General features: G+C 47.6%; 9 protein-coding genes, 4 long non-coding RNA genes and 1 pseudogene across 24 annotated transcripts; 8 read left to right on the forward strand and 6 right to left on the reverse strand.

Moving 5' to 3' along the window:
- On the forward strand, positions 5,192–36,421 carry VIPR1 (vasoactive intestinal peptide receptor 1). Of its 2 annotated transcripts, none has more exons than XM_018038430.1 (13): positions 5,192–5,375; positions 16,877–16,985; positions 21,019–21,126; positions 24,984–25,090; positions 26,657–26,763; positions 27,174–27,306; positions 29,670–29,823; positions 30,362–30,422; positions 30,630–30,696; positions 31,067–31,158; positions 33,917–34,046; positions 34,276–34,317; positions 34,996–36,421. In XM_018038430.1, the coding sequence occupies exons 1-13, from the start codon at positions 5,298–5,300 to the stop codon at positions 35,185–35,187; spliced, it is 1,380 nt and encodes a 459-aa protein (XP_017893919.1). In that variant the 5' UTR covers positions 5,192–5,297; the 3' UTR covers positions 35,188–36,421. The 2 variants fall into 2 exon arrangements, with proteins under 2 accessions (XP_017893919.1, XP_017893920.1); XM_018038431.1 differs by having other exon boundaries at positions 26,660–26,763.
- Positions 39,438–48,974, forward strand: LOC108638611. The gene is made up of 3 exons (XR_001919962.1): positions 39,438–39,453; positions 42,752–42,753; positions 46,754–48,974. It is a non-coding gene; the product is annotated as an uncharacterized LOC108638611 (long non-coding RNA).
- Positions 51,140–70,386, reverse strand: SEC22C (SEC22 homolog C, vesicle trafficking protein). 3 transcript variants are annotated; one of them, XM_013973347.2, is made up of 7 exons: positions 69,929–70,386; positions 63,151–63,359; positions 61,124–61,287; positions 58,609–58,788; positions 55,072–55,190; positions 53,590–53,655; positions 51,140–51,684 (listed from the first exon to the last, which is right to left on the reverse strand). In XM_013973347.2, exons 2-7 carry the CDS (start codon positions 63,330–63,332, stop codon positions 51,484–51,486), a joined length of 912 nt encoding a protein of 303 aa, XP_013828801.2. In that variant the 5' UTR covers positions 63,333–63,359; positions 69,929–70,386; the 3' UTR covers positions 51,140–51,483. The 3 variants fall into 3 exon arrangements, with proteins under 3 accessions (XP_013828801.2, XP_017922311.1, XP_005695635.2); XM_018066822.1 differs by lacking the exon at positions 69,929–70,386 and adding an exon at positions 69,718–69,902; XM_005695578.3 differs by lacking the exon at positions 69,929–70,386 and adding an exon at positions 69,501–69,874.
- Positions 75,287–79,382, forward strand: SS18L2 (SS18 like 2). The gene is made up of 3 exons (XM_005695580.3): positions 75,287–75,488; positions 75,746–75,822; positions 78,829–79,382. The coding sequence occupies exons 1-3, from the start codon at positions 75,420–75,422 to the stop codon at positions 78,914–78,916; spliced, it is 234 nt and encodes a 77-aa protein (XP_005695637.1). The 5' UTR covers positions 75,287–75,419; the 3' UTR covers positions 78,917–79,382.
- On the forward strand, positions 84,411–126,999 carry NKTR (natural killer cell triggering receptor). 5 transcript variants are annotated; one of them, XM_018066823.1, is made up of 17 exons: positions 84,411–84,428; positions 84,843–84,923; positions 94,278–94,352; positions 94,886–94,993; positions 95,489–95,533; positions 97,305–97,392; positions 106,346–106,375; positions 106,821–106,966; positions 107,911–108,133; positions 108,558–108,713; positions 111,321–111,408; positions 113,123–113,268; positions 114,962–117,844; positions 120,209–120,304; positions 120,695–120,751; positions 122,534–122,638; positions 124,176–126,999. In XM_018066823.1, the coding sequence occupies exons 2-17, from the start codon at positions 84,866–84,868 to the stop codon at positions 124,261–124,263; spliced, it is 4,392 nt and encodes a 1,463-aa protein (XP_017922312.1). In that variant the 5' UTR covers positions 84,411–84,428; positions 84,843–84,865; the 3' UTR covers positions 124,264–126,999. The 5 variants fall into 5 exon arrangements, with proteins under 5 accessions (XP_017922312.1, XP_013828803.1, XP_005695638.1 ...); XM_005695581.3 differs by lacking the exon at positions 84,411–84,428 and adding an exon at positions 84,518–84,726; XM_005695582.3 differs by lacking the exon at positions 84,411–84,428 and adding an exon at positions 84,518–84,726 and having other exon boundaries at positions 122,537–122,638.
- On the forward strand, positions 133,485–145,749 carry ZBTB47 (zinc finger and BTB domain containing 47). Of its 2 annotated transcripts, none has more exons than XM_018066825.1 (6): positions 133,485–133,641; positions 138,132–139,685; positions 141,313–141,460; positions 142,744–142,859; positions 143,475–143,619; positions 143,806–145,749. In XM_018066825.1, the coding sequence occupies exons 1-6, from the start codon at positions 133,639–133,641 to the stop codon at positions 144,162–144,164; spliced, it is 2,325 nt and encodes a 774-aa protein (XP_017922314.1). In that variant the 5' UTR covers positions 133,485–133,638; the 3' UTR covers positions 144,165–145,749. The 2 variants fall into 2 exon arrangements, with proteins under 2 accessions (XP_017922314.1, XP_017922315.1); XM_018066826.1 differs by lacking the exon at positions 133,485–133,641 and adding an exon at positions 135,723–135,758.
- LOC102171283 lies at positions 147,669–149,758 on the reverse strand. Its single transcript, XR_310941.3, has 3 exons — positions 149,667–149,758; positions 149,342–149,463; positions 147,669–148,981 (listed from the first exon to the last, which is right to left on the reverse strand). It is a non-coding gene; the product is annotated as an uncharacterized LOC102171283 (long non-coding RNA).
- On the forward strand, positions 151,577–158,736 carry KLHL40 (kelch like family member 40). The gene is made up of 6 exons (XM_018066903.1): positions 151,577–152,791; positions 154,331–154,491; positions 154,771–154,878; positions 155,079–155,264; positions 157,068–157,214; positions 158,182–158,736. Exons 1-6 carry the CDS (start codon positions 151,634–151,636, stop codon positions 158,291–158,293), a joined length of 1,872 nt encoding a protein of 623 aa, XP_017922392.1. The 5' UTR covers positions 151,577–151,633; the 3' UTR covers positions 158,294–158,736.
- HHATL (hedgehog acyltransferase-like) lies at positions 158,975–171,632 on the reverse strand. The gene is made up of 12 exons (XM_005695586.3): positions 168,149–171,632; positions 166,328–166,446; positions 165,841–165,908; positions 165,192–165,305; positions 164,760–164,954; positions 164,202–164,411; positions 163,787–163,958; positions 163,096–163,240; positions 162,940–162,975; positions 159,925–160,126; positions 159,384–159,525; positions 158,975–159,204 (listed from the first exon to the last, which is right to left on the reverse strand). The coding sequence occupies exons 1-12, from the start codon at positions 168,463–168,465 to the stop codon at positions 159,080–159,082; spliced, it is 1,845 nt and encodes a 614-aa protein (XP_005695643.3). The 5' UTR covers positions 168,466–171,632; the 3' UTR covers positions 158,975–159,079.
- LOC106503415 lies at positions 167,064–191,480 on the forward strand. 2 transcript variants are annotated; one of them, XR_001919978.1, is made up of 7 exons: positions 167,064–168,035; positions 178,403–178,579; positions 179,710–179,796; positions 183,621–183,782; positions 186,632–186,781; positions 187,947–188,266; positions 190,676–191,480. It is a non-coding gene; the product is annotated as an uncharacterized LOC106503415 (long non-coding RNA). The 2 variants fall into 2 exon arrangements; XR_001297093.2 differs by lacking the exon at positions 190,676–191,480 and having other exon boundaries at positions 187,947–190,025.
- Positions 171,732–206,090, reverse strand: CCDC13 (coiled-coil domain containing 13). Its single transcript, XM_018066904.1, has 15 exons — positions 205,870–206,090; positions 201,859–202,007; positions 198,273–198,415; positions 196,591–196,680; positions 190,481–190,597; positions 189,171–189,275; positions 186,602–186,760; positions 185,796–185,972; positions 184,752–184,958; positions 183,025–183,164; positions 182,459–182,542; positions 180,131–180,253; positions 176,225–176,379; positions 174,136–174,250; positions 171,732–173,562 (listed from the first exon to the last, which is right to left on the reverse strand). Exons 1-15 carry the CDS (start codon positions 206,088–206,090, stop codon positions 173,403–173,405), a joined length of 2,145 nt encoding a protein of 714 aa, XP_017922393.1. The 3' UTR covers positions 171,732–173,402.
- On the reverse strand, positions 217,259–223,842 carry HIGD1A (HIG1 hypoxia inducible domain family member 1A). 2 transcript variants are annotated; one of them, XM_018066905.1, is made up of 4 exons: positions 223,720–223,842; positions 219,728–219,842; positions 218,957–219,091; positions 217,259–218,268 (listed from the first exon to the last, which is right to left on the reverse strand). In XM_018066905.1, exons 2-4 carry the CDS (start codon positions 219,822–219,824, stop codon positions 218,219–218,221), a joined length of 282 nt encoding a protein of 93 aa, XP_017922394.1. In that variant the 5' UTR covers positions 219,825–219,842; positions 223,720–223,842; the 3' UTR covers positions 217,259–218,218. The 2 variants fall into 2 exon arrangements, with proteins under 2 accessions (XP_017922394.1, XP_017922395.1); XM_018066906.1 differs by having other exon boundaries at positions 219,728–219,838; positions 223,720–223,804.
- On the forward strand, positions 219,849–229,623 carry LOC108638616. Its single transcript, XR_001919979.1, has 3 exons — positions 219,849–223,244; positions 227,351–227,522; positions 228,010–229,623. It is a non-coding gene; the product is annotated as an uncharacterized LOC108638616 (long non-coding RNA).
- Positions 245,409–246,061, reverse strand: LOC102172492 (annotated as a pseudogene). The gene has a single exon (XR_001297098.2). The product of XR_001297098.2 is annotated as a chromobox protein homolog 3 pseudogene (transcript).

The raw sequence follows: 257,701 nt of genomic DNA on the forward strand, positions 1-257,701 counted from the left end.
GGTGAGGTCACAGAGGAGTTCCTTCTGGAGTCAGCCTTGTCTGTGCCCAGAATAGGCATTCCCCAAGGATAGGGCCATGGTCTCTGCTTCCTCTGTCTCCTGAAGCAGGAGCTCTCCCCTGTCTTCATTTTCCGTGACTCAGCCTCCCCTCTTCGGTAGCTGCAGACATGCATCACCTGGATCTCCTGTCAAGAAAGAACTTGCCATTTCAGCTGAGAGCTGAATTCAGTGAGCTGACAGCCTCTAGGAATAGCGCCTTCAGGATCCACCACAGCATTTGAGGTGAAGGCCTGCTCTTCCCAGATGGCCCCCAGACACTGAGTGCACACAGTAGGGTTACTAAGGCATCTGTGTGCCACCTTGGCTCTGCAGTTCATGGTCAGGCTGGCAGAGGCTCTGTCAGAACTGCATCTCAATTTGTGGTTCTCCCTGCTGGTTCCTGCCTTGCCATTCACAGGGATCTCCTCCTTTGTCATCTCCTAACATCCAATAATCCTGAATCCATCCAGCATCTGATCACTGGAGGGCCTGAACTCATGCACCTAGAGTTGGCAACATCACCTCCTCTCGGCCCCCAACCATTTCTGAGCTCTAAACCCCAGACTCCAGGATCAAGGGATGGTATAGTCCATTTCAGAAGCCGTCCCTGGTCTTTTTCATTTCCCGATCTCAGAAGTCAGGACAACTCTGTCTCCATCATCTATACTCTATGGACTTTGTTTATTTTCCTAGTGCAGCTGCAGCATCATGAGAACGTCCCTCCAGTCTCCCACTCAAGCAATGCTAGTTTGCCCTAGAGGGGTCGCCAGTGTCTTAAGTCACTGTGACATCCCCAGTACTTATCACAGGGCCAGGTCAGTGGAGGTGGTGATACAAGAGGGATGAAGGAATACTATTCCCTGCAAGCTGTTACAGACAAGATGAAGGGATTATTGCTTCTTTAAGCAACGGGCCTCTCCTGCCTTCCACCAAAGCACAGCTTGGAGTTAATAAGTATCTGCTGGGGAAGTGGTGGGCAGTCCCTCTCGATGGAGATGTCTTCAACTCAGAAACTCAGAAAGGGCAAAGCTTGCTTGCATCCACCCAACAATGTGGACGGCTCTGGAAGGGGCATCCTGAGCAGTGATTCCCCAGGCCAGTTCCTGGTTCCTACCATGAAGGCCAGACAGTGCTGTGAGTGCCTGAGCAGGGAGACTTCAAGTAGTGCATGCACGACTCGACTCCAGGAGGTGGGAGAAGACTGGGGGAGGCAAGAGTGGCACCCGCTGCTAGGATGCGGCAGGCAGCCAGGAAGCCAGGCAGGCTCCAAATGAGTAACTGCAGATTCTTTCCTGCCTTGCCTGTCATCACGGGGAAAGGCAAGTGACTCTCTCTCTTTCCCCCTACACCCTTGCACTCCTTGGATTCCTGCATCCAGAAGGGAGCTGGGGCTTGGGCCAGAGACTGGAGACTGGTTCCAGGGATCCAGGAGGAGAAATCTCAGAACAGAATACTCCTGGAGAAATCCATTCAAGAGGACAGGAGAGAGCAAAGAGCGGGAGGTGGCTGCAGCCCCCTTCCCAAACCTGGCAAAGGCCAACTCCAGAGGCACTCAGCCTTCAGATAGGGTGGGGGATGGGGAGTGGAGATTCGAGTCTCTGCTTCCCATACCCTCAAGTAGTCTGTCTCCCTGCTCCTCACCCCCACACACCTCCAGTTTCTGATACCCCTCCCCAGCCCAAGAAGCTTCCCCAGACCATTAGGCAGGTGAAAGGATGGTTTCATCAGATCCCAAGGACTCCCCAGGAGTAGGCCCCTGGGAGACCTCTCAGTGCCTCAGGACATAGAACTGGACATGCAGGAACATAACTGATCAAAACAAGGTCAAACTGACTCATGGTTGAATTTTTCAGGTTTTTGTTTGGTTTTGCTATTTTCCTTTTCCTGCGCCTTCTTTCACTTCTGAAGTTGTTTTGTGCCTTTTGCTAGGTAAGGAAGGGTGGGTCTCCTGGGAGAACAATTCTGAAAAAACAAAGAAGTAATTTTCATTGTAAAGAATCTACACAGAAACTATCATTCCTTAGTCACCCGCATCCTTCCTGGGAGTTTGAGGACTGCAAGGGCATCCAGGGGCCCTGCCAGTCACTCTTACTGCCACCAGCCTGCCCACATAGCCCTCCAGCTAAGGAGGGGGTGTCATGTGGACACCCTCCAGGAGAGAGGAGAGCAGCCACCCCCAACTGGGAGCTGTCAGATTTCCACCCTTCCTCCATTTTCCCAGGACTTCCCTGGTGGCTCTGATGGTAAAGCAACTGCTTACAATGCGGGAGACCTGGGTTTGATCCCTGGGTTGGGAAGATCCTCTGGAGAAGGAAATGGCAACCTACTCTAGTACTCTTGCCTGGAAAATCCCATGGATGGAGAAGAGTGGTAGGCTACAGTCCACAGGGTCGCAAAGAGTCGGACACGACTGAGTGACTTCACTTTCACTTCCATTTCCCCCCTCCCGCTTCTGCCCCCATTCTGGGCCTCACCAAGAGTCACTTGGCTAAGTGGGGTCTTTGTTTTTTGTTGTTATTGTTTAGTTGCTAAGTCACATGTGACTCTTCTGCCACCCCATGGACTGTGTAGCCCACCAGGCTCCTCTGTCCATGGGATTTTCCAGGCAAGAATATTGGAATGGTTTGCCATTTCCTTCTCCTGAGGATCTTCCCAACCCAGGAATCAAATCCACGTCTCCTGAAGCTGTCTCCTGCATTGCAGGTGGATTCTTTACCACTGAGCCACCAGGGAAGCCCCAAGTGGGGTCTGGCTGACTCCCTCATATTCCCCAATGCTCAGCCTCCTCAAATGCATTCTCAAGTACCCAAGCTATCTGTCCTCAGAGAGAGCAGAACTTCAGCAGGCCAAAGGACATGCCTTAACTGTGGAACTTCATCAGCATTATTCTGCAGGTGATCAGGTGGTGTGTGTGTGTGTGTGTGTGTGTGTGTGTGTGTGTGTGTGTGTGCAGAATGGGAAAGGGTTTATGAGAACCAAAGCTCATGGATTTGCCGTTCCCATCTAGGACTCCTGGGGCACTGTGTCAGCAGAGGTGACACTCCAGAATGAGGACAAAATTCCACTGCCTTGCTAGAGAACTGAGGCCTGAGTGGGGGTGCTGGCTGGGCACAGGGAGAGGCAAGGACCTCTGACCCCTGAGCCTAATCTGGCCTCCAGAAGTGAGAATGGCTGAGGAGATGGTTGATGACTCACTCTTCAAACACTTCCTCCCTGGAGGAATTGAGTTCAAGCGCCAGAATGGCCAGGGCAAAGGCATCTCCACAGTTCTCTAGTCTGGGGAAGCACTTCTGTCCAGGCTAACTGATTATATTTCCATAGTTTAATAGTTTATATATTTATAATGGTTTATGTTTAATAGTTATATTAAATATAACTGATTATATTTCCACTGGAAGGAGGTGGAAATCTAGGGGGAGTACAATAGCTCCCCAGGTCCTTCCCAGGCAAGAGATGCTGCTGGCTTCATCTCTGTGCCCTGCTGCACAACACAGAGTCTGGCACATAGCAAACTATTAATGAATATGAGACGAAGGGAGGATGGGAGGGAAGAAGTGTAGAGAGAGAGGGAGGAGAGAGAGTAGAAGATGAGTAGACATGGAAGGGAAGAAGGAAAGGGAGGGCGGGAGAGAGAAAGCAAATGCTAGTATCCAAATAAGCCCAAATCGAGAAGGGGCTGGACGCTCATCCTTTCCTGGCTTTCCCTTGTCTCTCTATAACTCTATCCTGCTCCATCAGTGGCCAGAGTTCCCCGCGCTGTAGGGAGGAAAACCCCAGTGGGTCCGCAGGGAATTCCGTCGCACCTGCGGGTCACCCAGCGCCTGGAATAGCATCTCCTTCAAGCTGCCGCATATCCCGCAAGCGCCCAGGGATGCGCAGCCCTCTCCGCCCCCCCCCCCAGAAAAAACCGCCCTCCCCTAACTCCTATCACAGTCACTCACCAGCCACCCTATCCCACTGCCACCACCGCCACCTCCAGCCTCGATCTCACCTTCTAGAACCCTTGGAAAGAGGGCAAGGCAGCCACCTGCATTTGGTCCACAAGAAGGAGACCTTTCAGGGCGCTGCGCCAAGAACCTGCGCCTCATTCTAAGGACGAATAAACCAAGCCCTGAGGATGCACGGTGGAGACTGGATGGTCCGATGTCAGCCGCAGAATCTTGGAAGCGAGGCATCGGAGGCAGGCGGCCCAGGTCCGGGCGTTTCTCTGTACCTCGGTTTCCCAAGCTGTAATATAGGGAAGGCGGGAAGAGAAGGACTCCGGTTGTTTCAGGTCGGATGCGCGGGTTCTGGACTCGCGCGCTGGGAAACAGACCTTCCTTTTCCGCGCGATGGCGCTAGAACTTAGGTTCTGCCTTCTTTCGGAGGTGCTCCGGCCCGAGACGCGCGAGGGCGCGGACATGCCATCCTTCCTGAAGCACGACCCTCGACTGGTCATGAATGATCCGAGAGCACAGCCGGTATCTAGCGCGCCCTACTAGGTCGCCAGGGCTCGAGGAAGGCACGAGGGATCAAATAATCGGGCCTCACTTGCGCCGTAACTTCCCTTCGTGTGGCCTCTCCCGCGCGAGGGATGAGTTGGGGAGATTGAAAATGGATCAAACAGTGAGCCCCACTTTTCTGGGGCACTTGCAGCCCAGAACCTTAAGAAAGTCTCGGCCTTCAGCCTGAGGGATTAGAAGTCACGATTTGTCTTGTAGTCCGGCCCGCCTGCACCTACCCTCCGAGGTGCAGAAGTGAAAAATGGGAAGATTGGGAGGCATCCTAGAGCAGGTGGCTCTAAAGGTGAAAGAGCAGAGCGCCCTGGGGTGGGGCTCAAGGGGCGTGCGGGAATGGGAGATCGCAGTCAGGCTCTTGGAAACGTCGTGAGCCACGCACAGAAAAATGGGGCAGTTGGGCTCTCCGGATTCCCGGAGATGCGGTCCCAAGGGACGAAAGTCTACCCACACCTCGCGGTTGAGGATTGAAGTGTGAGACTGGTGGGGGGAGCGCGCAGACTCCCTACTAGCCAGGGCGCCCCCCAGCCCCGCCCCACACCTGCGCGGCCGCCCCGCCTCTGCCGAGCCATTGGCTAGACCCGCCGCCCGTCAGACGAGCCCCCAGGGCCCGCCCACGCCCCCGCCCGGAGCGCCGCCTCATAGCGCCAGGACCACCTAGGCAGCGCCACTGTGTCAGGCTCCCCGCCGTCGGCCGCGTGGTGCGCCGCCCGCCTGCCAGTTACCGGCGCGGGGCCGCCGGCCGCCGGCTCGGGGCGGACCATGCGCCCGACAAGCCCGCCGCCTGCCCGCTGGTTCTGCGTGCTGACCGGCGCCCTCGTCTGCGTCCTCGGCCCCGCGGTGAGTGTCCGCCGGGCAGCCCGGAGTCCCGGCAGCTGGGGGTGGAGCTGGGGTGACGGGAGCCCGGCCGTGTGCTCACGTCTGTGTGGAGGGGATAAGGGGCGCGGAGCATGCGGTCTCGTCTTCGCTGCGCCTGAGACTCGATCTAGACCCGAGGGCGGCGTAGGGTCTCCCTCGCGCCTAGTCCCTTCCCGCGCAGCCTGGAGCCCGTTCTGCGTCAGAATCTGGGACACTCGTAGAGGGGCGGCGGGAAAGAGCTAGCTCCAAACTTGCCTTGCGTGTAACGGCTGTGGGTTGGCGAAGTCAGTGAATGCAGGGTCGGGGACTGCGGGCCAACTGAAATGAAAGGTCTGGTAGACAGTAGGTTAGGGGGAGGCTGTGAGGGTCGTCGTTGTGTGCTCTGCCCGCCGGGAGGTGTTTGTGGGGCATTAAGTTACTTGTAAGAGTGACATTCAGCAGCAGACCAAGCACTGAGCACCGCCCCCCCCACCCCGGAAGGGGCCTTGGGGATCAAGTGACTGGCAGGCAGACCCTTCCTGTGCCCTCCCACTGAGCAGAGTTGAAAGATATGATGCCCAAGGTGGAAGGTGGTGGGCAATGAGGAGTTGGGGTGGTGTTTATTGGAGAAGGCCAGACACGTGCATGGGAAGGGAGCAAACAACCAAGAAGCAGTGGCCACCCTCTTCCTTGCACTTCTGCTTCATCTCCGCATGGGTATGTGTGTGTGTGCCCCTGGTACCCATGTGCCCCATGTGTGGGTGTGCCCATGTGTGTGCCTAGTGGAGTGGGGACACTCACTTGGGTTGCAGGGCAGATTCAGGCTGAGGCAGGAGATGCATGGGTCAACTTCCTGTAAGATCAGGGAAGACCTGAAGACTACCCAAGCCCATTTTACAGATGGGCAAAGTGAGGCCCAAAGATATCAGAGCCACACCTGTCCCCCACCCATCAGACCTGGACTGAAGCTGATTTCTTTCTATCCCTCCCCTGGAACTTGAGGAATCTGTGGTTGTTGCTTGGGCAGAGCCTAAACCTGTGGGTTCCAGGTCTGGCACCAGCTCCAGGTTGGCTGGTGGGTGGATGGAGTATATGGGTCATCTATAGTCTCTTCTGTCCCATGAGTATCTCCCTGACCATCACCTCCACCAGGGCAGGAATCTCTGTTTCCATCTCGCTAACGTGCTGCACACATGGGCTGGAATGCTCATTGCTTGTCCTGGGAGCAGACATTATGACAATTGGCATAATTCTTCTCTCACTGATAGCTATGGTGAGACCCACCTCCTGAGCTCTCAAAGCCCCACCAAGTTCTGGCCCTGAAGGCACACTCTGGAAACACAGCCTCTCAAGGTAACAGAGCTTCCAGGCCTCACCAGCAACCCTCTGGCTCTCCCACCCCTGAGCTCTGACCACTCAAATTTTCCATGGATGAACCAGGGATCTTGGGACCACCACTGGCACCACATTCTCCCATTGCTGGAGGCTTCTCAGTCTAGGGGCAGGCTGGTTTCAGTGGGGTCCCGTTTCCAGCAACATCTGCCCCCCACCTCCTAAGACAGTTCAAGCCTGGCCCTTGCCATGCCTACCCTCCCCTGTCTTTCCACATCTTATTTGGTTAGTTCCCAACTCCAGCTCCTCCTCCAGACAGCCTTCCCTGATTGTTCCAACCCACTGAGCCCTTCCCACTCTGACCTCACTCTTCAACCCTAGCCTGGGCCCTTTTGACCACCCCATGGGATCAAGGCCTAAGGTCTCTCACCCTCCCATGTCCCCTGCAGCCCAGTGCAGGGCTGGGCCTGCAGAGGGAGGAGAAGGGACTCACCCAGGAGTCGGTGAGAGCAGGCTGGAATGAGGGGCCCCTATTTCCCTCTCTACTTTTCCCTTCTCCGCACAAGCCACCACTTGCTCCCACACCAAATAGACACCAGGCAATCCTGCTTCAGCCAGACTTGGGGAAGGGGGGTAGTGTGTTATCAGAGTCATAAAATGGCAGCTGCAAAGTTCAGTTTGAAGACCCAAGGCCGTATCACTCCTGTTTATGGAGCCCTGACCTCAGCCTGGGAAGAGGAAATTTCTGAACAGGGAAGCAAAAAAAGGAAAGAAAACCTCCAGTGTCTCAGAAGAGGAAGTCTTCTCCAAGGCCACCCTTCAAGCTTTCCACTGCCCCTACCCCTGGAGAGTAGGCACAGGAGCTCCTCATTGGTAGCAGAACTGCTCAGGCCAGTGCCCTGCCCAAGGGCGGAGACAAGAGGTGTCATAGAGAAGGGGCAGCCCCATGCCCTGCCCTGGGAAGATTCTCCAGCTGGTAGCAGAGAGCAGAGCCAGTGACCCAGGAGAACCAGCCCAGCCAGATGTGGGCTGCAGCCTTCCAGAACTGGGGCAATGGTCACTCATAGTAGCAGTCACGGAAAGCTCCCTGGAGGAGGCAGGGCAGTCCCTAAAGAGTTTGGCCAAATGATCCAGTCTTCCACCTGAGCCTATGAGACAGCCTCTATTGGCAGGACAAATGGGCCTGTCCCCAGAAGGAGGAGGAAGCCCTCAGCTCCCCCTACCCCATCTCCCAGAGGCTGGGTTGGCCCAGGGATTCAGAGAGGCCTGGTTCCTCTGACTTCGCTGTGAGCCTTACTGACCGTCTCCTGAAAGCTTCACCTTGCCATAGGCATCCTGCCCCAGCCATCTGCTTCCAGCTGCTCCAGGAGCTTCCATGGCTACCCAGCAGTCCTGGCCCCTAGCCGGCCACCTGTGGTGTTTAGGAAACACGGCTACAGAGGGGTCAAGTCTCCTCAAGTCAAGTGAGCGTGTCAGTTAGGCCTGCCCAAGGCTCCCAGGGGTGAGGGGTGGGCAGGGCTGTGCTGGAAGATCGAGCTCCCTTCTGAAGTTTCCACCATCCCATGCTGCCCTGACATCTATCTTTCCAGACATTTCTAGAGCTTCCAAGATGAGTAGCCTGAGCTGTGTCCTCAGCACACTCTATGGCCAGTTGACGTGGAGAACATGTTTCCTCTCTGTGGAATGGGCTCTGTTTCCTCATCAAAAAAAGGAGAGTGAGAACCCTTGGCCCAACATGCAGGAGAAATGGGAAAAGAGGCCAGCTCCACCTTGGCTGGAGCCACGTCTTCCCCACCCCACCCCATCCCACCCCATCTCACCCCAGCCTCACAACTGACTATGAAAAGGGCTTGGCCTTCCAGTCAGGACTTCTGTGGTTGAAGGATATGAAAGTGCTGTGTGAACTATGTGGCAGATTGTTCCTTCCTCTGGATCCCCAGCCTGGGAGCCTTATGGACCCTTCTTCAGCTCTCTCTGTCCCCCTTGCCCAGGGGTTTCCAGCAAAGGCAGGAATCCTGGGCACAGGGGGTGGTATGTCCTCTTGGGTGGCCAGACAATATGGGGCATGAGGTTCCAGGCCCAGGCAGGTGACAGATCCTCTTAGGGAGGATTGGATGATGGGCCCTTCTGCATGGTGGCAGCCTCATGGCAATCCAGCCTGAGGAGCCACTTACAGGGGCTCCTCACTGTGCCCCTCTGGCTGTGGATGCAGGAATGGGGTCTGGGGACTAGACAGAGCCTCATCCCTTCCTCCTTGCTCCATCTTCTCAACCTCCTAGACTCCTCCCTTTCCTGTCTGACCTCCCCAACACAAAGCTGTTCTCGCTGTACCAAGGAAAATGCAGTGTGTGTGAACTCTCTCACATGCCTTAGATGTATTTCAGAAGAAAAAGAAATACAATCTAATCTCTCTGCCACATTATGGGTTTTTTAAAACTTTTATTGTGAACATTTTCAAGCATATAAAAACACATAGAGCAAGTAGTATCATGAACATGGAAATGCCCATTTCCGGGAGCGATGTCACCAAAACAGCAGTATAGGAATTTCCAGTGTTTGTCCACTCCAAATTTCTAGATTTGAAAGTCATTAACCATTAATATTTGCACCATTTGCTCTCTTGGTTGAAGTATTTGAAATTATGTTATAGATATCATAGAGCAAGTTGTTTTAAGATGCATCTCTAAAATCAAGGGTGTTTTCCTGTATGCCATCATCACTCCTAACAAAATGAACAGGGATTCCTTAATAGCTGATATTCAGTAGCTGATGTCCCCTACTAGCATTTAATCAAGCATCACAAGATGTGTGGTGATATTGTCAGGGGGAGGAGGGGTGCTGTGTTTACTGCAAGGAACTTTCCTGCCTTGCCATGATGGGACTGTACAGCGAGCTGGCAGGTGGGTGACAGGAAGAGCAGGGGGCCTTGAGCAATTGGTTGCGCAGCAGGCTAGATTTCACCAGACAGGGCTCAATCTTATCTGCACCCCCTCTCATGTGGTTCATGATGTGAAGGTCTGTGTTGCCCAGGAAGTGCCTCCGGCCATCTTGAAAACAAGTTCTTCCTGCCCAGGGGAGGGTAGGAGGGGTGAGGGGAGAGGAAGAGGTCACCAGCCGACATGTCAAGGACTCACGGCTCCAGGTGCTGGTGCCCTGCTTTCTGTGGTTGATCAGACACCAACATCACCCACAGACACCATATTTGAAGCTGAGTGTTATTTCTGCAGTGGTAACCAGGATGACTTTCAAAAGACAGAGGATTGAAGCCTGAGTCCCTACTGCCCCTGCTTAGCAAAGTGACCTCATGGTAACAAAGGTAGGAAAGGCCCTCTTCATGGTGATCCTCTGCAAAAAAATCTGAAAGGCTTCGTGGCCCTCAGTAAGCCTCACAAGAAGGGCCTTTTAATGGGTCCAGGCTTAACACCAAGCTGAACTCCTTTGCATTCTCCTAATAATGAGAGCCCTTATCCTGGTATCACCTTGAACTGCGGAAAGTTCTTTCTTGCCTGAGACCCAAGCTTGTGTCCCTATGTCTCCCTCTTTTTCTTACCCTCAACCCCCCAACACAATTTCTCACTCCATCCTCCTACTACTCCCTAGAGTTCAACCTTCCCCAGGATTTTTATTTATTTTTTGGCTGTGCCACCAAAAATATGGCATGTGGGATCTTAGTTTCCAGACTAGGGGTCAGACCTTTGCCCCTTGGATTGGAAGCACAGAGTCTTAAGCACTGGACCATCAGGAATGTCCAGCCTTCCCAGGATTTGCAGAGACGGGAGGCTTTGGACTATTGGCCAAAGAATGTGAAAATACAGGTAGGGTAAGAGAAATCACAGCAATAGGGGGCAAAGGAGAACCAGGCTTGAGACCTCTCCTCTGGTGGACACTGCTGCCACTTGTGAGTGGGAAGGACATTCAGGCTGCCTGGGATTCTGCAGGGCTATCATGCTGGAACTAGGCTGGCATCTGGGCATGTGGGGCTGGGCTGGGGCTTTGGCAACAACTGGTAACCCTTGTCAATCCCCCTGTGTCCTTTGCATGTAACTCTCAACACAACCTTGATGTAAGTGGTGCTGTCATGGTTGCCAATTCTACAGGTGAACTGAGGTGACTTGCCCAAGTTTGCCCAGCCAGGAAGTGGCCAAGAGTCTGCTTCCAGAACTCGTGGACTTATCTAGGCTATGCCATCTTATAAGAGTAACTCCTTCTTCCAAAGTGGCTATGGCATGCCACATGCTGCCCTGGGACTTTAGAGATAGGTTTTAATTAATGAGATGTACACATCAGAAGTGATATCAGGGAATTGTCTCACACATGTGCACCTGTGTAGACACCACCCAGATCAAGCTATTATACCTTCCCATCAGCCCAGCAGATGCCCCTGTTTCTCTTCCCACTAAGATAATCATCTCTACTTCCTTTAGTGCCCTCTGAAAAGGCGGGAGCCTATTTCTCCTCTTTTCTGTGACCTCTGGATCCCATGATTTACCTCACTTCCTGTGCCTGACCCGACTCTTTCCTCCTCCTCCTCCTCTCCTCTCCACCCTCACTTCTTCCTTGACTACAAGATCTGCAACTCCTCACCAGTTCAAACACAGAAACCAAAATGAAGGGGACATCCGGGAAGCTGGTTTGTGGTCTTATGTACCTTTGATCACACTGCTTTCTCTCTGAGTCCTCAGTTTCCCCTCATGACCCTTTGATGCTCCGTTATTTCAGTGGCGGTAGGGAGGGGCTTAAGTGAATCATGGGATGTAACATGGTAATGGGAGCCCCTGCTCTCTCTGCTCCCTTTCCATGGCTTTTTCCAACTATCCCTAGCAGGAAAAAAAAAAAAGAGAGAGAGAGAGAGAGCCCTCCTTTGACAAACCTCAGAAACACAGATCATCCATGGTAGCCCCCAGTGCTCGGTACCTTAGAGGCAGGAATTTCTTTCTCTTGTTTCATTGATCCCAGCCTGTGGCATTTTAGATGCTCTCGGAGACTAGCTGCTCCTCGGAGGGACTCACGTGCCCCCACCACCCTGCTTCTGCCTCCCTTGGCTTCTTCTGCCATAGTTTTCTGGCCCTGGGTAAAGCGGGGGCTTCTTCTCATCCAGGCCAGTAACTGTGGTCTCAAGCTTCCCTTGAGGGGAGTTGGGTATGGCCTCCAACACCTGAGGTGGGCTCACCCCCCTCTTGCTGAGCCCCCAGTACCTAACAGCACCATCTCAGCCTTTACCCCAGATCTCAGGGGGCCCCCATTAGGAGGAGAAAGCAAGGCTCTCTCCCAAGCCCCTTACAGTGGGAACAGACAGGAAGGGGCATCCTGAGCAGGTGGAATTAACAAGACATGGCTAATCCAGACCCCCAGCCAGACACTCAGGACTATACTGCAAATCCCCAGGCAGTTACCTCCCACATGCAGCCAGCAAGATGGCAGGAGACACAGGATCAGAACTGAAAGGATGCTAGGGACTGCTTCATTCTTGCCTGAGTCCCTTCTTCTGGGCACAGGAATGCCTGTCACAGAGAAGGTATTGGGGAACTAGACTGGCCTGAAACTCTCATCTTAACCCAACTGCAAAGTGAAGGCTTCCCAGGTGGCTCACTGGTAAAGAATCCACCTTCCAAGCAGGAGATACAGGTTTGATTCTTAGTCTAGGAAGATCCCCTGGAGAATGAAATGGCAACTCACTCCAGTATTCTTGCCTAGAGAATTCCATGGACAGAAGAGCCTGGTGGGCTACAGTCCATGGGGTTGCAAAAGAGTCGGACATGACTGAACAACTAAACAACAAGGTAGGACTGCCTTTGAGCCCCACTTTCTCCACTCCACGTGAAATAGAGGAGACAAGTTAGGAGATGTAGGCAGTGGTGGGGTTTGGGAGGGTTGGGATGCCATTTTGATGTATGGGCTTTGACTCCTAGGACCATCAGAGATTTGATGCAGGAGAATGAGAATGAAGACACATGGTTTACAAAGATCCCTCAGGTTGCAGGTGGTGGGGCTGAAAGCTTCTGCACTAGTCCAAGCAGGAACTGATGAGGCCTGGCCCCTGTCCACATCTCCAAACTCATTTCCTGATGCTTCCAGCACCCCTTACTGAAGCCACATCAGACTTCTTGCAAAGTTGACTGTGTTAGGCATTTTCCTGCATCTGTGCTTCTGCACACACTGTTCCTACTTCCTGGAATGTCCTTACTCCACCTCTAATTATCAGACTCTTACACAACCTCAAAGGCCCACCACTACTGTCCATTCTCTGTGAATCCCACACACCGGCTGTATCCCTTCCCTGGGGCCAGTAGACTTGGCTGTATCTGGCTGGGAATTTTCTAATTTTGTGTGTCTGGAGTCCAGCGGGATAATGAGGATGTTTAGAATAGGGAAGTATATAGAAGAGGAAGTTCAAAGTCTGCCCGAATTCCTCAGTGATAAGACTAGAGGGAGCTGCCCTGGCCCTGTCCTCCAAAGGGCGATGGTTGACCAGATGGCCCGAGGCAAGGCCACAGAGAGGGATTGATGCTGTCCAGACCAGTGGCCGGAGACTTAGGTCCCTTGGGGAATGTGCGTTGCTGACTGACCTCTGGTCCCTCTTTGGGTCTCTATTTCCTCTACCATTCTCCAGATGGGGCCCAATACTCGGCCGTGGTGAAAGCAGAACTCTTCTTCTAGACCACCTCCACTTTACTCAGAGATATCCCAGGCGACCCCAAGGGCTCCTGCCCTGCTTCCACATAGTGCTCTGAGGAGAGACTCTGTTACTGTGCTTCTGGGGGAGCAGAGTTGCCTAGAGAAGTTAGCCCCGCAGTCTGCACCCTCAGAGAGTAGCAAGCAGAAACTGCCAGGAGCCCAGGGGTGCCCTCAGTGATCGGAAAACAAAGGTGTCCTGGCAAACAGCAAGGCCATAGCCCAGGCTTATGAGGGCTCAGCAGGGACTTCCCTAGTGGTCCAGTGGTTAAGACTCCATTCCCAATGGAGGGGGCCTGCGATTGATCCCTGCTCAGGGAACTAGATCCCACATGCCACAACTAAGAGTTCACACGCTGCAACTAAAGATCCTGCGTGCCGGAACTAAGACCCAGTGCAACCAACTAAGTAAATAAATATTATTTAAAAAAAAAAGAAGAAGAAGAAGGCTCAGCAAATGAGGGCATCCTTGGTCCTAGTCTCAGAGCACAAGTCTGGACTCTTTGTTACAGGGACAGAAAACTCAACTGGCTTCAGCCATACAGAAGGGTATTGAGTCATGTTGCTGGAAGCAGGGTTGGTTTCAGGCATGGCTACATTTAAGGGCTCAGATAATGTCAAGAAGATCCCATTTTTCTCCATCTCTTTTTCCTGCCGTAACATGCAGCTGTCATCACTGGGTTCTACTTGGCAACCAGGTAGTTCTAGCCCCTGCATCCTCTGAGGTTTCCAGTCCAGTGGGCAAGACAAATCCACTTACCTAATTGCTTAATCCGAGGTCCCAGGAATGAGCTTCCTGGCTCTGAGGAGTGTGAATTGGACCGTGTGCCAGGCACTATGGCCAGGAACACTCTAACTGGCTTAAGTCTGGTTACATGTTGATCCCCTGAGAGAGGGTTCATCAGAACCTATGGACTAGGAGTGGGGAAGGACATGATTTCCCAGACACGACGAGGATGTGCCACCGGAGGAGTTGTAAAGAATGACAGAAGGCAGTAACTCCGATGTCTACTACTCACTATCCACTCTGCTTTCACATTGAGGAGTGCATGCTCATTCGCCTCAGTCATGTCCGACTCTTTGCAACCCTGTGGCCTTAGCCTGCCAGGCTCCTCTGTCCATGAGATATTCCTGGCAAGAAAACTGAAGTGGGTTGCCATGACCTTCTCCAGGGGATCTTCCAAACCCTGGAGTTGAACCCGCGTCTCCTGCGTCTCCTGCTTTGCAGGCAGATTCTTTACTTGCTGAGCCATTGGGTTTAACTAAAATTGGTTGAGGGGGTGATGGCAGCTGAAAATGGGCAGAAGAGGCAGGCAAGGCTGGGGAAGCACCAGAAGGCAGAACACACCCTGTGACTGAGGACAACAAGCTGGGAAGGTCCCCTTGGGACAAATGTGCTCCAACAAAGCAAGAAAGACCAGCGGTGGGGCACAAGCTGGGTGGCCAAACCCCGGATTCCTCTTCCAGAGTCCACCTGCGGGATCCCTCTGGCCACCCTTGTTCCTATGCCCCAGCAGGATGAAACAAACACAAATCCCTTAAGACAAAGCACCATGAGAATTTTCGACACTTTGGGGCAAGAGGGGAAGCATGTGACCCAGCACCCAGACCTCACGCACCCATGAGCCATTAGCATGAAGGCCACACAGAGAAATGTGGGTTCCATCTTGGAATGTTAACTCTACCAGTCAGCTAGGGTAAAAAATATGAGCTAGTAAGTCATTTAAAGGACTTCTCTGGTATCTCAGCTGGTAAATAATCCGCCTGCAATGCAGGAGACCTCAGTTCAGTTCCTGGTTCAGAAAGATCCCCTGGAGAAGGGATAGGCTAGCCACTCCAGTATTCTTGGGCTTCCCTTGTGGCACGGATGGTGAAGAATCCACCTGCAATGCAGGAGACCCAAGTTTCATCCTTCGGATGGGAAGATCCCTTAGAGGAGGGCATGGCAACTCACTCCAGTATTTTTGCCTGGAAAATCCCCATGGACAGAGGAGCCTGGCAGGCTACAGTCCATGGGGTCACAAAGAGTCGGGCACAACTGAGTGACTAAGCACAAGTCATTTAAAAGCTGACATATGGAAAGTAACACAGATCTATTATGGAGCATGATACAGTTGTTCATATATCTGTTTAAAAGAAAAGGTATGAGATTTAAGATTGTGGTCCCTCTTTGGAGTCACGTGCTTACAGTGGGATTGACTTGTCTAGAGCAATGGTTAAAGTCACACCCTTGGTGCCTAGGGGCCAGACAGGAATCTCCTTAAAAGAAGGAAATAAGGGGAACCCCCAACACATTTGTGGTCTCCCCAAAACCCTATTGCAAGAAACCTTACAGTCATCAGGGGAGGGGGCCAAAGTCCATTTGGCCCATAGGGAAACTGAGGGCCAAGACCTTGTCCCAGGGTGAGGGGGACAAGCTGGAAGAGACACTAAGAAATTCTGATTCTGGAGCAATCTTGTGGGACTCTACCCACAGCCCTGTTGGGGACTGTGACATTCTTCTCCCTGGGCAGAGATGAGGAAGTGGGGTGGTAGCCACTTCCCTAATGCCAAAGAGACTGGCAGAAACTGCCACCAGCCCAGTGGTTCCTTTACTGAGGCCTTTACCACACCTTTCTCCACAAGACCTGACTCCCAAGACCTGTTTTTTCCGGCTATACTTGGGCAGCTGTCATCCCTACTCACATGTCCGCCCCAATGCCAATATCTCCCTGGCACACAAGTTTTACCCTTAATCCCTGGCCAGGGCACAGCGGAGGGAGGGGAAAAGCCTGGGCTTCTCAGTGACCTCTGCGAGAGGAGGCCTGGTTGGATCATGAGCCATTCTAGAGGGTCCTCTCTTACTTCTTGAGACTTCCCTCACCCTCACTAGATCTGCTACAGCTTGAATTATTCAAAGGCTAAGAAGCAGGGTGGAGGGTCTGGTCAAGGAGGACCAGCATTCCCTTCCCAGACTGGTGACCAGGAATGGGGACAGAGGATGAAAGATGGAGCCAGCCAGGAGTCTGGACTCCTCCCAGGCCTGGCTCCGAGAACCAGAAGCCAGGGTCCAACTCAAAACAAGGTAGCACCTGCCAGGCCCCACTTATCCACAGAGACTGAAACAGGGACCTAGGGCTCCCAGCCTAAGCTGGAGGATCCAGTGGGCCAGCTCTGGGCTCCAAGGAGAGGCCCTCTGACCTCTGTCCAGAGTTGTGCCACCCACAGAGATGGTGTTATTACAGCCACAGTACTGCTGGAACCAGCAGGAAGCCATGACAGGGCCCTCACAGCAGAGGGCTTTGCAGGGGACACTGGATAAGAGTTTGGGGTCAGATCTAGGTCAAGGTCAGACTTCAGTCTAAGGTCGAGTTCAGACTGGGGCAGGGGTTCAGTCTGGAACTTGGGTCAGTCCGGTGACTGGGCCTTGCTTAGCCCCATGCTCCTGGAGCCCCCGGACGGACAGGTAGGCTGTGGATGAATGAGGCTGACGGGTCCCCCTCCCTGTCTCGCTCCCCCAGGGCGGCTGGGCGGTGGGGCTGCAGCAGGAAGAGTGTGACTATCTGCGGATGATCGCGGTACAGCATGAGCAGTGCCTGGAGGAGGCGCAGCTGGAGAATGAAACAGCAGGTGAGGCCCCTGGTGGCAAGAGAGAACCCTCCTCCCTCCACGTAGCCCACCTCCCTCTCACCGTGAGCCCCGCTCCACCCTCAGGTCGAGGCTGCCTGGCGACAGGGCCATCAGATCACCTGGTATCACCCCCTGATCTTCACTCCCCAATCTTGTGCTCCCCACGTTTGGCTCAGCAACTGTTGGGTGAGAATGGAAGGAAATAGAGGGCTTCCTTTAAGAGCTGTTGCTGGAGCCAGACTCACAAGGGAGGGCAGGATGTGGAGAAGCAGAGAGTCTGGGAAGTCAGAAGGTGCCAAGGCCGACTGCCTTTGGCGGGTGGGGAGTGGGTGTAGAGTTCATGCCTCTCTGGGAGGGGGAAGGGCTGAAGCAGTGGGGTGCCTGGGCCAGCTCTGGGTCTCTCTCCCAGAGGTCACCCCCCTGAAGCTGGAATTACAGCTACATAGCAGCCTGGCTCAAGAGCAGGGAGCATTTGTTCCTCCTGGCTCCCCTGTCCCCTCATCTCACTGAGGCTGACAGTCATGAACCCCAGCCTAAGTCCCTCCTTCTGGGCTCTGATTCCCACCTCCTGCAGCACTGAGTGTGTGCAGCATCACAGATGGCCTTTGCCTCTCCCAGCTCTCAAGGAAGGATGGCCCTCTGTCTCTCAGGCCCCTGAAACTATGGCCTGGGGGAGGGTCAGCCAGACCTGCCTACACTTTGTACGCCCCCCGGCCCCTGCCTCTGCAGAAGGAAGTCAAGACCAGGCTGCACACAGCCTTGGAAAGTCTCAACAGTGAGATCCAGGATCATGGGCAGCCCAGAGAGGCCCAGACACCAGACTCTAGGCCCCACTAGAGCACCTCCCAGGCCCTGAGGGCAGGCCGCCCTTGTGATCCCAATGAGGCCATTGCTGGCGCAAGGTGCCTGTAGGAAGCCAACACTCTGTCACCAGGCAGTAGGCCTGAGATGCAGAGGAGGCCATGAAGGGTCTGTGGGCGGTGAGTCTGCCCATGATCTTGTGCAGGACTCTGTGTGTGCACATCTGGCTGTGCACTCCTGGCCCATGTCTGTCTAGGGCATCTGTGCCTCTGGAGCCTGTGTTTGACTCTGAGTGTCTTTGTATGTTTGAGGCATATGTCTGTGTAAGCCCGGACCTGCCTGGATATGTCTGCCTGGTGTGTGCTGTGTGTGTGTGTGAATGTCTGTGGTATGCTCAGTCGTGTCTGTACATGTGTGTCCATGAGTTGTGTGTGTCTCTCTGTGCCTCTGTTTGCTTATGTCTGGTTCTTCCATGTTCAAGTAAGCCTACCTGTATGCATGTTTGCATGTGCGTCTGTGATTCTGTGTGCCAGGGAGTGCTTGTCATTGTGTGTGTTTGTGCACACACATCTATAAAATGACACAGCAGAGGCCCCCACCCTGCCTTGCCATCCCCCACCCAGGCTGAGCTTTCTTTCCCATTGAGGTTGCAGCCCCACTGTGGGCACGCATAGCCAGCCTGGGCCCTGGGTCTCTGTGGGCCTGGTGACAAGTGCGGTGGGACCTGTGTGGCCTCCTTGGGGCAGACACACAGAGAGTACTCCCGGACCCAGCTCACAACCACAGGTGCTCCCGATGCCCAGCATTTTCTTGGCTGTCAACCCCTCTCAGCTTCCTGACCCTGCAGTAAGCCTCTCTGACTAGGTACCGGCCCCTCTTCCTTGGCTCCCCCCAGCCCCACCCCGTCCTCCAGCCTGTGCCCCAGCAGTTCACAGCCCAGCCCCGGTTGTAGTGAGATTCCTTGAGGCCAAATGTGGCCGCCCCGGGGGCACAGAGCCCAGGCTCCCTCCTTTCTGTGCCGCTTCTGGTGAAGTTGAGCTCAGGACACCCAGTTCTGAATCCACTCCTGATCCGGGTGGCCACTGGAAATCTAGAGAGCCCGAAGCCTGGCAAGAACCCAGACACAATAGCTGGCCTGCAAACCGGGGCATGCCCAGCATTGTTAGGGTGGTCCACAGACCAGCCAAGCAGAGTTCCCAGAGAGAGGGTCTCGAGGCCTTCAGACCAGGCAGAGGGCAGGCAGTTTGCCGGAGACCTGGAGCTAGCTGCGCAATGGCTCTGTCCTTCAGCTGCTTGTCTGTAGAATGGGAGGGTTAGATAAGTTCTTAGCGTAAAGAGGGTAGAACAATGTCTCCCACATATAAAGGCTGCATAAGTGTTTGCTGATGATACCATTAACAGCATCTAGCAAGATTTGGCTGGCAGCTACATGGCCTCCAGAGATGTGGGCACAGCGATGGAAGAGAGACGGTAGCCCTAGTGAGGCCACTTGGGATAGGACAGGTGGTAGCGGATGGGGTCCCCGAGGCAGGGAGCCTATGCTCTCTGGCCAGGCCCCGGAGGTCCAGGTGTTCTCAGCCTTCAGCTGCAGGTGCCCCCTGGCTCCTGCAGCCCCAGAAGGTACCCCCTACCCTCCCCACTGCTGGCCCACGTTAGTATCCAGAGGCTCAAGGCTCTTCCCCGAGTGGGGATGTCCTTCCGCCTCCTCTTCCCAGGCCCCGTTCTTGGGAACTCGTGAACCTTCGGACCTGGGCTGGGCTGGGTTTGGCCCAGCTGGCGTTGACTTTGGCTCAGGGGTTGGGTTTCCTGAGTAAATCTATGGGACTGGCAGTGTTGCAAAGAGACAATTAAACCTCCCTCGGGGGAGGGCATCCAGAGGAGTCCTTGTTCCTCAGGGGCACCCAGGCCCTGAACAGGCAAGACCACAGCACTGGCATCTGCCTATTCAAGTGGACCCCTAGAGACCCCACTGTGCAGGCTTCACCAGCCGAGGTAAACAGGTGCACAGTGGAGAACACAGCCTGTGATATAGGGTTTTATCCGAATTCACTCCCTAAGCACCAGCCCCTGTCACAGTTCACAATTTTATTGGGTTGGAGGCATTTGTTTTATGGTGAGCTTCTCCGGTGGCTCAGATGGTAAGTAATACACCTGCAATGCAGGAGCCCTGGCTTCGATCCCTGAGTCGGGAAGATCCCGTGGAGAAGGGAAGGGCTATCCACTCCAGCCAGTATTCCTGCCTGGAGAATCCCATGCATAGAGGAGCCTGGTGGGCTACAGTCCATATGGTAATTTGGTGTTGTTTTATGAAGACTCCTCAAGAACTAGATAAACCCCAGTATATTCATCACCCTGTCATACCCAACAGCTCCTTTTTATAACAACTGTTTTCTATTGCCTCCTTTACTGTTCTAAAATGAAACTTAGGACAGGCACCTTTTTTTTTTTTAATGATGTCCTAATTATAACGTAAAACAAAAATAGAATAAAGACATGTATAATAAAATACTGTGTACACATTCCAGCACAATCACACCAAAAGATAAGAAGACAGAGTCTAAAGGTTGTACCTATAAATATAAATTCTGGGAATGTGAGAGCTTTAAATGTAGATTGATATATATGCTGGTTGCATCACTGACCCAGGTTCATGGGCAGCATTGCCATAAGTAACGTGATTTTCCAAAACACTGAACAACTCTTAGTAAAGTTCAGAGCACAGCAAAGCCCAGCCTTCTCTCTCTTTACTTGGCTGCTTCTTTCCTGGAAAACTTGTACTGTCAAACCCGTACAATAAGCGCCTTGTGTTTATCTGTAAAATGGAGTAAGAGTCTAGCCTCTTGTCATTACAAAATGTTTTCGTCTGTGCAAATGCCCAGCAACTCGTTTGAGAGTCCCAGATGCTACACAACTCACCGTTGTGCAGGACTGCGCAAAATGCTGGCCTGGTATCCCTGTCGCCTGTGCATCGAATGCTGGGGAAGCTCTTCCTCACAATCTCTGCAACAAACAAACCCCCTCCACTGTTCGGAACACACAAGGGAAGCTCTGTCTCTCACCAAAAACCGTGGACTTGTAGTTGTGCTTCCTTCCCCTCCCTCCCTGTCTCCCCTCTCCTCAAGGTGGGAGCCTAGACAAGGAGGAAAAGAGTGGGTGCCTGTGGGCTCAGGACCAAGGCTGGAGGCCCCTGGTGACTACGCTGACCCGTGTGTCCTCTGCCTTCACCCTGCAGGCTGCGGCAAGATGTGGGACAACCTCACCTGCTGGCCAGCCACCCCTAGGGGCCAGGTGGTTGTCTTGGCCTGTCCCCTCATCTTTAAGCTCTTCTCCCCCATTCAAGGTAAGAACCTCAGGTTGAAGGGCGGGAGCTGGGTGGCAGGAGTAGAGGTGGCCGGAATGAGGAATCACCTCTCAAGGAAGTGAGAAGGCAAAGGGGGTGCTCAAGGGGCTAGACCAGTCGGGGTGTGGGGGGCCTTCCTGGAAGAGGCTGCACTATTAGTTCTCTGAAGGGCTCATGGGATCTGATTAGCTCTTCCCAGAAAGATAAGCATGTGGGAAGGGCTCACTAAATATTTGTTTAGCGATTGATAACTGATAGACAGTTATGGCTCCCATGTTCCCATTTTAGGGGGCTGGTCTTGGTTCATTCTTTCACTACCTGGAGGCAATGACCTTTCAGACTCTGGGAAACTGGCCTTTCTTACACAACTTGTCAGGTCCTGCTTAAGTGAATGTGCGCATATAAGGCAGAAAAGAAAAGGGGGAACCTCTTCAGGAAATGGGCGTCTTGCTACTGAATAATTAAAGGGGCTTAGGGCACATAGTCAGTCATGCTTTCATTCAGAGAATGTTTATTAAACACCTACTAGCTTGACTGGCACTGGGCTGGACAAACGCAGCATGGGTCAGAAGGATAAAATGCTCTGTGTTCAGGGAGCTCATGTTCTAGTTGGAGAGACATTTAGCAAGAAAACATATGCAAATATAAGTAGTAAGCAGTGTTGGGAGAGAGAAGAGGCAGAAGCACCCTAAGGCAGCTGTCCTGGCGGCCTCCACAAGGAGATGATACTGGGACTACTGTCTGAAGACCTGGGCTGGGAAAGAGTCTCAAAGATCCTGGCCGGGGGGTCTCTCAGAGGATCCACAGCCTGTGGTATGAGCCCTGAAGAAACTCAGTGGAGGCCATGAGAGCTCGGGAGAGGGAGGAGGGAACAGGGAGCAGGCGGGCAGAGCCCTGGAGGACTGACAGGACGTGGGCTCTCCTGAGTTCACTCAGAAGCCATGACGGAGGTTACGCAGGAGATGGACACAGTCCAGGTGGGGATTTTTAACTGATAACTGGTTTCTGTGAGAAGAGAGGATTCTGGGAGTACAAATGGGAAAACCCAACCCCAGGGCAGAGGAGAGATGATGACGGTTTGGACTTGGGTGGACGCCAAGTCAGGGGAGGGAAGCAGGAAGGTGGGGGAAGAGGGAGGGAGAGGTCAAGCGTGCCCCACTCAGGTATGGATTTGATGAGCTGGGGGAGGACAGGAGGAGGAGCAGGGCTGGGGTGGGAAGGGGTGGTGATGGACAGGACCTAGATAAGAATTGAGAGGATGAGCAAAAAGTCTCTCTCTCCAGGTGACCTTTCCCCCTCTGGGCCTATTTCCCTATTTGTAAAGTGAGAATGGGAGGGGGATCTAATGGTCTCTGTGAGGCAGTTGTGTTTTGCTCCCCAGTGCTCAGGGATGCGTGCTCAGCAGTCAAGGAGATCTGGGTGCTGTCCTTGAGGGTGGCCTCTGTGACATGCCTCAGCCACAGGCATGTCACAGTCCAGATTAGCAACCACCTAGCCCAGCCCTCTTCCAGGGGCACCCAGCACCTGGGCAAGTAGGAGCTGAGCTCCCTGGGGCAGCTCTCATCATGCTCCCTTCAGCAGAGCCTGGCAACCAGCCTTCCTTCAGATCCCTGGAAGCGCCTGCTAATTGCATTCCACTCTGACACTATGCTAATTGCATCCCTCCTGAGGCTCCTCCTTCTGTCCCTGCTGGAATTGAGAAGGCAGCTCCTTCACTTGAGAACCGGAACTCTAGCCCACCATCTGGCTAACGCGGAGGCCACCAGCCTCACTGGGGCCCCCACCGGAGCCTTCAGGCTGATGAGAGAAGGCAGCTCTTCCTCAGGTGGAGTCAACTGCTCACTGAGCCCACCTCGTGACAAGCTGAATAGGAAGTACACTTTACCCCTCCGTGTCCATCAGCCAGATGCCCTTGTGCAGTGAGCAATCTGCACAGCTATCCTTGGTGGCCTTAGCCTCTGAAAATGATGGTGAGGAATAGGAGACTGGGTTAGGGGCTGAATCTGTAGGGGAAAGAGGGTGTGTTTTCCTGGGCAACTAGATGAAAAAAGTGTAAGCCAGGAAACTGGCCTAGCCCAGTGCCCCTTCCTCTGCAAAGTCCTTTCTGCCGCAGTGGCAGGAAGGAACCTCACAGTGGAAAGAGACCCAGCCGACCGCTCCTTCCTGGAGATCCCCCCACCCGTAGCCATCCCTCAGTTCCCTATCCAGAAAGTAGGGTGAGAAGCACCTCCTTCAAATGGCAGCCAGGAGGATTCAGGGAAATAGTGAATAGGGAGTTACCTGGGATGCTCTGAGCACACAGCAAAGTTTCGAAACATTAGACATGTGCAGTGACCCTCCCCGAGCTCAGGAAAGCTTGACTCCTCCCGCCTCCTACAGCTCTGCACCTGGACACCTGAACTAAGTCCTCAGTCGCCTCAGTGCAGATGAGGGTCAAAGTTACCTGGGAAGACTGTGGGGACCACATCTGCTCTACCCTGTATCTCCTATGTGGTTTTGGAAAAGTGACCAGCCTCTTGGTCTTCCCAACTGTGATAATTGAGGGGCTCCAGAAAGATAATGTGCCTAAAGTGCTCTATCCAGTATACCTGGGGAAAGTTCTCAAAACGTCCGTTGTGATGATGGTGATGGTGATGATGTTGACGGTGGTGCTGACGGTGGTGGTTCAGGTGAGGAAGCAGCTAGAGGGCAAGGATGTCAGGAGCCATCTTCTTTCTCAGTTCCTCCTCATCAACTCGCTTCATCTCTTTCCCTAATCTTTTCTCCTCCCACCTCTTTCTCAACTTCTTACCTCCTCCTCCTACCTGCTCTCTCTCCTCTCATCCTCTCTGCCTCTCCTTTCTCCCTCCTCCTCCTCGTCTCCCTCCTCCTTCTCCCTCCCTTCCCCACAACAAGCCTGGCAGGCGGGCTCTCGGGCTTTCTCCTGGACTCGGTGTCTCTGTAAGGAGTCCTGGGATAGAGGCGAGGGGGCTCCTCTTTGTCTCGCCCATTTCCTATCTAGCCCCTCCCTGCCCTCAAGAGGGGGACCCTAGGGGGTACCCCTCGCCTCACATGGCCCATTAATGGTCCTGTCCCTTGGCTGCAGCACCGGGCCTCCAGGGACAGAAGACAGTGCACTGCCCTGGAACCCAGCCTCAGCGCTTCCGCCCCGAGATTCTGCAATCCTGTGCGGCTCAATTCTTCTCGTGCTTGCTTCTGCCTGGGCAGGTGCTCCTGCCAGGAACTCCCACTTCTCCATGTGTCAGGACTTCACATCTGTGCCTTTACAAGATGTCCTCCAGCTCTCACCCACCTCCTGCCTTACTCTGGTCCCTCCCCAGCAGCACATCTGAACCCTGGCCCCAGGGTGTGGGAGGAAACCCAGACCCATAGGCCCAGGCAGACTGACGCAGGACAACTGGGCAGGCCTGGGCCCCTTACCCCAGCCAGAAGGCTGCTGTCTGTACACACGGGACCAAGAAACCAAACGACACAGTAGCATCCATGGCCCTGTGACAGGGGTCAGCATTCAGCTCATGCCAAGGGTCAGGGGTCAGTCTGTGCCAAGGATCCAGGCTGCCTGTGATGAGGATCAGGGTTTAAATCGCCCTGAGGTCAGGTTTATACACAGCAAGGGGCAGGAATGTCTGCCCTGTCATCTGTGTGGGAGGGTCCGCTGGTGGCCCTGGAGGGGCTTCTCACTGCCCCAGGCTGCCCCATGATGTCCTGGGCATCTAGGTCAGCACAGCTGGAACCTGATGCTGCAGCGGGTGATAAGAGTAGGGCTGAGCCCACAGATAGACAGCCTCCACGCCTGCTCCTCCAACCTGCCAGCTCCCACCTCAACCTCTCTCCTCTCCGCCCCACCCTCCACCCAGGCCGCAACGTGAGCCGCAGCTGCACTGAAGCGGGCTGGACGCCCCTGGAGCCTGGCCCTTACCCCGTTGCCTGTGGCTTGGATGACAATTCATCGAGTGTGGATGAGGTGGGCCTCCATGCACCACACACACACACACACACACGCACACACACATGAGTGCCCGGGCCTGCTGCCTCCTTCCACTCTCTCCCACCAAGGGGCATGGTTGCCCTCTGTGTAGGAGCCAGGACTCCTGGCATCTGCCCTCCCCAAGCTTCCTCCCTCTCCAGGCACACATTCCCCTGGCTCCCCTGAAGGGTCCAGGAGGATGACCCACAGCAGCAAAGCTGAAGCATCACCCTGAGGCCAGCCCACCCCATTCCCTCACAAGAACCTTGCTCCAGCCCTGGACATGGCAGGGCCTACAGAACCCCTCCCCCTGTCTCACACAGAGGGGAAACCGAGGTACGGATCCTGGAAGGAACTGGCCTCAGATACCCAGCAGCCAGTCAGAGACAGGGCCAGGGCCATTGTCCTCAGTGCCAGGGCAGGGAGCTGCCCTGGAGCAGACCGTCAGTGGTCTATCTAAGGATGTGGAGCCAGAAGCCAGGGAGAGATACTGATGAGGAGGCTGGAATATGACTGGAGTCCCGAGCTAGGAGCCCCTCACAGCTTTGATGTGTGAACACAGTCTGGCTGTCTGAGATGACTTCTGTTCCACTTCCGATGCCCTTCACAGATAGAGACTTTTACTCCTCCCAAGAGGGCAGCAATTTTCTCAGAGGCCTTCAAAGCCCACCAGATCCTCAGGCAGGATCTAAATCCACTAAATCCTTTCTAACCACTGGCCTCTATTCCAGCAGGGAGTGGGAAGTGGGGAGGAAGGAAGGGCTGCCCAGTAACCATGGCTTTGTGTGTGCATCCTAGGGGAGGGGGCAGCAGGAAGCCCTCAGCATCCAGCTTTGTCCCACCTCCCCAGAAAGGCCAGAATGCCCTCCTCCTGCTCACCCCAGCCCCGACAAATCACAGATTTGTGACACTGCCCACCCCTAGTGTCTTCTTTGGGCTTCCCTGGAGGCTCAGTGGTAAAGAATCTGCCTGTCAGTGAAGGAGACTTGGGTTTGATCCCTGGGTCGGGAGGATCCCCTGGAGGAGGACATGGCAACCCACTCCAGTACTCTTGCCTGGGAAATCCCATGGACAGAGGAGCCTGGAGGGCTACAGTCCATGGGGTCACAAAGAGTCAGACAAGACTTAGCGACTAAATAGCAACAGTGTCTTCTTTACCATTGTCTTCAGTGGGGAGGGAGGGCTTCATGTGAGGGTCTGAAGGGTGAGCAGTCTTATGCCCAAGGATACCAAGCCCAGAGTTGGCCCAGAAGTTCTGCTGGACACGTGACTGAAGGATGAATGGGTGGGCCAGTGGAACGTCTGGCATTTTTGCTCCTCCCTCCACTGACATTTCTCCTGTGAGGAGCAGAGCAGAGTTGAGATCAATCCCCACCCCCACCCTGGGAAGCAGCCCTGACTCGCCTGTGGAAACCAGGGAGTCAGGGGGTCTGGGGACTGGGAGCCCCGGGCCTCAGCCTCTTCGTCTGCCAGGGCAGGGGAGGGAGGCAGGATATACAGGGCACCCCGCCCCTAGGTGAGCGCCCCTCACCCCACCCAAGCTCCTCACGCCCCTCCCTCTAGCAGCAGCAGACAGTGTTCTACAGTTCTGTGAAGACCGGCTACACCATCGGCTACAGCCTGTCCCTCGCCACTCTCCTGGTTGCCACGGCCATCCTGAGCCTGTTCAGGTGAGGACCAGCCCGAGCCACAGGCCTCAGAGCAGACCGACCAGGTCACTCCGCACCCAGGCATGCTGTTCCTCGCTCCACGGTCAGCCCCTGTTCAGTCCTGCCCCAGCTCCCCTGCCAGGCCAGCCTCCCCCCGAGACAGCAGGCCACTCAGAGTGTTCCCCTGCGTCAGCCTCGCCCCTCAGAGGGTGCCGGTCACCGGGGGATAGGTCACCAGGGGCCTGTGCCCTGGAAGGAGGTATGGCAAGCCAGGCTGCACATGTGGATAGGATGCCGGGGGACAGGGTCCCCCTTGAGGGTAGGGTCCGCATTCAGAGGCTTCGAGTCCTCGCCTCTCTCAGCTGGATGTGTTGGATGGGGTGGGGGTCTGAGGCCCTCTTCGGCCTCCCGGATCTGGCCGCCTCCCACAGGAAGCTCCGCTGCACACGGAACTACATCCACATGAACCTCTTCATATCCTTCATCCTGAGGGCCGCCGCCGTCTTCACCAAAGACTTGGCCCTCTTCAGCAGTGGGGAGACGGACCATTGCTCCAAGGGCTCGGTGAGGACCCGTCCAGGCCTGCCGCCCTCTGCCCTCTCTCCTCTTCTCTCTCTCCTCCCTCCTGTCTTCTCCTTCCCCTCTCTCTCCCTCTCTCTTTCTCTCTCTCCAAAGATGGCCAAACTCCTGTCTGACCCTCCCTCCCACAGCAGGCGGGGGTGCTTGGCTATCTGGGGGTTCACACACCTCCTCCTGCCGATGAGAAACACCTCTCCTAGGTGGGAAAGGGGACACTCAGTGCCACAGCCCATAACCCCCTTCCTGCCTCCACTGCTAACTTCCCATGGTGAGACCTTAAGGAACTCCCTGCCTCAGTTTCCCCATCATGCAAGGACATTTGAGCTTCCTTCCAACCCTCCTCCCTGCCATCTGCATCCCCAGGGCTCTGCTCACTGTGCCCCCCTTTCTCCTCCCCCCATGGCCACCTGGAGTCAGTCCCACCCCACACTGCCCTGCTTTTCTTTGTTTCTTCCCCTGCCGTCAGTCACTCTGGACCTGCCTAGGGAAGGGAGATTGAGAGCATTTAAAGAAGTCATTGCCCATCACTAAGGAGTCCGTCTCCAGGTGATTCTGAGCCCCTCCCTGAGTGCCCTGCAGCCCTGAGCAGAGACAGAGAGCTTGAGACCAGTCCTGGCTCCCGTCTACCCCTTGTGGTCAGTGACTCACTGCCTCATGAGTGACCTCAGAGGTAGTGTGTTACTTCAGGGGTCAACAGTACCTTCTCCCCAAAGAGTGAGATTGAAAGTGAATCTCTGCAGAGAGTGATGGTAGAATCTCAGTGTCTCAGGGGGAGGGAACACCAAGAGGGACCCCCTGGCCATTCCCAGAGTGCCTCAGATGACCCCGCCTGGGAGCTGGGCTCAGACCCGTGGGACATGAGCCCCAGAGCCTAGGGAGCAGCCTGCAGCCTCCAGCACACTTGCTGAGAATAACTGTGGCTTCCCTATTCATTAGCAGCTCTGTGAAGCTTTTCTAAGGCGAGAAGCAGCACAGATAGTTGTCCTGTTAAAGATCTGAGTTATTCTTGCTGTCAAGCAAATGGGGGAGGGCAGGGGAAACAGACTACCTATAGCAGGAGGGACCTGAGGCAGGACTTTCCAGCCAGGAGAGGAGTGAAGTCTGCTCTCTGAGGACACTTCAAAGCCAAGGGCACAGGAGAGAATGGTGGGAACCTGAGGTCGATACAGGGAGGAGTGAAAAACAGAAGACATCTGGAGGACGGTGTCTCTAAGCTCTGGCTTACATGTATCTGGGCTCACTTTGAAATGGAAGATTGTTTCTGGGAGAGGACAGAGGGTCCAGAAGACCTTCTGATCATGCCAGCTGGGCCTCCCAGAGCCCCTGATTGCCCTCCCCAGGGGTGTCCCTGACTTCTCCCTCGTCCTCACCCACCTGTCTAGGGAACCCATTCTTCACCTATCTTCTTCAGCCCCCAAGAGGAATGAGCACCCCTCCCATCTTCTCTTTTTCCTAATTTCTTCATCCTCCTTCTCTTCCTCTTCTCTGTCCCTATCTTTCCCCAACAATTCCATCTCACCGCCCCCATTTGCTTTACAGCTCACAGCCCCCCCTGCTACAGGCAGTCTGTCTCCCCTCCCTCCCCTGGCCTTGAGGCTCCCGAGACAGTCCACAGCTCCTCTCCCTACACGCTCAAGGGACTCTTGCTAATGAAAGCAAGAATTCTCCCTTATACCTCTTCCAGCTACTTTCCATAGTAATTGGAATAAGGTGATTGAGTAGCAGAGGTGGTAAGTGGATGGATTGGTAGCTGGATGGCTGAGTAAATAATGTGTGGATGACTTGAGTAGGTGGAAGGATAGAAGGATGAAGTATGAAAAATTGGATAGATGATGGGTAGCAGGGTGGGGTATATTGGTGGGGGGATGGACAAGCAGATAAATGAATGGATGAAGAGATGCCCAGGGGTCTGAGTCTGTAGTGGATGTCTGGTACGTAGATAATAGATGAATGGAGAGATTCCTGGGTGAGTGTGTCGATGGCTTGGCAGATGGAAGATGCTGGTTGCCGATAGATGATGTGTGGATGCATGGATGGTAGGAAGAAAGATGGGTGACTAGACAGTGGATGCTGGGGGTAGGTGGGTAAGGATATGGATAAGTGGATAGGCGGGTAGATGGATGACTGGGTGGGTAGATGAGTTAATAGATATATAATAGGAAGATAAATAGATAATAAATTCATGGGTGGATAATTAAAATTATGAGCTTATTCCAAAGCATCTGATGGTCTAAAATTAGAGCTAAGGGGGAAGTTGGCTGTACTGCAGTTCTTCACCTGACAGAAATGTGGGCAGGCAGGGACCCCTGCTTGCTCCAGTGAGCCAGCTCCCTGCTCCTCCCCTGCAGGTGGGCTGCAAGGCGGCTGTGGTCTTGTTCCAGTACTGTGTCATGGCCAACTTCTTCTGGCTGCTGGTGGAGGGCCTCTACCTGCACACCCTGCTCGCCGTCTCCTTCTTCTCCGAGCGGAAGTACTTCTGGGGGTACATATTCATCGGCTGGGGTATGGTACCAGGGAGGGCTGCCAGGATGGGAACAAGGGGACAAAGCTTGGGGAGTTCTTTAGAGGGGCGGGTACCAACCCAGCCTGCACCCTTAGGCCTTGCTGGGCTGCAAGTCCTACCTGCAGGACACTCGGCCAAGGATCGAGAAAAGTCCTCCAATTGTCTGACCCCTGAACAGGCGCCCTCTGGCTCCAGCTGCACCTCGGGCTGACCTGTGGGACAGACAGGCTCTCTGAACATCCTTCCACTTCCCCTTCACCCCTCGAAACACACAGGGATGCTGCCAATCTATAAAGCACCTCTGCCAAAAGGAGAGAAAGACTCCCCCTTTATGTAGACAGGCACAGTTCCTCAGTCTTAAAGCTTCGCCCCCTCAGCAGAGTATCTCTGCAGAGTGAACTGTCTATGTATGCCACTATGAGTGACCACATTGGAAACCCTCCCTTTTCTCTCCTTGTCCCTCCTTGGTTCTTCCTCCTCATCTCTCCCTCTTTCTCCCATGCCCTCTCCTCTTTTTCTCTCCTTTGGTCCTGACAGGGGTGCCCAGCACATTCACCCTGGTGTGGACCATCATCAGGATCCACTTTGAGGATTATGGGTGAGCTGCCAGCCGGCCCCCTCCTCCTGGCTCCCGACACTCAGGGCAGATCCTCTGGGTGGGATCAGGAGGGGCTGGGGAGTAACAGCCTTGGGGCCAGTGGTTTTTAAAGGGCTCCAGGGCAGAGCTGGGGACGATGGGAGGAGGACTGACTCTCTCAGGCTGAGTACAAGCTCCCTCATTCTCTCCCACCGTCCCCTGCCCCAGATGCTGGGACACAATCAACTCCTCACTGTGGTGGATCATAAAGGCCCCCATCCTCGCCTCCATCTTGGTAAGGCCTCCTCCCACCACTTAGGGATGGGGAGACTGGGCCCGGAGCTGGTAGGCAATTGACCAAGGCCCCACTGGACATTCACGTCTAGGTCAGAACTGAAATCTAGACTTCCTGATCGATGCCTGAGGCAGGACTGTCCCCAACTCTTTCCCCAGAAGTTCTTCCTCTAGAGTAGAGAAAGCAAATGGGGAGGTCCCGCCCTTGAGGGTGTGAAAGAGGGTTCCTGGACGACTCTCCCGAAGAGGGAAGAGCTGGGAAAAAGGTACAATAGACAGGTAACTGGGCCCTGGGGGAAAAGGCCATCAGTCCAGGGGACTAGACACCCTGCCTCCCCTCTCCCACCTAACCTTGGACCCCCACCCACCAGGTGAATTTCATCCTGTTCATTCGCATCATTGGAATCCTGGTTCAGAAACTGCGGCCCCCAGATGTCGGGAAGAGTGACAGCAGCCCGTACTCGTGAGTACGGGCCCAGGGCCCTGGCCCTCCCAATATCCCCAGCTCCAGTCCTTAGATCATTCCCCATTCCGTAGAAGCTCCCCTCCAAAGTCACCAAGTAGCCAGCATGCTCTGCCCAGCTCCACCCCATGGCCTGGCTCAGTCCACACATCCCCAACCCCACACTCACCTGGCCCGTGAGTCCCAGGCCTACGTCTCTTCACAACTTGCCTAGAAGGGGATCTGCCCTGCTGTGTATCTGCTGCTAAACTAGGGAGCTCGAGAAGACAGCGGATAACCTGTGTCCTGTTCACACCATGCGCCCAGTGCCTGACTCATGCCTGGCACAAAAATGGGATGTGGTAGCTGGATGCCTAGGAGAAGCCCCAGGTCTACCAAGGAGACAGCCATATTCGGGACTCAGTAGCCCCTGAGAGTAGTAACAGCACCTGCAGGTTACACGCCGGGCGTGTGCAGTGGGGTTTCCAGGCTCCATCTCATTCCATCCATATCGTCTCATCCAAGTGTTAGTCGCTCAGTCATGTCTGACTGTCTGTGATCCCATGGACTGTAGCCTGCCAGGCTCCTCTGTCCATGGGATTCTCCAGGCAAGAATACTGTAGTGGGTTGCCGCTTCCTTCTCCAAGTCTCCTCCAAATTGTACCCATTTCACAGATGAGGAAACTGACCCATACTCCCTCCTCCTCCTCAAAGGTTTGGGAGCACATCCTCATGGCGGGGGGAGGGCACAGTGCCCTTGGAGACAGAGGTCATAGCCTTGCTTGAAAGGTATGAGGGGCTTTCCTGTGCTTGTGGGGATGAGAGAACTGGCAGGTTTCATGAGAACAGCTAGGCTGGAAGACAGAACTAGAGAAACACAAAGCGGGTGGCTGTGGGAAGGTGAGTCAGTCTATACACCCACAGATGGGAACAGGAGATCGATTATCTGCACCACACAGACAAGGCAAACCTGGGGCGTGCCACCAGGGCCTTTCAGTCCTGGGATTCTAGAATGTTCTCCTGGGCCCGGCTTCTCTCTGGGGAATCTGTGCTGTGGTTCTAATCTGGCTAGAAAAAATGTCACGAGCTGCTGGATTTAGGATTCTATTCTGGAATCCTGCGATTCTCTCTGATGAGACTAAGACGACTTGGGTTCCTGGTGTGACAGCTCTCCCTCCTGCTGGGTGTGGAGGCGGGGCTTCCCTTCCAGTTTGAGAAAGGAAGGCCCTGCAGGGGCTCAGCGGGCCAGAGGGCTAGCGCGGCAGGCCTGTGCCCCCTCTTCCTCTACTTTGCCTGCGGGGCCTTGTTTCCCCCAAACATACAACTGCTCAAAAGGGCTTGGATCTGAGGCAGAGCGAGCCGGTCATCGCCAGGTCCACGTGGGCGAGGTGGAAACTGAACAGCTGTCGGCAGGCAGAAGAGGTGGGGGAAGTGGAAGATGGAGCTCCCTGTGGAGGGACTGTCAGCTCCCACTCTCCACCTCCCCACAAGCCTTCAATTTAAAGGAAGCCTCCATCTGTCAGTCGCGGGTGCGTGGGATAGGTTTGCAGCCAAAGAGTGGTGGGCAGGGCTGGGGATATTGGTGTGGTGGGGAGCCAGGTCCAGGAAGGAGTGGGTAGGGCCAGGCCAGCTCTTCTGCCCACAGTTTGCTGTGGGTCCTTAGGCTCAGGGCTAGGCTCCCCTGGACTGACTGCCAGGGCAGGAGAGATAAAGGCAGAGACACATCCACCCCTCAGACCTCTCGCAGCCAGAGGACTGTGGGTTCACGCTGCCTGGACCAACTATGAGGTCAGGGGGCTGGGAGGCCTGAACCAGGATGAGCCCTGTTCCACGGAAAGCGGCGAGTCATTTCAAGTGACTGTGGACCCTGCTGAGCACGCAAGGGTGGTAAAGGAAGAGCTGGTCTTTCAGAGAATGCTGGGGTTGCGTGTATTGGTCAGGGGGAGGTGGGGGGAAGGGGTGTGATCCCAGAAAAGGTAGCAACTCCTGGGGAAGTGGACACAGCACAAAAGCCAAAGACAGGCCTTTGCTAGTTGACCCCAAGTCACCCCTGGTGACCAAGCATAAACTTGAGCACCCACCATCCTCCCAAGTGACCTTGGACAGATGTGCTCAGCAACGCAATGACAAAGCCTTCTTCCCAAAGGCCCTCAAAGTCCAGTAAAACATTGGGCTCTCATGAAAACATTGTACTTCGTAGCACCCAAAGCACTTCCAAGTTTACAGTGGTTGGATGGCATCACCAACTCAATGGAGATGAGTTTGAGCAAACTCTAGGAGATAGTGACTGACAGAGAAGCCTGGTGTGCTGCAGTCCATGGGATCCCAAAGATTTGGACACAACGTAGAGACTGAAAAACCACTTCTCTTATTTGACCATGTTGACATACACTCACCCCATTATACAGATTGGAGAAATTGAGACCAGGGAAAAAGAAACCAGGATGTCCCATTGCTTAATGTCCCTATTAGTGGCCATGGAGCCTGAAATAACCACTATTATCATCATCCTTGGGTTTTTCAGCAGTGGCCTTCCTTTCTGTGCTCTCCTCCAGGAAGTGAAATAGAGGGGTTACGCTCTCTCTCTCATGAGCCTGTTCAGGAGAGGAGGGCCAGGGGGCATGAGGATATAGGCACTGCAGATACGGAACAGAAACCTGTGGACGTAGGGCTGGTGAGAACCCACAGCCCATCCTCACACATCCCGCTCCGTGTCCCTGTCTTCTGTGCCCTCGTGTGTGGACACGCGTGCCCACTCCTGCCCCTCCCCTGTCCCCAGGAGATTGGCCAAGTCCACCCTTCTGCTGATCCCCCTGTTTGGCGTACACTACGTCATGTTCGCCTTCTTCCCCGACAACTTTAAGGCTGAAGTGAAAATGGTCTTTGAGCTCGTCGTGGGGTCTTTCCAGGTAGGAACTGTGGACGTAAGGCTGCATTCTTCTCTGGGCTTTAAGGGAGGGGATTCTCCTGGGGCCTTGGCCTCTTGCCCCCAGATGCCAGTCTTTCCATTGTAATAAGTATCTATTAAGCGCCTGCTCTATGTTTAGCCCTTTGATTAACCAAGGGAACACAGGCGGGGCAGGGCTTGGGGCTCTCCGAGTCTGTCTACCTCACTTCTCCTGCTCCCTTCCTCCCCAGGGTTTCGTGGTGGCCATCCTCTACTGCTTCCTGAATGGCGAGGTAAGCCCCTCTCAGACCTCGGGGGCCAGGGAACAGAGTCTCATAGCCCCAGGGTCCCAAAACCCTGATGTGCAGAGCAGAGAAGGGTCAAACCTTGCTATGCCAAAGGTGGTCCTCAGACTAGTATGTCAGTGATGGCACCTAGGACCTTGCTTAAAATGCTGATTTCTGGGACGACCCCGGACTTGCTGACTTTGAATCTGCTTTTAAGAAAATCTCCGGGGATTCATGTGATTCGTGAGAGAAGAGTGTGAGAAGTGCTGTGTTGGGTGGCTATGTGCAGTGTGAGCGAGGATGGTTGGAGGCAGCAAGAGAAGGTTGAGTCACTGTGGAGCCTGGTTACAAAGCAAAAAATCTACTTGGATGAGTTCAAGTGATTTAGAAGGCAAGGATCAGGAGACTAGCGTACAGCCACCCTGGGCAGCATCCCACTCCCTCCCTAGACTGCATTCTCTGATTCTCTCTGGCTCCCACATCCCTCAACTCCAATCGCTTGATTTGACCTGGCTCCACCAAGGAGGTCCCATCTCTGCAGCGCCCAAAGCAGCATCTGGCCCCTCACATTAGACTCCTCAAGAGGATATGACTGACTGGTTCCGCATCCTAGATGGAGTATAGCCCAGTCAGCATGGCAGGAGGCTTTCTTGGGGCGGGCCTGACCACTCTCCCTTCTCCCAGGTGCAGGCAGAGCTGCGGCGGAAGTGGCGGCGCTGGCACCTGCAGGGCGTCTTGGGTTGGGACCCCAAATACCAGCACCCGTCCGCAGGCAGCAACGGGGCCACGTGCAGCACGCAGGTCTCCATGCTGACCCGCGTCAGCCCCAGTGCGGGCCGCTCCTCCAGCTTCCAGGCCGAAGTCTCCCTGGTCTGACCGCCAGGTGCCCAGGCGGGTGGGCGGCCCCTCTCGCCGGCACCGCCCGCCACCCCGCGCGGCACCGAGGGCAGAGACCTCTCGGGCGAGGTCAGCCCCAGCCCTGAGCTCAGGAGGCTTCCCAGGGCCCCCAGATCACTGTCCGGAAGCCCCTGGAGAACGCTGCCTTTGCGCCTGCCTGGAGAGACGAGGGTACATAGGTGGAGGAACGCTGGAAGCTCCTACCTGGAAGACGTGGGGTGAAGCTCAGTCTTCAGACTCCGCCCCCAAAGACTCCCTCCGCCAATTGAAGGCAAGAAATCTGCGTACTCTCTCCTGATTCCACCCCCGGTAGCTCTCGCGACCCATCCGACCCATCGGAGAAAGGCCACCGCCTATCCCCAGACAGTGCATTTGGGAGTGTGCTGTTATCTCAGGCGACTAGGGTACTGCCCCGAAAGGCCACCTGCCACCACCACCTAGACAGTGCCTGAACAGTGCCACCGCTGACATCAGGTTCTTTTGGGTTAAGCAACACCATTCAGGCATCTCTCCAAACATGCAGTCCCCTCCCTCAGTGCCTCCTCATAGCTGCCAGCTCTTCGCAGTGAATGAGTTTTTCTGCCTCCAGCAGGTGCGGTTGTAAACAAGGAGTTTTTAGTTTGGGGAGGGGAGCTATCTCCATAGTCCCCGCTAAGGTGGAGTTGCCCCGGGATGGCTGGACCAAGTCCAGGAGATTACCTCCAGCCCTACCGATCCTCATGGGCTTTGGGAGCTGCCCACCAATGTGCCAACTATTAGCACCAGGCTCAGAGATGATGGACGCTCACAGGCCCCTTCATCCTCACAGCAACCCAGCAAGGTGGGCACTAAATCACAGTGAGCCTCACACAGAGCAGGTACCTCACCTTGTCACACAGACAGGATTTGAACTCAGATCTTGCTGATGGGAAAGTGAAAGCACCGACTTTTATGCTGCCTTTTATATATTGTAACCAGCTGGATCCTCTTGCTTATTTGTATCACCATTGATATTATTATTAGCACCATCCCCGAACCCCATTCCCATTCTCCCTGGAGTGTGGCTGAGGAGTCCTCTGGCCCGTGTATCCTCTGGACAAGAGCCTGGGGGTTGTCACAGCCTGTATCTTCCCTGCACCCCTGTGGCCACACGGCTTGCTACCCACGCCCTAGCCAGAAGATCCCCTCGGGACTGCAAACAGGCTTGTGCAACAATAAACACCGGGTTGGATTATCCTGGTTTTCCTGGTGGTTGGTGTTCCCATGTGGGATAAAATGGGGACCAGCTTCCAACTCGTGGCCAACCCCCCCACCCCCCATTCCAAGGAGGGCTGGTCAAAATCGTCACCGAAGTCAGACGCCACCACCCCTCTGGCTTCCATGTGAGGAACACACAGTTCTAAGGGCTTTCAATTCACATATTGCTCAGTGGTACCCTCTCTCCTCTGAGGGTGGTGACGTTATATCCCGTCCTTGTTGTGTCCCCCCCTGCCCCCTAAATCCAACCAAGAAGAGACAGTTCTATTCTTGGAACTATACAAAACAGCTGACAGAGCTGTCGCAGTCCCAGAAATGGTTACGTCTGGGCATCGACACCCAAGGAGCACACAGGTCATGAGATGACCATGTCACCGTTGTCCAGGTGGCAGAGGACAGAATAAATGTCACCAAAAACAGACAATACCTCTAACAGGTTTACACACAGAGGCTGCAGGGTGAAGAAGATGATGCTGGTCAGAAAGGGATGGATTCAAAGCCATTGCTCCAGTTGACCTCCTTGTGTTCCCCTTCCTGCAAACTTTCTGCCTGGTCCTGGCCCAGTCACCACTCTGCCTAAAATCCCTCCATTAGTGAGTCATATCTGGGAAGAGAAGCAGAGTTATCATCCAGGAGGATGGAAAAAGAGAGAGAGACCCAAGACAGGGACAAATAAAAAAGGACAGAGGTGGGGCCCTGCCACACCCACAACTCCCCCCTCCTGCCAGGGGTTGAGGGGCATTCAGGAATGGAGAGAAGTTGAGACACGGTTCCTGGCCAGCAGAGATCATGAGCAGACATCCTAGTTTGTGTATGAACTGGGAGTAGAATAGGGGTGACCACGAGCAGAATTTCTCCTGCACCCCGTCTTTCCTCCAGCTCACCAGTACCTTTCCTGCCTTTCTGGGCACTGTCAGACCAGACCAGCTCATCTCTATCGCCACCTGGTGGGTGCCTCAAGGACTTCACCAAGGTTGGCCTTCAGTTCAGTTCAGGTCAGTTCAGTGGCTCAGTCCTGTCAGACTCTTTGCGACCCCATGAATCGCAGCACACCAGGCCTCCCGGCCCATCACCAACTCCCGGAGTTCACTCAGACTCATGTCCATCAAGTCAGTGATGCCATCCAGCCATCTCATCCTCTGTCGTCCCCTTCTCCTCCTGCCCCCCACTCCCTCCCATCATCAGAGTCTTTTCCAATGAGTCAACACTTCGCATGAGGTGGCCAAAGTACTGGAGTTTCAGCTTTAGCATCATTCCTTCCAAAGAAATCCCAGGGTTGATCTCCTTCAGAGTGGACTGGTTGGATCTCCTTGCAGTCCAAGGGACTCTCAAGAGTCTTCTCCAACACCACAGTTCAAAAGCATCAATTCTTCGGCGCTCAGCCTTCTTCACAGTCCAACTCTCACATCCATACATGACCACAGGAAAAACCATAGCCTTGACTAGACGGACCTTAGTCAGCAAAGTAATGTCTCTGCTTTTGAATATGCTATCTAGGTTGGTCATAACTTTTCTCCCGGGAGTAAGCGTCTTTTAGTTTCATGGCTGCAATCACCATCTGCAGTGATTTTGGCCTTAGGGACCCAAATACCTGAGTGAAGGGCCCTCCCCAGAAGGCCAGGTGACAGAGAGGTCAGGCCTCTCTACTCAGATCCATTTCAGAATGAGATTCAAGAGAGAGAGGAGGTGGTGAGGAAACAGGGGTGATGATCCCAGAGACAGCTTGGGATGAAGAAGACCCAGGATGGGCCCTCCAACCAAGCCCTTGTGACAGTGTTTCCAGCCCCGGACTCAGCTGTGACCCCAGGTAGAACAGACCTCTGGTAGCCTGCAGGCGAGGCCCTGGCCCTTGACCACATCTGACCCCAGACCCTAAGGGCAAAGCCCAGTTAACTCAGGTGGACTCATTCTGGGAAGACAGAGACAAGTAGCCCCCCCACCATCCTGGCACAGACTGCCATCATGTGGACGACTCTTGCCACTCCAGGGAGCAGGATGCCCAAGGAGGGTGACCAGTCTGCCAGTAGAATGGATAAGGAGCATCTTCCAGGTGAGGGGTACTTCCTGAGAACTAGGGAGGAGTTGCCAGATCCCAAGGGAGCAGAAGAGGTGCCAGAATCACCTGAATCTAAGTAAGCAAGTATGGGGGGCTCTTGGCAGCAGGATTCAGTGGGGGCTTCTTAAATGAAGCCAAAGGGATGAGGGTGGGTTTGGGGCAGGCCACTCTGGCTGCTGAGAAGAACCCCAGGGGCGAGCCAAGGAAAAGCTGCCAGTCCATCATCCAGATGGGGAGGACCTGGTTTGGAACATGCTGAAGTAAGGTCTGTGGGGTACCTGGGAGAAGACCCAAGACTGCTGGAACCCGACCTAAGGGACCGGAGCCCAGGCAGGAGGCAGGGAGACCAGAGCAGCCCCCGGGGGTGGGCTCAGGGAATTTATATCCCCAGGCACCTCCACCTGGCTGGCAGGCAGGGGTGGTTGGAGTGAAGAGCTGGTATCAGTGCCTCAGTTCCCATCACTTGCCCAGAGCCTGTTTTAAGCAATGATACCCCACCCCCACCCCCCGCTCCTTGCTGTTCCCTCCATGTGGGAACAGGAACTGCTCTTATCTCTCCTGGGGGAGGGGGCTGGAGCCACAGCTGGCAGTCATTAAACACCCTGATCAGGCCAGGGATGGCTGAGATATTAATAGCCAGGAGTCGATGGCCTGGGAGACGCAGCCTCCCAGAAAAAGGGGCAGAACCCTCTGCAGGCCATGGGGGGATGAGGAAGATGGGTCAGGAGGCCATCCAGGCAATGCCCCAGCCCCCAGGCAGGACAGATGAAATCCAGAGAGGAGGGAAGGGACTTGGGATCGCCAGTAAGTCATCAGTGCAGCCCAGCCTTGAAGTCAGTTCTCACAGCCCCAGAACCCTGCCTCATTATATGAACTGTCATAGATCAGATTCATGCGGTTGCCCTGTACAGAAACCTAAACGCAGACCTAATTGGTGAGCCTGAATCTTTATTGTCTTTATTTCAAATCTTGATTGATTTTTTTGTTCATTTTGTGCTTTGACATTAGTTTTGATTTTTTTTTAAATATTACATTAAAATACTTATCCTGATTACCACTGAGTTTTGCAACCCCCTTAAGTTCTGCATCCAAAAACAGTGCCTCACTTGCTTCACCATAGTCCCAGCCCAGCTCCCAGAGGTCCCAGTGTCTCTGAGCTCAGCATATTGGCATGAAAAAATCTTTGAAGAGTTCTGAGCCAGCCTCTATGTGGCCCAGAGGGAAGGGGTCCTGCCAGGGTGATGCCCGCTAGAAGTAGGGAGCTCCAAGATTAATTCAGAAGCTCAATAAATGTCAATTTAGACCTGGGTGTTTCCTACCTGTCCACTCTACCATCCTCAATGTGTTGACTTTTGTCCTCAGATTTATTGTCTTGATTGCAAGATGGTCGCTGTTGCTCCAAGCATCACATTCTCACAGGACCCCATTCACTGGCAGGGAGGAGAGTGCTCCTGTGTGTTTCTTTTTGTCAGGAAAATAAGGTATCCCAGAACCTACTTTCTATATACTCTCTTCAGGCTCCTTGGCTAGGACTAGGCCACACATGCAAGCCCTGGCTGTAAGAGAGACCAGGCTTCCAGAGGCAAGTTCATCTAATAAGGAAGAAGGATGGATCTGATAGAGGAAGATAGCTATTGAGTAGGCAACCAACAGTCTGACTCTCAGTCTTCTTTGCGACGCCTCTTTGGGTAAGTGTACGGCCCTTTGTATTCCCTCCATCTGAGCCTGGGGGTGTGGTAGATGGCAGAGGAAGCCAAACCAGTGACGGGTCAGTGGTCAGACCTATAGAACATTCCAAGTCTCTGTGCAAAAAGAGATTTTAGACATTTATCATTTATTTATTTACTTAGTTGTACCAGGTCTTGGTTGCGGCATTTGGGATCTCGTTCCCTGGGACTGAACCCAGATTCCCCTGCATTAGGAGCACAGTCTTAGCCACCCGACCACAAGGGAAGTCCCAGAAAAAGATTGAAAGTAGGAAAGTAAACGTATAAAAGTTTGGAAGAATGGAAACTAGGGCACACCTGGCTTCATGGTCACACCACCCCAGCTGCTACCTTGAAGGAAATTATTGTCAGTGTCCGAGTTGCACATCCATTAAACTGGTGACAAGGAATAGGAGCGTAGTAGGCTGCTGTGGCAAAAACTCACACCTGCCAGATCCCACCCAGCAGCTGCCACGCCACAGGAAGAGAGGCCCCCACTCCCCTTCTGCCTTCCACTTTCTCCCAAAGAGCTTCCCTCTAAGTTGCATCTGAATTCTCAGCAGTCAGGGGGTCTGGGCCTTCTAGCTCCTGCAACCCAGGGAAATATGGAGGGGGCCAGGGAGGGGACACCAAGGGCCAGTGGGCCACTTCTAGCACAGAGGCTCAGGTGACTTTGCCTGAGTCCCCAGAAATCAGAGCCCATGACCAGGAACCAGGAACAGGGAACAGAGAAACACGACACAGGGAAACCTAGAGCGCCAAAGCTCCAGGTGGGTTATCGAGCTGGTCGCCGCTCTGCCAGTGGGAACTCGTGTCCACGGGGACCCTCCAAGGAGTGCCTCACACTGCTGGGCAGGGCAGGACCGAGTGTAAGCGGATGCCTGCCGTTGTCCCACACTGACTCCGGAGGCCCTGGGGCAGAAAGCAAGAGCTGTGGGGGACAGCTGAGGTGGGGTCCGTCCTGTCTTTCCTGCAGGAGCGGCAGAGGCAGGTGAAGAAGACACGAGGCAGAGCCCAATACAGGTGGCCTTGTGGCAGGAGAGAGAGAAGCCTGGCACAAAGCTAGGCTAGAGTCTTCTCAGGCCTCGGGGGACATTCACGGTGGCTAGGCGCTCACGGGCTCCCAGCCTGTTCTCTCGGCTCTAGGCCCCATCTCAATTCACTCTGGCTCCTCAGACCCCTCCAGCCCCAGCCATCTCTCCATTCCCACCCTGGGGATGAGCTGCTCTTACCTCCGCACTGGGCCCGGCAGTGCTGAGACAGGCCCACGGGTCCCCACTCAGCCACCTTCCCCGTGCCCCATGGAGCAGAGGAAATTCTGGAAGCTTCCAGGCCTCTGGGAGTGGAAGGAGGTTTGGGAGAAGGTGCCTACTCTGACCTTCTTGCCTTCAAATCTGTAGCTCCACTGTTTTTACCCAGCAGGGCCCCCTGAGAGCCACAGGCTGCCTGGAGGCTGTCTTCCAACGCAGAGGGGGACACACCCGCCTCTAGCTTCGGTTTTCAATTCCTTTCCCTTCAAGGTTTCATCCCAGAGAATGAAACCTAAACCAGGATCTGAGAGATGTGTCCCCTCCCCTTCCCATCACTCACCGAAGCTGGGTTTTCCTCCCCACCTCCATCCTGCCCCCATTCTCCCCCTGTCCTCCCCTGATCCTCAGCCCCTGATCCTCCTTCCCTCCATCCTCCCCTCCCCACATCCTCCCTGCTCCCAGAGATGGCTTCACCCCTCCCCACCCCTTCCCTGGTTGTCATGGTAGAAGGGCTTCAAAGGAGTGGGATTTCAAGGCTTAGGGCATGAGAATCATACCGGTTTATTATTTTCACAGTATTAACGTCATTCTGTTCACTCAGCAAATAGTGACTGAGCTCTTGCTGTGTGCACTGTTCTAAACAAGGACCAAGGCCGAGGTCCTGTGCTCATAGAGCTGAGCCTCCGATGGAGGAGTCAATAAATAAGAGAGGAAAATTATCGACTAAAGAAGGCAAGAAGGGCTTGGGGCAGGGGTGCTCCGTTGGTTGGGGTGGTTGGACAAGGTCACCCCAAAGGGTGGCGCAGTGACAGGCTGTTTCCCTTTCCTGGTCATCAGAGGATTTTAAATGATAGATGTCAGAGCTGGGGCCCGGAGACTTTGAGGTCCAGGTCAAAAGATCCAGTCCCCTGCCTGTGCAGCAGCAGCCCTGACAGTATGTGAGAGCTACATCCTGGCCTTGGGGCCTCAATGCCATCGGAACCTCCCCTAAGCAGGGGCTCCAGTGCCCATAGCTCGCATGGTCACTGGGAGGGGAGACCTACTTGGACGCGGGGAGAGTTGTTCCTTGGAGCTACACTGTGGCAGTAACCCGGTCCAGAGATTCCATCTGGGTGTGGGGGCCAAGAGGCAACCCCCCCACCAACACCCAACACCGGTTCAGTGTCCTCTGTGCCAAGTGACAGAGAACAGATCGCTCTTGAAAAGACTAATATTTACTCTTCAAATGGGCGCTGGCACAGGCTATTTCCTGCAACTGGCGACGGGCTCACCCCATGGGCTGGACACGACAAGAGGCGTTCCGGGAGACAGGCTGATGTCTCCGCGGACACCAGCTGCCCCGAAAGAGACAGTGTCTTTGAGATGGGGATGGCACGTTCCACAGTCCCATCTTGTCATCTCACCTCTGCTTACGCACCTTCATGGTGGGGTGCTCACGACCTCCCTGGGCACTGTTGGACAGCCCTGTGAGAAAGTGCACCCTTGTTCTGGCCCTGTGTTCCTCGCTGAAGTCAGCCCTTGCTTTCAGCCCTCGCTCTCATCCCTGGGGCCTCAGAAAATGTGCCTGGAACAACCCCTCAGGGCAGGCATGGTCCTGGTCCCCTTCTTGCCTCCCAGCTCCAGCCCCCTCCAGTTTCGCTTCCCCAGGGCTCACTCTGCTGGCCCTGGAGCCGGGACAGGCTATTTATGGGGTGGGAGGGAGACTTGCCTGGGGCGCACCTCTGTTCCCTGCAGCTGTGTGCTCTCTGTCCCCGTGAGAGCCCTTTAGCGAGTGCCTCCTGTGGGAAAGAACCTCCGCCAGGAAACTCTTGGTCAGATGGCCTGAATCTAAGAAGGAGAGGGTCCCTGGTGGCCAGAGTCAGCTCCCACCCACCTGCGTTCCCTCTCTGCCAGCCCCTCTTCTCTGTTCTCTCCCCTCCCCCTGCCCCCATGGGTCCCAGAAACCATCCCCACCCATTACAACCCCTGGGCTTGGCTCAAGCTCCCCAGTGGAGCCCAGGAGGCTGAAACACTCCAGGAGCACATGGGCCTTCGGAGAACCCAGAGGCAGGCCCTGTCAACCTGTGAAGTCCAGTCAGGCCAGGGTACCCTGGAAAGATCTCCAGGGGCAACACAGTCCCCCTGGTTCTTCCAGGGCTCTCAGACCTAACTGCTGACTCTAGCCAGTCCTCTTTTTTTTCGTTGTTGTTTGGTTGGTGGTTTTTTTTAATTCCTTATTTTCTCTATGCGTGCTAAGTCGCTTCAGTTGTGTCCGACTCTTTGCGACCCCAGGGACTATAGCCCTCTATAGTCCTCCTGTCAGGGGACAGGCTCCTCTGTCCATGGAGATTCTCCAGGCAAGAATACTGGAGTGGGTTGCCGTGCCCTCCTCCAAGGGATTTTCCCAACCCAGGGATCGAACCCGTGTCTCTTACGTTTTCTGTATTTACCTAACTCCCAAACTTCTGACTCCCTATAGGCAACCATTCAGATGAAATTGACATGTATCTTTCGGAGTATATTCTTAGGAAATATGTCATCATTTTGTGCACATATGTTTCTAATTTGTATAAATGTCATTTTTTTGCTCTGTGCTACATTCTGAAGATGTATCCATGCGGCTCCATCTAAATCTGGCTCTTCTGCCTCCCGCTCACTGCCCCACAGTAAGCCTGCATGATTTATCCGTCACAGTAGACATACCGGTTGCTTTCTGCCAACAAAAGTAATGCTTCAGTAAACATTTCTCCTCATACGTGTCCCGTTAAGGATCTGTGTAAGAATTTCCCAGGGACACAGAACTAGAATTGAAGTTCCCACAGCATCAGGTGCAGGTAGGCTAAATCTGGGGAGGCAGCTGTATCAGTTTTCTAGCACCGCCAGAACAAAGTGCCACAGGCTGGGTGGATGAAAGAACAGAAATTTATTTTTTCACATTTGTGAAGGCTAATAGTTGGAGATCAAGGTGATCCATAGGACTGGTTCCTTCTTGGCTTACAGACGAGCACCTCCTCCCTGCGCTCTCCTGAGGTCTCCCCTCTGTACATCTCTGTGTCCTAATCTCTACTCTTAAGGATTTGAGCCCTCTTCGTATGATTTTTTTTTAACCTTAATTACCTTTGTAAAGACCATATCACTTCCCTGGTGGTCCAGTAGTTAAGGCTTCCCTTTCCAATGCAGGGCATGTGGGTTCAATCACTGGTGAGGGAGCTAAGATTCTCCCCCCACCAAAAAAAAACCAAAACAAAACAGAAGCAATATTATAACAAATTCAATAAAGATTTTTAAAATGATCCATATTTTTTAAAAGACCCTATATCACCAAATACAGCCACATTTTGAGGCATTGGAGGTTAGGACTTTGACACTGAATTTGAGGAAAACACAGTCCAGCCCATACCAGTAGCGCAGCTCTTCAGACTGGTCATACATGGAGTCCCATATCCCCTCAACTTGCTCTAATACTTGCTGCCACCCAGCTTTCCGAGTTTTGCCAAAGTCATAGGCATAAGGTGATACCTTACAATGGTTTAAATAGGTATTTCTCTGTATTTCTAATGATTTTAAGCATCTTCATATGCTTATTAGCTTCCTGGGTTTTCTCTTAGGCAAATTGCTCATTTTTCTGTTCAAGTCCCTTATCTTTATTAATGATTTGCTTGTATATTAATCCCTTGCTGATTTCAGACATTGTAAATATCTTCTCTCATTCTTTAAACTTTAGGCATGAAATCATTATTTGTATGTCATCAGATTCACTGATCATTTCACCTTGAGGGTTGTGCTTGTGATGCATTTTGTTTAAGAAGCACTCTTTCATCCCAGGTCAAATACAACACTTCCTGGTGTTCTTCAATGAACATAATAGTTTTTCATCCTGTTCATTCAACCGGGGATGTCTTAGAGCTGCTTCAGCAGAGCCAGGAGCACTCAGGTGGGCCCCTTCCTGAGCCTCACTCCTCTGCTGGCCCTGCCCAAGGATGCTGTCAGGCAGCAGCCCTGCTACCTGGCCCCACAGAGGTTTCAGTTCAGTTCAATTGCTCAGTCATGTCCGACTCTTTGCAACCCCACGAACCGTAGCACACTAGGCCTCCTTGTCCATCACCAACTCTCAGAGTCCACCCAAACTTATGTCCATTAAGTCAGTGTTAGAGTCCCAGAAAAAGGCAGGCAGTTCATCAGCCTAAACTAGCACATAGCCCTCCTGGCACAGAAAGGGTGCTCTTTATGGGTCAAGATCCCTTTTTATTTTCTGTGGCACTTTTTATTCCAAATGCACCTTGTTCTCAGCCCAGAGGACAGAGCTCTGGGCTACACTGTCACCGGCTACCTAGGACAGGCCTCAACTCCTACATCTGAGCAGCAATAGGGTTGCACCTGATGCTACCTAAAGGTTCTGTCAACTCCCAAATCCCAGAACTCAATAATCCAGATACTTATTTTCGATGTCTTTGTCCTCCTCTGAAAAGGACTGACGGTGACGAGAAACTTGGAGCACGCGTCCCCCAATGTGGTTAAAGCATGGTCAGGAAAGCTGGGTACATTTGTTTTCTTTCTGGGAATTTTATCAGCTGCTGAAGGAATCACCCTGCAAAACAGCACCCGTCCCTGGGCTGGGAACCTGGTGGTGTGCCCTCTGGTGGCCGTTTCCTGACAGGGCTGGTCCTGGGAAATGAAAAAAGAAAAAACAATATGACAGGAGCTCAGAGCCCAGAGCAGGGAAAGGTAACTAACTGGCTGGGGGCACACAACCAGGCAGAAGCAGAGGCTGCATAGAAGGCAGCCCTCCCAGCCCCCAGGGCAGGGCCACAATTGCTATTTTGGTTTTTCCAAGGTTCTTCCTGGACCCATGATTGCATTCCAGACTCTAGGGATTAGTGCTGAAGACTATTTGAGCCTGTGCACCTGTCTAGACCTCACTAGACAAGAGGACTTGAATTTCATTTCTCTCAACACAACCCCCTCCATTATGCCAGGCCCACATCACCCCCTCTAGGAAAACAGACCCACAACTCAGAATTTTTCACACAAACACACAAGTTAATGAGCACCTTGGATTTATTCTCTTCCCACTTCCGGAGCCACCTCGTTTATTTTATATATATATACATAGTATATAAACGGTTATACAACATTCTTTACCTATATCAACACAAGTTTAGACTTTATGACTGTGTGAAAGTTTGTTAAAATGCACTCATCATTTACTCAAAATAGATCTTCGTTATTACAGGAAAACAGTAATAAGCTCATATAACAAGGGTAGCAAGCATTCAAAATTAATATGTGAAATAAATGGTTTTCCCTGGCTAAACAAGCCTCAATCTTCAAAGGAGTAGAAAACTCCGTTAAACAAAATGGAATCCTGGGGGCCACATCGTATGAATGACTCATTGGATAATACTTGTAGAACTACCCAGAATCGCTTACGTGTGAGGGTTAAAGAAGGGCATATGTACCCAGCACAGGGTAAAGGAGCAGAACGGATTTGATCATTTTACACTATGTAAAGATGCCTGAGGGCAACAGCCCTGCCAGCAGTACATACGGGCAGGTGTTCCTACACCCTTCCATTCCCAGATTTTACCGACAAGTCTTTTTTCACAGGTTCTCTACCAATCACGTTTCCCCAGCAATACAAGGTTGACATTACTGCAACCAGGTGGCAGAACCAGAGCTCTCCTCTTCTGGGTCAGAAACAGGCCATGAGATCTGGTCTAACCAGCAGACCTGGCCTCCCTGGATCCTGGAGGATCAAACATCACTGGTACTAAAGGTGCTGTGCCTGGAAGGCAGGAGGCAGGTCCAGGGGCAGCAAGAGAGGCCACTACCTTTCTGCAGTGAAAGCATGAGGCGTTTTTTTGTAAAGGTCGGAAGACACGGCTGTGTTGAGCTGCGCTGCCTGAAGCATACAGAACCTCTGCATGTTGAGTGAACCAAATGCAAAGCCTTTCTCCTCCTGCACATGAACGATGGATTCACCCACCATCCCCTCCATGACTGCTTTTCCCCGGCCGACAGCTCGCTGGGGAGCAGGCTGATATTACCACCATTTCCCAGAGGACCCCAGCCCATGGGCCACAACTCGCCCACTGTGGGGCGGGACCAAGTGGAAGGCGTGCCAACCTCCAGGCCTGGGCTGCCTGACAGGGCGCTCCATCCCGCGTTACCTCTCCAGGGCACAGCTACTCTCCCTTCTTCCACCTGTATTAATGCTCAGAGCTCACAGGTAAGGCTTCCCTGCATTTGACCAGGATTCTGTGTAGAATCGCTTGGAATGTGAGCAACATTGGGGCAGGTGTCTGTGTGCTCATCTGGCCTCCATAAACCCTCCCTCCTGGCCAGTCCTCACTTGCACTGAGCTGTTCTCTGAGGGTCACCCATCCCAGTGTGACAAGTGCCTGATTCCATCAAAGAACAGTGAACAGCAGCCCTGGTTGAAGGTATGGCATGCAACCCCAATATGCCAAGGGGACAGCTGCTGTCTTTCAGCAACCAGCCAGGCCCCAGCTCCACTCTTCACCTGCCCCCTGCTTCCTGCACCCCAAAGAGCCAGCCTTGCTGTGCGCCTGGGGTGCTCAGGGGAGTGGGCTGGGCCTCAGTGTCATCTGCTCCCTCTCGGAAGCTCCTGGACCCACCCTGTCGATTACAGTGAAAGGTGGCTTCCCCCTCCCTCCAGAGCCTCTGATTTCAGCCTCTGTCGCTACTGGAATGTAGGCGGCAGAGGTGCAAAGGGGGAGAGGAGACCTGAATGGGGGCACCTAGGAAAAGAACAGGGAACTCAAGGTGGGGGTGATAGGAATCTCATTTCCTTCCAATATCCTTTTTCTTACACTTTGAAGATTTAAAACTGATAAAAGGGATACCAACTGCAGAAGCAAAGCCGGGAGCCTATGGTCATCCTCCCACTGCGGGCAGTGAGGCCTCTAGTACCGAGAGGAAACCCCACCCAAACATACCTCCAAGTGTCCCTGCCCAGGACAGGAAACCCAAGCACGGCCCTGTCACAGTCAAGCTGGTCTGGGGAAAGAAAAGCAGAGCCCACGTGGTCCCCTCACTAGCACACCTGCGTGCAGGGGAGCCTTGGGCTCAGCCCCTGCCAGACAGCACTGAGCCACACCCCCGCCCACACATAGCAGACGGGACACTGCACACAGTGATGGTCAAGATCTTGCCACATCTGACACCAGAAGGCACTTTTAAGGGTTTTCCAACATTAGTAGCCCCGTGAGATCAGTTAACGGCTGAGAAACCAAAGATGCTAGAGCAACCAAAACAAAGGCCCATGGCGGAGTGAGGGCCATGTGGGGTCAACTTTCTGGTATCAAGGATGACACAGGGCTAAAAAACTCTACGCCTGACCCAAGCCAACGCCGAGCCTGCGATTTCCCTTGGACAAAATCTCCAGAACGCCTTTCCTATCATCAGCCTCTTCCTCCAGTTGAGCTGAGGCTGCTCTTAGCTGGATTTCAGTTACGTAATGTTTATGTGGTCATTACTCTGTATTGTTTGCCAACTGCGTCTTTTCCCTTTGGTTTGCAAAAGTAAATCTCAAACCCCATGTAGGTGTTGACAGATTCAGACCACATTCGACCAGCTTGTGGATTACTGTTCCATTAGGCCAGGAGGGTCTCCTCTGCAAGGACTGTCCTTCACTGCTTGCTGAATGTGGATCACAGACCCCCAGGGCATCTGGGTACCGGGCTACATGGCAACACCAATAACACGAGCTCAAGATGAAAACAATATATTGGTAAGCTGTTCTAATCAACTTTTAAAGCTCTGTGTGTGCTGCTAATATGAAAAAATTGTCTCTCCTCCTTAGCTTCCCATTCTATTTCACCATCTCTTCAAAGTTACGTCCCAGAAAGCCTGAAAATTTATCTGCTAGGGATGCAGAAAATTAAAGTGTTAGTCTCTCAGTTGTGTCTGACTCTTTGCAACCCCATGGACTGTAGCCCTCTAGGCTCCTCTATCATGGGATCCTCCAGGCAAGAATACTGGGGTGAGTTGCCATTCCCTTCTCCAGGGGATCTTCCCAAACCAGGGATCTAACCCACATTTCCTGCATTGCAGGCAGATTCTCTTATCATCTGAGCCACCAGGGAAGCCTCCGCAGAAAATTATGCAGATTGAGAAATCACTGGGGAGATGACTCTGAGGTTTAACATCTGAGGGTGCTGCCAATGTAACTTTCATGTCCAAAGACTTTGATTAAAAATAGGAAATTCTATTATAAGAAAATAAAGTTACCATGGCAACATTTTCCCATTACAGTTCCTAGTCACATGAACTTTTCTTTTAAGTGACACTAAAGTGGCTCAGTAACAATACACCACCAGTAATGAAATGACCAAGGTCAACTGAATTCCCTAAAATGACATCCTTGCTTTCCTTACCTGCTCGTTAACTCTTGTGATAGTTTTCAACTCTTAAAAACTACCAAAATAGGAATCTGTAATTTATCAATATCACACAATACAGCCCAGAGTATTCTATGCAATATGGTGGAGCTATTCATATTCCAGACTTCTACAAAGAACAATCCAAAAGCCAAACTTCCCAAATGGCCTCCTGAGCAGTACTGGACAACCCAGGCTGAAGTTTCTAGAGGCCTCAGGGATCATATTCAGATCTAAATTTTGGAAAACTATGATCAGTCAATATTTTGACAATGAAGAAAGAAAAGTAACTTCTCAGAGCACCTGCGTGTGCGCTAAGTTGCTTCAGTTGTGTCCGACTCTTTGTGACCCCATGGACTGTAGCCCACCAGGCTCCTTTGTCCATGGGGCTTCTCCAGGCAAGAACATTAGAGTGGGTTGTCATTTCCTTCTCCAGGGGATCTTCCCAACCCAGGAACTGAGCACAGGGTTAATTATAAAGCTTTATAAGCTATAAAGCTCTAAAAAAGTTAACATACACGTAACCTTTGTTCATACAAAAATGAGGGAGCTGGTGATAAGACAGTGAAGCCTGGTATGCTGCAGTCCATGGAGTCACAAAGAGTCGGACACGACTGAGCAACTGAACTGAACTGAATCTAATTAAGATGATTACAAAAGGTGTAGAGGAGTAATTAATTTGTGAGAACAAGTACTCAGGGTCAAGTATTAAATGATGTGATTAAAATGCCCGGCACTCGGCTGCCGCATACAAAGCTGATGATACCTGCCTCTCCCACCTGTAACTGCAAAGTGCCACCGTGTGAGTGTGTGACCCACCTACTCTGGTTTGTGGTCAGCTGCAAGGAGTCCTGATACTCTCATTTCTGCTCGTGCTTACAAGTTTATGATCCAGCAGCACTGGTTACTCAATTTTAAAAATATTCAGATATACCCTGCAAATAAATACAAAACACTTCTGTATCCCTACAGTCCCACTACCATGAAAGGTTATATATAAATTAAATAAATTCATTTTTCTCAACCATTATCTCAGCTGCAGTTTGTTCTTAACCCTAAGTGAAGTTCAATTTATATCCAAAATATATTTAAATATTCTAAAGGTATCATATTAGACCTAAGTTATCAAAAATGTAAACAAAATTTCTCTATGTTATACCTATAAACCACTTTTTAAGTTAATTCACCCTGTGCTGACCCTCTTTAAAAAAAAACTCACCAAAGTCACATTTAGACTGAAAAGCTGATACAGATGTTTAAGCGGTTCCTTGGAGACAACTGCCAATTACTTAAAACTACTGATACTGAATCTAGTGGTTTATTGTATCACTCAACGTAAAAGACCAAAATCATTCCATATTGGTCTTCCAGTAATGCGCTTTCTGACTGGGCTCCCAGATTCTGCTGTCCAAAGTGCTGAACTGGAGATTCTGCAGTAACTCTCACACAAAACTGAGACCAGGTGTCCAGCAACTTCATGCTTCCCGCTGCACCGGTGAAAAAATTCTTGGTTCTCAGGATCAGTCTGCTTTGGTTGAAAGGAACTTCGAGGATGGAAACTTGAGGTGAAGCCAAGAAGTAAAAGGGGAAAGGCCGATGACCCTCGGAGGAAAATCAAAGGATCCGTCCATCCCATGGCCTCAGCCTCACACTCCGCAGTCAGACTGCTTGTCCTGAAGCTGCCTCGTCAGTATCTGATGCGAAGACAGGAAAGCCACTCCTATGTGAAAGAGGATTTGCCAGAGGTTCCTCAGCCCATGCAGGTACACGTTGCCCAGGCAAATGAAGAGCAGCATCAGCACCACCTTCACAGTCCTGGCTGGACTATAGAACAGGTACAGATAACACTGAAATGACACCAGAAGAGGGAGGCCCATCAGAGATAACAAGTTGGCCAAGGACAGATGCCAGGCCCATTGACAGTACCCGCCCTGCAATGTCATTTCATACACGTTGGCCTAGTAAACTGAAATTTTTTACAGTGGCGCTTGGACTCACCGGATCAGTTGTTGTCAATTGGTGGATGAAAGTGGGGATTTGGAAGAGATACGAAAAGTGAAATAGAAGGTCACAGGAGGAATGAGAACACAGCCCTCTTGAAAGAATTTAAGAAATACAGACAGACATGTCCAGGCTGTGCTGTACAGAAAGAAGAGATGTGGGTCAGGGATACCCACAGCCAGGCGGGGATACCCTAACAAGAGCAACTGGCCTCCAAAGGAACTTTTCCTTCGGGGGAGTCATAACAGGTGAGAAAGTTGGTGAGAGAAGCTGCGCTTTTACTATATTAGTTTTTCCTGAGTTACAACTACATAGGGGACCACTGTTCCCTAGACAGCCTCCCTGTTACATCTTCAGAAGCATCTCTGACTCAGGGAAAGGTCTTCCAGAATGATGCTTCCTGTAGGGCTATCACACAGAAAGAGGACATTCTTGTTCTGCAAAAGGTGGAAATCATTTTTTGTTTCAATGTTTCAAAAAAAAAGGCACATTCTGAAACCACAGGGCAGTCTACCAAAAGCTCACAGTGAAGTGGGAGGGAGAGTTCCCCATCGAAAGAGCTAATCAAGTAAGACCACAGATGAGGGGATGAAGGTGGAACTGTAAGATCCCTGCAGCCCTGAAACGCAGGTCCAGGAAAATATTCTCGGCAACACCCGTGATCTTGGAGACTTGATTTTCCAAAGAATGAGTGTATTCTCAATCTTAGGTTGAAATTCTCTTTGCACAATCAGATAATTCATAAAAATAGGCCATCTAGGATGTACGCTGAAGAGAGAGGAAGTGCCCTGAGAAAAGAACTTTTAATTAAAAGAAGAGGCTTAAATATGCAGAAAAGGTACTAAAATCCTAGACTTTGTAGAGGGTGGGGAAAGAGAGTCAGGTTTTTTATTAGAATTAACTCTGCTTAAAGGGGATTTAAGTCTTGCCTGGTGGCTCAGATGGTAAAGAATCTGCGTGCAATGCAGGAGACCCAGGTTCGATCCCTGGGTTGAGAAGATCACCTGTAAAAGGGAATGGATAACTCCAGTATCCTTGCCTGGAGAATTCCATGGACAGAGGAGCCTGGTGGGCTACAATCCATGGGGTTACAAAGAGTCAGACACGACCAAGCAACTAACACTGTCACTGCTACGTTTTCACAGGGGATTCAAAACCTCCTTCCTACTCCAGCCCTTAAGTACACAGCTTACCCAAAAATAACTAATAATCAAAGCACTCTAGTTAGTATTATAGTTTTTGTTTCATTTCCTAAGGACAGATTTTACCCAGATGGTATTTCTATTAGAAACAACAATTTTTTTCCCAGTCCTGTGTCTGAAAAAAACAACATATATACCTAGGCATCAGTTCTGCAGAAAGACATTTCTGTACTTGGATGCCCAGCAATAAGCACAAGGCAGGGCTCTGCCTCACACTGGTCAGGCCCAACCCAATCCCCACTGCGGTCTCATCCCTCACTTCTTGGGAGCCCAGTCCCAGTTTCTAGTTTCTGTCCTGCACTGTCAAAGTCCCTGAGACCTAGGGCAAATGACTTTCCCTGTCTGGGCCCAAAAGTCTTCTCTCTGTACAATGAGAGGACTGGACAGGATGGGTGGAAAGTTGTTCTGCTAAGGGCTGGGACTGTCCATGATGTGAACCAATGTCTTGGTGGAACAAAAGCAGGATCTGGAAATTCACTGATGGTTCCAACAGAGCAAAATAAGGTAATGGGTTTAACCCACTCACTAAAACATCAACATTTCACCCACCTGGAAAATGCAGGCTACAAAAGGAATCAGAAAAGCCAGAATATTTCCAATTTCTTCATGTGCAACCTAAGACAAATAAGAGGAACACAAGAAAAGGAATAGTTAGAGGGAATGAACACTGTGACATGAAGTGCATTACTCTGCATTGGGTCTGGTATAACCAACAGTACAAAATCCCCGCCTGGGTGAGAAACCAGCCCCTGTTCACGTATCAGACCAGGGGGTGACATAAAATCCTTCTGAATGGCCTGGACACACCAAGCATGTCCAGCTCCCATGCATGTGTGCTGAGCCCGCAACCTGGAATGTCCCCACCCCCAGCCCCGCCAACCTCTCAAAATCCAACTCATCTGTCAGTACTAACTTTCCCCAGGTCCTCCCACCTCCTAGTGATGTCACCATACTCTGCGATGTGCCCTGAGGCACGTCTTGAGCAACGAACCCCTGTTCCAGTGCATACAGACATTTGGTAAGTATCTGCTTATGAGTCATCATAAACAATAAGAGTGGGAACCATAGCACGTGTTGGCCAAAGATGGGGTGTGGAAATAGCCAGCCACCACTCAGGGCCCAGGATGCTGCCATTCCCCAAACACCTTGGTCTCTGTAAGGCCCCTGAGATTCAACCTCAGCTGCACTTCAGATTTTAGCTACCATGTGCTTGGGTGTGACTCTGGCTTTTTTTTAAGTTGAAGGATAGTTGATTTAGAGTCTTGTGTTAATTTCTGCTATACAGCAAAGTGACTCAGTTACACACACACATATATTCTTTTTTATCTTCTTTTCCATTATGGTTTATCTCAGGAGATTGGATACAGTTCCCTGTGCTTAACAGTAGGATCTTGTCTATCCATTCTAAATGTAATAGTTAGCATCTACTTATCCCCAACTCTGTTTTTAAAGTTAACATCTACCTATTCATGCTCATAATGGTTCCATGCTTGTTTTTAAGTGCTTGAAATACTTCAACATTTAAAAATAATAAGTAAAAAGCATTAGAATAAAAAGCTGCTTTGAGATGAGCAGGCTGGCAAATCAACTTCATAGTGATACAGTTCTTTTGACAAAGACACGGGAAGGCTGGTATCCATCTGAATGATATAAATCAGATTATGAGACAACTCTACCAGGGGAAAAAGGGCCTGAACCTTAAAGGCTGAGAGTCAAACTTTGCCTTGGATGAACAATCCAGCCCCTGCAGGGACTCTCGGGGTCCCCAGGGTCCCCGGGGTGGCTGGCTGTCCTTGTAGCAAGTTGTCCATTTCTCACCAGTATTCCAGCAGCCCCTTTGGCTTCTCAGCAAAACAAATACAAAAGAACAAGTTTCTTATTTGCTCAACTCACTATGAAGAATAAAACAAGAAGTAAGAATTTTACTTCAATTTTTAAAACATAGTGAATAATAACCTTATAAACAATATGCACCCACATCTGCTTCTTCCATTGCGTGTCTTTCTATTTAAACTGTACAGAAAAGGTTACCTGTAAAGAATGTTCTGCGAGGTGAATTCCGCGAATGAGGTTCAGGGCAGCGCACATGATGTTGAGAATAAGGGAGAGGATGCCCAGGGCTGTCACTGGTTCCATTCGGAAACTAGGAGCTTCACAAGGAAGAAAAGGAAGTGTTTAGTGAAAACAATTTCTATATGAAAAAAAAAAGTAAAAACATGAACTAGACCTCTGCTAATAAAAAAGTTCAATTAAACACACAATTGCAAACCTATTAATTTAAAAAGCAGCTGTAGTTAGAGTGGGAAATGGCAAGGGATGAAGGACAGAAAGGATCTGGGAATTCAAGGTGAATTTCTTCAAGAAAGAGCCCCTTCTCTAAGCAAGGATAGATTTTCTTAAGTGCTTCATTTCCTTTCTATTTAAGCCAGCGGTTCTCAGCCAGAGATGATAAGGCTCTTCAATCAATGTCTAGGGACATTTTGGATTGTCCTCCCTGGGAACAGGTTGCTACAATGTACAGGACAGCTTCCATAACAAAGAATTTCCAGTACAAAATGTCAGTAGGGCTTAGGTTGAGAAATCCAGATTTAAAACTATTTATGGCTTTAGTTGTAAATTGGCTGTCAAACCCTAAAGCTTTTCTATTACACACTTCAACCATCAGCATGTAAAATGTTCCATTCTTTTTCTGGTAGGGACAATATTCAATGTCCTGTGTGCTTCTGGAGCAATTCATAGCAAATGCGATTTTTAAAATTTCAAAGTTATTGGGAAGAGGAGGGAAACATGTATTACTTCAGCTACAAGCTATTTCCAGAACTCTAATCAAGACAAAATGATCATTCCCTCTTTAAAGATAACTGCTGAAACTGATTCTGGTTCACACCATTAAGCAGGGTCCCACCCATTCTCTTGCTGTGCTCCTTTTATTAATTTTATTTTTTCACCGTGCCACTTGGCATGTGGGATCCTAGTTCCCTGGCTAGGGGTGAACCTCCGGTCCCCAGCATTGGAACTGTGGAGTCTTAGCCACTGGACCACAAGGGAAGTCCTTGCTATCCTCCTTTTAAATCATCCTTTTTTGTCCTCACATTTCCCGCATATGCATACACACACACACACACACAACAACAACAACAACAACCCAACTGAAGCCTACTGTTAGTGTGTTAGTTTAAACTATCAAAATTCCTCTCAGAACAGAGCTACCTGTTAAGACTCTAGACTTGGGACAATAGTGGGGGAGTCAAACCACAGTAAAACGTCCTAGAAAGATAGGCAAGTTGTCACCTTCTGCATTTGCTCCTCTTGTCTACGTGGTTAAAACACAAAACATACATCACAAAGTGACCCTGCCTTCAGGTACAGCAAAGGAGAAGCTTGGGGTCTGATGCCCCAGTCGTCCTTCCATGAATGTTAAGTCCAATCCCAATGTAAATTACAACTGACTGAAGGGCACAAGAGTCAATCCAGGAACTCACTGATTGAAATAGTTCAAATCAAAAACCAAAGTTAAGCCAAAAAATGCAAACATTTTAAAAACACCACTTTCAAAATTCAAGCAATGAGTTTAGCATAAAACTGTTAACAAAGTGACTAGACTGTTATAGTATAGATGGTTCTATCTTCCAGGGAAGGATTATACTATTACAGAGTTCTTAGAATGCAAATATCCAAGTTGGTTTAACTGGATATAACTGTAAACGAACAATACAAAAAAGCATGCTTTGCTATGTGCCAGGTATTGAATGCTTCATGTTGTTAGTGGCAGACTAAGTCACGGATGCCAGGGCACTGCGAATATGTTCATCAACACTTCATTTCTCAGACAAGGACTCAGAAATCCGAAGGGATAGAGGGATGTCTCTGGGTCCCACAGAGAACCCAAAAGCGAGAGGTCCAGTAGGCCTGGTCCTGACCCCTGCCCGCTCTCATCCCCACAGCTCTCCACTCCCTCTATCAAGGAGTTGGGGTTTCTTGGTGGAGATTTGCAATGTTTCACCATTGTAGTGATGAGATAAGGACTCACTGTTAAAGGAAAAAAGCAAAGAGAGAGAGAATGTACAAATCTGTACTATTCAACAAGTGACTTCCAGCAAAAGAGAATGAAAATCTCCTTCAGCTCAGTTCAGTTGCTCAGTCATGTCTGACTCTAACCCCATGAACTACAGCACACAGGCTTCCTTGTCCATCACCAACTCCCGGAGCTTGCTCATGTCCACCAACTCATGTCCATTAAGACAGTGATGCCATCCAACCATCTCATCCTCTGTCTTCCCCTTCTCCTCCTGCCTTCATCTTTCCCAGCATCAAGGTCTTTTCTAATGAGTCAGCTCTTCACATCAGGTGGCCAAAGTATTGGAGCTTCAGCTTCAGCATCAGTCCTTCCAATGAATATTCAGGACTAATTTCCTTTAGGATGGACTGGCTTGATCTCCTTGCTGTCCAATGGACTCTCAAGAGTCTTCTCTAACACCACAGTTCAAAAGCATCAATTCTTTGGCACTGAGCTTTCTTTATGGTCCTCTCACATCATATGTATGGTCTCTCACATCCATACATGACCACTGGAAAAACCATAGTTTTGACTATAACGGACCTTTGTCAGTAAAGTAATGTCTCTGCTTTTAAATATGCTGTCTAGGTTGGTCATAGCTTTTCTTCCAAGGAGCATGCAGCTTTTAATTTCATGGATGAAGTCACCATCTGCAGTGATTTTGGAGCCCAAGAAAATAAAGTCTGTCACTGTTTCCATTGTTTCCACATCTATTTGCCATGAAGTGATGGGACCAGATGCCATGATCTTCATTTTTTGAATATTGAATTTTAAGCCAGCTTTTTCACTCCTCCTTCACTTTCATCAAGAGGCTCTTTAGTTCCTCTTTGCTTTCTGCCATAAGGATGGTATTATCTGCATATCTGAGGTTATTGATATTTCTCCCTGAAATCTTGACTCTGGCTTGTGCTTCATCCAGTCCGGCATTGTATATGATGTACTCTGCATATAAGTTAAATAAGCAGGGTGACAATATACAGCCTTGACGTACTTCTTTCTCAATTTTGAACCAGTCTGTTGTTCCACGTCAGCTTCTAACTGCTGCTTCTTGACTTGCATACAGATTTCTCAGGAGGCAGGTAAGGCGGTCTGGTATTTCCATCTCTTTAAGACTTTTCCACAGTTGTTGTGATCCACACAGTCAAAGGCTTTAGCATAGTCAATGAAGCAGATGTTTTTCTGGAATTCTCTTGCTTTTTGTGTGATCCAACAATACCGTTTATATATGCAGGGTTCACCCTGCTTAAGAAAACAACCTGCTAAGTCACTCTTCTAAATTTCATCAGAGGAGCTGCCTCCCTTCAGATCAACTTACTTGTCACAATGGTCAAGTTTCCTTCTTTTTTTTTTAATAAAAGCCACCTGGAAACAATATCAGCCCATGTCTTTTCCCCCACATATTTTATATACTGCCCCCCACCCAAACACCTTCCTAGTCGAACAATCAATGTCCATTTGAAATACACACTCTCACCTCATTTTCATCAATACCAGAGAAGCAGGCCACCTACCTGGCTCCAGGTGCATCAGTGTGTGTCCGTTCATCACCCCGTTAGCCACATCTGTGTCTTCCAGGGTGAGAACCACTGGCGGCTGGAACTTGAGTTCCTCCTGAATTTTTCCGAAGCTGCTGTCCATCTGGGTGGAACTTACATAGTTAAAATGCCACTTCACTTTCTGAATGACATTATCTGTGAAAGGAGAGCAGTCCAAACTGAATGTCATCACAATGGATGTTATAAGACTATAGGTACACAATGAAATTTGCATTTCTAAGCAAGCTAATAAGTTAGCCAGACTTTGAAGAGTGTCAACTACACATGAGGGTCGAATGATTTGTAGATATCAGGACTGGTCTCATCAGTCTCTCAAAGGAGAATAATTAAAATATGACAGTCTGTCCATTAGGACCTCAGTGGCAAGGGAATCAGGGGACAGGCTTGAGTCTTAGCTCAGGCACAACTCATAGTACAAACCTGGGCCATTCCCAAAGGATTTCTAAGATTGCAAAATGGGGACAGTCATTCTTGACCTGATTATCTCAAGAAAAGGCATGTGAAAAAAACTACAAATGAATGTGAATATGTTGTGCAAACCAGGATGGAAGGTATTGGTTTTAATTATTTTATTTACATTTAGTATTAATCCATCACCAACTTTTAATAAGTACTTGAGGTGAAGTTTCAAATATATTGACAAAACAAAATCATGTATAATTCTAGTATCTGTGTGGGGTGTGTGTGCACGTGCTCAATCATATCTGACTGTTTGTGACCCCATGGACTACAGCCCGCCAGGCTCCTCTGTCCATGAGATTCTCCAGGCACGAACACTGGAGTGTGCTGCCTCCAGGGGATCTTCTCAACTCAGGGAGTGAACCTAGGTTTCTTGCATCTCCTGCATTGGCAGGTGGATTCTTTACCACTGAGCTACCTGGGAAGCTCTAATATCCACGTACTTTTACTTTCATCCTACTCTCACTCAGTAATGAGCAAATGTGATGCCAGGAAGGGGGTCCTGTGAGACAAAGCCCACCACTTTCAAAGGAAGAGGCATGCAGAGATGAGAGGGCAGAGGAAACACAGGTCTACCAGCTCCCAATCAAATGACAGCCAAGGGATGCTGCAGCTATGGTCTACTTGGGGACACAGAAGAAGTGGGGCTGACAGCGGCAGTCCTCACAGGGAGACTCAAGAGGAACTGTGGTCTAAGTCACAGGCCTACCAGGTGCAGGCTGGAGTACCAGGCAGGTTCCCAGCACCTCTGGGTGACACCAAAAGACAGTGCTGGCCCTATTACTGATGGACTGGCCACAGGCCACACGAGGGGGTGTGAGCAGTAGTTGCCAGAAAGCCTAAGTGGCCACACTTCCAGGTGCCAGCCCTGCACCTGACCCTGAGGACCAAATGCGGTCAGCCCCTCGTTCAAGAGCATCACGGGGACCATGGCAGGTTACACTGAGACTGGAGAACCCCCCAACTCCCACCTCCATTCCTTTTCTCCCCCTCAAAAATGACCTCAATCACACCTGACAGAAACAGGGCCTATGCTATCACAACTGCTGTGTTCCAGACCCTTGAGCCTCCACAGGGCCTCTCTGGCAGAGCCTAGAAAAGTAGTCTTGTCTTCCAGAGCTGTGCTTCTCAAACCTCTGCATGAGGACCGGTGTTTCCTTATTTTCAAATGGTTGCATACAGACACTTGGATAAAATACAACTGAAAATGTCACAGGAATGTCCAAGCACCGTAAGAATGTCTAACCTTTTCTTGGCACTCCCTGTATGTGCCTCGCGCTGGAAGCACAGGTCCCCGACCACCCTTGAGCAGCGCTGCTCTAGAGCAGGGGTCAGCACAGTGTTCCCAGAGTGCCAGACAGACAACGTTTTAAGCTCACAGGCCCCAGATGGCCCGTCACAATAGCTTACCTCTGCCAGGGAAGGGCAAAAGCAGCCACAGACAACCCGTTAGTAATAGAGAAAGCATGGCTATGTTCCCCTTTATTTACAAAAATAGACTCTCAGCCCGCCGTTTGCTGACCCCCTGCTCCAGAATAAGATACAGGATTCACCCTCTTCCACCCTGCTCCAGGCTCTGGAGAGGTAAAAAGCCAGAGTGTTGGACCTGGCTCCAAGTTTGCAGGCCCCTTTCATTGCTGTGAAATTTCATGAAAGTGAAGTGAAGTCGCTCAGCCATGTCCGACTCTTTGCGATTCCATGAACTGTAGTCTACCAGGCTTCTCTGTCCATGGGATTTTCCAGGCAAGAATACTGGAGTGGGTTGCCATTTCTTTCTCCAGGGGATCTTCCTGACCCAGGGATCAAACCCAGGTCTCTTGCATTGCAGGCACTTTACCCTCTGAGCCACCAGGGAAGCCCCCTGAAATTTCATGGCATGGGGCTATTCTTCATTGACATGGTCCTGAACCTCCAGTGGTTTTCCCTGATGGTCAAAGCAAAACTCAAACTGGAAATTCTAAACATACAATGCTGCAAGAGAGAACAACAGCTAAGAAAGTGCATTACAAACCAAATTCAAGAAAGGCATACGGCCTGGAGGCGAGGCCCACGCAGGTGGTGTCATAGGAAGCTGTGAATTCCCACCACAGCGTCTCCAGGAAGCAGAAGGCCATGGCTGCTGGACACTGGAGGGAGCAGATAGCCATGCAGGCCACGTCCCTCGAAGAAGAGAAGCTGGAACGAAAGGGACTAGGTCACCAGGGAACTGACCCACATATTCACATCCTGCACCCAGCCATCACCTTGCCTCCACTCTGGATTTGCTGGGCCTTGAACAGTCTGGAGCTGTCTGTTGCATACATATCGTCTCTTCAGGTGGACCTGCCTGGGACTGTGCCTTTCTTACACTTCCTCGAAAATGTATAGCAGCATTTGCCACTGACAAGGTGTGATTACTCTAACTTGCCTGCGTCCATGCTAAGTTGCTCAGTCATGTCCGACTTTTTGTGACCCCTTAGACTCTAGACTGTCAGGCTCCTCCGTCCATGGGATTCTCCAGGCAAGAATGCTGGAGTGCATTGCCGTGCCCTCCTCCAGGGATCACTTTAACTTACTGATCATTAAACAAGCTATGGGACTGCTCACCTATAAGAAAAAAATGTCTCAGTTTCCTCTGTGAAAATAATGGTGAATACTTAAGTTAAAAGACAAAGGAGTAAACACTGCATATTCTGCCTTTCAAATAATGACTGAATTGCCCAGAATTTCATTTGAAGTCATAGGTTTTTGCTTTTTTAACTGAGAAAAGGTTTCCTCTTTGAGGTACAGCACAAAATGTGCATAGAATGTGAGATTATTCCAGCCTAACGAGGACAGGACCCCCAAGGAAGGGGGTTTCAGATACCCAGAGAAGGGAGCTGCAGATACGGGCAGATGCAGCTTAGCGCTGGCTCCTGAGCACCTGAGCTCGGCCAACAGGTGACAGCTTCACATGCCTGCCATCTGGGTCCCTCTTCAGGCCACAACTCTTCTTGCCTGACAGCACCACCTAGTCTGGAGGCAGGCCTAGACTTTCCCTTTCGTTTCCTTGATTCTGAGACTGGACTACTCTAATGGATCCCACCTCATCGGGTGAATCAAAATTTTACTATTAAAGGGAGCAAAAAAGGACTTGGGAAGTGAAAACCTAAATTCTGGAAAAGAGAGATGTAAAATCTGTAACAGGCCATTTTGAGATTTCAAAACCTGCCTTGCCCCTGATCCGTCCACAGGACATCTTTCGTCTCTAAGCCCTAAAATAAGAAACGACACACAAGGAGCAGAACCTGGCTCCTAGTTGGGCTGCACTCAAATCCTGGCTCTACCACCTTAGTTAAAAAGTTGTTTAACCTCAGTTTCCTTCCCTGTAAAATAGGTCTAATACCATTATCTACCTCATAAGCCACCTACAGCACTTAGAATAGGGCCTAGACCGCAGAAAACAGTATTAGTTCTTATGACCATGATTACTGTAACCACCTGATTCCTGCTTCCACTGGAGCACTGGCCTCACTGTATCATGCTCAGTGTCCTCTCACTTGACTTGGAGTTCCTTGAGAAGACGGACCTACCTATGCTCATTTTTCACTCCCTGCTCCTGTCACATAAAATTTTTTTTTTACTTTGAAATTTGTTTTAAAGGTGAAAAAAATTTAAAAAGCAAAAACTGAGGGCTAAAACTCCAAGTCAAGCCTTATTTTCTTGGCGTCCTCACTCTCATCCTTTTCTTGTCCTGACATTTAATCCAGTATTTCCTCCCGACTTGCCTTTTCTCCACGCCTGCACCCTAATGCAGAAAAAACTAGCAAACTAAAAGCGTGAAGACCGGGTGACCCGGTGCTCGCAGTGCTCATGGCCTCTCCGCTCACAGTGAGGTGGGAGTGAGGCAGCAAAGCTCGAGCGCCTTTGATTCTGCTGTGGATACACACGACCTCGAACCGCTGTCTAACGTGAGACCTCCTCTTCATATGGTGTGATTAGCATAAGGCCACCTCCGCACATGGTTCAGAGTGACCCAAATTGGGCTGATATTCTGGAACAGGGAACAGGCTTGCTTACTGGATGCTGAAGTCACATCCTTCTGCGGAACCTCGACCTGGATACTGGGCCAGTTGCAAGGCTAAAGTCTTGAGGCGTCTCCTGCATTCCAGGAAGTCTTGGCTGTGGTAGAAATCAGTGGAGGCCGAGAGGGGCAGTCCATCCCTCACCCTTACCACGCAGGCAAAAAGGATCAAGGACATGGTCCGCAAGAGAAGTCATGAGGACACCTGAGGAAGGAAGGTCACCTTGTTACTGAGGGCCCAGCAATGAGCTGCCAGCACCCCGCCCTGGAAATGTTCACTCTGGGTTGTCTCACCCTCACTTCTACCATAAACGCAAATGTGGCTGTTATTATAATTTCCCTGCCCTCTGTTGCTAGATCACTCCCAACTGTCATCCCTCCATTAGCCTCCCTGTCTCATCTTCACTTGAAATCCTCCTTTTCCTTCTCTCTAATGAATGTCTCCATTTCCAGAGTTAAACCAACTGAGATGAGGGAATGGAGATGTGAGGAAGCAGGCCAAAAGAGAGCCACAGCAGTGACAGTGAGGAACAGGACACAGGCCGCAAGACGGCCCCAAAGGGACAGAAGAGCCTGACACTGGTGCAGCAGGGACAGGGTCCAGGGAGCTGCGCATTTCAGGTCCTCCATGGAGGTAAGTGCTGAGTGATTCACTTGCCATAGCCTCACCTGCAGTGGAGGGGTTCTGCGCATTTAACCTAAAGCTGGTGGCAAGGAAGGCAGGAGGCGAAAAGAAAACAGAGAGGATAGCGTGTCCTCCCGAATTTCTGCACGTTTGACACTGAGCCAATCTTCAGAATGATGACAGTTCCTCCAGATGGCTAAAGTAAGTCATTTAGCAAATAGTATTACAGTAAGATACTAAATATTTAGCCATGATAGGTGAGCACCATTAAGAAACACTAGGGAACAGATTTGGAGGCCTCACGGGGCCTGAGGCAAACTGGAACCAGGTGCTTCTCAGGGTGGAAACAGCCCTGGACCAGTTCTGCAGGCAGAGCCTGGCAGGGGTTTCAGCCCCCATCTGTGACTTCTGCGGACTTCTGTGCTCGCACGGGGCGTCAGCTCACACCTGCATGCGGCTGCAGCCAGGGATTAGGGGGGTGGCTCTATCAGCTTTCATGCATCTTTCCATGCATCCACACATCCTGTTTCACAGACCCTGTTGTCAGGTCCTCTACCTGGATAGGATATTAGCAGGTGTGTGCACTGCTAAAGAACACTGGGGATATAATCTGGCACCTCAATTCCCATGAGCAGTAGGAAACGGGAGCCCGAGGATACACGCTACTCTTTTCACCTCTGTGGCTCCGTGCATTCTTCACCTGAGTTCACACTCCTCAGATCTCCCCACATCCAAATCCACACCAAGGACTGTCTCCAATACACCCTCCTAGAAGTACTTTTACCTCTCTCTACATTCGCAGAGAAACTACGTCTTTGTTTCCTATGTTACTGACTTACCATTTCTACTACCAACGGTAAGTTCTAAGAATAAAGGCCATCTCTGTAATGGATGAATGGATAAATAATCCCAGTTTAAACAGGAAGAAACTGCGGTAGTATAAAAATAAGAGAAGGCTAAAGGCTTCCCCAGTGCCTCAGATGGTAAAGAATATGCCTGCAATGCAGGAGACAGGGGTTCAATCCCCAGGCCGGGAAAATCCCCTAGAGAAGTGAATGGCAACCCACTCCAAGGGTATTCTTGCCTGGGAAATCCCATGGACAGAGGAGTCTGGTGGGTTACAGTCTGTGGGGACACAAAAGAGTCAGACATGAGTTACCAACTAATCAACAACAACTACAAAATAAAAATTAGTCTGCCAGGCAACAGACCATACATAGCCCATTTCTCCTATCTCCTCACACTTTCCATTGAGGGGTAAAAATGCAAAAAATCTAAGGAACTAGGAAAGGAAGAAATAAGCAAGAAATAAAATGACTCCTATCTGCAGATGACATAATTGTCTACATGGAAGATCCCTGAGAACCCACAAGAAAACAAAAAACAAAAAACCTCCTAAAATGAAGGAGGAGTTCAACAAGGTTTCAGAATATAAGATCAACATACAAAAATCAATTCTTTTTCTACGTACCAGCAATGGATGCATAGAAACAAAAATTAAAAATACCATTTATCATCATCCCCAAAATGACCTCAATAAAGCTATATTTTTTTAATGCAATGTTAGTTGCTCAGATGTGTCCGACTGTTTGTGATCCCATGGACTGTAGCCCAGCAGGCTCCACTATCCATGGGATTTCCCAGGCAAGAATAATGGAGTGGGTTGCCATTCTCTTCTGCAGGGAGTCTTCCTGACCCAGGGATCGAATCCAGGTCTCCTGCACTGCAGGCAGATTCTACACCATCTGAGCCACCAGGGAAGCCCATTTTTAATGCAATACTTAGGTGTAAATCTAACAAAACATGTATGGGACTTGTATGCTGAAAACTACAAAACACTGCTGAAAGAAATCAAAGAGGTCCTAAGTAAGTGAGGAGATATACCATGTTATGAACTAGAAGACTCAACACAGTAAAGATCTCCCCCCAAAGTGGTATACAGGTTCAATGTAATTCCTATAAAAATATCAGCAAGATAGTTTATAGATATAAATAAGAATATTCTAAAATTTATATGGAAAGGCAAGGAAGCTAAAATAGCTAAAACAATTTTGAAAAAGAATAAAGGGGACCATACCTCACTATCCTATTTCAAGACTTGTTGTATAGCTACAGTAATCAAGACTGTGTGTTATTAGCAGAGGGATAGGCGCACAGATCAGTGAAACAGAATACAGAACCCACAAATTAGACCTACACAAGAACAGTCAAATGATTTTGGCAATGGTACAAAAGCAATTAAATGGAAGAAGGACAGATTTTTCAACAAATGGTGCTGGAGCAATGACTATCTATAGGGTTAGAAAGAGGGGGAAAGGGAGGTGTGAACGGACAGAAGGAAAACAAAAAAAGAGAATCTTGACCTAGTCTCACACCTTACATAAAAAGGAAATCAAAATAGATCATAAATTTAAATGTAAAAACTAAAAGTATAAAAGTAGAAGAAAACAAAGAGAACTTGTGGAAGGGTTCTCATGTATGAGACCAACAGCACAATCCAGAAAAGAAACTCCAATAAATTGGATTTCATCAAAGTTTAAAACTTTTGCACTGCCAAAATCCACGTGAAGAGGATGAAAAGAAAAGCGAGAGAGTGGGGAAAATATTTTTAAACCACACACCTCCTAAAGGACTCTAGATATTTAGAATTTTTTTAAAGCACTCTCAAAAGTCAACAGTGATAAAACAAAAGATCCAGTTAGAAAATGGACAAAGCACATGAACAGACATTTCACCAGAGGACACAGAGATGACGAAAAAGAGTGTGAAAAGATATCTAGCATCTCTAGCTATTAAGGGAAATGCAACTTAAGATCACAGTGAGATAATATTACATATTGATTAGAACAGATAGAAAAATTTTAAGTGACAATTTTTAAGTGGCAAACCTGCACAGGAACAGGATCTCTCACACACTGCTGAGAGGACTTTAACATAGTACAGTCACTCTGGAAAATACGTTTGGCAAGGAATGTAAGTTTGGCAGTTGTTTTTTTAAACTAACCATGCGATTATCATACAATCTATCAGTCATACTCTGTGCTATCTCTGCAAATTCCTGTCAGGATAACTGCTGTTGTGTTCAGTTGCACAGTCGTGTCCAACTCCTTGTGACCCCACGGACGGCAGCCAGGCCTCCCCATCTCTCACTGTCTCCCAGAGTTTGCCCAAGTTCATGTCCACTGAATCAGTCAGTATAATTACTTTAACATAAAAATGGAAATAAGTATTAACTTAAATTTTTTATATCCCTTACTTAAATTCAGCTCATATTTGTTTTTTATGTTTAAATGTCATTTAAAAATGTCTCTTCTAGTAGAACAATATTCTTTTATGCTAATTAAATGTAATTCTGCTGATTTATGCATGAATATTGAAGGGTATGTTTTATATGGAGCAGCTCTGCAACTAAATAACATTTCCAAACTGGAAGGTACTATAATTTCTGAATTCATTAAAATAAAAGCTGCTTGCAGATAATCAGAATTCAGTTTATAAAAGGAAAGCAGTGGCATGAATCTGGAAAATCATGCCTCAGTTACAGAAAAAGTTATACAAGGACAAAGGCAGCTGAAGAGTGCTCACACAGACACACAAATCCGTCTTACTGGCTCCTTCTACAGGCCAAGGGACCCTATAACCTAGCACCATGCCTGGACATATTAGGAAGCTCTCAATATAACTTTTAAACTAATAAAACTTATCTAAAAACTAAGTTTCAGAACTAATAAAAAAGCTTTCCTACAATAAATCTCCACTTGGAAAAGAGAACGAGGTTTACATAAATGAAAAATTTTAAAAGAAACTGAAGTAGTAATCAAATATAGCACCCTAGTTACTATTAGAGTTTATAAAAATTATATTTTAATCTGCCTCTGCCATTTCCTAAATCCTTTTCTCAGCATCTATTTATAAACTGATCATGTCATCAATTGTCCCTATTCTACTGGCAAAAGGCTGTGCTTAGCTGGAGGGCAGCCTGGTTCCCACTGGTTTCTTTGCACCTCTGTATCCTCAACCCTCTTCCAAACCTCTACTACACTTCTCCTCCTCTTTCCAAAGACAGAAAGGGGAAAAGACAAACAGCACTTAACAACCAGCCCTTACCAAACAGAAATTTAAATAAGCAAAACAAGTTTGACTTGGCACACATATATCCAAACACAAGGGTTCACCATAAGGCATTGCTCACATCTCAAAACCACAATACATAGGACAAAATAGAGAAAATTACATTTCCCTTACTGAAATCACCTTCAGCCACAGGACTTGAGAACTGGGCATACCTCATTTGTAGTTCAAGAGAGTGCTTTGGTTCTGCATTGCTTGGGGATGAGGTAGGGAGGAAGGTTACAGGTCAAGTTTGCCATTCCTTAGGAGCTAAGAAGAGTAGGGGATGGAATTTGATACCAACTAATGTTATATGCCAGGTTTCCCAGGTGGCTCAGTGGTAAAGAATCCACACGCCAACGCTGGAAACACAGGAGACATCTGCTGTTCGATCCCTGGATCGGGAAGATCCCCTGGAGAAGAAAATAGCAACCTACTCCAGTATTCTTACCTGAGAAATCCCATGGACAGGGAGCCTGATGGGCTATAGTCCATGGGGTCGCAAAGAGTTGGGCATGGCTGAGTGCACACACACACACACAATATTATATGCCAGGCACTTTGCTATGAATTTTTACACTGATGATGTTTAATGCTCATAACTATCTATGAGGCGGGCATAATCCATACTGGACAGATGGGGAAATGGTAGTTCTAAAGCTCAAGCGGCAGAGCTAGTATTCCATCCCAAACTTCCTTACTCAGAAATACTGGAAAGCCTGTGATCTTTCCAGTACACTCTGTGTCTCTAAATCCAGTCTTTGGGATTACAGCAACTCTATCTTGCTAAGACAGTTCCTTCCCCTGGAGCATTCATACTTAGAACGAATCAGGGATCTGTTAATGAAAGAAGCCAAGACCTAGGGTTACACTAGTTACAACTGCTCCTCACTCATTGTATTCCTTTGGATAAGTCACTTTTCCTCTCTGATCAGCAGTCATCTTTGGATGCCTTTGATCTCTGAGGCTCTTTCTAAGGATAAAAAGCTTTGGGACCCCAAAATGTTCTCTGTGTTGTAAACACAAACTCTTAGAGCTATAACAACATTGCCTAAAATGTGTTTTCCAGGGCAAACCATTATGTCAATTTAATTCTATTTAGCAATAACAAAGGATTCAATTATTTACATTTTCATTTTACTAAAATTATCTCTATCAGAATCAATTCCTTTCTTTGTACATTTAATGAAAATTGACCCTATCCACCGTCTGAATTTTATTTCTTTTCTGACCATGTCACAGATTTCACCAATTACTTTTCACCATTGGGAATATTCTTTTGTGGCTTTGATGTCTACAAACCTAATTAAGCACTGGAGTGCTTAATCCTTCTGGCACTGGAATCTCGATGTAATCCTATAACGGGCACATATGCTCATCACCTCCGACATCTGGTGTTCACAAAAGCTGGTCTACTAAACCCAGTATCTGGTAAACCAAGTCTTACAAGATCGGCACGCTAAGGGAAGTTTGTTATTAAAATACTCTGGCGTGAGGTTCGTGGATAATTAAGTAAACAATCATCCCATCATTCGGACACACCCCGTCTCCTCCCACTGTGGGCAGCGCTCCACTGGCATCTGGCAACTGAGGGTTCCCACAGGCTCGCACCTTGGGTCGTCCTGGAGTCAGGAGAGCAGCTGGCGGCAGAAAGGGGAGCCGAGACTTCGGGAAGCCCCAAGAAGCCCCGGAGAGCTAAACCGGGCCAGAGGGCCGGACGGGCCGGGGTGGAGGGGGCTCCACTTCCAGGCCCGCCCTGCGCCACACCCGACCCCGCCTGCTCTCGGCTAACGGACCGCAGCGCCCGCCTCAGCCCGCCAGCCCTCACCTCGCCCCGACAGTGGCCTCCGGGAGTCGGCGGCCTCCCGCCGCGCCACCCTCTGCCTCCTCTGCAATCAGCCCACCCGGCAGACCTGTCCCGGGTCACAGGCAGCCCAGGCACAGGTAGACGACCCTGCGCATGCGCGAGTCTTGAACCACAACATCCCCCTGCCCCCGCTTATTCGCTGGTGCCGAGCAACACCCACACCCAAACTGACCAATCCTGGCGCGCCTCCACTGCCGGGTCCCGGAGGAGTCTTGAATGAAGGACTTCTTAAAGGGCTTCGACCCAAATGTAGATTGGGCATGGCTGGGGAGCGCCTTCCAACTTTCCTCGCGTCTCCCGGTTCTCACCCGCTTGGGTCTGAGGTCCAAGTATGTAATTCCCACGTCCGGAGGTGCGAAGAGGCTTCTCAGTTTAAGCTTAGTTTCTGCCGGGGTAGCGAAAGGTTCTGATGTGTGGAAGTAGGGAGGTTCCGCGTGACGACGCGACACGCCCGGGGCGTGGGTATGTGCTGGGCGAGAGGCTCGAGATAGTCAAACCAAAGATCACAGCCTGTTGCCAGCCTGGATGAGGTGCCAAAGTCCGGCCCCAAGGGACACACTCCAGTCTAGGAGGCGGACGTACTCACAGACTGGTGATTGATCAACTGAAGGGAGATGGGAACGACTATTCACCCATTTATTCATTTAACAAATTGTAAGCACCTGCTGCGAACCAGACACTATGCCAGCAACTGCAGACAAAACGAGTAACTCCTGACACCAAAACTTATATTAAGAGGGGAGAGAAGACTGACAGCACCCATACTGCAATATACAACACATGTTTAAGTACAAACTGAGCTATGTACTCATCGGAGAGGAGCACGGATTTTGAAAGGATTTACTGGGGCTTCTGGCCTGGATTTGGTGGTTTAGGGGGGCTTCCTTGACACTGGATGAGTAGTAGCTAACTAGGCAAAGGGAGGAAGAGTGCTTCAGACAGAGAGATGTATAAAGAACTCTGTGTGGACTATAGCAGGGCTCCTTGAAAGATGAAAACCAACCCTGGGTTGGGGAGTGGTGAGGGGAGGTGGGTGGGGAGTTGTTTAATAAGCACAGCCTTTCACTTGGGGAAAATGAAAAAGTTCTGGAAATGGATAGTGGTGATGTTTGCACAACAAAGTAATGTACTATATATCACAGAACTGTACACTTAAAAATAGTGAAAATGGTAAGTTTTATGTTATGTACATTTTGCCACCAAAAAGGAAAATAAACTCAGAGTTTAGAGAGTAAAGAAGTAGAGTGAAAGCCACTAGAGAATAGAAGAGGTAAGATCATGTAAGATATTGGAGGCCATAGTAGAATTTGGGACAGGTGAAAACTGATTGGATTTATATTTTGTAAAAACCACTTTGGCTGCTGACATTAAGGTCAAAATGGAGAAGACTCTTGGAAACTGTGGTAGGCCCAGTTGGGAAGCCAATGCAGTTGTCTGGACAAGAGAAGATGAAGCTAGACTTTAGGCTGGAACAGTGTGAAGCAGAAGAGAACTGGGCAGTCTGCAAAGAAATGTAGAAGCAAAATCAATAGGACTTGGTGATGAATTGGATGTGAAAGGGTGACAAAGTAGCTTCAAGGATAATGCCATTTTCCACAAGTGATGCTTTGTGAAGTTTATATTGCCAGCCCTTGGCCATGATTTCCAACCAAATAGCCAGCCACAAACTTCAACATCTCCATTAGAGGTCATCTCAAACTGCACACATCCAGAGCTGATTTATCACTTACCCTTAGCCCTCTGTGAAATGAGATAAAACCTCCTCCACGGGATGAATAAAGGAATTGTGGAGAGAGAGCCCAGCAAAGTAAATGAGCCTGCTCTGGATCAGGGTCACCACTCAGGGAAATGAAGCTCTAGAAGGCAGAATTGCCCAGATACCCTTTTGGAGGAGTAAAACTTTCCAAGATCTTCATCCTCACTGAAGTGGCTGCTTCTCACTCTGTGCTGCAGAGAAAACCAACCTTGCTCCCATGTTCATCATGGATGGACTACACAAGAGAGAAGACAGCCAGAGTTTTAGTGGTTTTTTTCAGAGTTTTAGTGGCCTTTTTTCAGAGTTTTAGTGCTTGCCAGTGACCCAGACAATCACGATGGTGTGATAACTCACCTAGGGCCAGACATCCTGGAATGTGAAGTCAAGTGGGCCTTAGGAAGCATCACTATGAACAAAGCTAGCGGAGGCGATGGAATTCCAGTTGAGCTATTTCAAATCCTAAAAGATGATGCTGTGAAAGTGCTGCATTCAATTTGCCAGCAAATTTGGAACACTCAGCAGTGGCCACAGGACTGGAAAAGGTCAGTTTTCATTCCAATCCCAAAGAAAGGCAATGCCAAAGAATGCTCAAACTACCACACAATTGCACTCATCTCATACGCTATTAAAGTAATGCTCAAAATTCTCCAAGCCAGGCTTCAACAGTCTGTGAACTGTGAACTTCCAGATGTTCAAACTGGTTTTAGAAAAGGTGGAGGAACTAAAGATCAAATTGCCAACATCTGCTGGATCATCGAAAAAGCAAGAGAGTTCCAGAAAAACATCTATTTCTGCATTATTGACTATGCCAAAGCCTTTGACTGTGTGGATCACAACAAACTGTGGAAAATTCTGAAAGAAATGGGAATACCAGACCACCTGACCTGCCTCTTGAGAAATCGTATGCAGGTCAGGAAGCAACAGTTAGAACTGGAAAATGGAACAACAGACTGGTTCCAAATAGGAAAAGGAGTACGTCAAGGCTGTCTATTGTCACCCTGCTTATTTAACTTCTATGCAGAGTACATCATGAGAAACGCTGGGCTGGAAGAAGCACAAGCTGGAGTCAACATTGCCAGGAGAACTATCAGTCACCTCAGATATGCAGATGACACCACCCTTATGGCAGAAAGTGAAGAAGAACTAAAGAGCCTCCTGATGAAAGTGAAAGGGGAATGAAAAAGTTGGCTTAAATCTCAACATTCAGAAAACTAAGATCATGGCATCCAGTCCCATCACTTCATGGCAAATAGAAGGGTAAACAGTGTCAGACTTAATTTTGGGGGGCTCCCAAATCATTGTAGATGATAACTGCAGCCATGAAATTAAAAGATGCTTACTCCTTGGAAGGAAAGTTATGAGCAACCTAGATAACATATTCAAAAGCAGGGACATTACTCTGCCAACAAAGGTCCATCTAGTCAAGGCTATAGTTTTTCCAGTAGTCATGTATGGATGTGAGAGTTGGACTATAAAGAAACCTGAGCACCAAAGAATTGACGCTTTTGAACTGTGATGTTGGAGAAGACTCTTGAGAGACCCTTGGACTGCAAGGAGATCCAGTCCATCCTAAAGGAAATCAGTCTTGAATATTTATTGGAAGTACTGATGTTGAAGCTGAAACTCCAATATTTTGGCCACCTGATGCGAAGAGCTGATTCATTTGAAAACACCCTGATGCTGGGAAAGATTGAAGGTGGGAGGAGAAGGGGACAACAGAGGATGAGATGGTTGGATAGCATCACAGACTCAATGAGCATGAGTTTGAGTAAGCTCCCTGAGTTGGTGATGGACAGGGAGGCCTGGCATGCTGCAGTCCATGGGGTCACAAAGAGTAGGACATGACTGAGCGACTGAACGGAACTGAACAGTGGTAAAAGTGTGGCCCAAGAGGTTGGTCCAGCTTCCTCTCTGTATGTTGCAGCAAACCACCTCTGCACTATGGTGCATAGGCAACACAGTTCAGTTCAGTCACTCGGTCATGTCTGACTCTCTGCGATCCCATAAATCACAGCATGCCAGGCCTCCCTGTCCATCACCAACTCCCGGAGTTCACTCAAACTCATGTGCATCGAGTCGGTGATGCCATCCAGCCATCTCATCCTCTGTCGTCCCCTTCTCCTCCTGCCCCTAATCCCTCCCAGCATCAGGGTCTTTTCCAATGAGTCAACTCTTCACATGAGGTAGCCCAAGTATTGGAGTTTCAGCTTAAGCATCAGTCCTTCCAAAGAACACCCAGGACTGATCTCCTTTAGAATGGACTGGTTGGACCTCCTTGCTGTCCAAGGGACTCTCAAGAGTCTTCTCCAACACCACAGTTCAAAAGCATCAATTCTTTGGTGCTCAGCTTTCTTCACAGCCTAACTCTCACATCCATACATGACCACTGGAAAAACCATAGCCTTGACTAGATGGACCTTTGTTGGCAAAGTATTGTCCCTGCTTTTGAATATGCTATCTAGGTTGGTCATAACTTTCCTTCCAAGGAGTAAGCGTCTTTTAATTTCATGGCTGCAACCACCATCTACAGTGATTTTGGAGCCCCCCAAAATAAAGTCTGCCACTGTTTCCACTGTTTCTCCATCTATTTGCCATGAAGTGATGGGACCGGATGCCATGATCTTCGTTTTCTATATGTTGAGATTTAAGCCAACTTTTTCACTCTCATTTTTTATTTTCATCGAGAGGCTCTTTAGTTCTTCTTCACTTTCTGCCATAAGGGTGGTGTCATCTGCATATCTGAGGTGATTGATATTTCTCCTGGCAATGTTGATTCCAGCTTGTGCTTCTTGCAGCCCAGCATTTCTCATGATGTACTCTGCATAGAAGTTAAATAAGCAGGGTGACAATAGACAGCCTTGACGTACTCCTTTTCCTATTTGGAACCAGTCTGTTGTTCCATGTCCAGTTCTAACTGTTGCTTCCTGAGCTGCATATAGGTTTCTCAAGAGGCAGGTCAGGTGGTCTGGTATTCCCATCTCTTGAAGAATTTTCCACAGTTGATTGTGATCCACACAGTCAAAGGCTTTGGCATAGTCAATAAAGCAGAAATCGATGTTTTTCTTGCAGCACAGGGAGGTGGTTAAAAACAAGAATTCTAAAGCCAGACTCTCCAGTGTTCTTGCCTGGAGAATCCCAGGGACGGCAGAGCCTGGTGGGCTGCCGTCTATGGGGTCGCACAGAGTCGGATACGACTGAAGCGACTTAGCGACTTAGCGAGTGAAAGCCAGACTGCTTCTGTTCAGATGCTGGTTTTGCCCTTAGTAGCTAGATCTTGGGCAAGTTACCTAATCTCTGTTTTCTCATCTGTAAAATGGAGAAAACAATAATGCTTTTTAGGGTAGAAAATCTGATTTTTTTTTTAAGGGCCCAAAGGAAAAAGAGGGCTATGTGCGAGTTTCTCCCTCAGCAAAAGCCGACACCGGTGTTTTCCTTGGCCTTGCTGGGTTTGGCTTGAAAGGAGGCAATGCCCAAAGTTCAGGCTCCAGATGCAAGCCTGTAGGCACCAGAACGGTGTTTAAAGAGGTGTGAATGTGGACCCGGGTGGGCAAGCTCCTCCCACAGACTGGCAATACCCAAAGCCTAAAAGCCGAGACGCTAACACGGTTCCCGCCCCCAAGGCTAGCTTGCGCAAACGTAGAAGATCCACAAACAGCTCAAGATTCTCAGGGGTGGGGCCAGAGGAGGACGTCAAGATTCTCTCTTATTAAGAGCGCGCCCAATCACAAATGACGTTCGCCTGTTCCCCGCCCCCTAGATGAGAGGACCCAATCAACGTCGAGAGTGTAGGCCAACCTATCTTGCTTTCTGCTGAGGCCGTAGTGCGTCTGGAGCTGCAGGTCTTCTCCGGTCTAGATCAGAGGGGATCTGCCGGGCCTGAGGCCGAGTTCCACCCTGGCTTCCCGGGATGTCGGTGGCTTTCGTACCGGACTGGCTGAGAGGAAAGGCAGAAGTCAATCAGGAGACCATCCAGCGGGTAAGCGCCAGCACGAGCAGAGAGATCTTAGTAGAGATCCTAAATCGCTGCGGGTGCTGGAAGCTTCCTGGAGTGAGCAGCTGAGACTGGTGATGTGCGTAGGTGACTTGCTGTGAGATGTGAATGAAGTCAGCAGAGGTGCTGGGGCTGGAAAGCCCGGCCTGGGGGGGCAGGTGGAGGGGCGGGGGAGGCAGAGGAGGCAGTGGTCCTCGCCGCCCTGACTTCGCGCTGCACTGACCCTTTGTCTGATCTTTCAGCTACTGGAGGAGAATGACCAGCTGATCCGCTGTATCGTGGAATATCAGAACAAAGGCCGAGCGAATGAGTGCGTCCAGTGAGTCCCCTCTTTATTCCCTTATTTGTGAGTGTGAAGGGGAAGCTAGTATTGGAATCCATCAGCTGACCTGAACTAGGAGTCTTGAGTGATCACAGATAAGGCTCAGAGGAATTACTTACCTGCCCAAGATAATACGGACAGTACATTGTGAAGCCTGGAGTCAGACGTGGCTTCCTCTTCAAAATCAGAATTGTGCTCATTGAAAAGATTCCTCGAAAAGCCATACCGGCCGATGACAACAGGGATGGGGACGGTTCAGTTCAGTTCAGTTCAGTCGCTCAGTCGTTTCCGACTCTTCGCGACCCCATGAACCGCAGTATGCTAGGCCTCTCTGTCCATCACCAACTCCCGAAGTCTACCCAAACTCATGTCCATTGAGTTGGTGATGCCATCCAACCATCTCATCCTCTGTTGTCCCCTTCTCCTCCTGCCCCCAATCTTTGCCAGCATCAGGGTTTTTCAAATGAGTCAGCTCTTCGCATGAGGTAGCCAAAGTATTGGCGTTTCAGCTTCAACATCAGTACTTCCAATGAACACCCAGGACTGATTTCCTTTAGGATGGACTGGTTGGATCTCCTTGCAGTCCAAGGGACTCTCAAGAGTCTTCTCCAACACCACAGTTCAAAAGTGTCAATTCTTCTGCGCTCAGCTTTCTTTATAGTCCAACTCTCACATCCATGCATGACTACTGGAAAAACCATAGCCTTGACTAGACTGACCTTTGTTGGCAGAGTAATATCTCTGCTTTTTAATATGCTGTCTAGGTATGTCATAGCTTTCTTCCAAGGAGCAAGCGTCTTTTAATTTCATGGCTGCAGTCACCATCTGCAGTGATTTGGGGGCCCAAAAAAATAGTCAGCCACTGTTTCCATTGTTTCCCCATCTATTTGCCATGAAGTGATGGGACCAGATGCCATGATCTTCGTTTTCTGAATGTTGAGCTTTAAGCCAACTTTTTCACTCTCATTTTTTGTTTTCATCGAGAGGCTCTTTAGTTCTTCTTCACTTTCTGCCATAAGGGTGGTGTCATCTGCATATCTGAGGTGATTGATATTTCTCCCGGCAGTGTTGATTCCAGCTTGTGCTTCTTCCAGCCCAGCGTTTCTCATGATGTACTGTGCATAGAAGTTAAATAAGCAGGGTGACAATATACAGCCTTGACATACTCCTTTTCCTATTTGGAACCAGTTGGTTGTTCCATGTCCAGTTCTAGCATTCAGAAAATGTCTCACGAAATGATGAGAGCAGTGGCTGTCTTCTGGTCGTGGATCCCTGGCTCATACTTTTTTGTAGCACATACAAAGACCAATAAAAGTTCCCAGTTAAGACAGAGGTAAATTTGGCGCAGTAATTTAAGGTGCTCTCTAGCCATATGCAAGATGAGAGAAAACACTCTCTTTTCTAAGTGTAGTTCCAGGAGTTATGCCCCATTTATTACAGAAACAAAAAAGATTTTATTTCATTGTGACTGAAGCCATGCTTTCCCCACCCCCTAAAAAAGTAATCCTCAATTGCTCACTGAACAGCTCAGTGGAGAAATCCATCTTGGGTAAGTCTTTACATTGGACACTGGCATTTGGTGATTTGCTTTTTTACAGTTTATAGTAAACATCTCATTTTTCTATATGGAAAACTGTTGCAAAACACTCTTATTTGGTGCAGTGATTCTCAAATTATGAGCAAGTTACCAAAATCTCCTCATGGACATTTTTACATTGCATGGTGCATGATTCCTGCCCCCTAGTCTGATTTGGGGCTTGACCCCTTGACTGAGAAATGTGATCATAGTAAGCGTGCAATTATCATGGAAGTGTCTCGTCCCTTCTTTAACTTTGTTCAAGACTTTTTTTTTGGCCTTGTACCACATGGGATCTTAGTTCCCTGCCTCTGTGCGTGCTTAATCACCTCACTTGTGCTGCGTGACCCTATAGACTGCAGCCGACCAGGCTCCTCTGTCTACGGGATTCTCCAGGCAAGAATACTGGAGAGGGTTGCCATGCCCTCCTCCAAGGGATCTTCCCGACCCAGGGATTGAACCTGTGTCTCCTACATTGCAAGTGGATTCTTTTAACTGCAGAGCCACCAAGGAAACCCTTAGTTCCCTGACTAGGGATCTGACCTGTGATCCTGCAGTGGAAGTATGGAGTCCTAACCCTGGACCTCCAGGGAATTCCCTGTTCAAGATTTTTTATAAGTAATACTGAGTACCAGGCACTACTTCAGCTACTGGGGAATGAGTACCAAGAGATACCAGCTCTGCTTTCATGGTGCTTACATTCTAGACTGTAGAATCATATAATTAGCCACATAATAATAAGCGCTTTGAATAAGCATAAAGCACAGTAAATGGGAGGAAGTGCTAGTTTATACAGGTTATCTTTGATGTGACATTTGGGTAGACACCTTAGGTGAGGGAGGCAGCTATGCAGATGTGTGAATCAAAGTGAGCATGGGGTGAAGTCCCCCAGGCTAGAGCTTGCTGGATATCTTCAAGTCTCTGCAAGGAGTCCACTCTGGCCAGAACTCAGTGAGTAAAGGGAAAGTGTCAGATGAGATCAGAGAGGGAGACTAGAGGCCCTGATCATGTAGGTCCTTATAGGCCACGAGAAGAGCTGAGCTTTACTCATAATGCGATGGGGACCTTTGAAGAGTTTTGAACAGAGGTATTACATGATCTTAACCTAAACTGTAAAATCACTCAGGCTGCTATGAGTATAACTGCAGTAGGGGTACAGAGGTAGAACAGGGAGACAGGTTAGGAGAGTGGTCCAGTACAGTAGTCCAAGCAAGAAGTGATAGTGGCTTGGCCGAGAAATGTAGCTATGTAGTGAGAAGTGAGAACAGGTAAGATTCTGGATATGTTTTCCTCTGATATGTTTAACAGATACATAGACAAAACTGAGTGATCTAGTCAGTAGATGAGCCATTCATTAGATAAATTCTTTTCCAGTTTTTTGTTCAATAAAAACACACCTCTAATTTTTATCTGTTTTTCACCCATAGGTACCAGCATGTGTTACACAGAAATCTCATTTATTTGGCTACCATCGCAGATGCCAACCCAACCAGTGCTTCAAAAGCAATGGAATAGTCTTCCAGTTGGCTGTTGTGAGGAGTAATTGAATGTGATCTATTTCCTATGAAATGGATTTTTGCCAACTCAACTGCTTAGAATGTGAATGGAACCTCTGTGGCTCTTCTAAAAATGTGAACATGTGAAGAAAGCTACTAACTTAACCATATTCTCAGTATAAATATTTAATAATTAAGTGGATTCCCTCAATTAAGTTGACTGCAAGTGTCTTCCATCCTGAAATAAGTGTGTTTGGATAACAGAGATATAATGGGCATCTTCAAGTCAATCTTTTTAGTTTCAACCTGAAGAGGAAACTTGAGCAGGTATTGGGCGATCAGCAGGAATTTGTGAGACTTTCCACTGAAACACTGCCAGATGGACGTGTGACTGTTTCTCCCTCCTACTAGTTTGTGGTGGTGGACCCCTGACTGCTCTTTTCACGTTGCTTTGAAATAAAGCTTGCCTTTCCACAAAAGCCTGATATTAAGGTATAGAAATTTTCATGTAATGTCTTCCACTTGGTTTTTGAGGAAAAGTGTAAGGAGTTAAAAATACATGTAATACCACCACTGTCATTGCTAACAAAGTTAACAGTAATTCTTAAGTATCTTTCTAACATCATCTACTAATAGAAGATGTGATGCCGAAGGAAGAGTATCTTTTTCTTTTGTATCCTTTTAAGGTTATTGGCCAGGCCTCTATAACAAAAGACAAATTAACAGAAGAAAAGCATATGCATTTATTTAATATAAGTTTTACGTGACATGGGAGCTTTCATAAGGAAACAAAAGACCCAAAGAAACAGTTAAACCTGAGTATTTTTATATATGAAGTTCGATGAAAAGTATAAAGTTGTAGAAAAATGTGATTGGACATAAGGGTATGAGCTAAGTGTAGGAAACTGGGGGAAACTTAGCAAGGCCTTTCTGTTCAAAATCTCTGTCCCTCTGCGTGTGGGAGGGCACCTCTCATCTGAGAGTCACATGACCTGCTGTATGGGAGAAGGTCTGAGAGTCCCTCTAGGATCTGCCATTTCTCAAATTCCTTCCTTAAAATATTTAATATGCCAAGGAGCCATATTTTGGAGTGGCATGTCCTGAATTCTGTGATGTTCAATTTTCTTTTCTTCCCACAAAATGTGATTTTGTTGATGTGTCTGAAACAGGATCCAAACAAAATTCACACCGTGCATTTTGTTGACCTCGCTATGTCTGTAAAAATACTTAACAATTCCCTTTTTCTTTTCTTTACCATTTGTTGAAAAAAACTACGTCATTTGCTCTAAAATTTTTCACATTTCTGTTGTATCCCTGTGGTGCGGTGTCATTATATGTCCCACTATTGGCCCACTTTTCCTATAAACTAGCAGATCTAGGTGCTCGTTCAGACTGACTCTAGTATCTGGCAAGAATATATCATAGGAAGTGACAGGTGCTTGCTTTTCCATTATATCAGGAAATAATCCAAAATGACTTATTATCAAGCTCCTGATAGCCTTTTACTTAAATTATGATCTAACCAGCTTTGATAGGTTACTTCATTCAGTTCAATTCAGTTTGGTCGCTCAGTCATGTCCAACTCTGCGACCCCATGAATCGCAGCACGCTGGGCCTCCCTGTCCATCACCAACTCCTGGAGTTCACTCAGACTCATGTCCATTGAGTTGGTGATGCCATCCAGCCATCTCATCTTCTGTCGTCCTCTTCTCCTCCTGCCCCCAATCCCTCCCAGCATCAGGGTCTTTTCCAATGAGTCACCTCTTCGCATGAGGTGGCCAGAGTACTGGAGTTTCAGCTTTAGCATCAGTCCTTCCAATGAACACGCAGGACTGTTGTCCTTTAGGATGGACTGGTTGGACCTCCTTGCAGTCCAAGGGACTCTCAAGAGTCTTCTCCAACACCACAGTTCAAAAGCATCAATTCTGCGCTCAGCTTTCTTCACAGTCCAACTCTCACATCCATACATGACCACTGGAAAAACCATAGCCTTGACTAAACCGAACTTTGTTGGCAGATAATGTCTCTGCTTTTTAATATGCTATCTAAGTTGGTCATAACTTTCCTTCCAAGGAGTAAACGTCTTTTAATTTCATGGCTGCAGTCACCATCTGCAGTGATTTTGGAGCCCAAAAAATAAAAGTCTGACACTGTTCCCACTGTTTCCCCATTTCCCATGAAGTGATGGGACCAGATGCCAGGATCTTAGTTTTCTGAATGTTGAGATTTAAGCCAACTTTTTCACTCTCACTTTCATCAAGAGGCTTTTTAGTTCCTCTTCACTTTCTGCCATAAGGGTGGTGTCATCTGCATATCTGAGGTGATTGATATTTCTCCTGGCAATCTTGATTCCAGCTTGTGCTTCTTCCAGCCTAGTGTTTCTCATGATGTAGTCTGCATAGAAGTTAAATAAGCAGGGTGACAATATACAGCCTTGACATACTCCTTTTTCTATTTGGAACCAGTCTGTTGTTCCATTTCCATTTTCCAGTTCTAACTGTTGCTTCATGACCTGCATACGGATTTCTCAAGAGGCAGGTCAGGTGGTCTGGTATTCCCATCTCTCTCAGAATTTTCTACAGTTTATTGTGATCCACACAGTCAAAGGCTTTGGCATAGTCAATAAAGCAGAAATAGATGTTTTTCTGAACTCTTGCTTTTTCGATGATCCAGCAGATGTTGGCAATTTGATCTCTGGTTCCTCTGCCTTTTCTAAAACCAGTTTGAACATCTGGAAGTTCATGGTTCACATATTGCTGAAGCCTGGCTTGGAGAATTTTGAGCATTACATTACTAGCATGTGAGATGAGTGCAATTGTGTAGTAGTTTATGAGCATTCTTTGGGATTGGAATGAAAACTGACCTTTTCCAGTCCTGTGGCCACTGGTGAGTGTTCCAAATTTGCTGGCATATTGAATGCAGCACTTTCACAGCATCATCTTTCAGGATTTGAAATAGCTCAACTGGAATTCCATCACCTCCACTAGCTTTGTTCATAGTGATGCTTTCTAAGGCCCATTTGACTTCATATTCCAGGATGTCTGGCTCTAGGTAATCACCATCGTGATTATCTGGGTCGTGAAGCCCTTTTTTGTACAGTTCTTCTGTGTATTCTTGCCACTTCTTAATATCTTCTGCTTCTGTTAGGTCCATACCATTTCTGTCCTTTATCAAGCCCATCTTTGCATGAAATGTTCCCTTGGTATCTCTAATTTTCTTGAAGAGATCTCTAGTCTTTCCCATTCTCTTGTTTTCCTCTATTTCCTTGCATTGATCACTGAGGAAGACTTTCTTATCTCTCCTTGCTATTCTTTGGAACTCTGCATTCAGATGCTTATATCTTTCCGTTTTTCCTTTGCTTTTTGCCATTAGGTAATCCCTAATGGTGATTTTTCTATGTTATCATTCTTTCTGCTTCTATTATCTTTGTTCTGTCAGAACTTTCCTTTGAGACTTATCTGTTAAATGGGGCAAAGAGCTTCTTAAGTGAACCCCAAATTAAAACCTCCTTTTGTTGGGAGTCAAGGGTTTCAACCCAGGAAGGCTGTAATATGTAAACAGTGAAGAGAAACCTCATTTTGAATCCCAAATCTGTCATAACCTCTGTAAGCTCTGTTTCCTCAGCTCTAAAATGGAGATAATAAAAGTAGTATCTGCCTCTTGAGGTTATGAGGTGGAGATTATGTGGTTGGGAGCTGGGCATGGTAAATATTCAAGTGTGTTAGCTGAAGGCTCTGGCCCTTGTCAGAGGCCCCCACCCATTCTGTCATCTGTAGGGTTCTATCCCGTCATTGGGCTTCTCTGTCCTCAACTATTCATGTGGTTTGTGCTTGTACTCTACGCCAGGTAGGCTGCTGAAGGGCCTGATCTGATCAGCAAGTATGGTAGGTGCTGTGTAATGTCTTTAGTTTTGAATTAGTTGCTAACATTTAAAGATAAGAGGATTTCCCATGAAAGCCTGGATTTCTAGCAACACTGGATTACAGGTCTACAGTGAAAACCATCAGCTGGAGTGTGATGGCAGCTGCCCCCCACTCACGTTATTAGACAAATTGAACACTTAAAAATCTGTCAAGAGGGTAGATCTCACGTTAAGTGTTTCTACCACAATAAAGTAAAAAAGCAGAGTGCTTGCAAGATCCTGGGTAGAGGGGAGAAGGAGAAGTCATTGTTTAATTGGTAGAAAATTTTAGTTTTACAAGATGAAGATTGTCCTGTGGCTAGATGGTAGTGCTGGTGGCACAGCAATGCAAATCTACTTGGTGCCTCTGAACAGTAAGCTTAAAAAAAGTTAAAAGACCAGTTTATGTAAAGTTAAATGTATATATTACAATTTTAAGAAAATAACGGAAAACAACCACCACCCACCAGTGTGGCCCCATGGTAAAGATAAATCAATGAAGCAAACTGAGCCCAGAAATAGAATGGCACATATGTGGTCACAAAGCCAAGGTAATTCAATGTATAAGACAGTCTTTTCAACAAATGGTGGTGGAACTACGGTATATCCCTACGAGAAAAAAAAGAACTTCAGCTTCTACCTGACACCATATCCACAAATGCTGACAGATATTATAGACTTACACCAAAAAGGCGGGGTTATAAAATTTCTAAAAGGAAACATAGGAGAAAATCATGAGCTTGCTGTAGGCAGAGATTTCTTACACAAAGAAGCACAAACCATAAAAGAAAAAGTTGATCAAATGACTTCATAAAAAATTAAAAAACTGCTTTCCACAAGCCACTATCAAAACAATGAAAAGGCAAGACAGACTGGGAGAAAATATTCACAACTTGCCTGGAGAATCCTATGGACGGAGGAGCCTGGTAGGCTGCAGTCCAAGGGGTCGCTAAGAGTCGGACACGACTGAGCGACTTCACTTTTGCGTTTCACTTTCATGCATTGGAGAAGGAAATGGCAACCCACTCCAGTATTCTTGCCTGGAGAATCCCAGAGACAGAGGGGCCTAGTGGGCTGCCGTCTATGGGGTCGCACAGAGTCGGACACGACTGAAGCGACTTAGCAGCAGCAGCAGCAGCAAGGGATTTGTATTCAGAATATACATACATCGTTTAACAACACGTTATTATACAGAATTCTTGCTTTCTATTAGAGGGAGAACATGATTAAAATAAGGGCAAAGGTCTTGAACTGACAATTTAGAAAAGAGGTAGAATCGCCTTGAACACTATGCCCATGACGCTGGCCCCCAAAGCGGAAACGCACGTACAATTGTACCTGAACGGCCTTTGAAGTGAGACAAATAGTCTAACAGGATAGCGTCATAACTACTCCCTGAGTAAAAAGAAAGTCAAAACTGTCAGTCTACTGATCCTCAACTTCTTGATTCTCCAAACTCTCGCAGCTACGGACATTAAGGAAGCCTTGCGCTATCTGCAAATACTTTGACAGGGCCCTTGAGAAAGGACGACAGGAAGTAGAGAGCGCAGGCGCGTCCGGGGCTCCCACAGTTGGCGACTGATTCCAACGTAAAGGAGGAAAGGGGCGGAGCAAAAAAGAACCAGCTCAGGTATAGGAGCGCGAGACTCGAGCTCCCAGGCATTCCCACGTAGGCGTAGCCGCTTCTGTTAACCACCGCCTTTGAGTACGTGCTCTCGCGGTATTTGTCCCTGCTCTCGCGGGGTTTAGCGTGGCAATAGGAGACCCGGCCGGGGGCCGGGGGTGGCGGTCCGTTAGTGGCGTTGGGCTCCGGCGGCGGTGGCAGAGCTTTCTCCTCTGCCTACTGGGAGGTCTCAGGCTGGAGGCCAGCCAGGTGAAGAGCGCGGCTGCATGTGTGTGCGCACTCCATGGGAGCCGGGAGGCCTGAGGTGAGAGGGACCGGTCTCGGCCTCCGGCGCTGTCGCGACAGGCCGGCGGGAGGTGACTGAGGCGCGGGCTCCGCCCCAGCCCCCGCCCTGACCGCTTTCCTCCCCATCTCTCCCAGCTTTTGCTGCCGCCTCGGTCGCTATGGGGGCGCAGGACCGGCCGCAATGCCACTTCGACATCGAAATCAACCGGGAGCCGGGTGAGCCGGGCCACTGGGGAGCCCTGCGGGGCCTTGGCTTGCTTTGGGGGAAGGGGAGGGGTCTACTTTCATCAACCCTCCCCCAAGCCTTTTTGGGAACTGGTAGGCGCAGTCCGTATTCCCTTTTCTCCTGAGGGAAAATCTGTGGAGAGGAGGGTGCTCCGGATACAATCTAATCGGAGTCCAGGCCTCGTCCTCCCAAACTCCTTGCCCCACTGCACCCCTCCTGAGTGTTCCTGCCCTGCCTTAGCGCCAGGAAAAGATCTGCGATCGTTTTTGGACTTTGTCTCTCACTGTATCTCTAAGGAGCAAACACTCCCAATTTCGATTTCGGGTATCTCGCTCTGTACTATGAGCTTTGGACTCGTACGTTGTATATTTTCTAATTCTTGTGCATCATTAATAGGTTAACTTTGCTTTTATTTTTCTTTAAGTATCTTTAGCCAGAATTCCGTGGTTCATGGGGTAATGACTTAGCACAAGCCTTGGGCTTTAAACCAAAGCATTTAGTGTCAACAGACTTGCAGTGTGTGTTCTCTTCCATTACTGTTTTCTTTAGGGAATCCAGCAGTTCCTTAGTATGTTTTTTTGAAAATGAGATATTTTCTTCTTAAGGATAGTTAACTTCATTCTACACAGCATAGCGTGCAAGGTTCCAAACAGTTTTCTTAGCTTTTTTTTTTTTTTTTTTACTGTGACGGAAGTTTTAATTGGAAGCATGTATACAGTCTTTCTGTAGATCTTGTTCAGCAGATTGTGCATGCTACTGTTCTAGACTGAGAATATAGAAATGCATAAAACAAAGGCCTCTCTTCCTTGTAGTTTATATTCTGTTGGAGGAAGACAGACAATAAAACAGAAAAAAAAAGTGTCTTGTAATAGGGGTACTGTTTTAATAGATTGGTCAGAAAAGGACATTTTGAGAGGATGACTTTTAAGCAAACCTGAAGGAGAAGGTGAGGGTGTGGATATCTCTAAGAACCTTCCTGATATTGGAACAGATAATATGAAGGCATTGACGAAAAAGTGTACGTTCTTGTTTGAGGAACAGAAAGTGTAGTAGCTTCCTTGACTTGATGAGAAAGTGTACCTTCTTGTTTGAGAAGTAAAGGAGGCAGGTGAGTAGCGGAAAATGAGTAAAGGCCAGAGTAAGAACTTTGACTCCGTGAGATAAAATGTTGAAAGGTTTTGAGCAAAGGAATGATGTGATCTTAGAAATTTTTGTTGCATTCTCTCTTCATCTTTTGAAGCTTGAGGCTCTTAATCCTTATTTTATAGTGAATTTTCATTTTGAATAAGAAGACTTATTTTTTTAAGAGTTAAAAATAGCATAGTCCTGGAAAGTAGAGGTCAAACAAAGGTTCTGTAGCCCTGGAAAGTACTCATCTTGTACACATTCATATCCTAGTTTCGCAAATAACTTTTGTCGTGAAACATCTCCAGAATATGGTAAATGTAAAATGAACTTTGATCCTCAATATTATAATACCATTCTGGTAGAAGTGACTAGAACTCTTTAGAACACTGAACCATATATAAAACAAGGAATGCTTGCGTTGTTCTAGGTTGAACCAGTTGATAACTGGCAATTTCATATGGTTCAGTTTCATATATAATGTTGATATTTCTCTAGCACTTTTCAGTATATTATCTAAGTAGTAGGTACTTGATTTTTACACAGCTTGTGAGAATCACTTCAGTTGTTTGAAATGAGGTGTCCTGCTTTGTATTATTTAACCATTAGTATGTATGTCATTGAGTACTTATTCAAATAATAACTCTTGTCTTCTCGTATAGTTAATAATTCGCTTGATACAAAGTAATATCTTTATTTACTTTGATAAGTAAAGATCTTTTAATGAGTAGCCTTGTTGTCCATATTAATGAGAGGTCAAAAAGTGCTGATAAAAATTGATTTGAACACAGCACAATGTGTATTTTACATTACTGTCAATGGAAATTTGTATATTTTATAGCAAACAAATGAGACTTTTGAATTGTAAAGCCGCCAAATGAATGCAAGTATATATTAAAAGAGGAATGTCTTTAAATTACATGACTATAGTTACAGAACTATTCATGTTGTTATTCTCTTTGAGTTTTGGTGGTTTGTCGCTTTTAAGCAACTGGCTCATTTAATTTTAAGTTGTCGAACAACATCGTCCTTTAATTTAGTATCTGTGGGATCTATAGTAATATCACTTTTATTCCTCATGTTGATAATCTGTGCCTGTTGTCTTTTTTTCTGTGGCCAGTTTGGCTAGGAGTTTTACCAATTTTACTGTTATTTCAGAGAACCAGATTTTCATTTCATTGGTGTTTTGTTCTGTTTTCTTTTTTCAGAGGTTCTGTTTATTTTTTTCTGACAGGCAGGCCCACCCTTCTTTGATTAAATATTAGTTCTCTCTATGGTTGTTAGCGGTTGGTTAAACTGAATACCTTTCAGGGCAGACATGAAATAGGAATCTAGCTTTTCCTTCTTTGGTACTTCAGAAACTTATCTTGTACTTGCCCTTTTCAGATGTTAGCTCAGGGGAACAGGTTTTAGATATCTGGTGCAAACTGATTTAAGCCAGTTTAGTCAAAAATGGCTATTAAGTTTTTAGAGCATATCAAGGAGTCACCAATAAGTTAATGGCTGTAGATTGCCGTTGTCACAACCTTGCTACCAGGACACAGTGAAAGCAAGTCACATTTGCCATATGTAGATGTTGACAAGCAAATAGACACATATAGTTCATAAAACTAGTTCTGTGAGTCTGATGAAGTCATTTTCAGTGTTCCAAGTACTCTTTATGTGGAAGATTTCTGGTCTTGAAAATTGTCATGCGAATCTTTTAGTTTTGTGCACCAGAATCCTCTTAAATCTTGACTATACCCAGGACCTTTTTTGATGGACCCAGCCTGAGGTTCCACTCCAAAGGGTGACTCCAGATTTATGTCCTATTAATGAAAGGGTATGGATTATCTCCAAATGTTTTTATTCAGTCTTATGTTCCAGATATTACCAGTTTGCCAATAAAAACAGATTTTAAGCATTCATTTTACTAATTACTATTTGATTAGAGATAAAGATAGCAAAAGTAGTATTAGAAGTCACCTCTGGAGTACAGCTTTTGATTTATCACCCCTCTGGAGGCTGTGTGTTTCTTAGAGGCCTGAGGTATAGTTTTAAAACTCATATGATTACTTCATATGAGAATGTCTATGTAAGGTATTTTTAAAAAATTATAGTTGTAATATATTACATTATAGTAGTATAACAGTGATGCTATCATGAGACCACAAGTCAAACTCCAATTTTTTCACTCCCATTTCTGTTAGTATTCAGTAGAGTTTTTCAAAGGCAGTGATGACACAACAGATTGAATGCAGCAGCAGATAGGAAAATCTATCTTTTATTACATTAGACATGAAGTAGGAAATCTCATAAAATGAGATTTGCAAAAATGTAAAAGATGACACTCATTAAGTTTTTTGTTCATATTTCAAAATGTAAATTATTAAGAAAGAACCCATATTAGGGTTCCCTGGTGGCTCAGTAGTAACGAAACTTCCTGCTAGTTTCATGGGTTTAATCCCTGGTCTGGGAAGATCCCACCTGCCGCAGAACAGCTAAGCCGGTGGGCCACAACTACTGAGCCTGGGCTCTACGGCCTAGAAACTGTAGCTACTGAAACCCATGTGCCCTAGAGCCTGTGCTCCTCGACAGGAGAAGCCACCACAGTGAGCAACCTGTACACTGCAACTGGAGTCTAGTCCCCTCTTGCTGCAACTAGAGAAAAACCTGTGTAGCAACAAAGACCCAGCACAGCCAAAATTAAATGCATAAAACTATTTTTTAAAAAAACCATATTCAAATGTCTTTATAAAGTCTTCAGTAATTTTTTAGCATATAGAGGGATTCTGAGACCAAAGAGTTTGAGAACTGCTGGTATAGACACATGCTTTCATAGAACTCAAGCATTGGGTTTTATCTGCAACTGTTTTAAACTTTTTGTTGGAATATAATTTCATGTTTATAGGAAGTTAAAAAGTAAAAGCAGTAAAAAGAATGCCAGTCTATTCTTTACCTAGATTCACCTATTTACATTTTATACCATTTGCTTTATTAATCTCTCTCTTTCTCTCTAAACGCACAATTTTTTCTGACTCATTTGAAGGTATGTTCCCCACATCATGGCTCTTTACCCCTAAGTATGTGCGTGTATTTATTAAGAATAGAAATATTCATTAAAAATCTTAAACATTTTTAAAATTTTTTCAAAGAAAAGAAAGGGGTATTCTCCAACATAACCACAATGCAGTTGTCAACTTCATAAATTTACATGGATACAATACTTTAATCTACTATCTCTGTATTCTGTTTTTGTTGGTTGGCCTAAAAAATCATTTATAGCATTCTTTCCCCTCCAGTACAAAATTCCAGTCTAGCCTCAGATATTACATTCAGCTGTCAAATCTCTTTACCATTTCCATAGCTTTTGTCTTTTATGAGATTGACATTTTAAAAAAATATAGCCCCCTTCTTGAATAGAATGTTACTTATTTTGTATTTGTCAGAGGCTTAAAGTTGATTTTCCAAAATGATAACCAAGGTGTTTCTTTAAAAGAATGCTTGACTTTAGAATTTTGTTTATGTGGGCCTCAGAACAATGTCATAAAACCCTGGCAATTTATCAAAATAGGTAAAATGGATGTTTTAACTTTACTGCTCAAGGTTCATGAATCAAAGAAACTAAAAATATGTTCTTAGTAAACACTATAGAGTATTTGGAACTGAAACTGAGAAACAAGTTTAAAGAGGAAGACAAATGTTTGAGCACTGCTTATGACCTAGGGAAGACCCTCTGACCTCTTTGTAAATGGAAGTACTGTAGAGTCGTTATTGTGGTTCTAAAGTACAGCAAAATTTGCTTGCATTCAAAATTAACCTTTAAACTTTAGACTAATACCCAGAATAACTTATACTTTGAGACAGAGCAAGGCATATGAGACCTGATTTGTACCGGGGGACTGGGAGAAATGAATCTCCCATCTCAAGCATGCTGTGGGTCATAAGCTTGTGAATACAGTGACTCGGTGACTCTGGATGCAGTGGTTTGCTCCATTTAAATGATTTCTCCCTTTTGTATATATTCAAACTAATAAGACTTCAGTGCAGTATTGCTTGCATGGTAAGGTTCTTGAAAAGAGTAATTAAATAATACAACCATGTGTCTTAAAGGTCGTTATTTTAAAAATGAATTTATTCTAATCAGTTAAGGAGCACAATTTTTCTTAGGCAGATTACCATTTGTGTTGTGACACAGATAGCAAGGAGGGGAACTACTGTGTGGGAGAGAAGGATGGTGAGCAGCACTGCTGTTTTGAGTTATTCTCATCTATCTAATAGTTATTTGAAAGACCACAAGGAGGGTTATGCTAATGACAGTGCTGAGAAAGGTCAGAGTGAGGTGTGATCAGTTTTTGGATTTCCTCAGTCAATGTTTAAATTTTATAAGATATTCTTATAACTAAAAGCATACCTTTATCATTGATACTCCTAAGATAAAAAATCTTTTTCACTAGAACCTGAAATTCCCTTGTCCTCAGCCCACATTGTCCAATGGAAACAGTTGTCTTTCTTTGTGATTGTTTGATAATGCCGTGTTTCTTTCAGTTTTTTCGTTATTGCAGAGCTGTCTGTATTTGTAAAGAACCTAGCACAGCATGTGACACACTTGTTTTTTAAGTTGCTTTAATTAGTGCATTTGCCTGAACGTGAGCTTGAGCACTGAGCTCATGTTCAATTTTAGGGCAAAGGCTTGTTACCATATCTGTAAGCAAGAAGGTTCTCCTTCACCCCCTTTTCTCCTTATTTTTTTATAAATTGGGCCCAGAGAATCCCAGTAATAACCACAGGCCTAGTTGAAAGGTCGTGAAGGCAAATTCATATGGATTTTTTTTGATTAAATTTTTTTATTGAAAGATAATTGATTTACAGAATTTTGTTGTTTTCTGTCAAACCTTAACATGAATCAGCCATAGGTATACATATATCCCCTCCCTTTTGAACCTCTCATCTCCTGCCCCATCCCCCCACCTCTAGATTGATACAGAGCCCCTGTTGAGTTTCCTGAGCCATACAGCAAATTCATCTTTCTCTGACTCACTTCACTCTGTATAATAGGTTCTAGGTTCATCCACCTTATCAGAACTGACTCAAAACACATTCCTTTTTGTGGCTGAGTAATATTCCATTGTGTATAGGTACTACTTCTTTATCCATTCATCTGTCCATGGACATCTAGGTTGCTTCCATGTTCTAGCTATTGTAAATAGTGCTGCAATGAACGATGGGATACATGTGTCTTTTTCAATTTTGGTTTCCTCAGGGTATATGCCTAAGAGTGGAGCTGGGTCATATGATGGTTTTATTCCTAGTTTTTGTAAGGAATCTCCATACCGTCTTCCTTAGTAGCTGTATCAATTTACATTCCCACCAACAGTGCAAGAGCATTCCCTTTTCTCCACACCCTCTCCAGCATTTATTGTTTGTAGACCTCTTGATGATGGCCATTCTGACTGGTGTGAGGTGATATCTCATTGTAGTTTTGATTTGCATTTCTCTAATAATGAGTGATGTTGAGCATCTTTTCATGAGCTTTTTAGCCATCTGTATGTCATCTTTGGAGAAATGTCTGTTTAAGTCTTTTTCCCACTTTTTGATTGGGTTGTTTGTTTTTCTGGTATTGAGTTGTATGAGCTGCTTGTATATTTTGGCAATCAATCCTTTCTTACTTGTTTCATTTGCTATTGTTTTCTCCCATTCTGAGAGTTGTCATATGGATTTTTATGGGGACTTTGAGAGGAAAAATTGGCTTCTTAGTTAGCACTATCCTTTTCCTTCCTTTTCTCTGTCTCATCTCCATGTGAAATATATAAAGATTTTTCTCCTTTTTTGCCTTTAACATAAGATGGTTATTCCTTGTCTCTTACCTCCTACTCCTGGTTGAATCCCTGTGCTTTTTGGCTGTTTTTCTACATTTGTTGGTATTCATCTGTCACTGTTGTTGCAAATGGAATTCTGACAACGGTGGATGAACTAGATGTCCAGTATGATTCAGAATTTTTTTAAAACAGTTCTGATAGGTACATCATTTACTTCAGAGTCTTTAGCAGTGTTTTTAATCTTGTACCATAATATTGTGCCCAAAACAGATTGGTTTTGTTCATGTTTTTTTCTTTTGCTCTTAACAACACAGTGCCATGGCAGAGACAGAATTTCTGCTCTAACCATTGCCCCATGAGTGTGAAAGGTCAATAGAAATTTTGTTTCTCCATCAGGTTAGAGGATAGGGTATTAGAGGTGAGTATTTTTTAAAAAAATCATTGTAGTTAGCTATCCCTCTCTGAATATTAGACCTGGAAATGTAATTACATTTAACTGTTTTCATGTATATTGTACCGTTAGAGGGTTCATAATTATCTGTAAACGAGAAACTAAAAATATTTGAAATTTTCATCAGTTTTCATTTGGAGGCATTAAAGACTTTGGGGGAAAAAAGGATAACTTCAATAAAGATATTGAAGTTACTACTAAAGGTGAAGTTTCAGTTGTTTTCATTATATCTTTTATTCTGAAAAGCATCTATCTTAAAGAGATACCAAAGACCTATGTATGTTGTAGTTTGCAAAGCTAGATGATTTTTAATTTAACACGCACCTAGCCAGCCATTTCTTAGGGATTTATGAGTGATGGAAATACTCTTATCACACTTGTAAATTATTTCTATGTAAATACAAAGAATAGTACTTAGTATTACTGATATTACATGCATTTCCTAAAATTCTGAAATGTTTTTAGATACATTGCTATCTTCCTTTTTACTTTCTTAACTTTTTCATTTCTTTAGACATCAAGATCAGCTAGAAGGTTTTGAAATTGCATTAAATTTGACTCCAGCACTCGATTTGGCAGTGCTGGCATGGGAGAGTCTTCTTATATGATTCCATTCTTCCACTTTTTATCCTTTAAGGTTGTTTCTTACACAGTAACCTTGTTTTGTCCTCAGAGTAACTGACTGACATGGCCAGGAATAAAGTAAAATCTTAGTGACACAGTAAATCAAGGCATTTTGTGTCTACTGGATTATGCGTGATCCAGTTAATTTTGATTTATTCTACAAGTCTTGACTATGTACAAATGTTCATAATGGAAAAGCTGTTATAGAATAAAGGGAAAAGGAACTCAGGAAAATGGTTGCAATTCAAAATTCCCTTTCTTATTTTATTGACAGGAGGGCAAAGTTGAAACAGGTTTTAAAATAATATGATTTGCCCCTTGTACCCTCATGCACAAGGTGAGTTTTCCAGACATTACAGAATATGTAGTGATGTCACCGCTCTGACAGCTGATGGAACAGGTATCTGAGTATTCTTGTTTTGAAAGTTTCTGAGTTTTAATTTATAATACAGTAAGTATAAAAAATATAACCCACATTTTAAAAGCTTTAATCATTTTAAGAGTTTAAAGGAGTCCTGAGATGAACAGATTTGTGAAACACTTCTCACTTGGCATGAGAGGCATGCTGAGTTCCGTCTGACTCTTTGCAACCCCATGGACTGTAGCCTGTCAGTCTCTTCTGTCCATGGGATTCTCCAGGCAAGAATATTGGAGTGGGTTGCAATTTCTTCCTCCAGGGGATCTTCCCTGACCCAGATATGGAACCTGAATTTCCTGCATTAGTAGACAGATTGTTTATTGCATAATTAAGTCGAATTTGCAGACTTGCTCCTGTTGTTTCTTGTTTGCTTGTTGATTAGTTTTTAGGAACCATAACCTATTCTCTTTCTGCCCTCTCAGGGAATTTAATGTGAGTTTTAGTTGTGAGTGACAGTTCAAGGGTTGGCTGTGAACAGTTCTTGCATAAAGGTAAAAAGCTGAATGTAGAGGACAGAACTTTCTTCTACTAGTACTAGCCCAGGGGACTATCTTATGATGTGCTATCATCACTGGAGGGATTTAGGCATAAATCAGACAACTGTTATCGAGAATATCTTTAAAGATTAATAGTTCAGGTAGGAGATATACTAAGAGAGATCTAATAAAATAAGGTCTTGTTAAAAGACACTTAAAATCCCACAGTTCTGGACTGAAATCACTTTGGTTGCATGTGAATTCTAATAATAAATATAGTATGGTTCTTATTAATTGGTATTGCCTAGTTAAATTCTTTTCCTGTTGAATCTCTTAAAAAATTAAAATGAATGATAAAAACGGGCCTCTCAATTTGTCTATTTATTTCTGCCATATAAATATGATACATTTAATCAACTTGCTTACCTGTTTTTTCATGTGTTTTATTTCAGTTGGTCGAATTATGTTTCAGCTCTTTTCAGATATATGTCCAAAAACATGCAAAAACTTCCTTTGCCTGTGCTCAGGTAAATGAATTATTAGATTATTTCCAATGAGAAGTCCTGGCTTAAAATTTTACCTTGCTTAACAGAATAGCTATTTTCCTTAAAAAGTAATGGATTGTGAAATGAAAAATAAAAAATATTATTTTCACTGATAAGAAGTCAGGGAAGCATGTCTTAAAGGGAAGAGAGGAGAAAGAAATGGTCTCAAAAATTAAAAAGGAAGTACCACCATATGTAATGGAATCTTTATACGTTGTAGTTTAAAAAATAATAGCATATGTATTCAAAACTGATTTATTTTGATAGAATTGAACAAATTTAGCCTTCCAGATCTCACGATAAATTTATGATTAGAGGATAGAGAAGCAGAACATGATGACGTTGTTACATGTAATTGGATTTATATTTTTAAACAGGAGATAAAATGGGGAAGAAAGACATTTATAATGTTGCTTATCACAAGGGAGGAATTTGACAAAGAGCTAATTGAATGGTCATTCCCATGGAAGAATATGTTTGTAGCTAAACTTCATTTCTTTTTTTTTTTGTTCCAGGAGAGAAAGGCCTTGGGAAAACAACGGGGAAGAAGTTATGTTATAAAGGTTCTACATTCCATCGTGTGGTTAAAAACTTTATGATTCAGGGTGGGGACTTCAGTGAAGGTAGAGCTAAAAGTTATGCTCTTAATAACTGTATTAATTCCTAAAGCACCTCATTATTGTAAATATTATGTCACAATGTGATGTAAATATTAGATGGTCAGTGATTAGTTGTTGGATGAATGAATGTTGTAAGCCAAGAATGTATAAAAAGCAAAATATTAAGGTTTTTTGTTTTGTTTTTATGCAGTTTTAATAGTTATTTGGTGAATACCCTCTAGTGAATGCCAAAGTATTGTTCAATTGGTTTTACTCTTTTAGAGTTTTGTCAGTGTTTGAAATAAATGGGTTGTGGGGATAATTTCTTAAATAGTTTTTATTATAATGGAATTGGATTTATAGTTTAAAAATGAGGTTGATTGAGGATTAGTAGAATTTTTATCATCTGCAGGAATTACAAGGTATTAACTCCAGCAAATTAAAACCATAAAGAGTAATTTATGTATATTAGTATATTTTTAGTTTTCATTATTGTTTAACGTAGCTCATTATTTTCAGGTAATGGAAAAGGTGGAGAATCAATTTATGGTGGTTATTTTAAAGGTAAGGCTTAATATTTTATGGTCTTTTGTTTCATTTCTGATATAAAGCAAGTTTGATCATGTACTTTTAATGAGAAGAGGTTTACTTATAGTTCACTTTTTGCATGAAACTAATGCTGCATGAAAATACTTTATTTGCATGAACTTGGGGATAAATTATATTGTAATATATAACTTTTAATTGACAAGATTAATTAAGGCTAACTTTATGGTTAAACATGACTTTCAGCATGGAGGTTAGGCAACTATATACATGAAAACTCCTATCTTCCTGCCTAAAACTGTCAACATATTCTTTTGTTTATAGAGAATGTGGTCTTTTGCAAAATGAAAAGGTAAGAGAACGAAGCTCAGTAACACAAACTCCAACTCTTTTCCCTTGCACCCTTCCTAATAAATTTATGGAGAGTCTGGGTCAGGTTGTGACTGGATTTCTTATATTGCTTGAAGACTTGGAAAACTCTGTATACTATTTCATACATGCATCTGTATCTTTTTTTCTTTTTCCAATGGGTTATTATTTCCACATCAGGGTAAAGAGTCTAGTTGTTTTTTTTTTCTTTTCCCCTCTAAGCCAAACAGTGTCTTTGAATAAAAGTTGGTATTTCTTCCTTTCTCAAAGGTTTGTATGTTTTCTTTTGTATAATAGAATTATATGATTGTGTTTTATTCCTACAATAGTATTTCCATAAATCTAACTATTACACTTGCCCCAAAAAGCCTTAGAAAAGTCAGTTGCAGAAATTTATAATGGGATCCAGTATTACTAGGTTTTAATGCCATGATAGCTTCAGTGTTATAATAGTCTTTTATATTTCTTTTGGGGAAAAATGGATTACTACTCTTTTTCAGAAGCCTGTTCCCAAGGTAATCTTTTTTTTGTTTTTGTTTTTTAAGTTTTCTGTGTTTCTGTTTGTTTAAAAGAAAGATTTGTTTGTATCAATGTTAAAAGGAAATAAATTAGTTTTCAGGATATTTCTGCTGGAATTAAATCCATCTCTAAGTGATCTTTATGACAGAGGTTTTCCTTTGAACTAGTATCGAACAGCTCTTCAGCTGATTCCATTAACATGTAGCAGTTTGAAATTAATACTGTAGGCCACTTTAACACGGTTGTTGCCTGTGGCAGATACTTGTATGCATATCTTAATTGAATCTTTAAAATTTTTGTATTTGCAGGGCTTTCCTCCTTAGTTTTTGATCCTATTGATTAGAATCTACATACTTGATTTAATTAGGCATGTCTCTAAACTTACTGTAATATTTTGGTTAGGGTTGGTTTCATCATCTAGCAACAATTTGATTGAGTAATAAACTTACCATAAGAAATTAAGCACATAAGAGGATTATTAAAGCTCCCATGAATGGTGCATTATGCAGGATGATTAGAAATTTGGAAGAAACGAGCTCTACTATAAAGATTTTCTTTAATTTTCTTGGTAGTTTTCCCTGAAAGTTAATAGTTTAAATATCATTTAGCCAATGTCTGTTGCTACTAAAAGTGACTGTTCTAAGGCTGTTTGTATAAAGTATTAAATATATGTTCTTTTTCTCAAGGCTAAGTAGTAAATAAGTAGTATCTGGGTTTGTTTGTGTTTTTTTTTATGCTTTCATTATTTAATTAGTTAAAATAATTTTTTTCGAAATAGTCAAGTATCTGTACTGACGAGAAGAGGAATTTCATCCTTTGCTTTCTATTTACTACTTTGAACATTACACATTAAAAGTGGCTTATAATTGGAGACTGACAAATTTGTGTTTTCTTCAAACAGATGAAAACTTTATTCTCAAACATGACAGAGCGTTCCTTTTGTCAATGGCAAATCGAGGGAAACATACCAATGGTTCCCAGTTTTTCATGTGAGTAGGCATAATTCAGAGATGAGCTTTTCCTAAACAGAGAAGCGCTGTTCATGAGAAAGATGGTATCCTTGATCCAAATTTACTGCTAGGTTCTGTCAGCTTGAGTTTTATTATGTTATAGTAACTGGTAAGCTCTTAACAGCCATCTCAGTGTTAAGAATATATCCTGGATTTGAAGGATGGTGCTTAAAAGACATAACTTGAAGATGTAAATTATTCTGTTGTCATCTTAAGAAATTGGCTTTGACTCTTAACAAATTTGGGGGCTCAGTTTATCAAATCTGAATTGGAATATAAACTCTTGATGAGCATTTAAAAAATTGTTCATGACTGGAACTGAATGTATCCTTGGCATGGAAAGCAGTTGGTTTGAGTAAACCATAGTATGGTTGCTTTTCCCTCTTACTGTTGTTCTTTGAGCCAGTTTGAGAGAGGTGCCATTATTTTCTGACACTGTATAGAATTAAATGATTTGGTGTTAAGCCAACATTTGTAGCAATCTTAAACTATGTGAGATCTCTATGCGTAATTGACCTAACCCAATATTGCTTTCATTTTCACCAAAAATTTGTGCTGTTATTGCTTAGAAAACTTTAGAATGATAAATTTGTTTTTTAAAAAACAAACACCTTTACATGTACATGTATACACAACCAAAACCTTAGTTATTTCTCATCTGAAAGACTTTTGGCATACTGTCTGATATGTTCTTATGTAAAGTTATTCCAAAACCTATTTTTATTATAACTCCATGATATAAAATATGAAAGGTAATTGCCTAGTATGGAGTTTAATGCTTTTGATTGAAGTAAATCTCTGCAGTTATGCTATGTGTATTGGAGAAATATTTTTTCCATACCAGAAAAAAATTTTGTCATCTTTCTGAATGGATGGGTATGAATGGCGCTTCCCTGTATTTAAAGGAGTAAAGTATTCATATAAAATAAATCTCACACTTTATATTTGTGTGAAAAATAAATTCCAACATGATCTGATAAAGTTCAGATAAGGGGCATTCTGTTCCCAAGAATGTCCTAAAAATGGAAAGCTGACAGAAGATAATAATGCTTGGAATTGTACAGGAAAAAAAGAAGACCTAAAACAGTTATTCCTCTATCTTTTTTGATCCCATAGAGTATTAGTCGCTATACTTCTTTACTAAAATATTTTTCTATTCTTAATCTCCTTGAGAGCCAAAAAAAAGTAGTGGGAAATGTTTTGAAAAACTTAATGTAGGAACTGTTTACTCTTTGATTAAGGTTTCCCATTTCCATTTTTAAGCTTATCTGAACTGTGAACATGATAAACTAACGATTCATTGGTCAAAAGCTACCATCTGAGGGCTCTAAAGTTTCTTTTAGATTTCCTTTTTTATATCAGTACTTTTAAAATTTGATTTATTGGGTAGCAGCAGCTTCTTCCCATTATTACATACTTATTAGCTTATTTATAAAATGTTAAGAGATAAAACCCATGCATGTATATGCATTGATTAAAATTCAGTATATGAGAGTCTGACTTCAAAAAATGTAGAGTATCTGGTTTTTTTGTTACTTAGTATTTGCTTAAGTCTTTTCTAGAAATGTTTAGCATCAAACACAATTAAAGCCATGTCTATTTTCTACATGACTTAATTTTACATTGGACTATCTTTTAAGGAATGCCAAATGAAAATTTTAACATTTATAAATTAGGATTAAGTTTTAACCTTGTTTTGATAATTTACTTGTTTTTATAATTATGGATGGCACTAAGATCACTGTAAACTTGTGATTGAAAGAAACTTTTCTACTTTTAGTTTGAAATTTACTTTTGGAAATGAGTTTTCAGTTAAAAACAATCTTGGAAGTAATTAAACATTTTTGCAGTCACAAAATAAAATCCTCTTTTTTTTTTTTAAGAAGCTTTTATGCACGTGCTTTTTTTATGTGGGCTGAAAGTACCAATTCCTCAGGGGTTTCAGGATAAAATAAAACTAACATTCACTTTTCAAAATAAAATGTTTCCTTGCTTTTATACAAAGAATAAGTAAAATGGAGATGGTGGCCCATGAAAGAAGTATCTTTGAAAATCTATGTCTTGCAAGCCCAAATCTATTTGGAATTAGAAGTAGTTAGAAAAAGCATAATGTACAATCTTCAAGTTTTATAGATGATCACAGACAATTGCTCTAAAAGTTGAGGTTCCGAGGGTTGATGGTCACTGAGCTGTCAGATAGCTTCCCAGGGGTGACTTCTACATTTTATCCTCCTCCCACACTTCTTTGGCACCTTGAGCAGCAGTTCTGCAGTCTGAAAAAGAAAGGGTAGTGTGAGAATGGATCATAAAATGCCAAGAACTGCCTTTATAGTTCTGCTTAATAAGGACTTTTAATAAATCCTTGCAAAATTGTATTTGTAGATCATGTTATAAATCTGTTGCCTTGTATTTCCAAGGAGTAAATTTGGTGCAGTTAGTATGGGTACTTGAGCAAAATGTTCCTCAAGAATTCTTGTGCTTTTTGTAAAAACTATTGCCTTCATTACTTGAAACACTTAAGACCTCTCTTTCCTAAGGCATATACATCATTTTATTAAAATTTTTTGTATATATTGCTTTCTTTGGGTGGAAAAATTATGTGTGTGATAAAAACCAGATTGTCTTTTGTATAAAGCTATTTATAGTTTTTGCAGTAATTGCTTATATCTACTACTATATTAGTCATAGTGATTTTGCTTTTAGGGACCTAAATAGAAGAAAACTAATTGTTTTTGGAGTAGTACTGCTCGAGAAACACGAAAGAAGTAATACATGGCACTATCCCCATGAATCACTGAGGAAGTAATAGTTTGTTCATACTGAGGTATTTTTGAAGGAATTCAAAGACCTGGGACCATGTTAATGGGGTTCATTTTATTATTATTTATTTTTTAGGCCAAAGACTAGGAAGAGGCTGCAATAAAAGTTACAGGATTATAAAGTCTAGGACTAGAAAAGAATTTAGAGATCCTCCAGTCCAGTCTTTCTGTTCTATAGATAATGCTAAATAAGGAAGAAAAGACATATACAGTCTAGGTTATAGGGATTTTTCTCATAATCTTGAAGAAATTGATAGCTAAAAAGAGCATGCTGAACACTGTATGCTACATAGGTTTATTGACCAGTCTGCTCTGAGTTTATTTATTTAGACTTGTGAGATATTAGTTCCAGGGATTGAACCTCAATAGTAAAAGTACAGAGTCCTAACTTCTGGACCATCAGGGAATTCCCCTGAATTTAATTTTATTCAGTTTTAGATGCATCAAGTGTTGCTCGAAAAATAATATGACACACAAGAAAGCATTTTTCTTGTCCTTTAGCTATCAGTAATAACTATTAAGTCTGGTTCTGATTTTCATTGTCTTTCATTCATCAGAAAGATGAAAAAGATACTGCATAACATAGATTAAAGAGATTAGTTAGGTAATTTATAACTTTGTATTAAGTAACTATATTCTCCTGGGTTAGAGCACTAACCTATCAGGAAACCTTGTATCTAGTCTTACCATATGCCTTGAGTTAGTTTTGTTTTTCCTTTTCTGTTTGTAAAGTATGTAGCTCAGTTTCAAATATAAATAACATTTTGGTGTGAAAATGCAGACATTAAAGGAAGAAAGTGTTTTTATAGGTTGATCCTAAATTTTTGAGTATATGAAATGATTTATATGCAAATATTATCTTGCCTAAAAGAAATAGTTGTAGTTGCTTAATTTTCATCAGTCTGAAAGGTGGCTCAAAGCAGCTTTGGTTCATCTTGCCAAAGTCAGCTGGTTTCTTCATTGGCTGCTGTTAGAGCATGTTGACGGAGAAGGCAATGGCAACTCACTCTAGTACTCTTGCCTGGAAAATCCCATGGACAGAGGAGCCTGGTAGGCTGCAGTCCATGGGGCTGCAAAGAGTCGGACACGACTGAGCGACTTCACTTTCACTTTTCATTTTCATGCATTGGAGAAGGAAATGGCAACCCACTCCAGTGTTCTTGCCTGGAGAACCCCAGGGACGGCAGAGCCTGGTGGGCTGCCGTCTATAGGGTCGCACAGAGTCGGACACAACTGGCGCAGCTTAGCAGCACCAGCAGAGCATATTGGAGTAATGATCACGCTCATCCCCCTTGGCTTAGTCTGTGAAGGCCTCATGTCACAGCAGGGAGTGGGAATACCCACAGAACCTTTGAGAACAGGCTTTGTCATTTGCCACTGTTAGTGGTCATGATAATTATAAAAATTTAAGAAAATAGGATAGTCAAAAAGTCGGACTTTGAACTTTAAACAGAAGTTCATCTTGTTTGTTACATCTTGTTATAAATAGGACTGTGGGAGGAAAACATAAGTTTTAGGATATCATCTGTGTCATTTAGAATAGCTACTCACCTGAATGAGAGAAGTGCCAATTGTTTCAGAGTAGCAGAGCAAGAGGAGTTGAGGGGTGGTTTGGTTTCAGGGCTTTACAAAGCTATATTGATATTTGGAGGTAGAAATGCTTTTTCTTTCCACATACTCATGAGTTTGTTTGAGAAGAAATGCTACTAAGTATTAATAACCTGAGAAGTTCTGGCTTTTTTTCCTTACTTTTTTAGGAACAGTACCTTCATGTTAATTTAAAGATTTTTCATGAACAGATTTCATGACACTTAACCATAATCCATATTCTCTGGATATCAAGTGTCATCCCTGACATCCAGTCTGAATATTACTTAGTGTTTGTGTGACATCTGTGTTAGCAGCGTGGACGGAGTTCTATATCTTGTGGTGTTTGATGTGTATTATGTTAATTTTAGTGCTGAAATTTTTAAAGCTGTTCTATTTTAGTGACTTTTGGAATGACAGGTAGAGCACTGTAATGTGGCTTGGTTAGTCTCCATTGCCCTTACATGAGGTTTGTCACTCTGTACAATCTGGTGCCTCTTACAGTCATGACAGTTTTAGGAGTCGAACGGGAAAATTGCATGTTAAAGGTTATGACAAATAGATTGTCGTTATTTCCATACTACTTTACAAATAGAGTCACTTCTTTTCATAACATTCATTGGAAACACCACGTTATTTGAAACATATTCTTTTTTGACAGTCATTCATGTATAAATGCCTTTTAACATTTTTAAATATTTCAAGATTTAGTATGTCCAAAACCCCTGTAAAGAATTTTGTCCACTGTATATAATATGGGTTTTGGTCTGAATAGTAATAGATATGTTTAAATTTTAATTGAGTTAAAATTGATCAGAAAGTGTATATTCATTGAACAAAAAATTTTTATAATGGGGGAAATCAGACTTTTGAGAGGAAAAGAAAGTACCAAGATTTGATAGCATGCATTTTCTTATACTTTCATTTCTCTTGCCTTTTTATCCTTTGAGAAGATTCTTAAAATTCTAGGTATGCTGCCTTATTATTATTATTTTCAGTGACTTAACTAAAAGTGTGTATAATGGCAGTGAACAGAAACTACAATCTAAACATTTGCTCATTCACTCATAACGTACAGTAGTGTGATGTGATGTGTAACCGAAAAAAGGTTTCAAATGTAGAAACATGAAAGGTTCCTTAATTATTTGAAGTGAATTAGTAAAAAGTATTCTCTGGAATTTTGTTTTGAAGTCTCTTAACTCAGTTCTTTCCATTGAGATTTTTGTTTTTGTACCTCTAGTAACTGCTTCTGGGCATTCAGATTTTTATATTTACCTATGTACTCTAGATACATTATTATCTTTTTGAGAAAGATGTTAGTTGACTTAGCCAGTATCTAGGATTTGTAAAACAAAATATAATATTTTGTTTCTAACTATTATTCACACTGTGATGTTACAAATATTAGGGACCTGAGCAGATTCCCACTTCAGTGCTTCTCTTAAACATAGTTCGTCTCTACATACATATCCTATGTGAAAGAAAATTTAGAGCCCTCCTTTTTAAAAAGCTTTCTTGCTTTGCATAAACTTGAAAGTATTTAATTTCAAAGTTATATTGATATTAAAACATAGATTCAGTCTTGTCTTAAAAGTGTATTACAATTTATTTCTTGCCATTTTTGTGTAAAATTTACAGAAAGAGTTGTTACACCGTGCGCTCCAAAGGTAATGTCTCATTACTCTAAGGCTCTCTCTTTTTCTTTCTTTACCTTTATTTATCTCTTTAATCCTATTGTTATATGCATTAAGAAAAAAACTTTCTGCTTGATCTGTGGCAGCAGTACATGTAAAATTAAGTGTGTTTTATTGTTCATAGTAAATCCTGGGAAGTATAATTTTAATTTCAGTGGCCTGTTACCACCAAGTTCCCACACATCTTGGGGAGTGGGGTATATCGTATATAATGGTTTATATCTCATTTCAGTACAGAACTGTTACTTTCTGTATAAGGCCAAAATCTGCTTTGATAATGGTTAAAAAAAAAATGTAGTTTCTTTTTTGGGCGTATCAGTCATACTTTTCTGTTTCTAGGATTTATGAGATTTAGATGAACCCTTGTGCATGTATTTTTAAAGCAGATTCAGAGATGAAGGGAACTGGAAAATCAGTATCTGAGTGACAGTAGAAAATGGAAATGTGAAAATATTGGAAGCTTTTCTAACTTGAAATGTTCTTGTGGTTATTTCTCCTTTAGGTGTGTTTTCATAAGCATGCATAAACTTACATATTTATGATAGCCCTGGCTTTAAGGTCTTAACTTACTGGGCAAATGTTATCACTACATTGGTCCTTACAGCTGTATAGTTTTGAAACATCAATTTTTAAGAGTTGATGTGGTGAGATCTCGTTGTCTATTTTAGTAGAGTTGAACGGCTTGGACCAAGCATATCATTGTGTATCATTTTTTTCCCTTGCCCATCAGCCCAATTCCAGTAAGCCTGCTTTACCTTGGAATTTCTGCTCTTAGAATGTGGGCTGAGAACTCCAGAGGGCTTCTTTTTGTTAGGCTACTTCCATTATTCTTATTATGTAGCCTAACCCAGTTAAATCATAAGTTTGTATTTTTGCATCCTGAATTGCAGATGCGAGTAATAGACTTGGTTATTCACAACTGTTTAGGCATATTGGGCCAGTTGAAATTTATCCTTGAAAGAATTGCTCTTGTCTTCATTTGTTTTCCTTACTAGTGCACTAAAGGATTGAGTTTGTGTTCAGTTCTCACTTGAATTAAAAACAAAACCTGAATCTGTCATAAAGGTTCTATTCTCAAATTGAGTTTCAGGTAGTATGTCGCTGCATCACTGCAGTAAGTTCAAATTTTTAATCACACCATTTGTTCCTAAGATTAACCAGAGTGCAAACTGAATTGGATTCTGTGTGTTTTAAGAAAATGTATAGACTTTTCCTCAATACCAGAATATCTGAGAGTTGTGAGAGAAAGGCCCAAGGAAGAGAAATATATCTAATTAATGCATCATTGTTTTCACTGCTACATGTTTGAGACTGATCCTTTACACTACAGAACATTTTTTACCTTTAAAATGTTTACCTCTTTCCATCTTTCATACAGTGGAATCACTGTCTAGCATATGTCCTAATTTTTACTGTCTTTACTGTGCTTGGTAAAGTTGCGTAATTATGGGAAGCACATTTCTGTATTAAAGTTACTGTCAGGGTAGTTTTTGGATGCTCCTTTCATGATTTGAGCATCAGTGCCTCACTGTTTGCTACATTTGCTTTTTCTTCTTTCTTCTGTTTTTATTCATTTTTATGGTCACATTGGCTTAAACTACCACTTCTCAATCTTCTAGGGAAAATTTGAGACTAGTGGTTTTAAAACTCAAGATTCCCTTTAAAATTCTGCCACTTCTTGAGTTGATATTTAAATTTTTTAAAGCTAAACTGTAGTACTGTTACAGAACTAAAAATTCTTAATGTAAATATATGTGTTATATTTCCTGATAGAATAATGTTTTTTAGTATTGAAGGCTAAAATTATGTTTTATTCACATATTTCTTAGAATTTACATTAAATGATTATAAAAATTGACATTAGAGCTTCTAGTATAATTGACTGCTTTCACATGGTCTGAGAATCCAGTGACCATTCTCTCAAATATAATTTCTCTTTCTCATAAACTAAGATGTTTGTGATAGAGTCTAGTTATCTACTTTTGAATTTTTTTCCACTATATAATTCACATAGTTTGAAGATCTGTGAAAATGCTATGGGAAAACCAGCTTGGGTTCAAAATATCTTAATCATAATATACCCCATAGGCTTCCCAACAGTGGCTGTCTGCCAATTTGTGACTGTAAAGCAACCAGTTGGATGTTTTTTGGGCCATGGAAATGTAAAGTATCTGTAATGTTATCTACGATTACTTTGTGGTCAGAAGTGTTGGCAGATAGAAGATTTGCTCCCTATTGCGTTTTCTGAGTTGTTTTGAGTGGCAACTTAAGTGAAGCAAGAGGGGCAGGAAGTTCTAGAAATGGCTCCTGAGGCCTACCTCCAGCTACCTGCCTACAAGATGCAGACTAACCCAGTATGAAAAATAACTAGTAGAAAAACTCACTTAAGGGGCACTTGTTAAGTGTTGATCACACTTTTCTTTCCATAAGCAAATGGCTAGATGTTTTTTATTCTTGTTTAATGATTTTGATAAGTTTTGAGTTTGTTTTTGTTATTGTCTTTGTTTCGGATTTGAGAGTAACTTTAATTTTAATGTATATTTATGCTGTGTATTTCAAACCTATTTCACATATATGTATATATATATAGTCTTCATATTGGAGAGATAAAAGTTTGTAATGCATTGTCATCTTGAAGGTTTTTTTAATCAGTAAAATGACTACTATTGCTGTTTTTAAGCTTTTTAAGTTTAGGTGTATATCATGTTTAACTTTTTCCCCTTTTTATCTTTACTTCTTTGTTCTCTACATGCTGTGCTTCTAAACCCTTCTGCTCTGTACACCTGAACACCTGGTTTCTGCCATCTGTTTGTGTTGATGTTTGTTGCGCAGTACCACAAAACCTGCTCCACACCTGGATGGGTAAGAGTTACATTCTTATTATTTTGGGGAGGTGTGCTGGTGGCCAGTCCAACCAATTAGACTGTGGTGAACCCTCAAGGGGACACTCTTGACCTCTGGTTTATTCTCTCATAGCCAAGCTTTCCCTGAGGATCACAGGAGGCAGTAGTCCTGAGACCACAGGTGCTGCTCAGTATCAAGTGCAGTCTGATTGTTATACTCTCTGCTGTAGAATAGTTAAGAATCACTGTTTTAAAAGCAGAAAACTAAGGCCCAGTTTGAGCCGGGTTTTTTTTTTTTTTTTACCTTTTATGAAGAAGAACTTCTAATTTCCTTCTAGTTGCTTCATACATCAGACACTTTTATTTTCAGGTCTGTGAACATGTCATTTACAACAATTGTCTTGATTACTGCTCTTGGCTTAACTATCATCAAACCAGTTTTTCTTGAATTTGTATTGTGACAGGGTGCATGTTGTCTTTGGACTAGTTATTTCTGGTTTTGAAGTAATCGAACAAATTGAAAATCTGAAAACTGATGCTGCAAGTAGACCATATGCAGATGTACGAGTTATTGACTGCGGGGTGCTTGCCACAAAGTCAACAAAAGACGGTAAGAGTGTTTTGAGAACAGAGGGAGCTTGGATACAGGTAACACTTGTTGAAAACTATAACTTAGAGATACCTCCTAGATTTCAGTAGTGGAAGAAACTCCTACAAGTCATATACCAATAGCCCTGATTCCTCCATATCACACCCTGTATCTGATCCATCAGAAATCTTTCCAACTCTGACTTTTTCTTTCTACTTCCCCTGTTGTCAACTCGGTCCAAACCCAAATATCTTCTACCTGGGTTATTCCAATAGCCTCACTACTGTTCACTTTGCCTCTGTCATCGCCTCTGTATAATCTTTTCTCAGTAATGATAGCTTCCTAACTGGTCTTCTTGCTTCCACTTGACCCTCTACAGTCCTCAGCAGCAGCCAGAGCCAACTTCTCCAAGGGTTCCCTCTCTGTCAACCAAAACTAAAGTCTTTACAGTGGTCTGTAAGGGATTCTGGCTTTCTGCTGTTTCTCTCATCTCTCCATATTCATTGTCTTCCCAGCAGTGTTAATCTTTACTCAGACATGCCAGACACTTGGGAGCTTTGTGCTAGCTGTTCCTTCTATCTGGAATACTCTTTGTTCAGATACCTGCATGACCCCTGTCCCTCGCTTCTTTCAGGTCTCTGCTCAAATGTTATCTTAAATTACCTTGACTTGCCTTATTCCCTTTACTCTGTGTTTTCCTCCCTCTTTAAGCATTTATCATTTGTTATATTATGTAGTTACTTATTTTCTTATCTGACCAAACTAATATATAAACTTCATGAGGGCTTTGTTACCTATCAATCTCACCAGCAAATTGTATTATTAACTTGAAAAAAAAAGTTTATTTAAATTTTTAGTGTACTTTATATAAAACATGTTTTATAATACTTAGTAATCATTTTTTTTTCTCTGAAAGGTGGGCAGTGAAATCCAGTACTAATACTTTTATTACTATTTATTAAAAGTTTTTGAGAAAAAAAGGAAGAAGCCAAGTCATTCAGAAGTCTCGGATTCCTCTTCCAATTCCTCATCCTCTTCAGAATCATCCTCAGAAAGTGAAATTGAACATGAGAGAAGCAGAAGAAGGAAGCATAAGAGGAGACCGAAAGTTAAACATTCTAAAAAGAGACGAAAGGAAGCAAACAGTTCAGAAGAGCCAAGAAATAAACATATAATAAGCCCAAAAGGGTAAGTGTGAGACACCAGAGTAGTCTTCCCTAAAAACAAACACCCTGGAATGGGAATCGTATGTGTGATTCTGTAAACTTATCTTTGTTACCTATTGTTGAAAAGGACAGTATTTTAGGAAGTTTATATTGAAATCTTGCAAATCTAAGGGTAGCACAGATGTTTTATATCAGAGATTTATGCATTTGTAGGTAAAAACAATCGCTAAAACTCTTAAAGAAAGGATCGTTTGGCAATTCTTATATCAGAATTTTAGTGCAGTGACTGTTTCACTCGCTCATGTTTTATATGTTCTGTTTATGAAAATTATGTTGACCTTTTTAGTGGGATTTGCAACGTATCAGTTTTGCTGTTATGTTATTATTTAATATTAAAAATTTAGATATACACATTTTAATTGGTGATTTGATTTGTTCTTTCTAAGTCACTCTGAGAGGAGTGATACCAATGAAAAAAGATCTATTGATTCAAATGCTAAAAGGGAAAAGCCTGTGGTCCGCCCAGAAGAGATTCCTCCAGTGCCCGAGAACCGATTTTTACTGAGAAGAGACATGCCTCTTGTCACAGTGGAGCCTGAACCGTAAGGATGATTAACCTACATGTTTTTGTTTCTCTTTCTGATAATTCCTGTCAGCTCATTGCAGGTCCACACTCATTTATTGAGCGTGACCCATAGTAAAAGCACTTTGAAATATACCGTGGGAGATAGTGGATTCATGAATGCCATGGACCCTACCTTTCAAAAGTCATGTTCTACTAATAGAAAAAGGGAATTTGCCAAGTTGACCTGGGAGAGTTCTTAGTGGAGATCTGGGAAGATTTCATTACTAACTTCATTTACTTAGCCTTTCATTAGAGGTGAGATTTTAGTTACCAGAACAGAGGGTTAGTTGAACTCTTTGGGTCCAGTCAGGTTTTAAAACATACCCCAATTAGTAGTGCAAAATTATTGCATGGTGACTGGCGATATAATTTAGTACCATATGTTACTGTTGTTAACTTACTCAGTGATAATTCCTCTATGTTAGAAAAGCTAAAATGTAGCTTTAGATTTGGTCTCAAAAAATAGAAATTAATGTATTTTGTGTGTTACACTCAAGTGTAGAATTGTTAAGAGAAATGTTGTATGACTAGAAATACCATAAAGTGCTTGGTGTAATTGGCAATTGAAGAGTTATTTTGAAGTCTAAGAAGTTATAGAGATGTCCCTGTTCAGTTAAGTCTCTATATAAGATTATTGTTTAGACTGTTAGATATTTCAAAATTCTAAGAATTCTGTCTTGTGAACAAATCTTAGTGGGATTCTTTTTTCTTAAAATACAAAACACCATTCATTGATCAAATCCATCTAGTTTCCAGAAAGTAGGAAACTTGAAAGGTCAATTTCAGTGTCATCTAGTAGGGGTTGGCAAACTACAGTGCTCCGTGGGATAAATTCAGCCTGTTGTCTGGTTTTGTGCAGCCCATGAGCTAAATGTGATTTTTCTGTTTTTAAATGTTTGTGAAAAAAAATGAGAAGAATAATAATATTTTGTGATATGTAAAAATTATATGAAATTCAAATTTCGGTGTCCATAAAATTTTATTGGAACACAGCTATATCCATTTGTTCACTATTTTCTTGGGCTGTTTTTATGCTATAGCAGCAGAATTGAGGAGTTGCAGAGTTTGTATGTGGTGCTGTCATTGGTATATATGCTGTTCAGTGCACTACACATCACAGTGTATTTCAAATTTCATTGATAAAACATTTGTGAAAACTTGTTTTCTTTTTGTTACATAATCATCTTAGTTTTCTTCTTGGCCTAGAAATCCTAAAATACTTTCTCTTGGACTTTTAAGAAAAAGTTTGCTGACCCCTATTATTTGGTATTTTTTAAAAGTAGTTTATACCACTGTCTTGTATTTATGGTTGAATATCACTGGGAAGTTTATTTGGTCATCACTCCTCTTTGGTTACGTAATATCTTTGGAAGTTATATCCTGCAGAATTATTTTAAGTCATATTTGGTAGGTAGTTGTGTTATAACAAAGATAGCAGGTTGATCTATTTCATTAGAATGCTTAAGATTTGATCAGTCACTTGGGAGTTAAAATTAATGTGCTAAGAATGCAAGATATGCAATATGAAAGGATAAGAAACAGGGACTGTCAGCCTTAGAGAGCTTGCCATCTTACTGAATTTGCCAGCAGTTAAGCTCATTATCACTTATACTTTGTTTAGCAGAAGCTGGATTCTACACTTGCTCTAATTCATTTGTTTTCATCTTCAGCTGCACTTCAGTGTAATTTGGCAAGCTTTTAAAAATACCAGTTTCTGGGCCATACAGCAGGGTAAATTGGACTGTTGTGGGGGAGGAGGTGGAGAGTGGCAACATTGGATCAGCATGTAAAAGATACCCAGATGAACATTAATTCATGCTGAACAGTTAGAGGCAGGTCATTTGGTTCAGTGATGTGTTCTTCATGAGGAAAATGAGGTAAACAGTTGTCTACCAAGAGTACCTGCTTCTTTCACTGTGAGAATCAAATGATATCATGAATATGAAATGACTGAAAAAACTATAATATACTTTTTAGTTAAGGTTTTCTTATAGTGGCATTGTATGTTTATCTGGATCCAGATTCCTGGCTGGGAAAACCCTGTTATATCATGGTTGTAAAAGTCATGTTTCATTTCTCTATGTGACGTTGGACAACATTCTTAACTGTAATCTCAAAATTCTTTATTTTTAAAAAGAAGTTGATAATAGTACCTACCTCATAGTATTGTTATGAAAATTAAATGAACTAATAATGCCTTTAATGGTATCTGTTAACATTTATTTAAAGGATTTGTTTGATGAGAACCTACTTATAGCACAGGAAACTCCACTCAGTATTCTCTGTAATGGCCTATCTGGGAAAAGAATTTCAAAAAAGAGTGGATATATGTATATGTAAATAACTGATTGACTTTGCTGTACACCTGAAACTAGCAGAACATTGTAAATCATCTGTACTCTGCTAAAGATTTAAAAAATCATGGAGGATATGCTTAGAAAATTAGGTCATGTGGAGTGCCTCATTCTATAAAAGTGTTATATCTGAATGAACTGTTTTTGTATTAAAGGAGCATAAATTCTGCATTTACACACTGAGAAAACTGCCTAGCATTTGCTTATTTTTAATTTTCAATCTTTTCCAGGAAAATTCCTGATGTTACACCCATTGTAAGTGACCAGAAACCATCTGTGTCAAAGTCTGGACGGAAGATTAAAGGAAGGGGCACAATAGTATGTGTGTTAAAACTTAATTTTTTTCAAATTAGTTATCTGAGCAGTAAAGTGTTTTTCAGTTCAGTTCAGTCGCTCAGTCGTGTCTGACTCTTTGCGACCCCATGAATCGCAGCACGCCAGGCCCTCCTGTCCATCACCAACTCCCGGAGTTCACTCAGACTCACGTCCATTGAGTCAGTGATGCCATCCAGCCATCTCATCCTCTGTTGTCCCCTTCGCCTCCTGCCCCCAATCCCTCCCAGCATCAGGGTCTTTTCCAGTGAGTCAACTCTTCGCATGAGGTGGCCAAAGTACCGGAGTTTCAGCTTTAGCTTCATTCCTTCCAAAGAAATCCCAGGGTTGATCTCCTTCAGAATGGACTGGTTGGATCTCCTTGCAGTCCAAGGAACTCTCAAGAGTCTACTCCACCACCACAGTTCCAAAGCATCAATTCTTCGGCGCTCAGCCTTGTTCACAGTCCAACTCTCAAATCCATACATGACCACAGGAAAAACCATAGCCTTGACTAGATGGACCTTTGTTGGCAAAGTAATGTCTCTGCTTTTGAATATGCTATCTAGGTTGGTCATAACCTTTCTTCCAAGGAGTAAGTGTCTTTTAATTTCATGGCTGCAATCACCATCTGCAGTGATTTTGGAGCCCAAAAAAATAAAGTCTGCCACTATTTCCACTGTTTCCCCATCTATTTGCCATGAAGTGATGGGACCAGATGCCATGATCTTCGTTTTCTGAATGTTGAGCTTTAAGCCAACTTTTTCACTCTGCACTTTCATCAAGAGGCTTTTTAGTTCCTCTTCACTTTCTGCCATAAGGGTGGTGTCATCTGCATATCTGAGGTTATTGATATTTCTCCCGGCAATCTTGATTCCAGCTTGTGCTTTTTCCAACCCAACATTTCTCATGATGTACTCTGCATATAAGTTAAATAAGCAGGGTGACAGTATACAGCCTTGACATACTCCTTTTCCTATTTGGAACCAGTCTGTTCCATGTCCAGTTCTAACTGTTGCTTCCTGACATCTGAATGCAGAGTTCCAAAGAATAGCAAGAAGAGATAAGAAAGCCTTCCCCAGAGATCAATGCAAAGAAATAGAGGAAAACAACAGAATGGGAAAGACTAGAGATCTCTTCAAGAAAATTAGAGGTACCAAGAGAACGTTTCATGCAAAGATGGGCTCGATAAAGGACAGAAATGGTATGGACATAACTGAAGCAGAAGATATTAAGAAGAGGTGGCAAAGAATACACAGAAGAACTGTACAAAAAAAAAAAAATGTTTTTACCTGTAGGCAAATCCTAGCATTAATCTTAGGTATAGTCCAAAGTCTGTCCAAGGAGCTAGTTGTATACTCTTAATTAATATGTAGTTATGCAAAGGCACTGCTGTTAGATCAGTGTTTACTGCTATGTTTGAATGGGTTTAAATATTGAAATGAATGTGAAATAGTATGTTCAAAAATCTTAGTATGTTGAATAAGCTAATGAGTATAATCATTAGGACTTCTAAGGAAAAGTTTGTGTGTGATTATAGGTGAATATCTGCCTTTCCTATTTCTTTTAGTTTGATTTAACTTTATAGCATCATTATGGTACTTCAGTCATTATTGCATTTGAATGGCGTCCAAGATTGAGTCTTATACTTAGCTGTCCCATAGCAGATTACAGTTGGGAAGTATTTTTTAAATAGTTATTCCTAACTTTGTTTTTAAAGCGCTATCACACACCTCCAAGATCAAGATCCTGTTCTGAATCAGATGATGATGATAGCAGTGAAACTCCTCCTCACTGGAAAGAAGAAATGCAGAGATTAAGAGCATATAGACCACCTAGTGGAGAAAAATGGAGTAAAGGAGATAAGTAAGTAAAAGTACAATCCTTTCTCTGCTATATTTTAAGTCTTAAGGGGATAGAGACATACTTCTGGTTTTTTCACTAAAGATTTATATTTAAAATTAGATTGTGACCAGAGAATACATTTGGGAATGCTTGATGAAATGGAAGGAGGGATGATTGGCTTTGGATACTTTTAAATCAAAATTCTGTTTTCTCTCACAAGACCATTACCCTACTGAATTTCTTAAAGATTTCTTGTTTAATTTTAGCAATAATCAGGACTTTATTTTTAAAAATTACATAGCAGATTCTCTCATAGCCTTTTTTTTGTAGTCACTAATGGTAGATAAGAAAATTTGTAGCCAGTGTGTGTGTTAACGTCTGACCCTAGGGACTGTTGCTTCTTCAGCAGTGTACCCATCTCTTGTCTTCAGTGACACTCCACAGTGGATTATCTATTTTAAAAGTGGGGCTGGCCCCAGAATAGCTAGTGCAAAATATATCAGTGGGACCCTGTGTAGAATTGTCTTTCTCTGTGGCCATCCAGCGGAATGGTTCAGAGTTCAGAGAGGGAGGACAAGGTGTGTGATGTGCTGTGTGCAAGCGGTATGGATATGGTAGCACTGAGAACAGTTTTGAGCCCTGACATTAGCACTGATATTGTAAAGCCTGCATCTTAGTTTTCGTGTACTTTTCTCCCAATTTCTGTACTAAGTAGTTTAACTAAAACCTTAATGAAAAGTCTATGATTACCTCTATGATCCTGAGATAAAACAATAGTCATGCTAGTTTCTTAAAAAGAGGCAGGCCTCCCTGGTAGCTCAGTGGTAAAGAATCTGCCCGCCAGTGTAGGAGATACGGGTTCAATCCCTGATCTGGGAAGATCTTACACGCGTTGGAGCAACTAAGCCTGTGTGCCACAACTATTGAGTCTGTGCCTGGGAGCCGCAACTACTTAAACCCATGTGCACTAGAGCCTGTACAAGAAAAGCCACCATAATGAGAAGCCCACACACTGTAACTAGAGTAGCTTCCACTCGCCACAACTAGAGAAAGCATACGTTGCAACAGTGAAGACCCAGCACAGCCAGAAATAAATAAGGTTATTTTTTTAAAAAAGAAAGAAAAAGAGGCTTGTCAGGAATTCCCTGGTGATCAAGTGATTAGGACTTGGAGCTTTCACTGCCAGGTCCCAGGTTCCATCCCTGGTCGGGGAACTAAGGTCTCACAAGTCATGCAGCCAAAAAAAAGGAGGCTTCTCTTAAAGTTTTGGCAGTTATCCTGTATCTACAGAGAATCAGCAAATTGTTTGGGAACTTGATTTGACTCCCTCAGAAATTATTCCTGAAGGCAGAGCATTATTGAGCAGATCAAAGCCAGGAATTTGGTAGGTCAGCAGTGCTTTTGTAATTAGTTGGTTTGCTTTTCAAAACTATTTCCTATCAAATTTGAAAATTCCTGATTTGACTCTGGAAAAATCCTTTTGTAAGTGAATCTGTTAATAGTTATTTCTTTGAAGTTTTATAATTTCAGGACCAGGCCTATCAACTATTTGCTTTATCCTTCCTACGTGTGCTTAAAACATTAATAAGAGTTAGTACTTGGTTGTTAACTAGGCTTTTGTTGATGCCTAGTATTGACAACAAATGTGTTTTAATTTTAAAGGTTAGAAAACATGCTTGTAAATAACTGCCTGCATATGATGTCCTTTTTATAGGTTAAGTGACCCCTCTTCAAGCCGATGGGATGAAAGGAGCTTGTCCCAGAGATCCCGATCGTGGTCCTATAATGGATATTATTCAGATCTGAGTACAGCAAGACACTCTGATGGTCACCATAAAAAACGCAGAAAAGAGAAAAAGGTTAAGCATAAAAAGAAAGCTAAAAAGCAGAAACATTGCAGAAGGCACAAACAGACCAAGAAAAGAAGGATTATTGTACCGTCTGACATAGAATCCTTAAAATCTTCAACCCGGCGAGTGAAATCTTCATGTGATAGAGAAAGGAGATCTCATTCTTCCTCATCGTCATCTCATCACTCGTCCAAGAGGGATTGGTCTAAATCTGATAAGGATGACCAGAGCTCTTCAACCCATTCCAGCAGAGACTCATACAGATCAAAATCTCACTCTCAGTCTTATTCTAGAGGAAGCTCAAGATCAAGGACTGCCTCAAAATCTTCATCACATTCTCGAAGTAGATCAAAGTCCAGATCTAGTTCTAAGTCAGGGCGCCAAAGAACAGCATCAAAATCACCAAGAAGAACAGCCTCTCAGTTAAGTGAAAATAAACCTGTTAAAACAGAACCTTTAAGAGCAACAGTGACACAAAATGAAAGTGTTGTAGTACAACCAGTGGTGGCAGAAAATATTCCTGTTATACCACTGAGTGACAGCCCCCCTCCTTCAAGATGGAAGCCTGGGCAGAAGCCCTGGAAGCCCTCTTATGAACGAATCCAGGAAATGAAAGCTAAAACAACCCATTTGCTGCCCATCCAAAGCACTTATAGTTTAGCAAATATCAAAGAGACTGGTAGTTCATCGTCCTACCATAAAAGAGAAAAAAATTCAGAAAGTGATCGTAGTGCTTATTCAAAATACAGTGATAGAAGTTCAGAAAGTTCACCAAGGTCAAGGAGCAGATCTTCTAGGAGTAGATCTTATTCCAGATCATACACAAGATCTCGAAGTTTAGCTAGTTCACATTCACGGTCTAGGTCCCCCTCATCTAGATCTCATTCACGAAATAAATACAGTGACCATTCACGGTGTAGTAGATCATCTTCATACTCTTCTGTTAGCAGTGATGATGGAAGACGAGCCAAGAGAAAATTTAGATCCAGTGGGAAAAAAAGTTACACTTCAAATAGAAGGCACAGCAGCAGCTCTGAAAAAGCACTTCGTAACAGATACGTCAAAGGCAGAGCCAAGTCTTCATGTCATAGAAAGTACAGTGAAAGCAGATCATCTTTAGATTACTCTTCAGACAGTGAACAGTCAAGTGTTCAGGTTACGCAGTCAGCCCAGGAGAAGCAAGTCCAAATGGAAGTGAATAATAAACAAGAGAGAAACAGAGATGAAGAGAAATCTAAGCCTGAACGGGAATGCCCTCGTTCAAAAAAAAGAACTTTGAAAGAAAATCTTTCTGATCACTTTAGAAATAGCAGTAAGCCCAAAAGGAAGAATTATGCTGGGAGTAAATGGGACTCTGAGTCAAATTCTGAACGAGATGTAACTAAAAACAATAAAAATAGTCCCCGGCCAACTTCTGATAAGGAGGAAGGTGAGGCCACTTCGGATTCTGAGTCAGAGTCTGGTGAAATTCACATCAAAGCCAAACCCACAACTAAGTCTTCAGCAAATACTTTACTGCCTGATGGTAACAGTGCCTGGAAATCAAGCAAACAGCACTCCTCAACCTCTGATTCTGAGGGATTCTATTCCAATTCAGAAAACACCAGAGGAAAGCCACACAAGCATAAACACAGCTCAAAGGAGAATATTAAAAGGGAACACACCAAAAAAGCAAAAGAGAAATTAAAAGGGAAAAAAGATAAAAAGCACAAGACTCCAAAACGAAAACAAGCATTTCACTGGCAGCCCCCACTAGAATTTGGTGAAGAGGAGGAGGAGGAGATTAATGAAAAGCAAGTTACTCAGGAGGCGAAAGAGAAAAAACAAGTTTCTGAAAACAGTGAAACCATAAAAGAAAATATTCTCCAAACTGAGAAGCCCTGTGAAGATAGCAGCCTTTCAGGTAAACATAGCACAGCAGTTTCATCAGATATTGATCAGTCTACTAGAGATGATGTTAAACTCAGCATTTCTCCTGTAACTGTAAACACTGATGAAAATGTAGTCAGTTCTCCCCCAAACATTCAGCATATTGAAGAGAGCATCCCAAGCGGAGCAGAGGATATGCTTCAAGCAGATGACAACATGGAGATTTGCACTCCTGATCGGAGCTCCCCAGCAAAGGCCGAGGGGGCTTCCCCTCTAGGAAATTCAGGACTTGATACCCCGGATATAAGCATTGTTCTAAAGCAGGATATGCCAGCAGAGTATCCTGAGGCAGAGTTGAGAAAACAGGAAAGCAGTATGTCAGAAATCAAAATGGTGGGTGAGATGGGCAAACAGGACAGCGGCTCTGCCAGCTTGGCCAGTGCTGTAGAAAGTACCATAAAGAAAGAGGCAGCTGAGAAAAGCCAGACCAGCCTCATGGATAATAAATGGAAGCCCCTGCAAGGTGTGGGGAACCTTGCAGCACCGTCTGCTCCCACATCCAGTGCTACAGACGTTAAGGCATTGACTGCTATGCCTGAAATGAAACCACAGGGTTTGAGAATAGAAATTAAAAGCAAAAATAAAGTTCGGCCGGGGTCTCTCTTTGATGAAGTAAGAAAGACGGCACGCTTAAACCGGAGGCCAAGAAATCAAGAGAGTTCAAGTGATGAACAGACACCTAGTCGAGATGGTGATAGCCAGTCCAGGAGTCCAAGTAGATCTAGAAGTAAGTCTGAGACCAAATCAAGACACAGAACAAGGTCTGTCTCCTATAGTCACTCAAGAAGTCGATCGAGAAGTTCCACATCATCCTATCGGTGAGTGTTACTCTCCTTTTGTCTCCCAAGCAGAGTCCATTACTGTTTTGTTTGGAAGAACATCAGAGTTAGGGATAAGATCACTATTTCCAAATACCCGGGAGGAAATAAGGAGAAGGCTTGTGCTATGTATCTCACAGAGCAGACAAGACACAGGGAGTAGAGATTTCAGGGGAAGAAGTTTGGGCTCGGGGTGAAAAACTAGTGCTATTAGTTAAAGCTCCCTGGTATTTGCAGTGCATTGCCATAATAAGGGACCAGGTCTCCATCTTTAAAGGTGTAAGCCCACTCTCTGCTATCAGTCATACCTTAGAAGGGAATCTTGCATTTACGGAATATGTAGGATTTAGAAATCAGTAATTTAACCCTCCATTTTATATAAGTGGAAGGTGAGGGCCAGAGAGAGGCAAAGTTAGCTGCCTCAAGATGTACATCTAGTTGATCTTTATTCAAGGGGCAGGAAATAGTAAAAAATGATCATCTTTGATTGACTGATTTTTTGGTTCAAGTTACATCTAACTTTTGTCATTGACATAGACTGGATAATGCAGAGAATGAGCATTTTTACAACTGAAAAAAATGGTGATGGTGGTATGAAGTTAATAACTAATTTGTATTCTTTTCTTGTAAACTTTTCATGGTTTTTACCTCACTGCCTCTTACTCATATCCTTTATTATTTATTTTGTGCTTGATTTGCATCACTCTAACTTAAAATAGACTAAGAATCTTTAACTTTTTTCTTGCTAGTTTTTTATCAGTCATTTTTTTTCCCTTACCCAGATTTCTTTAAAAATAGAAACCAACATTTACCACCTATAATAACCATCTCCCACTTACTCTTAAATTGCTTGCGTTATGTAGTCTGTACCTTCCCTCCCCTCGTCTCACTCAGCTGACTTAAGATTTTCAGGTGCTTCTGCATGGCCAGTGCCAGGGCATGTTTTCAGTCCTTCTGGAAGCACTCTGCTGGCTCTCCTCATCCCTCAGACCATTCCATGCTTGAGTGTGGGCTTCTTCTCTTCTTCCTCCTGCTCTGATTCACAGCAAGCCCCAGAGAGCTGGTGAATTCTGGCCTTTTCTCTCTGGGTTCATATCCTAGATGCAGGTGCCTGTTTAGCTCCTCCAGTCTGCTGTCTGCTCATTGTCTACCTAGCATTCACCCTCAGAAAACTCTGAGTTGTTGGTGGTTCTGGTCACCGTCATCTTCCTTTCTACCCCTGCCTTTGGAGTGCGTAGTGTTTCACTTCAGAAATTCTGAGAATTTTGCTCTTAGGTTGAACAGCTCACAGGTGGTAGACTTGAGAAAGCTAAACTGCCTCCCTGTTTTGGTTACCCATCCGGGCCTGACTCCCCTTCTGGCCTGTGAACTCGCTGGAATCATGGACTGTTCGCTACTCATCTATCAGTCACCTCACAGAGTTACCCTATAATTGTTTGAGTAAATGACTAGAATCTTATGAGAACAGAATGTCTTTGCAAATAAACTGTACCTGTCTTCCAGAACATAAGTATATACTAACTACAACCTGTAAAGATATTAGGTAAGTAGCATATACACAGGGATATTGTTCTTATCCAGAATGACAGGTACAAACTAGGAGGAAAAGGGTTGGGAGCCAAGTGAATGCAGGGTGGGGGCAAAATTGCATTAAGTTTCTTGTTTGTTTTATTAAATATTAAATAGGTATAAATTTTTTAATGATTAAGGTATAAAACATACAAATGGTTAAGGTATAGAAAACAATTTTCTATCTTAAAAAATAGAGCTTTAACATAATAGAGCCCAACCCGAAGCTACCCTACTTTCTCTCTTCTCTCCAAGAGTTAAATATTATTCTAAACTTCTGTTATAATTTTCTTGTTTTTCTTTGTTGTCTTTCTATAAATGTTTCTATCTATATATAATGTTTTTTGTTGTTTTTCAAATAGAATCTTTTTTTATATGTATAGATGTTCTACATTTGCCTTTTTCACTCAACATTATGTTCCCAAGATTTAACTGTGTTGATACATGTAAATGTAGTTAATTTTCCTACTTTAGGATATTTCAGTATATATCTGTGTTAATTTTTTTAAAACCCATTCTGCTGTTAATGAAGATTTGGATTGTTTCCTCTTGCTGATATTACAGAAGCGGCTCCTATGAACATACCTGTATCAGCCTTTTCTGTTTTTTCTGTATTTCATTCTGTTGAGTTTAAACTCTCATTAGCCATCTCTTGTCATCCCTGCTGTGAGGAGTTTGAGAGACCTTTCCAAAGACCTTTCCTCTATTGGATTTTCCCACTTCTGCCCTACTAGTAATTAACCTTAACAGCATAATGAGTTAATAAAATTATATTTTTTCCTCTCTTAATTGTAGATCAAGAAGCTACTCTAGAAGTCGGAGTAGAGGATGGTATAGCAGAGGCCGCACAAGGAGCCGGAGCAGTTCCTACCGCAGTTACAAAAGTCATAGGTGAGCTCGTGAATCCCATCCTATAATGTGGTTTCCCATCTGTCTCCCTGCACAGGCAGAGTGGAGTAGCTGTTGAAAAGGGTCTTGTCATTGCTCAATACCAAACCAGTGTCCCACCTGTGTCTTCCCCTTCCCCACCCAGTTCTTCCCCATTGACTTTATTTATGTGCACCTCATAGAAGAATTGTATAAAACTTAAAACCTTTCCTGTGAAACCCAACAGGCTTAAAAAAAAAAAAAAATCCAGTATGCTTTTAATACGAAAAATGAAATAGGTATAGCTGCTGGATTTCATTGTGTTTTCTCCTTAATGGGTAAATAAATGCCTAGATTTTTTATGTAGCCTGTCCTGATCCACAAATTGATGGTCCCTCATGTGGTTACTCTTAGGACGTCCAGCAGGAGCAGATCCAGGAGCAGCTCCTATGATCCCCACAGTCGGTCCAGGTATGGACAGGGACTGGGAAACTACCCCTTAATTCCCTTTTTAAAGGTATTGTATTTCATGGGAAAATTCCGAGGTCCAGCCCCCACAGGGTCCAGGGGTACCCTCAGGATGAACGGTGTTGGCAAATGAATGAATGAATGAGAGAGGAAAGAATAGAAGCTGATATTCCTTGGTTTACACAGAAAGCCAATAAAGCCCCAGACAAGGGACTTGTTCTGTTCACGGAGGCCGCAGGCGCCCTCTCGCCGGAGTGAAGACACAGAGCGCCTTCTAGCCAGAATGAAGACACAGAGCGCCTTTTCGATCGGGTCTTAGAAGCCCAGGCAGGAAAGTGAATGCAGAGAGCCTCTGTGCTCCAAGGGCTCAGCCTGAAAAAAGAGAGGGAGGGAGAGGGAGAAAGGGAGAGAGAGAGAGAGAAAAAAAAAAGAATGATTGACACGGGGTGACCAAGCTTTGGTGAGCGAAGCCCCCAACTTAATTTTCAAAAGGAACTTTTATACCTTGACTTGTACATAGAGGGAAATGAAAGATGCAAGGTCATACAGAGTCAGCCCAAACATTACATCTGTTTTGTCTTTATCGAAACCAGGATTTTTTCTGCATACCTTTCCCATAAACAATGTTGTGTACATTATCTTCTGGCCTTGGAGGCCTGTGGACATTTTATGACCCTCTTTTGATAAAGGCTGCTCAACCAGAAAACTTATTTTTCCTTGAAGTGTTTTTTCTTTATATTTCTAATCTATGTCAGCCTCAGAAAGTGCTAAACAGGGTTACATTCTCATGGAGCAAAGGTGCAGTGAGTTGCAACAAAGAAAGAACCAATTAGCTCAAAGGTCTGATGTGGTTAAATTCAAGGCTACTATTTGTTTTTCTTACATTCCACCTATGTTAACTAATGCACTCCCAGGTGCACAATGGATAAGGGATATGGGAACTTGGCAGCAAGCATTGGCTCAACAATGAAATCCTACACCAGCACTACTCTAATAGTTTTTAACTCTTCGAAAGGGCCTATATTTTTAGAATGTTTTAGGCTTCCCGTGCCTCTCACAGTTGGGAGGCTGTAAAATCACATGCGTAGCTGCAAGAGTCTGGATAAACTTGTCAGGCAAGCTAGAATGCTAACGGGGGGTTGAATTGAAATACTCCTTTCGTGTCCAAGAGACTTATTAGCTAGAGCCCTAAGTTGATTTTCTCCAGAGAAAGGTGGCCAGGGATAGCCCCCTGTTAATGTCAGAAGAGTTGGTGAAAGGCACAAAATAGTAAGACAGATTCTGGTTTTGGGGTAGATGCTCGAGCAGGTCCAAGGGGTCCCTCGAGTCCTAATCTGCCTTGCTCGTCAGGTCTCTTCCACGTGACCTTGTCATGGGTGGGATCTCCGGTGCTGGCTCCCGGCAGGAAAACACATCTTTGACTTTTTAAACAGTTTTTATTTGTTGACCCATTTTGCTCTAGTGTCAAAAGTGATGGTGTCAAATTGTAATGGCAGGGATTTATTGACTCTAATTGCCTATAAGATGCACCAGATTCAGTTGAACTAACTCAGGGTCAACTTTGTGATATTTTTCAATGCAGAAAAGAAATTAACGTTTTTCTGTTTAATATGGTAAGTCTGATTTGGAGCAGTTATTAAATGTTTCCAGTACGTGTTATGCACATATGTCTTCATTCTGTCATATAGTGCCCATGTTCTATGAGGACACTTAAGAACCTAAAAAGAAATGGGAATATATGAATATTTGAATGGGAAAATTCAGTGTTTGTTATTGCTGTTAAAGCAGGTCCTACACTTATGATAGCTACTATAGCAGGAGTCGGACCCGAAGTAGAAGCCCAAGGAGTGACAGTTACCGCCGAGGCAGAAGCTACAATAGGCGATCCAGGTGGGTCTCTGTTCTTCAAGTTACTGTGGGCATTTGGGGTATGGGGCGATAGACTGCTACAGCAGAGAAAGCATCATCTTCTAAGGACAGAAATTCTTCTTTCTCTTGTTGAATTTCTTCAGTCCAAAGGCAGTTACTGAAAGTAGGCTTTGTATTAAGAGTTGCTGGGTAATGTTTATTGGTTGTGTTTAAACATTAAACATTTAAACATGTTTAAATCTAAAGTGGGTTCTTAAATATTCACATATCCTTGGACAAACATTTCTTTTGGAAGGAATAAAGAGAGAGGACCAGTCAAACTGTGGACCATTCTTTAGAGTTACTTGCTAGAAATAACAGCCAATTTGTCAGTTTTAAATTTTTTAAAGGTAGTATTTTTTTTTAATATGTAATAAAATGTCGCAGTCACTTGTTTCAGTAGCAGGATTTGTGGTTTAATGGTTAAAAATGTCTTTTATATGTTAATATGTATTCATAGATATGTTTTATGTAACATATAGTTATTGCAGAAGTCTTTTTGGTTACTTTTTGTGTGTATCTTTCCTGGTGGCTTCTGGTCTTACCCTCCCTCACCACCACTGCACTACCCCCATGCCTTGCAGTTACAGTCATTGGTGCTTATAGAATTTCAGTGTGATACAGACACTCCCTTATTTGAAACTCTTCAAGTACACCCCAGTGACCTTAGGGGCAGGTCCACCAGGCTCCTGAGTATTGCATGGAGGCCTCTCCACCTACCACCTCCAGCTTGGGCTTTTCTGTGTTCCCTGCACTAACATTCTGGAACCTTTATTTTCTGCCTAGAGATTCACATGCCCATTTCACCGTCTCCCATCCCGCCTCTTGAAATAACCCATTCACTGTCCCTGGGAAGCCCTTCCTGACTGCTCACCCTGAGATATGGTCCCTGCTATGTGTTTTATTTATCTTACCCCCTATTCCAGACTACCCTTGAGCCCAGGGAACTCTAGTCTGCTGTGTGTGTGCCCTTAGCATCTAGCAGAGTGACTGGCTTTCTGTGGATATTTTTCCCAAAATAACTGAACGGTGACCATAACCAAAGTCTTCTTGACTCACTATCCCAGCGGTCCCATCCCTGCCCCACCTCACCCTCACCCCTCATTGGGCTCACATTTTGATTTGATTTTGATTTCCTTTTTTTTTTTCCCCTTGTCTTTTAATGAAACTCTTGTTGGCCTTTTTCCCCCTTACTTCTTCAGTCTAATTAAATATTGATGTTCATTTTGGGTAACATGGAAAATTATTCTCATTTCCCTGAGTGGATTTCAAGTAATTTCAAGTAAGAAAGAAGTGCTGTTTCTTTATTTACACCTCGACATTACCACCATCTGTCACTAACATCTTTGAAAAGTCCACAGTGCTGCCATGGTCAGTACTGTACTTTTCTACGCACTATGCTGTGCCTCCTCGAGTCACTTGCTTTCAAGTCCCTTATATCAAAAAAGAAGCTTCAGCAGGAATTCACAGGGTTGAGAGTTAAAAGGTATTTGTTTATTTGTTTTGTCTTGTTATACAGGAGTTGTAGATCTTATGGCTCTGACAGTGAAAGTGACCGAAGTTACTCTCATCACCGAAGTCCCAGTGAAAGCAGCAGATACAGTTGAAAGTGTCCCCCTTTTTTATATGAATTATATCTTACGTGTAAATATCTGGTAACTTAAAAATTTAAGAAACTTAATGGCAGTCTGTTGTTCTGTTTCGGTATTAGAGATGAATTTGAAAAATAGACACTTCCTAATTGTTATTTGTTTATTTACATGTGCATAGAATTTAAAATACAGATATGTCTCCTTAAAATATTTGTATGCCACATTTTACAGTAGCCAACTATGGAAATTAATTTCTTTTTCTTGAATCAAGAAATCATGAAATTTAAGTATAATTTGCAATATTATTTTAGATAGATTATTTGTCTCATGTATTTCTTAGAATACAGATTCTTTTTGCCCATTTTTAAGGTTTTAGCATCTATGCTGCCCAAGCATAGAACTGAAGGAGAACTGTGAAAGGTGGCCAAATACTTCCATACCAATTACACAGTCCTATTCATGTGTGCTCTTAAAAACAAACCACCCAGAAGTGATACTGATAGTAACCAGGAGTATAGGGCAGTGGCTCCTTTCTTCTTTGTTGTTTCAGAGGATCAAGAACGTGGTCATAATACAGCCCACTGTCTTATTTCAGGCTGGCGGGTGAGGTTAAAAAGAATAGATCAGCCTTAACTGTAAATATCTGCACTGTCTCTGTAGCCCTAACGTTTCATGTGCTTTTTTAATAAATACTATTAGAAGTTCAGTTTGTTTAAAAAAAAAAGTTCTATTCCAGTTTATGCTCTGGTGCTTGGTAACTTTTGGTGCATTATTCTTACATACTATATATTAGAATTCCATCAGAGAGAGAAATAAATTTTTAAAAAGTTCATTGGCACCAAGTAGGGTTCATTGTAAGCTGTATTCACTTTTAACTATTTGGAGAGCTTCTCTCAAGCACAGGTGTGGGCTGGGGGCCATGGAGCAGGCAGGATTGGCACAGGGCTGTGTGACCACTTGGGTATGCTGCCCAGAACTGATGCCTGGAAGAGGTGAATGGAGAGTGGACTGCAAAAGTAACACTAAGATCTACCTGCCACCATTTTGGACACATCTTTCAGGGCTTTACTTTAAAGCCTTTCAAGTAAGAGATGTAAGAGCAGTTGAACTGTTCTTAGCACCCGCCAGCTTGTTCCCGTTTCAGTGGCCTGCAGTGATACAGTGAAACCTTGTGTGAGATTGGTAAACCTATGACAACAGACAGGAAATCAGGGTGTGCAGTACTGCATAGATTACACATATTCAGTGTCTTGGGTGGTTCCTGTAAAAATGATTTGACCTATAAAAACTGGTGAGATTTTGGGTTTTTTTATCTTTAGTTTGAGCTTTTTCCCCAAGTGTACTTAATCACCTTAGTGCCAGTTTTATCCAGTTATGCAGAAGAAATTCATATTGGATATTTGATGCAGAACTTTGTGCCATCCTACCCCTTGCCTGCTATACTTGGGAAGTGGGAAAGAACCCTCAGTTGAAGGGATCTGACCACCCCTGATGGATGGAGGGGTGACCTTGGATGTATTACAACCATCACCTATAAAAGGTTCATAAACAGGGTTAAGTGGCCAATTGTTTGCCAAGTTGATAGATGAGAGTACATTAGAAAGTAGGACCTGACTCAACCAAACACTTGATGGTGAATATAAAACAATCTGTGATTCATACGAGCATTCTCAAAAGTTGCCTGCAGAGGAGAATATTGCTTTAATAATCAGTGGAAAAAACTGCATTTAGAACACAAACCAAAACTGCCAAATCTAATTACGTTAAGAAAAGTTACCTTTAGGCAGTGTATTAGTTTTCTATTGCTGTGTAACAAATTATCCCAAACTTAGCAGCTTAAAGCAATACTCATTTCTTAACTTACAGTTCTGTAGCTCATGAGTCCAGCGTGATATGGCTGGATTCTCTGCTCAGGGTCTCACAAGGCTGAAATCAAGGGTCAGCAGGGCGGCATTCCTTTGTGGAGGCTCTGGGGAAGAATCTGCTTCCAGGTTAATTCAGGTTGTTGGCAGTATTCAGTTTCTTGCTGGCTGTCAGCTGGGGTCCTCTCTCTTGGCTTCTTAAGGCTGCTCGCATTCCTCCTTGTGCGCTTTCCTCCATCTCCAAACCAGCAATGGCCCATCGGGGTCTTCTCATGCTTCAGATCTCTCTGCCTTCCTCCTCTGTTTTAAGGTTCATGTGATTAGATCACGGTTCATGTGTGAGACAGTGTCCCTATTTAAGGTCAGCTGTGCCATAGAATGTAATCACAGAAGTGATAATTTACAGGTTCCTGGGATTGGGGCATGAAAAGAGGGAAGGGCGTTTTAGAATTCTACCTCCCACAGGCAATAACTTTGCAGGTTGTGCTATGGGTAGAATTTTATCCTGAAAAGGTGAGCCCTAGAAGCCTCATTTGTTTTCTCCATGGAAAAGAACAGCCCTCAGCTGCACCATTCAACTTGTGTGTTTACTGAATGGACTACAGAAATAGCTTTTCTTCCTAAAGGGGATTGTTCTGTATTTTAAGTTATTTTTTAATAAAATTGAATTACATCGTGTATTGTGCTTCTTAATAGAAAATGCATTATTGGACTGTTTTTGTAATGTCCTCTTTATTGCAAATAAAACATGATATAGCTGGTATTGTTCAAAAACAGTAGAAAATACTTCTGTATATATTGGCAATGTCTAATTTGTATATACTTCATTTAAATTCCCTAAAACTTAAAAGGGAGGCCTTGTAGAAATTAAACTATATACTTAGTCTAAGTTTGAGTCTGAGCATGTTTCATCCTTCTTTATTCACCAAGACTTCAAATAGTCTTTCTGAAATGGAAAAGGAAGCATTGAGTCTCTTTGCTGACCCAGCGAGGGACGAGATTTCATCTTTCTCTGTGGCTCATTTTCCTCTTCTGGCCGAGTATCCGTGGTGGGGCACTGCTGGGGTCCAGCCTCAGCAGAGTCCAGGGATACCCTCAGGAGGAACGGCGTTGGAGAAAGAATGACACAGGGAGACCAAGCTTAGGTGAAGCGAGGCCCATAACTTTATTTTCAAAAGGAGCTTTTATACCCTGACCTGTACATAGAGGGAAATGAAAGATGCAAGGTCATGCAGAGTCAGCCCAAACACTTCAGCAGTTTTGCCCTTATCGAAACCAGGATTTTTTTCTCTATGCCTTTCCATAAACAAGGGTCTTATGTACATTATCTTCTGGCCTGGAGGCCTGTTGACATTTTATGACCCTTTTTTGATAAAGGTTGATCAACCAGAAAACTTGTTTTCCCTTGAAATGTTGTTTTTTTTTTCTTTATATTTCTAATCTGTGTCAGCCTCAGAAAGTACTAAACCGAGTTACATTCTCACCAAGCAAAGTTGCAGTGGGTTATAACAAAGAAAGAACTTATTAGCTCAGAGGTCTGATGTGGTTAATTCCAAGGCTGCTACTAGTTTTTCTTATATTCCAACTATGTTAACTAATGCACTCCCAGGTACACAATGGATAAGGGATATGGAAACTTGGCACCAAGCATTGGTCCAATAATGAAGCCCTTTACCAGTACTATTCTAATAATTTTTCACCCCTTAAAGGGCTCTATGCCCATTAGGACTTTTAGAATGTTTAGGCTTCCCATGCCATTCATGGTTGGGAAGTTGTGAACAATCAATCATGTGCGTTAGTTGCAAGAGTATGGATAAACCTGCCAAGCAAACTAGAATGCCAACAGAGGGGTTTGAATTGAAATATTCCTTTCATGTCCAGGAGACTTATCAACTTAGAGCCCTAAGTTGATTTTCTCCAGAGAAAGGTGGTCAGGGATAGCCCCCTGCTAATATCAGAAGAGTGGTTGAAAGGGATAATACAGTAAACAGTAGACAGATTTTGGTTTTGGGGTAGATGCTCGAGCAGGTCCAGGGAATCCCTCGAGTCCTGATCCGCCTTTGCCTGTCAGGTCTTCTCTGCATGACCTTAGTCATGGGTGGGATCTCCCGTGGTGGCTCCCGGCAGGGCACGAGGTGGTGCTAGAGACAACTTGAGGCAGAAATGTTTACCTAGGCAGAGAACCATTGATGGTGCTTGGTCATGCTTCCCCTACCAACTCCAGATTTCTTTCAGGTCCAGTTGTCATCCAGCTGAGGTGGCCTGCATACAGACATCCTTGCAGAGAAGGGACTGTCCCACCCCATCTGTGAGATGCTGCCCAGGGACAGCATGTTTACCTGCTAAGCCACCTACAGCCTCCGCCTTCCTTCCCTAACAGTGGTTCACCAAGCAAGCACATAGCACTTAACTCCAGGAGAAAATATTCCTTGTGATATTTTTAGCATCCACATGAGAATTTGCAGGGCAAGTACAATTAACTTTTTTCTCCTCAGAACTCAAAGGGATTTGTACTTTGTTAGTGAATACAACATAACCTCACACAGTAAGGTTGGCAGAGATTCAGTTTCCAAAGTTGAGTTAACAGTAAACCACCAAGTCAGGTAGTTCCTGAAAACAGTCAAATCTGGATGTGTTGCCTTAAAATTTAAAGAAAATTGTAGAGTCAGTTTGCTGTAGGGAAATCCCCAAATGAGGTTCCTTTAGGGTCGTTTATTTTTTAGAAAGCACCATGATCTTTACTGATGTTCTGATAGCATCTTGATCGGCTGGGCAGTATTGGGAGGAAATGTGTTAAGGACTTTTGACTGTTCTGAATTAGCTAGCAAGAGGATTCAAGGGAAATAAATGTGCCTCACAACTGATCATGAATACTGGCCAGGCATTACTGGAAGAGAAAGGAGGTTCCCCGAGTGCAGAATGAGAGACACAAACTGTGTAGCCAGGTGAGGGGGAAGAGACTGGGCTCAGATGGCTGGTCTTTAGGAGAGGGAATCCACTCTGCCACTGCTCAGAGAGGTGAGCGCCTAAATCCCATGAGGGACTTGTGAAGAATGGGCTGGGCAGAATGCCAAGAGGACTCCTGCACAGCAGTCCTTTGATGCTGTAACGGTTGAGGGGAGGAGCTGGTTCCCTGGAAGATGGCAGCTCGTAGACCCTGGGCAGCTTCAGCCAGTACCTGAGGAACATGAGGCAAGGAGGGCCTACCTGGGCAACACGCAAAGGAGCAGGAGGCTCTAACGGACTGTTTTCTTGAATGATTTCAGTAGAAGGTAAGGGCAGAGTACTCCATTGCGCCTGCCTCCTTTACTCCCTATGAATCAGAAGGACTGCAGTGGGTCTATGCCAAGCTTGGGGTCAAGCACTTCTGCCTCTTGGAGACCCCAGGCCCCAACATTCACCTTCTATAGCTATTGAACTCAAGCTCTACGGACTGAGCTGAGTTTCACAGTCTGCAGGACCCAGACTAGCTGGGGGAGGGTTGTGTCTCTTCAGCCAGCCTGGAGATCTGAGGACATTGGGGTTAAAAAAAAAAGTGACCTGAACACTCAGCACAAACGCTTGCATTCTGCATCTGGAGGCCTGACACTCATCTGTAATGTGAAGCTAATAGTCCTTAGACTGCTGGTCTCTCAGCTCACACCCAGAAAGAGGGTGCAACCAGACGTGAAAACCAGGAGTGCGCACCCCTTTCCGGACCATCCTGGAGATGAATCAGCCTCCCAGAGAGCCCACAGGGGATAGGACTCTGGGCTGGCATGTCCCCAGTTTCCGGTCACCAGGGCCTCCTGCAACTGAAATCTCTGCCACCAGGCTAGATTCCCAGAGAAGGATCCCACCGGTCTCAATGTCTCTGGCCCAATTGGACTTTATTTTGAAGGAGTAAAGGATCTCTGTGAGCAACTATTCTGTGGCACAGCCCTTAAGGGTTTGGGGTCTGAGCCAGACTGCTTGGGTTCAAGTTTCACTCTGATACTTCTTGGTGGATAACTGGGTAAATTGTTTGACCTTTATAGTTATTAATATAACTTCTCCATTTTAGGAGTGGTGAGGATTAAATGCTTAGAAGTAAGCACACGTTGAAGTGGTTCAGGGACACTAGTTCCTATGCTTGCCTCCAGGTGGAGAGTATGAGGACGGCCAGGCTCAGTCACTAGTGAGAGGCCCAGGGCCCCTTGAACCAGCAGGGTGGAGAGGATCCTGGAAGCTGCTAGGGAGGCCTTAAATGCCTAGGCCATGACGTTTATGCTGCTGGAGGGAACTGGGCAACCTGCTGGTTTGAATTAGGCCCTACCACCTACAGCTGTAGCCTATTAGTGCTGAGCTCTGAACAGGAGTGATCCACTCCCCTCCAACCCCTCACCCAGGGATCTCTGCTCCCTCAACCTACAGAGCCCTGGGTCCACACCTAGTGGGTAAGTTGAACTTCCCTGCCACCCCTACAGCCCTGTGCTGCAACATCCCTTTCTGTTTTCTGGCGCTGCCCACTCTACTCCCCCATTGCAGTTAACGCAGCTCCACGCCCCGCCTAGGGAGGCTAAACCCTGTTGTGTGCAGACGCACGCAAGTGCTGCCCCAGCACATTTGGGTCTGTTCCTCCTCCAACATGGGAGAGAAGTTTGGGGCTAGAAGCTTAGGGAAGTTGTGGGGGGAAAAAAAGCAGAAAACACCGAGCTGGCCTCTAGAAGCAGGGGTGTGGCTTTGCTGACCTTGCCAGCACCCAGTCCCAAGTGTCTGAGGATCATCCAGCCCTGCCCTGGTCTCCACAAACTCCTGACTTGCTCCCGTGGCATGTGATTCTGGCCTGGGATCCCCCTCACAATAACTCGTCCCACCTTGGACCCTCTAGAAAGCCTGCCTTGACCAACCCTGAGGGGAAGATCCTGTGGCATGGCCCTTTTCAAGGCCAAGGGAACAATTCTGCCTATCTCCATCTGGCTACTCCTACAGGACAAGAATCTGGATTCTGCTACATCAAATCACCTCTGGTTCCCTGCAGATGCTTTAACTGTATCCTCCCTTGGGGCATGTGCAGGGGAGTACCCTCCCTCTCCTTTTGCTCTAGTGTTACTCAACTTTCAGTCCTCAGCTCTGAGGCAGCCCCACATGAGCCCACCAGACAGCTCTTCGGATAGTGCCTTCCTGCCATGTCTCATGTGACCCAAGTGCCAGTAGCCTCTCCCAGAACTGGCTTGTCCTGGGGTTCCCCCAGTAGATGGGCTGTAGGCCAGAGAAGAAAGGGGAACAGCTGAGGTCTTCAGGAAGACTGAGCCCCCTATTCCTTCCTTTCTCACCCAACCTCCAGCCCCTTCTTTGGCTTGACTATTGCAACCAAGGCCAATTCCAAAAGGGCCAGCAGCCCTACCTTGGTCACGCTGGCCACAACCCCTGCCAAACCTTGGCTGGGAAATGGGCCCAAGAGTGTCCCTTGCAGCCGTCTGCCAGGCTCCTCCCAGTTTGTGGGGCAGGCTGCTCCAGCCTCATCTTTCCTTGGCTCCTCACGCTAGTATCTGACTGTGGAATCTGTCCTGCTCTGCCTTCACTGTCCTTAGCCAACCAATGGGTACACAGTTCCTCTCTTACTACCTCTCAGGCCCGTGCAAGGGAGCCACAGAGTCAGATGAGGAAGTGGGTTGGGATGGTGGAAGAAGCAAAAGGCAGCCCTGAGGTGATGGGCTGGTCAGACATGCAGGTTGCTCTGGCCTGGCCTCAGCTTGAGGCCTTTGGGAGCTGAGTCAACTCACCCACCACAGCCACAGAGATGCAGAGTATCTGCTGTGTGGTCATCACTGGGGGCATGAGCCCCCATCTCTGCCCCTTCTTCTCTTGCCATCTCTTTTGTCCACCAAGGTCTCATCTCACCCTCCATCCAGCTATGTGGTTTCTTCCTCTTTCTCTTGGCACTCTTTGGTCACCCCCGTTTTTGCCCATGAGATGTTTTCTCCCTGACCCTGGAATGGCCTTGTCTTAAGGGCCTAAATCCTGGCCTCACAGGAGGCCATTGCAGTTTCACAGGACAGACATCAGATTACGGGATGGCGCCTGCCTGGGATCTTGGCTTCTACTCCATTTCCTTTTCTGGCACCCAGAACCAAGTTACTCTGAACTGGCCCCAGAGGCCCTGCCCCCTCATGAGCAAGGTGGCATACTCAGGGGACACTGCTACAGCCAGGCATGGGCGGGTGTGTAAGCACAAGTGCATGTGTGAGTGAAGAGGGTGGGGGATACAGTGTGGTACTGCCCAGATGTGGGCAATGTGAAAGTGACCAAACATGGGGCAGCCATCAGCTCGGAGTAGGGGAACAGAAGCATCTGAATGATGACACAGAGGCCCACAGAGGCCCCCTCTCCACAATAATGGCCCAACTACCACCTAGACTCTGCGAGGCCCACCGCCCTGTGGTCCCCACTCTGCTGCCTGCTTGGCCTAGCAGTGTTTCTTTGCAGCCTCTTGCCAGCACAACTGCCCCCAGCCCCCACTGGCATCCCTGCCAGAGCAGCATTCCGCAGGCCTGGCTGCATCTCCCCAGCAGAAACAGCAGGAAGGCCTCTCAGCAGCCATCAAGCTACATGGCTGGGGGACACAGTGGAACCTGGGCCTCTGGCCCTCACTCTTCTAGTCTTGACTTCTCCCAGCCCTGGGTCTGTCACATGAAAGGATTTGATCAATGCCCCTGTGGTTCTCGTTCTCCCATCTCCTGCCCTGGGCGTCCCTGTGCAGCCAGAGGCAGCCACCAGATCAGTATGGATTGACAAGAAGCAAGTTCTGGAGACGAATAACATAAACCCTGAGCTGCCCTGGGATCGGGGTGGGGGGTCAGCTCAGTTGAGATCCCAGACTCACTCTCAGGTCAGAGCAGCCCAGGTCAGAGGGTGGGGATGGTGACCCAGAGAGGATACGCAGGGTTCAGTCCCTCAGTGTGAGGTCGCTCAGGGGAGCAGGTGTAAGCCTTTTCTGTAACTGGTTGGTGGGCGCGGGAGCGCCCAGCTTCCCCATTTCGGTGCCTCCTCCTCCTATGACCCCACCTCGGTGGCGCAGCTGGAGGGCTCCCAGGTTAGACTCCGGGATGAACTTCCCGGCGGAAGAGGGGCTCGGTGCGAGAGAGTGAGTCCAGGGACCTTCTTCTAGGATGGGAGCGGCGGGGCCTGGCCGGAGTCCGCGGCTGCCCGAGGCGGGGCTGGCTGCACCCGGACGGCGAGTACCACGCGTGTCCGCGCCCCCGCCGGCGCGCAGGGCGGCCTGGCCCTTTAAGCGTCCAGACGGCGGCCCCAGCTGACGCGCGGGCTCCAATCGGCGCCCCGCGCCCCCCGCCCGCCGCGCCTGAGGCTCTGGGGCCGCAGCTGCTCGGCGGCTGCACTCGCCGCGGCCCTGCGCCTCCGCCCGCCCGGCCGCGCCCCCGGGGGCCATGGTCGCGGGGCCCTGCGCGGGGGCGGCCCCCAGCGCGGCGCTACATGGAGCGGCCCGGGCCTGGCCGCCGGGGGCAGCGCGATCCCGCGGGGCCCTGTGAGCCCCCAGCGCCACGGCACCATGGTACGCAAGGCCCTGCCTGTCCCCCCACTTATCCGCCCACCTGCCCGCTCTGCCCTCTCGAGCGAACAGCCGGTCGTCTCGGCGTGGAGGGGTGTGAGGGATCTTAGCCCTCGCCGGCTCTCCCCTACCCCTTCTCTGGGTCCCTGCCGGCTGGGAATGCGGAGCTCTGACGCGGCCCTGGGCTGGGAAGGGGTTAAATTCCTGGGGTTGGGGCCGGGGCGCGAGAGGCTGAGGTCCTGCTAGGCACGGGCGGAGGGGGGCGCTTCTCTGGGCCGGGGACGGCGCCGCCCTCGGACTGGGTGATGGGGGGAGGGAGGAGGTCGGATTCCCGCCTGGGCCTTGGGCCACGTGGGCGCTGGAGCCGCCCTGCCAGGGGATTCGGGGCTCCTGGGCCAAGCGGGATGGGGGGAGGACGACTGCAGCTCTGGTCCAAACTCCTGTGTGACCTTGGACCCGTCCCCCGCCCTCTCTGGGCCTGTTTCTTGGGAAGGACGAGTGGCCTGAGTTGAGAGGAGGCTGGCACAGATACTCTCTCCCTAAAAGGAGGAGGCTGTAGGTCATGAGCCTGTGCCCCCTGTGCTCATTCTGGGTCCACCCACTGCTTTCTGGGGACGGAAGAATTGAGGTGGGAGTAGGGGCTGCAGATGGACACCCAGGTTTCATCCTGGGGCCTCCCGGGAGATGCTGGGGCAGGGTAGGGAGCTAGCTGGTGGTTCTGTGATGGTGAGGCAGGGTACCTCTCAGGAGTAGAAGGCTCTGCCGGTGGTGAGCAGCCTCCGCAGGTGTCCCTGGCACCTGGCCTGCCCCCACCAGCCTGGCTTGTGGGGGAGGGTTTGAGGGCATGAAATGCCCTGGCAACACAAGTCCCTGACCACTCCTCTGGTCTTGTGTCTTAGCCCAGCTGGCCTGGACTTGGGTTGGGGTGTGTGACTGCAGCCAGCACAGCCAGATGGGGAGGGGCATCTACAGCTTCAGGAAACTGGCACATCTGGCTGGAGAGGCAGACACAGCTGGTGGGCCCTGTGTGGGAGGTACCAGGCCACGGGGGGTGGGGGGGGGGTAGCCATACCCCACTGAGGGGCTGCCACATAAGGACTCAGGCAGCATCTGTGTGCCTGGTCAAGGAAGTCCAGTCAGGGCTCCTGGTTGTAAGATCCTTGGGCCCCTCAAGGGCCAGGGATGGTGCAGCCTTGCCTGGGGGTATTGCCTCAGAAATGGAGTCTCTGGGGCAACACTACCCCCCAGGCTAACCTTTCCTCCCCTGCTGAGGCCAGAGGAGTCTTCACTGGATCCTGGGACCAGATGTACACACAGGAAATGTTAGGCACTGCCCTTGACCCATGGCAGATAGGCACTGGAGGGCATTCTGTGAAGGAGCAGTGGACCTGGGATGGGTACCCCACAACAGGTCTGACATTGACAAGTCCTTATCCAAGCTACTTCCCCACCACTCTCTGGCCCCTGGAGGCCCTGAGGAACTTCTGTTACAACCAAATTGCATCCTGACCCCTCACTGACTTGCAGGTGGCAGCCACTCTAGGGAGGAGGGTACAGGTTGCCGGAGGTGCTGGTGGGGTCTGGGGAAGCACAGCTGGTCCCGAGACGCCTCGTCCTGCTTTTTGAGTCATTAAAGGCCAAGAAATACTTCCACGTGGACTAGTATCCAGTCCAACACAGATTGGGTGGCCTCAGCAGGGCTGAGAGTCCAGGGGCTCTGCTTCTGTTGACTGCGAGACCCTCCCACTCTGAGCCCATCTGTGTAATAAAGTTTGGTCCCAGAAGATGAATTAGAATGAGTCAGAGGATGGAGATGAAAGGGGGTTGGCACCTTATTCCTGTTAGATTGGCTAGACCTAGATGGGCTAGGAGCCCTGAGACAGAGGAACAAACAAGTGGCTTCTTGGCTGGAGTAAAGGAGGTGTTGGGGAGGAACTCAAGAGAGATGGTGGTGGACTTCCCTGCTGGTCCAGTGGTTGGGAATCTGCTTGCCAATACAGGGAACATGGGTTCAGTCCCTGGTCCAGGAAGATCCTACGTGCTGCGGGGTAGCCGGGCCTGTGTGCCACAACTGCTAGAGCCTGCAAGCTGCAGCTGCTGAAAAAAAAAGAGAGCATGAGGTGGGTGCTGCCCTGGGCTACTGGGTGTGAAGGGTGAAGCCCAGGGCAGGTCCTCGCATTCAAGTGACTGAAAGGACTGACATAAAGGGGAGGGGTAGGCTGTGGACGAATGGGACTGGGGTTTCATCCCAAGGCTTCCAGAGAGATGCATAGGGTAGGAGAGCTGATGGTTTTGCAGTGCAACAAGGTACCCTCAAATGTAGGAGGCTCTGACTTAGTGGACAGGGCCTGAGGAGGGCCAGAACCAGGCAGGTCACTGATAGATGTTAACTGAATATCTGCTGTGCGCTGGATCCATGCAAGGAACTGGGCAGCCTGCCTGTCTGTGCTGCTCACCTTTTGGGGAAGCCGCTGTGATGGGAGCAAGAATTAAGCCAGCCCTTGCTCCAGGCAATTCATAGATACTGAAAGTGGCCCAAGGATCTAATAATCTGACCAATCAGATTCAAAGGCCTCCTTCAGGCTCCACCAAGATGACATCATCTGGGAACCTCTGGGCCTGGACCACACCTGACCTGGGGTCTGGGGGGCCTAGAGGGAAAGGGTTTGGTATAGGCCTTGGGATGCAGGACTTTTGATGCTAAAACCAGGGCCGTCCCCAGCAAACCAGTGCCGGGGTCCAGCCCCCACAGGATCCAGGGGAACACTTAGGAGAAACGGCATTGGCAAATGAATGAATGAATGAATGAGAGAGGAATAGAGGAGAGAAAGAAAGAAAGACAAGGGGAGACCAAGCTTCTTTGGTGAGCGAGGCCCATAACTTTATTTTCAAAAGGGACTTTTATACCTTAACTTGTACATAGAGGGAAATGAAAGATACAAGGTCATGCAGAATCAGCCCAAACACTCCAGCAGTTTTGCCCTTATTGAAGCCAGCATTTTTTCTGCATACCTTTCCCACAAATGATGTTGTGTACATTATCTTCTGGCCTTGGAGGCCTGTGGACATTTTATGACCCTCTTTTGATAAAGGCTGCTCAACCAGAAAACTTATTTTCCCTCAAAGTGTTTTTTCTTTATATTTCTAATCTATATCAGCCTCAGAAAATGCTAAACAGAGTTACATTTCTCATGGAGCAAAGGTGCAGTGAGTTACAAGAAAAAACCAATTAGCTCAAAAGTCTGATGTGGTTAATTCAAGGCTACACTTGTTTTTCTTACATTCCAACTATGTTAACTAATGCACTCCCAGGTGCACAGTGGATAAGAGATATGGGAACTTAGCAACAAGCATTGGCCCAATAATGAAATCCTACACCAGCACTACTCTAATAGTTTTTAACTCTTTGAAAGGCTCTATGTTTTAGGCTTCCCGTGCCTCTCACAGTTGGGAGGCTGTGAATAATCACATGCGTAGCTGCAGGAGTCTGGATAAACCTGCCAAGCAAGCTAGAATGCTAACAGAGGGGGTTTGATTTGAAATATTCCTCTCATGTCCAGGAGAGTCATTAGCTAGAGCCCTAAGTTGATTTTCTCCAGAGAAAGGTGGTCAGGAATAGCCCCCTGTTCATGTCAGGAGAGGTGGTGAAAGGCACAAAATAGTAAGACAGACAGATTCTGGTTTTGGGGTAGATGCTCGAGCTGGTCGGGGTGGGGGGTGGTCCCTCGAGGCCTGAAGCCTTGCTTATCAGATCTCTTCCACATGACCTTGTCATGGGTGGGATCTCCGGTGCTGGCTCCTGGCAAACCAGGACTGGGTCGTCTCAGGCATCCTTTCAGTATTTCCAGGCCCCGTGGATTCTCTCCCTGACACTCACTTACAGATAAAACCAATCCTGCCCAACCCCAAACACCTCAGGAACAGAAGTCACCTAGCTCACTGCTCTCTCTCTGGCCACTGTGCCTCCAGGAGAGTGACTGTGACTTTTGTTCCTAAAGCGTCTGGGGCTGGGCAGGATTGGTTTTATCTGTGAGTGAGTGTCAGGGAGAGAATCCATGGGGACCAGAAATACTGAAATGATGCCTCTGGGGAGACAACCCAGTCCTTGTTTTTGCTGGGGACGGCCCTGGTTTTAGCATCAGAAGTCCTGCATCCCAGGAAACCCCTAGGTTCCTGGCCCACCTGCATGGTTGGTCCCCCTCGAACCTTTTCCTTCCCCTTTCCTCCTTTTCCGCTTCCCTTCCCGGGATGGCTGCTCCCATTTCACAGTGGAACAGCTGGAGGCCCAGAAAAGTCAGCCACTGACCCAGGAGCTGATACGCAGCCTCAGGAGTTTAAGCTCTGAGGGACAGCTGACTCGGCCTTGAATCCTGGTTCCCCATCGTCTTTGCTTGAGTTTCGGCACCTTCTCTGTCACGTGGAACCAAGAGTGATAGGGGGTGGGGGGCACCTCCTGGCTGGCCTCGACCTGACCTGTGCCCTCGGCCCCGCAGTTGCTGGTTGAGAAGACAACGGACTCACCAGCGGCCGAGTTCTCGCTGGTGGAGGACGTGGCACTGCACTTCGCTTGCTTGATGGGCCGCCTGAACGAGCAGCGCCTCTTCCAGCCTGACCTGTGCGACGTGGACTTGGTGCTGGTGCCCCAGCGCAGCGTCTTCCCGGCCCACAAGGGCGTGCTGGCCGCCTACAGCCAGTTCTTCCACTCGCTCTTCACCCAGAACAAGCAGCTGCAGCGCGTGGAGCTGTCCCTGGAGGCACTGGCGCCTGGCGGCCTGCAGCAGATCCTCAACTTCATCTACACGTCCAAGCTGCTGGTCAACGCAGCCAACGTCCACGAAGTGCTGAGTGCTGCCTCACTGCTGCAGATGGCCGACATCGCCGCGTCCTGCCAGGAGCTGCTAGATGCCCGCTCCCTCGGCCCCCCGGGCCCCGGCGCCGTGGCCCTCGCCCAGCCGGCTGCTGGCTGCACCCCGGCTGCGCCAACCTACTACTGTGACATCAAGCAGGAGGCTGACGCCCCAGGCCTGCCCAAGATCTACGCCCGAGAGGGCCCCGACCCCTACTCCGTGCGCGTCGAGGACGGGGCTGGGGCCACAGGTGGCACGGTGCCTGCCGCCCTCGGGCCGGCTCAGCCCTTCTTCAAGGAGGAGAAAGAGGGTGGCGTTGAAGAGGCTGGTGGGCCCCCGGCCAGCTTGTGCAAGCTGGAGGGTGGGGAGGAGCTGGAGGAAGAGCTCGGGGGTTCTGGCACCTATAGCCGGCGGGAGCAGTCCCAGATCATCGTGGAGGTGAACCTCAACAACCAGACACTGCACGTGTCCACAGGGCCCGAGGGCAAGCCAGGCACTGCCACTGGCCCGGCCACCATGGTGCTGGGCCGGGAGGATGGGCTGCAGAGACACTCGGAAGAGGAGGAGGAGGAGGAGGAGGAGGAGGAGGAAGAGGAGGAGGAGGAGGAAGAGGAGGGAGGAGGCAGTGGAGCAGAGGAGGAGGAGGAGGAGGGTGGCAGTCAGGGGGAGGATGAGGAGGATGAGGAGGAGGAAGGGCACAGCGAGCAACAGGAGGAAGAGGAGGAGGAAGAGGAGGGGCACAGCGAGCAGGATCAGGAGAGCTCAGAGGAGGAGGAAGATGAGGAGGACGGGGAGGCAGGGGGCAGGCAGGGGGGGTTGGGGCGCCGCAGCGGCCGGGCAGAGCCCCCTGCCCACAGTCGCATGGCCACGAGGTCCGCCCGGCGCCGTGGCCCCCCTGAGCCAGAGGAGGCCGGGCGGCGGGGCGGGAAGCGGCCAAAGCCACCTGCAGGAGTGGCTCCCACTCCTGGCTCCCGAGGGCCACAGGCAGCCGATGGGCTGGGGGCCAAGGTGAAGCTGGAGGAAAAACAGCACCATCCGTGCCAGAAGTGCCCGCGCGTTTTCAACAACCGTTGGTACATGGAGAAGCACATGAACGTGACCCACAGCCGCATGCAGATCTGCGACCAGTGCGGCAAGCGCTTCCTGCTAGAGAGTGAGCTGCTGCTGCACCGGCAGACAGACTGCGAACGCAACATCCAGGTGGGCCTCCAAGGGGCCTGCAGGGGGCAGGCATCCAGGCTGAGCCGGGCCAGAACTGGGCCCTGGGTTCCTGTGGCCCGCGTTGTCTGCACTGTCTGCAGAGGGCAGGCTCAGCCCCCACTCCCCAACCCCACCCCAGGAACAGTGGGACCAGCCACGGCCCAAGGGTGAGCCCAGGGTGGTGAGAGCTCAGGGGGTGACATCAGGGAGAGCTTCCTGGAGGAGGCAGATAGAGCTGGGCTTCCGCAAGAGCAGAGATGTGCAGAAAGGATTGGAACAAACAGTACCCTTGCCAGAGAGGCAGAGGGGAGCAGGGACTCAGAAGAGAGTTGTCTGAGCATGTGAGGCTGGGGGACAGCCAGCTCTGAGGAGGGATGAGTCAGTGTTTTTGTAAATCTTTGGACTGCTGCAAGGCCAGCAGGGCCCCCAGGTATATAGTTTGGTAGATTGAGCTGTGCAGGAAAGCACAGAGGGGAGGAGGGGTTTGCCCGGAAGGGGGCGCCATTTTCCACTTACTGCAAGGGCTGAGTGGAGCAAGGGGCAGCCAGGCGGGAGGAAACCCCTTCATTTAGCTCTTTGGAGGTACCAGCTGGCCTGGGCATGGGGAAGAGGGACTGGATGAGCAGTTCGGGAAGTGCAGGGGGCCCAACAGGAAGGCTGCTGGGGCCAAACAGGGGAGCTGGGCTGACTGCCAAGCCTTGAGCCAGCCTGCATCTGGGCCAGCCTGGCCTTTCAGGGTGAAGACAGCACAAGGCCAGCCAAGTGATTTTTTGCCTTTTCTGGCTGAGAGTGAGGTTGAGGGGCAGTAGGTAGGTGATGCTAATTGCCCGAACTAATTGCTAATTGGAGAAAGTGTTACCTGAGGGTTACCTGGATTCCTGCCCCACCCTCAGGCACATGCTCCCACTTGCCTGCCTGCTGGGCTGCCCTGTGACTCTCCACATGCACACCCCTGAGCTTCTTTCCTGAAAGGGAGAGACGCTTGTACTTCTGCCCTGGGTACCCTGACCCAATTTCTGCCTAAGCCCTGGCCTACTGCAGGGTTAAGGGCCCAGGAGACGAGGAGGAGGGGAGTGTGGTCCCCAGGGTTCCCACTACCATCTCGTGTCCAAGAGGCCCTTGCATCTCTTGCAGTCCCCCAGCCCTTTGGAACCTGTTCCCTTGGGGCTCTCCGTGGTGTCAAGGTATGGGTCCCAGTAGGGAAGGCAGCAAAGATAGTGTCTCAGCTTTGCCAGGACCTGTTATCCGAGGGGCTCCTCCTTGAACTGTAACCTCCTCACCCACTGTGGCCCTTCAGCCAGTTATGTGTCTCCCCTCTGTAGAAAGATGTTTTGTTGAAATGAGCAGAGGAGGGACTTCATGGAAGAGGTGGCCCATGACCCAAGTGAGTTCAGGATGAGGAGGGAGGGCCCCAGGCTGCAGCCCTGGGCGGGTGGACAGGTGGGTAAAAATATTTAGGGATTTACCACCCCTGACTCTCAGAATATCAAACGTAGCTGGTCCTTGGCCATCAAGACCTCTCTCTCGAGCACAGTTCAGGTGAGGAAACTGAGGCCTAGAGAGAGACAGTGACTTGTCCTAGGTCACATGGTCCTGACCCAGGGCCTAAAGTCTTCTCATTCCACAGTGTGTGACATGTGGCAAAGCTTTTAAGAAGCTCTGGTCCCTCCACGAGCACAATAAAATTGTGCATGGCTATGCAGAAAAGAAGTTCTCCTGTGAAATTTGTGAGAAGAAGTTCTACACCATGGCTCACGTGCGCAAGCATATGGTTGGTAAGTCTAGGCCTGTGGCAGAACGAGCCCAAGGTCCAAGCTGGGCCAGCTGCTGGGTGTGCTAGGAAGTCTTTCACATCCAGGGACAATATAAAGGGATGAGAAGGCGCCAAGTAGCTGGGAGGTGGGGCGGGGACAGTGGATGGGGCAGTGGGACCGGGGAGGGGGGAGGGCTAGTCTGGGGCCAGGGCTGCCATGTACGGTTGGGCAGGTTGCACACGGCACAAGGGCTCATGACAGGAGGGCAGGTGGAGACCAGAATCCAGCTAGCACACTGCTAGCCAGGCTGCCATCCCAACACGGGGCTGGGTCCACCAGAGCACCTTGTGCTAAATTACACAGAGTGCTTGCTGTGTGGGCTGACACAGCCCCTGTCTCAGTCTGAGGACAGCTGTGCTCCTGACAGGGCTTCAGACTTCTCTGAATGCAACCCTCCTCCCAGGGGTCATACCTGGACACAAGTGTGTCTTGGGCCACTTCGCTACCTTGGGCATGGCTGTCCCTTCCCTCTAGGTGGGCCTGGCTGAGTCTGGTGTCTGGGTTGCCCTCCTTTCTTTGCCCACTTGGGGGCTGGGGCTCTCCTCACTGTCTAGCCAGGGAGAGAGTGAGCCCTGGCCAAGCCCGATGCTCTTTCTCTACCAGACAGTTCTGGAGGCTTCCAGTATGAACTGACTGGGAGCTGGGAACCTGGGGTGTAGGTATCAACCAGGAGCAAGCTAGGTAACCCAGGACTGGTGGTCCTTCCTGGGCTTGGATTCCCCAGCTCTGAACTGTGAGGGGGGCTCTCCCTGTCTCCAATTGCTTCCTCCCACATCTTCCTTGGAGTTTGTTTTGGCGGGGAGTGCAGATAACTCCTTCTGGATGGCAGGGGACCCAAGGCTGAGGCCTTTACAGGTGCCATCCTCTGTAAAACCCAGCCACCTTGGAGAGCCAGGACCACTCTTCCTGTTTTTATAGAAGAGGATGCTGAGACTCACTGAGGCTCACAGCAGCCATGCAGGGAACCAGCAGCTGGGCCAGGATTTGAGCCGAGGCTAAAGAACCATGAAGGCCTCTGTGCTTGTCTGAGCAGAGACCTAGCAGGGGGTGTGGAGGGGAGGGACAGGGAGGGATGGGGAAGGACCTTGCCTGGGGGACAGAGGCCATGGGGCAGGTCCCAGGGTAGATAGTGCCCCAGAAGGTGGGTTCAAGGCTCAGCGTGGCGGGTGGTCCAGCAGGGGTCCCCTGGGAGAAGCCAGATGGGTCCCCCCCAAGATGTCATGGCCATGGTGCCTGCCCCGTAGCCCACACCAAGGACATGCCCTTCACCTGCGAGACCTGTGGGAAGTCCTTCAAACGCAGCATGTCTCTCAAGGTGCACTCCCTGCAGCACTCCGGGGAGAAGCCGTTCAGATGCGAGGTGAGTCCACTTCCGCCCCAGGGACCACCCTGAACAGGGCAGGGATCAGGGGCAACAGCAGCTTAAAAACCAGGGGGTGGGGGGACTGGAGTATAGGGTGCAGAAAGAGAGGGGGCCCTCCTGTTGTTTGCATCCTTCCCTGGTTGCCCACCTACAACCCCCCTACCACATACCCCTGCTTCCTCTCCCTGTCTCAATGCTGCATGTTCAGGGTGGGAAGTCTGCGTCGGTTGGAACCGTAGGACAGGCTTTCTGGAGAGGTGGAGAAAGATACATCTTAGGCAGAGATCAGAGATAGAGTTGCAGGTGGGGCTGAGGGAGGCCTTTGGACAAGGAGGAAGGATGGAGAGTCTTAAGCACAAGGGCTCCCTCCACTCTGGGGCCTTTTCCCACTTGCTGAGCCCCATTCCTGCCTGGGCCTCTCTACCTGTGCCCGTGCGCTGCCCCACCCCAGAAGCACCTCAGCCGGTCTTGGCATCCACCCCTCCTTGCCCAGGAGTCCCTCCCGCTGTGAGTCCTTCCACGGACCTGTTAGCTGGAGACCAGCACTTCCCTCCCTGAAGGTTACTCCCCTGCTCTGCCCTGGGTCTTGCCCCCACCCCACCCTGCCCTCAGAACTGCAATGAGCGCTTCCAGTACAAGTACCAGCTGCGGTCACACATGAGCATCCACATCGGCCACAAGCAGTTCATGTGCCAGTGGTGTGGCAAAGACTTCAACATGAAGCAGTACTTTGATGAGCATATGAAGACCCACACAGGTACCCATGTCCAACGGCGATGGACTCCGCGCCGTAGCGGGCATCCTTCTCTGCCCTTTTCTGACGCTAAGCCCTGGCCTCCCTGACTCCCAAGGTCGGGTGAGGGAGGCTGGCTCACAGGTTGGGGGTGGAGGGCGTGGTGTCCCCCCAGCAACTCTCCTAGGCCCATCCCCACCCACCCTGCAGGAGAGAAGCCGTACATCTGCGAAATCTGCGGCAAGAGCTTCACCAGCCGGCCCAACATGAAGCGGCACCGGCGCACGCACACCGGCGAGAAGCCCTACCCCTGCGACGTGTGCGGCCAGCGCTTCCGTTTCTCCAACATGCTCAAGGCGCACAAGGAGAAGTGCTTCCGTGTCAGCCACCCCATGGCCAGCGACGGCGCCCCCGCGGCCCCGGGCCTGTCCCCCGCCCCGCCCCAGGCGCTGCCCCTGCTGCCCGGGCTGCCACAGACCCTGCCACCCCCGCCGCACCTGCCGCCCCCGCCGCCACTCTTCCCCACAGCCTCCAGCCCGGGCAGCGGGAGGCTGAGCACCAACAACTAACTGCCTGCCTGCTGCAAGGGGCCCAGGACCCTCCCCTCCTCCTTGGGGGCAGTGACACCTCTGGAGTTGGCTGGACACCGGCCTCGCCCTGAGGCCCCTGACCCTGGGGGGTGTGCAGGCTGGCAGCCCCCAGAGCTGGCCGAGGACACCTCGCTACCAAGTGCCCCCTTTCAGTGACTTCTTGAAGCCTTTACTTTTTTTGTTGTTTGTTTTTTGGGAAGTGAAGGATAAAGAAAAGAGAGGAAACCATTGGCAGTATCCCCCTCCAGGTGAGGGGGGCGCTGGAGGCGGCAGGTAGGGGGGACAGGGGCCCAGGGAGCAGGTGTGACTGGTCACTCTGCTGAGGCCTATGCCAGAGGGAGGGGGGTGGCCCAGCCCAGATCACCTTCAGCCACTTATCCGCGCCTCTCCTGGGCCCCCTAACTTGCGCCTCATATCCTGGAGGGTTTGGGGAGAAGTTGGGGTGCCATCCCCCTTTGGAGGAGGTGTGGACCCAGTGTGAGGGCTGCAGATATCCAGGCAGGGGCTTGAGCCTGGATGCCCTGGGAGCATGCCGGGAGGCTGTGGCGAGGCGCGAAGACTGCAGCTCTGCATAGGGAGGGTCAGGGGGGTGTGGGGCGGGCAGGGGCTGGACCCCAGACATTTGCTTTCCCCATTCACAACCCTGCGGCAGGCACAGGGATCCCCGACCTGCACTAGGCTGCACCGAGGGCCCTGGGTCCTGGAGAAGATGTCCCCAGAAGCCGCTGGGCCTCAGGCTGTTGTGGGCCAGGCCCTGGTGGACAGACGGGCTGGCTCCCACAGCACCAGCTCCCAGGGCCTGCTGCCCAGGAGCCCCTGCAGATGGGTGGACCCCAGGGGCAGGCCCCTAAGGAGGAGGCTTGGGCCAATGTTCTGAGGTTTCAAGGTGCTATCAGTGGGGCGGAGGCCAGGGCAGCTGTTCACAGAGCACCCCATCCCTCACCAGCTGCCCCAGCTGCATCTCCCACACTAGAGATGTGTGTGTCTGTGTCTGTCTGCTCCCTGAAGGCAGAGCAAGCCTCCTCCACTCCCTAGGCCTGGTCACAACCCGCCCCTGGCTGGCATCCAGCACCCTTGTCCCTCCTGGGCCTCTGTGCTCATGGATGGCACAAGGAGCCTGCATGATCAGGCCCGGGGGGTCAGGGTCGCGGGCGCTGGGAGAGCCCCAGCCTATGCCCAATGCTTGCCCTCACGAGGCAGGCACTAATAGGACATCCTTTTTTTGTTGTCATTTAACGTCTTGATTCCTGCCTTTAAAAGGGGGAGGAAGGTTCCATAAGCTACATATTTCCTAGTTAAGCTCTTTCCTATTGTGTTTATACAGTTTTGTTTGTTATACTCTTTGCACCTTAAACCCCCATGACTACCCCCACACCACCACCTTCCCAGCATGGCTGGAGTGGGAAGAGGCCTGAGCCCAGTGGGTGGTGGAGGGGGCACTGGCCCCATCAGCCCAAGGGCTGAGGGGGTCGGGACCCCTCAGACCTCCTTGTAAGGTCCATGGCGCTGGGGCAGGGGGCTGGGGACATTTTAATCATCAATAAACGAAGCACTTTATTCTGTACAGATGTGGGTAAGCCCAAGGAGCCCGAATGATTTGAGGATTTAGAATCCAAGCCACACAGCCCAGATTGTTCTCTGGGCTTAGAGGGTTTGAGTTTGGGGCTGTAGCAGGAACAGTGCAAGCCAGAGCCTACGTACGTACCCTCAGATGCCCCTGCTGTCCTCTGGGCACCCCCTCAAGAGAGGAAAGCTCGCTGTCTGGTTCCCAGCACTGCAGCTCCCCCACCCCAAGGCTGAGGGTTCTAGCCTCTTACGGGGTCAGGGTCGCACCTCTCAGGCTCCTGCTCTACTGTAGCTCTTTTCTTCTCCTGCACCCCTTGATCTCTGGGCTTCCATGACGTCCTCAGGGTCCCCCCCCCCAACTTCCCCCTCTCCTTTGCTATTTCCAACCTCCAGTCCCAGTGCCTGGCAGCTCTTCAGAGCTGGCCCACATTTTCCTAAGAAAAGTCTGATTTCCCCAAATGGGCTGTAGGCTGGGACTCCCTTGAGCTTCTCACCCCCTGTGGCTGACATCAGGATCTCCCGTTAGAGCTGGTGGCCCTGTCACCTGCTACCGTCACTGCAGCCTTAGAGAGCCTAGGGGGCCCTGGCCAGGCTGGCCCTCTGATCCATGAAGTCAGATTTTCACAAGCAAAGGCTGGAGATGGGTGTAGGGAGCTGCTGGCGAGACCTTGTCCCAGGACTCGGGGCTCCTACTCTTGTATGCTTCCCTTCTCAGGGCACGAGAGGGGTCCAGACAGCAGGCTGGGCACTGGTCAGATGGTCATGGTATTAATAGCTTAGATGGGCACGGCCAACCCCTCTCCTGGGAGGCCCCCGTCCTAGCGGGGACAGGAGCCCTGTGTCCCTGGTGCTAAATGCTCTCTTCCCCTTTGGCCAGTGTTGGTGGGAGCTCCTTTCTGGCCAGACCACAAGGGTCTGAAGCAATAATGGAACCTCAGCCGTGCCAGTATGGATAGGGGTTCTTGTTTTACCAGCTTTTACATTTCCTTTTTAATTTTTAAAACAAATTAACAAGCACCTGGATGTTGGAGGGAGGGGCTTGGACCATCACACCCACTTCCCAGGGCTGGTGATGGGAAAGGGGCTTGGGATGATTACCTCCCACTGCAGATCTGCCAAGGAGGGCCGCTCTGTCCAGCTGGACTTCACAGCCCACTTGGCCAAGCCTCGAGTCCGGAACCTGGCCTGCCCCTCCCCAGCTCCCCTTGTAGTCCCTGGGCTTGGGCCAGCTGGGGATGAGTGGCCAGAGAGATGACCATTCAAGCCCCATGACCACAGTTCTAGGAATCCAGGCTCGGGGTGGGGGGCAGTGGGGGCAAAGCCTGAGCCTCTGATCCTGACGCTTGCTGCCATGGCCCACATGGCACCCCTCGGCAGTCGAGGGGGTGGCACTCAGTGGCGAAACGGCTGTGCCCAGGTACGTGGACCCTTGATGTCTGCACTGTGTGGTCATCCCACAGCCCCAGAGTGTGTGGGGGACTGCAGGAGGGTGAGGAGAAGAGTGGAGGGGAATAAAGGCAGTACTACTGTCCCTTGGCCCAGCCTCTTCTTTACACATGCCGCCCTGACCGTGGGCTGAAAGGACGGGGACCGCAGAGAGACAGAGGACAGCGCAGCCGCCAACGACCACATGGACACCTGTGCCCGGCGCATCCCCAGGTCCCGTCTCCCTCTCCTGAGGATGGCCTGGGCTCCTGGGGAACCTCCAGAGCCAGGGGCTGAGGTCTGAAGGAGCTTGGTGTCTTCGCCTGGGAGAACAACTCAGATGGAAGACCATGGCCTCCGAGGAGGGAGCAAGCAACTCTCCCCGTGGACCTCAGCATTATTTTGCTGGGGCGCCGGGCTCCATGCGGGATAGAACTCTAGGCTGTGGGGACACGTGGTGAATGAATGAATGCCCCTCACCATGTATGTAGCACTTGGTCTCAGATGCCCAGAGAGGGGTCTCAGATGAGATACCAGGGTATCTGAGGGGTCTCAGACACTGGGAGGGACTAGGAGAGAGGCTGCTGGGTGGCTCACCAACTGGCCAGGGATGGGGTTCAGGTCCCCAGGATGAGGACGTTGCCTTCCACACACCCCCACTTCTCTGAGGGGAACAGGGGCTTGCTCAAGTCACCCTGAAAGTGCCACTTGCTGCTAGGCCTGCAGGCCTGGCTGCTCCCTGCTCAGTGTCTGGTGGGGATTTGGCCTCCCTGTTTCCCCTGTGCTACCTGTCCATCAGTGCGTTGCCTCCATACCACCTCTTCCTGGCAGCCCCACTGTGCTGTGAGCAACAGTCCGATGTCAGCATGGTTTTCTAGAGAACCTCTAAGGAAAATATCTATTTTTTTAATTAAAGTTTTATTTGGACATAGCTGAAGAAGCCAAATATTTCTAGAACTTTTTTTTTTTTTTTTTTAAACCTGCAGTTCCCTGCATCTCCTCCTTTCCAACTCCCAATAAGTGAGCAGTTCCAATTCAGTTGGTATTTTTGGTGTTTTCCTGCCCATGGAAAGCACACCTCCAACACTGCTTTCCTCCTCTTTTCAGTTTTAGGCATTGGCTATTGATGTATTTCTTCAACACTCCCATCACACACACAAACAATATATACACAATTCCCCTCCCTCCGAACATGGTTATGTTACTATTTGAGGTTAGATTAATACTTAGTATCTACATTATTATGACTATGTAGACACTGATCTCAACCAAGCCATATAATACAATATGATTCCATTTCCTTTCTCATAACTTTTTACTTTTGGCTCTTTTAAACATAATTTACTTTGGTTTCTAGGTGTTTTATCACTGCTACATTCCCAAACCCCTTGTCATAAATGCAGCTTTCCTTCCAGTATGTGCAAACAGCGAGTGTTCCATCCATTGCATCACTCTCATAACCAAGGAGCGGTACAGGAAGATAACCCTAGGAACACACAGTGCAACCAGCTTCCCACAAGGAGACTTGAGAAACTGCCTAACAGCCTCCCCCAGCCTGTCATCCCCTGTCCCTCTTTGCTGAGACTATGTCCTTTTGAGTTCACTGCAGAGATCTTTAACTTCTAAAAGGTTTATGTCTTAGTGGACTCCTTTTTCCTAACCCTAACATTTACCTTCTCCTCCAGACCACTTCCAGGAATGACATTCTGAAGAGCTTGACTGTATCTCCCTGGGTGTAAAATTCAGGCTGGAAATGACTTCCCTCAGAATTTTAGACGCTGGCATTTCTGTTGAGGAGCCCAATGCTGTTTAGAAGGATGAAATGAAGTGACAGTTCCCTCTGATCAACATCAAGCCCTGGAGTCATGCTTTCTCCCTCCCACATGTGATCCCTGGGCATGTCCTTGGGTGAAACCAGAATGAGAGGGGCAGGGATGATACAGGACTGGCCATGACTTCATGACTTGATAGGTGTTGAAAGAGGGTGCTCAGTACATGAGAGATCAGTATATTACTCTCTCGCTGGAAATGTTTGCATTCCCCATAATTATAATTTAAAAATAAACAGCGGTTCCCCATTTCACAGAGGGCAAAAATACCCATCTGTACACTGGTCATACATGATACCATCCCCTCTTACCTCTCGGCCCTTATCTCCTACTCACCTCCTCGTTCATTGCTCATTGGCTTCCTTGCTGTTCTTGGAACAGGACAGGTGTGGTCCTGCCTCAGGGCCTTAGCTCAAGCTGTTCCCCTGCTTGGAATCCTCCTCCTCCATGGTTTAAACCTGCTCAAGCATAGTCCACTCAGTGAGTCCATCCTGACTATTCCATTTAAAAGTGTGACCTCTGCCACCCATCACTTCCCATGCCCCCTTCCCAGCTACCTGTTACCACAGCAGTTATCATCTGACACCCTGTATAACTATTACTTGTTGCTGTTCCCCTTCCCTCAGCTGAAATTAAGCACCAAAAAGACAGGAATTCTTACTCGATGTGTTCACTGCTGAATCCTCAACATTTAGAATAGTGCACAGTAGGTTCTCGATGAATGGATGAGCCACATATAAACATTCTAGTAGAATGCCTGGTAGGAAGTGAGCACCATGGGACTCATCATAATCTAAAAATATGCCATTGAATCATCTGATAAATATAAGTTAATTGTTCAGCCAGTACCTTCTGTCCTGGTCTTTGGAAAGTGAGACGACAATTAACAGACATTTTCTTTGGAATCAGCAAGGCAGGGAGGGATTCCCACAGTCTTTGGAGGTGGGCAGATCTGCTTTGAATCCTGGATCAGCCACTTGCCAGCTGTGTGACTTGCCAGCTGTGTGACATGGCTGAGCCTCTCAGAACCTGGTCTCCTCACTGACGGTGCTGAATGGAAATGTTCTGCAGTATAGGGCTGGGCTGGAGGCCCCTGGGTGAGCCTTTGCCCTTCCCGGAAGACAGACAGGATTATTTCTAGGTGATCCTACCTAGGTGCTGTGTCTCTCTGAGACCTGCTAGAGGGGTCAGCAAGCAATGGTTGAAAGCACTGCTCAGGAGGGACAGGCACTGACATCACTGGGATCACAAAACGGGGTGGTGACTCAGTCCTGGCCCAGACTAAGCCCCCCTGGCTAATCCCCCCGCCCCTCAAGCCTGAGGTTATAAACAAGTGACTCAGGAATGATAGGAGAATGCCCCATAACAGTTCACACCAGTGTCCTGGGGGCTAAATTTAACCCACAGCTGCAGCCTCTGGCACTTGGGGAACAAGTTAATCTTGGTGGCTGAGGCTGATGTGTGTGTGCATGTTGTGGAGCGGGGGGAGGCAGTCAGGAGTCCAGAGCAGGGTGGGCATTGGGACTGGCTGCCCCAGACCTCTACCCGGATTCCTCAGATGCTAGACAGGTGTAGGGGCCCCAAGGCTGGGCAGGCTCAGGTCAAGCTTAGGACGGACGAAGAACTGAGCATAGACAGCTTTTCTGGAATATTCAACTCTGAGTGTAACTTTTTGTTAGTTTAGTTTGTTAGTTTGTTAGTTTTTTGATCCCTGGGGTTTTTAACACCTAAAATAGTTGAACCTCCAAATTGAATCTAGCACGTCTGACAGCTTACAATGTGAAACGCTGTGCCTGTGTATTCGCAGGGACACAGAACCACAGTGAGTGGTACTGTGTGATTCTGCCCTAACACCAAACCACAGAATCACACAGCAGTGGGATTCTGCTTTCGAATCACAGCAGAACTGAACTGAAGCCCTTAAAAATCGAACTCACCCATCTCTTCACTGTGCAGGAAGGGAAACTGAGGTGCAACAGAGTGATCTGGCCTTCTCAGGCCCCACAGGAAAGTGGCGACCTTGTTTATTCAAGCATCTTCTTGCTTTCTTGCACAGTCCAAGGAAGGTGTCCGAGCTGGGGGAGAAAAGTCTTCCCATTTTAAAGCTGAGGCAACAGGTTCCCCAGGCCCAAATTCACTGAGTGGGAAACCTAAGCACACCGTGTCCAGGGTGGAGGGAGATACACTGCAAGGAGGATCGGGGCAGCTGGGCAGGAAGGCCCACAAGGCCAGGAGGAAGGGAGGCCCTTGCAGGGGGATTTGAAGGCTTCTCCCTGCTTGGACTGAGAGGCAGAACTTGGGTCATCCCCTTCCCTGAGGCGCATCACCTAGATGAAGGAAAGCAGTGAAGGCCTCACTGTGCTCGTGTACAGAGGAGGCAGGGAGGCCCTCAACTTTCAGGGAGGACTGAGACACCCTACCCCAGTCCCGTGAACCCCAGGGGCTGAGTCAAGGTTGCTCTGGGAGGGGGCCTCAGCCCAGCTGTCCCCTCTGCGTCATGTGCGGGAGGCCAGGCAGCTCGCCTTACCCGGCCGGGTCCAGCTCTATATATAGCCCGGCTTGGACAGCTGCGTAGACTGAGTGCGACCCAGCAGGAAGGCAGGGAGGGCGGAGAGGAGGCCACCCACCATGGCGCTGGGCTTGGAGCAGGCCGAGGAGCAGCGGCTGTACCAGCAGACGCTCCTGCAGGACGGGCTGAAGGACATGCTGGACCACGGCAAGTTCCTCGACTGTGTGGTGCGGGTGGGCGAGCGCGAGTTCCCGTGCCACCGCCTGGTACTGGCTGCCTGCAGCCCCTACTTCCGGGCGCGCTTCCTGGCCGAGCCTGAGAGCGCAGGCGAGCTGCGCCTAGAGGAGGTGTCCCCTGACGTGGTGGCCCAGGTGCTCCACTATCTGTACACTTCAGAGATCGCGCTGGACGAGGCGAGTGTGCAGGACCTGTTCGCTGCGGCGCACCGCTTCCAGATCCCTTCTATCTTCACCATCTGCGTGTCCTTCTTGCAGAAGCGCCTGTGCCTGGCCAACTGCCTGGCGGTCTTCCGCCTCGGCCTCCTGCTCGACTGCGCGCGCCTCGCCGTGTCCGCCCGCGACTTCATCTGCGCGCGCTTCTCTCTGGTGGCCCGCGACGCCGACTTCCTAGGGCTCTCGGCAGACGAGCTCATTGCCATCATCTCCAGCGATGGCCTCAACGTAGAGAAGGAGGAAGCCGTGTTCGAAGCGGTGATGCGATGGGCAAGCAGCGGTGACGCCGAGGCACAAGCCGAGCGCCAGCGCGCACTGCCCACGGTCTTCGAGAGCGTGCGCTTCCGCTTGCTGCCACGCGCCTTCCTAGAGAGCCGCGTGGAGCGCCACCCTCTCGTGCGTGCCCAGCCGGAGCTGCTGCGCAAGGTGCAGATGGTGAAAGATGCCCACGAGGGCCGCATCACTGTGCTGCGCAAGAAGAAGAAGGAGAAGGGGAAGGAGTCGGCTGGGGCCAAGGCCACTGACAAGGGCACAACCGAAGCCAAGGCGGAGGAGGAAGAGGAGGCAGAGCGCGTCCTACCCGGAATCCTCAATGACACCCTGCGCTTTGGCATGTTCCTGCAGGACCTCATCTTCATGATCAGTGAGGAGGGCGCCGTGGCCTATGACCCGGCAGCCAACGAGTGCTACTGTGCCTCCCTCTCGACCCAGATCCCCAAGAACCATGTCAGCCTAGTGACCAAAGAGAACCAGATCTTCGTGGCTGGAGGCCTTTTCTACAATGAGGACAACAAAGAGGACCCCATGAGCGCTTACTTCTTGCAGGTGCCTGGCCAGCCTTGGGAGGGGAGGCCAGTACTGATTTCTGGGCACTGGGGGGCGCCTTGGGGCCCAGCAGAGGCCTGTGTCTACTTGTTGGGGAATGTCATTGGATCTAGGCTGAGATGTAGACCGGGGAGGATGAGTGACAGCCATTTGCCTGAAGGCTGAAAATCGTTATAGGCAGTTGACAATAAGACGTATAACTTTGGTGTCTCAGTTTCAGGGAGATTTCAGCTTTCAGATAGTCAGTATGTTGGAGGCCCTAGGTCTGTGCAGGGATTGAAGTCAGGGACAGTGAGAAGGAGCAAGGTCAGTGTGAGGGTCCTGGCTAAGACCTCTGCATGAAGCTGGGACTGGAATGTAGAATAGTGTGTCTCAAACAAAGGGACCATCCTCCCTTCCTTCCCATTGCACAGATAAGGAAACTGAGACCCAAGGAGCAGGAGAGTGGGGTGCCTGGTCCAAGTTATAGTGTGACAGTGGGATCTCAGAGGGCAAACGTGGTTTCCTTGTGACTGGCCATGTAAGTTTAAGCCTTGCCAGTTGGGTGAATTTGGAGACGTGGAGGGGAGGGTGCAGTGCTTCTGGGTGGGAACCAGTGAGCATGCAACAGAGATGGGAAGGAGCCTAGTGAATAGCATGCTTACTGAGGCCTAACCAGGCTGGAGAGGGGTGGGGGGCAGAATGGTGCCAGTGTTAAGCTGAGGGGTCGGGAGAGCATCTCCACCAGCCAAGGCACAAGGTGGGCACACTGTGTATTCTCTCTAGGCCTCTGTTTGTAAATGGGGATGTTATACTTCCTTGCTTGATAAGATTGTCTGAAGGTTAATTGATGGTTATAAAGTGTTCATCAGCACAGTGCTCAGCCCTCAGAAAACTCCACCAAAAGATGAGCCACTAGTATAGTTATTAACAGACTGTTGGGAATTCCCTCTAGGTCCAGTGGTTAGGGCTCCACTCTCACTGCCGGGGGTTGGAGGGGTGGGGGTAGGTGGGACGGTGTGTGTGTAGAGGGGGGTGGAGGGCTGGGGTTCAATCTCTGATTAGTGAACTAAGATCCCACAAGCCATACGAATGTGGCCAGAAAAAACGACTGTTGGAGTGCACAGGGCCATAGACTTATTACACTGTAAGTTTGAAGGAGTGGGTGGCTGTATTTGGACCTTTCCTGTGCAGTGGGATGGGATGGAAAACAGGGGTCAGGCAGGCCTCAATTCAGGAATTGTACTGGGGAAGGGCCAGGGCGGCAACTGGGCCTCCCTCTCAGAGACTCCTTCTCAGCTCTGCAAGGCATGCCCCATCACGGTGCTATAAAGGTGATCTCCGGGCCCCTGGGGGTTGGGACCCTCAGGCTGTTCTCAGCCCGATAGGAGGAGGGGCACTGTCTCCGGGCACCGCCTCCGGGCTGCGCTGGCCCTACCTGCAGGCCCGGACACCTCATGACCCAGGGCGGGGGGTGGCCAGAAGGTGCTGGGCTGGGGCTGGGAGAGGAGTTGATGAGAGGGCGTGAGGAGGGTCGCTGACTGGCCGCCCGGCCCGCAGTTTGACCACCTGGACTCAGAATGGCTGGGGATGCCGCCGCTGCCCTCGCCGCGCTGCCTCTTCGGCTTGGGAGAGGCTCTTAACTCCATCTACGTGGTCGGCGGCAGAGAGCTCAAGGACGATGAGCAAAGCCTGGACTCGGTCATGTGCTACGACCGACTGTGAGTGCGGGCCAAGGATCAGGGGGCTGGGCGGGGCGGGGTGAGCGAGAGCCTAGGGCTCGGGGCGGGGCGAGGCTGGGCGGAGCGGGGCTGGGCGGGGCTGGGCGGGTGAGCGAGAGTCCAGGGCGGGGGGCGGGGCGGGGCTGGCAGGTGAAGTGGGAGCGGGGAGCTGAGCGGTCTCGGGAGTTCCAGTTAACAAGCCGGGTGCATCCCAACACGTGTTGGGTGGTGGGCGGATGCAGAGACGGACAGAGAGCGCCTTACTCTCCTCCCCTCTAGGTCGTTCAAATGGGGCGAATCGGACCCGCTGCCCTATGCCGTGTACGGACACTCTGTGCTCTCTCATATGGACCTAGTCTACGTCATTGGCGGGAAAGGCAGCAATAGGTGAGGCCCGGGCCTGGAGGGGAGAGTGCAGCAGCCGGGTCGGCGGGCGGAACCGAAGCAGAGTCTCCCCGAGGCTGTCAGGGGTCTGTCCTGCCTACCTTGGAAGGCAGCTGGAGGGACTGGGCCAAGGGAGAGAGGTGGCTCTGCCCACTCCCGCCTTCTCCTTTCTCACTCACTGCCCCTCCACCCCGATCCCATAGGAAGTGCCTGAACAAGATGTCGGTCTACGACCCTAAGAAGTTCGAGTGGAGGGAGCTGGCGCCCATGAAGACTCCCCGCTCACTCTTCGGGGCCACCATCCATGACGGCCGCATTTTTGTAGCTGCTGGTGTCACAGACACAGGGCTGACCAGCTCAGCCGAGGTGTACAGCATTGCAGACAACAAGTATGGCTGCTTCCCGCCTCCCCACCCCCTTCCACAGAACAGCCAGGGACGAAGGTCTCACTGTAACCCTCTGGCCCCACGGCTTTGGGCCTATGTCAGCCCTCTCTGTGTCTGCTCTGGCAGGAATCATAGCACCTAATTTGGGTCTCCACCGTTCCGCTTGGACATCAGCACAGATGTAGCCCCTTTACTCTGGTCAGCAATGAGGTGGGCTTCCCCTACAAGAAGAGGCAAGTGTTATGGCCAGCCTGGTTTGCAGGCGAGATCTCCCAGGAGATGCCAGGTTCCTCATTCAGAGACTCATACTGGTCACTGGCTTGATGGCTAGAGATAAGGGCAGTAACCAAGATAGAAGCTGCCCTGCCCAGGGAGGTCAGGAAGAAAACTGCTGGCAGACCAGTTGGACTCTGCAGCTAAAGGGGTGGTGGGAGGATGCCCCAAGGCAAAGGAAGGCTAGTGCCAAGGCAGTTAGGAGGAAAAAAAAAGGCAAGCCCATTGGATAAAAGGGTTTTGGCAGGCTGGATAGAGTGTGGTGGGTGAAGGGAGGTGGGGATGGTGGATACTGGGGCTGGAGAGATGGCCAGTGGGCTGAGGCACTTTATCCCCAGAGTAATGAAATGCCTCTGATGGGTTTTAAGCTCCCATCTGTGTTTTACCAAGATGCTTCACGGCAGACCATGTAGAGAAGAGATTAGGGATTTCCCAGGAGGCGGGGGTACAGCTGTGTAGCAAGTACTGATGGTGGCCTGGAGCCAAGGGTACAGCAGTGATGGGGCAGAAAGGATGCACCAGAGAAAGGTCTAGGCCAGTGTTTCTCACATGCACACAAATCTCCTGGGGGTCATGCTGGAATGCAGATTCTGAATCTCAGGTCTGGGGAGGGATCTCACAGTGTATTTCTAACAACCCCCCGGGTGATGCTGCTGCTGCTGGTCCATAGGCCAAACTCAGTAGCAAGAGTTCAGGAGACAGAAGAAGCAGGACTTAGCAATTGATAGGATGGTGGGGGTGAGAGGGAGAGGTGGATGCTTTTGAGTGAGGCTGGGAGGTCATTTATTGAGGAACTATTGAAGTTAGGTAGGAAAAATGAGGGTCCGTTTAGAACATGTAGACGTGAGGTGCTTGGGGGTGTCCAGGAGGAGCCTTCTGGGGCAGAGAGAGGGCTGAGCTGGAGGGTGAGATCTAGGGGTCAACAGTACTCCATGGAGACAAGCTCCTTCAGGAGAGAGGGTGTGACTGGGAGAAGTTGAGGCCCAGGCCCTGAGGGACAGCAGGGGCAGGTGCTTTATTCAGCAAGGAAGCCTTGTCATGTCAACAGAGGTGTGTACTGTGGGCCCTGGATTCTGGTGGTTGGGAGAGCAGTTTTGGAGGGATGGAGGTCCAACCTCAGGAGTTAGGGAGAGTGAAGGCAGCTTGAGAGGCTCTGGGCTGTGAAGGGGAGAAGAGGGAAGGGGCAGGAGTGCACAGGATGGTCTTAGTGGTGACTGAAGTGACCAGTAGGAGTTGGTTTAGAAGCAAAGGTGGGACCTTGGGGAGGTCCCTGGTGGGTTTCACCGAGGGTAGGTTGGATGGAATGATAGGGGCACAATGAAGGGAAACATGAGGGGCAAGAGAATGGGGAGGAAGAGAAGACCAGAGGGTGTTCCTAAGCAGTCAGGGAAGAGGAGGTTGTGTTTGCAGAATGGGTGCCTGGGAGTCGGATTTTGAAGGTTGCAGCTGAAGCTATGGATGCTGGCAGGGGACAGTCACTGGGCTTGCCGAGGCCCATGGGGGCACCCCCTCATGCCCCCTTTTTCCCATCAGGTGGGCACCCTTTGAGGCCTTCCCACAGGAGCGCAGCTCACTCAGCCTGGTCAGCCTGGCGGGTACCCTCTATGCCATCGGTGGCTTTGCCACTCTGGAGACTGAGTCCGGAGAGCTGGTTCCCACAGAGCTCAATGACATCTGGAGGTGAGCCCGGCCCCAGGGAGGTAAGAGGAATTGTGAGCAAGGCTGGGTGGGCACCGAGGCAGCGCCTGGCAGGCTCATGGGCGGGGCATAGCTGACCCCCTTCCAGGGAACCCTGTGGGGACGAGACAGCAGGCATGCCTTGCTTAGCCCAGGGTCTCTCCATTTGGTTGGGAAGTCTGGGTAGGCACACACGGCACTGCACCCCACTGTGGAGTATCTACAGTGTCACAGTCAGAAGCCAATGCCAAGGTTAGGACCCAGACCCACAGAAATCGGCCCCAGGGAGCAGAGTGGGCTTTTCCTCTCTCCTCCCTCCTGAGGGGGAGAGCTGGACTGGGAGTGAGAAGTCGCTGGATCCTAGCTTCTCAGCGCCTTGCTTCTTTGGCTGATCCTACCTGGGGGTGGTCGGGAGAGGTTTCAGCCATTGGGGGCAGCTTTTGAAACTTCAGTGATGCCAGTGCTGCAGGCGGCCTCTGGGGAGCAGCACTGCTGGGAGAACAGGACCCAGGACATGGAGGGTGCTGGGGGTTACTTCTTCAAGGGTTCAGTTGAGAAATTCTCAAGAGGAGGGGATTGAGGAGGTGTAGACCTTCCTGGAAGGAGGTGGACTTCAAGGAGTATGGGATTCTTGGAACTTCCCTGGTGGTCCAGTGGTTAAGACTCCATCCTCCCAATGCAGGGCGCATGGTTTCCATCCCTGGTCAAGGAACTAAGACCCCATATGCTATGTGGTTACAAAAAAAAAAAAAAAAGAGTGTGGAATTCTTGAGAGGGAGCCCTTCCTAGAATGTAGGTGTTCTTTAGGTAGGTGCCCATCCCTTTCCCAGAGCATGGAAAGGAAGGAGGTGGGCCTGGGGCTGGGAGGCAGCACCTCCCAGGGGTGGCCTGCTGCCCTCTTCCTGCTGGGCCCCACCCTGGACTTGGTTGACTGAGCTCTGCATCCTTGTCCCCACTCCTCCCACCCCAGATACAATGAGGAAGAGAAGAAGTGGGAAGGGGTCCTCCGGGAGATCGCCTACGCTGCTGGCGCCACCTTCCTACCTGTGCGACTCAACGTGTTACGCCTGACCAAGCTGTGACCAGCCCAGAGGGCCTGAATGTGCCCTGTCCCCCATGCTGCAGACCACAGAGGCCTGGCCTTCTGGGTGGGGACTCCAGGGAGGAGTCCCTGGCAGAGGAGTTTGGCAGAGGCAGAGCCCACCTGGATCCCAACCTGTCATGGTGCCCCAGAGACTGCTTCATCTGGGAAAGGGAAATTGCTGCCCAGTGCTGGGGCTTCAGGCAGGGATAAGAAACTTTCGGCCTCTCCAGTGTCTCATATCCCCCAATGTTCTTGGTCCACGAGGCAGAAGCTCACGGGGTGTCAGGCTGCGCCCTGGTTCAGCCCCAGTCTGGCTGTGTGCTGGTAAATGCCCCACAGGACTCAGCCTCCTTGCCTGTCAGGTGGGGAGCGACCCCATCGAGTGCCTTGCAGCCTGAGTAACTCTCCTGTGAGAAGAATAAAGTGCCTTCCGAGCAAGCAGCTCAGTGTCTGGGATGAGATGCTCCAAGCAGCAGTGACCAGGTGGTTTGAAGACTTGGGGCTTCTTGTGTTCAGCTGCTGGGCTGCCTAGGTCGGTGGCCTCAGCCCTCCATGAATGTCTCCTATACACTCTGTGTGCGCAGAGAGTTTGAGCCCCCTCCCTGGACCTCTAGCTCCTCATCTGGCCTGGACAGGGAGCCGGGAGACCACGGGAGGAAGGGGAAGGGAATGGCTGAACCATGGTAGAAAAGTCTTTTATTCTATCAGTCAGGCCCCATCTGGCCTGGCCTGGACCAGGGCCCAGGAAGAGCTGAGCAGGACCCATCCCTCTTCCCCTCCGCACCTACTCCAGCTTCTCTTTGTCCTGCTTCTGTTCCTCCTCCAGAGCCAGGGTTCGCTCTCGCTCCTTCACCAGTTGGACACCACAGTAGGTGACAAACAGGATGGCCAGCGTGGTCTGGGGGAACCCTGGGTGGGGAACAGGTCATGGGTCCTAGGAGCAGAGCCCCCCTCCCCCCCGTGACTCTTCTCAGTTGACTGTCCCCTCCCTGTTGGGTCCTTGAGGAATTACGGTGGGGTGGGGACATTTCAGGAGGTCACGATTCTCGAAGTGGACGCAGGGCACACTCTGGATCCACTGTCCTCACCTGAGAGCAGCAGACGCTGGGCGACCAGCTCTGAGAACTCGGGGCTGTTCAGGCTTACAAGGTTGTACATGATGATGGCCCAGAAGTTCATGGCCCCAAAGACGGCGCGGACCCTGCGGGACATCTGCTCTGACAGAGAGGTCTGCTTGGTCCAGGAAAACGTTGGTAATGAGGCAAGAGGCCCAGGGGAAAAGAGGATACAATGAGTCAGAGGCCTTGCCCACATGGCCACAGGATCCTAGGATATGCCCGTGTCTCTGAGACTCACAGGTCAGCTCTCCCTCTTTGTTAAACATGGGAAACTGCACCCTGGAGAGAGGACACAGCCTGATCAACACAGCGAGGGCCAGGTGCCCCTACCCTGCAGAAGGTAAGGGAGGGCCAGACACCCACAGGAGGAGTCATAGCCCTGATGACAAGGAGGGAGGCGGTGAGAAAGTTCTGAACTGAGAGTCAAGTGTGGCTGGAAGACTCCAGAGGTCAGTAGTGCCACCCATTCCAGGGCACCAGCCAACCCCAGCCCCAGACCTTCCCTGCTCACCTCAATTTGCGCTAGGGGCTCCAACTCTGCCAGCTTCTGTACCCAGAGCTCAAAATTGAGGCCGAAGCAGTTAAGGCATGACCACAGGTAGACAACATCACAAGGCCCAAGCCACAGAGTGGTGATGGCAAATGTGGCTATGGTGGCCCCCAGCTCTGGGATCACCGCCGAGTGCTCCCCACCAATGTAGTCATACACGTACCTGCAGGAAAGGTGGAAAAAGGGGCCGGTGGGAATGTGGGAAAAGGCAGGTGGGAGGTGGGCAAAGGATACACAAAGTGGGGCAGCTTCCTCAACACTATCATCCGGGGCATATTCAACATCCTGGGCCTCAGGTGGCTGCTCCACTTCTATCCAACTTCAAAATATGGAGGGCTCAGCCTGGAACTTCCCGTCCTCTCCAGCTACCCTCCTTCTTCAAGTGATCTCATCCACACCCAGACTCTGAATGCCATCTCTATGCTGATGAGCCCCAAATGTATCTCCTGACTCATAAATCCAACTGTTACCAGACACCTCATATGAATGACTGACTCCCTCATCCCTGCCCAAACCTGCTTCATTCCCGTCTCAGCCACCATCCGTTCGGTTGCTGCCAGAACTCTTGGTGCCATCTTGGATTCTCAATTCCCCTCTCCACTCACATCCAAGTGAGCAAATTGTACAGCCTCCACTCAGTCCTGAGCACTGCTCATGCCTCCAGTGACACCACTCGAGTCTGGGCGATCATCTCCTCTTACAGAGGTTATTGCAAGGACCTAAGCTGTCTCCCTGCTTCTGCCTCTGCCCTCTACCGTCCATCGTCCACACAGCAGCTTTTGTTGCTCAGTCGCCTCCGACTCTTTGTGACCCCATGAACTTCAGCATGCCAGGCTTCCCTGTCAAGGCATCTTTTAAGAGTGTAACCCAGATTACCTCACTTCCACAATTATACCCTCCCTCAACAGCTCTTCATTACAGTTACACTCAACCACCTTCCTACGGCTAGAAGATGCCACGTTGTCTGGTTTCTGCCTCCCTCCCTGACCTCATCACCCACCATTCTCCACCTCATTCCCTGTGCTTTCCCTTACCAGTCTTTCTGACACTCAGAGACACACAGCTGGTTCCTGTCTTGAAGCCTTTGTACCTATTTTTCTCTCTGCCTGGAAATCTGTCCTCCAAATTTCCTATCATTCAAGTCTCAGGTCATCGCACAGAGGCCTGCCTGAACCCCAACTAAAGAAGATTCTATCCCATTACATTCTTTTATTTTCTTCATAACACTTTCCACTCTCTGAAATTATCTTTCTCTCTCTCTCTCTCTCTTTTTTTTTTTTACCTGGTTTATGGTCTGTTTCTCCCTACTAGACTGTAAGTTCCATGAGTTCAGGGTCTTTGCCATGTTCACTACTGTATCCCCAGAGCCTACAACAGTGAGTGCCTGGCACACAGTAGATAGATACTCAATAAATATTTGTTGAATAAATTTGGTTGAAGACCTGTTGCATAGCCAGTGTCTCTGTTACTTGACTTCCTCATTTCCAGTGACTTCTTCTCCACTCCACTCCAGTCACCCACTCCCACACCCCAACTTTTTCACCACTTCTTCTACTTCTCCCTGATTCCCATCCTTCACCCAGCCCCATCTGATCTGACTCCCTAGCTCCACTTCTTCAATCTCATTGACTCCCCCTACAGTCCTCATCTTCTGATGCCCTTCTATTTTTACCACCCTTCTTAACAGGCATATATTCAATAAGTCATCATCACAAATAACCTAAAAACTGTTCTCCCTCACTTCTTCCTTCTCACCCATCTGGGAAAGCCCAAATCACCCACTTCCTCCTAACCTGCACCCTAGAAACTAAACCCTAATGGGGAGAATCCCACATCTTGACATATTAGAATCCATAAATCCACCACCTCCCACACTATCTGGGCTGTCAATGTCAAAGCTTCTCTAGCCAGCTTCTTCTTCACCCAGGCTCCGCAGTGGCTACTCCACCTTCATCTCTCCTGCAGGTATGAGTGGGTGTGTGGTGATCTAAGCAAGGGAGGCTCATAGATGCTGCCTCCCTCCATCCCCAAACAGACAGCTCTCAGCTGATGACCTTGCCTTTTATTTCACAGAGAAAATCAAAGGCTTCGGGAGGAATCCCTCACCTTGCCACACTCACCCACCATTCTTCTGCATCCACACTGGCTTTTCTTCCTCCTCCCTGTCCTGAAGCCAGACCTCTGCCTCGCACTGGTTCCATTGCCTCTTCCCTTCTTAGGGACCACCCTCCATCAATCACCCCTCTATCCTACACTGTCAACTTCTTTCCCTCTACTGAATAAATTCCCCTCAGTACCCAAGGATGTCTCATCATTTCTTGTCTATAAAACACCTACTTCTCCCTTCAGCCATTCCTATGTGTCCCCCTTCAGTGCCACACTTCTTCCAGGGGTTGTCCACATCCGGACTTCCCTGCAGTTCCTCAGTGCCCGCCCCCCAGCTTTCCCTCTGCTCCCCCGCCCCTGCGTCTCTGGGGAAACACTGAAAACCTGCAGGCAACCAACACTCATGCTCACTCTCTGGCTTCAGCAGCATCCAACCTGCTCACCTCCACCATGCCAGGATGGGCTTCCCTTAGCTTCCGGGTGCCCCATGATCCTGACTTTTCTCCTGCTCCTCTGACACTCCTTTTAGGCCCTTCTGCCAGCTCCGCCTTCTCCCTTCAACTAGAGTCCTTCTTAGCACACGACTTCCTGGGAGTCATCGCCCGCTCCTTCCTGATGCCCTCAATCCAGGGCCAGGTCCTGTCCAGGCTGCCTGCTGTGTGTCTCCACTCCACCATTCTCTCACCTCCAGGGCCCCTACCCACGTCCAAACCCCATCTTTCACTTAAACCTCTACCATGACCTCCTCACTCCCACCTTGCTTCCTCTGGCCCAGGGGGTGACCTTTGAAATCGTGGACCCATCTGGACCCTGCCTTGCTCAGATACTTGGGAGATGGCTGTGACATCCCCCGACCCCACCCCAACTCACTTGCAAAGCCAGTCATTGATGCCACGGTCAAAGTGTCTGTGGGAGGAGAGGAGAGAAGACAGGTTTAAATCGACAGGCGCCCAGCTCTGGAGCATGGGGGAAGAGGCTAAGGGAAGGGGGGGATATCGGCGGGGTGTCCCTGGACCTCACACTCACGTCTCTGCGAAGACATAGAGCGCTGTGATGCACTTGGGAGGCTGGGGCGGGTCCAGATGGTCGAGGCGCGCAACAGTGTTGACGACTCCGAAGAGGACAGCTGCCTTCACCCAGTCGTACACCAGGTTTGAGTAGGCTAGACCAGCTGCGGACAGAGGGTCGTTACTGCCTGGGGGCCGTCACATTGGTATCCCCTCCTTCCCCCTACCCTGCCCCGGGCCTTCCCAAATCCAGCAGGGTGGTAACTGAGCCCAGCCTTCCCCTACGGAAAATTACTAGCTCCTGGGGCGGTCCTTGCGCCCGGACCGCCCCGACTGAGGTCCCGCCCCACGGAGGTCCCGCCCCCACGGAGGTCCCGCCCCCACGGAGGTCCCGCCCCCACGGAGGTCCCGCCCCCACGGAGGTCCCGCCCCACTCCGAGGACGGGGCTGGCCCCGGGGAGATGCTGTCGGGCTGTGGAAATCGTCCCTAGGCCCCAGGTGGAGTGGGGCGCCCTCTGTAGGATACCCCTCCGGGCCTCACAAGGCAAGCCTACCTCCAAGTCCCACGCATTTCAAAGAGAAAAGCCCCGCTCCCCCACCCTTCCATAGACGCTGCCCCGGCTGCGACTCCGCCGCTGTGGGGGCGCAGAGGTCGGTTCTGAGGTGGCTGCCCAGCCCTCGTCCCGGTGCTGGGCCCGGCGCGCACCCACCGAGGGCGCTGTCCGGGAGACGGTTGACGAACTTGAGGTCGCTGGGGATGGTGAGGATGTAGAAGAAGTGGAAGAAGACGTCCACGGCCAGGATGGCTACCACGCTGAGTCCTGCTTGGGCCCGGATGCGCCACAGCTCGCCCTCTGGCCGCACCGGCTCCACCTGGCTCACCTGAGGGGACGCCCAAGTGTCTGAGCGGGGAGGCCAGCCCTGCCTGCGGGAGGAGCCCTGTCTGAATGGTGAGTCACCAACTGTCTGGGGACCTGAAGGTGAGGGGAGACGCCGCTTCATCCCGGCTGCTCCGAGTGCGGAGACCAGGCCCCTCTGGCTCCTGCGAGGGGTTCACTGCCAGTCATGGTGCGGGGGAGGGGCTCAGTCCTGTCTTGGGAGCCCACAGGATGTCTGTCCCCTCACCTGAGCGTGGAAGCGATCAAAGGTCATGATGGGTCCGAAGAAGAAGAAAGGCAGGTAGAAATTGTACTTGAGCAGGTCGGCTAGGGAGTAGCGGTGGTCAGGGTGGGCACAGCTCTCCAGCGCAAAACTGGTGCAACGCAGCACCGTGAAACCGCAGCCCCCGTGAAACAGCACCTCTTGAAGATCAAAAGTCCCTGTTACAAACCCGCTCTGGATGGGAGAGAACAGGCCACCGGCTCACCAGGGTGCCCCTTGTCTCTGGGAAGCCCATCCCGCTTCCAGCAGGGGCCCAGCCTGGTCCTGCCCTCTCCCTCTGCTGGCACCAGTCAGCACTGGCCGCCCAGTGCCAGTTAAGTGCTGGGGTAGAGCTGGACATTTTTGCTGAGGTGGAGGTGATTGCCTCATGGGCCAGGCATGCTCTGTAATCAAAGGGTTGAAGACAGGTGGGAAAGTGAAGGAATTGCTTGGGGAGACTCTGGAGGCCAAGGGTTTGGATGGAGTGAAATATTTGGGATCCTGTCCCTGTACCCTCCACCCCTGCCCTATCCCAGCACACACCTGCCAGGAAATGAGGGGTTCCAGCTTGAAAGAGGCAAGGCTGGCCAGACCGACGCCAAGACAGAGCCAGGGCTGGCCAAGGAGTGAGACAACATAGAGGCCCACACAGTGGCCAAGCAGCAGCAGCAAGTACCAAGGGCCCATGGTGCCCGCCACGGCCAGGGCCCCATACACAGCATACATCCAGGAGCGGAGCTGTGGACAGGGAAAGTGTGAAAGTGAAAGTGTTAGTTGCTTCAGTTGTGTCTGACTCTTTGCCACCCCATGGACTGTAGCCCACCAGGCTCCTCTGTCCGTGGAATTCTCTGGGCAAGAATATTGGAGTGGGTTGCTATTGGAGAAGGCTTCAGTTACCTCTTCAAGTAAATGGAAGTGGGACTTCTTACTCGGGGAAAGGGAGGGGGCGGCTGGGGTGGCTCAGGTCCAACTCACCTGAGGGGCAACCATTGTGCAGAGTTTAGCAAATAGCACGTGTCCGGAGAGGGCGAAGATGATGACATTGCGGAAGGAGGTGAACCACATGACCCACTCGAAATCAGCCACATCCTGGGGCAGGTCCCGGCAGGTTAAGGTGGGGTGGGGGCAGAGTGGGCTGGTCAGGGTCCCAGCACCTTCCCCGCCCCCAGAGTCTTCTTATACATTAGAGGAGAGCAGTGGCGGAAGGTCCCTGCCTTCCCCTCTTGAGACAAGTACCAGGAAGATAGGTCGAGAGGAATGAGGGGCCCCATATGGGCTGCCTGCTCCTTGGAACTCCCCCTCTGCCCAGCCCCTTGCCTGACATTCTGCCATTATTGCAGTGTTCTGGGGAGGATGGTGCTGGAGGTCCTGCTGAAGCATGCCTCGAGTTGTTTCTTAAATGAGCAGGGTGTGGTCAGACTTGATATGACCCCAGGAGGACAGAGGAGGGGCCACTGGAGGAACTGAGGCTGCTAAAATTCAAGCCAGGGACCCTTCCCACTGAGAGCCCTCTTGTTAGGTGGGACCATTGGGAACAGGGGAGAGTCAAGAAAGGTTTGGGACGGAAAAGGTGTGCCAGGGATCAGGGACCCCAGTCAGGTACCCCGAGGTGTGGGGAACCTACCATCTTCCGACCAATGTACTCCCAGCCGGGTCGCACAGACTCCCTGAAGGCCTTCCTGTGGGCCCCATCTGAGAACAGAGTGTGGCCTCAGGGGGAGGGGCCCCTTCACACCCATACCTGCTTCTATAGCAAGGCTGACGCCACCCTGGGCAGAGGTGAGAGGGTCTGGGTCTTTCTCTGCCTTTGATTCTCTCTAGGTCTCGCTGTGTGTCTGGGGCCAGGTCTCTGAATTCCTGAGTGTCTGAGCCTCTCTGTTTATGTCGCTCTGGCTCTGGCTCTGTCCAGGTCTCTGTTGATTCTTCTGCATTTGAATCTCCCTGTGATTGCATTTGGCTCAACACTGCCCCACCCCTTCCCTGCTCAGGGCCTAGGGACTACCTTTGAGTCTGGGGCCTCTTAAGTTTCTGACCTTGCTGGGCAGAGAAACTTCCTGAGAACCCCAGGGGAAGAAGGGTCCTACCCCTCTGCCCCTGGGCCCAGCTGTTACCTTGTGAAGCCTCAAGGAGGCCCCGGCCAGCATAGGCTAGGGCCCCACTCAGCACCAGGGAGTACAGGCCCAGCTCTGCCGCGGGCAACGCTGTCTTGATGCCCATAGCCTGGATGGGGCTGAGGGAGAAAGATCGGGTGAGGGCCCTGAAGCCCCCCAGCCCTGCCTAGCGCAGTTCTTGGTCCCTCGCTGAGGTGGTAGGGACCCCACTCTGAAGAGAAACTGCCTTTCCTGCCCCTTGGGGACCTCATAGCATCCTTCCCCCCCACCTATCTCCCACTCCTCCCAGGCCCCCTACCATCTGGTGCCCCATCCTAGCTGCCACTCTAGCTCCTGCCCTTCCCACCAAAGCCTCGTGAAAGCATTCTCTTCACTCTCAGCCTGCCTTCTTCACCTTCATTCACTCTGCCATACCTTTCAGGTGGACCGGTCCCCACCCTCTGCTCAAACTGCTCCTCCAAGGTCTCAGATGACTTTGATGTGGAGAAATTCCCTCTGCATCACCTCAGTTGTATTTCTGGCCCCCAGGTCCCCACTCCCCTCAGTAAATCTCCCACAGTTTCTGACGAAACCCCACCCCCTCGGGGCACCCTTCTGTGATCCCCACCTGCTCCTGAGCTGCCTTGACTTCTCAGGACTTTCCCAGGTCCTGCCCTAGCACGAAGCCCCCATCCCTCTCATTCAGCGCCTAGCTTCTCACCGACCCCCATTACCCCACCCAGCCCCTGAGCCCCAGCCTGCCACGTCCCTGGTTCCTGCCTGTGTCCGTGGCCACACCGGCCCACTCTCTCAGTGCTCCGTATTCAGGCCCTGGAAGCTGGCTGGAGGAGTGCTGTTGAAGAGGTGCCCTGGAGTAGTGGGTGTGGGGCTAGGCTGGGCCAGGCAGACACCAGGGAGTGTGCTGGCCACTGCCCAAGGTGCTGCCCCGTGTTGGGCTCAGGGGGAGCTTGGCCACTCCCTCCTGCCAGGCCCTAGCTCATCCCCAGGAGTCCTTCTGGGTCATCTCTGGGACCTCAGTTAGAACCTGTGCCCTCTGTATCCTGCTCAAACTAAACCAGGACTTTCTCAGGGGCTCCATGGGCACAAATTAAAGGGAAGAACGTATCTAGGCATCCTTTCTGTCTGGGCTGAGCAAGAGGTGGCTGGCAGAGCCCTGTCTCCTGCCCCAGATCCTCCCCCAAACCTCCCTCACCATTTCTGAAACCAGCTCCTCTGGACCGCTAAAGTCAGCATTCTCCCTGTTGCAGTGATGGAGGGGTCATGGACCTGTCAAGGTCACCCAGTGGACCAGGGACGGGATTGAGGTTTCTCAGTGAGCCCCCTGGAGTCTCTAATTGAACAAGCCAGTCCGCTGCTCCTGCCACTACCGGGAGGCTGCCCGACCTGACTTCTCCACTGCCGGCCTGAGGACTGAGGCACCTTCTCATGGGCCGGGTGGGGGTAGGGAGGCCCTGAGGATCAGGTTAATGGAGCAGAAGCTTGAAACCGGAGCACGGTGAAGAGCCTGTGAAATAGCTTTGTCAGCTGCCTCCCACTCGCCACTTTCCAATTTTAGCTCCCCATGGCCGGTGCCGGGTGTCCCCAGTGAGGCCTGTGTGAGCACGGCCAGTGCTGGCCCCCAGCCTGGGACCTCTCCTGATAGACCCCCGGACCTGGGCCCGCCTGTGGACAAAGGAGTGCCCCCTGCCTACCGACCTGCCTGCCTCAGGTACACCTGGAGTAAAGCTGGCTTTGGAGCCTGAGGTTTGGGATGAGGAACCTGGGGTGGGTTCCTTGGGTCTCAAGAACCCTGTAGTGGCTGCATCCCTAGCTGGCACTGACCTTGAGGCAGCTGTGAGGGACCCTGGCACACTGCCCACCTCAGGGCTCCGGGGTCCTGCGTCCGACCGTGCGACCGTCCGATCAGCTGGACTCTGGGGCCACGGTGGGGTGTGTCCAGCCCTGGGGTCCCCACCCCCTCGAGGCTGTGATCTGTGAGTGGTGACAGCGGGAGGAGGGGGAAGGAGGAGGGCAGGGAGGAGGTGGCCTTCCTGGAGCGGAGCTGAGCGAAGTGGAGCAGAGCCGAGTGCTGCAGAGCTGCTGGCCACAGGGAGCTGCAGGGAGGATGGTGGGGGCGCAGAAGAGGTGGCCACTGGCATCAGCTCTCACCGGGGCACCTGCATCTCTCTTCAACCTGCCTTCCCTGGTCCACAGAGCCTGTGTCTCCCTCTCAGTGCTCGCCGGGACTCCCCTCTTCCAGGAAGCCTTCCAGGTGGCCCCCGCTGACCTCGGCAGGCTTGTGAGCTCTGCCCTGCCTTGCCACACTCACACTATGCACACACTTTGATGGTCAGCTCCATGAATTTCGGTACACACCTTTACGTGTGAATTCTCAGGGCACCCCCACCTAGCCCCCTGCACTGGTCCATTTTAGCAGGCAGAGTCCTGCCTGGCCAGGCATCAGTGAAGGCGGGGAGTGGAACTGGAACTGACAAGAGAGAATGTGAACCCCATACCCCGACCCTGTCCCACAGGGAGCTGCCCAGGTGGAGGGGTGCTAGCAGGGTCACTTGAGTGGGTCCTCAAGGGTAGGCACCCTCTCCATGCAGGATGGAGGCGGACAACAGTGCTCCCAACCAACTGAGACTCCTCTGGGGGAGACAGGACCCTCATTCTGGGAAGGGGTAGCCAAGGCCTCATACCAGCCAACCTGATACAGAGGGGTATCCTGAGGGCCACTCCACCCCGGCTCCAGAGCCCAGTGGGTCAGACAGATGCATAGGTGGATGCCAGACCCCAGAGTTCCCTGCTGGGGAGTGTGCCAGGGCCCCTCACAGCCTCCTTAAGGCCAGTGCCACCCAGTGATCCAGCCACTCTGGGGTCCTCTGGGGCAAGGATATCAGTCTGTGAGGGTCTGTCTGCATGTGCCAGGGGTCAGAATCTGGGGGCAGAAGGAGCTGTGTGATAGTAATCCATCAAGGGTGGGTCCTGGAGCCCATGCTGATCCCCAACCCCAGTCATAGGCTCAGCTGAAACTAGAGGAGGAAGGGGTGCTCTCCTCCCTCTACCCCCAGCAGGGGCGCTTCCAGGGCCTGAGCAAGGCCTGGGCAGGAGAGTCCCTACCTTTCGATAATACCTTAAAGCGACAAGCTCCCTCCCAGCACGCACTCCCCAGAGTGACACGGAGCCTGGCATGGCTGGTCCCTAGCTCGGAGAAGCATGAGCAGTGATTCCTGCCCTGTAGGGGCTCAGTGGGGGCTCCAGTCATGGATCACAAGTGCTAGAGGAGGCCCGCATCAGGCAAGGATGCCTAAGCCAGACTAGGGCAGGCTTCCTGGAGGAGGTGGGACACCTGAGCAGAGTCCTGAGGCAGAGGCAATGGTGGTTAGAGGAGAAATGAGTTAATCACGGTAGCCAGGCATGGTTGTAAGACCATACAAGGATTAACTCTTTTTAATGTCACCACAATTCCTAGGGAAGGGGTGGTTACCATTTTTCCTAGTTGACAGAAAAGGAAACTGACGTACGAGGAGGTTAGAATCAGCTGTTGGGTCAACTGCATAAGCTTCTGAAACTGGTTGCCCTGCAGGGGCAGGAATCCAGCACACCCACACCCGTGCTGGCTGAGACCAGCCTGGGCCAGCCATCCAGCTGGTGCCCTTGTGAGGCTCAAAGAGAATGACTCTGGGAAGCAGATGGGGTGGTCTGGTTTCACTATTCAGAAGCCAGGTGCAGCCAGCCCAACTTGAGCCTGAGCTCCTCCTTGCTGGCGATCCACTTCTCTGAGCCTCAGACGCTCCTCTGTAAATGGACACCTTGCCGGGCCTGACCTCACTGGGTTCTAGGGGGGATTCGATGACTCCCTCCATGGCCAGGCCCTGGCTTACTGGACTGCTCATAGAGAGAAGCTGTTAAGAGAGGTGGAGACCCCTCGCTCACTCCAGAAGCCAGGACAGGCAGCACTCACACACAGCAGGAGGTCCACCAGGCGAGCCCCACACAGTGGGGTCTGTCGGGAGCTTGGATGGGGTGGACGGCAGGTGGGTGGAGGGCTAGGGAGGCTTCTTGGACCTCAGGTTAGACAGCCTGAGGCCAGCTCCTCCCTGCATGAGGGGTGCCAAGGGGAGGGCACCTGGCACCCACAAAACGAGGGGCAGGAAGTGACTGGCCCAAGATCAGCAAGGGCCACTGGGAAAGATGGGCAGGGGGCCAATTTTCTCAAGTGTCAGAGTCCTTTTTATTTGTTTCTGGTTGCTGCTCATAGTAAAAATTTGGGGAAAGTGTGTGTGTCTGGAATGTTGTTTATGGCGTGTGTGGATGTGTGTAAGGCTCAGGGGCTGTAGGAGATAGGGTGTATGTGCAGGCACCGCCTGTGAAGATGGAGCGGGTGGGCAAACGCTTCTTTGGGGTTTGGGGGCCTGGAGGAGTCCTCCGGAGGGCCAGGGACAGTGGGATGTGTTTGGGGCTTGAATCAGCCTGAGCCAGACTGCAACCTTATTCAGCTCAGCCCTGGTGCCCCAGGGGCCCCCACAGGGACAGTGGCCAAGCCATACCCATGACTCAGCCAGGTCTCACCTGTCAGTGTTGGAACCTGAGCACCCAGGCCCACAGCCCACGGTGTGGCCGGGGACAGTCCTCACATGAGGCCTCTCCATCCTCGGCCTCTTTGTTTGTTGCACTCTCCGGGCACCTGTCTGCTATTCCCATCACCGTGTGGCTCTGGGCAGGGACCTCAGTGTTCCCATCTGTGGGAGAAAAGTCCAGCCCACCGGCTACCCACCTGCCTGAGGGGAGGGGAGGTCCTCCTCAGGGACAGGCGCTGCTGCTCAGGAGGGGCCAAGGGCACTCACCTGGACAGACCAGGTTGTCCCTCTCCCCATCCGGCCCACCTGGGTTAGATCCTTCAGGGCCCCGTCCTTGTCCCCTTTGACAACACTTTCTTCTCCTGGGCCTTCCCCTCCCACCCTCTCCCATCCATACCTCAGGGAGAGTAGAAGGATGGCCCCTGCCCCACTCAGACCTGGGCAATGAGCCTGGAAGCCAGAGGGATGGTGGGAGGCTCTGAGGTGCAGCTTTCTGTCTCTGTCTCCCCCCAACCCCACCCCACCTCTTCCTGCTCCATCAGGGCCCTCCATTTCCCATGCCTCTTTGACCAGACCAGCAGCTCTCTAAAGGCAGCAGCAGCAAGTCAGGTTCACCTCTGGGTCCCTAACAGGCCTGGAGAGGCTGGCATGCTGTTGGCATGCGGTGACTACTTGACGGGCAGCTGGCTGGGTACATGGTGGCCTGGGAATCTATCTCCCCAGCTGGTCCGGGGCTTCTAGGATCTCAGGGGCCGAGTCTGCCTTGCCCGGCGCCCCCTTACCTGGGGCAGAGGAGCTGCTCGACAAGTATTTGTGGAACTAATAGAGGAGATACTGAGGGCTGACATTTATTGAGTGCTTACTGTGTGCCAGCCACTGCGCCAGCACTTGGCACCTTTTAATTCAGTGAGTCCTGAAGAGGGATTCTGCTGGGGGAGTGGAGCAGACCTCTAAGCTGGCCCCTGTGTGTGTGTGTGCGTGTGTGTGTGGCAGATGTACCTTCCTGCTAGAGAAGACCAGTCACTTGTGTTACTTGTGCAGTGACTCACATAGGCGGCATACATACTGTGCAAACCCCCTCCTCAGGGAAAGCCATCCACAGCTTCCTGGACCCTGTCTGTTGGAGCTCTTCTTCAGGGATGGGGCTGAGGAGACGGCCCAGGCTGGCTCCCCTCCTTGGAGCCCCGACCCTGCACGGGGTGACAGGTCTAGAGACCTCAGCAAGTGTAGTGAAGGCAATCAGGATGAAGGGCCGCTCAGGTTTCCTGGGAAGGAAGTTTTTCTCTGATGCCACTTGAAAGGAAATGGCCAGGCAGGACCTGTGAGTGTGGAGTCAGCACCATCTTTTGGCACATGTGTATACGTGTGATTCATGCTCCCAAGTCTGTGTCTGTGTGGGCCCGTGTGAGCAGAGATGTGGCTACCCTCCATGGAGCCACCCCTCCCCATGACAGTAACTGCAGTGGGGGGGGGTGGCCCTGTGGCAGTTACAGAGGGGCCTGGAGCTCTCCTGCAGCAGCTCCCCCAGCTCAGCCCTGTGCCGTAGGGAGGGAGGTACACTTTTCCTTTGCCTGGACCCACTGCCTCAAAATCCTCTTGCTAGCCTCGCCTCTGCCCTCTGCCATCAGGGCCCACCAGCTGCAGCCTTTTAGAAGCAAAAAGAGGTGCCTCTTGGAGCAGCTGGCGGAGGGCAGAGCTGCCCAGTAGTGGGTAGCATGCCCACCCTGGGTAATCTGCTCAACTCGAGGCCCCAGCTTTTGGAGGCATGCAGGCCAGGGTTAAATATTAGCTCTGTGTCTTTCCATGAGCCTCAGTTTCTCCATCTGTAAAATAGGGTGACAACCCCCTGGGTTATTGGAGATCTTGATGGGGGTCAGGTTTACACAGTAGATGCCCACTCACTGGGATCTCCAATGATCATGAAAATAATCATTATTATTATAAACCTGAGGGTCTGAATCTAAGGAAGAACCCTAAGGTGTGGGTCAACAAGATGGCTAGGAGCATAGTGCCCCCTGAGTCTGCAGAGGGAGGGATGCCCACAGATGGGGCCATGGCATAGGATTGGCGTGGGGCTATGAGGATGCTCTGGTGAGGGGAATGGAGTGTGGCTGGGTGGCTGGGGGATGCTCCCAGCCCAGAGCCGTCTGCATCTGCCTGCGCACATGGAGCCCTGTGGGCCTGCAGGGTCCCCTGCAGGGGACAGGGGCAGTGAGCACCTGCCCAAGGGACTGCATCTGTTCGTCCACAGCTGGCGTCTCAACCCAGAGCTCTTGCTGATGCTGACAAGGTGTCAGTCTCCTTCCCTGCTGTGGCTAAGCATGCCCGGGGATATTGCCCTCCTGCCATGGGATATTGGCTCTGGTCGCCTTTGAAGCACCTCTTCTGGAAGCAGGGGCCCAGCTGGCTGTTTCAGGTTGGCTTCCAGGAGCAGATGGAGTCCTCAGATGGAGCCTTGTCCTCTCAAGGCCTAAGGCTGCCCTGCCTGGCCAGGCTGACACGGGGCTGCCATCCTAGTGCTTGTCTGCTTTCTGCTGCCGCAGGGCCTGCAGGAAAACCCCTTTCACCTGGTCCAGGGCCTCATGGTACATTCGGAAGTCCTCCTCCTTTCCCTGCAGGGCATCGCCTAGGGCAGCCTTCAGCATTTCATTCTCCTCCACCTGGATGGCCAGCCTGGACCACACAGAGAGAGGGCTCAGCATGGCTAAGCTGGCACGTGTGAGCATGTGTGCATGTTTGCGAAGAGCCCTGGGGCTGCCAGCACAGCTGCTCTTCACACTCAGGGTACTCTCTGACCAGTCGCTTCCTCTCAGGGACCCTCGGGGAGTAATACCATATGGGATTCCTCTCTGGGCCCACTCACAGCTGCTGGGCCTAGTATCTATCTGGTAGTTCCCCAAAATGTTGACTGCCTCAAGGCATGAGTACTAATTTATAGAGGTTCCCCTTTCTTCCTTTCCCACCACTGCATTTGACCTTAAAAAGTTTAGGTGAATGAGAAAAGTGGGTTCAGTAACCCACACATGATAAAGCTTTTCTTGGGACCGTGAGATCTTTAGTCATGGTTGGGTCTCTCTGCCTCCTGATGGCCAGCCACTGAATTGCAGGCTTAGGACCCAGGACCCTGCAGGACCAGCCTTCTGGGCAAATAGAAGTCTGGCGGGGGGAGCGATGTGATCCCTCTGCCTGTCAGAGCACCTCCACCCATGCAACATCACGCTTTGCAGAAGAAGGGGCAGGGAGCACCTGGTGGCCAGCTCCTCCATCTGGGATTCCATGGGCACACTGGAGAGCTGGGCAGAAGTTGGGTCCTTCCTCTCACTTTCGCTTGGTTGGTGCCTGGTGTTAGAGGCAGGCAGACCTGTGGGGCAGCAGTGGCCACTTTTTGTGATCAGGCCATGGCTCTGTGTTAGCACTGCCCCCCGCCCAACCCCCAACTGTCCACTTCCTACTTTTCCACTTTTTGAAACATTATACCTCCTTCAGGGTATAGGCTGCCTCCCTCCAGGCCCTGCTTTGTACTGAGGTGGCTCCTCTTGTTAATGTTTCCATATTTGCATTTTACAAGTTTCTGGAAGTCAGCTGGGCCTGAGGTCTGGCCTGCAGGTTGGGTCTGAGTCTAGCGGTCATGGGACCTGATGCTCTCTTACCATTGGGCCCCTCACCTCCAGCTCTATCCATACATATAGGGGATCCAGGGTGGCTGGGTCCAGGGGACAAAGAGTGCTCAGAAAAAGAAATCAGCCCACCTGGTGGGGAACTCCAGTACTATCACAGCATCAGAAAGCCTCTGTGCTGAATAAGACCTCAGGGGCGGCATGTGCAGGGTAAATCACCTGACATCAGCAGCCCCGGCTTTTACCTCCTGCTGTGTGGCCCCAGGTAAACCGTCAACCGCTCTGAGCTGGTTTCCTCACCTGTTTCATGAGGAGAATAGTTCTTGCCTCCAGAGCTCTGTGAGGCCACAGTGAATGCACGTCTGGCCCTCAAGGCCTGTGTGATGGAACCACCTCCTCAGCACTTCATGACTTCCCTACCTCCCTTCATATTCCCCTCCCCATGCTCCAGTCTCACTGCCTCCAAGCCTCCAGCCATGTACCCACCTCAGGGCCTTTGCACTTGTTCTTCCCACTGGTATCCATGCCACATCCCCACCCCCTTCTGCTGTCATTGCTCAGATGTCAGCTCATCAGTTAGGGTGACTGCTCCACAGAAATCAGCTGCTCTCCGTACCTCCTGTCCCCTTCCTCTGCTCTGAGCCACAGCACCTGCCTCTATCTGACCCACCATCCTTTGCTGCTTTGTTTATGGTTCTCTTCCCCACTGGCATGGCACTGCCGCAAGGGACCACATTTCACAATCAGGCTTCCTATTGTATAGGTGAGGGGGTGTGCTGTGCCCCCCACAGGGGTGGTGCATTTCCCAGGTCACAAGCAGTGTGCACAGAAGCCACATGGTCATTTTCTCTCCAGGCAGTTGCCCCTTCATTGTCCAGGCAGTGCCAAAGTAGTTTTTCTTACTGTGGCTTAGCCCTCCCTAGTCGGGAGCTCAGCTGCGTGGCAGGAGGTAAGTGCAAGGTCTGGAGACACTACATCCCTAAGGGACCTGTTCTGAGAGCTCAGCAGAGCTAAGCCCTGTAGTCCTTCCCAGCCCATACTCTCAGTAGCTCCTGGAAGACCCCTGGAGTCTTGGCTCTGCTGGTGGGAAAAGGGCTTTACTCCTCCTCCGTGCCCTACTTCTGGCACGTCCTACAGTGTTCTGATCTCACCTGCCCTGGGAGAAAAGATCTAAGTGTCCTTGGCTGGGGCAGGGGTACTGGGGTGTTGAGAGGCAGGGAAGTGGGGACAACAGTCCACGCCAGAACCCGGAGGGGCTGGGATAGAGATATCAGAGAGAGGCAGACCCATCATCTCACAGTGAAGATTCTCCCTCCCCAGAAATGGCTTCTGGCTCTGGCATCTCGCACCCCCGCTGCCCCACCAGAGGCTGCCACTTGTGGTCCAGAGACTGTACCTTAAGAACCACTGTGTTAGAGCCATAGAACTGAAGTTTTAGTTTAGGACACCTAAACTGCCCTCTGTGGCGGGTGTGGTCATGTGACTAGGATCTGGCCAATGGGATGAAAGCAGAAGTGACTTGAGGAACCTTAGGGTCCTGCCCTTGGAAGCAAAGGGGCTCAGGACAGAGGGCAGAGCCAGTCAGCCCCTCCACCAGGGTGGAGCTCAGCCTGCCTCTGCTGCTGCGTGTGCTCTCCCGCTGGCCCCCCAGTCAGAACCAGGAGCCCCAGAGCACCGTCGGCCCATGTGGCCCTGGGCCGGCCCCACCCCAGCCCTACCTGTTTTGCTCCTGGGGGCTGCTCTCTGAGAGGCTGACATCCTGCCTGGCTCCAGGCGCATCTTCTCCAGGTGCTGCTCCAGCACCACGGCGCGGTGCCGCTCTTCCTGCAGCCTCCTCTCTGACTCCAGAAGCTTGCTGTTCCTCTCCTCCACCCTGGTGATGAGAGAACAGGGGCCTCCATACTCCCTGGCACCCACCTGCTCAGACTCTCAGAGAGCTGGGCACATCTTACACTGGTGGGCATGGGCTCCGTTCTTCCTTATTTTTATTGCAGTAACATAGATATGTGCATTAAAAACCATATAGTTCTCTCTAAGCCTTAAAATGAAAAAAAAAAAATGCAGCCTCTTCCCACCCCTCCTCATTCCCAATTCCTGCTCTCCAGAAGCAACCACTTATACTACTTTTAGCTGTTCCCTTCACTACTGCCATATTTCTACAGATGCTTATGCTGCTATTTTTTAAGGCTTAAATATAATCTTATGAGTATATCTTATGCAACATGAGATTTTAGTTTTATTTTAGTACTTTCTCCTCACCAAACAGAATCACCTCACCACCTCCCAATGTAGTTATATTACCATTACTGGGGGCTGAATGAATGTTAGGTAGCATATTTGTTTTCTATTGCTGCTGTAACAAATTACCACAGACTTAGCTTAAAACAATGCAGATTTATCACCCTGTGGTTCTGTAAGTCAGGAGTTTAGCAGGTCCTGTTGGTTTCTCTGCTCCTGGTTTTATAAGCCAAAATCAAGGTGTTGGCTGTCCTGGGCTCTTACCTGGAGTTTCTAGGAGAGAATCTGCTTCTAGGCTTGTCCACATTGTTGGAAGGCTTCAGTTCCAGTTGAAGGACTGAAATCCCTGCTTCCTGTTGATTTGCTGGCTGGGTGACTTTCAGCTTTTAGAAACTACTGGGCCCTCTCCATCTGCAAAGCCAGCTGGGTACCCTTTTCATGCTGTCTCTGACTTTTTCTGTAGCACCTCTCTGACTGACCCCAGATGGAGAAATTTCTCTGCTTTTAAGGGTTCAAGTGATTAGATTGGATAATCCGGGATAATCTTCCTGTTTCAGGGTCCATGATGATTATTACATCTGCAAAGTCTCTTTTGCCATATAACATAAAGTATTCACAGGCACAAGAGTGGGGGTGAAGGACACAGGGAACAAAATCCTGTCTATCACAGGGGGTTACATTAGGACACTCAAGAGGCAGTATAATCATGATTACTTTTTTTTTTCGGCCATGTCACACAGCATGTGGGATCTTAGTTCCCCAGCCACAGATTGAACCGGGGCCCTCTGCAGTGGAAGCGCTCCAAGTCCTGACCACTAGACTACCAAAGAATTCTGGACATTTTCTTTCTTATTTGCTTCTTTTGCTTAGAGTTAGTGATTGCTTTCTGTTCATTATTATGATTACTTATTATTTTCTAGATACTTGTCATTAATTTATGGGCCTTCAAGTCCTTGTTATTTGGTTATTTCACCGAAGGATCTGATTATTTTCTCACTGAATTTGAGGCTGTGGTCCTTCTTATGGTGAGTTATGGCATTTCAGACTTCTGTGATACCAAGGGTTCAGCTAGAAGGCCAGGACTCTTTGAGGTTTCACTCAAGCAAAGGATCACATACACACATAGACCCATGCAAATCAGAGTGGGAACCTGGAAGTGTAAGAACAGTGTTGGAGGAAGCATTCTTCCCACCTTCCTAGCGTCCTTCTTCCCTTCCTTCAAGAAGGAGCAGAATGGCAACAATTTTGAGCAGAATATAACTACCAACACAGAACTGTATGCCAACACAGTATACAGCTACTAACACAACCTGTTAGTGTTGCCTTAGTTCTTTGAAACTGACAATGTTAGTTTCAATGTTCCTTGTTATTTTGAATGTTCCTTGAAACTATATTTGCTAAAACAAATGACTAAAACCACCTAAAGGTGCATCAACAGGGGAAAGACCAAAGGTAACATATTCACACCAGGGGACGTGGTAGAATGTGATGGAGTTGTGCTGCTCAACACAGTGGCTGCAGCCTCGTGTCCACATATAGCCATTCAAATAAAAAGTCATGAAAATAAAATGTAAAATCCAGTTCCCAGAAGGTCTGGGTATCAGCTGAGAATCATACACGTGTGACTCTGAGAGTGTCTCTTGACTGTCGTACCCTAGGTCTCCCACCCTCACCCCGGCCCTGCATGGAGAGGCCCTGGAAGATGGGGCACCACATGGAGAGAGAGGCGAAGTACAGGAGAGAGGAGGTGCCCCTACCGAGCTAGCTGAACGGAGCATGTGAGTGATCCCGCTGGCATCATGTGACGCAGAATTACCTAGGCTGCCCACAGAACGGTAAGAAGGAATAAATCATGTTTGAGGCCACTAGGTCTGGGATGGTTTGTTAGGCAGCAATAGATAACCGAGTCACCTTGCTTTATGCCCACACTGCCCTAGACTCAGGTGCAGCTCAAAGAAAATGGGAAAGAAAGCCGTGAGTGAGTATGTTTCTTCCATTGGATAGGCTGGAGGCTTGTGCTAGCCGTTACATTTCAATGACAGAGAAAGAATTAATGTTACTTTTTCTCATTTGCTTGAGCATGTATGAAATTCATACCCTCTCTGTGTACATACTACTGAAAAGAAAACAAAGCTGATTATCCCTCACTGCTTAGGCAGTTGCCATCCCAGCACCTCAGCTCCTTTGGTGACTTACTCCATCTTTTCCTTTGGCAATTTGCCCCTCCTCCGTTTAATTTTTTTGTTTTTTTGGCTGCAGTGTGTGGCATGCAGGATCTTAGTTCCCTCATCAGGGATCAAACCCATGCCCCCTGCAGTGGAAACATGGAGCTTTAACCGCTGGGCCACGAGGGAAGTCCCAGCCTTCCTCCATTATGTGAGCACCTGGAGGTCCTTCCAGTAAGGGTGTCTGGCCTTTGTCCAGGGTTGACCTGTGAGCCACCCAGGCCAGCTAGACCTTCTCTCCCAGGACCCACTGGCACAAGAACTGAAATCCCCTGGGCCAACATCATTCTCGTGGCCCAGGAGAGACTACTCCAGGGTTCCTGCTACCAATATCCCTGGACCTTCTCGGGCTCTTCTTCTGCCCTGCACCTTGGAGACGGCCAGCACTTTCCCACACTCTCCTTTCCCTTGACTTAGACAGAATTGGTTTCTATTGTCACCAAAGAGCCCTAACTGACATGTGACATGGCCTGTTCAGGGAGATACTCAGCGGTATCCTTTATATTTTTCAGTGTGGAAGTCACGTGGTTGGGCCGTGTGTTGGCCTGGGCAGCCACAGTTCTTGCCAAAAGTATCACTTGAGCGAGGAACGCTGGTTTATCTGAATAGAAATCTGTCAACAACCCCTTAGAGGAAACCAAACCCCCGGTCCGCTACCTCAGGCCACACACTTCCCTCTCCCAACCAGGAAAGCCTCAGCTCCCCTCTCTCAGTGACCCTTTTCCTCTTTGTCATTTCAGGCCTGAGTCTCGCCTGGAACTTCTTCCCACCACAGCCTGCAGAGACACGGAGAACAGTGCCGTGCTCATCCTACATCTTTCTTACTGGTGAGTTGACTTGACTGATTACCAACTTCAGAGAGTCCCTTCCTTGAGACTCCCATCTCACGGCCACATGTGTCCAGCAGTCCTACTGGGGGCACAGGACAGGGCAGAACACAAGTGTGATGACGGGGCCCCGAGACTGAGGGGCACTCAGGGGGCACATGAGATGAGGCTGGGAAGGCCCAGGACCAACACTGTGGGAACCAAGCTCACCAATGAGGTGGACCCAGGCACGGACACGGCCTGGCCTCTGTCCAAGAGGGATGCCCCTGGGTCAGGCTGCCCACCACCAGCCCGCCTGGGCCAACGAAGGTGTGTCCCTGGCTCCAGGCATTACCGTTTCTGCAGGACGGTAACAAACTCCGTGAGCCGGTCGCGCTCCACCTCGGCAGCCTGCCAGAGGGCCTTGAACTCCGTCACCTGTGTCTGCCAGCCTTTTTGTTCAGGGGAGTCCAAGAACCTGGGGACCAAGGTAGGGGCAGAGATCAGTTAAGGGTTACCTGAAGAGATGCTTATCCCTGTGAGGGTGGGAGGGACTAGAAGGACATTCACGGGTCCTCAAAGGGAACCAGAGAGAAGGAAGACAGCCCAGTCCCTTCTGGCCTCTTCCGCTGGCTTCTTCTCAGGCCTCCATTCCTGGTTCTGCTGAAGTCTCTCGACCTCACTTAGCTGGCTCCAAAGCTAGACCCCACAAAGACTAGAGTTTCATCAGCACCTCTGTCCACCCAGTCCCTGTAGGGGCCTGGAATCAGTCTGGTTGCCTTGGAAGCTGACTCTTGGGGACCTGGTGGTACCCTGGGAATCCGTGTGGTATGGGACCTGGCATCCCTTCTCAGTGCCAGCTGGGCCCAGCTCCTGTCTCCCTGTCAGCCTGTCCTGGCCCTCCTGTATCTCCTGGCACGACCCTCAGCTCAGTCCTCTTTCCTGGGCCCTGGACTCCTGCTTTGTAAATTAGTCAGTTTTCTCCAGCCCTCATCCAGCCTATCTCTGGTTCCCTCTTACCGCTGGACCTTACCTGCTGGCTGGGGTTGGGACCAAAAGGGAGCTCTGCACCACCCCCTACCCCCAGAGCACTTGTACAGTGCCAAGCTGCTCTCTCCTTTGCCCTCACCCTTCCTAGGGAGACCCTGGTGAGGCTGACTTGCTCTTCCAGAACCACAGGACATGGGAAGGGTTGGGCTGAGGCCGGGAGCCCAGAAGCTGACTGGCTCCCCTCTCTGGGCCCCAGTCCTCCCGATGAACAGGGGTTGGTTGAGGTGGGCTCTGAGGACTGCAGGCTCCTCCCCGTTCTGGTTCCTAAGTATACTCTAAGGCTTTGCCACTCAGTGTGGTCTCTGAATCAGCGAGCTTGCTGGAAATGCAGGATCCCATTTCCTGCAGGATCCTACCTGCGGAGTCAGAACCTGCTCTAACCTGGCAGATCTTCAGCTGATTCGTGTGCAGTGAGTTAGGAAAACCTACTCTAGTCACCTCTGTGGTCTCACATGCTGGGGGAAGGCATTACCCCCTCTCTCCATCTGCCTCCCAGGCACCGCATCTGAGCCAGCACACTAGCCCTGACAGACACGCTCTCTGGGGTCACTCCTACTCGCTGAACATCTGTCCTGTCCCTGATGGGAGGGAACTGTGAGCTCCGTGAGGGCAGGGCTCACATGTGGTTGGCCTCAGTAAATATGTGTCTTGTGGAAGACACAAGCTTAAGAACCAGCAGTCTGGCCAGCCTGGGGCACATTGGCTCCAGCAGCCCTTGGGGTGCAGAGGTCATGGCCGCATAAGCCTGAAAGGGACCTCGGGGTCGTCTTGTCTACCCTCTGCTCTCACTACTGTGATGACTGCCTCAGAGCCTCTGTCCTCCCTGTGCTGTGAGGAGGGTGTGACTTGGGCCCTGGAGGCTCTGAGTCAGACCCCTCTCCCCCGTGCCCTTGTGGCCCCAGGCTGATGGAGGGGGCATCTGCAGGGCTGGCTTCAGCCCACGGTGCCTGTGCCGCCAGATGTCAGGCCAGAGGCACCACCCCCAGACACTTCCTGGGGGACAGCCCCCAGGATTTGCCGAGAGCCACACAGCAAGGTGAATGTGAGACAGAGGCCCTTGAGAGGCCTCAACCAGAACCTAATCTGACCTGCCCAAGGAGTGGGGGCAGGAGCTGACAGCGCGAGCACGGCTCCAGTGGACGGGACACAGGACACAGTGAGGCAGGACAACGCAGCCCTTTGTCCGTGAGCTGGCAGGAAGGACAAAGGGCCCATTGGAGTGCCACGGCTTGATTCTATCAACAAAGAGCGGGCCAGAGAGCTGAGGGGATATCAGTGGCTTAAAGTGGGAACTGTGTGACGTGAAATTCTCCCCCCTAGAGACAGACTCTCAATGGGCAAGAGGAGGCAAGGGAAGCTTCTGGGCCCTAGGCCCTGGAAGGCTCCTGGTGCGAACTCTGGTAACAGAAGGAACACTAGGCCAGGACTCCTATTGTGAAGCCACTTGCCCTTTCAAACTTAGATAAGGCCCTGGACCTCCCTGACCCTCCATGTCCCTATGGAACCTGGGAAGAGTCCCCAGACTTGGCCTGGCCTCAGTTTCCCCTCCTTGTAATGGGATGGTAACACTGGCTGAGTGATCAAGGATGGGAAGTCCTGTGAAGGCATGGTGCTGAGAGGGCTGGGTTCCTACCTGGGTGAGGCCCCATGAGGGCTGGGCAGGGAAGGCCATGTGAGAGAAGATTCCACCAGTGTGTGGCCCAGGCTGGTCACGGAGCTGTGCAAAGACAGAATGGGCTCATCACCATGGGCAGGCAGGCTGGGCCCGGCTGTGAGGGGAGCAGGGGCCAGCAGGGACCTGGGAGTGGAGGAGGGGGCAGTGCTGGCCCTTACAGCCTCCCTGTGGATTTGCCGCCCTCCTTTCCAGAACTCTAGCTCGCTTAAAAACAAGACAGAACCAGTGGACAGCAGAGCCTCAAAGGGTCCAACACGGGTCTGTTTGAGAATCCTAGAAGCAGGTGAGAATTGAGGCCAGCTGGGAACCAATTTTACAGACAGCTGCAGCCAAATGCTCTTGAAGTAATGGTATCTGGAACTCACTGGCCCCTTCATACAGACTCGAGGGTGACGGAAGGGGAGGCCCACCTATCAGAAAGACAATACCACAGACATCGTAAAATTGCATCCGTGGCTTCCTGCCCTTTCTTCTGAATAATGAAGATGCACTTTCCAACCCATCCCCACCCCATTTTTTCTTACCGAGAAGATCCAAGCCTGCCAGCATGATCGCCCGCTGAGGCTGGGGGCTTGGTCAGGCCAGGGTCCTCGGGGAGCTTGGTGGAGGCCCGGCTAACCTCGGGCCCACTGGAGCCCTCGTCTACTCCTTTATTCCGAAGATACTGCAGGGAACAGACGTAGGTTCCATCATCAGGGCCTTGGCTCAGAGGCCTGGAGAAGGCAGGAGGGGGCCTTGGCTTGATTTCGGGGCTTTCAGGGGATATGAAAGAGGCTTCTTTTCAGGAGTGCAACGCGAGGCCTGTTGGGTGAAGCCACTGCTTGCATGATAATAACAGCTCATAATGCCTCTCTTCAGAAAGGGAGCTTCGTAGCCAGAGGAGGGTGACCGGGCCAGGAAGCTGTTCCGCATTCAGGTCCCAAGGGGAAGTGAGGGGGCAGGTCCACCTCTCTGGGTAGCCCCACCCACATGGGGGTGAACACCAGGTGTGACTTCAGGCCTTTTTCAGCTGGAGGTACGAAGACCTTCCCAACACCTGAAGCCAAGAGCAAGGCTGGCAGCCTGGCCCGGAGGCTGGGCTACTCAGGCCCCCACCTTCCCCCATCCCTCCCTCTTCCAGATGGTTGGTGGCGCCAGTGGAAGGAGGAATGTTCAAGAACCCCCAACGGGAGGTCTGGCCACCGTCAACAGCGGGACAGTTGGTGTGAGCCCCGAACAGCCTGGCACGTCCCCTAAGCCCCGGCCACTCTGAGGAAGCTCGCCGTGTGTGCCCATTTGTCTGGTGGGTAGTGCTTGGCCCCTAACTGCTCGGTGTGACCTCTGAGGTGAAGGTCAGTCCTCTTTTCTGTGCCTGGAGCCAGGACAGCAGTGAGGTGGAGATACTGTGACCTCCAGGCCTCTGCTAAGGCAAAACTTCCTCAGGAGCTCATGTGTTAGACAGGTATTTACTGAGCAACTACTGTGTGCCTTGGCCAGGCACTGAGGCACCACGGTTGGTGCCCCCTCAAGGAGAATTTGGGAGAGAAAACCGGAAAATGATCACACTGGGTGACAAAAGTTTGGCTTGGGGATGCACAGGAGTTAGGAGAGTACCCAGGAGGGGCTTGTAATACAGACTGGGAGCCCCGGAGCTTCCTGGAGGAGCTCTGGACTAGTAAGATGTCAAAGCTGAGGGGGAGGGTGGGGAAGGCATGTGCTTTGGGTATGTGCACAGGCCCAGAGTGGGGAGAAAGCAGGGCCATGGGGAAGCTCAGTGGCATCCACGTGGTCAGAGTGGTGGACGGCGGGCAGTGAAGAGAAGATGCAGGAGGGGTGGCAGCAGGAGCCAGTCATCTGGTGCCCTGCAGATTGGACAAAGGAGTGTGCTTCCCTTCTGCCACCCCACTGCCTGGAATGTGGATAAAAGTGCTGGCACTGTGGCCACCACCTTGGGTCATGAGGATGAAGGCCACAGCTGGGGAGGGAGAGGGTAAGCTTGCAGGAGCCTGGACCCTTGAGGGCCAGGTGAGCCACAGACAGGTTTTACAAGGAGCAGGGAGACAATCAGATCTGTACTTCAGAGAGGAAAGGTGTGTGCAGCATGGGCTGGGGAGCCAGATGGAAGCAGGGAGCCAAAGCGGGGCCAGGTAGGAGATGGTGCGGCCCAAGGGAACACAGGTGGAGAGAAGAGGAAGTGGCTGAGGCTTCTCTGAGTACTGGGTGGACCTGCCCCGACTTGGGAGCCAGCAGGCTGAGCCAGCACCCCACTCACCTGCACACTGAGCTGCCCAATCTCCAGCTCCAGCTGCCGCACCTTGGCCTCGCGCTCGGCCACCATGGCCCGCAATTGGGCCACCAGGCTGCTGCTCCGCTGAGCCTCGCTGTTGAGCTGCTGGTCTAGGCGGTGCTGAGACACTCGAGTCTTCTCCTCCTGCAGACTCAGGCTGCTCAGAATCTCCTGGAGCTGCTTCAGCTGGTCCTGTGGGGCCGGGTGGGAGGGTGGGCGAGCGGAGCCACGACTCTCGATAGAGAAGGACAAGAGAAGACCAGCAACCCACCCATTCCTTGCTCCTCGGGAACCTAACAGTGGGACGCTGGTGTTCCCTTGAGAAGGAAGAATACTTTGCCTGCCCTCAGCGGGCATTCAAACAAGTTTTCCTGTCCTCAGCTTCCTTCTCCTTGAGATCACGTTAAGAAGGACATCCAAGGGGCTTCCGGGAGCCCCATCCAAGGAGATTTTACGATCAGATATGTCTGGTTTGAATTCAGTTGTGTGGCCTTGGGTGACTTACCTAGCTGTGAAATTGGATTATGTGTTCCTAAGGGTTATCTTCCCTGGAAGAGGAAGTGGCAACCCATTCCAGTACTCTTGCCTGGGAAATCCCATGGACAAAGGAGCCTGGCAGGTGACTCACCATCATAAACCACACCCCAAGACCCCAGACGGGTGTGCTGTTGCTACCACACAGACAGGGATATCCACTGGCTCCCCTCAGTCATCCTTTCCATTCCTCCATGAAAAATAACCCAGGGTGTAACCGCATCTGGCCGGCTCCCCCATCCTCTTCTTCTTCCTTTGGGGTCCACAGGCTCAGTGGCTCATGGCTGGCATCAGCCTCTCACAGCAGGTCCGCTGCTGGCCCTCTGGCAGCCTCTATGCTGCTCCTGTGCCCAGCGCCAGGCTTTGGGGCTGGGCCCAGCAGAGCAACGAGCTCCCGGGTTATGTGGGTGGCATGTTGGGGCACATGAGGACTCTGGGGGCTGGGACTGGGTCACAGGTCTCTGGTTGGGGCGGGGGCCCCAGAGGTGACTGTACCATGAGGGCGTCGATCAGCTCATCGTCATGCCGGCCCTTCTCCACAAGGGTCCCCATCTGACTCCTGAGGGTCTTCACTTCGCTTGACAGCACCTTGTTCCGGGACCTCATGCCCTCAAACTTCTTTTTCAGCTCTTCGAGCTCTCTCTGGAGGGCATCCCGCTCTGCCGCAAGTTTCTGTAATCAGAGGGGGCAGTCACAGGCTGCAGGGCTGAGTGGGACCCTGGGTCACGCCTGAGCCTTCACTGCCACTCACTGATGAGGCCAGAGCAGAGAGGGTTTGGGACCCCAGGGACTGCAACCCACTAGGCTCCTCTGTCCATGACATTCTCCAGGCAAGAATGCTAGAGTGGGTTGCCGTCTCCTGCTTCAGAGGATCTTCCTGACCCAGGGATCGAACCCACATCTCTGGCATCTCCTGTATTGGCAGGCGTGTTCTTTACCACTGAGTCACCTGGGAAGCCCCAGTGTGTCTTCTGAGGACCCTCAATCCCTGCCTGGGTGGCAAAAAGAGAAAAGCTATGCTTCAGTGGACAACACTAAGCCTAACGTTCAAACTGAAGTGTCTCACCCCATCAAGAGCTAGTTTCAGGCCCAGCATCTCCACAACAGCCATAGTGGGGCCACTCTGATATTCATGAAGTGGGCTTGGGGTGAGGAACCAGTCAGGCCACTCAGGGTGGACCAGCAGGGCATGAGGAACATGCCCAGAGGTGACCCCGAACCTCAGAGCCTCTGAGTCTTCACAGAGGTGGTCGTGGTCTCCCGGCTCCACGTGCCCCTGACCTCCTGCCAGGCACACCTACCTCCCATCCTTCCTGTTTTTCCCTCTCCAGGTTGCGGATCCGCAGCAGATTTTTCTCCTGGGCCGACAGCTTCCTTGGGTCGGGATAGACAGACAGCTCACTGGCTGTTTCTTCGGACCGGCTCCGGGTCTGTCCCAGCTGTTTCTCAAGCTCTCGAACCTGAAGGTGGTTCCACAACAGGTCTGCAGTCAGACTCGACCCCTCAGAGGGGCCGTCCTGTGACGCGATGGATGCATGACCCCCCCAGACAGACGACACCGCAGTTCCAGATGGGTGTGGAGGCCCCTAGGAGAGGGACTGTGGGGGGGGAGGGTTGGAAGGGGTCTGTGGCAGCATCCTGAGCAGAGCAGGGGAAGACACCAGAGAGGCATTGCTTGGCAAACAGAAACTTCAAAGTAAATGAGAAAAATCACCCTATCTCTGAGGCCGAGAAGCAGATGTGGAGCCCTGGGGACTTGGGAGGGAAAGGACAGCAGGTCTCAGGACCAGGAATAGCTAACAGACAGGCCACCTGAGCCTGGGATGCTCCTCAGGAGGCCACGGGTTCCTGCAGGAGATGCTGCGAGGGAGGGCAGGGTGTGGAAGTTGGGAGACCAGCTCAGAGCCTCGCTGGCTGTGACTCTGCACAAACTACTTCTCTGAATCTCAGGTCCCTCGTTTGTTAAGGGTAGGGGGTCTATGAGTACACCCTGTATAATGTTATGAGAATTCAGTATCCCAACTTGTCTGAGCCTGGGAATTCCCAAGACGTTTCTTGGGGTGACAAATCTTGGGGCCCACTCCAGGGGAAGAACCCTGGGATTTGCATTTTAAACAGGTGCTATAGATGATTTTTAGTTTAGGCAACTTTGAGAAACCCCAAAATGGCCTGGGGGAAGCCCTCAGCACAGGGCAGGTGGAAGTCATCCTACAGAACAATGGCTTTATCACTTGGAGTTTAATGTGGATAACCCTAGGGCCCTTCTAACCCTGATTTCTGTGTCAACACAACATAAATGGTGTGACCCTGAAAGTGTTAGTCACTCAGTCGTGTCCGACCCTTTGCCACCGTGTCGACCATAGCCCACTAGGCTCCTGTGTCCATGGCCAGGAGAAAAATTCACTGGGATCCCTGGTAAAGGGCTGCAGAATCAGCGCCCTCGTGTGGCACTGTGTGGTAATTCCATTTAAGCGCTAAAGAACCCGCTTTTAACCATTTATTTACACAGCTTTACAACACTAACAATAATAACTAAAGTGCTGAGTGCTTATTATGGCCAGCCACTGTGCTGGGTGCTTCCCAAACATTATTTTGTCTAACCCATAACAATCCTACAAAGAAGGTATTATTATCTCCATTTTACAGGTGCGGAGACTGAGACACAGAGATGAAGAGTTTTGTTCAAAGACACCAAACATGTAGACCAATGACTGAGGCCAGACTCAAACTCAGGTCTCTGGAAGCTCAAGGCCACACACTGGTTGTTAATTACAGTTTTTTGGAGACCTCTTCATTTGGCTTCAAGGATCCCACAGGAGACCCTGAGGGTAAAAGCCACTGGAGAAGCTGGGGTGAAGGCGAACCTGCACGTGGCAAACAGTGGAAGTGGCCCACCTAACTGTGTGTCTGTTAGTTGCTTGGCCCAGCTATCCTCAGACAGCGTTTCCTCCATGCCAGGCACTGTGGTAAGCAATTTACACATGTGCACGCAATCAGTCCCCCCACAACCTGAAGGGTAGATGCTGTCATTATCCACAGTACAAAGAGGAGGAAACTGAGACACAGAGATGAAGCAGCTTGTCTGAGGCCACACAGTTGGTGAGTGGAGAGCTGATATTTGCTGTTTTTAAAAATATATATATTTATGTATTTGGCCGCACTAGGTCTCAGTTGGGGCACATGTTAGTTGTGGGATGTGGGATCCAGTTCCCCGATCAAGGATCGAACCCAGGGCCCCTGCATTGGGAGCATGAAGTCTTAGTCACTGGACCACCAGGGAAGTCCCAGAGAGCTAAGATTTGAATCCAAGCAGTCTGGCTGCAGAGCCCCTACTCGCAGCCTCTTTGTTGCTGCTCAGTCACTCAGTCGTGTCCAGTTCTTTGCGACCCCATGGACTGCAGTATGCCAGGCTTCTCTGTCTTTCACCATCTCCCAGAAATGCTCCAAAATATTTAGAACATAAAAACGGAGACAGGCTAAGATTTTTTTGGTGGAGGGTGGGGTGGATAATTGAAACTTTCAAAAGCCTGCAAGCATTTGGACAAAACTGGAAAAAGCCTACAATAGTCATGCAAATTTACATGAACTAGGGGGAAAAAAATCTGCCTGGAGTGAAATAAATCAAAGGCTCTGGCATTTGTTGAGCGCCAGCGCCTGGCATGTAGTGTTCCATAAATGCTTGTTCGTTAAACAACGAATGAAAATCAGGCTGCTTGGGGGGAATGTGAAACAACAGCCCTGTGAGTGCGCTCCACAGAACCTAAAGGCCTTTTTTGGGTTCTGTGTCTCTTAATGTGGGCCATCATGGGTCTTTCTAGGGCATCTCAAGCCTTACGTTCAGGGCCAGGAGGAGTCTGATGACTCACTCACCTTGCTCTGCAGGACGAGGATCTGTTGAGCCCGACCCCTCCAGGTCCCAGGCGAGGACAGGAGCTGCTGGATGTTCACATCTTCCCCAACCTCACTAGTCAAAACCTGAAAAAGGTGGGGCCTTCAGTATGACCCAAACCACAGTATGTGCAGAAATAGTGCTGCGTGCCTGGCATTCCCAGAAGACCCGGCCTCCACCTGCACAACCACCCCCGTCTCCCCCCTCCCCACCTCAAAGGTCAGTTGACCACGCTGTAGAGCAGCTCTCCCTGGGAAAGCAGTAAACCCACCTTCCCCAGCACTTCCCAGTGATGCTCAGAGCAGACAAGGAACTGGTGACAGTGCCCAGGCGGGGCCGCCTGCTCCTGACATATTCTGGAATGAGTGAATCACAAAGTTGACCAAGACCTGCTTCCTAAATCTGTTCACCTGTCACCCTGAACTGAGATTGTTTTGGAGGTTACAGGGACGGCCTCACCACAGGGCCTTGCCCTATGTGCAGAGCAACAGACAAGGGGCCATGTCTGAGTGCAGCAAGGCAGGGGCCTACCAAATGTCACTTGGGGATATTTGCTTCCAGAAGGGCCCAGATTTGTGGTTGTTACAGGGAGATGTTCAGGCTCGACCTCAAGGCTTTGAGGTAGAAACAGTACACCCCAGCTTGTGCCCTGGGCCCCTCTGTAGCCTGTCACGGAAACTGATCTAGCGTACCAAGTCTCTGGTGCTTGTTTCCACAATAGAGCTCTGTTTTGGAAATCTTGGCTGGTCTGAGTGGTTCCAGCAGGGAAGACAAATGCCAGAGAATTCACTATGTAAATAAAAATAAATAATGAACCAGCTGGGCCTGCCTCCCAAGTCTGAGCATTTTCCTTTGAAAGGGGCCTTTAATCCACAAACAACCTTTCCGTTTTCTAATATTAGAGACAGCAGAGGACAGGAGGTGGATCTTGGTAGGCTTCCAAGTCCAAGGTGGCTTATTAAGGAGACACTCAGGGTCTGTTGGGGGACACATAGCACAGGGAAGGTTTAAGGGACTTTCTAGGGTGGACAGCACTGTCTTCCGTCCAGGGTTGGGTGGGCACCACAAGGGCCTCTGTGCAGGGACCTGCAGGAAGCCAGCAATCCCCCTTACCAGATGGGTCTGTTTAAAGAGCTGGTGGAAGGAAGTTACTGGATCTGGAGCCTGACCCAGAACAAGCAACATGATGCTCACAGGACCAAGCTCCTGAACGGAAGGCATTGTCCAGCCATGCCCTTCCCAGCCCTAGTCCCAGCCTTACAAGAGGACCTGAACTTTGACCCGGAAGTACCTTCTGGGCCATTCGGAGCTCCTGCTTCACAGCCTGGATCTGGTTGCGGAGGTCACTCATCTTCAAGTTTGTGGCCGCCAACCTGTCCTGCAAGACTTTCACCTCTGGGTTCTCCGGCTGGTTGGGAAAGACAGGAGGGAGAGAGGTCACTTGAAGCCTAAATAGTAATAATACTCACAGCTCCCGTTTCTCCAGGTGTGTGCAGGTACCATGCTAAGGCTCAACAAGAGGAACCCATCTCATCATCATACCCGCTGTGAGGTAGGTCCTGTTGTCAGACCATTGTGGATGCAGAGCAGAGGCTGGTGGAAGGTGAGCCCCTTGGCTTGAGGGACCTGGTAAAGGGGAGCAGGGATGTGGATCCTGGCAGCCCAACTCTGGGGCCTGAGCCCTGTGCTCAAGTGTGGCCCACACACGTGTGGACACCTGTGGTTGACCACAGACCGGGAGCATCTGGAGGAGGCTGTTCCCCACCTCCCCAGACACTCACAGGTTTGAATGGGCTGACCCTGAAGTCCCTTTAATGCCAAAGTTCTGTGAGCCTCAGGAGCTTCTATTGAAGTCAGAAATGGGGAGCACATTAGCTCCCCATTTTGAGAAAAATTTCATCCAAATAGTTTACATGAAATATTATTATTAAAAAAAAAACTGAGAGACTTGGTATCACAGCAAATCCGCTCTCACTCAGGATGAAGAGGGAACAGGTTTATTTATAGAAGCCTGCCCTAGCTTGGCAGGGGGGCCACAACCATTCTAACTCAGAGCCTCCCTCTCCTAGAATCATCAGACTGGGCCTTGGGCTCCCTTTCCTGGCAGTAAGTTCACTAAATAGAAATAAGGACCCAGGGCTTCCCTGGCGGCTCACTGGTAAAGAATTTGCCTGCCAATGCAGGAGACACGGGTTCGATCCTTTATCTGGGAAGATCCCACATGTGGCAGAGCAACTGCGCCCATGTGCCACAGGTACTGAGCCTGTGCTTTAGAGCCCAAGAGGTGCAGCTCCTGAAGCCCGTGCGCCCTAGTGCTCTGCAACAAGAAAAGCCACCCAGTGAGAAGCCTGCACATCGCAACTAGAGAAAAGCCCTGCAGCAGTGAAGACAGCACAGCCAAAAATAAATAAATAAATGAATAACATCACTTTTTGAAAAAAGAAATAAGGACCAGTTTAATCCCCCAGTGCTCCATTTCTGTGGTATAAAGAATTGTAGGAACTATGAAAACTCTGCCTGTTAGAGTTCTTAGCAGTGTTTTTTTTTAATAATAATATTTCATGTAAACTATTTGGATGAAATTTTTCTCAAAATGGGGAGCTAATGTGCTCCCCATTTCTGACTTCAATAGAAGTTCCTGAGGCTCACAGAGCTTGGGCATTAAAGGGACTCCAGGGTCAGCCCCTTCAAACCTTCCATAGGTGGGGAAAATAAGTTTCTGAAAAGGGAAATACATGCCCTTTCAGGCACACAGCTGGCTGAGGTGACAGCAGTAGGGTTAGAAGCCTGGTCCTTCCCTTGCACCAACTGATTCTCCAAATTTAAGCTGCTGCTGATGCCCTGGCATGGTGGCAACAGGTACGCTGGTTGGTGGGCTGAGGGTCCCACTGGCAGTGACGCCGAGACCATCTGCTCCTGTCCCAAGACATCAGGTGGGGTAAACTTCTGGGAAACAGGGTGGATACCGCAGCAGCTTTCTGAATTTTTCTTAGTAGGCACAGATTAAAACCTCCGGGGAATGCTAGTGAAAGATTGACCCAGGAGCCTGGGGGTGGGCAGCCCCTGTGAAAACCACTGATCAAAGCAACGAGACCTGCACACAGAGCCAGGAAAGCCTGGACTCACTGGGTCTCCTCATCTAGGAAATGCTTGCGTCCTCACAGCGCCACCATGAGGCTGAATAGAGTAAGCAGTGTGAGCAGAATTTGCAACCTGAGAATTTAGGCAAAACACAAGGGCGTCTTTTTTTTAATCTAATTTTTTGTCTGTCCTTCCCCCGTCTGGCTGTCTGCCATCCCTTCCCACTGTTGTTGGGGGCCTGTCTGCCCCCTGCTAAGGTGCTGCTTTGAATCTTCCCTGGGTTAGGAAGCAGCAACCCCTGCCTGACAACCCCCTCCTGCCCTATCCCTCAGGCTCTGGTGGGTGGTGGTGCAGGAGCTGAGAGAGCACTTGAGAGCATGAGGGCACAGAAAGGGCACTCAGATTGCATCTCGATCTGGAGCCCAGGCAACCTCTCCAAGGCTCATTTTCTCATCTGTGAAATGGGGGCATCTTATACCAGCCTCTGGGGTACCTGTGAGTGTTGATGGGATAATGCATGTAAAGGGTGCTCCCTGGGGCAGATTCTGACAGATGGTGATGCCCAGGGGGCATAACTTGGCTTGGGTCGGCAGCTGGCAAAGGTGGCTGAAGGTTAGATGGTGTTCTGGTGAGGGCATCAACCCATCTGTTCTGCCAGGCTCCACACCTCACCCCCAACCCGGGAAGATGTGCCAACCCACCTCCTTGGCATTTCAGAGCTGTTTCTGCCCAGAGTGAGATACCACAGGCTTTCTGGGGGTCGTGGCTTTTTCCCCTGAAGGAATACCTGAAACGGTGTCCAGGGGGAGCAGACAGTGCCAAGGCCGCATACAACAACAGCTTCTTGAGGCCTCATGCAGGGAGAGGGAGTTCAGCTCTACTCTGGAATGCACTCGGAGCTCTGGGCCTGGACGGGGGTGAGCCCGCAGGCTATGGAGCATGGCCCAGGCCTGGGTTGGCCTGAACAGTCTAATGAGAGGGACATGGCTATTGTTCTTGCTCTCAATAGAAGAGGCCTGGGAAGACTCGTTGCCGGGAGCCAGCATGGGCCATCCCACCCATGACAAGGTCATGTGGAAGAGAACTGTTAAGCAAGGCTTCAGGACTCGAGGGGCTCCCTAGACCAGCTCGAGCATCTACCCCAAAGCCAGAATCTGTCTTACTGTTTTGTGCCTTTCACCAACTCTCCTGACATTAACGGGGGGCTATCCCCAACCACCTTTCTCTGGAGAAAATCAACTTAGGGCTCTAGCTAATAACTCTCCTGGACATGAGAGGAATATTTCAAATCAAACGCCCTCTGTTAGCATTCTAGCTTGCTTGGCAGGTTTATCCAGACTCTTGCAGCTATGCATATGATTGTTCACAGCCTCCCAACTGCGAGAGGCACGGGAAGCCTAAAACATAGAGCCCTTCAAAGAGTTAAAAGTTATTAGAGTAGTGCTGGTGTAGGATTTCATTATTGGGCCAATGCTTGTTGCTCAGTTCCCATATCTCTTATCCACTGTGCACCTGGGAGTGCATTAGTTAACATAGTTGGAATGTAAGAAAAACAAGTGTAGCCTTGAATTAACCACATCAGACTTTTGAGCTAATTGGTTTTTTCTTGTAACTCACTGCACCTTTGCTCCATGAGAAATGTAACTCTGTTTAGCATTTTCTGAGGCTGATATAGATTAGAAATATAAAGAAAAAACACTTTGAGGGAAAATAAGTTTTCTGGTTGAGCAGCCTTTATCAAAAGAGGGTCATAAAATGTTCACAGGCCTCCAAGGCCAGAAGATAATGTATACAACATCATTTATGGGAAAAGTTTGCAGAAAAAATCCTGGTTTCAATAAGGACAAAACTGCTAGAATGTTTGGGCTGACTCTGTATGACCTTGCATCTTTCATTTCCCTCTATGTACAAGTTAAGGTATAAAAGTCCCTTTTGAAAATAAAATAATGGGCCTCACTCGAAGAAGCTTGATCACCCCGTGTCTCTTTCTTTTTTTTTTCTTCTTTCTTTCTCTCTCTTACTCTCTGTTTCAGGCTGATCCCTTGGAGTATAGAGGTCCGCCGTGTCTACTTATTTGCCTGGGTTTCTAAGACCTGAACAGGAAGGCGCCCTGCGTCTTCACTCCCTCAGGAGACCGGGAGGGCACCTGTGGCCTTACGTAGACGGTGCAAGTCTCTTGTCTCGAGACTTTATTGATTTTCTGTGTAAACCAAGAAACATCAGTCTCTTTCTCTCCTCTATTCCTCTCTCATTCATTCATTCGCCAACGCCGTTTCTCCTTCGGGTTCCCCTGGATCCTGCGGGGGCTGGACCCCGGCAGCTCATGTCCTGAGGAGTGGAGACTGCAGCCCACCACCCATGCTTCCATCAGAAACCTCCCAGGCTCCCTGCTGCCAGAGAATGAAGTTGGAACTCCTCCCCCAGCTACTGTCAAGGCTTCCTTCCGCAGGTGACCCCACCCCAGCTTTGTTTGGATTATGTTCCCCTCTTCCTTCTCATGGGCCCTGGGCTGCAGCCAAATGTTGTCTAACTGATGCCCAGCTAACAAACAGAATAGGAACAGTGACGCTTTCCTGCTCTGAGCTCGTGCTGCTTCTGCTAGAAGGGCCACCCCTACCTTCCTACTCCAGCAAGGCCACCTCAGGAAGCCCTTGCCCATCCCACCTCCTGGCTGCCTCAGGTGAAGTGCATTCCCTCTGTGAACTCCAAGCCAGGGGGCCCTCCCTGAGGGCCCTGTCCCCACCTCCATCCTTCAATATGCCTACTCATCGCCTCTATTGAACCCCCTTGTGGACAGTGGCTGGTCTTTGATTCTCTGTGTTACAGAAAATTCCATCAGGCTCAACAAGTGACCGAATGAGCAGTTTCCCACCCAGCACAGTCCCAGTTGGAGATGTGGATGTATATGGGGCAGCTTAGCAGCATCCCCTAGAGCTGGGAAAAGCACTGAATGACACCCAGTCTGGCCCCTGCTGAGGGCGGAGCCCCTTCACTGCCTCCCTAGCAATGAGACAGGTCTACACAAGACTAGCCTTCAAGAGATACGTCACCCTGTACATGGAGGGGCCCATCACTGTACACTGAGGAGAGGGCTGAATTCTCCTTGAGACAGCCATGAAGTGGCTTGACCCTGAGTCACAGACAACAGGGAAGATCGGGTGGAAAAGGGGGCACTGAACTGGGAGTACTGAGGCTTGGATTCCATTTCACCAACTCATTTGGCTTAAGAAAACGATGGGGGGATTTCCTTGGCTGTCCAGTGATTAGAACTTGGTGCTCTCACTGCTGGGGCTCCGGGTTCAATCTCTGGTCAGGGAACTAAGATCCCATAAACCATGTGGTGCAGCCAAAAAAAAAAACAAAACAAAAAAACAAAAACAAAAAACAGTGGGGAGGCCTCCTGGGATGTTCTTGAGTGTGTACTCAGTTGCTCAGTCATGTCTGACTCTTTGTGAGCCCATGGAATGTAGCCCATCAGGCTCCTCCGTCCATGGGGATTCTCCAGGCAAGAATAATGGAGTGGGTTGCCATGCCCCTTCTCCAAGGGATCTTCCCAACCCAGGAACTGAACCCACATCTCCTCTGTCTCCTACACTGACAGGCAGGTTCTTTACCACTGAACCACCTGGGAAGCCTGTTCTTGAGACTCTGAGCTATTTATTGTCTGGCTTGGGTTTAGTGCCCCTACCCAGTAGCCCGCTGGATCAGACTGCCTTCCTTTCATGGAGTTGTAATTCCCATGTCCTAGGTTTCATGGAGGCTCATTGGCTAAGTAAAAACGGAATCTTGGAAACAGCCCCCATTCCCAGTAATCACTTTTACTCTGTAGATTTGGAGTTCCACCAAGGGAAGACTTCCCACAATATGGACTGCCTCCCTCCAAAACCAGGGTTCCATTGAGGAAGAGTGAGCTCCCTGTCCCTGGGGTAAGGCAGAGGCTGGATGTCTCCCCATTGAGGAGGCTGTAACAGAGATCCTTCATGGCTGGGCTGAGAGCGGGAGGCCAGCTGCACCAGGCCTTCCCTCCTGATCCTGAAATTCTAGGATTCCAGGGTCCTCAGGCCCCTGCTGACCTCCCTGTCTGGGAACTAAATCAATTAGACCCTCTCTAGCCTTCCCTGGGGCATTCCTGGCCTCAGATGGCAGACTTGGTCACTGTGCCCTGATGGCTACTCTAAGGATACTGCTTGCAATGGTGGCACCGGCTCAGCAATGGGGTGGAGGTGGACCCTGGAGAGAGACACCTGCGCCCCCATGGAAGAGGGGGGCCCAGGCCCATGGCTGCCTCACACACTCCCCAGCACAGAAGGGAATTCATACCAAGACTCTGTCTCCCATCTGGGTCCTTGGTGGCTTGGCTCCCGCATCAGTGGGTCCCTTGGCTGGCAGCCTGGCCTGGGCTATCTGCAGCTGAAAAAGCAAACCTGGCACTTAATATTTAATTCTGCTCAGGGGTTGTGGCACCTTGTGGGAAGTGCTCTGGTGCTGCCGTCGGATGTGCGGTCACCGATCTCAGTAGCCTATCTCTTCAGCTCACTTTAAGGCCCATTAATGGAAGAACTGTCCTTTACAAGCTGCTCTGCGATGGGAAAGGCTTTAATTGATTGTTTGCCCCATTCCCCAGTCACAGAGTGGAACAGCCCTAGGATTCATGAACAGCTTAACAAATAATGATTCTGTAGCCATGGTCTGCATCTAACAACAGCCTGGGAGACATAAAAGAAATTACGGACTTCACCTTACACTCGAGGAAACAGGATCAGAGATGCTAAGAAACCTGCCTGACAGGCTTGTGGCCTAGTGGTCAAGACCGCTGCTATATACAGACAGTCAACTGACCCTTTAAGGGCTTTCCAGGTGTCCTTCACACCAAGACCACCCCTGTCTGACATGGTTGGGCACGACCCACTTTCCCACCTTTTTGACCTCACCTTGCTCCATGCTTGGCCACATTGGCCCTCTTTCAGGCCTTTATCCATATTTAGGTCCTTTGCACCTGCTGGGTCCTCTTTCTGGAGGCCCCTGCCTCAACCCTCTGAGTCTGGCCCCTTCTCATCCTCCAGGGACCCACTGCACATGCTACCTCCTTGAAGGGGCCCTTGATGCTGGTCTGACTCCAGGAGGAAAAGAATCAGGCCTATTTTGCTCCTCACAGTCTCCCCAGGGCCTGGCACAGAGCCTGAGATGGTTCTCAAAAAAAAATTTGTTATAGAATAAAGAAGCTCTAATGCAATGCCAAGTATAATGACTGAGGAGGGTTTTGGAGAACAACAGAACTGGATTTGAAGTCTGGCACCACCACATGCTGTGTGACTTGAGAAAGCTTCTTAACCGCTGCCAGCCTCAGCTCCTCCAGCCACATAAGGAGAAGCTATGCACGTAGGGTCATTCCAGCTCCTGAAGGACCATGAGCCGCTGGGGCTGTGCCCTCGCTCAGCTGGAGGCATTTATGATGAGCTGTGAGAGGGCAAGGGCAGCAGAGAGGGAAGGTGGACGAACATGGGACAAACTGATGGAATGTTCCTGGTTCTAGCTTCAAGTTAGCCAGAATCCCTGATCATGTATCTAACGACATCTTTCTGGTGCTAACTACCTGATAGGCTCTGTTTTAAGCATTTTACAACATTAAGACATTTAATCCTCAGAAAACCTTGAGGTGAGCACCATCATCACTGCCGTATGACAGGTGGAGGAAACAGGCACAGGGGGACTGTAACTGGCTCAAAGTCACAATGCAAGTCGGTGGCGGAGCTGACATTCACACCTGGGTGGTCAGGGTCCAGGCTAGCGTCGTCCCCAGTGTGCTGGGTTACCTCTCCAGGCCTGCTTCCTCCTTGCTTCCCAACAGTCCCCTCTCAGGATGCGACAGACTGAGGGACTCAGGGCAAACACTGACTCAAAGTCCTCGCGAAGGACCCAAAGCATGTGAGTGCATTCCCTCTCTGGAGCAGTGGCGTGGGGTGTGAGGATCCCCCGGGGCAGGGGCACCTGAGATTCCTCACCTCCTGCTCCAGCTCCTGGATGCGCTTGCTGAGCTGCCGCACTCTGGTCTTCGCGCCCTCGGACTCTGCCATCAGCACCCGGTTCTTTTTGGACAGCTCGACGATTTTGGTGGCAATCACATCCCCAGCCACACCAGCTGTCCCTAAAATGAAGGGAAATGGTGAGATCCATTAAAAACACAGGCCTGCATGTTTGAACAAGCTTGCTGCTGCTGACCTGGGCCAGGCAGTGACTGGGGAAACAAGGAGTAGCTGACCTCGGCCACCTCATGTCTGTTGAAGAGGATGAGGACGTGTGAGGAGAAAGAACCTGGGGAAGGAAACGAAACCTAGAAGTACAGATGGTCCAGTGGTGAGTTTTGTGGTTATGTTTCCCTCCCAGGGCTCAAAAGCATTACAAATCCTGGAACTAGACATCAGAAAGAGGTCAAAGTGATCTGCCCTCTCTCGTCCAAAGGGCAGGCAGTGGGCTCACAGAGAATGGGGGACATCCTCTTCTTTTGCTTATTCTTTCCCAACTCTGTCTCCAGACAAGCCCCACTATTTTTAAAAATAATTTTAATTAATTTATTTTTGACTGTGCTGGGTCTTCATTACTGCAGCAAGCAGGGGCTGCTCTCTAGCTGTGATTCCCAGCTTCTTAACGCGATGGCTTCTCTTGCTGCAGAGCGTGGGCTCGAGGATGCAGGGGCTTCAGTGGGCGCAACACCTGTGCTCAGTAGTTGTGGCTCCTGGGCTCTAGAGCACAGGCTCAATAGTTGTGGTGCATGGGCTTAATTGCTCTGAGGCATGTGGGATCTTCCCGGATCAGGGATTGAACTAGCGTCTCCTGCATTGGCAGGTGGAATCTTTATCACTGGGCCACTAGGGAAGCCCAAGCCCTACTCTTGAAGCTGCCAACCCCATGATAATAGGGGCAGCAGTAAATGGGCAAGCACAGAAATGCTAAAATATCTTGGTAAATAGAATATTGTATATCGTTAAGTTCTTTAAAATATGTATTAATATAATTCAGTTCAGTTCAATCGCTCAGTCGTGTCTGACTCTTTGCAACCCCATGGACGGCAGCACGCCAGGCCTCCATGTCCATCACCAACTCCTGGAGTTTACTCATACTCAGGTCCATTGAGTCAGTGATGTCATCCAACCATCTCATCCTCTGTCGTCCCCTTCTCCTCCCACCTTCAATCTTTCCCAGCATTAGGGTCTTTTCAAATGAGTCAGTTCTCCACATCAGGTGGCCAAAGTATTGGAATTTCAGCTTCAACATCAGTCCTTCCAATGAATATTCAGGACTGATTTCCTTCAGGATGGACTGTTGGATCTTCTTGCAGTCCAAGGGACTCTCAAGAGTCTTCAACACCACAGTGCAAAAGCATCAATTCTTTGGTGCTCAGCTTTCTTTATAGTCCAAATCTCACATCCATACATGATGACTGGAAAAACCATAGCTTTGACTAGATGGATCTTTGTTGGCAAAGTAATGTCTCTGCTTTTTTAATATGCTGTCTAGGTTGGTCATAGCTTTTCTTCCAAGGAGCAAGTGTCTTTTAATTTCATGGCTGCAGTCACCATCTGCAGTGAAAAAGTCTTTCACTATTTCCAGTTTCCCCATCTATTTGCCATGAAGTGATGAGACTAGATGCCATGATCTTAGTTTTCTGAACGTTGGGTTTTAAGCCAACTTTTTTCACTCTCCTCTTTCACTTTCATCAAGAGGCTCTTTAGTTCTTCTTGGCTTTCTGCCATGAGGGTGGTGTCATCCGCATATCTGAGGTGACTGATATGTTTTCTGGCAATCTTGATTCCAGCTTGTGCTTCATCCAGCCCAGCGTTTTTCATGATGTACTCTGCATAGAAGTTAAATAAGCAGGGTGACAATATACAGCCTTGACATACTCTTTTCCCTGTTTGGAACCAGTCTGTTGTTCCATGTCCAGTTCTGACTGTTACTTCCTGACCTTCCTACAGATTTCTCAAGAGGCAGGTCAGGTGGTCTGGTATTCCCATCTCTTTAAGAATTTTCCACAGTTTGTTGTGATCCACACAGTCAAAGGCTTTGGCATAGTCAATAAAGCAGAAGTAGATGTTTTTCTGGAACTCTCTTGCTTTTTTGATGATCCAATGGATGTTGGCAATTTGATCTCTGGTTCCTCTGCTTTTTCTAAATCCAACATCTGGAAGTTCACGGTTCACGTATAATGGTTGAAAGCAAATATGATAGCATTCCCTGACGAGATTTTCAACATATACAGATACAATACTTAAGAGTTTTACTGTAAGGGGGAGGGTAAAGGGATCCATATGGTGGTAAAGTTTCTTCATCCCACTTGAGTGGTAAAATAATATTTCTAAGTAGGCCATGAAAGTTATGTGTGTTGTAAGCACTAGTGCAATCATCAAAGAATTGTACAAAGAAATGGAAAAACTAAAGCAAACACGAAAAATCCAGCCAAAGGAAAACCAGTTTATCAGCTGTCAGCAGCCTGGTTTAAAAACATGAACTGAGCCTGTCAAACTTTCCTCTTCAAAACGTGAAGGCATCTCCTTTCCCCCTGGAGCCTCTCAGCCTTGAAAGACAGCCTTGCAAAAGCTGCCCCTTTGCATCTAAAACCCAAGCCAGTTTAGATGTTACCTTCTCTTCGGTATAGCTTTATTTTAAACAGAAAAGGCCAAAGAATGGAGGGAGGCATAACAGTTTTTAAGATACCAAATTCTCCTTGCTTTTTAATTCAGCACTAGTCCTCTATGTACACCTACTCTTAAGGGCATTTACTAGCAAAGGCAGAGGGGGATGCTCTGGCAGATGCCAGGTGAGGCGTATTGCCCTCTGTGATTGGTGACACCGACTTTGTACTTTCTTAGTCAGCCACCTGGGAATTGCTCAATGCATGGAGCAGAGGATAGCCAGGGCCAAGGTCTCCACCAGATGTGTAAGAATAAGGTCTAGCTTAGAACCACAGAGTCAGTGGTCAATGTCCAGTCCATACCCACAGGGCTAACATACCCAAGGTCCCTAACAGGCCCATGGGGTCAAGGTCTCAAGCAGTAGAGCCAAGGTCCCAGCCAGACCTGAAGAGACAAGGTCCATTCTAGATGCTGCTGGATTCTAGGAAATCCCCTGGGAACAGCCAAATTCCCTGTCTTGTCTACCCTTCTGGCAAGAACAAGTAACAGCAAGAGGTATAGAGTAAATGCCTACTTTTACTGGGGCTTTTTTCACGTCCATGTTGGAGCCAGAGTATCGAGATGGGATGGATGCCATCAGCCCACCGAACGTGCAGCAGGTGCCATGGAGAACTGTCATGAGTCCCAGCGGGCTCACCCACACTGCCTGGAATGCCTGTCCTCTGCTTCTGCTGCTCCCGGTTCCTGGCATGCTGGCCCACCCTGCCTGCTCCATTCCTCTCCCCATCCCTCATTTCTGGGACTTATCTGGACAAGCTTGGTTACAGCTGACCCTTGCACTCTCTCTTCACACCTACCCTCTGGAACTTGCTGTTTGTCTGCCCTGTAGGCTTCATGGCGGCTGGGCCAGCCGACCTGGACTTCAGGGTAGGAACTGTCATAACAGCGGTGCAGTTACCTGTAAAGGCAAATCTGTCTTCTTCTATTTTCTTTTTGAGATGTTTGATTTCAAAGTCCCTCTCCTTCAGCAACTTATATAATCGCCCGTTCTCATCCACTGTTTCCCTGAGTTGATCCCGAAGCTGTTCGATCTCATCTTCAAGCACCCTGCAAGGGAAAGGCAGAATCACAGGGGGCTCAGGCCTCCGTGGCCCAGTTTTGTTGTCCCTGGCTGGGTACTGGGTGGTGACTAGAACTGGTCTGTATAAAACAGGAATGAGGAATTGAGGGGAATCTCAATGAGCAGATTTTTAGCATACTGTTCTCAAAACAATGATCAAGGACACATGCACATAAATGAAAGGAGCAACAAGCTCCGAATGCTATGGTTTACTCGGGGTTCAGCAGAGCTACATAAATACTCCGTTCCAGCATCTATGGAACATGCATAAAAATATAGGCTTCAAAGGCAATCTTAGCAAACTCCAAATAATGAGCATCATGCAGATCATTTTCTTTAATATTAATTATCTAAAATTAGAAATCAATACTAAAAAAGGGCAAAAATTCAGAAAAGAACTCCAAAGTTGTCATATGCTTCGAACCAAACATACACATACACACACACTGCTAAATTATTTATGGGTTAAGAAGAAATCATAATGTGTATTATGAAGCATTTAGAATGGATTGACTGTAGAAGCAATATATCTGAAAATTTGTGAACAGCAGCTAAAGTGATACTTACAAGGAAATTTATAGTCTTAATTTTTTAAAGATTTTTTGATGCAGACCATTTTTTAAAGTCTTTATTGAATTTGTTACAATATCGCTTCTGTGTTTTTATAATTTAAAATTATTTATTTTAAAAGTTTTGGCTGCACTGGGTCTTGGTTGCTGTGTGCAGGCTTTCTTCTAGTGGTGGTGCATGGGCTTAGGTGCCCCACACTATGTGGGATCTTCCTGGACCAGGGATTGAATCAGTGTCCCCTGCATTGAAAGCTGATTCTTAACCCACTGGACCACAAGGGAAGCCCTGCTTCTCTCTTTTGTTTTAGTTTTTTGGCTCCAAGGCGTAAGTGATCTTAGCTTTCCAACAGGAATCTGCAGCTCTTGCACTGGAAGGCAAAGTCTCTACCAATGGACCACCAGGGAAGGCCCTCTAGTTTTACTTGCGTATTGGATCATAGAAAAAGCATTAGAGTTCCAGAAAAACATCTGCTTCTGCTTCATTGATTATGCTAAAGCCTTTGACTGTGTGGATTACAACAAACTGTGGAAAAATTCTTAAAGAGGTTGGAATACCAGACCACCTTACCTGCCTCCTGAGAAACCTGTATGCAGGTCAAGAAGCAATAGTTAGAACCGGATATGGAACAATGGACTGGTTCAAAATTGGGAAAGGAGTAGGTCAAGGCTTATTTAACTTCTATTCTTATTTAACTTCTCTGCTTATATTCACCCTGCTTATTTAACTTCTATGCAGAGTACATCATGTGAAATGCTGGACTAGATGAAGCCCAACCTGGAATCAAGATTGCCGGAAGAAATATCTATAATCTCAGGTACGCAGATGTCACCACCCTTATGGCAGAAAGCAAAGAGGAACTAAAGAACCTCTTGATGATGGTGAAAGAGGAGAGTGAAACAGCTGGCTTAAAACTCAACATTAAAAAAACAAAGATCATGGCATCTGGTCCCATCACTTCATGGCAAATAGATGGGGAAACTATGGAAACACTGAGAGGCTTTATTTTGGGGGGGGCTCCAAAATCACTGTGGATAGTGACTGCAGCCATGAAATTAAAAGACGCTTGTTCCCTAAAAGAAAAGCTATGACAAAACTTGACAGCATATTAGAAGCAGAGACATTACTTTCCCAACAAAGATCCGTCTAGTCAAATCAATGGTTTTTCTAGTAGTCATGTATGGATGTGAGAGTTGGACTGTAAAGAAAGCTGAGCGCCGAAGAATTGATGCTTTTGAACTGTGGTATTGAAATCAAGTCCCTTGGACTGCAAGGAGATCAAACCAGTCAATCCTAAAGGAAACCAACCCTGAATATTCATTGGAAGGACTGAGGCTAAAGCTGAAGCTCCAATACTTTGGCCACCTGATGTGAAGAACTGACTCATTAGAAAAGACCCTAATGCTGGGAAAGATTGAAGGCAGGAGGAGAAGAGGACCACAAAGGACAAGATGGTTGGATGGCATCACTGACTAAATGAACATGAGTGTGAGCAAGATGGAGCATCTGGGAGATGGTGAAGGACAGGGAAACCTGGCGTACTGCAGTCCATTGGGTCACGAAGAGTCGGACATGACTGAGTGACTGAACAGCAATTAGAAGACCAAAGAGGATTGTCTAAGCCTTGAGGCTAGGGCTCTGGGTCTCAGGTTAAAGAAAGAAAAAACAGAAAGTTGCTCAGTTGTGTCCGACTCTTTGCGACCCCATGGACTGTTGCCCACCAGGCTCCTCCAATAGGAAATCAGAATAGGCGACTGGTATTGCCTGTTTTACGTTGTCTTGCAACTTTTTTCAGAACTTTAAAACAGGAGAAACGTGACTGATGCGTCTGTGATTGTTTCTATCGTTAGGCATGAAACCAGCTCCACAGAGGCAGCTGCTCAGGAAGTAAATAAGTTATAGAAATTAAGCATGTGTGTCTGCTCAGTTGCTTCACTTGTCCGACTCTTTGCAACCTATGGACTGTAGTCCGCCAGGCCCCTCTGTCCATGGGATTCTCCAGGAAGGAAATCTGGAGTGGGTTGCCATGCCCACCTCCCAGGATCTTCCCAACCCAGGGATTGAACCTGCATCTCTTACGTCTCCTACATTGCAAGCTGATTCTTTACCAATAGAGCCAACTGGGAAGCTCAAAGGTAACAGTAATTATTGTTGTTTTGTTTAGTTGCTAAGTCATGTCCAACTTTCTTGTGACCCCATGGACTGTAGCCCACCAGGCTCCTCTGTCCACAGGATTTCCCAGGCAAGATACTGGACTGGGTTGCCATTTCCTTCTCCAGAGGGTCTTCTCGCCCCAGGAATCAAACCTGGATCTCTTGCATTGCAGGCAGATTCTTTACCACTGAGCCACATGGGAAGCTCAACTAATTATTAGATAATGGATATTATTAATATTATTGTTGGATACCAACAGCTCAAGTATCCACAAATTCCACTTTCTCCGACTTGAGGAAAGATCATTTGGAAATCGATCTGGGGTTAGCTTAGATCTAATATTTAGGAGCCCTATGAATTTTTTAAATTCTTGACATCTTAATTTTTTCTAATTAGCATTTTTCAGTAGAACACTGTGAAAACTGAGAAACCATGTAAAGTAGAATTTGTAGATGGAGAATAGATTCTGGGTGAAACCAGAAGCAAAGAGATAGCTCATCAACTGCTCTGATTTTTTTTTTTTTTTTAGCAAAATGGCTAGCAAACTTTTGTATCAGTCAAGACTTCTGCTTCTAATAGGCTATATAAATCACTGCATCTGTATGAAACCGTCAAATTTAGAGCAAAATGAGAAGATTCTGGACTCTTCAACCTTTTCAACAATTATATAAAAGCAAGGAATCCATCAAGTGCTTCTTTATGAAAGGTAGGTTTATATGTCCTTATGTGTCAGGAAAGGGAATTTGGGGCAGAACAGTCTCAGATGAGGTTTGGAACAGTGATCATCTGTGAGTCATCAGAGCCATACAACTGGCTCCTCAAAAACCAATTTTTTCTTTCATGAAAGACAAAATCCAAGTGAATAAACCACACCTTGATGAATTTCAAAATTTTCCATTTGACTTCACATGGTTTTTGAATAAATTTCATGCCAAATTATGTCTATAGGCCCATGGACCCTCTGTCAGATGCAAGAGTCTTCAATAACAATCTCTATGTCAAAACCCCTTGAGTCTCAGTTGATAAGCACACACCTGGCCAACCAGACTGTCTAACTGTCTGCAGTCATTCTCCCCATCTTCCCTACCTCCCTGCAATGCCCCTGGGGGAGTCCAAGCTTGCATTTACCTCTGCTCAAAGCTGGTTTTCGAGTTCTGCTCCCCAGCTTGGAGGACGCTGAGGCCATCAGAGATCTCCAGGGGCTCTTTTTGGTCATCGCCTCTGCTCTGGAGGCTCAGTTCTTTTTCCTTCCGTTTCTCCATCTGCTTCTGTAACCTTTTGCGCTGCATCTCTTGCATGGCTCTAAACTGGAGCCTCAAGGTGTCCTGTGAGCCTTCATCCTCTGCCATCTTGCCCTCGGAGTAGGAAAAGAAGCCTGAGCTGAAGCAAACTCTACGAAGTGCTTCTTTCTCAAGAGTGCTTGACTCATAATAAGCCCTGTCTACAACCCCCCAAGCCTGGAGTTTCCTGCTTAGCTTTGCAGGTGTCCATGTGGAAGCTTGGAAGACCCACCCTCACTTCAGATCCCCTGAAAGCCACAGCTGAACTGTACTGAGCATCACCGCCCCACCCCACCCCCGACACACCCTTCCATACCTGACTGTGCCATCAGGATACTCTTCCCCATTACTCAGACTCAACAGTTGACTCCTTCCTATCCCTATAAGCAGTGGCTGTCGACTCTAGCTGAACATTAGAATCTCCTGCTGCTGCTGCTGCTAAGTAGCTTCAGTTGTGTCCAACTCTGTGTGACCCCATAGAGGGCAGCCCACTAGGCTCCCCTGTCCTTGGGATTCTCCAGGCAAGAACACTGGAGTGGGTTGCCATTTCCTTCTCCGATGCATGAAAGGGAAAAGTGAAAGTGAAGTCGCTCAGTCGTGTCTGACTCTCAACGACCCCACAGACTGGAGCTCCTAAAATATAACAGTGCTGTGGCACGTCCCTGGACCAATTAAATATCAACTCCTAGGAATGGGGCTCAGATATCATTACTGCTTTTTAAAAATATATATATATATTTATTTATTTGGCTGTGCCAGGTCTTAGTTGCAGCATACAGGATCTTTAGTTGTGGCATATGGGATCTAGTTCCCTGATTAGGGATAGAACCCGAGCCCCCTGCATTGGGAGCGTGGAGTCCTAACCACTGGACCACCAGGGAAGTCCCTAACTATTGCTTTTAATTGAGGTATAATTTTTAATTGAATTATAATTTACATGAGTAAAGTGTATAAGTTGTGAGTGTACAGCTCAATAAATCTTTACATAGGTATACACCCCTGGCTCCGGCCAGGCCTCCTGGCGGCTACTTGCTGTCTTGACTCCAGCCAGAACCATTCTGTAGTTTTCCCTGCACTTACAGTGTTTGCTCCGCTGCTCCCCATCTCTAGCTGCAGAAGCTCCTTCACCTCTTCAGACGCTTTCCTGCGCTGTCCCGACAACCGTCACCAGGGAAACCAGCCACGACGCCGCATGACGTCATCATGCGTCTACGGCGGCCAAGAGGGCCCCGGGAGGTCGGAAAGGGACGGAGGTGCAGACTACCCGGGTTTAGTAGGTAAGTCAGCCAGCACGGTGGGGTAATGGAAGGGGGCGTCTTGCGTCTTGAGACTTTACAGTTGAGCTGGTGGTCCGTTTCTAGAACGTAGTTTAAAAGTTTTGTGGGCCAAACGCAGAGATGCGCATGCCGCAGTCTTGCTGGAAGAAATTAAAGTGAACGATCCCACCATGAAATTTAACGTAGCCTTTAAGAATGTCTTTGGAAAATATAGAACAGTGTCGGGAAAAGGATATTTTGTGCCAGTGAGTGTAAAAGGCAGGGCACGGAATAGTAACTACTGAATAAATGTAGTTATGTTTTTAAAAGTAGGAACACAGGGACTTTCCTGGCAGTCCAGGGGTTAGGGCTCTGCGCTTCCACTTCAAGGGACGCGAGTTCGATCCGGAGTCTGGGAATAAGAGCCCGCATGGCGCGGCCAAAACAAAACAAAAACTAGGAACGGAACATGACTGGGGAGGAATGCAAAGAAATATTAAAGTTACAAATGGTTGTATTCGAGTGCTGGAATTGCAGTGGTATGTTTTTATTTTTGCACTTTAGAGGACTTAAAATATAGAGCACATGGTTTATTTCCACAGTGGAAAACATTTGTGTGTTTGTTTGTTTTCTTCTTTCAGATACTTCCCAATTTAAGTCACTACTAGATTCAGGTCTTCAGAAAGTCTTCACATATTTCATGGTTGGTTTTTTTTCCTCATAAGGCATTCACTCCACAGACATGCATGAAGGCGGGGCACCTGACCGCATATTGCAGAACTCTAGTGCAGTACCACAGCCAGAATATCGATGTTGATCATTGTACTTGTATTCATTTGTGTGTGTGTGTGTTTACTTCTGTACCGTTTTATGATGCTTAGGCTTGCATATCCACTACCGTCTTCAAATATTGAACACGTAAATCACCACAAGGATTCCTCTTTTAGGGCTTTTATTACCACATCCACTTTCCTCCCTCCTCACTCCCAAAGGGAGTGACCACTAATCTGTTCTCTAGTTCTAAAATTTTGTCATTTCAGAAATGTTATATAAATGGAATAATATAGTATGTAACCTCTGGGGACTGACTTCTTTTATTCAGAATAGATTTCTGGAGATTCATCCAGGTTGTTGTATGTATCCGTTTGTTCCTTTTCATTGCCGAGCAGTTTTCTATGATATGCATGTACAACATCTTGTTTAAACCATTTGCCCCTCAGAAGACATCTGGGCTCTTTCTAGTAGGGGGCAGTTACAAATAAAGGGGCTTCCCTGGTGGCTCAAACTGTAAAGAATTTGCCTGCAATGCAGGAGACTTAGGTTCAATCCCTGGATCAGAAAGATCCCTTCGAGAAGGGAATGGCTACCTACTCCAGTATTCTTGCCTGGAGAATTCCATGGAGAAAAGATCCTCGTGGGCTACAGTCCATAGGGTCGCAGAGTTGGACAGGTCTGAGCAACTAACAGACACATGAGGAGAATTGCAAATAAAGCTGATACAAACATTCATATGTAGATTTTTGTAGGAACTTAACACTCATTTTTCCAGGATAGATGCCCAAGAGTCCAGTTGTATGATAATAACATGTTTAGTTTTATATGAAACCGTCAATCTTTTCTGTAGAGTGCGTCTGCCATTTCACCTTTCTCCCAGCAGTGTATGAGTGATCCACTTTATCCACGTCTTTGCCAGTACGTGATTTGTCACTATTTTTCATTTTAGACATACTAATAGGTGTGTAGTGACATCTCATTGTGGTCTGCTGTGCATAATGAATAATGATATTGAACGTTTTTTTCAGGTACTCATTTGCCATCTGTGTATCTTCGGTGCAGTGTCTGTTCATGTCTTTTGCCCAATTTCTAGCTGTTGATTTGTGAGAATTCTTTATATGTTCTAGATACTAATCATTTGTTGGACTGTAGTTTGCAGATATTTTCTCCCATTCTGTAGCTAACTTTTCCTCTTTACATGAGTTTTCATGGAACAAAAATTTTGACTCATTCCAATTTACCATTTTCTTTCTTTCAGTGTGGAGTGTAAGAGCTCCTTGTGTTAGGGGGAAGCACACTGACTGAAAGCGCCCACCCTGGCCAGGCCCTTTAGTAACCATTCACATGAGTTGTTTTATGACAGGAGATCCTGGTAAGAAATAAGGAACTAATAAGCCACCACCAGCTGGAAGAGTTCGGGAAAGGTTGAAAGGAGACACTGCATGTCCGTCCACTTCCCAGAATCCCTCTCGCTAGCATCCATCTTGGCTGAGCAATGTGTGCGCCACCAGGAAAGTTTCTGAATTAGAATGATTGGCCAAAGACCACCCGGAAACTAATCCCATCACCATAAAACCCGAGACTGCAGGCCACGCGGCAGAGCAGTTCTCCTGGGTTCCCTTATCCTACTGCTCTCCACCCAGGCGCCCTTTCCCAATAAAATCTCTTGCTTTGTGAGCACATGTGTCTCCTCAGACAATTCATTTCCAAGTGTTAGACAAGAGCCCAGTTTTGGGCCCTGGAAGGGGTCCCCCCTCCTGCAATGCTTGCATGGGTCCCAAAGATTTCCCCTTATGATTTTCTAAAAGCATTAGTCTTATGTTCATGATTTATTTTGACATAATTTTTATGTCAGATGTGAGGTTTAGGTTGAGATTCTTTTTTTTTTTTTTTTAACCTATGGATGTCCAGTTGCTTCAGCACTATTTGTTGAAAAGTATCTTTCCTCAGCTGAATTGCTTTTGAGCCTTTGTTAAAAATCAGTTGTGTAAATTCAACAACAAAAAGCCACCCACTTTAAAAATAGGCAAAGGACTTGAAGAGACATTCCTTTCAAGAAGATATACAGATGGCTAATAAGGACATGTAAAGATGTTCAGCATTAATCAAAGCCACAGTGGTGCACCACTCCATACACATTAGAATGGCTATTACTTTTTTTTTAATGGAAAATATGTATTGAATTTCAAGAGGTGGGAAAATTGAAACCCTTATGCATTGCTGGTGGGAGAGCAAAATGGTGCAGCCATTGTAGAAAATTTGGAAGTTCCTCAAAAATTTAAACATAGATTATGATCCATTATAACTCACTTCTGAGTATATGCCCCAAATATGAAAGCAGATGGATACTTGTACACCAGTGTCCACAGCAGCATTATTCACAATGCCCAAACAATGTAAACAATCCAAATATCAATCTCCAGGTGAATGGATAAGCAAAGTGTGGTAACATCCACTAAATGGAGTATTATTCACCCATAGAAATGAATGAAGTACTGACACATTCTCCAACATGGATGAACCTTGAAAAACATGCGAAGTGAAATAAGCCAGACATAAAAGGACAACTACTGTATGATTCCACTTATATTAGGTACCTAGAGTAGAGACAGGTAGTAGAATAGAGATTGTAGGGGGCAGGGGAAGAGAGAAATGGGGAGTTTTATTATTAAAGAGTATCAAGTTTCTATTTGGAATGATGAAAAGGTTATGGAGACCAGTGATGGTAATGGTTGCATAGTATTTTAAGTACACTTAGTATCACTGACAGAGAAGGCAATGGCACCCTACTCCGGTACTCTTGCCTGGAAACTCCCATGGACAGAGGAGCCTGGAAGGCTGCAGTTCATAAGGTCGCACAGAGTCGGACACGACTGAGCGACTTCACTTTCACTTTTCACTTTCATCCATTGGAGAAGAAAATGGCAACCCACTCCAGTGTTCTTGCCTGGAGAATCCCAGGGACGGCAGAGCCTGGTGGGCTGCCATCTTTGGGGTCACACAGAATCGGACACGACTGAAGTGACTTAGCAGCAGCAGCAGCAGCAGCAGCAGCAGCAGCAGTAGCAGCAGCAGCAGCAGCATCACTGAACTGCACACTTAAAAATGCTTAAAATAGTTAATTGTTATGTATATTTGGGGCTTCCCTTGTGGCTCAGCTGGTAAAGAATCTGCCTTCAATGCAGGAGACCTGGGTTCAATCCCTGGGTTGGGAAGATCCCCTGGAGAAGAGAACAGCTACCTACTCCAGTATTCCGCCCTGGAGAATTCCATGGACTGCATAGTTCGTTGGGTTACAAAGAGTCAGACACGACTGAGCGACTTTCACTTTCACTTTTCTTTCATGTATATTTTACAGTATAGTTATTTTTTAATCAGTTGAGCATGTTTGTGTGGATCTAGCTGATCCTTTTTCTAATCCCTAAATTAGGCCCTTCCCACAGTTCAACATAGCTCCAACTTTAAGCTGGAACCTTTATCTTTTCTAAGGTGATAAGATAGATTTCCCTTCACTGAAATAATATTCTCTCTCCCACAAATAAATATATATGACATAACCAGTTAGTGATCCTACCCTTACTATGAGAAGCAAAGTTGAACACAGTCTTTCAGAAGTAAGAATACCTAGGTTTTAATTCTTGGATGGACATTAGTCAAGTCACAAACCTCAACTTTCTTCTTAAAATAGCAAGTTTGTTTTCATGATAATCAAATAGGTGTCAAAAGTGATCTGTAAACGGAAATGCTCTTCAGCTGTCATGCATTGTTATAGCCTTAGCTCTTTAGCCTCAAAATCAAAGTAAGCTTTGCTGCAGCTAAAAACCAAAGTTCCATTTGTCTCTTGCCATTTCAGAGTTCTCTTCTTAATGGACCTCGGCTTTGCAGGCCCAAAATCTAATTTGGTCGTTAAACCAGGAGTGTCATTTGGGACCAGACTTATGTCATCCATGATATTAAGTGATTAACCTGTAAACAAACAAGAACACTAAGACACTAGTTCACACTAGGGGATTGTGACCTATATCCAGAGCTCCTCCTTTCCCAGGATCAGACACTCATGACCACTCATGATCAGTCATCAGAAAGATATTGTGGGCAATTGAGAGCAAACAGAAGCAAACTGCATTGAAATATTTTTAACTTAGGGTAAGAAAGAGCACTAAGTCATGTCCGACTCTTGCGATCCCGTGAACTGTAGCCTGCCAGGCTCCTCTCTCCACGGGTTTCTGCAGACAAGAATACTGGAGAGGGTTGCCATTTCCTTCTCCAGGGGAACTTCCTGACCCAGGAATTGAACCCAGGTCTCCCACATTGCAGGCAGATGCTTTACTGACTGAGCTACATGGGAAGCTTTATTAAATATTCTATTTCACAATCAGAAGCACGCTACAGATAAAAATTGTCCATTGTCTCCAGGTTCAAGTTCCTTTCTCACTGGAAGGTGCTGGATACACATTGCCAATTTTCTTCATCTCATCATGGATTTGGGCTTCTTTTGTTGGCTACCAGCCTCTCAGACTCCCCCTACCCGACCCGGCTGCCCTTCTGTACACTCCTTGTTTTAATTTAACACCATTCTGGCTATAGTCAAGTCCTATTTTATCTGTGGAGCAATTTTGTCTTAAGATGTGTTTGAATATATGGTGATCTCATTCATCATATGTTGACTTCATTAGAAAACTCAATGTTCTGCCAAGATTCATCAGTCCTTAGTTCCAGGGGACCACTCTGATGGCTCTCCTCCAAGCATAATGTATTGGTAATATACTTTTTTTTTTTTTGGTAATATACTTTATATTTTCTCCCCAAATTTCTCAGTTTCACTCTTGGCTCACATCATGGTCTTTCGAAACATTTGGATGAAAGTCACCTTTTCTCAGAGGTAATTGGTTTCTTCCATGTTGATAAGGTCCCCAATACCTTGTCTACTTACTAGGTTTTAATTTACTGCCTCCACAGTAAGACCATGTATATGTGAGAATCTCCTCAACTTTCTTTTTTAAAAACTCAAGTATAGTTGATTTAAAAAATTCTGTTAATTACTGCTGTGCAGCAAAGTGATTTACTTACACATATTACATTTTTGTATTCTTTTCTGTTTTGTCATAGGATATTGAATATAGTTCTCTGTGTTATACAGTAGGTTTTTATCCATTCTCTATATAAAAGTTTACCTCTGCTCACCCCAACCTTCCACTCCATCCCTTCCCCGGCCCCTTTTCCCTTGGCAACCATCAGTCAGCCCAGTCTGTGACTCTGTTTCATAGGTATGTTCATTTGTGTCATATTTTAGGTTCCACATGTAAGTCATGTCATATGGTATTTGTCTTTCTGACTCACTTCACTTAATGTGATCATCGCTAGTTGTATCACTCTGCTTCTCATAAAGACCAAATAGTGGCCGAGGATTTTTATATATGAAAAAAACCTGAGGATAAAGCAGATATATTGGAAAAAAGTCTTGGATTTGGGACCTGATGGGAACTGTGTATGTGTGTGTGCAGTGAGAGGGGAAAATGAAGGGAAGGGAAGAGCAGGTACTTTTGGGATCAGCACTGCTCTATGTATATTATGCCTTCTGTTCCGTCATGCAGTCTTCCCACAGGACCGAGGTCTCAAGTTCTGGATTTGGGTCCCAGCTCTGTCATTTTCCAGTTGTATGGACTTGGGTAAATTACAGCTTTCCACATTGAAAAGTCAGGATAATACCTTCGTCAGTTTTTGTGAGGGACTAGTGGAGAGAATGGGCTTCCCTGGTGGTTCGGTGGTAAGGAATCTGCCTGCCAATGCTGGAGACTTGGGAAATGGCAACCCACTGCAGTGTTCTTGCCTGGGAAATCCCATGGACCGGGGAGCCTGGCAGGCTGCAATCCATGGGGTCGCAAAAGAGTCAGACATGACTTTGTGACTGAACAACAGCAAAGTGGAGAGTATAAGTACAGTCTATTTATTTATTTATTTTTGGCTGCGCTGGGTCTTCATTGCTGTATGCTGGTTTTCTTTAGTTGCAAAAATGTTACCACAGTGGACCATGCATTGTATCTTAAATTCAAATATAGCAAGATTTATAAAAAGGTAAAAGTTCACTGTGGCCTGGAAGAGTTCAGTGTAGTTTACCAAAAGTAGGATGGGGTTGGGTCTTTAAGGCGTGCACTGAATTGACTGGGAGTGGGGAAGGGGAACATTCAGGAAAGGACTAGAGCCCGAGCCTGTGTCAGGGACAGTGGTGGGCACAGGGTTTTGGTGTCAGTGGCTTTGCTGGAGCCAGGGGGCAGGACAGGAGGTGACAGGCCTCAGTTTAGTGGTGGCAAACAAGAACAAATCTGAGCAATGAAGGACTCGGCTTATGAAAAACGGCAGGGCTTGGTGACTGGCTTAATATTGATAAATGAATGGGAGGAAGGAAAGGCACTTCTAAGAGTTTGAGCCCAGGGTGTGATGGTGGGAGATGGAGATGACTAACAAGAACGAGTGATCTCGGAAGGAGCACCAGTGGGGACGACAGGAAGTATAGCTGTAGACAAGCTGAGTAAGAGGGCTCCAGCTGAAACGTATGATAGTGGCATTTCTACCTTGTAAACTTTCAGTCTCTCTGAGACACTTCAGAGTGACACTGAGGACGGGAAAAAGACCTAACACGAATGTTGTAAGCAACTCCGGATACTACAGAGGGGACCAGCCAGATGCTAGCCTCCACTCTGGAACTATCTATCACTACTGAATTTAGGAGAAAATTTCCTAACTTTTGTTTTGCTAAAAAACAAATGATGTTGCCTCATTTCAGTGGCTGGATGGAAAGTAGGCCCCTTTTTTTAAAAAATCTAAGAATAAAGCCAGGATGCATGAGTATTACTGGCTCTTCCATGAACTTATAGCAGGTAAATCATTCACTAACAAAGTGGCAATCCAGGCATGGCTGGTGCATGTTTGGTCTCCTTCCAGTTTCCCGTTTGAATTGAAGAGCTTTCAAACAGGATTAAGTATGTAAATAATAGTTGGCAGTTCCACTGTTTGACACGAGAACTTTAAAATACCTTATGTTCCTTCAGCTTTGTTCCGGCCTGTTTCCATGGGGTGTAGATTTACCTGGGGATAGAGCCTAAATTTCAAGTTCTTGAAACTCTGAGCAGTGTTTCCTCATCTGTGAGGCAAAAGAAATGGTCTCAATGACCTGTCCTCTACTCCAGAGTTCCGACTCCAGGATACAGAAGCAGAATGTACTTTGGGGAATTTATGCATGCAAATTCCAACTCTCACCACCAGATGGCACTGTTGCCTGTTAACTAGAAATAGGTTGGTGACTTTCTGGAAACAATCCTGACGGTCAAAATATGACCTCCTTATTCTAATTAATTCAACAGACATTTATTGAACATCTGTATGAGCCAGGCACTAATGCCAGCTGCTTTGGATGAAAAAAGATCATCACGCCTTCATAGTAGTAGAAGAGAGAGGCATGGAAGCAGTCATATAGCAGTGCTCCAAAACAGGCAACAGTAAGCCAAGGAATCTCCCAGAGAAAAATCATCTTAGGTTAGAGCATGGCTTCCTTGGGGTAACTTCTCTGACTTCTGCATCCTATACCAAGCATTCAGCAGCTTTCTGAAGTCCGTGATCTAAAGTCAGCCTTCGCTGCTAGACTGAGTTGTGAGAGGAGGGCCCGTGTACCTCGTGTGCTGCCACATTCCCAAGCTTAACACTTAACAGTGGTAACAGCAACCATTCAGGGATTACCAGTGTATCAGGCGCTGTGCTAAGCCCTGCCACATTCACTACTGCGTTTAATCTTCCCAGCAACCTAGGCCACTGACATTGTCCCCACTTTACAGATGAGGAAACCATAGTGGCAAAACCATGAACCCAGGTCTGGCTCAATAAACAGTAGGATCACATCCCCTTGAGCCCCTTTTAATAACTTTCATAATCTGAATATCAGCCTATTCATCCACCCTAATTTATCATTCTCTTCTTCAGGGAAGGTTCATCTGTCCTAATTTATCACTCTGTTTCTTTACTCCTTTTCTCCTGATTACTCAATACTCACTAGTCTCAACATTTTGCTCCTGTTCTTCTGTCCTCTGGCATTTGTCTAGATCAATTTCTCTCAAATTAGTATTCATTTAACAAAATCAATAATGTGTTCATCCATTAGAAAGTTTCTGAAACTTGTTTTCAAATTTCTTTTTCTGTAGGCGGCTTATCCTTAATTAAATTATTGTTAGGACTGCCTACGAGCAACTCTTGTGTCTACTGGAGGCTGAGAGGAGTTCCTAGTAATAGCATTTATTTTTTTCCTTAATTTTCAAATCTGCATACAAAACAAACAAGCACACAGTAAACAGCTTTTAAGTGATCTTTGCTATTTGCAATGATCTATAAATATTAAATACTCCCAACAAAAAAATGGTTCTATATAGTGAAATCAAATATTCCCCCAAACCAAAAAATAAAGCCCATGAACTATATGAAAGTGACAAATTCTCCACATCTCAGTTCTCTCAATTTTGTTGTTATTGTTTAGTTGCTGAGTCGTGTCTGACTCTTTCTGACACCTCCCACCTCCCATGGACTGTAGCACACCAGGCTCCTCTGTCCCTGGGATTTGCCAGGCAAGAATACTGGAATGGGTTGCCATTTCCTTCTCCATAGCTTTTATTTTTAAAGCACATTTCCCATAGACCCATATCATGATCTATAAGCTAGATAGGACTGTAGTAATTACCTAGTCCAATCTCTCGTTTCTAACTAGGAGAAAAAAGAGCAAATCCTGGTTTGGGCCAGGTTATATAGTCAGAGTGGAGTGGTAAGTCAAGACCATGTTGTACCCTATTGTCCAATAGTACTAATTTATGATAATTGCTGCCTCTCCAGCATTAATTTCACAAAGACCAACATTTCAAATCTCTAACATCTGTTGGCTTCTACCGCATGACTGCCCAGGTTTCAGTCCCAAACCTACAGCTTTCTCTACCCATGTGACCTTGGGTTAACTACTTAAAACTGCTTGTATCTCAGTGTCTTTCTCCACAAAACAAGGATCACAGTTCTTAGGGTTGTTAGGAAACTTAAATGACTTTATACATGAAAAGTATGTGGCACACAGTACATACTCAATAAATTTTTAGCCCTTATTCCCTCTTTTCTTGGAACTACTTGTGCTATTTCAAAGAACGATGGTTTTTCCCAAATTGAAATAAATACAAGACATTTGATGTGTTCATTTATTTTAATAACACTACATTTACCATGTTATCACCATGGAATGTAAATTCAGGTTAGACGAGAATTTCACAAGTACAACAAAGCATTCTGTGCCATACCAAAGTTTGTATAATGTCTGACCAAACCAGCTGCTCATCAATGACTTCCATTATAGGCATTTCATTTAGTTGATGATTCTTTTGGAGAAAATAAACATACTGCCCACATTTAAAGTGTTTTTCATTTACCTCTGCATTAGCACTTAAAATACATGTTTCAAAATAATTTAAAATTATTCTAATATAACAGCAGCAAAATATAATTCTGCAATTACAAAAGAGCTAAAAGGGATCTACAAGTTAAGTTACTCTCATGTTTATAACTATGATTCTAAAATAAATACTACTTCAAAGTGGCTCTGTTACCAGCTTTTTAGGTTTGGTTTAAAAACACGCACAGACTTGCAGGGAGGTTTATAATGTTGCATTCCACGCACTGTTCTGAAAGGGTTCCTCAAGAGCCAACTAGCCCTTGACACAGTACTCAGTCCACAAGGCCGTCAGAAGGTTAAATTAACTGGGGTAAATAGGATTCCTACATTACATCAAAAGCATATGATATTCTGTAGCAACTGGGAGCATTTTCAGGATTGGCATGTTGTCTTCTTTAGAACTAATTTCAACAGAAGAGGTTAAGAAGGTGGACAGGTACCACTATCAAGTGTATTTAAAAGTGACATGTTTCTTTTGTGCTGCTCTGACTTCCCTGAGTGACCTAGCTAGTGAACTAGTCACCAGTAACTTGGTCACCAGGCAAATCAAGCCTGCAAGAAAGGAAGCCAGTATTCAAATTACCATGTTCTTGTCTGACCCAAACAATTTATTTTCGGCATAAACATATAACCTCAATATGAGATGTCTAACTAAAGCAAGCACCACCAACAAGACCAAGACAGCATCTCCTCTTCTAAGGTTTAGGTTTTCTCCAGAATTCTTGATACAGGGAATAGCCCATACCTAAAGAAAAAGAATGCTAGTTAAGCATTTAAAAATCTTCTTCAGTATTAGAAAATTAAAAACTGTTCATAAAACATCTAAAAGTAGCACTCTTACTAGCATATAATACTTAAAAGGAGAAAAAGACCCCAGGCTGCTTACATTCTTGCTTTCTTAAACAATTCAAATTTCTAAAATTCTTTTTATACAGTTTCCGAAGTATTTTCAAGACTAGTATGATTAGCTCAGATGGCTAAAATATCAATATTTATCTGGCAACTTTAATCTCTGGCAACTTTAAAAGGACTCAATCTTGCTGTATAAAGCAGATAAAGTCAATGAATTATAAAGCCTACGAAAGCATGTAGTATCTTTTCCACCTTCAAAAACTCAATAAAACAGCCATCATGTCTCTTCCAGATGATGGATCTTACTACAAACCCTATTTGCATATATAGACTCTTCAATGACATTATAATGGGCACTACTATCTTTTCTCTCTTTAAAACCTTAGTAAGATTATTCATCATAGATAGTAAAACTATACCACTACTTGAACTATTTTTATTCATTCAGTTTTTAGGTGAAAATGAGTAAGTTATATTTGCAAACTGCTTCAAAGTCAGTTAAAAGTATCTACCTTGTTTTATTTACAAAGAAATCCATTCATGGGGAACCAAAAATTTGAAAATGTCCTGTAGGAACCTACCAAGGGTCATGGCTCCCACAACAAAGCCTTGGGCTGCCACACGCATGTGGATCAGGTGAACGGACATTTTAGTATTTCCCCTGCTCTTCAATCTATATAATCCATATGCAACAATCGCTGCAAAACCTGCCATTCCTGTAAAAGAAATAGTCACAAGTTATGTCAGATACATTGGGGCAGGGAATCAAGATGAGTTTATTACCAGGTGATGTTCTATTTTTTATAAGGATGCTTTAGGAGACCATTACCCAGCTAGCATACAAACTGAGGTTTTAATCCCCACCCCCACCCCCATTCAGAATTAAAAATTCAAAATTGGTAGCAAACGGTAGCAGATCTAGAAAATCAAGATCATCTTTAAAGTATGGGCTTGTGAAGCCAGTAAATAAATTCCTTTAAGAGGGCTAGGGGAACTGTTCTCTGTCCTACTTCTATCCCTGAAGGAAATCAGTTAAGGGAATGCAGTAGAGACTGTAATAAACCACAACTGTGAGTTTATAACAACTCTTGAGTCTTGTGAGTCCTTGCAGCAAATCACTGAAACTGATGGTCGTCTTGGGGTCGCAACACATTCACTGAAATAAGTCAATAAAACAAGATGTCTGAATTCGGAGAAGAATTTTTTCGAGAGTTACACCAATCTAAGCACATTTCAACATATGAAAAAATATTAAAAAATAAATGCTTCATCAGGAAATGCTTGATGAATGAAACAAGTTGCCCACACTTCTACTGTGTTAAAGCTTATTAGATCATCAAAGTCAAACTTACCAATGGGGACAAATGGTGCCTCTCTAGCTTTTCGGATAAGTTTAGATCCCTGATCTTCATCATATGAAGAAAGAGAAATATCTGTGTCGCTTGACATAGTGACTGAAGAATCTTCCTGAAACAGAATTTCCATGAGGTTCTGCAGTTAAAAGCATACTTTTTTATAAGATTATTCCTTTAAGTAATACAAAAGAAGGGCAAGATACTAGCCTGATTATATGAATAGCAGGGTGAAAAAAAGATTAATTTCCATAACAAAGGGACCAAGGCTCCATTCTCCCTTTTCGGTCTTTTTTTTTTTTAACACAGGAAGCTAATAGGCATTTCATCACAGTGAAGTAATAACTCAATTTCACCTTAGTCACAGTCACTGTACATACTTCCTTCCGACTGATCTGAACAGATGATAAACTTCACCCACAGATTTAAAAAAGGGAGTCAGACATAGTATATAAGTGCACAAGTATCTCTGACTGATGTTAATTACAATAAACTGTTGTAATTGGCATCAGTCAGATGTCATTTACAGATGACATCAAAAAGTTAACGGCCCATCCCATTATCTGTATAGACTTAGCTTATGAATTTTTCATGTGCATCACACTCCCTCCAGTAATAAATGGCTCTCATTCAACACTTTGCTATTCAAGGGGTTTAATAGTAATCAAGGTTCTCAAAGAAAATCCAACTCTAGACGTGAGGAGTAGTGTTCAGTTTGAAAAGTGAAATTGTCCCTCCAAGCCGCCATCCTCACTGGCAAAAGTACAGTTCTGTCACCTGGCAGAGAAGACCTTAATCCAGATGAGCTGTAGTTATGACACAGACAGAATCAATTAGAACTAGGGCTTCCCTGGCGGCTCAGCCGGTAAAGAATCTGCCTGCAATGCGGGAGACCTGGGTTCGATCCCTGGCTTGGGAAGATCTCCTGGAGAAGGGAAAGGCTACACGCTCCAATAGTCCATGGGGTTGTAAAGAGTTGGACACGACTGAGCGACTCTCACTTTGACTTTCTCTTCTTTCTTATGCTCCATTACCTAACTTAATGAACCCCTACTTTGTTTGAGCTTTTATTATACACAAGATTCAAAAAGCCCGAGGTTCAGGATGCTCATTATATATTTGAAGAGATTAAAATGTAAACACTGAAATAATGTTTCATAAATTAGATTCTTTTAAAAACATGCCAGAGTGTGTACACTTTGCCAAGAGCATAACAGAGACAGTGAGAATTTAGAGTGTGATATCTTTTAGATAAAGTTTGGGAAGTTTCAGAGAAATATTTGAGGTTGGCTTTCAACATACCACATAAATGAGGACTTCCCTGGTGGTCCAGCAGTTAAGACTCTGCGCTTCCACTGCAGGGGGCCTGGATCCTGGCCTGGGAACTAAGATCCCACATGCTGCATGGTGCAGCCAAAAAAACCCAAAGAAACCCCAAGATACTACATAAATCGACTAGATGGTAAGATTAAACTATTTTAGGCCAGTATGTTTATTAGTTCCCTTCATAACCAATCTAAACCTCCCAAAGGCAAACATTTCAAAATCTTTCCTATTTTATCACAATTCCTCCTTCTACCTTCCTCACCAATCCCACATTCTAATTAAACTTATTGTTTGTTGAAAAATATTACTTCAAAATTTATTCAACTATTAAAATTATTCTCAGGCATTTAGTGAAATTAGCGAAATTTAGTGAAAAATAACAATTACACACATTTGTAGAGTTTCATCAGTAAGAAAAGTATCAAGCTGTATCTACATAAGTGCTAATTTCTCTTTTAATTCTTACATTGCTCAATGAAAGAACACATGATAACCTGAGTAGGTTTTGGATCCTTGTGACCACATGAAAAAAATCCACTATATACAACAATCCACTTAGATAACTAATTGTCCAACAGATCAGTGTAGCGAAAGTTTGCTTCTCCTTCCTTGCAGCAGTTTGTATGGGTAGGCCACTTGATTGGGCTTTCAGAAAATAGTCCCTGAGGTAAGAATCAAGGTATGAAGGAACCATGTAGTCATTATTTGTCTGAAGTGACTAAGGATAATTTGCCTCTGATACAGAACACCTTGTGTGCAGCATAAAAGAACGGGGAATATTAAAAGTCCAACACATCACAAAGTTAATTTGTTATTCTATGGTTCAAATTCTATTTCTAACATGACATATATCTATAAAACTCCCTGAGTATAAGATTTTAATAATTCTCTTCCTAATCACCTAGAAGTTTCCCCAAGTATTCATGATTTACAGCCACCCAAATAAAAAATGGTTAACTTTTAAAGTATCAGGGTCAATAAGTATAAGTCACTTGAGAATAAAAACCCAAGTATCAATCCATGCCAGCAGCCTTATTTTACAGATGGGAAAAGAAAGCTTATGAAGGGTGAAATAAACTGCTCAACAGGAACCTCTGGCAGGTCAGGATTAGAACCCAGCTCTCCTAATAAACAGTTGTGGGTTCTTTTGATTGACAATATATTGCCAGATCATTTGTCTTATTATGCTGGTGTACATTTAATCTGAAAAAAATAGAAAATCCACTTCTTAACAGATGCCTGCATCTCCTCCTTTGAATTGTGAAAAATGTCTGTCATGCCTAAAGTTAAATGGAATCTTCTTCCCCAGTGACTTAATTCATCTAACAATTTCAGCTGTAATTTGAATATTTTTTCCCCTAGCATCACTTCTGGATTTCCTTTATCTTTTTCTTATCCACCCACAGCAACTGACCCAGATCTGCCAGAAAATTGAACATGTACAAAAGGAGGCACCTAAAACCACATACTCAACGCCAATTTGGAAAACACGAATTATTCTGTAAACTAAGATACTACTGAAGACCTTTCCAAGTGCATGGGCACCTAGCAGAGGCGTAAGGGAACAGGAGCCGCCCCGCATCACGTGATGTAAAAAGATTTAAGGGTCTTCACAGCTCCTCATTTTTGTCACAGGAGCTTCTAACAATGGATTCCAATTTTCATTTTGAACCCGTCAACTGTCAGCCCGTTTTAAACGGCTGTCAAGTCCCCTCCCCAGGAGATTCTGATTCAGATGGTCTGGGGCAGGTCCCAAGAAATCTATATTTTAAGACCCGTTCAAGAGATTCTGGTGCACAGGGAATCAAGAGAACCACTGGTGTACAAAACTCAAATACGTTTGTCATGCTGGGGCCTGGTACCACTTATACATCACACTTTTCATCCCAGGCACTCTGGAAGCATAGATTCCATCCATAAGGATTACCCAGAAGAGGAGAATAATTGATTCCCGCCCCGGTAAAATAGGCGAATAAACCTGCCGAATCATTTCGACTGCTCCCAATTCTAATCCTGTGCTATGTTTTGTAATCTCTAACTTGGCAGGTTTACTTTTGAGGGAGAAATGTAAATTCTGTCAGAGGCGCTTGATACCGGCCCTGGTCCTTCTTACCTTCCTGAGGCGGAAGAGAGTCGCCAAAGGTGGAAGAGAATACCGGCCCGGGGAGAACAGGAAGCCGATGGCGGGAAGGTCGTGTAGTTTTACGCCCTCCCCTCAACCCTTCAACCTTCCTCCCCTTTCCCTTCCTGTGACCTTGTCAGGACTCCATGGCCGGACCGCACGCCCTCCCAATCCCTCCTCACCCACCCACTCTCAAAAGTCCCGGACACGCTCGGGCCAACAGGCTCCGCGAAGTCGGCCCCAGCCCGGTGCCTCCCCAGATGCATCCCCGAGCCTTCCAGCTCAGCCGCGATTCGCTCTACAAGCCTTTTCTGCATCCCCTCATAGGTTCCATACGCTCTCACCAGCCCTCCCCGGCACCACGAAATGAGGCATGAGGCCTGAGCCCCGCCAACCAGACTTCGCCTCTTTCTGCCCAGGCATCAGCTCCCTCTCCCAGTCCCGCGGCCGCCAACCCTCCCAAGGTGCTCTCGACGCGGCCTCTCTTCTCCCCACCCCACCGCCCGGAGTCACTCGACAACCAAAGTCCGCCTGCATCACTTACAACTTCAGCACGTTTCAGGTTCCTACCGGCCTCTGACCCCACTCCAGCACCCGCAGTCCAGCCGGCTTCTCCCGGTCCCGCCTACGTCCGGCCTCAGCCAATCAGAAGCCAGCAACGGGCACGCGTGGGTCGGGGCGGGGGGATGGGTGCGTGCGTGCGTGTACGCGATGGGTGGGGCGGCCCAGAGAGAGCCCCGGATTGGCTGGGGCGACGTGCGCGGGCGGTGACTTCTCGTCCCTGGGTCTTACGTACGGATTGCATAAGAGGTGAGAAGTCGGCCTCTTAGGTACCGCAGAGGACGTTCGAGGGTTCTTCTCGGCCCTTGGCCGGGAGGAACTTGACATTAGCTTCGCTGTTTTCTTCTTGGGAGGTGGCGGCAGCGAGCATCAGCGAACGCAGCGAGGCGGGGCTGAGGCTGAGAGAGTTAAACCGCGGCCGATCATTGAGACTCGGCTGCGGGTGAGGAGGGGCCGCCGGCGGCTTTAGGGCGCTGGATCCACACTCATGCCCTGGCAGTTATAGGCCGCGAACAGGCGCTATGGGCCTCTGAGCTTGACGCTTACACTGTAGTCGGAGGCAGCCGTTCATTACAAGCACGGGTGACTCCATACTGACCGGCGTGGTTTGCCTGAGGAAAGAAGTCACAGGCACCTTATAACGGTGAACTTCCTGGGACAGAACCCCTAATTTGTTAGTAGATCACTCGGTAACTACCTGGCGAATTGGCGCAAAACAAGCACTGCCATGAGGACTGTTTTCTAACTAAACTAGAATGTCTGGCTATAACCGTGAAACGAGGCAGACTGCCAAGGGCTCTACCCCACAGGTAGAAGCTCAGTGTCATAGGCTCAGGATCTTGAAAATATTTTGTCTCATAATTCAGACACAAGTAGGAAACATTCCCTTGTGGCTCATCTGGTAAAGAGTCTGCCCACAATGCCGGAGACCTGGGTTCTATCCTTGAGTCGGGAAGATCCTCTGGAGAAGGGAAAGGCTACCCACTCCAGTATTCTGGCCTGGGGGTCGCCAAGAGTCAACTGAGCGGCTTTCACTTCCACTTCAGGAAACATTCATTCTGATTAGGATAAAAACTTACCTTGGTTGTGTGGAGTGCTTTCAGCTCCTTGCTGGCACGTGTTGTGTCAGGTTTGTGGCGATATCTCCCTGAATGTTCATAATACAGACTGTCTTTGAGCTCTGGAGGGCCTTGGTAATGTTAAAAGAAACGACAGTGGATACAAAGGTCTTGAAAGTTAAGTCTGAAGATCAGAAGTTGATTTAGGGTAATTAAAACAGTAAAAGAGGGACTTCTCTCGTGTTCCAGTGGCTTAGACTCTGTGCTCCCAAAGCAGGGGACCTGGGTTCAATACCTGGTCAGGGAACTAAATCCCATATGCAGCATCTAAGGCCCAGTGCAGCCAAATAAATATTTAAGAAAATAAGAGAACGTGATATTTGAATATGAAAGCCATATTCATAGGTAATGCAGAAGTCATCAAATCCCTTGATTCTGGAAATACAAAGGCTAACTGCAACAATGACCATGGCCTATTCTTTGAATCAAAATAGTGTTAAGTTTGTTTACTAATTTCTAGAGAATGGGATTTGGAGTCAGGCAGACCAGTGCTAGTCCCAGCTTGGCCATATACTAACCATGACTTTGAGCTTCACTTTCTTCCTTTGTAAAAAGAGGATAAACAATAGTAGTGATTAATGAGGAAACAAATATAAAGTGTAAGTTATTTAAAAATTCCTGTGATATGCATTGTGCGGAAAGAGGCAGACTCTGCCCTATTTGTGTAAGAAATGATCTCTTTCTGATTAGTATGTAGAAACCAGAATCTTGGTAAATGGTAACGATAACTATCAGACGATATAGAAGATTTTAAAAAGATTATTCTGCTATTCTTTATTCAGTACCATAAGAAAACAATAGTGACAACTGATTTAACTATTAAAATTTTCTTAATACAGACATTATTATTTTTAACGTATAACATGTATTATTTCTTTCTTACTCTGTGTCATTTCAAAGAATAATTAATACAGAAGACTAAAATAATTCAGGTTCCCATGTATTAAATTAATCTACATGTAGTTTATAGAAAGGTAGCACAGGAAGTGTCTGCCAGTTTGGGCTAATTTCCCCTCTTTAGAGACTCTCTGTAACTTTTCATGCTCCAAGGAGCTGTCCACATATGATCATATCCACTATAAAAGAAATGCGCTTCTAAACTTAGACATCTATTTAGGTTACGGCTCAGCTTAAAGCTACATAATCCAGTTTTAGACATCCTTAAAAAATATTGTGTGATCTTTGTGGCATTTTGTCTAAAATCTTAAGACTTTTGAGAAAAATTGAGTATGAGTATTTTAAAAATAGAAATGAGAGGGTCACCAAATACTGGACATGTGTATTGTGCCTGGTGTTGTGCTGGACTCAGAAATTAGACTCAGTTCCTTCCCTGAAGTAACTTATAATCTGATTAGGTCAAAGGAATAGGTGTAGAAAGCAGTCTGTGAGAAGTGCTTTGAGTGGAAATCCAGGTAGATAACATAGTGAGTGAGCTATTTCAAAGTAGGCTTCTTGGAACTGCGGCTTGAATGTGTGAACTTTGAAGGATGACTAGCATGTAAATAAATTGGAAGAATATTCCAGAAAAGGAAACAGTGGGCGGAGGAATAGAAGTAGACTGTGGAATCGTAGCTGCGGTATGAAGGACAACGAGTGGGGAAAAGGCAAACACTTGTCACTAAAGCACCGTCAGAGAGTAATGGAAAGGAAGCTCAGTGGCTGCTGCTGCTGCTGCTAAGTCGCTTCAGTCGTGTCCGACTCTGTGCGACCCGTAGATGGCAGCCCATTGGGCTCCGCCGTCCCTGGGATTCTCCAGGCCAGAACACTGGAGTGGGTTGCCATTTCCTTCTTCAATGCATGAAAGTGAAAAGTGAAAGTAAAGTCGCTCAGTCGTGTCCGACTCTTAGCGACCTCATGAACTGCAGCCTACCAGGCTCCTCCACCCATGGGAGTTTCCAGGCAAGAGGACTGGAGTGGGGTGCCATTGCCTTCTCCGGGAAGCTCAGTGGGGAGGACCTTTAATGCTAGGAAAAGAACTTGGACAGTATTGTATTTGTTGGCCCTTGAAAGTTTTAGAGCTGGATATTTACAAAAGCTGAGTGTGTTTGAGGTATTGAAAACAATGCATTAGAAAGGTCCTATCAGCATTTCTCTGCCAGAAAGCTAAAGGCTGTTCAGTCTGTGGCTTTTACTTTACTTTGTATTGAGGGCATATTCTAGGTCCTAAGGATATGGAAGGCAGCTGCATGCAGTAGTGTCATTCCTCTACTACCTTGACAAGGCCTGCTGCTTCAAAGCAGTAATAGTCCATACAGACTCAGGGAACATTGACCAGGGTCCAGGCCATCATAAAATTCCAGACTCTGTAAGATGGCTGTAACTGAACTTAATTCTCTCTCTCCTGTCCTCCCCACTGCTCTGGATACTCCTTCCTCATATGCCTGTACTTTCTCTCAAATTCCCTGACTTGATTGGAAAACCTGCTTCCCACTCCACTAACCAAACATGAAACCTGGGTAAATCTCTGATGCTACTTCTGCTTTTGTGTACATGCAGCCAGTGACACATGGACAGATAACTGAATGACAAGGGGCCAGCGCTCTAAAGAACTGTGGCAGAGATGAGACGTGTCTTCACTCTCAGTAATGTGCTAATTTGCCCGATTCCTGTCTACAGTGATGTCGAGAAGATTATTTACACAGGAAAGCACTTAAGCAACTCAAATAAGGTAATATATTTGCATCCTTCTAGGTTTGATGCAAGACTTTCAATGACAATATTTTCTAACAAAAAGCCGTGTGGTTGTCACTAAAAAATGGATCTTGGATTCACTGCAGCTCCTCAGAATTTCTTTTCGTTCTTCCTATTTAATTGTTTGGGGTGTGTGGTGGGTAGGGAGAGGGGCATGTGGGGTGGTGGGTATGTAACTTCTCTAGATGACCTGAAGGCCACCTGCCTCTTTCCCTTGTGTTGGAAATGGTTGAATTTGGAATTAGCAGCAGAACCATTTTGTCTTAAAATCTGATGTAATTTTATATCCCATATAGTTTATTAAATATGTCTTTCGGTAGAGAGTGAGTAGACAGAATTTGGTGTCTTTAGCATTCAGTTTTAGGTAGTTTATATCTTGATTATAAAAATTAGAAAATTTATAATCTTATATAAACTATGAAAGTGAAAAGGTTGACTAATTTTTATTATCTGTATTTATACAGGTAATTTGACTAGATTACACAAAGAAAGACTTGACCACTGGAAGCAAAAAGCTTTCTGTTTACCACAGGTAAACAGCTCTTTCCACTAGAAAGGATAAATGTGATTTTCTACCCGGGCTCCCCAGCTGGCTCCTACTTGGTATGATGGAGAGTCCTGTCGTTGTGCATGAACGTTGGGTTGCAAGCACCCTGGCAGCAGAACCTCCATTATGTTTCCACCCACAGCACTTGGTGGTACCCTGCACATGGAAAATGTTGGTTGAATGACTCAAGGCTATTTCTCTGCCGAGGTGAGTACCAGAGTTCAGTAACTCTGGCTGCATTTCTGCTGCTGGACTGCGGTAGCTGGATAGGGGCTGTGGGCTCCTGTGGCTTCTTATTCTCTTGATCACCACCCCATAGACAGTCTCCCTTTCAGAACCCTCCTGTCCTCTCCCCAGCTGCCTTGGGTACCCATTGGCTCTCTGCTTTCCCCAACTGTCTCTCCCAACGGTGACTGAGGGCTAATTTTGCAATCTGATATTTCTCTGAGAATGAGGTGCCTCTTCTGGAACACACTGCCATACTCAGTGACACTGCAAATAGGTTTTTATTAACTGATCTCCACTCTACGAACCATTTTGCCATCACACTGATTGTGAGGCACCATCTGTTTGCCTTGATGACTTAATGAATTGAGGGCTCATGAATGTAGCTGACATCTAAATTAGATCCGTATCTCAATACAGACAGGATAGTGGTTTCCTTTGCCAGAGATGATGGACAATTATTTTATAATTCTGAGAGAAAAATGGATTATGCAGACAGACACTTCACCCAAATTGGTGGCCTCATTACTCTCCCTATGGTGATGCTTTTGTTCAGGGGCAGGGACATGCCTGCCCTGTTTCAGGAAAAACCAGAAAAGAAAAATTGTCTGCCTGACTCGTTTACTCATGAATCAGCAGATAAGTGCTAGCCGTCAAACTCCTCCTGCTGTTTTGTTTTATGAGAGTCAGAAGGGTTTTCTGAGAGTGATGAGTATTAAAATAATTAGATAAAATGAGCTGATAACCTTGGTCTGTTGCCTAGTATGGTATGGCTGATTAGAGGGAAATTGCAAGCTGCGAGATGGCTAAGTACTGTGTCCTGTGCAGATTGTGATTGCTTGTGAAATTAGGTAAGCTGTTGCTTAAGGGGAGTTCACCAACAGTTTTAAAAGACCTATGACCACTTCTGGCTGATTTGCTCTTTCATATAGCTGGGATCTGGAATCCTTGTGATCTCTGAGCTATTGCTTGCCTCGGACTGGTAAGGGGACGAGGTGGGAGCTGGTGAGACAAAGGGCAATAGGGAATGATAGTTAATGGGTATCGCCCAGCTTGGGCATGATAAAAATGGAATTGATTCTGGAATTAAAGATGATGATTATACATCTTAGTGAATATATTAAAAACCACTGAATTGTACACCTTAAAATGGAGAATTTTATGGTATGTAATTTACCATACCATCTATTTGTCTTGGTGACTTAATGAATTGAGGGCTCATACATGTGAGAGAGTGTCCCTGGCCTCCCTCTTACCTGTAAGTGTCTTACATTAGAAGTAAGCAGCACCAGGGACTTCCCTGGTGGTCCAGTGGTTAAGACTTTGCCTTCCAGTGCAGGGGCTGTGGGTTTGATCCCTGGTCAGGGATGCTAGGATCCCACATGCCTTGTGGCCAAAAAGCCAAAACATAAAACAGACGCAATATTGTGACAAATTCAATAAAGACTCTTAAAATGGTCCACATTAAAAAAAAAGAAGCAAGCAGCACCACAAGCAGCTACCCAGACAGCCTGCTGTACAACACCAGCACACGCTCAGCACCTCCCATTCTCTGGGCAGGATGCTTCATATCTGATGTTTTCAAGTGTCTGATCACTAAAACAGCTCGATCAAGTACATATTGTCTTCATTTTGCACATGAGAAAGCTGAGGTTCAGCATGGATAAGTAAGTTGCTTATGTTTCCATAGAAGCAGAGGCAGGATTTGAATCTAGTCTCGTTTAGCTCATACTCTTTCTGGAAGGTTCCATCGCCTGTCTGTACTTTCTTTTCCTTTTTGTGCCTGGTCTCTTTATTACCTTCCATTTCCACTGTTAGAATCCTTATCAGTCACAACTTTTGTTTTGAAATATATGTGTAGTGATATCTATGTGTAATTATATCTTTGTATCTAGATATATATCTACATATACATCTATGAAATATATGTGTATGTATAGTTATGTCTCTGTATGTATGTATATATTCATAAACACATGTACTTTCATATCTGTATATCCATATTTATAGATATTTATATTTATAGTATCTATGAATATTTATAGATAGACACAGATACAAATAAGATGAGGAAAACTATACCTCTCAAATATTAGTGATGGTTTTATCTGAGTAATAGGATAATTTGCAATTTTCATTTTTCTCTCTGTGTTTTTCTGTATTTATCAAACTAAATTTATTTTATTATTGTGATCAGAAAGCAATTTTTAAAGTCTTTCATATCCTTTCACCTTCATATGCCACTACTTTTGTGAATAAAATCTTTCCTGATCTTTAAACTGATGCTACCCTGTTTTGTTTTTTATCACACTGTGTGGCTTGCAGGATCGTAGTTCCCCAACCAGGGACTGATCCCAGGCCATGGCAGGGAAAGCACTGAGTCCTAATCATTGAACCCGCCGGGAATTCCCTGATGCTACTCCTTTTTCTTCTGAAACACACTGCCTTTCCCCAGCACATTGTATTTTCTTGAGTCATTTCTAACATTTTGCTTTGTATTCTGTGTAACTTGAGTTTCTTGGGGCCCCACTCAGAGAGGAAAAGTAAGGGAGGCACATATAATAATAAAAGAGGTAAAAGAAGAGTTTGCTCCAATCTGTCCCCGTGAAGAAAGCTGGGCTCTTCCTGATACGTCTACCGTATCCCAGTCTCAAATCTCTTCTCATCCCTGTGAACATAGTTGTGTTGTGTCTCCTTTACATTGCTGTTCCCATGACATGAGTCAATTGTCATGCTCACTCTGGTGTTTATGCATGATTCTGTCCCATCTCCTATCACTTAGTGAGAAGCTGCTGCTGCTGCTGCTGCTGCTGTGTCGCTTCAGTCGTGTCCGACTCTGTGCGACCCCATAGACGGCAGGCCCCAGGCTTCCCCGTCCCTGGGATTCTCCAGGCAAGAACACTGGAGTGGGTTGCCATTTCCTTCTCCAATGTGTGAAAGTGAAAAGTGAAAGTGAAAAGTGAAAGTGAAAAGTGAAAGTGAAGGTGCTCAGTTGTGTCTGACTCTTAGTGACCCCATGGACTGCAGCCTACCAGGCTCCTCTGCCCGTGGGATTTTCTGGGCAAGAGTACTGGAGTGGGGTGCCATTGCCTTCTCCGAGTGATAAGCTGGGCACCATTATACCATCAGGCCCTGCATGGTCCAGGTTGTGCCTCTGTTCTTCGTTGAAGTTGGGGAAGGACATCTGTTCCCACCCAGGTTGTACTTTGTCTTTTCTTTTTTAAATTTATTTATTTGGTTGTATTGCATCTTAGTTGTGGCACGTGGTCTTAGTGATTGCAGTGAGCGGATTCTCTAGTTGTAGCGCATGGGCTTAAGTTGCCCCAAGGCATATGGGATCTTAGTTCTCTAACCAGGGATTGAACCCCAGGATCCCTGCCCTGGAAGTGAGGAGTCCTAGCCACTGGATTACCAGGGAAGTCTCCTCCTTTTTCTTTTTAACTTTAATATATTTTATTTTGGTTTTTTTTGGCCGTAACGAGAGGCGTGTGGGGTCTTAGTTCCCTGATGAGGAGTTGAACCCACACCTCTTGCAGTGGGATCACAGAGTCTTAACTGTTGGACTGCCAGTGAAGTCCCTCTTTTTTCTTTTTTAACGTAGGAATTTACAGCTATACATTTCCTTCTAAGCACTGCTTTCGCTATATCCTGTAAATTTTGTGTGTTTTGTTTTAGCTGTCTTTCATCTCAAAGTATTTTATAGTTTCCTTTGTTACTTCTTCTTTGACTCTTTGGTTACTTAGGAGTGTGTTGTTTAATTTCTGCATAATTGTGAATTCCCTAAATTCCCTTATGTTGTTGATTTAATTTAATTCCACTGTGGCTAAAGAGCATACTTTGTATGATTTGAGTTCTTTTAAATTTATTGAGATGTGTTTTATGGACTAACATGTGGTCTACCCTGGAGAATGTTCCACGTGCACTTGAGAAGAAAGTGTATACTGGTATCACTGACTGGGGTGTTGCATCCAAGTTTTTAGGTTTTCACTTTTTACCTGGTAAAACACTGTTCATCCTTTGAGTCCCAGTTCATCCCCAGGTCCAGAGGATTTCATCTGTCAAATATTTCTTCATCCATCTCACAAGCAAGAATGTTCAATTTCCTCATTTGAACTTCTGTCTCCCATAACTGTGATTTCTGGATATGCCAATACCCATAACTATGAGATAGCCTTCATTACAAGTCAGTCTTTCTACACACTGATGTTATGGGGTTTCTTTTGTGCAGGGACCAAGTCTTTACTGTATCTACATATCCCTGAATATGGAGTATTCAGGAGTAACTTTAAAGTGTGCCATTAAAAGGATGATGAGAATTTGGGGGTCATTGAATACCTTTTAAACAGTGAACCCTAGGCTGTGTACTGTCAAGAGTGGAATGGGAAAAGAAAGGCAGTGCACTCTGCCTCTGGGAACCTATAACTTAGTTGAAAAGACAGTATATCTGCTTTAATACACTTTAATACATGAAACCTTTAATACACGATCTGATGTAGTGCCAAGACAAGGGCTGTAGGAGTCGGACTTCTCCACTTTTTCTTTCTCTCTCTATGGATAGGAAAGAGACTCATTGAGTTGTGAGGTTGAAATAATAGGACTCCTGATTTCCAGCTGTGAATCAGTGTGGAATCCTCTGGCCACCGATCACCCAGCCTCCACTTGGATACTTTCACCCACAGGGAGAAAGCCCAACATTCCCCAGTCAGGACTTATGATGGTTGTTTGCTAATTTGGAGTGGTAAGGGGAAGCTGAATTGCTTTTTCGCTACCATTCACCGTTTATAATCTTTCTCATAAAATAATCTATACACCTGAAAGAATATATGTAAAGTCAACAAGGAAGGAAGAGTTCTAGTCATAAGCTTTAATCTCAGTAGGCTAGGTCACAATATGTTAGGTAAGGAGAGTCAGATCAGATTGACTGGACAAGGGTCACTTCTGGGGGAAACAAAATGAATTAGTTTCTGAGGCCTATTATTCTCCCAGAGCCCACCTATATGTGAATGTTCCGGGAAGATCTGAGGGTATGAGATTTGGGAGAGGTAAATTCATCCCACACGCCAGGTAGATATTTTATTCCATCTAATTTAGGATTAAAGACCAATGATTTCGGGGGCTCATTAGGGTATTTCTGGAGGTTTCTTGTCAGGAATACAGTGTAGTAAGGAAGGTTTTCAAGTCAGAACGTAAACTTTTTTCTCTAGAAACCTCTGAAAACAGAATCGTATTAGAAAATAAAATTATGTTATAAAGTATTTACTGTTTTGGTGGTGCGCACTAAATAAAACAGGAGGATAATGTAAGGGCTGGCCCATCACTGTATATAATAGCTGACTAAATGAGTAAGATCTTTGTTACAGTCTCCGCAGACACATTTATTGACAGGCAGTCAGAACACTATGGGGTAGAACAGTCTTGAGGGCAGGGACATCAAGCCATCTGATAGTGTGGAATTAGCAACAGAGCAGGTCTGGAATAACACTTGAGCAGGGTGGAAGAATGGGCAAGCTTTGGATGGAGAGAACTAGAGATGAGGGTTGGTGACAGGGCTACAGAGGTTGAATGTATAAGACATGCTATTTGATCAATGCAAAGTACCTAGAAGGCTATAAACCTGGGCTTTGGTAGAGGCAAGGCACAGGAAAATTACCTTCTGTGTGTCCACATAGGTGTGGCAGAATTCATGCAGCTTTGGAACAAGATTAGCTCACAAAGTGCAAATAAGCCATCCATGTGACTCTTAGTAGCTTTTACTGAGTTGATGACTAAGGCTATGTCTTATGTCCATGACTTGACAGAATTTGTCTTCCCAAGAGGTCAGAGGAGAAAATGGGAGTGGTGGGCCAGGAATAATGGGCAGTTCTGGGTGGGCCAGAGTGAGTCACCTTCCTCAGTGCTAATACCAGGAGATCAGACCAAGGGCTTTTGTGTCTGCTGTTTATTCTCGTCACCTTTTCCCCAAATCCTGGCTCTGTCACCTCTTTCATCCTTTGACTTTTCTGATAGGGCCCTGGAGTTGGAAGAGGTCTAACTTTACAGATAGAGACCCTTCGGCCCAGAGGGGCCTTATTCCTACAACATGTCAGTTTCAGAGTTGGGGCTAGAAAGGCCTCATGACTACCAAGCCCTTGCACTCTGTCCTCCCCCAGTGTGGCTTTCCTCTTTAAGTCACCTCCCTGTGTGCCAACCAAGGGGCAAAAGGGACACAGGACAAGACATGGCAGAAACTTGAAGTGGTGGTCTCTCGAATATAAGGTGCCCCAGGGAACATGAGGAGAGGCAGGAGGAGTCGGGCCACAGGCCCATCTTCCATGACCCCATTCTCTCCCATATTTTCTTCTGCAATGTAGTCCCTACAAGTGAAAACATCTTACCTTGAAATTTTGTCTGTGACTCTGCCACCCCTGATAGTCTGGCCTCGTCAACAGGATAAGGAGCAACATGGAAGAAGAACAGAAGGTGTAATGTAGGATGAAGCAGCAAAGCTCATGAGATCCCTTCATGCCTTACTTTTATCTTCTCCTCCCTTGCCTTCCACTCCTGGCAGTGCTGTACCTAAGTTCTGTCCTTGGCTGGCTTGCATTTCAGAAAGGCTTTGTTGCTTCTGGCAAGCATCGTTAAGTTAAACCTGCTGGTCTATCTGTTTGACCACCGCTGTAACCCTCTCCTCTCAGACCCCTCAAAATCAGATGTACACTCTTTTTCCATAGGTTAGATAAATGTTCTATTGATGCTTCTGTTTAGATCAGGAAGGGAACTCCCAACATCCTTTCAGTAAATTATTGTAAAACATTTTGGTCCCTGTTTTGTATAATTTGGGATTGGTGATACCAGAGATGGCCCAGAAGTTCCAAGCCTGATCCTGGGACCATAATTTCGCAAAATGTTTAAGGCAAACAAACTTCATTATCGCCAGTCTGAATCAGAGATCTGTGAGAAAACAAGGAAATGGCCACCAGCAGAGGTTGCAAAATCTCACTAAGGCTGTTGGTGAAACTCTTTGTCTTTTATGTACCTATAAAAAGCCCATGAAAGCAAAAGAGCAAGCCCTCCTTAGAGAAGGTGTGCCAGTTGTTACTTAACATCTCCTTATTCCAATCCACCCTTCACTGCTTTGCTTGTGATAACACGTTTCCTCCTTGTCAGCAGGCTCACTGTCGAGCTTTGTCAGTAGGGGGTGCTGGAGGACAAATTTCATCTGCATGAGTGAGTGGTTTCTTCATCTTCTGCCTACTAGGGTCCCAGTCATGGGGAGTCCTGCTTGCCAGGACCCAAATAATGAAAATATTGTCAGGATATTATCAGTATTAAATTATTGATTTAAGAATTATTTAAGATTTAAGACTGAGATATTTACATTCGTTTATTGTCTTTGAAATCTGGTGTGTGATTTATATATATAGCACTTCTCAGTTTGGACATTCAAGTGCTCAGTAGCCGCATATGGCCAGTGGCTTCTGTATTGGACAGTGCAGCTCTGGAACATGGTTCGCCTACACATACTTAATGGGAATGACACTTTGGGAGACAGTTTAAAAAAAAGAAACTGCATAAAAAATATTAGACTTAATCCTGTAGCTTTATTGATCATATTAATGGTGTATTTTAAAATAATTTTTGCGGGGGACTGCCCGTGAAGGGTTAAGTCTTGGGAGCTGCTCGGCGTTATGCAGAGCCTTAGGCACGTCCCTAAGCTCCCTGTCCTGCCCCCCTGAAGAATTTACTACCCTTAAGGCTCCGGGACGTCTAGTTCTTGCAACATTTCATAGAAGATAGATTAGCTTATTGTTAGAAGATAGATTATCTATTTGTGATCTGTACACAATGGTAAGGGTCTTGTGATTGTATCTGGAGATTAAGAACAATTTTGTGAATGTCAGAAGTCACGTACTTTATCCTATATATACTGCAGCACAATAAAGGAAGGCATCAGCCATTTTGGTCTGATCCTCTCAACCCCATCTTTTGTCTCTCTCTTATTTTTCTTAGTGGGGACGCTCCGTTCTCTCCCTGTGCAGGTGCGACTCTTGCTTGTGCTGGCCGCGGCAAATTTTCTTCTGCTGCTGCTGCTGCTGCTGCTAAGTCGCTTCAGTCGTGTCTGACTCCGTGCGACCCCATAGATGGCAGCCCACCAGGCTCCCCTGTCCCTGGGATTCTCCAGGCAAGAACACTGGAGTGGGTTGCCATTTCCTTCTCCAATGCATGAAAGTGAAAAGTGAAAGTGAAGTCACTGAGTCATGTCTAACTCTCAGCGACCCCATGGACTGCGGCCTACCAGGCTCCTTCATCCATGGGATTTTCCAGGCAAGAGTACTGGAGTGGGGTGCCATTGTATAAGTAAACATAGTAGTGATTATGTGTATTATTTTAGGAATCAACATTTTCAGCACAAAAGTAAAGGAAGTACAATCACATAATCAAGAATTTAAGTAGAAACACTGTTGAACATTACCGTTGAGTTTACTACTCAATCGTGTAGATATTAATCCATTTATTAGTGTCATAATGCAGAAACTGTTCAAAATAGCAGTTAGGAGACATTTTCTGATTCAAAGGGAATGTAGCATCATGAATCTGTAAGTTCTGCCATTGAGTCAGAAGAAAACCATGCGAAATACCCCAAATCCAAATGGATCTAACTTTAAAGATCCTCAAATGTTGCATAGTTCTATGAATATGAAAGAATGCCATTTCCATCAGGGCTTCAGTGATCTCTAGAGATATTTATGTAAAGGTATTTACATATCTAAACATGTATATTTGGGCTTCCCAGATGGTGCCAGTGGTAAAGAAGCTGCAACGCAGGAGATCTAAGAGACATGGGTTCAATCCCTGGGACAGGAAGATACCCTGGAGAAGGGCATGTCAATCCGTTCCAGTATTTGCGCCTGGAGAATCCCATGGACAGAGAAACCTGGCAAGCTACGGTCCATAGGGTTGCAAAGAGTCAGACACAACTGAAGCAACTTAGTTCACAAACATATATGTTTATGTATCTTAGAATTTCAGAACTTAGTCAAGTAATCAATGTGGCTAAGAGCTATGGAGTTTTAGGGAGAAAAAAGTACATAAAATAAAACTTGAACACAGGGAAATGGACTAGATGATCACACCTACACTTATGTATTTAGGTATATATTTACATATTAACTTTTTTTTTCCCTAGAGTATTTTAAAGCAAATCCAAGATATTATATGTTATATGCTATTTCATCCAATTATTACCCCCCTTTGACGTTATGGAGTGATTAACATAACTATGTATAGAATTTAGTGTTGCCCGTGTGTTCTCAACTAAGCTTCTCCTCCTCCCAGCCCAAGAGTCTGCTAGCAGACACTGGTATGATAACTGCCTGCCCTAGGTGCATAAGCATTTTTTTTTAACCTGGAAAGCTTTAGAATAAAGCACAGGAAGAGTTAAGGAAAAGACCCATTAGCATTAACATTTTTGTGTGAAGTAAGTAAGTGGCTTTGTGTATTTGATGTTTTATAAATTTATCACAGGAAGGGTGATCTTGATTAGTAGAATGACAGCTTTATAACTGGCTTGAAATATTTAAGCAATGTACATTTTTTAAGGTGAAATCTTACAAAATTATTCTTGATATTGGAACGCTTGGAGGCCTTTAGACTCCTAATATTTAAAGTTTAGTGTATTGGATTTATAAGTATGAATTTCTTCCCAAGAAGGCTTTGCTTATGAGTTAAAGAAGTTGAAGTACATAAAGGGAAATGCTTGAGACAAAACTGGCCATTGTATGAATATGTTTATATGTTCCCTGTTCTGGTCTATAGCCCTTGTCACTTTCCAATGTAAGAACCAGCAAAGAGCCTAGAAAATGGGGCCCTGATACAGAAAAGGCTGCCCACACACTAGCAGCTAGCTCTCCTGTGCTACCTATTTATAGCCTCCACCAGGATGGGCAACAGAAGTCTCAGGCCCCTCCTTCTCCTTCCTATCTGAGCTGTGATCCTAGGGCTTAGTCAGATGAAGGAGCATGATAGAACTTTCCAATTTATTGGTTTATTTCCTAAGTGCACTGCCCTTCTTCTGTCACTGGTAATGGGGGGAAGCACCCCAAAAGATGATATAAGTGTCAGTTGTCATCCACTGGATCTGAGTTGTTAGGCTTACTCTCTGAGAAGCCTGAGGAAACCCCTCCTGGAAGGAAGATCCTACCATAGTCAGAAGGACTCCAAAGATGCATTCCTCTCTGGGGAAAGATAGATTCATACCTAACTCAGACTGATGTTCTCAATTTTATGGGACAATTTTTCAAACATGTTTTATAAGTTACGAACCACATTTCCCTTCCAAATTCCAAAGCTCTGGTGATCTAGTGGCAAAACCATGGAACTAAGCAAAACTAAACAAAACTTAGCAACAAGGAGGCTTTACATGGCCTGAAGCCCTTTTGAGGATCAAGAGGAACGGTAATGCTGCAGTTCATCGATCAACCAGATCTCAAGACTCAAGCCGTCTCAACATGTAGCTAGCTTTCCAGTAGTGTCACTCCAACCCTGAGAGCTGTCTTACTTGTCTTTTGCATTCTTATTGTCAAGTTCTCAGCTATGTCCTGGGTTCCTCTGCAGCCCAGGTCACCATAGAATCCATATGACGCCTATGTTCCAGCAGGATACAGGTCTATGAAAAGGAACTTCCATAAAGAACCTAGATGGAAAGAGCCCTGGGATTTCTGTTGGCCATCCCCACAGGACTCTGTGGGGCCCTCGACCATGCTCAGGAATGCTGGGGTGACTGGCCACGGCTGCATCAAAACTGATAGTGAACAAGGTAAATCTGGATGTAATTCAGAGAGACCACAGAGCCCCTGGGAAGGCTTAGCCTGGGAAGAGAAGGAGGTTACTTTGTGGCACGCAAGATATGCTGAGTGAAGACCGCAAGAGTGTGGGACTGTGTGGAGTTGCCAGGTAGATACCCTCAAGTCTAGAGTATGAAAGACTGTGGGGCTGGGAGTAGGATTCTGAAGTCCTCACCTTGCTTGCCACTGTAGTTTACTGCTGCATATCAGGAGCCTCTTGCCTGCCTCTTTCCACCATGCCTTCTACGTGAAACGTCTTTGCAGTGGTGACCTATGGCTACCCAGTAGTTAGAGCAGACTTTAGCATTGTCTCTAAAGTCCGCTAACTGCTGCTTACTCTGCCTTCAGTATACAAGGTAATAGATGCTGTAAAAACGTCTCTTGCCTAAAGGTTACCTAAGTAGAACTTGACTCCTCCCTGACACAGCATTTTTGCTGGTTAGCTCCTTTGGAATATAGAGAAGCAACAAACATTTGCCTTTATGTCCTTTTTCTAATCCTTGGAACTGGGTTTTTGTTTTTAACTTAAAAAGTCCATTGTAAAACCAGTGGGAATTCTAGAACAAGGCCTACTGCAGCTAATGCCATTGGGGCTTCCCAAACCAATGAGTTGTCATTTGCCTCTGTAAAAGGAAGACTAAAATGGCTCATGACCTTTAACTGTGGCTTAAGGTAGAGAGAAGAAGATAACCCATAAAATGAAAGAAGTGAAGTTTCTTCATTCCATAAGATGAATAATTCTTAGACTCGTTCAGGTAGATCCTGGACGTTGGTGGGTGATTGTTAAAAGTTATTCATTACAAATTAATAGTTATCCTGATCACACGATGAACTCTCTGTGTATTTGTTATGCTACTTAGGCTTTGTTTGTCATGTTACATTAAACAAATCTCCCTCCCAACTCTTAACTTTTTGAAGGGCTAAACAAACGGTCCTCTTAGGAGCAGAGAGGCAAAACAAAGGCTGAAATTATTTATAGACTGAAAGGGCATATTTATAGACTACTGCATAAATATACTATATAAAGGTGATACATCTATCAAAGGGAGGATCCAGAGAGGAAAGCAGCCCTCATCATCCCTAGAACTTCTTGCCAGTTTTTTCTGAAAGATAAACTCTGAATTAGCAGAAAATCTTAACTTTTGATGCTATACACAGAAACTATGGCCCTCCTAATGTATCTTCAGTGTTTTACTGGAAGTAAACTCTGCCCTCTTTCAATGTGTCCATTATCAGACCCTTTTTCAAATACCTTTTGAAGTTTGCTAATATAGGCTCATCAATCACAGGCCTACATGTAAATCCTAAAAATATAAAATTTCTAGAAATCTTTGTGACTTAAGGGTAGGCAAAGATTTCTTAGGTAAGACACAAAAAGCACAATCTGTAAAAGAAAAGTTGTTTGTACTTCACTAAAATATAAGAACTGCTGCTATTCAAAAGATACTGTTATGGTAACGAGAACACAAGTCACAAACTAGGAGAAAATATTTGCAAACCATCTGCCTGATAAAGGACTTGTATCCAAGATAAACAGAGAGCCCGCTGTAGTCAACAGTAAGAAAACAGCTCAGCTTTAAAAATGGACAAAAGATTTGAAAAGACACTTCATCAAAGAACATATATGGATGGCAAGATATATAGTCATCCATATATGTTCAACGTCATTATTTCTTAAGGAAATACAACTCAGTAGCACAATTAACACTACTTCACACTTAATAGAATAACTAAAAGTAAAGACTGACCAATCCAAGTACTCAGGAGATTGTGGAGCAGTTTGAACTCACATACTTTGCTGGTGGAGGTGCAAAATGGGCAGCCACCTTGCAAAACAGTGTGCCTGGTTTCTCTCACTGCACAACATAGGCTTACCAGACAACCTAGCTGTCCCATTCCTAGTTTTTACCCGAAAGAAATGAAAACATGTGTTTACACCAAAACCTGCATATGAATGTTTGCAGCAGCTTTATTTGTAATCCCCCCCCTCCCTAAATGGGAACAAACCAAATGTCCCTCAGCTGCAGAGTGGATAAACAAACTGGTACAGCCATAAATACTGTTGAAGGGAATGTAATTTGGTATAATCACTTTGAAAAACTGTTTGGCAGTATTTACCCAAGACAAGCATATTCCCCAGCAATTGCAGTCCTAGAGACACCCACCCATTAGAAATGTGTGATATGTTTGCCAAAAGGCTTGTACAAAAATGTTACAGCAGTACTACTTAACAATAACCATAAAAGAAAGAGTCTGATTCCATTTTTGATGTTTGACCATGATAGCCTGCAAGCCCCATCATTCCTCTTTCCCTTTTCACTCGACTCCTGGACATGCCAATAAGAAAAGCTAGATACTTGCTTCCTTGGCATGAGTGGGAAGGTAAGACTCCTCAAACTCCCGCCAGTGGGAGAGGGCGTCTTCACCTTTGATCCCCCTCTCTCCATCCACTGTAAAAACTAGAGCCACTTGCCTCTTCTGCTTAAGCCAAACATGCTGGTTTGAGTGTGGGCCCTGCTGTCCCCAGAAAGCTTTACTATGTGATCAGTCTTTCAAATCCTCTTGTGAGTGTATTGCATCATTAGTCCCCAGCTCCAAACCAGTTTTGGTTGGGTAGAAGCATGGATGCCACCCTCCAGGGAGCAACCACAAAGCAGACCCTAAACTGGACTCTATTCAGATGCCAGGTCAACAGATACATGGACAAATGTATTGAATATCCACTCAGTAGAACCTATAGGGCAGTGAGAATGGATGAAATACACCTGCATACAATCTCACAAACATAATATTGAACAAAAGAAACCAAACACGAAAGAATATATTTAGTATGTGTTTGTTGCTCAGTTGTGTGCCAACTCTTTGCGACCCCATGGACAGGAGCCCACCAGGCTCCTCTGCCCATGGGATTTCCCAGGCAAGAATACTAGAGTGGGTTGCCATTTCAAAATATATGCCTTGGGGTTGTAAAGAATCAGACACAACTGAGCGACTGAACAACATTTAAATAAACTTTAAAAACAGGGCAAAGCTAATCCATGGTATTCAAAGTCAGAATAGTCACCACCATTCTTAGAGTAGAAGGTTACTGGAAAGGAGCACAGAGGGGGCACGTTTCTGTAAGGCAGGCTCTGTTGGGAAGGGGGGTGGGGGTGGGAAGGGAAAGCGAATGGAGGGAAGCAAGGGCTGGATAGTGAGATGGTCCTAACGGAAGTGTTTCGGCAGTGCTCCTGGTCTTGCTGACAGATTGAGAGTGTGAACCAACCCTGCCCAGTGGACTTACGTGGAAATGCATGTCAGGGTGAAAGGTCCCACTGATAGATGAAGCTGTGTGAACCAGCTCCACCCTGTGGAGAAGTGTGGAATTGCGTGTCAGTGCTTAAAAGAGGGAGGCGACTGGCCCCTCCTGTGAGCCTCATAATGTCAGCCAATTCAGAATGGGGATAGAGCATCTAAGAAGGGTATGGTCTTATGTCCAGCCACAGAGAGCTGGTCTCAACCACACTAAGGAGGACAAATGGCTTCTGTGACAGGAGAGGTGGGCAACTGAGGGCTCCACTATGCTCAGGCTTTGTGTGCCTCACCAGGCAGTCTCGGCTGGTTTTGGAATCAGTTTTCTTCAGATGCTAGATGCTAATCCATAAGGTAGGTAGTAATCCCCATTCTACTGATGAAGGAACTGAGGCCCAGGTAACTTGTTTTGTAAATGGCAGAACTAAGGTTTGAACTCAAACCCAGCTCTTAACTTTTTTGGACCATAGTTTCCACTGGCAGCCTGATGAAACCTATGGGCCTATCTCAAAATAATGTTTTAAACAGTATGAAATAAAACAGATTACTGACCCTATTGAAATTGTCAAGAAATGCCAGTCCTATTAAAATACAGATGCTAAGCTATATTTTTCCAATTGTGGCATGCCATGTGCTATACATATGTTTCTTTACTGATGACTTAAATACAAGATACAGCTGTGGGTCTGAAAATGAAAGGTTTTAGGAAGTGATGGGTGTATTTTGTGATGTCTGCTGCAATGGTGATGTGAAATGAAACTATTAGTGACTTTACTAGTGACTGAGTCACAGGTAAGATTCCATTAGGAGGAAATACTGGATTTCCATCAGAGGCCAGTGACAATAAGGATGTAATCTTTTTCCACTTAAGTTCAGAGACCTGTATCCTAGGCATGGGTCCAGTGGGGATCCGTGGACCGCAGGTTAAGACCCCTTCATTCTGTTGTTTCTGACTTGTCTTCCCTTCCCTCTGTTGCCAGGGCTTCACTGGAAACCAGCCTGTGAGCTGGTAAATTGCAAAGAGTGCTGAGTGTTTGTTAAATAACAAGAGAAGATCATAGGGTCCAGGAAACACTGAAGGCCTCTGATGCCTCAGACAGAAGTACATAGAAGAATAAGATGTTGCCATCCTTTCAAGAAGCTCCCAGCCTGGTAGAGATAGTGTCTTCAAGCAGTTTTATGATTGACCTCCAAGTGAGTTAAACAGGCAAGAAGCAAGTGCTTTGGTAACAGAGGCAGAACAGTATTATGGGACGTGTAGTCCAGGATGGACTCTAACGTGTATCCTGTTAGAGGCAATACTAGGGCTGACACTGGGGATGGGCACCTTCAGAGGGGGGCAGTTAGGCACATAGGCTCTGCTTTCAGATGACCTGGGTTCCAAATGTCCTAACTATGGGCAAGTCTGCCTCATCTCTCCATACCTGCTTCCTCATCTATAAAAGGGAGTGACCTGACCAAGTCACAGGGCCAGTGTGAAGACTGAATGAGTTTAAATGTCATTAGCCATGATGATGGTGCTGATTATCACTGGGGAGGTGAACTGTCTGGAAGGACAAAGCCCTTATAGGGGTTAAGGACAGCTCACATTGAGCTATTGAGGCTGGATTATTTTCTTATGAAAGGAGCAGGACTGGGAGAGCCAGTAGTTCTGGAGTTTAAAGTGGAACACAGAAAGCATGTTTTATTTTCATCATTTGTGTTTTAGTTTTATTTTGCATCAGGGAGTAACTTCAAACCTTTGATTTCCATAAGACAAGGCTAGTGTGAGTATTTAAGTTTTATTTTTTATTTTTATTTTTTTAAAGGAATATAAAACTATTTATTGACCACTGTTCACCAGTATTTACAATAAAGTAAACAATATACAGTTGAATAACATTCTGATTACTACAAAGTTATTGTTTTTCTTGGCTTCTGCTGAACTAGTAACCCAAAATACTGAGAAAATTGAGCCTTCGTGTAAGGAATGGATCGGAGTCAAGTCTGAAAAAACATGTAGGTCAAACATAGATTAGAAAAGTTTGTTCACTCATTTATTCCTGTAGATCGTAAACTGCCAATATTTTAAAACTATCTGATTATGTTTCCATGAACAAATCTGAGACATCCCATGTATCACAACATTTCCTAAATATAGCACAGAGACTTCAATTTCTTGTAAAACAATGGTTCACCAAAAGGAACCATCAAGTGTCCATTTAACTAAGTTTTGCTTTGCTATATTAAAACATACTAGAATTTTTCTACTTTTTTCATTTGGTTGGGAAGGTTGTTGATAGTGATGAAAATTTTCCTTCCAGGGTTTCTGCATATAAAACTGCATTTATATGCAGATTCTGATAGGGATGCTTTAAAAAATTACCCAATTTAAACTCCTTAATTTATCTAATTAATTGCAAAATTATTTAATTTGAAAGGTTAAGACTTAAATTTTTAATCTAAGTTGAAGTTCTTATATTGCTCAAAATGATGTAATTTCAGAACATGGGCTTATCCATGGTTATGAAAGGCTGTTGTTTAAATATATTTACCAAAACAAAAACCACAACAAAAAATTAACTCCCAAACAATTTACATGTCTTTTATGTATACACATATAAGAAACTTAGAATGGTCCTCAGGCATATATGAGTTAAATGCAAATTCTAAATTCTGATTGAGTAATGACTATGGAGATTTCCTCCAACATTTAGAAAAACTGGTCTCTAATGATGAGGAAATAATATACCATGGTATCAAATTCTTTCCTACTGAAGGAGGCAACTACAGAAAGCTTTTATTTGTTCAAAGTAACCAGTGCTACAGATGGAAAAAAACAAAAAACCCAATGTAACTTCCCCAATATTACTTCAAAACAAACGTATCAAACCTGATTTTCATTAGAATGTAGTTATTTCCTCACACTAATAAATCAAAAAACCAAGACCCACATTTTATATATATATATATATATATATATATATATATATATATATATATATAAATATATATAAAAGGCAATGCAAACAATTATTGAGCCTCATCTTCCAGACAAGAATGCCAAGTTAGTCTCTCTTCATAAAAAGCAATTACAATTTGAGGACACTTCCTATTTGCCTCTTTTGCCAGTACCAAGTCTGCCTCATCAGAATCTTTCCATTTCATGAGGAACATTAATTCTCCACTGCTGTCTGTGGCACCAATTATTCGTTCTGGATCAAGACCTCTGGCAAAACCTCTTGGTTTATCAGCAGCATCTCTTTTCTTCTTTGATTTGCTATCATCAGATTCACTGTCCGATAAAGATTTTCTTTTTGTTCCATCTTTTTCTTTACCAGCTTTTTGAGAATTAAGAAATGCTTCAATTAACTCTGGACAATCTAAATTTTCTTCAGGTTCCCAAGTATTGTCTGCATCTGTAAATCCCTTCCACTTTAGGAAATACTCCACCTTCCCGTTCACTACATGGCGGTCCAGCACTTTTTCTACTACAAATTCTTCAGGTTCTTCCTCTTCAACTTTTTTACTCTTTCTGTTTTGCTGCTTTCCCATTTTTTGCAATGTAGTTTTATTGGAGGCCATTTTTTATTGCAGACTTGAAGAGCTATTATTCACCGCCTCTGAGCTGCTCCAGGTCCCGGGTCTGCGACATCTGTGTATTTAAGTTTTAAAAAGTGATGAGTTGATTTAGAATATTCATATAATAATATATAGTACAGGTGGTATGAGATGTGGCAAAGAATGTGAAAGCAGTGGCGATACCTGGTTTGAATCACTGGATTAGGAGACAGGAACCACCTTCACCTTACAGAATTTTATATTTTACTTTTAAAATTTTATTTTATTGAAGTATAGTTGATTTATAATGTTGTGTTAACTTCTGCTGTATAGCATAGTGAGTAGTTACATATATATTCATTTTCATATATATTAATACATTCTTCTGGAGAAGGCAATGGCACCCCACTCCAGTGCTCTTGCCTGGAAAATCCCATGGACAGAGGAGCCTGGTAGGCTGCAGCCCATGGGGTCACTAAGAGTCAGACACGACTGAGCGACTTCACTTTCGCTTTTCACTTTCATGCATTGGAGAAGGAAATGGCAACCCACTCCAGTGTTCTTGCCTGGAGAATCCCAGGGACGGGGGAGCCACCAGGCTGCTGGTGCGCTGCCGTCTTTGGGGTAGCACAGAGTTGGACACGACTGAAGCAACTTAGCAGCAGCAGCAGCAATACATTCTTTTTCATTTTCTTTTCCATTATGGTTTATCACAGGATGTTCAATATAGTTCCCTGTGCTATATATACACTAGGACCTCGTTGTTTATCTATAATAGTTTGCACCTGCTAATCCCAAATGACCAATCCATCCCCTCTTCCCCTTTGGCAACCACAAGTTCTCTGTATCCACTTTGCAAAATTTTAATTTCCTGGCCCAGCCCAGTATTCTCTGCAGCCTTGGATGGGACATGGAGGCTGACAGTAAATAAACAGTATTTAGGAAAAGCCTAGAATTCCTGTCCACATACTTTCATTTCTGGATACATTCAAGGGCAGTATTTCAAACTGTGGGTCACCACCCAGAAGTGAGTTGTGAAATCACTTAATGTTTTATGTTCAGCATTTTAGAAATGTGAAACAGAATAAAATTGAAAATATCAAAGTGCATTACGGATTGTCAGGGCATTTATTTTTTTTTTTATGAAACTTGCATAGTTGCTTGCTGCGTAAAATGCATTTCCTGTTGGGTTACAGGCAAAAGTATCTGCTCAGAGAGAAACAGGCCTGGCTTCTAGTCCAAGTTCTGCTCCTGCTCCACTGTCTAGCGGGGGGATCCCCACACCCTCTGAGCATGGAGGCAGATTAATTTTGCTGGGTGGCTAACGGGCTGTGTTTTGTTTGGGATTCAGACTTAGCCAAGGTGTTGTCCAGCCCATTTATAAGCCCAGGAGCCCTCCACCTCCACCTCCTAGGGATTGAGTTCTCTAGGAGGGAGGCCTGGGATCGGGCCAAATAGGGTCCCAGAACTTTTCACGGTCACCGTCCTGAGATCATACAGATAGTCCTTTTTGCAGTTTTTCACACCACACCCAGGGCTTCAGCTTCCAAAGATTTCACCACATTTCCAATCACAGCATTTCCTTATCTCATGGTTTCCTCATTTTGTGGCCACACTTCCCACTGTGATATGTAGTATCTGGGTGGAGCGTATTCCCAACCTGAAGCAGCCTCTGTGTTCTTTACCTCACCTCTCCTGTGGAACCAGAGGAGGCACACTGGGCCTCTCCAGCTCCCAGGGGATCATTCCCCTGAATTTGGTTCAGCAGTTTCCTCCAATTGACCCAGTGCAGAGGGCTTGGTGGCAGCTCAAGGGGACAGTTCTTGCATGGAGTATGTAATAGATAAATGTCTTAGCAGACCCAGAGACAGGGATTTGAGTGTAGATTTTAGTTTCAGTTTTATAAAGTTGCATTCGTTTTTAAAAAAATAAAGCAAAGAAGGTCAGCCATTGGCAATGTCTTGTGGTTCAAGTGGTAGTTTATTTGGGAGGTGGAAACACAGGCAGGAGAGTGGGAAAGTGAGACAGGGGAGGGAAGATCATGAAATCCCATGGGGGAAATTCAGATAACAGCACAGACCATTCACCTGAGGGTTGCTGGTGGCTCTTTTTTTAAAAAGTATGTTTGTCTGTGCCAGGGTTAGCTGTGGCAAAGGGGATCTTTATCCCCTTTGCAGTATGTGGGATCTTGTTCCCTGACAAGGGATCTAGCCCAGTTCAGTTCAGTCGCTCAGTCGTGTCCGACTTTGTGACCCCATGGACTGCAGCACACCAGGCTTCCCTGTCCATCACCAACTCCCGGAGCTTACTCAAGTCGATTGAGTTGGTGATGCTATCCAACCACCTTATCCTCTGTTGTCCCCTTCTCCTTCTGCCTTCAGTCTTTCCCAGGATCAGTGTCTTTTCAAATGAGTCAGTTTTTCGCATCAGGTGGCCAAGGTATTGGAGTTTCAGCTTTAGCCTCAGTCTTTCCAATGAGTATTTAGGACTGATTTCCTTTAGGATGAACTGGTTGGATCTCCTTGCAGTCCAAGGGGCTCTCAAGGAACTGCTCTCCTGCCTTGGGAGCGCAGAGTCTTAGCTACTGGACCAGCAGGGAAGTCCCTAGTTGAGGGCTCTTGAGGTGGTAGGAAGTGTTGTATCCCTGGAACTTCTGGCCCAGTCATTGGTTACGGACCCTTGATGGGGTGGAATGTTTTAGTTCTCTGGAACTTCTGGCCAGGCGACTGCTGAGGACTCTTGAGGGGGTGAGAACATTGTTTCCTTGGGACTTCTGGTGCACGGCACTGTTGGGGAGGCAGAGGTAAAGCAGGCTTTGTTAGCCAGAGCAAGCCCTCAGACACAGCATAGTGGGTGTTGCCAGTTGGGAGTCAGCCAGTGTGTACCAAGTGGGTATAAGGAAGGGTTGAGTCTTGGAGCACCAGCAGTGGCACCTGCTGCAGAAGCTGTGCCCTTGGATTCTGAAAGTGCCACTAGTTCTTGAATACAAACTCAATATACAAAAAAGTATCACCATATTTTCTAGAACAACTTATTTTCTGTTTTGTGACTGCATTCCACAGATAATGGAAAATAAATATCAGTCAGTGTGAGGGTCACCCTTTGCCCGTAATTGCATCAGGTTTAGGAGACTCAGTCAGTGCCAAGGCAAGCACTGTGCCACATGGTTCTTGGTGGACTCTGCCCGTACAGGCCTCCACTTAGACATTTTGCTGCCTCCCAGTTGGTCGCCAGCCCTATATATCCACACTCAGGATGGTCCACCAGCACCTTCAGGCCTGGCAGTTCACTGAGTACCTCATTTTGTTGCATCTGTGCCAAGCGAGGGAGTGGGATGGGGCTGCCTGTAGCTGTACTCAGCTTAGACTCACAATGTGCCATGTCCCTCTTTCCCTTGATCCCACAAACCCCAGGTCTCTGATGGGGAAGCAGAGCCCAGGGTCATCTAGTGTCTAAAGTGACGTGCTTCCCTCAGGCCCCTCATCTTCTCCCCAGCCTGGGGAATAATTTTTTAGTTTGATGAAGGGCAGAAAGAGAACCTTAATATCCTCAAACTCCTGTACTCAAAGGACAAGGAACAGACTTTTTCTAAAATCTTGCTATTTGAGTAAAGGGAAAGTCAGTATGGGGAAGCATGAATTGACATTTCAAAAATGCCCCACGCAGCCATGACCAATGCAGTGTGGCCACCACGTCCTCCATAGATGCTCCTGCTGCTACTCTTTATCCTCTGTGTCCATTATAGCTTGTGAAACAGAGGAAGGAAAGCTGTCATTTTAAGCAAAGCTGGAGTCCTTAACTTGGGGGCCCAAGATATGACTCAGGGAGGGAACCCTGAATTTTGTTAGGAAGAAAATTTACACTTTTATTTTCATCGTGTGCATGCTAAGCTGCTTCAGTCGTGTCTGACTCTGTGGGACCCCAAGGACTGTAGCCTGCCAGGCTCCTCTGTTCATGGGATTCTCCAGGTGAGAATACTGGAGTCAGTTGCCATGCACTTCTGTAAGGGGTCTTCCTGACTCAGGCTTTGAACCTGCGTCTCTTACATCTCCTGCATTGGCAGGTGGGTTCTTTACCACTAGCACCACCTGGGAAACCCCTTTATTTTCATTAACCTCTGACAAAAGTAACATGTTTGATTATGACTGTAAGCAGCCCAAAAGTAGTGTTATTAGCAGGATCTTATCACAGGTATCTTAAAATATAATTTATATTTATCACTGTCATGGTAGTTGTAAGATTTGTTGCTGTATCTTTTTAAATGTGTTAATAATGAAAGGCATATGTTACTATATCATAAATGTATTTTTAAAAATACTTTAAAAACTGTATTTCAGAATAATTTTTTACCTTTTTAAAAATTATCTTACCATAATTTTAGACATGCATTTGCAAGAAATAATAGAGAAAGATCCTGTATCCCTTTCATCTAGTTTCTCCCAGTATAACCTCTTGCAATAAGGAGTTCATGATCTGAGCCACAGTCAGCTCCCGGTCTTGTTTTTGCTGACTGTATAGAGCTTCTCCATCTTTGGCTTCAAAGAATATAATCAGCCTGATTTCAATATTTACCATCTGGTGATGTCCAAGTGTAGAGTCTTCTCTTGTGTTGTTGGAAGAGGGTGTTTGCTATGACCAGTGCATTCTCTTGGTGAAACTCTGTTAGGCTTTGCTCTGCTTCATTTTGTACTCCAAAGCCAAACTTGCCTGTTACTCCAGGTATCTCTTGACTTCCTACTTTTGCATTCCAGTCCTCTATGTTGAAAAGGATGTCTTTTTTGGGTAGTTCCAGAAGGTCTTATAGGTCTTCAGAGAACCGTTCAACTTCAGCTTCTTCAGCATTACTGGTTGCAGCATAGACTTGGATTACTGTGCTAGTGAGTGGCTAGACCATTCACCAGACCATTCAGGTATGACCTAAGTCAAATCCCTTATGACTACACAGTGAAAGTGACAAATAGATTCAAGGAATTAGATCTGATAGACAGTGCCCGAAAAACTGTGGATGGAGGTTCATGACATTGTACAGGAGGCAGTGATCAAGATCATCCCCAAAAAAGAAATGCAAGAAGGCAAAATGGTTGTCTGAGGAGACCTTACCAATAGTTGGGAAAAGAAGAGAAGCTAAAGGCAAAGGAGGAAAAGAAAGATATACACATTTGAATGCAGAATTCAAAAGAATAGGAAGGAGAGATAAGAAAGCCTTCCTCAGTGATCAGTGCAAAGAAATAGAGGAAAGCAATAGAATGGGAAAGACTAGAGATCTCTTCAAGAAAATCAGAGATACCAAGGGAACATCTCATGCAAAGATGGACTCAATAAAGGACAGAAATGGTATGGACCTAACAGAAGCAGAAGATATTAAGAAGAGGTGTCAAGAAGACACAGAAGAACTATACAAAAAAGATCTTCATGACCCAGATAACCACAATGATGTGATCACTCACCCAAAGCCAGACATCCTGGAATGTGAAGTCAAGTGGGCATTAGGAAGCATCACTATGAACAAAGCTAGTGGAGCTGATGGAATTCCAGTTGAGCTATTTCAAATCCTGAAAGATGATGCTGTGAAACTTCTGCATTCAATATGCCAGCAAATTTGGAAAACTCAGCAGTGGCCGCAGGACTGGTAAAGGTCAGTTTTCATTCCAGTCCCTAAGAAAGGCAATGCCAAAGAATGCTTAAACTACCACACAATTGCACTCATCTCACACACTAGCAAAGTAATGCTCAAAATCCTCCAAGCCAGGCTTCAGCAGTCTGTGAACTGTGAACATCCAGATGTTCAAGCGGGATTTAGAAAAGGCAGAGGAACCAGAGATCAAATTGCCCACATCCGTTGTATCATCGAAAAAGCAAGAGAGTTCCAGAAAAATATCTATTTCTGCTTTATTGACTATGCCAAAGCCTTTGACTGTGTAGATCACAGTAAACTGGAACATTCTGAAAGAGATAGGAATACCAGACCACCTGACCTGCCTCTTGAGAAATCTGTATGCAGGTCAGGAAGGAACAGTTAGAACCAGGCATGGAACAACAGACTGGTTCCAAATGGGGAAAGGAGTACGTCAAGGCTGTATATGGTCACCCTGCTTATTTAACTTATATGCAGGGTACATCAGGAGAAACGCTGGGCTGGTTGAAGCACAAACTGGAATCATGTTTGCTGGGAGAAATATCAATAACCTCAGATATGCAGATGATACCACCCCTATGGCAGAAAGTGAAGAATCGTGAAAGAGCCTCTTGATGAAAGTGAAAGAGGAGAGTGAAAAGCTGGCTTAACGCTCAGCATTCAAAAAATGAAGATCATGGCATCTGGTCCCATCACTCCATGGGAAATAGATGGGGAAACAGTGCAAACAGTGAGAGGGCTCCAGAATCCCTGCAGATGGTGATGCAGCCATGAGATTAAGACGCTTGCTCCTTGGAAGGAAAGCTATGACCAACCTAGATGGCATATTGAAAAGCAGAGACACTACTTTGCCAACAAAGGTCCATCTAGTCAAAGCCATGGTTTTTCCAGTGGTCATGTATGGATGTGAGAGTTGGGCTATAAAGAAAGTTGAGCACTGAAGAATTGATGCTTTTGAACTGTGGTGTTGGAGAAGACTCTTGAGAGTCCCTTGGACTGCAAGGAGATCCAACCAGTCCATCCTAAAGGAGATCAGTCTTGAATATTCACTGGAAGGACTGATACTGAAGCTGAAACTCCAATATCTTGGCCACCTGATGTGAAAAACTGACTCATTTGAAAAGGGATAAGTGGGTGGGAATATGAGTAGAAAGATTGACCACTAGCTGATTATCACTGAAGCTGGATGATGGATCCATGAGAGTTATTTATACTATTCTGGCACTTTCTTAAAGTATATATTTGAAAATTGCCAGAATAAATAAACTTAATAAAGCTAAAACATGTGGTGAGGAGAAAACAGCTGGATTTGGAAGGAAGTTGCCATCAGCACCTGGCTGGGGGCCGAGGGTGGGAATGCAGTCAGGCCGCCTGGACCTGAGACAGACATGTGGGAGGGCCTTGTGGTTGGGCAGATGGAGTAAAAAGGTAAAGGAGTGTTTGGCAAGGCTTTCAGTTCTCAACAGTTGATTAACAGCTGTCACAGTTTCCAAGACCGGAAAAATGTTTGAAAGAAAATAATTCCACAGAAATGAACTTGGCCACAGAAAGCTGGCACCTCAGCCCATCCTTGCCTCCTACCTACTTTCAGGCTTTGCTGTGAGCACCAGTTTTCAAGCCCTACATGATGTCATCTATGCTTGGAACCTGAGGATGTGTGCACCTGCTGCTGGTTGCTGACCCTGACCTCACTCTGGCTGGATGTCAGTCATGCCCTCATGGGCAAAGTCCCAGAGCCAACAATAGGGTAACCCAGCTGATGGAGCATGGATGACGTCAGACCTGACCGACCTTCTGCCACCACTCTCCAGCGAAGCCCCAGGGAGTGGATCTAAGTCATTCTGGGAAGCTTCCTACATCAAAGCATGTGCTGCATGCTAAGTCGCTTCAGTCGTGTCTGACTCTGTGTGACCCCATGCACTGTAGCCCACCAGGCTCTGTCTATGAAATTCTCCAGGCAAGGACGCTGAAGTGGGTTGCCATGCCCTCCTTCAGGGGATCTTCCCGACCCAGGGATTGAACTTGCGTCTCTTACGTCTCCTGCATTGGCAGGCAGGTTCTTTACCACTAATGTCACCTGGGAAGCATCTGTTCACCTAGTACACTTGTATTACAGTTCTACTTCGTCTCAAGCCCTTGCTGGGCTTTTCTGTGAGGGATTCGCGGATGAGTAAGAAATAATTTCTGTCCTAGAATAGCTAATCAGGTCTGAGTTGGAAGGGAGGGAGAAGGAAGAAGCAAACAATTAAACAGAGTATTCTCATACATTGTGGGCAAGAGAGCACTCGAGTAGGAATCAGAAAGTCCAGGGGCGCCTATCAACTACAGGTTTCTGGACAAGTGACTTTCCCTCTCTGAGCCTTGGCAGCCGCGTCCACAAAATGGGTGTGATAACCTCAGCTTGGCCCAACCCACAGAGAAGGCATGTGGCAAACCACTATATTAACATGGAATATGTGGTTGAAGGTATTGTGATAAAGGAATAAATATGTTGATTACAAACAGGTATGTTTGTACCCTGGCAAGGGGCTGCTGAGTGGTGAGGAGGTTACATACCCCCTCCCACCTTAACTGAAATCAGCCCCCTCATGAGGCCCTGAGCACGAGGCCCTGGGCAGATATACGGAAGGGGAGACAACGCACGTCTGGGGTGGCTGGAGGGGGCCAGAAGGCGCAGAAAGAGGAAATGGAAGAGGCGAGATAAACATCTTTTCTCTCCTGCTGGGCCATCAGTGGAGCACAGTAGGAAGAAGCTGCTCTGAGATTTGTCACAACATTGAATCAGTGATTCGACATAGACACCTATAGAAATTCTGAATTGGGCAGCCAGTCTGTGCTTTAGGATTTCCAACTCTAAAACCCTGGAGTTGGACCAGATTAATGCTCTTCTAGGCCCAGCCCCGAATGGGGTGAGCTTTGCCCAAGGATTACAGAGAAATGGGGAAAGAGAGACAGTGAGTGAGACAGAAGCTGAGTCTGGGCCAGACCAGGGCTCCTTCCCCCAAAATCCAGTTTGTCAAGTTTGGCTAGACTCAATCAACAAGTTAACCAGCTGCCTCTCCCGTTCCTGTGGAGTGTGCGTAGCGCTGGGTACTCTGTGTGCAGAGGCTCGAGCCAGGCATCAGGGTGGGCTGGAGGGACTTGGGGAGGCTCGTGGCGGGGGAGACAGGCCTTCAGGTGGCTCATGGAGGACAGGCTGCATGCGGAAGCTTGTCAGATTCACAGTCTGTGCTCAGCTGAAGAGAGAAACAGGTGTTTTGAAAATGCGATGCCACTTTTCACTGTAGTTAGTAAATGTGTTCAGTGAGTTAGGAGTATGTTGGAATAGTAAAGATTGTCAAGTCACAGACCTGTAGTCCAAGGGCACTGTGCCCTGTGGGAGAGGCCTGTGAGCATCCTGTTTGGCTTCAGAGACTGAGTCCAGCCCTTCCGCAGGTCAGACAGTCTTATTAAAGACAGCAAAAAGAATGAGTTCAGAGGCCGCACCGCCCCCCCCCCCCCGCCCCCTCTCCCTCAGCTCCCTTGACACGGGCGAGTCCCACTGCTCCCTGGCCAGTTTCTCTTGCTGCAGCGCGCTGCACTCACTGCCTTGGCTGCCCTTGGAGCTGGTGAAGGACATCTGGCAGCTATCTCTTGGGTGGAGCTCAGTTCCTCTTTATGAATCTAGGTAAATGTTGCCCAGCTGTCTGCTACCCGGGCTTCTCAGCAACTGTCCCTGCAGCAGAGCAGAGAAAGGGGAGTCAAGAATGAAAAGCTCAGGGCATGAGGTTGGCTGGTACTGCCATGGACCAGGTCAGGATTGGGGTGGAGAGCAGGATGATGGACTGGAAGGCAGTGGAAGGAGGTGGACCTACCTGGTCAGCCCTTCCTGGCGTTGGAGCCCATGACTGACTTCCTCTGACTGGAGCCTGCCTATTCCAGGAAAAGGCCCAGCTTTTACTGGGACGATGCATGAGTGAATTTTAGGGAAACCTGGCCACTCATGCAGAGACAGCTGCCCCAGTATCCTGCCCTGCCCACCATGATGGACTGTGGCTGGGAAATCAAGTCAGCAGGAAACAGATGGGTTGAAATATTTCAAAAGAGCATGAGATGATTTGAACATCAAAAATGAAATGAAAGTAGTACTCATGTGTCTCTACCAATATATATAAATAAATAGGACAAAGGACCAACTTTTAATGGTAAAATTCCAGGTAATAAATGTAGAAAGAATGATGGAAATAGAAAATCACCATTTGGCAAACATTACAGTAATAATTACTGTCAGAAAGCATCATTTAATGGGTGCTAAAATTAGTAGTGAAAGTATAAGAAGATGCAGGATATTTACATAGTTTCAAAATACCTCCCCACAAGATGCTTATTAATTACAAAGGGTTAATCAGTACCTTCGCTGAGGAAAAACCTGGCAGAAGCCACCTTACCCAGTGATCAAAGTTAGCATGGTCAGTAATGAGCCGTATTGAAATCAGTTTCCTCTGGTATCATGTAGTGAGCAGGACACATCACTTCTCTGGAACACATGCTCCTACCCAAAATGCATAGCCTCAATCTAATCATGAAGAAGCATCAAACCAAAATTTAGTTCATTCTACAGTTCTCTGCAAAATGGTAAAGGTCACGAAAGACAAAGCAAGGCCGAGGAACTGTCCCAGAATGGAGAGACCACGGAGGCACAACCGCCAAATGCACGGCGGGGTTCAGCTTAAGATCCAGGACCAGAGAGGACACTAGTGGGACAGAAGGTGACATCTGAGTAGGTCTGTGGATTAGTTGAAGTATTATTGTTGTTTAGTCACCAAGTCGTGTCTGACTCTTGGACTCTTTGGTGACCCCTTGGACTGTAGCCTGCCAGGCTCCTATGTCCATGGGATTCTCCAGGCAAGAATACTGGAGTGGGTTGCCATTTACTTCTCCAGGGGATCTTCCTGACCCAGGGACTGAACCCACGTCTCCTGCATTGGGAGGTGGATTCTTTACCGCTGAGCTACTAGGGAAGTCCAGTTAATGATATTATGTTGATGTCAATTTCATGGTTTAGATAATTGTGTTATGCTTATGTAATATGTTAATGATAATTCTGTGCACAATTTTTGCAAGTCTAAAAATTATTTTAAATTAAAAAATTAAAAATTAAAAAAAATAAAATTAAAAAGGGGGTGGTGAGAAAGAAGCCCAAGTTCTAGAACCTAGCTGTTCCCCTAGATGGAACCAGGACTCTGTGGCCTTCTTCTCCCTATTGGTAATTAACATTTGCCCCAGAGAGACTTGGAAACCCACTCATGAGGAAGGTCTCTTGCTCCCCACTGTTGGGAGTGGAACCCATTACAGGCTTGGCCTCCTGTGGCCTGTGGACCCCAGAGAAAGGCAAATGTCTGTCTTTATCCACCTCTCTGGGGACATTTAGTTCTCATGCCTGTCTGAGGGAGACACCAACCCCACCTCCCCCAAAAGATCTGGAAACCAAGGCTCAGAGAGGTGAGGCTACATTCCCTAGGTCACACAGCACATATATAGCCAGATTCAAGCCCAGCTCTGGGTGACCCTATCACCAGTGCCTGTAACCACCTGCCATTATTCTGTTAACTGCTCAGTTCAGATAGGGGGCAGTGAGCATTCACCAAGCATCTGCTGTGTGATGGGCTGGCAGTGGGGCTGGAGATGAAGGTAGCTGAGACTCACAGTGGACCACAGGTGCCATCCTGGTGGAGGGGTACCCTCATACTGCCGAGCGCGTGACGGGCAGTGTGTTCCACACATGTATTCATTCATTTGGTCTGCTCTTGCCTGGCCCTGGGCTCAGCCTGGGGGATCACATATGGTCCTTGAGCAGACATGTGAACAGACAGCTAGCTCTGAAGAGATTCATGCTGTGATGGGACTGGCAGGGGCAGCAGGGAAGGGGGAAGAGGGAAGCTGGTCTGAAAAGTCTAGTAGATGAGAGAACTGATGGCACTATGGGTGAGCCAGACATAGCTCTGATTCTGCAGAGTTACCATCAGAGGAGGAGGGTTGGGTGGTGGGGCGGGGAGCGGCAGGGGGTGCAGAATCCAGGACCGATGAAGCTGGAGGCTGGGAAGGCTACGTAAGAT

This window comes from Capra hircus, chromosome 22 (assembly GCF_001704415.2).
Source record: "Capra hircus breed San Clemente chromosome 22, ASM170441v1, whole genome shotgun sequence".
Lineage (NCBI taxonomy): Eukaryota > Metazoa > Chordata > Mammalia > Artiodactyla > Bovidae > Capra > Capra hircus.

Coding starts and splice junctions, on each gene's coding strand:
- VIPR1 (XM_018038430.1), top strand. CDS start 5,298: ATGCGCCCGACAAGCCCGCCGCCTGCCCGCTGGTTCTGCGTGCTGACC. Junction 29,824..30,361: donor GTACATATTCATCGGCTGGG/GTATGGTACCAG, acceptor TGGTCCTGACAG/GGGTGCCCAGCACATTCACC. Junction 31,159..33,916: donor AGTGACAGCAGCCCGTACTC/GTGAGTACGGGC, acceptor CCCTGTCCCCAG/GAGATTGGCCAAGTCCACCC.
- SEC22C (XM_013973347.2), bottom strand. CDS start 63,332: ATGTCCTTGATCCTTTTTGCCTGCGTGGTAAGGGTGAGGGATGGACTG. Junction 61,288..63,150: donor GGATGTGACTTCAGCATCCA/GTAAGCAAGCCT, acceptor CTTTCGTTCCAG/CTTCTCTTCTTCGAGGGACG. Junction 51,685..53,589: donor TTGTAGCCTGCATTTTCCAG/GTGGGTGAAATG, acceptor GTGTCATTTCAG/TGTTATCTGTACCTGTTCTA.
- SS18L2 (XM_005695580.3), top strand. CDS start 75,420: ATGTCGGTGGCTTTCGTACCGGACTGGCTGAGAGGAAAGGCAGAAGTC. Junction 75,489..75,745: donor ATCAGGAGACCATCCAGCGG/GTAAGCGCCAGC, acceptor CTGATCTTTCAG/CTACTGGAGGAGAATGACCA. Junction 75,823..78,828: donor CGAGCGAATGAGTGCGTCCA/GTGAGTCCCCTC, acceptor TTTCACCCATAG/GTACCAGCATGTGTTACACA.
- NKTR (XM_018066823.1), top strand. CDS start 84,866: ATGGGGGCGCAGGACCGGCCGCAATGCCACTTCGACATCGAAATCAAC. Junction 108,714..111,320: donor GTCACAGTGGAGCCTGAACC/GTAAGGATGATT, acceptor AATCTTTTCCAG/GAAAATTCCTGATGTTACAC. Junction 120,752..122,533: donor GATCCCCACAGTCGGTCCAG/GTATGGACAGGG, acceptor TTGCTGTTAAAG/CAGGTCCTACACTTATGATA.
- ZBTB47 (XM_018066825.1), top strand. Junction 141,461..142,743: donor CGTGCGCAAGCATATGGTTG/GTAAGTCTAGGC, acceptor CCTGCCCCGTAG/CCCACACCAAGGACATGCCC. Junction 143,620..143,805: donor GCATATGAAGACCCACACAG/GTACCCATGTCC, acceptor CCCACCCTGCAG/GAGAGAAGCCGTACATCTGC.
- KLHL40 (XM_018066903.1), top strand. CDS start 151,634: ATGGCGCTGGGCTTGGAGCAGGCCGAGGAGCAGCGGCTGTACCAGCAG. Junction 155,265..157,067: donor TACAGCATTGCAGACAACAA/GTATGGCTGCTT, acceptor TTTTCCCATCAG/GTGGGCACCCTTTGAGGCCT. Junction 157,215..158,181: donor GAGCTCAATGACATCTGGAG/GTGAGCCCGGCC, acceptor CTCCCACCCCAG/ATACAATGAGGAAGAGAAGA.
- HHATL (XM_005695586.3), bottom strand. CDS start 168,465: ATGCCAGTGGCCACCTCTTCTGCGCCCCCACCATCCTCCCTGCAGCTC. Junction 165,306..165,840: donor AGTACATTGGTCGGAAGATG/GTAGGTTCCCCA, acceptor GACCTGCCCCAG/GATGTGGCTGATTTCGAGTG. Junction 159,205..159,383: donor CCAGCGTCTGCTGCTCTCAG/GTGAGGACAGTG, acceptor TTCCCCACCCAG/GGTTCCCCCAGACCACGCTG.
- CCDC13 (XM_018066904.1), bottom strand. CDS start 206,090: ATGGCAGAGGATGAAGGCTCACAGGACACCTTGAGGCTCCAGTTTAGA. Junction 184,959..185,795: donor AGCTGATCGACGCCCTCATG/GTACAGTCACCT, acceptor CCGGCCCCACAG/GACCAGCTGAAGCAGCTCCA. Junction 176,380..180,130: donor GTTACCGTCCTGCAGAAACG/GTAATGCCTGGA, acceptor TCTCATCACCAG/GGTGGAGGAGAGGAACAGCA.
- HIGD1A (XM_018066905.1), bottom strand. CDS start 219,824: ATGTCAAGCGACACAGATATTTCTCTTTCTTCATATGATGAAGATCAG. Junction 219,092..219,727: donor GGCACCATTTGTCCCCATTG/GTAAGTTTGACT, acceptor TTTCTTTTACAG/GAATGGCAGGTTTTGCAGCG. Junction 218,269..218,956: donor TGTGGGAGCCATGACCCTTG/GTAGGTTCCTAC, acceptor CTTTTTCTTTAG/GTATGGGCTATTCCCTGTAT.